General features: G+C 37.5%; 9 protein-coding genes and 2 pseudogenes across 19 annotated transcripts in view; 9 read left to right on the top strand and 2 right to left on the bottom strand.

Moving 5' to 3' along the window:
- The first annotated feature begins 633 nt into the window (after window positions 1-633).
- On the top strand, window positions 634-37128 carry LOC139975165 (glycogenin-1-like). 5 transcript variants are annotated; one of them, XR_011795675.1, is made up of 11 exons: window positions 634-876; window positions 12395-12533; window positions 15764-15938; window positions 24722-24884; window positions 26232-26358; window positions 26969-27101; window positions 27978-28031; window positions 29407-29580; window positions 30519-30554; window positions 32855-35414; window positions 35447-37128. XR_011795675.1 is itself a non-coding variant. In XM_071982825.1 (10 exons), the coding sequence occupies exons 1-10, from the start codon at window positions 855-857 to the stop codon at window positions 33080-33082; spliced, it is 1251 nt and encodes a 416-aa protein (XP_071838926.1). In that variant the 5' UTR covers window positions 634-854; the 3' UTR covers window positions 33083-37128. The 5 variants fall into 5 exon arrangements, 4 of the variants coding, with proteins under 4 accessions (XP_071838926.1, XP_071838927.1, XP_071838928.1 ...); XM_071982825.1 differs by having other exon boundaries at window positions 32855-37128; XM_071982826.1 differs by lacking the exon at window positions 30519-30554 and having other exon boundaries at window positions 32855-37128.
- A 2288-nt stretch (window positions 37129-39416) lies between these two features.
- Window positions 39417-47125, top strand: LOC139975160 (thiamine transporter 2-like). Its single transcript, XM_071982819.1, has 5 exons — window positions 39417-39553; window positions 40983-42075; window positions 42420-42612; window positions 43227-43368; window positions 44458-47125. Exons 2-5 carry the CDS (start codon window positions 41019-41021, stop codon window positions 44557-44559), a joined length of 1494 nt encoding a protein of 497 aa, XP_071838920.1. The 5' UTR covers window positions 39417-39553; window positions 40983-41018; the 3' UTR covers window positions 44560-47125.
- A 1295-nt stretch (window positions 47126-48420) lies between these two features.
- Window positions 48421-70863, top strand: LOC139975147 (uncharacterized). 2 transcript variants are annotated; one of them, XM_071982790.1, is made up of 15 exons: window positions 48421-48623; window positions 49596-49700; window positions 51474-51558; window positions 51862-52034; window positions 52777-52860; window positions 53838-53942; window positions 54977-57085; window positions 59444-59510; window positions 60311-60411; window positions 61829-63150; window positions 63563-63665; window positions 64136-64348; window positions 66221-66439; window positions 67317-67460; window positions 68043-70863. In XM_071982790.1, exons 2-15 carry the CDS (start codon window positions 49632-49634, stop codon window positions 68220-68222), a joined length of 4974 nt encoding a protein of 1657 aa, XP_071838891.1. In that variant the 5' UTR covers window positions 48421-48623; window positions 49596-49631; the 3' UTR covers window positions 68223-70863. The 2 variants fall into 2 exon arrangements, with proteins under 2 accessions (XP_071838891.1, XP_071838892.1); XM_071982791.1 differs by having other exon boundaries at window positions 48422-48623; window positions 64136-64321.
- A 1333-nt stretch (window positions 70864-72196) lies between these two features.
- On the top strand, window positions 72197-89266 carry LOC139975146 (uncharacterized). The gene is made up of 8 exons (XM_071982788.1): window positions 72197-72604; window positions 73727-74237; window positions 75015-75205; window positions 75962-76033; window positions 76842-76961; window positions 77309-77431; window positions 79027-79129; window positions 80670-89266. Exons 1-8 carry the CDS (start codon window positions 72348-72350, stop codon window positions 86715-86717), a joined length of 7425 nt encoding a protein of 2474 aa, XP_071838889.1. The 5' UTR covers window positions 72197-72347; the 3' UTR covers window positions 86718-89266.
- Window positions 89133-143626, top strand: LOC139975178 (ADP-ribosyl cyclase/cyclic ADP-ribose hydrolase-like). 4 transcript variants are annotated; one of them, XM_071982858.1, is made up of 8 exons: window positions 89133-89270; window positions 113329-113628; window positions 130638-130767; window positions 132478-132705; window positions 133717-133796; window positions 137395-137487; window positions 139884-139970; window positions 141046-143626. In XM_071982858.1, exons 2-8 carry the CDS (start codon window positions 113444-113446, stop codon window positions 141194-141196), a joined length of 954 nt encoding a protein of 317 aa, XP_071838959.1. In that variant the 5' UTR covers window positions 89133-89270; window positions 113329-113443; the 3' UTR covers window positions 141197-143626. The 4 variants fall into 4 exon arrangements, with proteins under 4 accessions (XP_071838959.1, XP_071838960.1, XP_071838961.1 ...); XM_071982859.1 differs by lacking the exon at window positions 89133-89270 and adding an exon at window positions 97730-98009; XM_071982860.1 differs by lacking the exon at window positions 89133-89270 and adding an exon at window positions 106479-106594.
- Window positions 116690-116766, top strand: LOC139975476 (U2 spliceosomal RNA; annotated as a pseudogene).
- A 2679-nt stretch (window positions 143627-146305) lies between the features above and the next one.
- LOC139975157 (uncharacterized) lies at window positions 146306-164787 on the top strand. 3 transcript variants are annotated; one of them, XM_071982812.1, is made up of 14 exons: window positions 146306-146579; window positions 149531-149723; window positions 151208-151363; window positions 151752-151803; window positions 152536-152674; window positions 154204-154357; window positions 154521-154587; window positions 155070-155205; window positions 156012-156165; window positions 157236-157282; window positions 157816-158021; window positions 162363-162448; window positions 163183-163308; window positions 163893-164787. In XM_071982812.1, exons 2-14 carry the CDS (start codon window positions 149541-149543, stop codon window positions 164058-164060), a joined length of 1674 nt encoding a protein of 557 aa, XP_071838913.1. In that variant the 5' UTR covers window positions 146306-146579; window positions 149531-149540; the 3' UTR covers window positions 164061-164787. The 3 variants fall into 3 exon arrangements, with proteins under 3 accessions (XP_071838913.1, XP_071838915.1, XP_071838914.1); XM_071982814.1 differs by lacking the exons at window positions 146306-146579; window positions 149531-149723 and adding an exon at window positions 150550-150573; XM_071982813.1 differs by lacking the exons at window positions 146306-146579; window positions 149531-149723 and adding an exon at window positions 150636-150696.
- Window positions 147389-147603, bottom strand: LOC139975484 (U2 spliceosomal RNA; annotated as a pseudogene).
- Window positions 164788-164993: 206 nt separating the features above from the next.
- On the bottom strand, window positions 164994-180423 carry LOC139975186 (DNA excision repair protein ERCC-5-like). The gene is made up of 15 exons (XM_071982873.1): window positions 180294-180423; window positions 179766-179885; window positions 179116-179288; window positions 177704-177819; window positions 176963-177067; window positions 176142-176355; window positions 174486-175602; window positions 173945-174041; window positions 173678-173723; window positions 172783-172902; window positions 172340-172553; window positions 171608-171752; window positions 170433-170622; window positions 168685-168771; window positions 164994-167996 (listed from the first exon to the last, which is right to left on the bottom strand). Exons 2-15 carry the CDS (start codon window positions 179851-179853, stop codon window positions 166062-166064), a joined length of 4647 nt encoding a protein of 1548 aa, XP_071838974.1. The 5' UTR covers window positions 179854-179885; window positions 180294-180423; the 3' UTR covers window positions 164994-166061.
- Window positions 180424-185576: 5153 nt separating this feature from the next.
- Window positions 185577-206835, top strand: LOC139975137 (uncharacterized). Its single transcript, XM_071982777.1, has 25 exons — window positions 185577-185654; window positions 186730-186750; window positions 187465-187491; window positions 189431-189535; window positions 190785-190840; window positions 191280-191384; window positions 192287-192359; window positions 192630-192660; window positions 193383-193487; window positions 193777-193845; window positions 194046-194219; window positions 194687-194808; window positions 195761-196109; window positions 196879-197094; window positions 197778-197975; window positions 198144-198284; window positions 199201-199361; window positions 200201-200268; window positions 200818-200931; window positions 201547-201920; window positions 202115-202285; window positions 203202-203315; window positions 203914-204079; window positions 205283-205422; window positions 206472-206835. The coding sequence occupies exons 4-25, from the start codon at window positions 189444-189446 to the stop codon at window positions 206637-206639; spliced, it is 3207 nt and encodes a 1068-aa protein (XP_071838878.1). The 5' UTR covers window positions 185577-185654; window positions 186730-186750; window positions 187465-187491; window positions 189431-189443; the 3' UTR covers window positions 206640-206835.
- Window positions 206836-212380: 5545 nt separating this feature from the next.
- LOC139975431 (uncharacterized) overlaps window positions 212381-243793 on the top strand; it is a 34436-nt gene continuing 3023 nt past the window's right edge. Inside the window, exons 1-18 of the mRNA XM_071983419.1 lie at window positions 212381-212529; window positions 215610-215741; window positions 216795-217037; window positions 217575-217676; window positions 219503-219799; window positions 220077-220355; window positions 221144-221497; window positions 221953-222270; window positions 223296-223394; window positions 224227-224571; window positions 224777-224872; window positions 225852-226181; window positions 227181-227534; window positions 227945-228250; window positions 230441-230533; window positions 231219-231563; window positions 232086-232184; window positions 233495-233854. Of these exons, the coding sequence (XP_071839520.1) occupies window positions 212466-212529; window positions 215610-215741; window positions 216795-217037; window positions 217575-217676; window positions 219503-219799; window positions 220077-220355; window positions 221144-221497; window positions 221953-222270; window positions 223296-223394; window positions 224227-224571; window positions 224777-224872; window positions 225852-226181; window positions 227181-227534; window positions 227945-228250; window positions 230441-230533; window positions 231219-231563; window positions 232086-232184; window positions 233495-233854 (4216 nt within the window). The 5' untranslated portion in view covers window positions 212381-212465. The remainder of the gene's footprint in view (window positions 212530-215609; window positions 215742-216794; window positions 217038-217574; window positions 217677-219502; window positions 219800-220076; window positions 220356-221143; window positions 221498-221952; window positions 222271-223295; window positions 223395-224226; window positions 224572-224776; window positions 224873-225851; window positions 226182-227180; window positions 227535-227944; window positions 228251-230440; window positions 230534-231218; window positions 231564-232085; window positions 232185-233494; window positions 233855-243793) is intronic.

The raw sequence follows: 243793 nt of genomic DNA, 5'->3' as shown, positions 1-243793 counted from the left end.
AAACACTTCTGTTACACCTCATTTGAAACTAGGTCAGAATACCGGCTTTAGACGTTTCTTTTTGCGCGAGTCTTCAATGTCTTTGAAGCATTTGTCATTGAATACCTACGGTTACTTTGTTCACACAAAATTGAAGTCTTTGATTCTTCAGGTTCATTGGTACTATGGCTTCATGGTTAGCTGATGCAGTGGTGTGGGTTGATATTTTGATGAGATATTGCACATGGGGAAGGGGTTGTACATGCAAGCAAGCTGGTAAATTTCACTCTGTACGTTTCAAATTGGAGACAATATGGCTTCAAATGGACACAACTGTTGCAAAATACTCTATTCATCTTATAGTGTACCTGGATCTAACCCAAGGGACCAGTACTTTCTTATTGGTCAAGTAGAATAGAGGTATACCCTAACATAAGAGTTCACCCTGGACAAAATTTTGTCTGAATTGAAATATGACTTTTATAATACGTTCTCACAAAATACAACTCACTAATTATTATTGTAACTATATACATATTCACGAATGAATTTAGGGAACTTGCAAAGCGGAAGGTGTGAACCCCCCTCAGAAATAATGAGACGGTCTGCAAATAACTGGAATTCTGCAAAGGGCAGATATAGGAAGTCAGTGAGATTTTGAAATCACATGTGGCCGATACGATGTATTAGTGCTACTAACACATTGCAAGATTATGAGCTAGTGGCAGTCAACACATTACATTGCACTCATTTTGTATATGGGAAGAGAACATTGAGCCTTTGCTGTGTACGTGATTGTTTTGCACCAAGTGAACGTCAACTGTTGAACTTGTGTCTGGTCTCTCCTAATTTGGGTTCGCAAAATTACTATCGCCATGGAAAGATCAGCTTTAAGTGGTGAGAGTAACATTAACGAAACGACTATTACATTTGGCGATATAGGCTAGCCCTAACACTACAGTAAAACTATCCGTAGTAACAATAAATTGAGTACTAATAACAGCCTAATGCATAGCCTAGGCCCTGTGTCTGAAATACTGTGAGATGCCTACCCTAGGCTATAGTATAACATGATAAATTGAACAGCCTAGAGAAGAGCCTAGTTAGGTTATGAAATGACAACGCGAGGGGTACAGTAGCCTTGGTAGCTAGACCTCAAGTTACTAGTTAGATTTAAGCTATCAGTTATAGTAAAGGCTTCTTAATTGACTCACCTTCGCAATTGACGCACCTTCAAAATATACTGGCAACGATACAGCAGGCGCAACTTAAACTTTTTGCAGCGAAGCAGAGTAACATACAGTATTTTATGAGTTTGAATCCATGTCAGCTATGTGCTGATCAATTTGTGTTTTTTTTAAGCTTTAAACACCCCTCCCCCCAATTTTGCACATATTTTTAGGATTTGGAAATCTTACTACCTAAAAATAACCAATATTACAACAGCATGATACCACTACTCTCTGGGACCTGACCTCTCTGAGCATAGGGGCTCAGAGCATAGCAAACAGCATTTAGAGTCAATTGATGTATACTTACACAAAAGTTACAGTTAGCTTATCGAGGAATGTGTCAATTTAGGGGTATTAAAGAACTTGACACGGCAGACATATTGTGGTCAGGTTCTACTCAATTGTACATTGCATATGCACAGAACAATAAATATTTTGAGATCATTACACTTCTGAGGAACAACACACATGAAAAACACATACAGTTGAGTGATTTGGATTTTTTCTTGATAGGCATCGTTGATCAAATCCTTAAGTGCGTCAATTATGAGCCCATCATGCTATAACTTGGTTTCATATCACATTGTTTCCAAGAACTGCCCTAAACACCTTATTTGGTTCTGGCCCTGACCAAGTGTAAAGCTACGCCTAGGCCTGTAACCTTCGTAAGGCCAGAGAAACAAAAAGAAGCATCACTTGAAAATATTACGCTTCAGTGGAGATTGTCCGGCAAAAATTATAAATGCCATGCAAACAGATACTAGTAAGCATTGAGCCTGTTATAGTTATACTATGAATAGGCCATAGCATTTCTTTTGTTAATGGTCAGTACTTAAGTATTGCCGATTATTGTTTTACAATTGCGCCACCTATCATTTGTTGAATCGCCATATTGTAATGATCAGTATGCTGCAGTGGCGGAGCTAGGGGTATTCGTCAGGGGGGGCAAGAATGGTCTGTAGGGGCGCTTTCAACACTATCTAAGCAGAGCGCTACCACAGGTTGGCGCGGAGTGTACAGAAATTTTTTGAGTGAAGATATTCCCTAGATCGCCGGAAATGACCCGTTCCGGGCCTTGCTAATTTGCAGATAAACGAAGAATAAATAGGTGTCATCGCCAATTTGTCAGAAAATTACACCAACAAAATGTGACAAATGTCAATAGGTATTTGAGAGCGCAATAAAAAAGTCAATAATCGTGAATAAGTAAAAAGTGGTAAAAAGCTGAAAAGGGCGCCAGCAGTCCATTTGAGTCCGTCAGGGGGGGGGGGGGGCATCCGCCCCCTCTTGACTGTATGGACGCTCAGCCACTGGTATGCTGCAGTTCCGAAATCAACACTACAGTAGCTGTCAAATCATTTATCTACTAGTTGTACCGAGTATTGCAGACACTGCAGTTATGAAACTGCACAAGCTAGCAAGTTTGCAATTGATCAAGCTAAGACACCATCCTAGGACTACATTTTTCTACTATTAATGGTTAATGAGCAAATGTTATAGATTTGATATGATTATGAAAAGTTTGCTACTCATACATTTATTTCTTAGGCTAAATTTGGATTCAGCAGATGAAAGCAAATTTGAAAACCAGTTGTAGTGTAGACAATATAGCAATTTTCATTTTGCTATATAAAACTAGACCTACATGTACTCCAAGTCTTATGTTACATACAGTACTTAACTTGTAGACCTGCCAACTCCCTTGGATTTTAGGGCAGTCTCATCTTCTCTTAACTTTATGTGCTTATCTCCTGGCAAATTGCGATTGAAAAAAAAGGACTATACATGCATATGTACTGATCTGTGATAGGAACATGGAGAACTTCCACATAAGGGATCATTTTTAAGAAAATATTAAGGTTGTCCTTAGAACAACCTTGCCTTAATATTTGGTTGTTCGAAGGATTTTTTGGTTGTCTAAAGGAAAAGCACTTGGACTTCTAAAATGGCGTGCTCCACTAAAATGTATCGATTTAGCCTCGTGGGTGAGTATGGTAACGTTAGGCTACGCAGGCCTAGTCTATCGGCCTGAGGCTGAAGTCTTACTCTCAGTGACTTGTCTTACAGAAATCGATAAATCTTGGATAGAACTGTAGTGTAGGGTTATAGACATTTTATGTGGTGTATGACAATGTTCATGATTAATTATGTTGTGTTGCTGGAACTCGATGGTCATGGAAAATGACTTCTGTAATTGTTTCCAATCATTTCCGGACAGAGGGTAAGTCCAGGGTAAACAGCATGCACATTGCGGCAAGATAAATGAGCATGTGGTATGCCCACATGCACAGTATAGTACTGCATACATGTTGTATGCAGTACTAGCTTGCCATACGTGCATGCTACTGTGAGGTAGAAAGCAAGTGTGGTTGTGGCCACCAGGGTCTGTACAACTAAGATCAGTGGTCTGTACTCTGTAGTGTACCAAGTATATGGTACTGTTCATATATGTATAGTGTGCACATACAGCTAAAGTGTAGGAATTTCCCCTCATTATGTAATGTACCAAAATGTGATATATATTTGTTTTTGCAATTATGATTGGTGATATAAGCCTAAAATGTGTAGAAAGGTTATTGAAAATATATTGAAAATTGGTAGCTTGTTCTTGTCTTAACAGTTAAAACTTGAAAAACATGTGCAGTACATATTTATGCCAACTTGTTGTAATAATTGGTCTTGTACTCATTACATTAGTCAGGCCTTGAACTTTGGGATATTTACTAGTTAAACGCCATTGGAATTTGCTGTTAGCCAGTATGAAAAAAAGACACTATCAGTTTTCTGCCAAATTAAGAACTGAAACGCATGGTGAATCGGTTCACAATTGTTTATAGTCAAATGGGCAAAGAATGGACGATAGCTCCATATTTACTGCTTATTATCAGCAAATACTAATTGGGATTCTGTCATAAGCCTCATCAGTAAAAACTGATGTGCCTTGTAAGTCAGTAAATAACAGTGATAACTTGATTCTATCCAGAAGATGCAGTAAGCACTGGCATTTTTTCGTATCAAGCCGGTTGAAATCCTAACATTCTAGGCCTCGGCTTTTGTCACAGTGTGACAGTATGTGATATATGCAGTACGGTAAGTTGTGTCATTTCTGATTGTCATTCAAAGTGGCCTACGGTACTTCCCTGTACATACAGTTTTTTGCTTGCAACAATTGGACTGCAGTACTGACTACTGTACATACTGTACCAAATTTAGATATGCTTGTATCAAAGCACAGTCTTGTTTTAATACTCAATATGTTTTGAAAGTTGTTAACCTACAGTATCCTATACTTCCTATGATATGCTCGTTTCCTTCTGATAATTTGGAAATGCCACACACTATGGTTTGACTATTTCCTCATTGGTAGTATAGGTCTAGTACTCTAGTACATGGTACCTACTAACTTGTATGTAACTTTGCTGAAACCCAAAAGGATGTTTAGTACAGGATTTGCAACTTTTAACAATGTCACCCACTCTCTAAAGGTTGTTATGGTTGCTTCTAAATGTTAGCAAGCTAAAAGTTGCCAAAGATTTGCAGAATAAGTCTCTGGGAAGCCTTTTATCTCAAATTCAGGGTTATCCATTGGTGTCAGATTAAAGAATATAAAGACCTGGTGGGGGTCGGGATTAAAGGTGAGCAGTTGCTTTCAAAAGCTTGTAATATAGGTTTGAAGATGAGTAATTTCGACACAGCCTGTTGAGGCTGGTTACCAAAACTTGCCAATCTATTGAATTTTATTCCAAATGACAGGTTTGCAAGTTAAATCATACTCGTCCAATTTCCCTGATTTTTTTCATCAAAAGAAGGTATAAATAGTTTCTCCTCATTTGTTTTGGGTGGGGGGGGAGGGGGAGGGGGGGGGGCCGACAATTATGCTTTCAGTATATCACATACATGTAAAATTTAAGTAAGTTGTACAGTTTGACTGTCACTGCCCTGAATAAAATGGCACTGGGCTAGTGTGAAACCACATTTCCCCACATGTTAATGGTATTTGTAGCATTGAAAATTTACCATTTAAGGGTGACTTTTAGGCTTGATATGTTCTAGTTCAAGAAATTGAAAACTTTGAGAGCTGGTAATGTTTCTACATAGCTATTGCAATTTTCAAGATATCCACCTTGAACAATCGTTGAACCTCTGAAATGTTCTTTTAACTTCCTTTCACAAAGGCTTCAGAGGTGATGATGTTGGCTCTTCAGTGCTAGCCTAAATGTTAACTTAATGTTAGTCTTTTGTTTTATCAATTTTAATAACTTAAAACCCAAACATGTTCTTTTTAATCTTCACAAATGGTTCAAAATATACAGCCCACACTGCATCAGACTTCCTAACATGAATTATTGAGTAAACGAGTTAGTTATTCCATTTGATTCCAATAAATTGGAAAGTGACGGGCCATGTTAATCAAATTCAACCACTTATTTTAATTAGAACGGCATTTTTCATTCAGCCTCTAAACATAGTTAAAGCTAATGAACTGGCTTGTAATGACATGTTTCATTTAGGTGGATCTCAAGTTTCATATGTCACAAGCAGGAAATATTTCATCTGTTATCGCAGCACAAGATGCCATGCAAAAATGGGCAAATTGTGAAGTATACAAGTGCGAAAAATGTATATCAATTTTTTGGGTTACACAGGAGAAACGACAGTGTTTTATATTTCACAAACTTGATGGCCTTCAAAAATGGAACACAAAGTTCCAATACTAAATTTGTCCCTGTCAAATTTCTACACAGATTTTGCTCACCAAAAAAAAAGCAGCAGCCCGAAAAAACCAAAAATAAAACTGTCCATGTATATACTTTACCTGTATTGTATAGACACATGATGAGGCATGTATAGTAGCTAAGAGTGTAGTAAACAGGTGTGAATATTAACAAGTCTTTTCTATGCATTTCATTTGCATTTGGCGGTATTCAGCGGGTTTCAAGGTCAATTACTCCACCAGCTGTATCATGTACAGTAGGTGCTTTTAGTTTATAATCACAGTTTGGGTAGAAATTGCACAGTTTTGAAGGGTAATAAGATGAGCACAAATTTTCCTGCTTTTCTTAATATATAAGTGGGGAAGTTTTTGTTTAAATAGCAAAAGTAAATATTAATACTATGTAGATTTATATAGCGCCACTCCAGGAAACGAGTAACTGCCCATGGAAGGTTGTTACAGGTCTTACAATCCTCAGTGTGAATATATTTTGATTAACATTCCTGCCATCAGATGTAGGACACAGGCCCCACGAGGCATGAAGTTAGTAAACATCAATTCCAATGCTTGGTGTAGTTCTTTAATGGATTCTTCCGTTCATTTGACCGAAGAAGCTTTGGACTCATTTTGCAAAGTCTTAATCTAGTGGTAAATTCAAGCCCAGTATGGTCATTGACTCTTTCTCTTTCTTCAGGCCCAACTCCCTTTCTCCTCACCCCACCATCTTATTCCCCACCTCATATCCCATCCCCACCCACCACCTCATTCCCACCATATCCCACCCCACCCACCACCACATTTACCACACATATCCCACAACACCCACCACCTCATTCCCCACCCCACCTCATTCCCCACCTCATTCCCTACCCCATATCCCACCCCCACCCACCACCTCATTTCCCCACCCCATATCACACCCACCCACCATCTCATTCCCCACCTATATCACATCCCCACCCCATATCCTATCCACACCCACCATCTCATTCCCCACCCCCACCCCATATCCCATCCCCACCCATCTCATTCCCCACCCCATATCCCATCCCCACCCACCATCTCATTCCCCACCCCATATCCCATCCCCACCCACCATCTCATTCCCCACCCCATATCCCATCCCCACCCATCTCATTCCCCACCCCATATCCCATCCCCACCCACCATCTCACTCCCACCCCATATCCCATCCCCACCCACCATCTCATTCCCCACCCCATATCCCATCCCCACCCACCGTCTTACTCCCCACCCCATATCCCATCCCCACCCACCATCTTATTCCCCACCCTATATCCCATACCCACCCCATATCCCATCCCCACTGTGCAGACTGATAAGTTATGTACATGTCGTCTGGACTAACTATCTTGATGTGTACATACTTGCATGTATCCTAAATGCACTGACTCTATTAAAAATTACTGTCATGTAGTTGCAGTTATCATGTTTCCTTCGTTTTTTCATAATATATATTCAAAATAACATGGGGATGAATTATGAGATGAAAAAAAGACGTCTGAAATTTATATCAGTATGCCTAGTCCAACAATGTACTGATAAAAGATGTGAACAAAACAATTGAAATATGTGACAATTTCTGGAATTTACGTCAATGTATCCAGCCCTTTCTTTCCTTACAAGTGTGATATGAGACATACAGGTTGTTGAACCTTGCAATATACTGGTATGTGCAGTAACATGGCGATAATAAAAACATATGGTGCAAGTCAGTGCGATATACAGTAAGGCCTATGTGAATAGTATTCCTGTTTATATTAAAGATTATTAATGATTTGTGAGGGGAAAGGGAGTCGGAGATATAGAGAGGTGAAGAACCTCACAAAACACTCTGGCTAATACCTTAAGTTGTACACAGTACTTTATAGTTGTTTAATTAAAGAAATAAATGTATTAACATTGTCAATTTCTGACAATGTGATAATTTCTCCAAGAGTATGACTTTATTGCTTTATTTTGGCTTGCAAATGTTTCTACAGTATATTTATAACACAGTTGATGATTTCATGTCTGTGAAATATGTAATTTACCTCACTCCTCACTTACCAGTCCCATTTACCTACGTATTCCCATCCACCCTAGCCTAATAACTGGTAACGTTTTTTGTAAGCTTGTATTGTAGCGTATTACCATAGATTATAACTTAAAATCTGTGCAAAAGTCTCAAAAATTCCTGTCAGACTGATGGGTTGGAATTTTACTAAACATCTCAGAGTATGTACGCACTATGGGTACTGGATTGACCTGCCAGTTTGATAGTGTAGTAAAAGAACAGAAAAACACCAATGAACTACTGTAATTTACTGTGCAGCTGGCCTGTTCAAAAGTGAAAGAACCCATTGACACACTAACACAGGAACATGCAGTATTTGGCATGTGACCACCAGACAGTTTAGATCCAGACACATGAACTGTGTACATAGGTCAAGTCAATTCTTACCTCAGGGTGGTTTATTTGGCTAAGGATGCTGGAAACCACTACGCAACCATTATAAATGGATTGACCAATCACCTTTGAGTAACCTTTTTGCATGGATTTCACAATTTTCTGAGAATTTTACCCAAATCTCTGCCTTGGGCTGCTGTGGTCTGATCAAGCTAGGACAAGCTCCTCCGTTGACTCTTTCACCTTTAATTATATGTTAGTAAAGTAATTAGTTTTAACAATTCTTTTTGGCTTTGTTGCCCAGACTCTATATACTGTGTACATAGTCACATACAAGATGCAAATCAGAAACATATATCAATATGTTTATTATAATTTCCCATTACTTTTTGAAATAAAACCCTGTAGTCTTGTTGATGTTGATGATACAGCACTGTTATTTATGGAATTTTTAAGTATCAGAAAGGTCCTTTATATAGCTGTAATCTAAGAACTAGGGATGTACAGTACCTGTACTTCCACACTGTTGATTTTCTAGACACTAGATATTAGACTGCTTTCACACCTGGCTGTAGCCAGATTTACAGTACATTTGCATTGCACCATACATATATCATTAGCCAGTATTTGATCTTTATTGCACATGTAAATGATCAGATGGATTATTTACTTCACCATGTTTGCACACTTGCCTGGTTCTGTTTACATTGCAGCCAGTTGGGACAATCTGCCAATGCTTTTACCACTATATACTGTCTTCTTATATCATGCTTCAAAGCACTCATACTGACAGTATGAACAGTTCCTAAATTTTATCTACCAGAAATAGGACATTCATACTGCACGTGTTGTCATTACAAGTGTTTTGAAGCATGATTGAGCGTACAGTACATAAAAAATTGTCCCAAGTGGGTGGGTAATTTTGTTTGATTTTCATGAATATTCATGTCATCATGTCCCTTCCATTTTGTCATATCCACCATTTTGTTTGTGTTTCTTTTTATTAAAGATATATAGTGATGAGGTTTCAAGTTCATATGACAGTGGATACAAAAAAACAACAAGACAAACAGAATATGGTTTCCTTGAAAGTTATGATTGAAAGAACTAAATCCAATTGCTGAATAGTGAGTAGAGTAAAATAGAAAGTTAGAAACCAACACTGAGTAAATGAGCAGAAAAGACCTCTTATTCATGAATGCGTATCAATTTGTTTTATACTGTAACTGTTGTGTCCATTTTGGGTACTTTGCTTCTGCAGCGCTTCTGAGCAGTTTCTTTTACTGTAACTGGATAAAAGTGCTTTACAAATTCTTATATTATTATTATTAACAGAAAGAGAAGCTGCAGTTTCTCTGTTCTTTGAGCTGCCATGTCAGCTATTTATATACAGCAACCATACACAGCAATAATTAAAACAGAACACATACATGTGTGAAAATAAAGTGAAAAGAGTGATTGTTCACCAGAAGCTCATGAATGCTACCAGCAAGGATAAATTTTATATCTGGGCTTGTTTGATATACCTCTGGTCAGTTCATTTCATTTATTTATTTATTTTATCACAACAATTCAGGTGATAATAAAAAAGCACATATAGTATAAAGTAACAAACATACAAAGAATTTATGGCTTAACGAGTAGCACACTCCCTATACTTAACTTATATATTAATATCTCTAAAAAAGAAACAAACAAAACAGCAAAGGGGAAAAAACCCTGACCCTCTCCATGACCCCATTCAAAACCTCCCGACCCCAGCCATGACTTTCCCACCTATCCCCACCCATAACTCCCAGCTAAAACCCACCCACCCACTCAAAACAACCCATCACCCTACTCCCACCCAACATCTGTTGAAACATTTGCCTGAAAAAGGTACATGACATAATACAGAAATCAATAGTTGTTTAGAAGGGTCTTACTTAGTTTTTTTTGTTGAATTTGTGGAGGTGAGCTTATATAGATTTCAGATCATCTGATTTAATTTTGAATGTCACCTGTCACGTGACTATGAACACTTATGGCAGTGGACTGATTCCTTGTGATAGCATCGTGATTGCAGCCAATCTTGTGTAGTTTTGTCTGAATACGAATGACCTTCTAACAGTCAATTCTTTAGATGTGAACTGATTGCCCATGTTTACCAAGTAAACAACAGGATAATAGTGGTGTTTTGTGTTTGGTCTGCAAGTTTGACCAGCCAACAGATTTTTACTAAAAATAAGATTGAAAATTGATCAGAATATGACAATCTCTTGTATCCAACTGCCGACTAGTTCATCCTTCCCTCTCTGAGACTTGATATCAATTGATGCTTTGATTAGTCACTATAGAGGCAGTATTTGTGACCATAGAATTGTTACCTTTGAACTACTGTATTGTCATATTAAAGACATCTCTTCCTCGGTAACTAATTTATTCCTTAGACATACTGTATGTCCACATGATCACAACACTAAAGACCACTCAATACTTGGTCACCTTTGCATGGTATTTGTGCACAGTTATGCTGTTCACAGTGTTTGGTCTTGGCGGGTGCCACACATAGTTTGGATACATGTATCCAGTTCCAATTTTACTTTTACTGACCTCAATTTACTCCTCAGTGTGTATTCAACCTAGAGATTCCTTTGGGCGATAATAAGGTTGCTTAGTGATCTTTATGAGGTCATATGAACTAGTCACTTGTTTCATATTTACTCCATCATTAGAGTTATGCGTGGAGAACGTGCGGACTGAATACAAGCCCTAATCGCAAGTTTGCAACGATATATATTAAAAACCACTCGTAATCCCACACACAAGAGCAACTCAGATTTTGTCAGAATTTTGGCAATTTCCGCCACAATTTGTAATTATTGCCGACTAGTGAAGCTTAATAAACTGCGTTGTTATGAGATTTTGTTTTCAATTTAGTACTGAATATTTAGCTACTTGAAGAGCAAGCTTGTAGTTCTGTGCCTTTTATTTACAGAGTTGGGGTAGTTCTGTGCTGTGTATTACATGGTTGGGGTAGATACAGAAGAAAAGATGTAATCCTACACACAAGAGCAAATCAGATTTTGTTGGAATTTTGGCAATTACCGCCCCAATTGGAAATTATTGCCAACTAGGGTTCAGCTAATAAACTGCGTTGTTATGAGATATTTTTTTCAATGTAGTACTGAATATTTAGCTACTTGAAGAGCAAGCTTGTAGTTCTGTGCCTTTTATTACAGAGTTGGGGTAGTTCTGTGCTTTGTATTACATGGTTAGGGTACATCCAGAAGAAAAGAGGTGATGGCTTTTACCCAAAAGGGAGTCAGTTTGTGTGTTGTGAGGGGGGGGGGTTACATTGACCCAGAAGAGAGTCAGATGGGGAGCACAGTTCCAAAATGTAAACAGTTAATAGTCTAGGTAGTTGGAAAAGTGCAATAATAGAGTTGAGACAGGTAAGTATCGTCAGTTCGTCACTTGTAAATACCCAAACTGGGAAATTTTTGAGGTTTACACTAAGATGAAAATGTTTTGATTTCAGTAGATTTAATACTGCACAACTGTTGCGATGATTGCTAGAAATAAGCATGTGTACATGTGATTTTAATTTTGTAAAAATGTCCTAGGGTAGATTTAATCTTTATTTTTAGTTTACATTTCTCCTGTTACTAAGGTAACATGAGGCAAGTCGGTTGCAACTGGATTGTATTTTATTATGATACTATAATGTTGTGTGCTTTACTAGTTTGGGCATATTGTGTATACACACTACCAACTGTCTACCAGGTAATAGTACGGTGATAAATACAAATTTGTACATTCTGTACTACTATGAACAGTTTAGGTCAAATGTTGTGACTTTCCTTGCATTTATTTTGACAAAATATTTAGAAGCTTCAATTCGTAGTTGCCGTGCAACAGTTCATCTCAACAATAAATTGTTCCCTGATGTTTCAGTAGAAACAGAAAAGTGTTCACCCAGCAAAATAACAACATGCCAGGATTTCATGAAATGAATGTCAATGAAATTGCTATAAAGGGAGCCTCTTACACTCTTCATTTCCCCCTCTCTTTTCCCAGAAACGGAAGCTTTCGTGACGTTAGCGACGAACGATAGATACGCATATGGTGCTCTTGCGTTGGGCCAGTCTCTTAGAAATTCAGCCACTACACGACAGCTCGCTGTTCTGGTTACGGCTCAGGTGACACAAGCTATGAGGTAAAAAAGCCTGCAAAAGTTCAAGAATAGTCTCGCCCAGAATTGATGTAAGCTTCATCAGCCTGTCTGGGATGTAATTTATGGTGGCATGTAATGGAATGTGATGCATGTACAGTAGTCGCATATGAGCACACTATGATTAGAAAGTTCAACGGCCAATGAATGACATTGAGGAAATTATAATGCAGACATCAAGTTTATACAGTTGTGTGATATGCATTCATTCTAGGAGGTGAATTTAAGTAAGGTATCTGTTGCATTTCATGTGGGAAGAAGAAAGAAAGTTATCGTGCCAGCAACATAATATTTGCACAATGTTTTGGACAAAAGCTTAAATTTTGTTGAACATTGACATGGTTATTCTTTGGCGTTTGACAGCTGTGAATATTGTTGTCACTTTCTACAGTAATTCAACAACATGATTATATGATAATCCTGAATTTGATGTACTCTACAAGAGATGTTTAATCAATCAATCAAACAATAAATCCATCAGTTTATCAATTAATCAATCAATTAGTCATTACATAGCATCCAAATGTCAGTGGTCAGTGGTTCTTATTAGGGTCAAGAAAATGAACCTTGGTTAAAAGGCTGAAATGAAAAAAATGAAAAAATGAATGATATTAAGAGCTGCTTGGATTTCACTGGAATATATATTACCTCAGAAGCTTTAAGGCAGAGGGAGTAATGGCCAAATGAGACAAACCTCCATTTTGGTTTCATCAGACGATGACAAAGACATGACTTGATGAAGTTGCATTATTCGAAGCAAGACTATAGAGAGCCGTATCGGAAATGATAATAAGTTTTAAACTATACGCATTATAATTAACCAAGTGACACTCTTTTTGTAACTTGTAAATATAGTTGCGTGCGCCGGTTTGTGGCTGCACCCTATGGGAAAGTCACCCGGAGGACACGTGGTTGTGGTGCACTGTGGTGCCCCAGGAGAGATTGATTGAATTGTGCACACTTTGGTGTGTAACTGTGTGACAAGTTACCAATGACCAGGGCTAAGTAGTACACGCTAGTGTTCAACCGATTAACCTAATCGGAATCGGAATCGGTACGAATATTGCATAATCGGAACATAATCGGAATCGGTAAAAATTACGTGGAATACCAGTTATTTCATACCGATTATTCAAAAACATATGGAAGGTGAAAATATCATTATTCAAATTTGAAAATATCAACTGACGTATTAGGTTTGTTCTTTTACTACGAAATAAATAAGACACCCTCTATACGTCTTTAACAGTGTATACTTTCATCAATTTACGCTGCCAGGGTCGCCGATTTTGCTTCCCTCGTGGTTAGTGACTTCAAATTTCTTGGCACAGTAAGCATAGCAGCAATACCAATTTCGCGAATTAACGAATGTGCTTGACAGGGTCGGAAATAAGCGGGGGCGATGGGGGATTCGCCCTCACAAGTGATAAAAAGCCCTCCTAAAGCACAATTATGAATGCGAAAAATAAATGTAAGAAAATCGCCCTCGTTATATCAGGTGTCTGTGTAAAATTAATTGTGACATGCGTTTGCTTTAGCTAGGAATTGCAGTTGCAGCGCGAATCGCGCAAACAGTTTTCACATCAAATTTCAAGCAGTGCGAGAGGGTCGCGCACAATCACCGGGAATTCCCCATGGCAAATTATGGCCTGCACGAAGCAATTTCAGTACCAGCGAAAATAACCTAAAATCCTCACAAATCTCAGACTACATGGTAGCCTTACTTCACACTAAGTCAACTGCATGGAAATCTAACCTTGCCATCTGTTTATTCGCTCTAGTTGTGTTGCAAATAAAAAATAAAAATATCCACGGAAACTGCAATCTTCGACCACATGTTAGCCTAACAACCACACTAAGTCAATGGGAAATGTAGCCTAACCATCGGTTTGCAAAAAAAAAAAAAAAAAATGCGTAGCTTACTTTACAACTTTCAATTTGCTGGAAATCGGCATTTGTTTGGAAGGTACTGTAAGACGTAAGTGATATGTCTTATAGAGGGGAATGTTATATATTGGAGTAGTTTCTAGTTGTTATTATTTCTTTACATCAATCTGGTATTACATTTTAGAGTAATTTTAAACAAGTTACGATGGTACAATTTGCTTTTCAGTTTGATTGGCCTAAGCTTACATTTTCTAATTGAACCTGAATGGAGTTAAATAGGTAACGAATAGGTATGTTTAACTTCAAGTTCGTAACATTTCTATTTGTTCATAAACGGTATAATACTGAAAATAAGTACAAAATAATGTCGGAATGAAGGCAATATGTCATTAAAATTTACACTTTGGTAAAGATTGAAGATGGATGGTTTGTCTGAGATACTTTTTGAGATGGATATTTTGAGTAACTATTCTTAGCTCATTTCAAGCCATTAACAGGTGACATTCACGTCGAGGTGGTTAGGCCATTCGCTTAGCACAGTGCTGACCAGTGTTACCAGCGACAGTTGACGAAAAAACCCTAGTTTTGCGAAAATAAAACCCCAGAAAACGCTAAATGGTAGTTTACCTAACTTTCGTGTTGTTTCGAGTCAATTTAGCACAGATTCGTAGGATGAATGGTCACCGATCACAAAATAGATTTTGAATAGTTGATTTGAGTGATAGTATGACCCAGAAAATTTGAAAAAAATATGGAAATTTTCGGAAGGAAATTCCGAAGATTGAGCAAAAATACTCAAAATAAATTTGGATGGGTTTCCAAGTAAGAATTAGGTTTAAAAAATCTGTAAAATGGTCTATTTTTGGTAAATTTAACTAGTTTTAGGCAAAAACCGCTAGAATTACCAAAATTAGAAAAAACGTACGCTAGAACCCCAGAAAAGACTAAAAACGCTAGATCTAGTGTAAAAACGCTAAAGCTGGCAACACTGGTGCTGACTAGGTAGGATGTCATATTTCCGTATTTTGGAAACTTAAAAAAGAAAAAAAACTTTTTTTTTCTTTCCGAGAAACTCCAGAGGTAATTTGGTACACACAAAATGATACCTTAGAGCCTTGTATAACAACGAAGCAAAAGGAAACAGGGGAAAATCACAACAATAATTGTTTCTGTCAAACTTTATTGCCGATTTCGTATAGACGCTATGGTACACTCTTTGGGGTGTGAATAGCGTTCTAAATGCTGGTTAATGATAATAATAATAATAAAGTGGTATGAATAATTAAAGAAAATCAAAAAAAGTGACACTCCTTTTGCTTTATTGGCAGACGGCAGCTGACGATGGTTTACGACCACATCCAGCAGGTGGACCCGTTGGACAGCCACGATACGGCCCACCTGGCCCTTCTTGCCCGCCCTGAACTTGGAATCACATTCTCAAAAATACACTGTTGGACCCTAACACAGTATACAAAGTGTGTCTTCTTGGATGCTGACTGTCTGGTAAATTTATTTCACTTTCAAATTTCTGTTTAAACCAGGCCCTGTTTTTGTATGATCGGTGGAGTTATTTTTCTTTGTCACTTTTCTATCTCCTCACAACATCTGTACTCTTGCTCTACCAGTGTCTGGAGCACTTGGTAACCTTTTCAGCGGTGCCATCCTCTCCCGGCGTCTGGCCCAATCTGGTCTACTGCCATCCTTTTCATTCTGCCCACCCATTGGTGGTGGGTGGTACATATTGTTTGAATTGGGTGTCAGTGCTTGATTGGTAGATACATTGTAGTGAAAAATATGTTTGTTTTGTTGAATTCACAGTTTTGCAGTCTCCGGGGAATCTGATAAAGTTAATTTGTCATTTTTTGCTGTTGTTATACAACATGTACATGTGAATGTCTTTCATCAAGTTATTTTCCATACCAACCAAGCTATTAATCCTGTTTGTCATTACTCCTGAGGAATTGTCTCATGTGTATTGCCTGCAGGTCTGAAACATGTCACAAAGTAACAGATAACATTTCTTGTGCGTAGACGTTTAACATGTCACTTTAATGCAACATGTTGAATCAGTTTCAGACATTTCCACAATTTACTTCGCTCCTCGCTTACCTGTCTCGCCACAACCTTAGCACCCTCATTCTACCGCGCCTAGAATGTCCTGGTATCCTTTTAACACTGTGCACCCTCTGTGACCCGGCTTCACGGGTCACTGCCCATCCTTCTCATTCTACCAACCAAAGCGTCTACATCGTTATTTTCGAGCGGATATTATTCCATCGATTTCTGTCCAATTTTGGTTCCTAGAATCGGAATTTTTTTTTCCACCTACTGTTTGCTGAAGCATTCTAACCGTTGCAGCCCGATAAGTATCCTTTTCCTATTCTTGGGAGGTTTTTTAGGGCTGGTTTTTGTTAGCGGCGCTCGCGCCGTTTTTTCTGTGCAGAAAACTTGCGTGGGTAGCAGTTCTGCGATTTGTTTACCGTAGTTACGCTAGTTCCCGCCTTTTTAGGCTTCACACGCTATCACGCTTTTCCCTCACCCACTGTTTAGTTGTTCAATTTTGTTGTTCACTTTAATTCTCCTGCCTTCATTATTCGTTATTTTCGTTAATTCGTTGTCTTCTCTCCTCCCTGCCCTTCGTTAACTTGCTAGTTAGTTAGACTTTTGTGGGTCGGCTTAGGCCTAATTGTTACCATTGTAAGCCGCGGGCCTCTAGCCGAGGCACGGTGTTAAGCCTAGTGTGTTTTCCCACAGATCTTATTGCTTCTCTCCCCCTTTTTAGCTTCCCTCTCCTATCGTTTTGTTAGATTCTTCTTCCTTAACCAGGGTTTTTCAGTCATGTCCAGAAGCCAGTTGAAGTGCGTTAACTGCTCTATGTTCCGGCCAGGGAGGGCCTGGGATGAGCACGATCTCTGTCCCAAGTGCCGTACGTGCACGAGGAGGGACCCCTGCCTAGTGTGTATCAACTTCACCCCCAACCAATGGCTAGACATTGATACCTGGCTAGCAGGCCAGAGAAGCAAACTTCAGGATAAACTCGACCTGCTCCCCAACCCCAGTGGGTCCCGAACAACGGGAGACCGAGCACAGTTAGGAGAGGAAGAAGAAGGAGAGGTGTTGGAGAGGGGCCCAGTAGGGGCCGAGGAAGAAGGAGAGAAAGGGAAAGAGAGAGAAAGAGAAGGAGAGAGAGAAAGAGAAAGAGAGAAAGAGAGAGAGAAAATGCCTCCCACGGTCCCGGCGACGTCCGGATCAGTCATGACCAAGGGGAAAGGCAAAGACAAGGGCAAGGCTCCGGCCAAGAGAAAAGTGCCCAAGAAAAAGTCCGGCCTCGCCGGCACCGAGAAGGCTTCCCAATCTGGGTCGCAGAGAAATAACCCGCCGGAGAGGCAGGTGCCACGGGCACCGACAAGCCCAACTCGAGCTCCTTCCGGGGCGCACAGCAGAGAGCCAGAGGCCGGAGGATCGCTGTCCAACCAGAGCCGGTCCCGGAGCGGGGACCGAGAACCACAGCCATCACGATCCCCAGCTGGGATCCCCGACCGAGAGAGCAGAGGAAGGAATCCCTCACGCAACCCGGCCAGACGGGACCGCACCCGATCACGGTCCCGATCCCCCAGACGAGGTACCAGGAGGGGATGGTCGCCAGCATCAGACCAGTCTTCCGACTCCTCCGATGATGGATACCGTAGGGCTAAGAGGAGGTATCGACCACACAAACAGCGTCACGAGGAAGAGCCCTCGTGGCTAGCCCAATTGACAGGTCTCCTAAAGCCGCTCCTCGAGAGAGAACAACAGAGAGCCGAGGCAGAAACAGAAGCCGGGAGCCAAAAAGCGGCTACAACGACCACTACTGTCCCGGAACCCCCCCTGGAACCGGAGGCAGTCACCCTCGGAGAGGACACTCTGGACTGCAGAGCCTCCGTAAATCTATCGGGTCTGGAGGACAACTCTGACGTCCCCCCGGAGTTCGACCCTTTGGAAGAGGAGTTCCCAGGCATCTTCGAGGAAGAGGAAGCTCCCACGGCGGGAGGCAGTTTACCCCCGGAACTAACCACGCGGGTGGCAGAAATCTTCCGCAAACACCTTGGGTTCGAAGACACTCCCGAAGTGACAACTAAACCGACCCGAGTTTCCAAACTCACAGCCACAGGGGAGACCTCTACCCGTCCGAAATCTACCATTCCAGTCGACGCCTCCTGTTATGACAGGTTCGAGGCTATCGCGGACAAAAAGAGATGGACCGCGTTCCCGGCAAAAGCGGAACGAGCCATCAGGGTCCCAGACGAAGCATGGAAAACCCTTTTCAAATGCCCGACCATACCGCAGGAGGCTAGAGAAAAGCTAAGGTCCGAGCAGGGCTCTTCCTCCTCACACATCTTCAAAAATCCTAGCCAGAAGAAGCTAGAGGAGCTCCTAGTTGATGTCGACCTGGCCGCACGCTCCGGAATGAAGTTTACTTCTGTTCTCATGCTGACCGCGGAGGTGCTGATGAGATATCACCAACAACTTCCACAGGACGATACCTACGTGTCCAGAAACGAGGCAGGCCAACTTTTACTACTCCTCGGACCGCTTGTGAGACTGGCCTTCGACCAGTTTGCTAGAGTCGCTATACGTTCAGTCAAGGCCAGGAGGGAAAACGTCATCTCCTCCATCCGCTGGCCGTCCGTGGAAGCTAAGGAGAGAATGCTAGCCCTGCCCTCCTTGGGAGACAACCTCTTCGCTGGTAGCTTCCAACAAAAACTCCAGGAGGAAGTCTCACGCAGAGAGACATTAGCCAAATCGGAATTCCGCTCCTCTGAGAGATTCAGGTCAAGACCGCACCGCCTAAGAGAATCTAGACCAACCAGAGGAGGCAGAGGAACGTCCCTCAGGACACCCATGAGAGGTACCCCACGGGGCAGATCAAGAGGAACAACTAGCCGACCACCTCGCCCGTGGGGAACACGAGGCTCAGGCAGAAGCCCGGCGACGACCCGACGGGACGGCGACCGCTCCTCCACTAGACCACCGTTTGCCGCCCGGCCCTAGGGGTGCCCACCTCACCACGGCAACGCCGCAGGTGGGGGGGAGACTGTCACTTTTCACCCAGCAATGGGACATTTTGGGCGGGGACAAGTGGGTATTGGAGACGATCTCACAAGGGTACAAGATAGAGTTCACCTCCGCCCCGCCCTCCGGGGAGGGGGGAAGACCTACTCCAATACCCACCGACCCCGTCCAACAAGCAGCACTAGAAGGGGAAGTATCAGCCTTGCTGGCGAAGCGGGCAATTGTAGAGGTGTCGGGAGAGGCGGGACCCCTCTTCCGCTCCTCCCTGTTTCTAACACAAAAACGGGACGGGTCTTGGCGCCCGATCTTGAACCTAAAACCCCTCAACAAAAATTACGTAGAACCAAAACGTTTCCGTATGGAGACCCTAAATTTAATCCTACCCCTGCTCAGAAAGAGCATGTGGGCGGCAAGCGTAGACCTACAGGACGCCTACTTACATATACCAATACATCCACGTCACCAGCGGTACCTAGCCTTCCAATACGCCGGAAGGAGATTTACATTCAGGTCACTCCCGTTCGGCCTGTCTACGGCACCAAGAGTCTTCACAAGAGTGGCAGGAACGGTAATTGCCTACCTCAGGAAACAAGGAGTAACGCTGTACGCCTACCTCGACGACTGACTCATAGTAGGAGAGTCGAAGTCCAGCGCGGCACACAACGTACAGAAAACGGTGCAGACCCTTCAGGAACTGGGTTGGATAATCAATCAAACAAAATCCCAGCTAACACCAACACAGACGATCCAGTTCCTGGGGGCCAGACTAGACCTCACCACAGGCATAGCCAGTCCCTCAGAACAAAGGATAGAGGCAGTCAGAGCGGCCACAGCCCAGATCATATCGTCACAAGAGTCACCCACAGGAACGTGGCTCCGAGCCCTGGGGCTAATGTCCAGCCTGGTCGACGTGGTGACATTATGCAGACTACGCATGCGTCCGCTGCAACTCCACCTGCGGAAAACGGCCAACCTACTAACCCTGGACCAGACAGCGCCGATCCGCCGATCGGAAGACATCACCCCCCATCTACAATGGTGGCACGACACAGGCAATTGGGACCAAGGGGTCCCCTTCACCACCAGTTTGCCAAACACATCGGTCACGACGGACGCCTCATTGACAGGGTGGGGAGCCCACTGGAAGAACTTGACAGCCTGGGGGACGTGGTCCACAGCAGAAAAGTCATGGCACATCAACTCACTAGAGATGTTGGCTGTCAAACGGGCCCTAGAGTCGTTCCACGAACACCTGAAAAATACAGTAACCACCGTCTTCACGGACAGTACCACCGTGGTAGCGTACATAAACAGGCAGGGGGGCACTCACTCCGAGAGGTTATGCCAGCTGACCTGGGAAGTCCTGATGACAGCCAAGGACTCCGGAATGACATTACGGGCGTCCCACATCGCCGGAAAACTAAATGTGATGGCCGATGCTCTATCCAGAGGACAGATGGACCCAAACGAGTGGGCACTGTCCCAGAAAACATGCAACAGGATCTTCGAAATCTTCGGCAAACCAATGGTGGACCTGTTTGCGACGGCGGAGAACACCAAACTCCAGATTTTTTGCTCCAGACAATTCCACCCCAGGGCGCACCACATCGACGCCATGTCCTTCCCATGGAACAATCTGGAAGCTTACGCCTTCCCGCCGCTCTGCATGATCGGCCAGGTCCTGAGAAAGATCCGCCACTCCAGAGGAAGAGTCATACTGATAGCCCCCTTCTGGCCCCGCAGACCATGGTTCGGGGAGCTCCTACAACTTCTAATGGACACCCCAGCGATCCTACCGGACACGCCCCATCTGCTGTCCCAAAGACGGGGGACCCTCATCCACCCAGACATCAAAGGGCTACAACTAGTTGCGTGGAAGTTGTCAGGACTTCCCTTCGACAGAGGGGCTTTTCGGAAGCGGCTGCCGCGATCGCGGCCGACGCCAGGAGGGCAACAACCGTTGCTACTTACGATTCCCGACTACGCAAGTTCGGGGAATGGTGCCACAACAGACAGGTACTGCCATCCGAAACCTCTTTGGCACAGGTGGTAGACTTCCTTCACTCCCTCTTCGAGGAAGGCAAGCAAGTGTCGACCATCAAGAACTACAGGTCGGCAATTACCGTTATACATCGTGGGTTTGCAGATGGGTCCACCCCAGGCAGCAACAGCTTCCTGTACAGGCCAAGAGACCTGAGAAAAAAAGGAAGGGCCTCCACCGAACGAGTCCTCGCCCGGCCACCTAATTTTATCGGTGAGTTCATGGTAAAAATTTTTTTTTTTGACGTAGTATCGTGTAGGAACGGGTAGTAACTCGTAGTAACTTGTAGTAACCGGTAGTAACTCGTAGTAACGTGTAGTAACTTGTAGTAACCTAGTTCCACCGTGAGTTACTGGGGTTTTTAGTGTCGTATAACCCCTTCTCTATGAACTAATGTTCTTCTCACTTCGGTTGTCTCGTGACTTACCTGTCTCCTCACTACATCTACACTACAGTGTTCGGGGCGTTGGGCCTAACTTAAGAGTATCTCCTGCTATTTTAGGCCTCCTTGTTAGAGTTAAGGGGTCAGACGTGGACGGGGTCGTAGAGGGTAGTCTCCCTCCCTACTGGGGGGAAGTACTCCCCCTCCCGTCAGTAGCGTCAGAATTCGATGTTAGTTCAGGAGTCGAGGGGGTAGTCTTCCCCTTCTGTCGGGGAGGACTACTACTCAACTCCAAGGCAGAGACCACTTTGGAGGGCTTTGGTCTCATGAGAAGGATGGGCAGTGACCCGTGAAGCCGGGTCACAGAGGGTGCACAGTGTTAAAAGGTTACCAGGACATTCTAGGCGCGGTAGAATGAGGGTGCTAAGGTTGTGGCGAGACAGGTAAGCTCGTCACTCGTAAATATCCAAACCAGTAAGTTTTGGAGTTTTTGCAGAGCTCATGCCAGCATTGCAACATCATACTCTACCTGTTATTCTGTGATCTCATTACAACTTTTTGGTATATATATGTACCGTACCAGTCATAATATCTTAGCGATAGAGTTTGCACTTAGGTATTTGATTTCGCTATTTGATATTTGCCGTGAGAGAGACAAGTCGGTATGTGTTACAGTTCATGACCTGTAGTGTCTATACTAATAAATGCCAAATGTTATTCTTCTGTAAAACCATTCTCTTTCAAAACATGTGCTCTAATGAGTTGATGTTTGCTTTCTAATGAGCATTAATTAGATTTCTCTGTACATGTTCTACTTTGGTATTTGTGTAGTAGTAGTAGTACATGGTTTCCCTACATATGACAGTGTTTGAATTCTGTTCTCTCTATGGCTAATGTCCTCAATGTGTTTTTAGTCTGGTATGGCGTCTGGCCAAGTAGTGCAGTGTGTGATATACTACAGTAAGTTTTACAATCAGTCCCGGCTCCTGCTGCTGCTGCCTCTCATGAGATGCATTCATGTCCTCCTAATCACCGAGACAGATGATCCTGTCTGGAATATATCTGACATGTATGTTATATTAGTCCTAGAGTATATCCCGGTATTACACTCACATAGTGTCTTAATTGCTCTTCTACTGCTCATACAGTATGCCTCCGCGTTCAGAAACTTTGCATTATTTGTCCTCAGTGAGTCGGTTTGTGCATCTGTGATATGAAGCCACAGTTATATCAGATATAAGAATATCAATGAGAGCGACGATACACCCTGGTTAGAAAATGGAGGGGAGGAACAGGGGGAGGCAGGGGGGAAGGTGGGGGTATAAAACAATACTAATTGTTACAACAAATTGCAATCAGAGGTATGTTCAACTCCTTCTGACTTTCTGCGAAAACCTTGAATGAATTTTGTTTCGCTGCGATGTGTGTTGTGATAAGTTTAAGTATCATTCATCAATATGTTTGTGGAAGGCAGAAAGATCCAGTTCCATATAGAGTTCATAAGTATGTTATTTTATTGGGTCCTTCTGATACACTCATGATTAAACTTACTGTAATCTCTTTCAAATCCAAGCAAATGTATGTTTTCAGTGACCATTCTTAAGGATGATAAATGGTAGTAGACAAACTGGTAAACATTTCCTCAAAAAAAAAAAAAACGTAGTCAAATAAACAAATATTTTACTGCTGGAAATGTTTCATATAGGTTCACAACAGAAGAGAAAACCTTGGTTGGTCTGTCTTGCTTTAAATATTGCTAAGCTCTGGTTCTTTGAAGGTCTATATTGCACTTATCTGGAGTTTTTAGCATTCCATCGTAACTTACATTCGTTTACATATCAGCAACGGGCGATTGATGAAAGAGAGATTACTTTGATATAATTTTTACTCGGCAAACCCTAAGTTATGAGTAATTAACCTCTTCGTAAAAATTGACAATTTTGTTGGGCCAAACAATTATGCATGTAATAATACTCTCACTAATTCATCTGAAGTTGACATTTTTGGTTGGGGGGGGGGGAGATTTCTGAAATAAACTGAATTTTGATTTGTTTCCATGCCTACAAGATTAAGATTAAATATATAGTGTAACTATCAGTGATATCCTACTGTAGCTCACAGTTACTTAATTCACAATTTTCAAACCTTCAAATCATTGTAATATCTAGAGTAACTGTATTTTCAAGAGATATACTTTCAGTGTGGTGTTTTCACAAGTGTTAATGCCGTTCTTTTTGTAGAGTGAAACCTTGATTGCAGTTTCCATCGTACAATATGCGTGAAATCTGAACAGTTATTAAACCATCGTTAAAATGCTAATATTAAATTATGAACAACCAGGAAATTTTTGCATGGTCTGTTTCTCCATAGTGAGGGTTTCTTTCTACCAAAACACTATAAACCGCAGGGTTTTTACCCCCCAAAAAAATTTAATTGCTATGTTACCGCATTTATTATACTTAACATACATGTACGGTAAGCTTGATCGATGTTGTTCTGCAGACAATACACTTTATCGTGGCAAAAGTGTGCCGATCTTTTGTAAATTTTATCTTTGCTTAAACGGTTACCTTTACAGTTTTTAAACACAGACTAATAAATGAGAAAAATTGTTTGTTTTGTGTCATTTCGATCTTCTTATCATGTTATTTTCATGCTCACATGTAAATTATACTGAACCTGAACGAACTTCCACCCCAGTCGCACTCACAAAGAAAACAAAAAGGAAAGAAGAAGGAATAGGAAATATATGCCTACATTTGCAGCTTGCTCGATGTTTGATCGATGTTTTTTCCCCCTTATCTCCGACAGGTTATAAAAAACGTGGATGACTTATTTGACAGAGAAGAATTTTCGGCCGCTCCAGACGTTGGTTGGCCGGACTGTTTTAACTCTGGTGTTTTCGTATTTAGACCCTCTGATGAAACTCACAGAGGACTTCTTCAGTGTGCAGTTACACAAGGCAGTTTCGATGGTATGGTTTTGCAGGCATTTTCAGATCTCATCTTGAAGCAAGCAATGTGGCTTAGCAATCGGGAGGTTCCGGGTTTGATACCCGGCCATAGTAAGGCGGGTTTTTCATCCAAGAGCAATCTACGGTTTTCCCATCTGAAATGACTGTCTAAATTGAAAAGATTCCTAGTTAAAATGTTGAATTTGGAAGCCACTCGAGGTGTAATTTGTAATCCATAAGCCCTTGTGGGTTTCTCCCACTTTTGTGGTCGCTTAAACATCGTAAAAATAACTGCTGATTATTATTATTATTACTTAAATAAACTCAAACTAATCGATCCCTCACTCTTCAATTGTTTTTGATAGAATTGTATAATATATGATGTCCTTTTCCCCCAAAATGTTTGGCCCAGTTAAACTTCAAATCAATACGGAGATGTGATGTTCTTTGTTTTGGTCGAGCTGACAACATGCTTCAGATGGGCTCGATCACTGCAAATGGGCCAAAAGTTTGGCCGAAAAACATTGTCATCGCGAAGGTGTGATTGTTTACTATGCAATAGTACTGAAAGAAAGATTATTTATACTGTGGAGATTGAATGCATAATTGGTCTTTAATCTTTATTTCTGTTAAGGGGTTTTAGCGGGTTACTTGTAGTAAGCGTTTTCCACAAGGCATTTTGATCGCCAGACTTTCCATAGGTTTCTGATCTGTGTCATTCAAGAGTCAGGATTGGATCCAGGATTTAAAAAGTAGGAGATCTGAGGGTCGTTGAATTAAGGAGACCTGGGGTGTCATACACCAGAAATAGAAAACCCAATTAGGCAGAAATGGGGCATTGTGAGGCATATTTAGGCTATAAACTAGGTTTATAATTAGCTCTACATGTAAGCTTTTGGTAATAAGTTAATAACGACTTTTAATGTTTATGTTCTGTTGGAAAGGAGGATATGTATAACCCCCACCACCACTCTTACCCAACGCAATCCTACCCCACCACCCCATCCACCTTACTCCCTTTCCCCCTGAAATGCCCCTGAGAGTAGCTTGTCATTGTTGCTCCACTAACAAATCTTTTTTATATACATTATTTATGAAATTAATATGATTGAAACGGAGTCTTGAAATGTTGTCAAATTCTATTATAATAATTGGAAATAAGTCTAATTCTTGACTAGTATCTATTTGGTTTAGCTTATTTATTCACTTCCCAGCCTCTGATTCAGTATTTTCTTGATAATAATCCTACAGCATATATAAAATTATACCTTATTTGCTAAAATTTAGGGCATCTGTTTACTATGTTATTGTATATGTACACAATACAATCTTTTTTAATTTTTTTGGGTAATCATTTGGTTTCTACAGGAGGCGACCAAGGCCTACTTAATATCTATTTCAAGGATTGGGCCTTCAAAGACATTAGTAAACATCTGCCATTTATTTACAACATGACATCATCGGTCAGCTACTCATATCTTCCCGCCTATCGACAGTGAGTTAATTTTGCTATTTTTATATTGACCGTAGTCATTTTGGAAATAAAAAAAATACTCATGATGTTGAATAATCTTTTCTAGAGAGAAGAAATTTTATTCTGTAACATCATGAAATTTGCCCTGATTCCATTTTTATTTATGATTACTTTGTTTTCCTCAGCAACACACAGTGTATGTCCATTGATTAATCACAAAGCAATATTTTTCATGTTAAATTTTGAAGAGTTTTTGTATGTTGCAGCCTCAGCGGGTTTAACTGTTTGAGATTCACTGAACAAGTAATCATGCATACTTGCTGCAAATTGGTATTGGTATTAAATTCATGCTTGAACAATAACTTATACCTTGGTAACTAAAGTATCTGGCCGATCAAAGACGTCATAATAACACTTGAAATAACATCACTGAGTGAAAAACAGCCAGGAGGGCTTACAGTTTTAACAGCTGCAATTTGTAACATGTGTGCTTTACAGTCATATCGCATTAAAAACAAAAAAAGAGCTCATTTATGTTGCATGTCAAACTTGGGATTCCTGCTAGTTAATTTTGGATAAAATGTTTTCTTTATATATGACATCCATTAATTATTTGATCATTGTCTTTCAGATTTGGTAATGATGTACGTATCGTACATTTCATAGGAATGGCCAAACCCTGGCTGTACTCCTACAATGTTAACACTGGTCACCTACAACCCCCTGAGGGGATAGGAAGCCAACATGATGAGGAACTAATCAAGGTTTGGCTTTATTTCTATGTTATATTTGATGTCTTCAACCTTCCTTTTGGTTGAAGTTGAACTTTGAAAGATTTGTAGGCATTGGCTGGCATTCAGTTTAAGATCATGTGATAATGATAAGAGTAATAAAATCGTATCTGTCTGTTCATTTTGTATTTATAACAAGACAACTCTCCTTTAACAGATGGTCGCCAATTCAGTATAAAGTAACAGAATGTGTTGGAAAGAAGATGAAGTGCTTCTTATTAAAATGGAACTAAGTGTGCAAAATACGCACAGTAGACTCTTAGAGGCACTTAAAGTGTACACTTAAAGTAGTACTCAATGCAGTAATTGAATCTATATCTGAAATAGGGTTTACTTATTACATAATTGTATCTGCACTACCTGCTGGCTTTTGTGTCTGTGTTGCTTCAAGTAAATCAAAGGTATACATCAATTAAGTACATTATTAAGTTATTGGTTGTATCAGGTCATGAACATTTTCCTCATTGAAAGAGTTTTGTCCTTTTTTTATTTATCATGGAAGCATGGTATATTTTTGAATGAATGTACTATAAACTTTAGGGTTAATGGAAAAGAGTTCTACAAACTGAAACTGCCTTCCACTGTGGAGCAATTTTTCTATTCAGCATGTTAGTTCATCTACCTTGGTGATGTCACTGACTAATTTGCCAGATGCATTCATATAGCCAAATCAAACTTCATCAGTATGCATGATTCTACCAATCACGATTGAATGTTTGGCACAGAGTTTTTGACAAATGTTTAACCTTTAGCAGGTGACTATCCCTTTAATTTGATCTTTTAATATTTGTCTACTAAATTTATGTTCAGGTTATTTTCATATTTTGATTCTTCTATTTCCTTTCTCAGAGATGGTGGTCTGTCTTTACATCTCAAATCAAACCAAGAATTGAACACGAACAGGTTAGTAACTGTCACCTTCCCCCCCCCCCCCCCCAAATCCTGCTCCCCAAACAACTTGCATCAGATTATGCTCTTTAACTCTATTTTCATAATGTAAACATAATGTGGCATTGAATACTAAAAACAAATAGTTAATTCATGTAGTCATCTGTCAAGAGGACTATTTGTTTTTAGATTTGCAATTAACAAATTGAATTTGACTTTGATCTGCTGGATTGTTACACCTGTTTATTAATATGATTTAAATCTTCTTTGTTTTCTGTGGCTGTATCTAATAAATAATGTATCTAATAAATAATGCCAACCATTCTAGCATTCAATAAAAGAGACTAACTGAAATGCCATTAGCAGCCAACCTAACAGTTTACTCACAACATGATGAAATTCCTTATTTCAAACTATCCCTAAATTAAGGAGTCACTATTTAAAAAAAATTTAATTGCATTCTAAACATCTATGGGCTAATGCATGTTGGCGCTTTAAACTGTGTTTTGTTATAATAATATTGAAACTCTTATATTTCTTTATCTCATCTGCCAAAGCTCATATATATGTATTAAGCCGGGAAGGACACCATTGTCGCTAAATGCAACATGCATTTCACATACTTTCACTACTTCTTTATGTAGCTATTAGTTCTCTGTATATGAATTCTGATCATCTATGGGCTAATGCATGTTGGCACTTTAAACTGTGTTTTGTTATAATAATATAGAAACTGATATATATTTTATCTCATCTGCCAAAGCTCATATCTATGTATTAAGCCTAATCACTATTCTTTTTATGTAGCTACTACTTCTCTGTGTATGTAGTTACTTTAAGTTAAACGGTTCTGGTAGCTGTTTCTCTGACAATACTTCCATGTACACTATGTGTATATCAATAGTGGTATGTGGTATGGTTGAGTGGATAAGGACGGTGGCATTAGAAGCTACGAAAACTACCATCAGGGGGGCCGGCTAACATTTGGTGGGATTTTGCCAGGAGAATTCCAAGGTTTCTTATCTTAAATGGTCTTCCAAATGGTAAAACTTTGAAAATGTGCTTAAGCTATCAGTTGGCTAGCCACCGATGTGAAGTGTTTGCTTGTGTCTGCATAGCATATTTTAGATAAATGTCCTTTCAGGCTGATATCAATTAAATTACCTACCAGGGGTGATGTTTAAATTTTCATATATCTGAACTTATCTGCAAGAGTACAGAAGTTTAAATATATGAATACTCCCTGATCACTTACATGTTGTTGGGTGGTTCCAATTGTTATCCTGTTTTACGTAAGTAGAACTCATTACTGTAATGTCTGACCGTCTTTGGTGACTGAATAGTCTGGGACTTGAGTCACTCCTCCTTGGGTTATTTTCTGCCTCTCCAGCAAAAAGTGGCCGTACCTGAGATGGTTGGCTCTGATTCAGTAGTGAATTCATGTCTCTCTCAGGCCAAGGTTCCAATTGAGAGTTTTCTGCAAGTATTTCAAAGTATGGCTGAAATTGACAGGAAGCAACCTCAGCAACCTCAACAAAAGCAACCTTCTGTTGCCAGTTCAAAGGTACCTCAAAAAATGAAAAACAAGAAAATAAATCTTCAAATGTAGTTTAACGAGACTGCACTGTAGATTCATGAACATAGGTTTGCTTGCATTTTTTAAAATTTGCAATCATGTTTACCAGTTTGTCAAGAATGCTGAGAAAGCATGTTTATTTTTTTATAGTTGTTTAAAATTTAAATTCATTCCTTCGTTATGCCATTTTTCGTGAAAAATTGTTTTGATATCGTCCTTTTAGTTTTGAACATGTGGTGGTTCACTTTGATTTGAGTGTGCTCTAATATATTTGATGTTGCTGTTGTGGTATTAATTGCCATTTTGGAAATTTTAAGTTGCTTTTGAGTCATACTGTTGTAAAGCATATGAATTGGTATGAAAATAGCTATTTAGGAACTGCTCTACATTAAGTTACTTTGTGTTATAGAAAGTTTCAACTTAAACCTGTGTAACCTATTCTTAGAGGTTATCAGTATCCCCCCCTCTCAAAAATGCTAGAAAGTCAATCAAATGGTCACTCATTCTCAACTGTCGAAAAACATTTTGCTGCCACCCAAAAGCATTCTCCTTCCCTGAGGAGTCACTCAATTGTACAAATCACAATCCTGGACAATGCTCTATGCCTTGGAATAACTCGGAAGGTTAGAACTATCCTCCAGATGGTTCTTTTATACTTTTTTTATACTTTTAAACTTTAGCAACGTTTTAGCAATCTTAAATTTTGACCTGCTACTGACGGAAGCTTAAGTTACATGTTATTACTTTGCTGTCTTAGATATCTTCGGTCTGCAATTTGTGGCTTTATATAATCACTCATATTTTTGGCATGATTCATGGACTTTCTTTGGTAACCAGGAGGTTTTTGTGATGGTCATTTTCATAGCTATTAATTTTTCATTCTTGCTATGCTTTTCTCTTCTTTGCATGCTCTTGCCTTTGGTTAGGAATGCTTTCTTTCATTTCAGCTTCTACGCAACGTCGTAAGTATCCAGCTTTTAAATTGTATTCTTCATGCAGTGTATCACTTGTGACAATTTGCTCTCTACCCTAAGCACGTGCTGCCTCATTCTTATTGTCCATATTTGTTAAACGTTTTTTTGTCACAATTTTTTGGTTCCTTGCTGGAAGCAATATAAAAGAGGTTATAGGGTCATGCATAAAAATCTTTACATTGCAATAGCTCCACAAGTTGGATTGTAGCCAAACTTGGTATACAGTCGTTGGTTAATACTGTAGCTGGTACATTTACGCCTGATTTTGTGGGACTGTCTGGGCCCAAAAAATTCCCCGTCCATTTTTAAGCTGGGTGGGCCCAAAGTCATATCCATCTCTAATGCATTTCAGACACATTCTTTAGGCCCAATATTTTTGGACCATTTGGGCCCAGCAATTGCTTTTCATTGCAATAACTCTGCAATGGTAAGTTGGATTCTGGCTAAACTTGGTATACAGTTGTAAGTTAAAAGCTGGTACATGTAGGCCATCTGGGCCCCAGAAAATTCCTTACCAATTTTCATGTCAGTTGGGCCCAAATTTTATTCCACTCAAGTGCATTTTGGGACACGTTCTTTGGGCCTGAATCTGTGGGGCCCAATACTTTTGAGACCATTTGGGTGCAGAATTTTATTGGCCCCAATTTTTGGGGAGGGGCCAAAGTTTTAAAATAGTAGTAACTCTCAACACCTTACGTCAGATTGTATCCAGACTTGAAATAAAGTTGTTTAATAGCTGGTACATTTGGGCATAAATATTATATTGGGTGATGACATATACATATTAATATTCCACAAAGCAAGAAATCATAGTGCCTGTTGGGCTCATGTTAATTTGATCAAGACTGGTCACATGTTATCATCAACTGCTTGTAATTTGTATTCACATTTGTATATATTCTACAGTGTAGACCTGTAGCCGGCTGCTTTGTATTTCAGTTTTGTCCTTTACACTTAACAGTATAACAGACATGTTATTACTATACACTTATTAATACACCGTCTATGTTGTTAGCAGTAAGTAATATGGCAACTAGGCATGACTTGTTCAATTTCCAATGGTTCAACTTACAATATGTTTTTAGGGCCAGATTCTCTCATTTATCATCCATTCCCTCCCCCCCCCACGTCATCTCACACCCAGACCACCATCCCAAACCCCAATCTTAGCCTCCACCCAAACCACCATCCCAACCCCCACCATCTTATCCCCCACCCGTACCAATCAGATTTATATGTACAACATGCTGCTGGAAAGGTGTTAATTATTTGGGGGGGGGGGAAGTAACCATCATTACAGGTTTGTTATAAAACCATGTCATTGTAATATGAAATATTCTGTATGTGCAAACTGATACTTGTATGCTTAGTATGGCCCATGGACATATGGAGGCGGTAATTGGGGAACTTGGGGTCAGACAAACATGTTCCCTACATTCATAGGCACAGATTATTGCTGAATTTGTGACTGTAAGCTTAACATGTAGTAATGGTTACTTAGAGTGTACTGAAAAATGATGTCATGTAGAAGCTAGGTGTAAGTGGAAGAACAAGGGAAAAATAATCGCAAGACCTCTGCTCTCGGCATGTCACTGCGATATGGACGTGACTTCCAAGCTACAAAATATCAAGGACATAGATGAAAGTCTAGAAACCTGTCCAAGAATGAGGGATGAGTTGAGAAGTCTGTCATAAGAGCTCTTCTAGTAAAAGTCTAACATTGTAGAGTCTGATATGCTTGGAGTAAGTCTATGACAGAAACTGACGAATATAGCAAGGGTCTATTGTAGCCTGCATAATATGAGACAATCTATCATAAACCTGCATAAAGCTTCATAGTAGGTAGAGTCATGCATTGTAGTGTATTCTTAACCAAAAGCCATGCTTTTAATAGCCTACCAAAGACTTAAGGCTACTTGCGTAAAAAGGGTGATATTATTAGGTATAATTTTAGTCCTGAAATGTCACAGTTCAAAAAAAGTTCCTTTCTGTAGCTTGTTTGAGCTTTCATGATATTCAGCTTTAAAACCATAATCTCTGGAATGCTCAATGCTCCCATAAGGCAAAATTTATGACATTTCAAAATCTAATTTTGTGCCAAAAGTCACTCTTTTGTGTTTATTTCAAACTTTTGAGATAAGACGGGAAGATTTCCTTCAATTTTCTAACATTGTCTGGTAACCCAGAAGATGATGATAATTGTGACATTTACGGATAAATAAAAGTTTTCCCCCTCCCGCAGATACATCCTCTCGCCACAAATTATTCCTTGCTCCACTTTGTTACAGGGAAAGGATCTCGCGAACCAGTTCGGCGAAATGAAGTTAGACGACAGTACAGCCTCCGCTCGCTCTTCTTCTCCAAGAGCCGGACAGCGTGCGTGGGAACGAGGAGAGATCGACTACCAGGGAGCAGATCGATTTGATCTGATTCTAGATCAGATCAAGTCTGTGATCGAGAAAGAAGACACCGAGGAGATGGAGAAGACTCCCGAAAACGAAAACAAAACCGAATGAAGAATCGGGCAATTAATTATTCACATACGGCTAGCTTTCTAATTCACTTAACCTCTCTTAAAAGCACAAATGTCATTTTGTTTTATACCTTTTCGTCACTGGACCTTCTCCGCCAGGATTCTTTCTATCGGCTGCTTTTGAGTCCTGCCTGTGTCAGCTTTTTTTGCGATGTAATTACGTCAATGTAAATGTTATGTCTCGAAAAGCTGGGAAGAAAACTACTCAGATAATAAGTAGTGGATTTTGTGGTAAACTCCTTCCGTTAAAATTCGGTACAGGCGCGTAGCGAGGAATTTGCCAAGGGAGGGGCGAACCTGTAGGCAAATTATCAGAGCCATAGATTCGGCATTGGAAACTATGTAAGTGTAGTGCCATCATGAGTTGGCACGAAACGTACAAGTAAATTTTGGCCGAAAATGCCTCCCAGTTCGCTGGAAATGGCACTTCCCAGGCCTTGCAAGTTGCATCTAATCATTTTCAATTTTGAAATTACTAGCGATATCATAAAAATGTACACAAATATATGCTCAAGGGGGGGGGCAGTCGCCCCCTTCGCTTCCCCCTTGGCTACGCGCCTGATTCGGTACAGCTAAAGTGTATATACAAACTGTGTCATTACCTTAAATACCTCCACTGGTGGTGTAATTATGTCAAGGAGACAACTCCATGGAATAATTTAGTGTTGAAATTGTTGTGTAGCAGACTTTGAACACTCTGAATTTTGTCACTTATAGAATAAATTGTTCATGTATAAAGAGGTGTGCTATATATCTTTGTCCTATTATAGCAAATGTGCCAAACATTTTATCTGGTAATACGGAATAAATTAATCCATGCATGGAATAGAATAGAGGGCGCAAACTCTTTATGCAAAACGTTGACGCAGTTTAATGTACTTTATAGTACATACGACATACCGGCTGCATTAGCTTAGTGCGTACTGTTTAAGAAGAATGTTGATACATTGTTCGATGTCTGAAACTTTCATGTGCCGTATGATGTCAGAAACTAGCAGTTAAATGTGAACTCGTCTCTCATATCTGGCTCTTCTTATGTGGTGTACTGAACATAACATGCTTGTATGTTGCAATATAACAATAGACATTCTTTCCCTTCTGAATGCGAGTTTGTCAAGTTTAAAGAACTCTGTATTATACAAGACAGAACCTATGTCTTCTGACTTGTTTTAGATGAAATATCACTTTTGAATTTGCTCATTCCTTGCAAAATGGTTAATTCCTTTGAAAAAGAATCACCTTGTTACAATATTGTGATCGAAGGGTACGTGCCAAAGATGGAAGAGAGTATTTTAGGCAGTTGTGATATGCATCGGCTTCTGTGGCATCTGTTTGTGTGTGTTTATAATGGAACACTGCTTAAAACAGAAATAATGGAACACTGCTTTAATGGAATACTGCTTTAAACAGAATTGGAACATTGCTTTAAACAGAAAATGGAATACTGCATTAAACAGAAAGAACACTGGTATACCATCATCAAACTGTTATAACTGTGTGTCTTACTTCTAATAGTACATGCACTGTCAGGGGGGAGTCAGGGGGGTGGGGAGGACCGGAGGACGGAACTTAAGGTCTGCTCCATTTAACGCTCATGTGCCATCATCAGTTTATTACATTGGGTCTAGCCTTTCTAAGGACATGTTCTTGCTTCTACTTTATGCTTAGCTTTCAAATATGTTGGAAGATTGAAATGTTAACACGTCGGTCTGAAACGATCCCTCCGTAATTTTCCTTTAAACTTTTTTATTTCTATCCGAGGAACCGGAACAACTGAAATTGGGAAGACTAATGATCAGCATCTCCGTAAGCAGTAGATAATTCTGTTATCTCCTCCCTCTGACTGCTCCTTTAAGGATACCTGTGTTTGGATTTAAATATCTGAGTGTGGGGGGGGGTGCTGATAATGTCATGGCTTGTACTTAATTAATTAACACAGCTCTGATAAATGTCACTTAAACTGAGCATTTTCGTCCGGAAAAAATTGGGAATTTCAACTATATTTAAGTGATTTGTAAATGGCATTATATCATATATCCATCAGTGCTGCAAACGTTATAGTTTTATGTCACACCATCATGTGGTACACAACTTTTTACGTCAAATATGGAATGGTCTACATTAACACCTGATAGGTTGTAATGAAAGTTCATGCCCTTAAATAAATTACGGGGAAAAAAATACCTTTTTTAGATCTTTTCAAGAGTTTTCAAAAGTTTTAAAACTGGAGAGGCTACTCAGTATTTTGCCTTTTCATATTTCACACTGCAACTTTGTTTTTGCAGGATATGGATTGAGCAGGTCAGAGGTCATAGGTATGCAGACTATGTGGGGTCAGAGGTCATAGGTATGCAGACTATGTGGGGAACACTCACCAGAGAAGTGCATTAATTAAAGGCATTGAAGACTCGCCTCAAACCGTGTGCAGCGCTCTGAAAAAGTTAACTTTCCGTTGCTTGCAAATGACGTTTTCTTCTTGTCGCTACAAAATGCAGACAGTAATGAAACGTGATACCTTGTTATCTTTAGCTGGACCTGAGATGTCCAACGCTGTATTGTTTGTACACTGTGCTGTGGGTATCGACAGTAGCTGTATGTATTGACTGTACACTAATGTCTAATTACCGACGGTAGCAAGCTGTGTGTGTATTTTCTGGGATCGATGGTGGTGTCTAACACTTCTGTTACACCTCATTCGAAACTAGGTCAGATTACCGGCATGAGACGTTTCTTTGTGCGCGAGTCTTCACATCCTTTAAGGCTTATGAAGGTATTGTTGCAAAGAGTATGAAAGGTGAACTTGAAAAATTCTTATTTCATTGATATCTAGAATAAAATCTTGGCAGGAGTTCCTCCTGAAAGTGAAATTAATACCTGATAACGAAAAAGGAAAGAAATCATACATCGTAATGAACCATGTAATTTTTGCAAATGAGATCATTATATGTGAAACGTTGTCCATTAAAATTGTCAGTAAAACTGTTGTTTAATATCGTGAAATGATAGTTTCATTTGAAATTCTATAGTTGATCCAATCTTTTTACCATTTTTATTTTTGCAATTATTATTTCATGTTAATCTACAATGGAAGGTTTCAAACAGTTTTCTCTTTGGATTAAAAATTTATTTAATATCATGAAATGATAGTTCATTTTTAAATTTTATCATCGATCCCATCATTTTTGCCATTATTAGTTCATTTTTAATTTGCAATGGAAAGTCTGTTGGCACGACCAACAGACAGCACTTCTTGGGCACCATACAATTACCTTTTTAAAATAATTTCTGTTTTAGTTTACTCATTCTTAGAGTACTTTGATTAAATTAAACCAGCTGCCCTTTTAAAAAAAAAAATCTAAATCTAAACAAAGTGGGGGATTAAATCAAAGGATTAAATGATCTTCTTCACAAAAGGAAGGATCCTCGCCATCGCAAGGAATGTCTCCTGTTTAGAAACTGAGTTATGGAACGTAAAACTATGCATAAAGGAAATGTGAAAAAGTGACAGGAGTCTTTAAGAAACATGTCATCCTGTTTTAATGTGGCTGTGCAATAGGTTATTCCTGGTTTCATTCATCTTGAAAGTTCAGGTACCTAAGAGCATCCATTGGTGTCTATCTAAAGTATCTGTTTCCAACCAAAGTCGTTTTAATTGTCAGCTGTTGTAATGTTTTATTTCTTTTCCACTATACACTTCATTTACTTCAATGCTGCCACCATATAGGGTCTCCTTGGTAACAACTCTCATCATTTACTCCAGATGGCTCTTGGATAAAGAAAGCTTTAGTTTGGATTATTATCATTTTTTTGGTTCAGCTTCCATTATGTACTAATTTTTTAGTTACATCCATAAATTTAGGGATGTTTCTCTTTGTTTTATCAGTTTCTTCAACTCTATTCAAAATTTAAAGAGATTTGTACTAATATCATGCAATGATTCTATAAACTAGCAAAATATGTGCTATTGTAATTAAATGTATAGGAAAGTTCTATTTCAATTAAAAACTTCAAGTCAATCTTCAAAGTATACATTTTCATTTCTTTGCTTTTTCGTTGTTCTTTTGTTTGGTGAAACTAGCTCTTTTAAAGATAATTTAGGAAACGATCAGTTTAGTGATGTTTACAGCATCTTCTGTAGAAGAATGTACTTTTTGTCCATGGAGGTTATCACCTTTCACGATACCAACATTTTACTACATTATTCTCCATTTCTTGTTTCCATGGTGAGCCAGTTTTGCAGATCAGCAAGTTACCAAATATGGGCCGTAACTGGATCATCAAATTGACTTGTATGATTGGGGAACACTATTTTTTTCATTCAGTGCCCTGGTAGCAAGGGCGGCGGAAGCACTTTTAATCTGGGGGGGCACCGACATCAAAGGGCACTTTGCAGAAATTCGATTGGAGTGATGCAGCCTTATATTTAGTACCCTTTATAACTCTTATTGTATTATCTTATTTGCTTATACACATCACTCCATCAACGCCCCCCCCCCTCCCCCTCAAGGAAAATATGCATACTAGCACTGCAATATCCAATGTGCAAATTGGGAAACAAGGAACAAGTTTTCTTTTGAGACAAAATGAGGTGAAATCATGCTAGTTGCTAATGTAGGAATCTTCCAAATTAGAGTTTATTTCTTGTCAATATCTTAACAAATTTTTTCATTTGAAATAGCTTTGAGTTTGACCCACAGAAATTCATTAAAAGTAAGGGGCATAGCCAGGATTTGCAAAGTTGTATGCACGACTATCTGAGCGGAGCACCACCATCGGTTGGCGCGGAGCGTACAAGAAAATTTTTGGTTTTACAAACCCCTCAGATGGCTGGAAACGGCCCTTCCCGAGTGTCCATTCTGGTTCCCTGGCCTCTTGCTAACTTGAGACACCTCAATTTTTATGTAGAAAAAGGGCACATTTTTAACCTGAGGAAAAGTGCGGGGGCACGTGCCCCCTGTGACCCCGGTTCCGCAGCCCTTGCCTGGTAGCTTGTTTAAGAGGTAACAAGTCAAGGACAGTCAATGTTGAACACCCTGTGATACCTGTAGTGTGACATTTATCACCTTTCATATTTACAGTTATACATAAACAAAGCTGTATATCTAAATGTACGCCTCTGGTTATTAATTAGCATTGCTGCCCTCAATATTAAGAAATGTGTTATTTGTTTACATATGCTGTTAGTGGCTGCTAATTTCAATCAGGTATGTGAATGCATCTCATCAACACGAGACAGAATATTAAGACTTATGAGCGCGGAATTAACATCTAATTGTTTTCTAATTGTACTATTAAAGATAAGTTGACAATACATCAATACCTGAGCTCCAACAGTGAAGTGTCAGTGTGAAACAATAACGTTTTGTGTTTTAAACAAATCCACCACAACAACATATTGCTGCAACAACTCAACTCAAGGTTCAATTAATGTACTTTTTAACTCTTTTTAATTAGAGAAAACCTTCAAAAAAAAAACCTTATGGTTAAACTTTACGGTGAATAATGAAACTCGGACGTTTACACACAAAGTGTTATAAATTTTTACTGTTTTTTGCAAGATTGCAGAAGAATCCTATCTTAGATCAATCCTCCTACATAGTGGCTCCCATCCTACATTAAGAAGCTAGCTCGTACAACTAGACAACTCAATCAAGATATTACTAGTTCATCCAACCTCGCTGCAAACAGATGATTACAAATATAGCTTTTTTTCGAGAACGATAACAAATCGGAACTCTTTTTCTCCAGAATTGATTTCAATAACGTCTGCTGACAATTTCAAAGTGAAAACATCTAGGTACTCAGCAGAGATTTAATATTCAACACATGACTTGGTGATGTCACTGATCATCCTTTGCGATGTCACTAATCATCTTATAGCAGAGATTTAATATGCAACACATGACTTGGTGATGTCACTTATCATCCTTTGCGAGATGGACACCAGTCTATTGCAGAGTACCGATGTAGATGTAGATCAATCTAATCAATCTTCGAGGAGATAAACACATAGAATCGTTATAGAACAGCGTGAAGATATGCACGTTGCCCATTCCGTAATCTGTACTTGTAAGGATCCGTGACCATTCGTCACTTGTCACTGAGATGTGAGAAAGTGACAGATGTGCAGACAAGTGATACGCGACTCCTCGTAAAATACACCAGATATTATCGAATGGCTGTGTTTCCGCACATTCACAGAACCATTGAATGCTCAAAGGTTTTGCTACTCAAATAATTTTCAACATCTTGTACATCTTTTATGTTTATAAGATTTGTTAAAAAAAAACTATCGTCTGTTATGGTCGGTTACACATAAAACTTTTTATGGAACGCCAAAATGAATGCAACTAGTTCATATGTAGGCCCTAATTGCGCGCATCGAGCAACAACTTTCACTATTTGAGAGATTGCGATGGCCATTTAACGAAATAACGTTCCTTCAAGTGGACACGTAAGTGATATTTGGCAGGGACTTCATCGCGCTTTTCTATTTTTTCAAACATTACCCTTGGTAAAAGTTATGTGTGCCTTCGAGGAAGGTTAGGCTTAAGCTAGCATAGCCTAACGTTAGGCATACGTAAGGTTTAGGGCAAGTAAGTAGCAATTAATAGTACTTACTAGTATTAGTCGCCTACGCCAGGGTAGCATGCAGTGGATGTTAGGTCACAGTATACGGTTTGCCTGCAGTCAGCCAAATAACACTGCCTAAAATGTAAACACCTCCTTATACACCTGACAGATGGAAAACAAAGACAAAGAATTGAATGTTATCTTTCACTTGTGCTAGTCCCTCCACCCTAGGGCTAAACCTGGCTACATTATAAATTAAATATAGCCTAGCTACCAAGTTGTTTTGTTGGCCACCACTTAACATTTCTCACTTATTTTATTTCAAGGCATGCATGTCTTAAGTAGAGATTTTTACACAATTACAAAACATGATTTTATAGCCTAATTTGATTTGATTTTCCATTTCTATGGGATATGATCAATGGGCTTCTGGAATAGGAAGGTAAAAGGATGTTTTATTGCTGAGAAATTACACCTCAAAAGTCAAGAAAATGCTATGGTGGCAACAATTGTGGGATTTTAAAGTAGGCATTATGATCAGTTGCATGAAGTTGCAGTTGCATGAATTTTGAAGCAATTCAACAACAAATTTCAGAATATACTTAAATTTACTTGGTGTATCCAACAAACAATAAATGTAGTAAGTTTAAGAAGAGGTTGAATTGCAACATACTCCATAATCTGGTGATTTGATATGGAATGACCCATATTTAACCTACAATGTTCCAGTAAGAGGCACACCCTTATGTAACCTTCGATGAGGTAAATAAGCACGAATACATTGCTTATTCCACTGATGATCGAATAAACAAGTAAGAGCGCCATCATTGTTATTGAAACAAAGATCGGTTAAATAAGTACTGGTCAGTGTATCATTTATTTAACCGACAACCAGGTCACTAAGCACCAGAGCAACAATTATTGAACAGATGATTGGGTAAATAAGCCAGAGCGCCATCGTTATCAAACCATTGATCAGGTGAATAGCTCCCACCTTTTGGATTAGCCCTAGCAGGTTTCACTGCATCATTGTCAAATTAAATCCTCAAAGCATTCATCTAGCCTAGACCATATTACTGCAATGAGTACATACTAAATGTGCAGTAATAATATTTTACATATTTTCATGGAAATTCTAAGATACCCTGGACAACGCCTGTTGAATTATTGCTGTGAATATTGGAGGGTTGTGGAATGTAATTACTGTAGAGTCCACTCAGTGGAATAAATGCACCTGAATTCATGTAGCTAGTTTGTCTATCTGGACCGAACCTTATACAAACCTTTCTTTATGCTCTTCATTTTGACAGACTAAACAACAGTACTTGCCTGGACCCTTGACAAAGATGGATCCTGCTAACAGGTGGATCATCCCCACCATCACGATCTGTTTGTTTGGTTTCATCAAGGAAATAAGACCGGTGGAACCTTTCCTTACTCCATTTTTATTAAGCAAGAACTTATCAGAGAGTGAGATAGAAAATCGCATCTATCCCTTCTGGACGTATTCGTATGCAGCTACGTTGATACCCGTGTTTATCCTGACAGACTTGGTCAGATATAAACCCGTCATTGTGGCAGAGGGACTCGCTCTGGTTGCATCGGGGATTGTAATGATTTTCGGATACAGTGTTGGTCTCATGCAACTCATGCAGTGCTTCTACGGCATTGCCACTGCAGCGGATATTGGCTACTTTGCTTACTTGTACGCTGTGGTACCCCCAGAGAAATATCAGGCTGTTTCCAGTTATACTAGGGTTGCATATTTGGCCGGTGGCTTCCTTTCTAGTGTCCTCGGTCAGGTTTTCGTCACATACGATATTCTAACCTACGCGGGTCTGAATATTCTTGGAACTGTCACTGTGAGCATTGCAACACTCATTGGGGTTGTTCTCCCCAGAGCTAAGAAGAGCCTGTTTTTCCATCAGAGTTTCATCAATGAGGAAGCGAACGCAGTGGGGGATAACACAGCTGTGCACCCTAGCGCATCAGAAGTTGAAGAGCCAAAGCAGGATTCAGTAAGTGGAACGATTCAGAATAATGAGGATGCACATAATGAGCAGGACCGGGATACCCCGGAAGGGTCACCTGGAGCTTCTCGTTCCCCTTCAGTAGAGGAAGAACCATGCTGCCCTACAAAGGGAGAGTTTACTATTTCTTCCATCCAAAGCAACAGTGTTCAGTCTTTGTTAGTCTTGAAACAGATGTGGCGAGAGTTTTTGTCAATTTACAGCGATTGGAATCTACTCCAGTGGTCACTTTGGTGGTCAGTAGCTACCTGTGGTTATTACCAGATAGGAAACTATGTTCAAAATCTCTGGGACTTGATATACATGAAGCAGGGAATGGAGGTACCAGATAATCCGTACTACGGTGCAGTGGAAGCAGCGTCTACCCTCCTCGGTACAAAACTTTTATTGTTTACAAAGTGAGGTACTGATCTTCCTGCCAAAAAAAAAATCAGTTTTTAATTGCACACACTCTCACAAAATAGTTTTCTTAAGTTTTTGAAAATCTGAAAGTGCTCTGCTTTTTTCCACAAAAAAAAATGTCATAGTTGAAAAGATGTTGGACTGTGTTGCGGTCGTGAAATTAGAAAACAGATTTTTGTATGTGTCTTTTCCGTCTTGTAACAGTTGCATTTGGTATTGCATATTGTGAAAAATTCACCACAAAATGTAACTTCAGAATTCTCGTAGAATGATGACAGGTTTAATTGTTTCCTTTTCCCCATCCCATATATACAGGTGCCATCAGCTCTTTCTTGATAATGTATGTCAAAACCAATTGGGATATATACGGAGAATTTCTGATGGGTGTTGTCTCCGTTCTTGACGGCATCCTGATATTTACCATGAGCCTTACGACCAATATTTGGGTGGCTTTTGTTAACTACATCATCTTCAGGGCTTCATATCAAGTTTTGATCACCATAGCGAGGTAAGATCCACTTTTTTGTTACTTCGTTAATCAAGTTTCAAATTTTTCAGGCCCATTATGCATTCCCTCGTAAACACAAAAATCAACCACTCCCTCACTTGACAATCGCTTAAGGCACCATACTTTCATAGTAAGTAATCACACAATTATGATGAGATACTTCCCCCCCCCCATTAAAATGATGTAATCTGCCAACATTTGTAAATATTTTATAAGTTATTCAACTGGCAATTTGTTGTTGCAAATGGCTTTCAGGAAAATATGAATAGGAAAATAAAGGTGAGAGAAAAAAAGGGGAAAAAATGTTTTCACCTTCTAGTGATAGTGTGACACTATGACATCACATCATGGTCAAGGTGGCATTCCTGCAATCTCTTAAAAATAGAGCAAGATTTCCGTTTTTGGGTAAGATGCTCGTCACAAATGTGCCCATTCACTTAATAGAAGGAATTTTGATTTCCTTGTTCCGTTAAGTCTATTAAAATCTGATTGCACATGTATGAATTATGGAAATTTACTTTAAGATTAATATTTGTTATCGTTTCATCATTTTTCTGTGGTACTGTACAATATATTTCAATATGTACTACATTCTGCACGTCGTTTCCATCTAGCTTTCAGATAGCCAAGTTTCTGACCGTGGAGCGTTATGCCTTAGTCTTTGGTTGGAACACCTTCGTCGCCTTGGTGCTGGAGACTTTGCTGACATTAATAGTAGTGGATAGTCATGTGCTTAACAGCCCAGCGGATTTACAGGTAAGAAAGTCTGAGGGAAATGTGAAATAAATATACGTGGCGTTGTGTGTCACAACCAAGGTACAAACCAAGGTACAAACCAAGGTAAAAACCAAGGCACAACCAAGGTACAAAATATATTGATCAGAATACGTTTGTTGGAATTGCAACAACCCACCAAGCGAACTTTTTCTTGACCTCCTTTTTGCACTGGGTTTGACCTCTGACCTATTGGGATAGCGAGGACAAACAATATAGTTAGGCAAATTAAATCATACAAGACTGTGATTGTTTAGCCTTAGATTGAGAGCAGAGATTGAGCAGAGATTAGCTGCATTAATCTTTACGGAAAGGTTTTGGGAAATTCCATTGACCAGCGAAACTCTTTTATGAGCTCTCTTGGATGTGCAGAGGGTTAAGGTCTGACTTATCGGGGGAAGTAATAAGATATGAATAGTTAGTTGACCCAGGGAGTTGTTATGGAACCATAACAACTCCCTGGTTGACCCATACAGGACTATCATTGAAATGTTATATGTATGGCTGTACAAGAAATGCATATATACATATACATATATCTACTAGTCACAAACAAGTTGTAGAATCAAGTCTCTTAAAAAAAATTCAAAAAGTTAGCTAATCACCCAAAAATGATCCATTTGATGGAGCTCTGATGGGATTTGTCTAGCATATTACATGCTGGTACTACAACCTCAAACAACCATTTCTCAGTGAGCTATTTAATGGTAGATTTTCCACTAGCTGTTTCTTCATCTAAAACCTTTCCAGTGTCTGCCGCAGGAACTTTTATTCCTTAAACATGCTGACTACTGTACCTGCCATGCTTATATTGTTATATCTGTTTGGATTACCAAAGTTTTTGTGATGTAAATTAAATAGCATTCGGCAAGGGTGTAAGAAGACACGATTACATCTGATAGATTCTTACCGACAAATCTTGCATAATTAGTTTTCACCTTTGAACAGTTTCTTTTAATAGATTTTGTATTATTTTGAAAACAGATCATCATGAAATTTTTTTAAGTTCATATTGTGTTTTATCTTCTACCATTTCGTCCAACATGTTTCTCCTTTCTGTTTTTTTCACAGTTTATGATTTATGGTGCCTACTTTGGAGCACTGGGAAGTGCCTTCCTGATTAAAGCCTGTTTTATCTTGTACAGGGAATGCTGCAGAAATCGAAATAGGTGAACGAGATGCCATGGTCTTGCTATTTGGGCATTAAAGGATTGGTTCAGTTGTCATACATGTTTATGTTAAATGAAAGAGGACAATAAAAGAAACACAATGGTGAAAAAAATGTTCAAATATCTTTTTCGGTTAAAGAGATATTCAAGTGTAAAGTTTTATCAGATTGTGTAGAAACTGCTGAAATCTGACTAGCTGTGATGTCACATCCTCACATTCCTGGAAAGTCTTTGTTTTTTTCTCTAAATATTTGGTGATATTTCATGACTTTCAACCAAAAGATATGTCAAGACTCAGGAGATCTCATATTTGTCAAAGGAAGTATTTGAGATTAAACATCTGAAGAATTTTTGATTATATTATTTTCAAATGTGTTAAACAATGTAAATAATTTTTAAAGAAATATATTAACAAATGTTAAGGAAGTGAGGATGTGACATCACACCCTCACAGTAAGTCTTTCTACACCAGTCATTTTCAAAGAAATTTTGATATCTTCAAAGTGTCATATCTCCTTAACAGAGCATGCTATCATGGTAGTTTCTTCACTGTTCTTTTTGTCTTTTTTTGCTCTTTCATACAAAATAGACATGTCAAACACCTGAACCAATCCTTTAAAAAGGACTATCAGGGGTTTTGGTACAAAAATGATGACTGCTTGCCAATCATTGTACTAGATAAATTCACGATTGAGTATGTTATGCAACATGCAGGATAATGAGGATATAAATATTTTTCTAATAAAAAGCAAATTATATTTTTCAAGATGTTGCTTATGAGTCATGTAATCAAGTCAGTTTAATTTAATCAAGGCAAAGGTGCCCTTTAATAGCAATCTGTTACAGTTTTAATTTTGAGGTGAGAATATTGAAACTTCACAGACTGACAGTAGTTGATGGACACTTGGGCAGTAATAACTGGTAAAGATTTTACTACTTGCAATCTAGATTGCCTAACAACGATTTAGTAAAGATTATAGATATCTGGTATTAAATATGTGTTGCAAGGGTTTATCAAGAATATATCTAAGTTATGGAAACATTAACTTATTTAGTGTTTTGACCAGTGAGTAGGTTACACCACCGATTCCAGTAGTAGGGACCATGTAATGCCAATTTTAAAATATATCCATTTGTAGCCCATCACACAACGCATTCTTTTCAACAAACCTGTCTACTCTCTTAACGCTCTGTTCACGATAATGGTTTCAGCTAACTTTGTAGTATTATCTAAGGATATGTTAAGGTTGACTATAACCCGCTTTCCAGTTATACTCTCAAAGTAGTTCATTCAGGACACAAAATTGAATCATTACTAAATCTCTAGAATTCTTTGCAGTTGGACATCAAAACTGCCAGTATTATAGATATGTTTACATTTGATTGTTAATCCTATGTGTATGCATCAACAGGAATAGTTTCTCAGGATAATTACATAGTAGTCAGTGAGTTCTGCTATTGTTTTAGTTCTGCTATTGTCCTGTTTAATTGATGTAGTGTCATTGCCTGTAGAGTTTTGATGAGTTTTTTGTAAGACAATTTTTTGCGTGTGAAAGGGGGAACGACAACTATTTCTTGCCGGCCAGATAGCATCGTGTATATCAATTTTTTTCATTACTGTTTTATACTATTCTTTTGCTTTGAAGAAGGAGGTGGATGGTGTGGCATGGCAGATTGTTTTACCCATGGCAACACCTCTGATATTTAAATGTCTTCTTTTCTAGACAATTGGTTGTAGTGTGATGAATTTAAAAATAGTACAAGTGACAAGTCGATCCAGTGTTATGAATTTCAAAAAGTTAAAATAGATTCCTGTCAGATTAGCTACTGTAAGGGATTCAAATAGCATTTTGCCACCTGGTCACTAATATCCAACAATTTTGACTAAATGTGCCAAGTGCTATTATATTGCTCAAAGTAACATTACAGTCGATCGGTCACACGCCAGCCTACTTATGTAATTGTCAACAAAAAGAACATAAAACTAAGGAATAGCAATTATTTCATTTTACCCTTAATGTTTCATCGCAGGGGAACTTTTCATTATTTTAATTAATAATTTTTAATGAGAGGACTAAATTTATAGGTCCCAGTATAAAAATATGTGCAGTCATAAAACTTTCAAAAATGTTCCATTTATTCTGAGTTATTTGAATAAAACCTGTCTAGTAATTATAAAGCTAATGGTAATTATTAATTGCACTGTCATTGTTTAATTGTTAGCATTCAATGGTTAATTACAAGACATACAAAATTCATGACAAAAGCTACAGAAAATGACAGCCTGTCCTTTTGTAGTAAAGATTTGATATATTTGCAGTATTTGCATTGTCTCATTTGGATCGATTTAAAATTTTCTGACTTAGAGAAAGATGGAGCAATTAGAGGAAACTATATATTTGTAAGTAATTTTATGGAATGCCATAAGCACAGAGTGGATATATCTGTTCAAGTTGATAATGACGAAATAACTTGTGCAAATTTTCGTATTTTTTTTAATGGCATGATTTGAATATGCTGTCTTGCATTACATATTTTGTGTTGAAGGAATAAACGTCTTTTGCAAAGTTGTCCTCGTGTGTCATGCTTCTCGTGCAATGTGTAAGAAATGAAATGGAAACACCATTCACAGGAGTAACCTCACAAAAAAAAAAATCTCCTCATGGTATGTTTTGGTGAAGTATGTTTTTTGGTTTCGATGATAATCGTAACCTATGCATTCATGATGGCGTATGTGTGTGTGTGTGAGTGCGTTTGTGACGCCCAGCTTGTAAACACGATATTTAAAGAAGGCAAGGTCTGACCAGTTCATATTTAGTGTGTAGAAGTACCACATTGAGTACAAGAAAACTATTGTGTTTGGTGGAGGTCAAATGTCATTAAGGGTCACCCGGGGTCAAATTGTGAAAACCTTGTAAACACGATATCTCAAGAAGGGAATGGTGGACCAACTTCATACTTAGTGTGTAGAAGTACCACATTGAGTGCAAGAAGCCTATTGTATTTAATGGAGGTCAAAGGTCATTTGGGGTCACCAGGGGTGAAATTGTGAAAACCTTGTTAACACAATATCTCAAGAAGGAAAGCTTGGGAGGACCTCATAATTAGTATGTAGAAGTACCACATTGAGTACTAGAAGCATTTTGTTTTTGGTGGAGGTCAAAGGTCATTTTCGGTCACTAGGGGTCAAATTGTGAAAACCTTGTAAACACGATATCTCAGTACTGGAAGCTTGGGCCGACCTTTGATTTAGTGTGTAGAAGTACCACATTGAGTTAAAGAAGCCTATTGTTTTTGGTGGATGTCAAAGTTCATTTGGGGTCATCAGTTGTGGAGGGAGCCGAGAGTTGCGGAGGGAGCCGAGAGTCTCGGAGGGAGCCGAGAGATGCGGAGGGAGCCGAGAGTCTCGGAGGGAGCCGAGAGTCTCGGAGGGAGCCGAGAGTCTCGGAGGGAGCCGAGAGTCGCGGAGGGAGCCGAGAGTCGCGGAGGGAGCCGAGAGTCTCGGAGGGAGCCGAGAGTCTCGGAGGAAGCCGAGAGTCGCGGAGGGAGCCGAGAGTTACGGAGGGAGCCGAGAGTTGCGGAGGGAGCTGGAGCCCCTTTCGATGAGGCGACAATTGCTACCAGGCATAATTTTTCCATGTCTAGTATTTCATTATTTTAATAATTTTCATGATTTAGATTTTCCTTGTCTTTCATTTTCATTTTATTTCACTTTCATTTCTACTGTTAAACACCGTTGGTGTTGAACGTGTATGCTAACTTTAATTTGGTCTAATTACGTTTCAAAACGAATCTGCGGCTGAATGTGCGGCTCACTTGACTCTGGCCTATTGACAACGTCATCAACTGACGTAACTGATGATATACTTAGCACTAGTGTGATCTCTAACGTTAACGTGTAAGTCGATAACATACCGGGACCGACTGGCTTTCCGTTTTCCTACAGTATAAGAAACTATAACGTACGGGTGATCCTGGCGAAACCGTACGTGTACATGTATGCTTGTAAAACAACCAGGTATCGTCTCAATACAGTAACATGAGAAGGATGAAGAATATCATTTAGAGGTATATTGCACCATCGTTAACATTTTACTATTGAATAAACCTTGTAAAATACAGGCAATGCTCTTGCTCAAAGTTAGGCCAACTCGTATTACACTACAAACGCGTATTATATTACAAACGCGTATGTGCATCAATACGTTACTAGCAGTGCCAGTAGCACGAACTGTGAGAAGTGTGAGTTGCTGCATAGGATCTATTTACAACTTTGGTCCCTGTGATTTAATTAATGCTCAACCTCGGTTGTAGGCTTGAATACCATTTTACTGAAGTAGCCTACATATCATTCATGCGCAACTTCCTAGAGTACAGTAGGCTAGGCCTATTGTAAGTTAGGCCATATTCTTAATGCCTGTAGACCTGGTTTCAATTAGTTCTGCTGCAGTTCATTTCTGATACTGCCAACTATGGGACATTCTCTTGATTTTATGTAATAATATCCTGACAAAATTTGGTTTCTATCATGCAATCAGGAAAGGGTTATGGCATGCATATGTTTTTACCTGTTGTTGGGAATGTGAAGAAAATTTTTCAGGAAGTGAGTATAATATAAAACACAAATGCGATGGTGTTCTTCACATGAATTTCCTCAAACCTTGTCGCAAAAGAGTAGAAAGTGGTACCTTGGGTAAAACACCCAGCTCATCGGCAAAGCCGATGAGCAATTTTATGATTAAATGAAAGTTTCAATGTGAACTTAGAATTAGCAAGCTGGACAATGAGAAGAAAGGATGCTTGACTGGATTGGAAAAAAGAAGGAGAATATTATAAAAGATACATTAACATAGTTCTTCAAATATGAAAAGTTTTATAGGTTGTCCCATGTATGAGATGGATAGGGAATGTCAAAATAAATTTGGAATCGAGTGCTTGTTATTTGAATTGTTAAGACATACTACGGAAGTAGTGTAGCAATTAATTAATGCACATTCAGTGTTTCTAACATTTTATTTCTGGTATATTTGTTTGCTGCAGATTGGAGAAGAAACATTGTAGCCTTTGCGGTTTAATATGGCTAGTACAGAACCACCAGGGGACCCAGGGGGTGAAGTTAAGCCTTCACCGGGTAAAGCTGGAAAGGTACTGTATATGTTTTGTATTTCTATCTTTTGTATCAAAGCTTTAAACCAGGTTATGAATTCAACCTCAACTTCAGAAACTGAGCGGTAGTCTGAAAAAGACAACACAAAAAATAAATATATAAAGGAAACATAACATGACAAAATCATTGTGTTCACAGTATTACGTGTGTAAACCAGTTTTGGAAGTACATTCTGTGGTTTGGCACCTACTACAAGTGAAAGTGAAAAGTTAGCAGTTTTGTGTTTTCTGTAATACTTACTATAGCAGGACAAGTACAAAATAAGCTTATAGGATTGATTGACAATTTTTTGTCCATCAAACAGTTCTGAATGCACATCACATTTTACATATCAGAAACTAGATAATACTCAAGTCAAATCAGTCCTAGCGGAATTGACAAATAAACAAAAAACGTCGATTCAAAGTACTGCAAAGTCAATGTTTCAATATCCCACTGGACACTGAGAATTCTAATACACGACATACACTATATGCTATGAGTGCATCATTTGATGTCCACTGTTCACTCCTGAAGACCCACATTGAATTGATCATTAGAAGAAGAAATTTAAAGAAGAAGAAAAAGAAAGAAGCATTTCAACCTTTATACTATGCTTTGAGTTCATGTTTTAAGTTGAGCTTGCATTAAGTTCAACAAGGAACTTTCAACAACAGCTTTTATCATGAACTTACTCATGGATAAAATCATAGCAGCCAAGGCTGAGAAGAACCATCACAATGTTTTTTGCTTTACTTGTAATGAAGATTAAAGTAAGGCTTCAGCAGGGTTTGCTTTACTCTTCAAAACATTTTAGCATAGATAATGTTATCGCTGACTGCAACACATTGCCAGTGATGAGTTGGTGAGTGTACAACATGAGATGACCCCCCCCCCCCCACCCCATGTGAGACTCTATTTACGAAAATCCCAAAGTTGATGTTTCGTCCTTTTTCACTACAATTCATGGAGTGCATGGTTTTTGTTGATTATTGTAAATAAACACATTGCTCCAATATCAATTTACAGAGTGTCACAGTCTGCTATTAATGAGGTTTTGTAAACCTTGCAGGCCACAGAGAGTCTTGCATGTAGGCCAGATGCTGCCAGCCGGTCTCACCTGACTCGCTTGCACTTTAAGATATTTGATGACAGAAAGATACACGTTTTAACTATCTGATGTTTTATTGTAAAAGTCACAGCCGTAACTGATGTCATCTGTCAACTGATGGAGTCAAAAACCTCCGTTTGATGAAATTTATTGGTTTCAGTAATTTTGTATATTCCTTGTGAGCGAGACTTCACTTACCTTTAAAATTGACATATATATTGTTTATAGGAATGGAATATCATTTAATTTTGAAAATTTTGTAAGGTTTTAGTCAATTGACCTGACCTCCAATTTATGGAAGGAATAATTTGATTCGACCTTGTGCCAAATTGCCTTGTTCAGTTCCTGTGTTAGTGTTAATAACTGCTTCCTTTTATAAGTTACAGTATACACTTGATTTAAAGACATGTGAGGTAATTTTTAGACCAATAAAGGAATAATTCAAGGCACAGGTTGATCATTTGTCAATAGCCCAGGACACCGACCTGGGGGGAAAGAAATTATGTTTGAATGTCAGTTCCAGCTGTTTGATAGCTTCCACAGTCCATAATTTTTCTTAAATATGTATGTGTTTTATGTTTGTAATCGGTGTAAATGGTTGGATGTAAAAAAGTGTCCAGTTTAGTGTTTCATGGTTCAGGGACACTTTTTCTTTTTGTAGTTGGAGGGTTTACCAAAAGAAGACTTGATTAAGTACATAAAGAAGCAAGCAGCTATCAGTCAAAAAGTGAAAGCCAAGTGTGAAGGTAATGTGTTCCTTTTTTTTCTTTTTCCGGTAATATTTAGAGGTATCCCATCATTTCCAGTGATGACTGTTTTGTCTAAGTACCGACTTTCGTGGTTTCATATTCCACGCAATTCTGTTTCATACTGAAATTGCTTAGACTCCTCTCTTACCCATCTCTTAATTATTGAGAACTTTCTCCTTCGTTAAATCTTGACTACCTATCGAAAAAAGCTTTATTAGAGTATTCTAAGTTTTTTAAGTTCAAATACTTCACTGACATTCTGGGAATCATTTATTTTTATTTTTTCATGTTCTTGAACAGATTTAAGTAAGCAGATATCAACCTTGAAGAAGCAAGCAGCAGAGACGACGGACAATGACAGGGTCGTTAAGTTGGAAGAGGAAGTGACATCTTTAAAAGAAGAAAGAGAAGAGATGTTAACAGCTTACAATGCTGTACAACAGCAACAGCTGGGATCAGCAGAAATACAACAGGTAGGCTGCTTAAATTGACTGGTTTGCCTTCCATGAGCAATCCACTTTTCTTCTGGATCCACTCAAGTAACTGGAAGAACTTTGGTTTTGTTTTGTTTACAAGGTTCATGAAGCTTTTCTTCAAAAAGGCACATGAAACCAGTAGTTAGCGATTTAGTGATTAATACTACTTAAAGCCCAGAGTCTCATATGCAAAGAAGCTCAGACTAGGTACCTCTGCTGTGAAAAAAGTGATGAGTCTATGTCTTAAACGTCTGACACAGATCAAGGATACTCTAACCTCTTTTTAACGGCTCACAAATATTTAAATATTTATTGTTTATACTGTAGTACAATTTAAATAATATTTTTTCTGGGTGAGCTTTCTTCCAACCCCCCCGCCCCCACATGGGGAGCCAACTTCATGGACCCCTGGGCCACACCTTCTCATGTATGAAACCATGGATCTGCCCCTGAATGTCTGAAAAGAAAGAAACAGAATTTCTCAATGTGGTAGAACAGAAATGCAGCAAACTTGCATAATTGTTCCTTCGGAGCCTTATTGATACCGAGAGAGGGGAGGAGAGGAGATATTATGAGGGAGAGGCAAGATAATGAGTTGAGGTTTGATCATTGGTTCCCTTCAAACTTAACCGCACCAATATTCTTAACTAAATATCTGCTTTAACAAGTGAAGGTCATCTTTCTATTTTATGAAAATTAATGTGCTTTTACCTGGGAGTTTGACTTGACTCTTTGACAGAAAATGGAACAGAATTTAAGCAATATTGAAGATGAAAACAATAACCTGAAGAAGGAGCTCATGGAAGCCAAATCATCAACTCAGGTGAGTTTACTTTTGTAATTCATGTAAATGGCAGATCCTGTTGGGCAACTGTATACTTTTAACAGTCGCCTGTGGAAGATAGTCACTCTAGTTAAATTCTTAGAAATTTATGATCATAGAACCAATGGTTACATCTCTATGTTCCGACATCTCTATGTTCCGACTTCTCTATATTCCGACATCTCTATGTTCTGACTTCTCTATATTCCGACATCTCTATGTTCCGACAAAAAGAAACAATTTGGGACAATTTCATTCACAAGCACTGTTTGGGCCATAAAAAACTTTTGGTCACTTTTTTTTTTGGGGGGGGGGGGAATATTGGTCTCAAAAAATTTGGTCCAAAAAAATGTTGGTCCAAAAAAAATTGAGTCAGAAAAAGAATTTGGTCACAAAAATATTGGGGTCAAAAAACTAGTTTTCTTGGTACAAAAAAATTTTGGGATAAAAAAAAATTGCTCCAAATTTTTTCTTTTTGTCGGAACAAAGAGATAGTTTCGGAACATAGAGACGTCCGAACGTAGGGATGTCACCGAACCAATATAGATACCAAACAAAGAATGCAGTTTTATAAAAAAAAAAATTGAAGTTGTTTAAATCATATGGAATTTAAACCAAAAAATTGAATTTTAATGAGATGCATTTGACAATTATATGCGTACATGCTAGTTTGATAATTCTTTATGTATATGTAAATATGTAATTGTGACAATCAATTAAACAAACATTTGAATTTGTTAGATGAAGAAATGTGGACCCTGAATAGGTCAATATTTTTTTATTCTCTAGTTTTGCTGCTTGTGTTAGGTTGGCAAGGTAACCTGCACAACCTCGATTTCTTACAACTTAATCCTTGATGTTGTTGACATAATCCCAGCAATGCTTTCCAGAGTATTCTCACGTGATGAGGGCAGAGACCGGAAAATGATGTATTGTAAGTAGGTATCTTGAATTTTAAATTGTTCTTTCCCCTCCAGAATCTAGCTGAGCAGTTTGAATGCCTTAAGATGAAAGAAGAAACCACTCGATCATCCTTCCAATCCCTCCAAGAAGACAATAGTTGCTTAGCAACCACAAATGAGGTAAGCAAAAACGATAATAGCCAGTCATGGAATGTGTATGTGTGGAAATAAGACTGAATGAGTGCCAACAGCTAGAGTGTTTGCCCCTCAATTGTCTATGTCTGCGGTTTCGAAATCCACCAGCTGACAGGCTCTCCTAACTTATCCAAAATTTGTGGTGTCATATGGAGACTCCTGTGGATTTTGTTATTTTTCTGGTTTTGTGAATTGAGAAGAGGGTTTTCATTGTTGTTCCCTCCTTTGCTTTGAAAAGCTTTGTGCAAATTGTATGCACTGCATAATATTTGAGAAAGAGCTCAGATACTGGGAACACTTTTCATATTAATGGTAAACTGAAGTGGCAGTCAAGGTAGCATCAGTGGGAACCAAAAAAATAACATGCATATCTTGTAATGTTATGAAGAGTTATCAGCAGGGACACAGCCATATAGAAGGCCCTCTTCAGGGGGACCCCCTCCGTTTGCAGACAGAATATTTCAAACCTTCTTCGTGTTATAGTACATAAACTATATAATATGTGGTACAACATAAACGGTTGAATATTCTTCCACATTTCAAAAGTTGCAAACTGAAGCACCAGTTTGTATCTTACCCATCTTCTATTTTCCACAAATTTCCCAAAGGGGGAGGGGACACCCTTTCCCCATAGACCCTCTCCCCATCATCCTGCATTCCATCATAAACCACAAGAGAAATATCTCCTTCAGGTTTGACAAGTTCCCTACAATCACAAAAACAAAGAAAGTTAGATTGAATGTCGTTGTTGTATTTACATGGAATTCTTACATTGCAACACGAGAGGTATAAGAGCAACTGTTTTGTCTTATCTGAAATTATTATTATCATTTTCTTTGTGATATAAAATGGACTGTTTTGTTTCTGTAATTGTGTGATTTATGAATTGCTAATAATGAGCTTTGCTATCGTGAAATACGATGATTAAATGCATTAATATATGTTCTTCTTTTCACATATTTGTAACATTTGATTTTCCTTGAATTTTTTCCATGGCCCCTGTTCATTATGTTAACCAGAGCCTAAAGGAACAAGTAAATGTGCTGACAGAGGCCAGAGATGTCACAATGAATGCCCTGAAAGTTATGAAACAGGAGAGAGCATCAGAGAGAGATGAGATGAACAAATTACAGGCCTCCATCCAAGACCTAGAAGGAGAGAATGAACAACTGAGAAAGGATCAAGAAGACATTCAGAACGGTAAACAGGAAGCTCAGGATAGAGTCGTCGAAATGGAGAAGAAAATCAGTGCATCTTCCGAAAGCGAGAGCAAGTTGCAGGATGCCTTGGATCAATCTCTGGAGAAGATAAAAAGCCTGGAGAAGCAAGTCGGAGAACTCGAAGAAGAGATGGTGTCACTGAGATCATCGGAAGAAAGCGAGACCGAATCGACCGCTCGTCTAGAAAAGTTAAGCGAGGACTCGAACAGGTGGAAGGAAAAGTGTGAGGATCTGGAAGCCAAACACAACGAACTGCTGGTCCAACTCGATCAAGTGCAGACCGAGGCTCGTGAACAGTCTTCGAGTACAGAGAAGAAGGAAGAACAATGGAACGTGAAATACAAAGAACTGGAATTGAAAGTGGAAACCTTAGAAAAGGAAAAATATGAGCTCAGTCAGGAACTTGTGAAATACAAAGAACTGGAATTGAAAGTGGAAACCTTAGAAAAGGAAAAAGATGAGCTCAGTCAGGAACTCGTTTCTAAGGTTGAGAGAGAGAAGGATCAATCTGTAAATGGCGATGCACTGGAAGTGAAGATCAAAGAGTTAGAGAAAGAGCAGTCTGAACTAAAAGATACATTAAACACAAGAAATACAGAACTGAGTAACGAGAAGGTAGAATTAGGAAAAGTGAAGGAGAAGCTGGAGAAGACGACCAACGAGCTAAAAGATTCAAAGAGAGCCACGTCGGAGATATATGAACAAATTGAACAGATCAAAAAGGAGCTAGAGGAGACCAGGAAGGAGTTGACGGATTCGAAAACAGAAGAGGAGAACCTTCAGATGCAGCTGAATATCATCAAAGAAGCACACATGGACAGTATGGCGACATGCGAAAAGCTGAAAGAGGAAGCCAAAGAGACTGCAGCCCTCGACGACGGAAAGGAAGAGATTGCGAATCTACAGGGAAGGATGGCGGAGCTCGAGAGGGAGAAGGAAGACTTGAGTGAGGAACTGGTAGTCATCAAGAAAGAATCAGAAGAAAAGGAAAATCAGTCTAAGGAGAAATGGGAGATGGAAAGACAAGAAAAAGAAGAATTGCAGCTGAAAATTCAAAGTTTAGAAGAAGAGGTTGAGAGACTGAAAGAAGACGACACGATCGGGGAACTGTCGTCAAAGGTGGAGAGGTTAGAGGCAGAGCGGGTCGAGCTCTCTGCGAATCATGCGAGAGAACTCGAGCAATTAATGGATGACAAAAACCATCTCACTGTTAAATTGGAAGCTTTCGAGGAGAACCGAGACGGTTCCGATGCTGACTATCAGAAACTAGCCAAAGAGGTTGAGAATACCAGATCAGAAAAGGATAAATATGCTGCCAATTTTGAGAAGCTAAAGCGAGCATCACAGTCGAAAATCCAAAAGCTCCAGGAAGAGGTGAAGGAGTTGGGAGCAAGGAGGAAGGAACTGGAGGAGATGTTGTCCGAAGCTAACGAAAACTGGACCACATTAGAAGAAGAGTGCAGCGAATTGAAGCAAAAGGAAGAAAGATTTCAGGAGGAACTAGAAGGGCTGAAAGGCGACCTGTCGAAGAAAGACGAGGAGATCAGTCAGTTGAAATCGGAACAGGGAGAAGCATTGTCGGAGAAAGACGAAGCCATCGCAGTACTTGAGAAGAAGGCGAGGAAGTTAGAGAAGAAGATGGAAGACCTGAACTTTGAAAAGGAGAGTCTGGAAGAGGACCTGGAAGATAAGAAAGAAGGTGCTAAGGTGGTGGAGGACCTCTTGCAGCAGGTCCGGGAATTATCCATGTCCAAGGAGAAGCTGATCGATCGTCTGCAGGAGGTCCAAGGTAAAGTCGACGAGTACGAGAGGGAGATCGTGGTCGTGAGGCAGCAGTTGGATGAGGAGAGGGTGAGGAAACAAAGTGTGGAGGAGGAAATCGGCAAAATGAAAAACAATTTGGCGGAGGTGAGTGGAATGGATTTATAAAGGATTAAAAATGTGATTCTACTTTAACAATGCTTAAGACAATGCTCCTTCTGGTTGAAATAACACAACTTTAGAGGAGTTTGCAATATATCTGATAGCCGAAAATGAAACTAATTAACGTTCGACTCCTGACGGATTTGCAGGAATTCGAGATTTTCAAAGTTTACATTAATATTTTATTCTAGTCAATGAGAAATTTTGAGTTAGATGCCAAAAGTCATATAGTTATAACTTGATACATACAATCAGAGAGGGAATGAATTGCTAACAAACAGCTTATCTATATAGCAAAAAGCTATACTGTGAACAGTAGGTAAATATATATACAGATTAATGCAGTCTTGAATTAGTCATAAAAAGTTAAACATTACCTTTATATATTAAACCAAACAATGGAATAAATAACGTGTAAGCTTTGGTATCCATTCTCGGTTGCAACGCTTGCTTTGTTTACACTAGCCAGACAGTAGGAAATGTGTATTGATGCATATATCATGATAATAGCCTAAACCTGAAATTGCAGTACTCATTGGACCTTGAAAGCTCTTTTAATTTAATAGATCTGAGATAAAGTATTGGCACCAGGTGTCAGACTTTGTAAGAATTTGTATAGCTTCCTTATTTAACTCCAGCAATTTATTTGTAGCATTATACTGAAGTCAATCAGTTGGATATCGTATGCAAAATTAAAAGATAAAAAAACAAAAAGGCACGAAATTGTGGTTTGAAATGACCCAATGTAATTGGATATATGGCATATGATTGGACACGTGCAACAGGTGTTGTTAGCAGCCTCACAAAATTGTATTATTTCTTCCATTATTCTAGCTAGACAGTGAGAAATGTCGGTGGGAAAATTAAAAGCGTAATAGTTGGGATGTGGAATTTGCTGTAGTGTGCAATTGACATGAAGTATTAGTGTAGTAGAACTAAGCCCTTGGATTGCAAGATATGTAACTAGACCTGTGTTAATAGCAATACCACATTTGGATTTTTGTGTAGTTTCACGGTGGAAAATATTTGTCAATTGATGTGAGGAATGGAACATAGTTTTAGTTAGCAATATAGTTAGCTTGTAAAGTTAGTATTGAATTTACCTCAGCATACAGTAACTAAATGGTTAGAAATGTGAAACAGGTGTTTATTGCAACATTTTCCATCATTGTGTACATTGTCTGCTCATTTCTTACCGTAGTTACAGAAATAGAAAAACCACCAGTAGGGTAAAATTACTGGTATGTTAATGGTGAGCAAAGAACAGCTGTGTTAGGTCAACTCAATAGGTCATCCACTAAAACAATGAGACAAAAACTTATTGATTGTCTTGTTTAAGTGAATTTAAAGTCAGTACTGTATATATACCAGTTGTGTACATTTCGGTGGTGTTAATAATACGTAATAAACCATCTTTATGCTCCTGGTGAGATATTTCCTTATTGAAGCTTTTCATTGTACAATCTCTCAGAATTAGAAAATACCTCAAGAATTTTGCTGTAATTTAATAGATGACAATAAAAAATTTTGTTGTCTCAGATAAAAAGTTTTTAGCAGACATGTCAAAAGCTACTTTGAACCTTTTACAAAGTATGTTTTGTAGATTACTAGGATACAAACATTTCCCACAATTTCATTATTTTGGTCGGGTGGAATTGTGAATTTTTTTAGAGTGTTGATCAGGCTTGGGGCGATTACATCTGAATGTAATCGATTACGATTACGATTACTTGAGAATGTATGATTACGATTATGATTACGATTACAGCTTAAAGTTGAAGTAATCGATTACGATTACATTGTAATGTAATCGTGATTACAATCATGATTACATTGTGGTTACTTGCACAATCCTCTGCATATCTGTTTAATATAACTCTCTGCCAGGAAAAAGGAAGGGCATTTACAGTATGGTATATTGAATATGTACTTCCCAGTACTTCTTAGTATAAGTTTATTGTGCTAGAGAATTCTAGAAGCAGGAACACGTCTTTGGTCACACTAAAAGCTAATAGTAAGAATTAGTTTTAATCATTTCTACTAATTTTGCCCTTCTCATTCAAATTTCACTGTAATCATAAATGTAATACGATTACGATTACTTTGCCCTTGTAATCGATTACGATTACTTTGTAATTTTCACAAAAGTAATCGATTACGATTACGATTACTTCAAAAAATGTAATCGATTGTAATCGATTACGATTACTGATTACGATTACCCCAAGCCTGGTGTTGATGCATCACAGCATGGGTTTTAATATCTATATATTGTGGGTAAAGTTGAATTGGTTCATTTAATTTTGTTTTTCTGTATTTTTTGTCTTATATTTTCATTTCTAGTCTCAGATAGAAAAAGAAGCTACTCAACAATTAGCAGATGATAGTGATGGTTTGAAGGCAGAACTCGGTGAGTGGAACTCTGAAAACCTGCTCCATTGTGACAGTAAACATAACGTTTCCCTGCTGGGAAGCTAATAAGATTTTACCCTATTTAACCCTAACTACGCACTGCCTGACAACAATTTCAATTGTAACAAACCCACTACATGGAAGCGAAAAGTCTTTAAAATACACCACTCAGTTGGTTCAAGTTGCTGATTGTTTTTCAGAACCTTAGTCCACTTTTGTTTTAACAGAATTATTGTAGAAGGGTTGAGGGTGGGGTGAGGGAGGGGGGATAGGGGATGGGCACTAATGGCACATTAAAATGACTTCCTGGCACAAATTTCAATTTTTCGAGAGCCTCCAATGTCACAGCCCTTTAAATTCTCACCATTTGTTCAAATCATATTAATGAGAAAACAAAATGTTAGAAATTTCAAGGTGTTTTCCTGATAGCATACATGTTAGCAGAGTAGAGTTAATACTACTTTTGATATTGAACAGATCTGTGAGTTTATAGAAAGAGCTCTTGACAGCGCAGTTTGAAAAGGAATTGCGGTTATTTTGTGCTCATCGGTAGAGTCGTGTTTCGAAGGGCAGCACGGTGAAATTTTTCCGAAAAAAATCGAGGGCAGTGAATACGAAAGATATCATAGCCAACAGTTTCGTCGAGAACTGGGATCGTAAATTTTAATCAGATCATATCAAATACTGTTTTTTTTTCCCTTTCTAAATCAGATGCGGTAATGTATTCAAATTTATAAGTGAATGAAAACAAATATATATCTGATTGATTTTATTTACACCTCCTTATATTTGTTTTAGAGCAAACTAAAAAGCAATTGTCTGATTCTGAAGAGAAGGCACAAAAGTTGAAACAGTTAGCCATGAAAGTGAAGAAAGAGCTGGAACAACAGAAAAAACAGGTATGGAATAAAACCAGCAAAAAAAAAAAAGGGAGGACGAGATCCTAGAGCAGGGGAATCCCTAACTGGGGTGCATGAACCCCCCGGGGTGTGTGAGTCCACCCCAGGGGGTTCGTGAGCAATTCTGAAAGTCAAAACTAGAGTAATATTTTGTTGAACTAAAATCTGAGATACCATATAATTTAGTAATGTACAAAAGTTGTACCTATCGACAAACTCTTTTCACGTTCCATACGCATATGTTGCCATAGTAGTACCGTACCGTACATGTGATAAATAATTGAATTATGAAACAGACACAGGCCGCATGACTTTGGTGAAGTTGGTGTACGTATGACAGTACGTCGTGAAGATGAAAAGCTGAGAAAGTAACTGAAAGGTTGGCCAAAGTAATTATTATTATTTTAGAAATTCCAGATGACCTCCATTTTGCCCGACACAAAGCAAAATTAGCATAAATTCATGCTTGAAAATTTATCTTGAGTGACAACATGCAGTCACTAGCCTGTTTTAACATGATATACTAGTTCAATATTACACTATGAACTTGATCTTTTACGAAGCACTGTTATGGGTACTATAGTAAAATAGTGAAATTTGGGGGTTCGTGGACAACTCTGATATCCACAGGGGGTTCGTGGCGAGATAAAGTTAGGGAAACCCTGTCCTAGAGAATTTATTTCGTCAATGTAGTCTCTTCTCTCCATTGGGAAGTCGAGCAATTGATATTGAATGGCCCATTTGTTTCTTCGAAGGATGATTTTTTACTGAGGATATAATAAAATGGTCAAAGCACCTTTTTAACTGCATTTTTATTTTCATGCGAAATGTAATATTTTCAATTCGGAGCAAGATAACAGATTTCAAACGATTGATGAGTTTATTAATCGGTTCAGATTTCCTTTCCAAAGTCTTTTTGTGGGAAGAATGTAAAACTGAAAGTAAAATTCATATTTCTTATAATGCATTAGTTGATTCTTTTCTGTATTTAAATGTGAAACAAAAAATCATACATACGTTGACTATTTTCTCTTTTGGGCTTCAAATTTTCAATGGTTTCGTTATGGCTGTTTTTTCCGTATGTTTTGCTCAAGTACTTGAACTCTATACCATGTGTATATAATATACTGTAATAAATATGATGAGACAACAGAGACATAAAAAGGAAAAGCATGCAATTAGTTATGGTCATATTGAATGCCAATGTAGTGTGACTCAATAGATAGCTTTGATTTGTCTATAAATACACTGTACCTTGTGAGGCGTAAAATTGAAGTGCTAACATATATGTTGTGAAGTGTTTGAGATGTTCTTGTTGTATTAAAGTGGATTGCTTTTCCGAGTAATTTTTTCAGAAAATAACTTTATTCGTTGCATCTATTCTCACTTGTTTTTTATGATTTTTTTTCCTTTCCAGGTAAATAACTTACAGAGAGAGCTTTCTGCTATTAAGACCAATGCTACCCAGAAAGAGAAAGATTTGTCATCCATGGTACAAGAGAAGGAAAGATTGCTACAACAGGTGACAAACTTGAAAGATGGGAGCCAGCAGAATATAGGAAATTACCAGAGTCTGCAGGTGGAGTACGAGAAGGTCCAAGATGAACTGGACAGCGAGAGGGAAAGGTCGGAGAAGTTGTCGACACGACTGACCGAGATCGTGGAAGACCTGACCAAGCTGTCCAATGAGAACACCCAGTTGAAGGAGGAGAGGCAAGAGCTTCAAGAGAAATGGGAGAGGGAGGAGAAGGAGGCCAGGACGATGGAGAGGAACCTAGCAGAGGTGAGGTGTAAAGTGATGGCTCTGGAGAACGAGCTGGAGAAGGAAGCGACGGTCAGAGAAGAGAAAGAAGAGGAACTGAGAGAGGCACTGGAGAAGAATAACGACTTTGAAGACAAGTTGAAGAGACAGGCCGAGGATAACGACAAGACCACGAAGAGACTGGAAGCAGCTCTGCAGGGTGCCAGCCAGAGTAATCTGATGGACTTGGAGATAGCGGAGTACGAACGGACGGTCTCCTCGCTCAACGCAGACATCGCAGAGAAGGACAAGAGCATCGCCGAGATTCGACAGGAGGTGGAACGTCTGGAGAAGAGGATGGAATCCATGGAGAAGGAGAAACAAGCGCAGGAGGGACTCTTAGAGCAGGCAGAAGAGAGGGGGAATAAACTCAAGCAGCTCCTGGTGAAGACCAAGAAAGATCTGGCCGATTCCAAGAAGGCCGAGATGGAGCAGAAGAGCACGGAGGCGGCTCTGAAGGGTCAGATGGAGCACCTCATCCAACAGTCGGAGCAGTTCAAGCTCGAGATGTCCGGCGTCCTCTCCGAGAATCAGAAACTCCAGGATCAGATCCGATCGTCCAGCGACGCTAACGTGAGGACCATCAGGAGCCTGGAGATGAAGAACGAGTCGTTGATGGACGATCTGGAGATGTCCCGCAGTCAGCTGGTGGAGATCCAGGGCGAGTTTGATAGTTACAAGGTGCGGGCTCAGAGTGTCCTGAAGCAGCAGAAGACGAGGGATACGTCCCTGGTGCCTCCGGACATGACGAGGGACGAGAAAGACCGGCTGGAAGAGGTGATCTCACAGTTGAGGAGCAAACTCCAGGAGAGTAACGATAAACTCACGGCGATGAAGCACGAGTCCGAACACCTCCAGGAGGAACATGATAGACTTTTACAGCGCCATGGGGATATCGTACAAGACTTGCAACTCAAAGAGAAGACCTGGAGAGACAAGTAAGGAATCGCTTTACATAAGATTCACTGTGGAAATTAAGGAATGCACCACAGTTTGTGTCTTTAGATCTGTATGTTTGTATGAATCTCTAAACTTGAATAAGTTTCCATTAGGAGTATGAGCCATACAATGGTTGATAAAGCAGCTGGGTGTGTCTACATGATAAGTGTCTCTCATGGTCAAACATGATTGAACAGAAACTGTATTCCAGTCTTGTCTATATTTATGTAAGAATCTGCGCTGGAGTAGTCACAATAATTCCCCATTCTGCTTTTACTAAACTTTCACTGGATAAGGAGAAAATTTTTGTGAAGTTGTTAGTATGATATAATTGTTGATCTGATCTGCTGTCTATAATAATGTTGTGAAAGGTTTCTTTGAAAGTATAATGCATTCCATTTCACATCGCAGGTTAGAAAAGATGCGTGTTGAAAGTCAGTCAAGCCGAACGGAACAGACTGAAACCATTAAAGAATTATCCTACCAAAACGAAATCATTGCCTCGACATTTAAGGTAGGTCATTTTCTACATCTGTATGGTGCCACATAGCTCTGGGTGTAGTAACAATGCCTTGCTGTTGAAAAACATATCCCAATGATTAGCCTATGTGGCTTCTTCTCTCACCAAGGAGTAAGGAGAAATTGTCAGTGGTATCCAAGAAGTTAAATCATATTTTAGAAAAAGGTTTTTTGAAAATGGGTATTGCAGATAAAATGTGTGATATTCATGTAGACAAATGGTGCAAATCAAGACGCATATATATTTGCTAGCCCTAACCCTCCCCCTCTTCTCTTGAAATAGATAAAAAATATATTTATATAAAAAATATGAATGAATAGTTAAAATTGAAAGGTGTGTTTACTGATTTGTTGATGATGATTTTGTGTATTACAAATCACAAAGCACCATCCTCACAATTGTTTAACAAACTTGTGAAAGAGTAGACCGTCGAAACCTGCTTCATTTTTTTTTCGTCGTCACAGGACCAAATCAAGCAACTCAGGTCGGACCATCAAAGAACAACGGAACAACTCCAGCACCAGTTGGATGGGACGGAGAATCAGCTGTTCCGACTCCAAGAGCAGCAGCAGGCCTCGTCTTTCAAGGACAGTCACAAGGATGAGGCCAACTCCAGACCGAAAGCGGTGGAGGAACGGGAACAGGGAGAGGTAATTGAGAATAAATCCCCTCTACTTGTAAGTTTGTTTAGTTTGTGAGATTAAGCATTGCCTTGTCTTGTCTTACTACTGCCTGCTTGCTGCTTTCACCTTATTGGATTCTTTCAACCGGTGCGGTACCGATCCTTTCCAATATTTCTTTTTGGCTTCGAACTTTGCTTCTACTTCTGAGCCTGGTATTCAAGAGGTGGAACCAACCGATGGAACTGTCTTAACAACTACATTTTAAATTTTTTTTTTACTGCTACATTTTCATTCCTTTCAGCTCTGTCTTTATTATCTGGTACTGGTTATTTTGAATAAACTAAAACTTTGGATTTTCTTGGATGAATTTTTGGTTTCTATTTGTGTTGAGAGGTATTTAAGAAATATTTGGGAACTTCAGACAATGGTGGCAAGGGGGGGGGGGGGGGGCGTTTTTTTTGATAAATTGCTGCAATTGTAAAAATTGAATATTGAACGTTAAATCTTTCTTGTACCTTTTATTGAATAGTGTTATGTTGAAACTCTCGCCTTGGGAATATTTTTGTGTTTTGACTTGCCATTCATATTTCACCAATAGTATATTTATGAAAAGTGGGGATTCCGTCTTTTGCACCTACGCTGTGGAGAGCGCCATCATGATTATGTACTTGGTGTAGTAAATAGCACAAAACCTTTGGAGTCACTAGGTCCTTCTCTTCTTGGACCCTAACTACCATCTTGTTTTCAATAACAATCACAAATATGCTCTATCATGCTAAATAGTTAAATTTCTCTGGCTGGAAAATAGCTGTGAAATATTTTTCATATGGGAATTTAAGGGGTGGGGAAGGGGGAGGGATAGGTAGTGGGAGCTTATAGGGAGGCATGTACCTGCAGTTTAATTGTTTTACTGTTTGTTTTCTTGTGGCTTGGTTTCTTTGATAATTAAAAAGCTATTACTATGGATTGGTGTGGGGTAACATCAGTTGACTGCAATTGAGAAGAAGGAATTACTGTTAGCACTCAGAATGGGCTTTACTAACTTTTCTCAAACTTCCTAATTAGAATTTAAGAAGGGATCTTTAGCACCTGGGATACTGCTATCTAATTATAGATCACACATTGGCATTTCATATAACTTCACATATCCTGGAGGCTGGAAGTTATATATATACATATATATATAAATATATATATATATTCATATATATATATATATATATATATATATACATATATATATATATACTCTCTTTGGATTTTTGTACTAACTCTTATAAGGTTCATATTCTGGTTCTCAGCGGTGGTAAGGTCTGTAACCTCATTTGGGTTCTAGGTCCTGACTCCTGATAGAAGCTTTGGGTCCTAAAGTATCTTGGTAATTGTGCATAAGAAAAGAATTGGTCATCATAAGCTGTAAATGCCTTTAGTGGACTCCAAACCACCATACATTGCAAGTAGTGCTTCATCAATGGAATATTCTCTTGTTTCTAAAAAGTGACGAGAGTGAAGATTTCCAGACTGCATTGTTTTGAAATACTACAAAAAAAAACAGATTATTTCTACTGACCTTGCCAGACCTGAGCAAGTCTCCCACACTCTGTTTCTTGATTGCAAGGGCATCTCAACTCCAAATTGAAATACCTTTGATGATCTGATCCTTGCAAATGAATTAATATTTAATATATTCATCTTCTTTTTTCTTTGAGATGACAATGCATGTTGTTTGTACTTACCCAGGCAAATGTGCAGTTATGTTTTTTCCTGTATCATGCATCCTTAAACTATCCTGCCATGTACATTCTTCATAAGCAATAATGTTGTGAAACCCATTGGCGGTTACGAAATGTAATCTTTCGGTATAGTGTCGATGTGCAGTTTCCCTAAGTTTCACCCAGTGTTGATCGACTGTCTCTTGTCGTACAGGGAATGGAGAATCCAGAGCAGGAGGTGTATCCAAAGTTGAGCAGTCACAGATCTATGTCTGTTACCAGTGACCACGAGGCACCTACCTTTGCCCAGCTGCTCTCCACTACTTCCGAGGACAAGCAGAGCATCATCAGCGGAATGAGTTCATCTGCAGAAGAGGAACACGTACGAGTACAGCTGACTACGGCCAGGAAAAAACTTGAGCATTTTACAGAAGTAAGGATAAGTTGCTGGAATTATCAATCAGACATTAAAACTTTGTAAATAAAAAAGAAAAAAAAAGAAAAACATTGGTAACATTTTTGGTGTTTTATCTAGATCATGTTCTCTTAATCTGTACATGCACCCACTGGGTGTGTTAGACAGGGCTCCAGGGGGTGTAAAGGATGCAAAAGGAATACATTTCTTGAACGTGTTTGAAGTTCATCCACCGCTGGTAAAGAGGGGTACAAAAGTATTATTTCAGTGGCTGAGGGGTGCAAATAGTGGAAGAGGGAGTGCAAGGCAGGACTTCAGATGGTGAGAAGCTATAGGCATAGACAACAGACTTCTGAAAGTGTAAGTTCATCCACATCTGGTAATAGGGTGAAGATAACTATATCAATTGCTAAGGGGTGGGAGCATTGGGACAAGGTTATGAAACTCCTGAGCTAGTAAATGAAATTCACCAGCTTGTTTTCTACATTCTTGCAACAAAGTAACTTTCGTTGGTCATTCTATGGAGTGGAAGGCTTAAAATCTTTGCTTGAGTGTGCCATCTATTCTCCTGTTACAAAAGTCATTGTTTACAGGCTCATCAACACCCAAGGAACTTTACTTAATTTTGTTCATAGCCGGTAAATTTTAATGTTATTGCAATATTACTCTTTCTTTTTTATTTACACAGTAAATAACTCTCTATTTTTTCTTGTATTTATTCTAATTTTTTTAGTAGTATTGTTGAACTGTGTTGGATTTAACCCTAATTTGTGTAACCAAAACAAAAATGAATTTTGTATACCAAGTGACAGTTGATGTCATTAAAAGCATCCCCTATATTACCAGAAAAGAAACTGATGTTAAGTTTAGATGTCTGTTCATTCTTTGCCCTCAGATTACGAGTGAAAACGAAGCAACCATCTTACGCCTCACAGAACAGTCTAAAATACTAAAGGAGGAGATAAGAAGATTGGAGCGCAATCAGGCCAGGGAAAATGCAATTTCAAATTTGGAGTACTTAAAGAATGTTGTTTTGAAGGTAATGTAAAGATAAAATGCAATGAACACAATAACAGTAACCTCGATATCACAGTGTAGACTTTAGTAGTGTTGTGGTATTTATAGTCAGGAGTGTTTCAACTGAACTGGTTGACGTTTGCAGTTCTTTTTGAGGAATATCGTTTATGCTTCAAGAATTCACTGTATGTCAACCCCAGCTGTAACATTCGTGATTCAGATGGTAAAATGTATAAAATATATAAAAGAAAAGCTTTTTAACCATTCTGCAGGTATATGAGAAATTTTATTGCATTTTCATATTTAGTGACAATAAGTGATGATGTTTGTAAATGATGGGTGTAGTTGTTGCTAGTTCAGACAAAAAAGTGAAGAAAAACAAAAATGATAATAAGTTAATTCTTTCAAAGAAATTGCGCCTAATGACTTTGACCACTTGAATCAATCGATTTGCTTTCCCCTTCGTTGTAGCAGTCACTGTGCCTGTTTGGTATGACATGAACTCATTTGAGTCCGCCAGTGATCTGGCGTCTGTAGTCTGCTGCCCTCTAAAATGGAGAATTATTCACGATATTTCTGACTTGTTTTTTTTTCATTCGCATAGTTTATGGTGTTACCAAAGGGGGATGAGAAGGGTCGTCTAGTCCCTGTGCTAGAGACAATGCTGAAGCTCAGCGAAGAAGAAAGTAAGAAACTTGTGAATATTGCTCAGGATGAAGAAATGACCTCCTCAACTGCTGGACTGGGTACTTATCTACATCGTTGGTCAGGCGGTCTCATGTGATGCTGGACGGTCCACGAATCGGAAGTGGGTCGCAAACTTTCAGTTGGTCAGGGGATCTCTCAGAGATGTTTCAAGCATTTTCTACAATTTTTGTAGCTTCCCGACGTTGATAGTCCAAGTTCGCTTTCATCCTGCATTCTGATTATTGCTTCTGAGGGATGGGGTCTAGTCGGTCATGGCTCGGTCGTCATGGAAGCTCTTGGGTCGTGCATCTGATAAAAAAACTGAACAGCTGATTTACAACATATCAGAGAAATTTTGCAACCCAAAGTGAAGAGGGCAAGGAATTTTATGGCAGATTTTGGACTTATGGTTAATCCACTTGTCTAAAACAATATCACATTCCTATTTGTAAGTGGAGTCATTAAGGGCTGATATGTATGTCTCACAAACAGAACTGAAAGCTGACATTGGGATATTCAAAACCATCTTCTGCCAAACTGTAGAAGCATTATATTGCCTGATTATTTCATTTGGGTGCACTCTTGATGGTTTCTCTCTAGTTAACATTCATTTGTTCAATAAATGATTCTTTTGTTATCTGTGATATGATGATACTTATCCTTAACATTCTCAAAGATTTTTTGTTTGTGTTAATGAATTTATTAATGAAGTCAATCCAAAACATCCTCATGAAAGCCATTGTGAAGGGTTTTGAGCACACTTCTTCACATTGTGACCAGGTTATGTGTGTTTGAGAATTAATTAATTAATTTATAATTCTGTTGCCATGCACCATTAATGTCCAACATTTTACACTTTTATGGAGTATCATTCAAAAAATTTAGGTATGACTTGTAGATGTACTTTGTGGATAAAAGAAAAGAAAAGAAAATTCAAATCAAATCAAATAAAAAGGGGTATACCAATACTTTAACATATTTGAAATGGCTTGTCTGTGTGTTGTTAATTGCCTTAACAGCTCTCTGTGCATAATCACTCTTGTTGACTGAGGTATTCTATAGTAAGGTAATATGCTGTGAGGTGCCTTTATTAATGGTCTTAAATCCGTCTTCTCTGGCTGCAATATTTCTAAGTTAAATTGAATGCTACCATTTTGCTACCAAATGAGATTTCAGATATATCTGCCTGTGAGACTCTCATATCTAAACAAGAGAACTGTATTGCACCTTTTTGTAATTTTTTATATCGATGCTGAAACTGTCTCTACACATTGGGCACTTTATGGTACTTAAATAATTTCAAGAACAAATTTTAACTTTTATTCATTTATTGTAAGTCAATCATCAACCACAGTCGTCTTAGGGACAAAATAACATCTATACTCTACCAGCTGAGGTGATGGTGGAGGGGGGGGTAGGAGGGGGCCATCCCTATAAAATCAAAGCATTTATTAAGTTAGGTAGGCATCACCATTAATGTAATGAAAAATAATTTCTAATGGTAATACACAAAATATTAATAATAACGATGATGATCAACATATAGTACACCTGATAAATCAGTTAGAGAATTCATAGCTGGGAGTTTGATATACTTTCCAGTCTGAACTACTCACTCTTCTGCAAATTTCTGCTCATAATGTACGTTTTTATGATCAAACATCAAAATCACATTGTTTCAAGTGGGTGTTTCATGTTTTATAGATTTATCAAAAGTTAGATGGATTGCTGACAATGTTGAAATGTAAACGTAAGGTCAACTAGTAAAGTCAACGTAAGGTCAACTAGTAGGTCGTCAATCGGACCGGCCATCTTCTCTGTTGCTCTATGATGATTATCATCACTGGTTAATTTCTTCTCCATCTCAGTTTGTGGCTCTTTGTCATGTTTCAGAAACTGACACATCACGTTTTTGCATCTTCTGTTTGGGATATTCTTTGTATTGAACCAATGATGAGTGACAAAAAGAAGGTTGTTACATATATACATAGTACAAATTTTAGTTATAATAAATGTCAATTAATAAAAATCACTTTTCCTTTTTTGATACAGTAGAAATTGTTTGTCGTTATTAGCCATTGTAAGGTTTAGAATTAACTACATGTTAAAAAAACAAATTGTTATTGTTTTCAATGATAATTTTAACATGAAGAGCATAGCTTCTTAAGGAACGATTAAATAATAATAAATGATTATTATTAAACGATTATTATTATTAAACGATTAAATAATAATGAATACCATATATAAATATCATACCATATATTAAATAAAGGTATGCCATGTTTGCTGAACGGTTAGCAACTTAATTTACACCTGTAATGATGTAATGGCTACTACATTTAACTGCACTTTAGAATCATGTTAGAGGTTGGATATTTTTCTATTCAAAATAGTGCTCTTCTGTTCTCTAAGTATTGCAGGGCTGGGGGATGGGGTTGTGGGGAGGGGAAGGGGGATTGTGGAAACATGACCCATCTATCCTACATTCATAGTGTTCTTAGTTTCTCCCGAAGGCATTTATTCATTCCAAAGGTGTTTAACATGGTGTTACATGGAGTCATGTCTTGAAAACTGTTCTTCTTTCAATGTGCGGTAAAAGATTATTGAATACAAATGTTCAAAATTGATTGTAATTATTTTTGGGGACATATAAAAGAGGAAATATTTTTAAATATTAAAACTTTTTTCATTAAGATAACATTTTTCATTGAAAAATAAACATTGCCTTGTTAAAATTTTGTCTTTCGCATTATTATCATTGTGTCCCATAAAATGTTCCATCTATAAATACTGTACGGAATGGTATCGCAAGTGATGCCCTTAATGCCTTTCTTTTTCTGAATATTGATGGCAAGAGCAAGCTTGATCACTCAGGGTTGGACATTTTTTGTCTATATACTGTACTTTCATGACATGCATCAAAACACTGGTACTGACAGTATGAGCAGTATGAATTAGAACTGTTCATACTGGCAGTATGAGTGCTTTGAAACATGATATTAGACGACAGCATGACATGGTATCAGCAGTGCAAAATTGTCCCAACTGGCTGAGCTTGACATAGGTATAGGTGTGAAAATAGGAATTATGTAATGTACTAGGCTGTATAATGTATGGCTTTCTGACAATTGCTCACTACACAAACTTAAACAAAGTCACACTCAAGATAAAGAAAGACAATGACAGATCCTGATTTCTATCCCCCTCCCCCCCACTTATCTGGTTGCTGTTATTAGGTCTGATGATCTATTGTGTATCAGGGACCACAGCCCCGGCCTCAGGGACAATTAGTGGACCTGAAAAATATAGAGGGGGTCCTATAAAATATGGGAGGATAAAAGAATAGTGTCATCGCATTTGGTGATATACTTGTTCCTTTGGGGGGGGGGGGGCTGACATGGTTCCCGATGCATCTGGCAGCTGGTAGTTCACAAAAATGATTCCTTCACATTACCATCAAATTCAAAATCCTTTCTTCTTTGATCATTAATAACTTCATTCTGAGCACGGAAAAAGTCTGATCGGCGATTCTTAATACTTTGTAGAGTGTCCATATCAATTTTGATTCTTCTCTTTGAGTGTTTTGAAGGCTGGTTTTTAAGGGGTGGGAACCCATGCTCTGAACCAGTCTCTGATATAAACAGAAACCTAATGTGAATATCAAACACGCCTCCTGATACCTCAATATATTCGCAGGTTAAGTGAGGATTTTTGTGTAATTATATAACTATCATTAGTTTGTCTGTCATAGCATGTTGTGCAGGCCTATGTATAAATAAAAAAGGTTGGTTTTCTATCGCGACTTCTTCCCTACGTTGCTGCAGTGTTCTCTTTTATTTGAGGACATATCGTTTCTCTGCAGAAGTACACGTAAACTTGTCTTCGGGTAAGGACTAATTGGCGTCCCATGATGTTTAGTTGAAACTCGTTGACGATGCCACAGAAATGCTTCCAGGAAGAAAGAAAAGAAAGACACATTTAAGTTTCATAATAAAAGAGAAGGTGCAAAAATAATCACAGTTGTTTAAAATTTACTTTCGATTATTTTACTCATTTTAAAGGTATTTATTATCCAAGAGAGAAACATTTGTATTTTCCAATCATTATCCCCGAACGAGACTCAAAATGGCAGCCTTCTACTCAGCATAGTGAGCAAATACCATGTAATATTTCGTCGGTAATTTTGACAAAGAAAGGCTGGAAAATTCATGCAGTAGATATGATGAGCAGTGCCTTATTTGAGAGAGTTCTGAAAGGTAGAGGAACTAAATTCAGAGACATCGTTTTAGACCAGCAAGGAAGCGAGTTCTTCGCTAACGTTAACGAGGTGACATACGTGAACAACTCTCATACCCCAGAAGATGGGCCGGAATCTAGCCGACAGCCTCCCTTACATTCAACATTTAATGTCGGCCCAGCCAGTGAATCTAGTGACCAGAGTGGTGACCCACTGTCAAAAGACAGCAGTCAGCATATGTAAGTTAAAATTTCGTTATACATACCTCATCTCTACCCTGATTCCCTACATCAAAACGTTATTGTAATATTATAAGGTAGGTATAAGTTAGGGACTTAGCCTAAGCTATGCATAGTCAATACTGAATAAACCCTCCACAAAACAATGTCAGAAGCAGTGTGGCTTCAAGTATGGTGCACTCAAAACTTTGCATTGACAGTTTGTATTCATTGTCTAAAAGTTTCCTCTCTTTCTTGGACTATTAGAATTGTGATGAAACTGATTTTGCTGTAGACAGTGGAGGTGGGGGGGGGGGGTCTTCACGTCCCCTTGATGCTGATGGTCTACCTTTCAACCGTGCAGTCCACATAAATAAATGGAATGCATCTGAACCGCTCTTGGACGACTTCAAATTTGTTATAATTTGTAGTATCATATGCTTTGAAGATGCAGATTTAACAAGTACAATAAAAGAGGACAAGAAAATGATTTGGCACTGTTTCTTCATTCTTTACAAGCAAGTAGCATTATGCTCTTATGCTAGAAGAAAAAACGACAAGCAGAAGAGGTGGGGTGGGGGGAGGAAGGACTGGGTAGAGGTAATTTAGATGTAGCTTTGCAAAGTTACATCAGCATTTGATTCACTTTCAAACCCATCAATTGAGAGACTAGCTAGCACACTTATTTTTTAGTCTTAGGCCTAAGCTGGAGTTGGGATAGGCCTGAACAGTACTGTGAATAAACTATTCCTGAGGTATGTGTAAACAAAAATGTGTAGTTATTACATCACATTTCATATATAATGTATCTGGTGCAAAGATTATTCAGAAATGAATGCATATCATTGCTCTCTGTCCACCTTCTAAGAATGTTGAATACTCCTTCAGAAGAGGATTACTTTATACATAATTTAGACAAAACAATCGGCTACTGTATGGTCTGCCTTTATTGTTGGATGGTCGTTGTACTTCTGTATCCTTTCACTGAAAAATGCCAATCACTTCAAATTGTTTAACTGAAAGTAGCGTTGAGACTTCAAATATTTCTTTTTGGAATTATTTCTGTGTATCAGTGTCATAATGTATCAGTGTATCAATAATGTATCAACACATCTCTTTATCCCCCGTTGTATTTATTTGAAGGTCGATTCTACACTCCAAATTGGAGCAATTTGTGGCCAGGAAAGCAGACATACTTTTCAGACAGCACACCTCTCCCAGAGAGAATGTCCAGAAAGAAGAGGAAAAGCAAAAGCTGCATGTTTCAGAAGCTGAAAAGTCTGACTACTTTGCAATTTTACCTCCTTTGGAGCAATTTATGAAAATACCGTCAAAATACAGGAAGAAACATCTCTTCGGTGTTTTGCAGGCAGGGGACATCGTCATCGGGAAAGTCAAGTCCGTGAAAGACTTTGGTATGTTCCTACAGTTATTGTGCGTCTGTGGGGAATATAGCCGATACATTGAAGATTGTGATGTCATTGCACTCTTGCCAGCTGCTGACATAGGGGATAGGTTCTCCCAAAAGGTTCAACTAGACGATTTTAGGGCAGATGACATAGTCCGTGGGATGGTGTCAAAGGTTGACCCAAAGGAGGAAAAGGTGATCATCTCACTCAAGAATGGCACAGATGTTCGAGATGATAAGATTTTGGTAAGTTGTCTGTTTCCCTTCTCTGCGATGTAGAGAAATACTCACCGTCATGTGTCCTTAAAGGTAGTCAGTATAGGCATGCAATGGTATCTTGAAACATGTATCTCTTTTTCAGTGCTCCTCAATGGTAGAGGTTGAACAATTTACCCAGCATGCAACCCAGCATTGAACTAGAGTAGACTGTCCTTGTATGGAGTTTGTCATCTTGGTACACAGCTTTTTGAGAATTGTGTTAAAAGGTTGAAAGTCTATTTAGCCAATTAGTACAGAAACCCTGCAATAACTGTATCCATAGCTGTACACAATAAACAAGAGCAATAACTGTGTTTTTGGCAGACATTCAGGGACTAATTCAGTGATTAGATTTGTGTACCAGGTTTGAAGGCTGCTAATTTATCTCTCATAAATTACTATAGTTCCTCTGTACAAAAACTGCTAAACATCTTTATACATGTACAGCAACTTATCAAGCAACACCAGATAAATTTTTCCCTGACATTACAAACAGTTGCTTCGTCCGAGATCCAATGTACAGAACTGGTATCAATAGCCACCCTCTGAACATGTTGGTATGAAATAACAGTAACAAATTATATATGTTATCTTCTCTCTAACATGGTTTGCTCTATAAGAGCTAGATGGCATGATTTTTTCCATCCCAACAGAATTTTCAGGGATGATGAGTTAGGCTCTCTAACTTTCATACTGTACCTCTACCTACAGTACACAGGGTTTCTGTATTGGTTTTTCTAACATTGTGCTCTCTCTTCCCTAAAGGGTCTGTTGTCGGATGACGAGCTACCCGTTCATTATCGGAGGTCCTTGATCCAAGAGGAGAGTGATGAGACGTACAATGATTTACTGATCGATACACTTGGCTTTGACAATCCCAGCAGTGTGGAACTTCTTACTAAAGAGCTCAAGTTAATTGAAAATGATCCACCAACCAGTATGAGAGCCTTGCAGAGGTTTGTTTATGTGAAAAACACATTTTCTTAACAACAATTAATGAAAAATGAAAAAGTTATCGATTACAAACTTTGGTAAGCATGGTGTGGACCACAGTATTCTGCAGGAGATTATATTTAATGCTGTTTTAATCTGGAATTAATTCCAGTGTTAGGGCTGCATTCCTGAATAAAATTTTAGCTAAAAAGTCAGTTGAAGATTTCTCATAGCATGGGTATTTGATAATTACCACTTGTCATATTTTTGCTATTAAACTGCATACATGTATGGTACTGTTTATTAGCTATTTGTTTGGTTACATATTTTTTTTAATACAAAATTAAAGTGATTTTATGCAAAGAGCATTTTATCGAGCACATTCTGACAATCAAGAATATTTTAAATTTTGCAAAAACATTGAGTATTCCACCAAGACAGTCAAAAAACAAAATTAAATTCCAGGAAGAATGAGTGAAAATGAAGTATTACAAATTTAAGGTTCAATAAGCAGAAATGTTCATCGATTAGAAAAAGAGGCTCAGTCTGTTCAGGTGATGTTTACAAACTAAGATTGAACGTTCCAACCTGTTTGTCTGGCACTGGTTATATTGATAATCCATAAAGTTGACATGGTTGTTCGGTAAGGAAATTTGTTATTAAATGGAGGTCCTGTCAAGTACCGTATTCAATTGAGAAATGAGCTGTGATTTTCATTCATGAAGAATGTATAAGATATACTAAAGGAGGGTTTTCTCTCTCTCTCTCTCTATCTACAGAACTAACTTTAAAGACAGTGATTTTAGCCACAAGCTCAGAAAGAAGCAATCAGAGCTATGGGCAATGGAAAGGTTAGTTTCGTTTGGTTTTCATTGATTTTGTGTCTCAACAAAGGAGATTGAAGATATTTTTTTGACTGTCATGTCACAGGGAGAAGTTTTTGTTATCACAAATTATCTGTAACTTCATGCAAAGGTGGAAGTTAACAGTAAACTTTGTGAATGAAATGCCATTCTGTCTGTTTATACAAACTCATTCTTTATATAACTGCAGTCTGAGTTATTGAACACAGAAAACAAAATTTCATTTTTAACAGAAAACATGCAAATATTTAACAAGATACTTATCAGTGATTGATGTAGGGATATTATCTTGAATTCAGCAAGAAACTGAATTTAGAAACTTCAACATAACATTAGAAACGATGAGATTCTATAGTGGATTTTGCAAATTAGCCTGGAATTATAGATGTCAGCCTTGAGTATGGTAGATGAAAGGAAGAGAAAATGAGTGTTGACCCTGAAGTAGGTCAGGGGCAGGGGGGGGGGGGGGGTGCGGTGCTAAAATGTTACCAACTTGTTGTTAGTTCGTTTTTAGGTTTGCAGTGTCAAAGTTTTTGAACACATGGTAGTAACTCAAAGAGAACATAGTTTGAAGCAATTTTATTCTGCTTGTATTATGGAATGATTACAAAATAGTTAACAACAGACTATATACTCTGTGTTATCTGTCAAAAGTTAGTAGTTGAAGTAAACAAATTTCTTTGTCAAGATTTTTCAGCCATAGCCACTATAAAACAATCATATTTTCAGATGTTGTCTCACTGTAAATTCTTTCAAACACAAAATAATATTATATATCATTGTTCATCTCTGGTAGCGTTGCCAAAGGTGTGAACTTCTTCAAGAATGGTCAGTACACGGAAGCTCTTCAGTGTTTTAATCGAGCCCTAGAGATCGATGTGGATAATGTTGAAGCTTTCGTTGCCCGGGGAGCTTTGTAAGTACTTGCTTTGTGTACTCCTAATGATAGCTTTCACAGATTCAAAAGCCAAAAACTATGTTTCAATCATGATAAAATGATTCACTTTCGACCATGCATGACCATCCTGGTGTATTTTGTCCAGAACCGACTATGACCTCACATTTTCTTCTGTTTAAGTTCCAGTAGGTGGTAATTCTCTGCATATCCCCACCCCAAAGATAAAAAATTAAATGGATCTTCTGTAGTCTGCTACATGCTCACTTGCTTGTACACCCTAAGCTGTTAAAATGAGTGGCAACAGGTATGTACAGAGTTTAAACAAACAGAATATAAATGAGGCGTGTTGGCTTTTTGTTTGGCAGGTATGCAAACAGAGGAAACCTTTCCAAGGCTCTTCAAGACTTTGGTGAAGCGCTACGGGTAAATTCAAGCCACAAGAATGCCAACAAGTATATGTGTGAAACTTTGGTGGAGAAAGGCAAACAGTGAGTTTAAATGTATATTACTTCCTTGAATTTATCACATGGATATCATGACACGTTTATATATGATAGTCTGACGTAACATTGCTGGTAAACAATTGAGTTTTCAAAGTTTTGCAGCATCATTGAAGTCTCTTAACTTCATCGCTTATATAAAATACTATTTTTCCTGTGAACATTAAGTGCTATACATCCCACTATACATGCACTTGTATAGCATTTGTTCCAATTTTGCATCGCACTTCTCGATGCGATATCGGATAATATATTTCCTGATTGCCATCTGAGTGTGAGCAGTGTTGCATATACAGAGATGTGCTGGTCAAAAAGAAGTAGTTTGTCATGAAGCACATACAAGTAACAACCAGAAAAAACTCTGCACTGCAGATGAACCGCTATGAAATGAGTATCGGCTGTACGGTACAAAAAGTTATATTTTGACTCACTATGAGGTGGCTCAGGCAGCATGTTATTTTTTACTATGTTAGAGTCCCATTGAAAGAATAAAAAAATAACCCAACAGAAAACCCATGGATGAAATGCAAAACCATTTGTTTAACAAATTTGTAAGATATCGTCCGGATGTTTATATAAAAAAAAATAAAAAAATGATAACAATTAAAAAAAAAATCCTATTGAGTATCCTCTGAGCTATGGACTTAAGGAGACACAGACCAAATCATCATCTAAATCTTATCTCACAGAGATCATTGTGAAGAACAAACTCTTCCAACAGCTTAGAAATGCTCTCCTTTATTTAGAAGATGCTATTTTAAATGTCAATTCTGGGCATTGTCATTTTGTAAATCTGCGATGTCATATGTAGTGCCACTAGGTTCAGAAACACTCTCACTTTATCATTGCTTTTGTTTCCATATTTTTAAGGTAATATGTTAAAGGTGTTGTCACTGAAGCCAATGCCATCATTAGATAATGTTAAGAGCCTCAATATTTTAGATTGTGCATTTGCAAACTGATCTCCATTACAGAAATTAAACATTGTAATAAATAAAGAAAAACATAACATACATTGTCTCTGATATCTCCCAAGCGGAATCAGATTTTTCGTAGCTGTTTGGGATATTTTTTTATGACAGTTAATATTTCTTTCACCTAGACCAGTCATGATGGCTGGATATGTGTCTCCTTATAGGGTCTGTGTACTATACTAAAATAGTCCACCTACTCTAATTGATGAGTCTCAGATGTTTAAAGTGTCGTTTCTCAAATTAAATATTTGTGCATGAAGTCACCCATTAATGGAGCTTGTATGTTTTCATACAATGAGAATAATGCATTGCTCTTGAATTTATTCTTCATTGGAAATTCTGATTGTTATGATGAGCACTTAGCCATAGATGCAAGTATAAAATGCTGATTATTGCTGTTTTTGCATGGATTACCATTATCAGTCACATGACAGCCTTATGTAAAGGAACCAGTAACTTGAAAGAAATCTTTAAAAATTGAATTCATGAAATTTGTCTTTTCAAACTGATATTCATTCACTATCAAAATTGATAATCGGTTATCAGTAATTTGCACTTTAGAGTTCCAAACTTACTTGTTGGCTAAGTGTATTTTGGTTTATATTTCAGATGTGAGGACGAGGGTGACATAGAGAAGGCAAAAGAATGCTATCAGAGTGCTGTAGATATCAACCCCAACATGGATATGGCTGTTAAAAGCTTAACACGATTGGTGAGCATATTTAACGGTTCTTAACATTTCAGATGTATTGTACATTGTGAATTGATCATAATCTGATGTGGTGTAGAGAAGAAATGTAAAAAATATAATTTATTCATCTGAAAATAAAGTTTCTGCATTTTGCATTGCAGTGTAACCTTATGTTACACTGATAAAACCGTGAATATGTTCAAAGATAATGAGCTCTCCAGTTTCTACAGATAGAGGGGCTGTCATATAGGTCATAATGAGCATGATCTGTACTGTTTAACAATTTTTGAACTAAAATAACACGATTGCTCTCAAGCTTGCAAGCACACCTGTTGAACCTGTTGAAGGGAAGCCTCGCAAATCTTACCGCCATGTCCAGGCCGGCGGAAATCTCGCACCACTTGCTCATTATGCATAGTGCATATTGGTCACATGGCTGAATGCACACCAGCTGATAGCCAGCCTGAGTTATAAGCACAGTGTCATGACAACACAAAGCTGCTCATTGTTCACAAACAATGAGCAAACTTGGCCAAGTAAGCGGATAAACTTAAAGGGTTTTGACAATCAGTAGAGCTGTTTGCAAATTGCCTTATAATACACTAAAATCCGCCACTACCAAATGTCCGAGATTTGATACTTTAAATAATTCTTGCAAATCTTGCACGTTATCAAACCTTACAAATAAAATTTCTTGATCATTTATCAACGATCGTGAAAATCGGCTACTCGAAAGTTCAATTATTGTGTTCAAATCAGCATAGTAAAAGCTTAAATGCGGCGGTGAATGTAATTGTATAGCATGGAGGGTAGTTTGGAAACAGTGTACACTCAACTGTGACTCATTTTCTGCTTGTGGCTGTGCTCATTATTGCCGCGGAAAAATCCACCTGTCCGGACTCGGCGGTTAGATTTGCAATGCTCCCCTAACTATGTGGTTACAATTTTTGGCTCCTCCTTAACAATGTGTTATTTTGTTACATTTGCAAACTGTGATAGCAATACTTCTGTTAAATAATTGGCTCATTTTCTGTAGATGAGAATCTTAAGAACACTGTGCAACAGGTTAAATCTTCATAGTGAAGTGAAGTTAAGCATTTAAAACAAATTGACAGACAGTTATGTGTCCAATTCTTAGAAAACAAGGGTTTTGTTCTGCTCATAATACAGACACTATTCTCTTAAAATTGTGATTAAATTAGTATATGGCTTTAGGTAGTTCTGTCTGGGATATTTAATGTCTTGTGCTTCCTTTAAAGGTCATTTTTTTCTTGTCAACTTTTTTATTTGTGTGCTTTGTTCCCCCGCTGGCAGTGCATCTGAAACAGTTCTTCTTTTCCAATAGCAAAGTGACAAATCATATTTCTGTTTTCTTTCCACACCTTCATCTGCCATCTTGGTCAAATCTGACAAATGGATCCATTTTCTCGCTGTTGTAATGCTATTGATGACTTCCCCTGAATTGGTGATGTATTACCTGCTTTTATTCTTTGTTATATGACTATATTATAATCTATATATTAAACTTTAAAATTACGAATTAAAAAATAAAAATCTTTAGCAACAATCGAAACAAGATCAGTTGATTGATCCTGCAGATGTTCAAGTTTCAGCTGTAGATTTAATGGATTTAATATCATCCGAAAAACCTGCCAAGAAGAGGAAGAAAAGTCTGGAAGGTAAACCTGTAAGAAAGAAGAGAAGTGTATCTTCAGATCTACAAGACAAAAAGATGAAACCTGATGGGGAGGCACATTCAAAAAGAAAAGAGGATACAACTTTGAAACAACGTAAGAAAAGAGAATCGAAAACCTCCAACTATACTTCCAGTGATTCAGATTCATCGGACACTGACCAACATATGGCAAAGGATAAAGTCGATGAAGGTAAACGCAAGGTGCCTAAAGAAAAACTCAAAGCGAAAAGGAAACCTGTGAAAGAAGGTGGTAGAAGAAACTCTTCTAGTAGTGAATGCTTTGTCTCTCCAAAAATTAAGAAAAAGAGGACAAGTGACTCTTTATCTAAAATTAAGAGCTCTCCAAAGAATAGTGAAGTTGATGACACTCCCAAGACCCAAACTTTGTCTAGTAAGAAAACACAGACAGAAAAAGAGAGCAAACATCTGGATACTCTAAATCTGAAAAAGGGAAATCCAAAGTTAGATAGTGAACACAGCAAGAAACAATCAAAAGTCACCAGGAAGGCAAAAAGTAGTGTTCGCGGAAGGAGCAGACAAAGAAGTAAACGATCATCAAGTTCTTCATCTTCTTCCAGCAGCTCTTCATCTTCATCAAGGTCCTCTTCATCATGGTCTTCATCTTCCCCTAGTCCTGAAAGACAAAGGTCACATAGCCGTGGTTCCACAAAGGGCAGAAAATCATTGAAGTCAAAGGGGCAAAGAAAGAGAAAAATATCCAAAAGTGAAGACGTCACGAAGAAAGGTCTGACTAACAAAGATCACAAACATGAAGATAAATTTGAGACTGGCAAAACAGATAACCATAAGAAAAAAAAAGGAAAAAATAGAGATAGGAAAGAGAAAAAGACCGAAGTGGATGGACAAGATGACACGACAGTGAAGATACTTAAAGACAAGGACAAAGGAAAGGATCAGCAACAGAAAAAGACAGAAATTCATGAGTTTCTTGATAAAAATAGCCTTGTCATGATTTCAGAAAATTTAATTCCTGGAAGCAATGGGAAGACTGCCAGGTCCAGAGTTTTAGATGAAATCAGGAATGATGAGGATGCAAGTTCTGAGGATATGGTGTGGAAAATGGAAGAGAACAACAGTCCATTTGAGCTTACCAAAAGCCCAAGTAAGAGCACTGAAGGTGAAAATAATTTACAAAGACCAGGTGATGGAATGTCTTCAAAGTTAAGTAAAGAAGTGAAAGTCAAAGATGCAGCAAATATATCAATGGATGGAATTAGAGCAGGAATAACAATAGCTGACAGCATGGAGGGGAAACATGGAATAGAAGATACAAATAGTGTCGATAAAGGCACATTACCAACAACTGTTGATGATGCAATAAAGCAGACTGCCCTAGAGAATACCACACAAACATTAGCATCTTACTCACTGCCTGATGTTGAAAAATCAACCACTTATCTGAAAAGAAAATCTTTGCCATCAGATAAAGCTGCTCATGAGGATCTGCCAAGTATAAAACTGATAGGGAAAGATGATCTTGAAAGTAGCAGTAAGAAAGGTGAAGCTGCAGAGAATGGCTTTCAAGAGAAAGAGATGAATATTGGAAAGGATTTGATCTCCCCGTTAGGTGCCAAGGATAAGAAACCTGGAAGAAGAACATCTTCAGAGACTGTAAAACGACAAGACTCGAAAGAAAAAGAAGGCAGTCAAGAAAAACCAATTTCAAAAGAGAGAAAAATTAAAAACAAAAAGAACAGAGTTGGAAGTAGTGAAAGAAAGTCTTCCAACGTAGAGAGTGGAAAGAAACTGAAGGAAAAAAGCTCTAAGAGTAGCAAGAGAAAGAAATCAACAGCAGGATCTCAAAGGAGAAATGACAAGAGCAGTAAACATCGTTCCTCTAGTGTTTCATCTTGTGAATCTGACATTGTTAAGAAAAACAAAAAGGTTGCATTGAAAGAGAAAAGCAAGAAACATTTGAGGAAAGGTAAAAGAGACAGTTCAACTTCATACTCTTCTAGTTCTTCAAGTTCATCAGACTCTGATTCTTCGTCCTCCTCCTCATCCTCCTCTTCATCATCTTCTTCAACGTCCTCTTCAGCATCCAATGACAATGTTAAGATAAAAAAGGGGGAAGGGAGGTCCACAGGTAGGAAAAGATATAGGAAAAGACATAGGAAGAGGGGAAGGTCCTCTAGCTCTTCATCCTCCTTCTCGTCATCATCATTTTCATCTTCATCATCTTCATCAAGCAGTAGTAGTTCAGACCCTGAATCATCTCCAGATAAAGTACACAAGGAGAAGACTAAAAAAATGGAAGATGAAAGTAAATTGTCACAAAAAAGGAGAAGTCAGACACAAAAAAGGAAAACGGGAAAAAGAAGCAGTTCTGCAGCAAATAAGAAAAGTGGTGGTGGTAATAAAACAGGTAAATTGAAAAAGAACCAGAACAAGAAAAGGAAACGGAAGTCTGCAGACAAAAGGACACCTGAAGGTGAAGAGGCTATTCCTGACAAGTCAAGTGAGCTGAAGAAACCACAGGGTAAAGAGAAAACAGAAAAGGTTAAACGGTCAAGAAAAAGGCACAGGACTACTTCATCCAGTTCTAAAAAAGAAAGTAAGTCACCTGGACAACAAGTTGAAACCAAAGTTGCTGTGTTGTTATCACCGCGAGGTGATATGTCAGATAATGTTGACTCTGGAAAAGGTGATACTGGTAAAATGACTGCAACAACCTCTAAAGATGACAAAGAGAAAGTAACAAAGTCTGATAAGGGGGAACCCACTTCCACTTCTCTAACTAAAGTCTCACAGAAGAAAGAAAAAAATGCAAAGGAAAGCAAGTCTCCTCCTTCAAAAAAAGGTTCCAAAAAGAAAAAGAAGAAAAAATCCCTTGAGAAGAAGAAAGATAGTGCAGCTTCACCTAGTCAGATGATTGTGAATGAGGACAACCATGAGATAGATAGCTCTGAGTCCAAGTCCTCTGTATCAAGAAAGAAACATAAGAAGGAAAAACAGGAAGATTCAGAAGACGTCAAGACATTGAAGGCAAAGAACCGATTGCCTTCCACTTCCCCAGACAGAAAAGACCAAGATAAGAGATCATCAAGAAAAGAGGAGAAACATTTGAAATCCTCTGTGACAGATAATGAAGATGTTGATGAAAATTCAGAGGTCAGAAAGCAGAAACTCAGCCCAGAAATTAGCAAGCAGAATGATTCACCTGAATTGAAGGAGCCACTCCCTGAAGTTGACTCAAAGATCAAAACAAACAAAAGAAAAAGTAGGAAGTCATCTGATACACCATCCCGTAGGGAACAATCACCGGTTGCGACAAAGCACAAAGAATCTTTCAAAGAGAAACAACATTCAGCAAAATCTCCTTCAAGGTCTTTGTCCCCAAAAGGTAAAAAGTCGAGAAAGCAGGATGATGAAGACAGAAAACAAGATTTGCAGTATTCGTCAGCAGAAGAGAAGAAGTCTTCATCAAGGAAGAGACGAAATGGAGACTCTCATTCTTCTGTCGACCACTTAGATGATTCTTTAGACAAGCTTGAAACAAAAGAGAAAGAAAAAGAAGTGCAAAAGAAGGAAATAAATTCTTCCAAGAAAACCAGCAAAACAGAATCACAAGGTAAAACTTCAAAAGAAGTTGTAGGAAAGCATAATGAAGTGATCAATAAAAGCCAGTCTGAAAAGTTGCCAAAGGGTACTGATCTCAACATAAACTTGGAAGAGAAATCGGAAGTTTTAAGCAGAGGACATGCAAAGAAGTTAGAGCAACACAAAGGGAATGTTGGAAAACCATTGGAGGTGTTACGAGAACAGGATATTAAAGCAGCTTTGGAAAATAGGTTTGGAAAGTGGGCAGATTTGGACCCACTAGAGTCTCAGGAAGAAGGGTTCACTCCAGGAAATAAGGGTGTTTCATCAGATGTAAATATCAATGTTGTACAGTTACCTTCCAATGCTGTTTCAGAAAATGAACATAGGTTGCTGGCAAATCATCCACCTGTCCAAAGGATGGATTCAGTGCATAAGAAGGGATCTGTGGATAGTAGAAATCATTCTTCCTCCAAAACTGAAACGTCAGATTTGAACAATAAAAGAGGACGTAAAGTTAGTTCTCGGTCATCAAGATGGGAGGATAGGAATGACAAATCAGAGAGAAAGCTCTCCTCAGTTGGTAGTTCTACTTTTGAAGATCAGAAAAATAGCAGTGATGCAACTTCAAGGTCAGCAGAGTTAGAAGAGAGTGCCCTACGACTCCTTGCAGATGATTATTACAGTAGCTCTGGGAGTCCCGAGAAAGATGATAGGAGGCAAAGAAGAGGGAAAGGTTCAAGGAAAGAAACTTTTCATAAGACGAAACGGTGTTCTGAAACAATTGAGGATGGTAGTATCGATGGCAGCAGAAATAGAAAAGACACCCGTGAACGGAGATCAGACTCGGAGGAGTCTTTGGATGCAAAAAGACATGCCAAGAGGACACCTGAGAAAAGGAGTAGTAAGATGAAGAGTGACTCTAGAAAGAAATCAAAACAATCTTGTAAAGAGGAAGAGATCAAAGAGAGGCATGAATCTGAAAGTGACAGTTCAGAAGATGAGGGAAATTTTAACCAGGGTAAGACTAGGATGAGGAAATTAAGTACCAGCAAGACATCAAAAGGTGCAAGCAAGCATGAGAAAGGTGAGAAGTCGGGATACAAAAGCCATGAAGGAAAAAATAGAACCCTCACTGACTGTGTGGAATTCTCAGACTGTCATTTGCAAGAACATTTTCACAGAGACTATTGTCATTTGGTAAAAACTCCAGTTTTAAGATTAAGGGGTGGCTGTGAATCACAATTTAGCAGATCTGCTGACAGTGGTTCTTCTTCCTCTTCAAGTTCAGAAAGTGCCTCAGAGATATCTGAAACAGAAACAGCAAAGTTACACCAACCACAGCAAAATATCAAACATATGGAAAACGTCAGTGATAATATTCCTGTACAACAAGTGGACCCACAGGGTGAAACTGCTGCCATGTTGTCGACACCATCTTCTGACGATTCTCAATCTAGTAAAAGTTCCTCATCTTCAGGTTCCTCTCAGTCCTCCAGCAATTCATCAAGTAGTAGTGATTCAGATGAGTCCCTTAGTAAATCATCTGAGAAAAGTACATCAAGGACTGGTGAGGCCAAGGGAAGACAGAAACGGAAAAGACCATCCTCCACTTCATCATCATCGAATTCAGAGAGATTTTCAAGTCGAAAAGAAACTGGGGAAGAGAGCTCTTCAGATTCATCTGGTAATGTGGATGCATATTCTTTGTTTGACAGCTGGGAGGATTATATGGATAGCAAAGCAATTCATAATTCAAAAGAAGACGAGGACCAGAAAGTGGTGGATAAAGAAATGAAATATACAAAAGCTAAGATTCCTCCCTCTGACCACACAGATAATTATGAAAGAGAGATTGGTCGAGACGAGAACAAAACAGCTGGTGAAGAAATTCCAAGCCATAAGAAGGACTCTAAAGAATTATTGCTCAAGTCAGTTGTAAATAATCAGGTCTCATATGAAGCACCTGTACAGCAGAGAAACCAAACAAACCAAGTGTCAGCATCATCAGAAATGAATGCAGTGAGAAAACTTGGCAATGAACGTGACAGTAAGACAATCGGAAATCTGTGTGAAAAGAACATTGGTAGCACAAGCCAGATGCGTGAAGAACAACGGTACAGAAACAGGCAAACAGTTTACAGGGAGCCATGGAGACATGGAGGAAGGGACTACAGGAGAACAGCCTCTGATGGAGAATGGGATAGGTATAGGGGTGTTATACAGGTAAAAGAAAGCAATCCATTCTTTTACTTAAAGCAAAGAGATAAAGAGGAAATGCTTGATCTCATATATCAAGACAAAGTGAAAGAACTTCCTCCAAACAAATCTAGGAGTTGGTGGTGTTTGTAACAAAAGATAGGTGGTAGCTTTTATAATTGTAATATCTAAGTTCAACATGTAAATCATGTTTCTATGATTTGTACAGTGACAGCAATGCATTAAAAAGGTCATTCAATGGAATTCACAAATTGTGAAGTGTTGTCCACTTTGTAGCACTATAATCTGAATTCATTATGTCAACGAGAATATCTATTTAATCAAGCGATTTTATCCATGTGCTGCCTCCTCTTCTCCTTTGCTCTATTTGTTGTACCTCTGCTAGGCAGTGCCTTTGTACTGTGATGATGGTAGTGTGTGTTGTATTGAGATATAGATGGAAATCATTCTTAGGTTCTTCTCAAGGCTCCTCAAATGGGGTTGTAGCCCTGGCATACCGTTACAGTAAGGCAGTGTGCTCATTCAACCTTGGTGTAGCAACACATTAGGTGATAACTTCTTCAAGTTGTCCCTTTCCATAAATTATGTGTCAATTGTAAGGCCCTTAGCCCACCTATGACAACATGAAAACAGGATTAGGTTAGTTGTTGAAACAAGGTGTTGAATATAAAGGGGTGCGCTGTGCTTCCACTGTTTTAAAAAAAAATATAATTTGGACGAAAATATGCTTGTGGCTTTAGTTTGAGCAAATAACCTTGCAGTTTCGAAATTAATTAATTTTTTGAGAAAACCTTAACGATTAAGGTAAAGATCTTGCAGTTTTCAATATATTTTGCATGGTCGCTGCTTCGTCTTTAATTTTGATACTTTAGGCCACATTGTTTAATTTTTTTCATTGCAATGACTAATGAAAACGATTATTTTTGCCAAAGTAAGAGTATGTGAGTATACATTCCAGTCCATGCAAGCTCTTCAGTTAGATAAATGCTGAATGGTTATTGGAGGGTGGGGAGATTGTACTAAAGGACACGTCATCAAATTTTGAAGAAAAAAAAAATATTACCTCTCCTTCATTGACATTTATGTAGATTATGTAATCCAATCAATTGTGGTGTATAATTGAATTAATTATTTAGTGAGATTAAGACATTGGCATATCGAACCATGCAGGTCTTCTTCGCCTCTTCAAGTTTACCTAGGAATAAGCTCCTGCTTGAATCAAACATTCAGGCCATCTTACTTTCACATATTTACCTACATTGGCTTTTTTCCCATACATAAACAGTTGTTTTAAATGTTGTTTTTCTCTTTAAAGGGAAAATAAATGAAGAAAACATCTCTTTTTAGAAATTAAAAAGATAGCAGGTCAGCACATATAACAATAGGAAATGAGCTGCTTCTCTATTGGCCATCCCATAATTGTTCTAGATCATCTCAAAATGTGTAAAAATCACCAACCGATTATTGTATTTTGCTATTCTTGGCAATTATTGTTTTAACTTTTAATTTCACAGAGATGACATAGTTGAATAAGATCTGTCATGTATTTCTTATTGTTTGGTGACAAAATAGATGAGTTATGATCAGTTATTAAAGATTATTCTTATTACCCACACAGCTATGTTACAGTCAACAAGTGTCATTATGATATAAAAAAAACTTTTGTATATTGTGTGTTTAATTCTCTTGTACAGAAGAACTTTTGAGAAAGTCTGAATACATTTTCAGAAAGTTATGCATTGTTTTGGGTTTGTTTTTGTGTTAACATGTTATACGTAAAATATGTATAAATTTAAATGACTAAATGTAAGTTAATTACATAAATTTGTTTGAACCTCCAACAGTTTTAAGCCAGTTTGAGTACTCAGTACCTAAAATGAAGGTGCATGAGTAGATCATATGTAGAAAATATATTTTCACTGCACAAGTCACAATTGTTTGGTCACTTGAGAAATAGAGAGGTAACTGGCTATTAATGTGCATCCACATTGCACATGTGCACAGTTTTGTTGCACAATAGTAAAAGAAGACAACACATGCCTTGTTACGTTTCAAACAATTTAAAGGTAGGGTTAGTGTCTTTCCAACAAATTTTTCTACCACAAAAAAAGCAAACACAAGCTTTGAAAGGAACTACAGTACGTTCATTGGTAGATGACTCAATCATAATAGTGATGCAAACAGTTCGTTACTTTTGAAGTAAAACATGTACGTACAGTACCATACCCAAAATCGATTAAAATTGAGGGCGCACTCATATGGATATCCTTTCTGTTGATGATAAGTTTATGTAGCAATTCAAGGAATATCATATACCCGTTGTCGGTACGACCAACTTAAATATTGTCACAATAGTTTGGGAACAATACCTGGATAGTACTTGTTTACTATGCCATGTCATTTAGGCAATATTTTGGTTCTATAGTACGCTTGAGGGCTTTTCACACCCTCTTTACACTAGTTTGAAAAGTTGGCTATACTAGGCATACAATAACTTCTACGATCTAATAACACTAATATGTCGCTTGTGGAGAGTGGGCACAGCATATATGATGTTCGTTCTTCCAAAGAAATAAAACAGTTTCTCTTCTCTCGAAGTATAGCCGTATGGTTAGAGCCATCGCCCAACAACATATAAGATTAATAGAATACGCTTTTCACCGAATCACTATCTGCTATAGTTCGGTAGGTATAATAATATAAAGGTAGAACTTCGATCCATTTGATCATGATAGTACATCCATGTTTGGACCACGTTAAGTCATTAACCACAGGTAGTTACTGATTGATACTATGGACTAAGTATGATGCATATACGCAATTCATTCAACATACAGCGTAGAGAAAGTGGTTCAATCGCTGAGGGATAAAGTAGGCGGCCACACACCTCGAAGACTTTCATGTTCAGGTCCGTTCTCTCTTGAAAAGTGTCCGAAGCAAAACAGAATAGAAACGATGTTGTTTATATCAGTATAGATCTTACGAGGCGCGGATCCGGGATAGGGAGAGGGGTGGGGGTGTGAGCAGGGACATGATTTGATGTGTGAAAGTGGGGGAAACTTTGGGGAGGAGTCTTAAGGGAGGGTATGTGTCCCTTCCCTTTCAGATTTTTTTTTTGGATTATATAAGCCCCCGAGATGTAATATGGTACAATATTTAAAGGCTACTAATTGTGTATTTGAATATGTATAATTATACTATATGCATAGAAGTGTTACCAAATTTATTGAGCGACATAAAAAGTAACAAATGGATTTAAATAAGAATCGTCATAATGGGTCGATCTTTCTTGTAGCCTGTGCAATGACATCATGGATAAGTTTAAGAGTATCGCAGAGTTGTCAGTATTGCTGTGGCATCACCAACCAAATAACCACCGAATTTGAAGAAAAAAAGCCAACTTAAGGTTCGGGGAAAAGTGGAGGGGGAAGTGAGTGCCCCTTTACCCCTGTAATAATGCCTATGTGTAAGATTGGGGGAGGGGTTAGACAACCATATCCCCTAGATGTGAGTTCGTGTCGGGATCACCCCCTCCTTTCTAAAATTCTGTATCAGCGGTCCTATGCACGACGTAGTACAGTAGTTAGCAAATAACGTAATTTGTAAATCGTGACTAACCTTGTATTTGTTACAAGTATATCGGTACTGTACAGTGTCAGGGTTTGAATATAAAGCAACCACGGTTAAAGGTCACAATATATTAGCGTGCTACAACTTGCTAGTAGTTTCCAAATATACCGTTCTAGAGGGGTTGATCCTCAAAAATGATAAAATAGAGAGTTAAATATCTCAGTGTGTCTCTAATTGCCGTAATGGCAATAACACAAATTCTTTGTTGACAATTGAACATGGGTGACCATTGTTTTACTTTCTAGCATATTAATAGGTCAGACTGATGACCTTCAATTAATCGCTTGTTAAACTTGACCTTACTTGTTTCCTAGCATTACTGATCGGAAAAAGACCTTTTCATAAAGACTTGACGAAAATTGTCCTTATATATTTTATTAATATGTATTCCGTCTTGGCAGTTACGTATGGAGCGGGATATATAACTTCATGCAATCACTGGTTTGGAATTATATTTTAGGAAAGTGTGCAATAAACACCCCCTCCCCAACCCACCCCTCCCTACCTACCTTTCCAATCCCTCGATATTTTCTTATGTTTTGCCATGCCAGTGTTGGTCACTGAGACACTGTTTCAAGATGGTTGCCCACGAAGGCGAGTCGTTGTATAAGGTGGTCTGAGTTAGAGGAGTTTTTAAGGAGAGGCATGCAATAATTTAAGGAGGGGAACAAAACAATTAAAGGAGGGGCAATTACTCGACGTGTGCTGTAACTTGTGAAGTTTGTATACGCATGGTGTTGGTACAGATGTGGTGAGGGGCACATTAGACTGCACATGGTAGGGGGTTGGGTGGCACGGTCCATGTGCTCGGCCTGGCTACGGGTTATTCCCGAGACATTCTGCTAGTCCGAGATGCCCAACCTAGATTCTTTCTATATTTAACCGTCACAGGAAGAAAAAAAAATCGCACACGATCTTCTTAAAAAAAAAAACACCGGACGACTTCATATCAAAATGACTTCAAGTGCCGAAAAGCAACTAACAGTGTGTTTGACAGGGCTGTTAAGTTTCGTGCTTATATTGAGTGGATGCTACTTGGCTGTTAATCATCTCCCATTACCAACACCTCAGGAACCGACTCTCACGAATCGACTGGTCTTCACTCTTCGCTGCTTGGTGGTATCTATGATACCTCTCATGTTCGGTATCGCACTTGTTGCTTCATGGAGATTCCAGGATATGGAAAACATGGGGTCCAACCCTGTCAAAGAGAAACTCAACTATGAAGCAGCCGTAGCTACCAAATATTTGCAAAATACTGTCGAACAGACCATCCTGCATGTCCTCTTCCAACTGGCATTGAGCACTTTTCTGCCGACTGAATATTTTGCAGTTATTCCTATGTTTGTGTTCATCTTTGTGATTGGTCGTTTCTTATTCTTTTATGGCTACATGGACGAATCAAACCCATTGAATAGGGCCTTGGGGTTCTTACTGACTTGGGTCAGTAATATAATTTCCTTTGTCTTGTTAATCATGTTTTTATTCTGGAGAGGACCAGACTATGAACTCTCAGATTGAATCTGCAGGGATATAGTTTGTCTAGCAGCAGGAAGCGAAAACACCGAAACGTTCACCTTTGGATTGTCATTCACAGAAAGTCATTGTAGGCATAAAGCTGATAGTAATCAACAATGAAAAGTTTCACGTCAGACATCCAAGTTGGAGGAGACTTTGATCGTCTTTGCTAAATATTATGATCAAATATTTGGGTATAGTATCCTCAGCGAGAATCAGAATGATTAGCAAAGAATAAACAGAACAACTGGTTTAACTGTTTCAAGTTTACTGCAGCAGAGACCAGCTCCAATATATACTAAATGTCTAGTAGACTAATACATCACTACCGTTGGAACAACGTGTGTAAAGGAACATGAGCACGATGTTAACACGTGACAGTGTTAACACTATTATATATGACTTGGAAAGTGACTAAGGGTACAATGCGTTACACTGATTCGTTGTCAGTAATAATGGGTAACTATATGTGCCTGAACTGTCTATTATAAACATTAAGGGCGGATTGTGTTCCTTCATTTATTTATATAACATTTTGGTTGTATTAAGATCAAATGTTCTGTTTATTAAAGCAGCCATTTCTGTTCTACCTGCTACGTTATTTTGCTTTTCTTGTATAATAACTACTTTTACGTTCGATCATAAAAATTTTCAAAACGTATCAAAGTACTATTCAAATCGGATTGCACAAGGTTACTTTAAGGCATTATCACCGTTCTGTGGGTATTTTCACTAGTAAAGGTACGGTAGGTGGTGGCATGAGCGAGTAGGCCTAAACTAATAATCATTTCAAACCGATTCTCAACACTTTTGTTTTGTATCCGAACATTTGTAATATGTAGGTTAAATTGAATGCTTTTAAACCATAAAGGAAACATTGGAAACATTTCCACGTTAACATATTTATACATTAAACTTGGAGACTCAAACTAATGTCCTACAGTGATATGGCATTTTTAGTACCATTTATGATTTTACTTTCGAAAGCTGCTTTAAAATCTCAATGTAGTTCTTTCAATTGTATGTATTATGAGCAATAAAGATATTAAAAGATGAAATAAATTGTATATTTCAGATAGGATGTGCACACATATAAATGTGCGATGGTTTCGTTCCATGTAACCCCTCCCCTGTCTGTATTATTTGTTGCAGATTATATGGATCGGTCGTTTAATTTTAACTTTAACATTCAACTCGGTTCGGGTTTCAACTTATTATGTTACTCTCCTGATGACATTGAGGACATCGTGGTTAGAATTTCAGGGAACAAATAATAAGAAAATAAAAAAATGACTGTTCTTGGTGGCGTAATTTCTCAATTTGACCGACTCTGGGGGATTTGGATCTCTATACACGCCGAAGCTAACAAGTTAACATCCATTATATCTGTTGACTGCCGAATTGGAAACGTGATGGCGTCTTATGAAAATGTAAATCAGAGCCGTAGATCTCTATTAATTCTAGGCTGTGTAGAAAGTATGAGAAACTCTTGCCTCCATATCTTCCGAATGAGTAGCCTACTGCTGGCGGACATTAAACATATATTTCATCATTTCATTATCCCCCCTGTACAAATCAACTATGGAGGTTCCAATTATGACAGCGTTTCGTTCCCAGTTAGCTGCTCTTGCATGCCATGAAGATGGATTGTAACCTTTAAACTATGGAAAACGTCGTGAAGAAGTGTGTACGGCCGAAGAGAATGTTTATCAATATTTTCCTATGGACTTCTTCACCTAGACACGGTTTCCTTAACTTGAGCTGTAAATGTTCTGACAATTATGTCTTTCATAAAACAATAGAAACCATTGTATCGAAAAAAACCAAGCAAATTGGAGACACATGCCCTGTCGCCGATCTCGATCAACTGTTCAACTTGCCAACCACGATAGCTTAGTATTAACAGATGCACAATCACCCACATTTGTCACATACAATGGTATATCTGCATTTCTACTACATATACCTTTTTTAACTCTGGAACCAATATAACATGATTGATTAAGAAAATGAATATTAAGTATTGGGCGTATACTATATCTGTACAGTGTTGCCAATCGCGGTATATGTAACAGCCCTCTGCCTGATTGTATTAATAAGTCTTGCTGAAAATAACCATCTGGATAGAAATCACAACAAATTAGTAACTCTTGCGTTTCCACCAAAATGGCGCGCGCATGCTGTGATTGTCACCCTAAAAACCTGTACCATTACACTCTACAGAAACAATGAACTCTTCAGAACTACTAAAGCACCTCCAACATTCATAACACGTCATTTGCTTTCACAGAAGCTGCACAATACAGTGTAAGAAAATTGTTTTTCTGACAACGGTATGGAACTTTCCGTCCTGGAGAATAACTAGAAATTTCTCATCACCAAAGTTATATTGTAATAATGGCATTTTTGATAGGGAAGGCTCCTCGTGCATGCTTTCAATGACGATACAAGGGTGTAGGCCATATAAACTGATATAAGGTGATATCATAATCATGTTTAAGTTCCAATTATATTCTTTTCCGGACACTGAACGCAACCTGTGTACTCGATCCGGTCAGAAGTTCATCTTTGGTTACATGTATAACCTCTTTCGCTGATTCGAAAAAAATCATATTGTTTGCTAATCAACACAATTTGTTGTTTCCAGAAATGTTAGAGAGAAGTTGCACAAGTCATTGTTGATATGATGTTCTGATCCTCACTTATACACTTCATATGCTGCTAGGCGAAAACTATTATCATTTGACAGTTTATAGGCTGGTCCTCTCCAGAACAAGAATACGATTAACGAGACAAAAGACAGTACATTACTGACCCAAGTCAGAGCAAACCCCAAGGCCCTCTTCACTGGTTTTGATTCGTCCATGTAGCCATAAAAGAATAAGAAACGACCAATCACAAAGATGAACACAAACATAGGAATAACTGCCAAATATTCAGTCGGCAAAAAAGTGCTCAATGCCAGTTGGAAAAGGACATGTAGGATGGTCTGTTCGACAGTATTTTGCAAATATTTGGTAGCTACGGCTGCTTTATAGTTGAGTTTCTCTTTGACAGGGTTGGACCCCATGTTTTCCATATCATTGAATCTCCATGTAGCAATACGTGCGATACCGAACATGAGAGGTATCATAGATACCACCAAGCAGCGAAGAGTGAAGACCAGTCTATTCGTGAGAGTCGGTTCCTGGGGTGTTGGTAATGGGAGATGATTAACAGCCAAGTAGCATCCACTCAATATAAGCACGAAACTGAACAGCCCTGCCAAACGCACTGTTTGTTGATCGGCTGCACTACGGTTCTCCATTTCAATTCTCTAAATAGACGCTGACGTGCTATAGATGTGAAATAAACAGAACTAGAACATAATCTTACGAGGCTCGAATTTGATATCTTCATGAAAGTATACTGAACCCTAAAACAATGGATCATGGCTAAGTACCGGATCCGATCTATATGATTGTTGGACTGATGGTTCACGAATCATTTATTTGGTGCAGCTTTCGCACGGCTAAATACGTGTGATAAACAACTCAAGTATACTGAAGATAAATTTGAAATCTTTGGCCCAATGTTGATACTAGCTTTAACATAATATGCAATTATTTAGCCTAGCCTGTGAAAATGATTGTCTCTTATAACAGTATATTATTAGGCTACGTGGATCATATTAACATCTTACCATATGTCAAATAATTTGCGGCAATACGCGGCGAATTCAGTCGTTGATTCATTGCCAGGAGCACGACCGGTAACCCGTCGACAACTTACTATAGGCCTATACTAGAGTGACCTCAGCCCAGGTGTAAATCTTCTATACAAAATTCTATACAAATTTGTTTAGTGACTCGATCTGTTGGGAATTGGTAGTGAACTTTGGAGTTCTCGATATCCTATCGATTTACCTGATCACAATGTACGTGTTAACATATTAGAAGACACGCTGACAACCTCGAACAATTGGTTGGTTCCCTACATGCTTGGTGAACGTCTATGATTCACCCAGCCGATGCGTACGGATTGGGAATTTGGGAAGCTCATTAGTTTTGTCTTCGCAGAGAAATTGTTGCACCATAAAAGAGATTTAGGATCTTCTCAAAAGATATAAAGCAGAAATTATCAACTGTGTTGGAGATTCAATGCCATCTACTAATTATTTTACTGAATTCACTGTGTTGTTCAAATGCGTTATGTAGTAATAAAATCTATACTAGTTCTTTCGACATTCCCCTATTCTCACGTCGTTGAAGTCTACCGAAGCTTATAAATGCCATTCTAAAGTACTCGACAATTTGCAGAGAACGTTTACCTTGACAAGGGCGTAGGAACCGGGGGCTGGGGGGGGGGGGCGCCAGCCCCCTCAGTGAAAAATATGGTGGGGCGGAAGTATCATTCCGCCCCCCCCCGCTTTGCAAGTCAGAAAACCCTTTTTTCATTTCCAAATGAGAAAAAAAAATCTCATTTGGAGCACCAAATTGCATCTAAGGCCAGGTGAAAATTCAAAATTATTTACAAAATGGAGTGGGTGTTGAAGTGTGCTATATTGCACCAAATTGCATCTGAGGCCACCTGAAAATGCAAAAAAAATCCAAACGGGAGGGGGAGACCCCCTCCCCTTAGACCCCTCCCCCAGGCCGGCCATCAGTCTTCAGCCCCCCCCCACTCAAAAGTACCTTCCTACGCCACTGTACCTTGATGATGTCTATCTCTCGTTAAAGAGATTTTCACTTATATCACTGCTAATTCTTTCACAATTTTTATATATATATATATATATATATATATATATATATATATATATATACATATATATATATATCTATTATAGATGCTGTGGCCGAGTGGATAAAGGCAGTGACATTTGAAGCAATGGGGCTTAGCAATTTGGGTTGGGTTCGATTTCCGGCCGCTATGGTGGGTTTTACCATCCATGATCAATTTACGGTTTTCCCATCTGAAATGACTTTCTAAATTGAAAAGATTCCAAATTTGAGTTAAAATGTTGAATTGGAAGCCACCCGACGCCTAAGTTGTAATACATAAGCCCTTGCGGGTTTCTCCCAAGATTCGTAAAAATAACTGCTGATTATCATTATTACTTGAAAGTATATCCATTTCAAATCGATATCAAAATCGATAGATAAAAACTCCAGGCAAAACGATCGCTCTCAGATGTAGGGGAGTGAGGGTGGGTGAGTTGAGGTGGGGAATGGTTTTCGACTACCGCTGTCTACTGCACCCTTTTCATTCAGTTGATTAATTCCTCGTCTGTGAAATTTAATGCACGTTATCATTGATGAAACTTCACATACAAGTATTTCTTACAAACAAAGACTTAATTTCCAACACTCTGTAGTGGTCAGTTATAAACCAAAGTTGGTATGATTATATATTTAACGTAATAAACTAACCAGTGTGTACCAGCAACACTATAGTTACTTTTACAATATCAATTGACCTATACAGCGTACGACCATCCTTGACTCGCAGTACGAGGTTATAGTTTTGTCATGTCCTCGTAAATAGGTAAACATGTCACTTTGGGCACCGTATCAAGTTGTCCAGGGTTCAATCAACAAACAGGCTCTCCATACCATTGAACTTTCTACTTGACGTGAGTGCTATGGCTCTATTAACTGATGAGACCATATTGGTATTAACAAACCAAAATTCGACAATTAACCTAACACAAGTGCATAGAAGAACCGATATCTCATTTATGAGTATAAGACCGACTAATGTTTTGATTGGCAATGGCATTCGACACAGTTTCAGGTCCGACGTGGGGTTGTATATATAGTGTAGACTAAGACCACACTTTACAGTATTGATGGTTAATTTCTTGAAGCTAATCGGCCAGTTGGAATACGGTCATGCATGATACTATTTGGTATGTATATGGTAAAAGGGTTAATAACCTATATCAAGTTGAATGAGAAATGTAAAATGTTCACGTAAAATATTCACATCACAGGCTATAATTACTTAATTTGGAACAACGTAAGCACGGTCGCTACGCAACAATTGTGAACCTCTGAATATGTGTTCGGAATTCCAAGCCCGACGGTACAGTAGATGTTGCAAGCGTATCAGTGATTTGTAAAACAGTTTTTGGGTGCATTCATGGAATAACAGATCATATACGTGTAGGCCTATATTACAACTGTACAAGGAGAAAAGCCTGCTCGCAAGACTAAGGATATTTTATACCGAGAGTGAAGGGAGGGAATCTGATGAAGAATGTCTCGTTAAAGAAGCACGCATTAGTGAATTCAGGTATGCCATCTTTTTTTTGTATTCCAGATAGAAAGGAATATTCTTACGTCTGTTCGATGCATTCGCATTGTTACAAACATACAAAGAACTACAATAGACCTAACTGTTGAGTAGACAATTTGAGCTTTTCCTTATTCAAGTGAGGTAATTGTATAAGTATAAGAAATATGGTTGTTATTGTATCTATTTGGTATACTATATTAATGATAATTTTTAACTTACATCGATTGTACGGACCGGCAATTCGTCCTTACAAATGTATAGTAAACCGTATTCCTCTATTCAATTAGTATCCCCTGCAGGCGACGGCTCGTTGCGTTTGGTAAACAATCTTACACAATCTAATATCAAACTATAATCGCAATCAAGGGATTGATCCAGGATTTAAGAACAATGAGAGGGTGCGGCCATGCCATGGGTAATTTATCTGGGGGGGGGGGATGAAGGGGGTCTTGGGTGTCCTCACACAGAAATAAATTGAAGTCAAGTTAGACTTCAAATTGTGCATTCTGAAACATACTTGGAATATGCATATAACATTAGGTCTAAACGTAAGATAGAGCTAATAATGATAAGCTGTACAATTTCAAGTTTTATGTGAGGTTTAAGAAAAGAGGTTGAAAACACGAGGAATGGTCTCTAGCTCTTCACCAACTGGATTAAAAATATAAATACTCCGACTGTACCATTTAAGGGATCAATGCTCCCAGGACCGCACCATTCCTTAATAATTCCTTTACTTGCCTCTGACCCTTCCATAAAAGCTCATGGTTCTACAAATTCAGGTTAGTTTAAACAGTTACATATGAATTGACCGTGTTTCGATCCTGGCAGGCGAACGGTACGCCTCATGTTGTAGAAGTTCCTGCTAGGAACGAAACGCCCCCCCCCTCATCCACCCCACCACTTGCAGCTCACACGGACCTAAGATGGGCCAATACTCTCTCTCTTCTCCGTTCTAAGAAGGCCTACAGCAAGTTTTAAAGAAGTTCATTTGAAACATCATAACATGTTTTTACAATTTTACTACTTAATCAGTGATGTTTTTAAAAAAGAGTCTTTATTCCCTTGAAAGGGACTCGTGACACACAGTTTGACGGTCAGTCTCAATGCAAGAGGACTGGGGTTGAGAGTGGATCGGTTAAATCGTTTTCGAGTCCAGGTTCGTTCTTGGGTAGCTTTTCTTCAAAAAAAAGTGCATGATGGAATTTCAACTCTGATTCAAGTAATAGCTCTTTTCTCTTTCCATATCATTGACTCCAGTTTGTTCTAGTGGCATAACCGTTGCACACCTGGTATTCATTGTGGCAAATTAGTCTAAATCCTTTCACAAGGTTTACGAACGAACGAACGAACGAACGAGCGAACGACCGAAAACACATATACCGCAAATCATTATGAAATAGAATATTATAATTTAATGTTCACTTGTAATTATTAAATTGAGAGTGTCAAATCCCTCGCCTAATGAATTGATAAAGTCAAGCATGATATAACCGCAGTACAGTGCACAGACCTTTCTACATACTGACATCAGAGTGCGTTGAACTTAATATTTAAACATTACTTTTTTCTCATTCTCATTGCTTCCCCCACCCCCTCCACCCCATAGGAATAGGGTTGTATATAGGTTGTAAACCTTGTCGCTGCGTGTTAACATTGTGTCTACCGGCGCTCCTGTAACAGGTTAAACTCTTTTTCATCCTAGCATACCTCTAGTTTGTGATTTATAACTACTTTCAAATTTGATTACGTTGTTACGTGGAAGGCAGGTAATTATCGACGACAACTTTAATTCAATCTGTCTTCTGCAGTTAATTGCTCATTTTTTTGATGTCATTGCTTCCAAAACCGCAGTCTTGCGTGATGTACTAACGTGTGCCTTTATTACTAATGTATCTCCCCTCTGGAATAATCTTGTCACATTCCATGCAGTGTTATCCACACAACTTATCGTTTACTCACATAATCAATGATTGTTTTTCTTTCCTTTTTGTTTGAAGGGTGGGGTGGGGTGGGGGCGTGGGGGGAGGGTTGTTTCTTGTTCAAGGCTATTGCATCAGTTTGGATTATTTTCGTTTCATTGTGTTTATTGTTAAAAAGGTTAATGGGGGTGATGTATTCTTATCTTGCCGTAAACTAAAGGTTTAGATCTATCATAGGCCTACATGTAGCCTGATCGAAGGAGGACCTTATCTTTATCTCGAAATCACTTTTAATGAAGGAAAGGAAAGAACGGAATGTTTGCTGTCGGGTGAGGGGAGGTACTCGGGGGGTCAAATTTGGTCACCGGGCCCCAATTAATTAATATATCCAATATTTTTCAAGCCCTTTCATATTTTCCGGGGACACCAACATTTATGTAACCCCTGGCTACCCCTCACCCTTCTTGTCAAGTCAGATCGTGAGGAATCAGTTCCAAGATTGAGAAAAGATATCAAAGTAATTTGGATTTACGTGAATACATAAAAACTGGTGGAAAAAAATCCAGAATAGCGCTTGAGGCGTTGAATTTGTATACAATCATATAGTACAATACTCGGCAAGTCATGAACAGATATAACATACGGAACCATCATACATATTCGGTTACTTTAAATGCATTGAAGACTCGCCCCAAAGCGCGTGCCGCCCTCTGAAAAAGTTAACTTTCCGTTGCTTGCAAGTGAAGTTTTCTTCTTGTCGCTACAAAATGCAGACAGTAATGAAACGTGATACCTTGTTATCTTTTATCTGGACCTGAGATGTCCATCGCTGCTATATGTACACTGTGTTGTGGGTACTGACCGTAGCTGCATGTATTGACTGTACACTAGTGTCTAATTACCGACGGTAGCAAGCTGTATGTGTGTATTTTCTGGGATCGATGGTGGTGTCTAACACTGCTGTTACACCTCATTCGAAACTAGGTCATCAGGTCATCAGATGTTTCTTTGTGCGCGAGTCTTCACTCCCTTTAAGCTATCAAGAAAGCTGCAGTATCAATGAACAGTGAAATTAGTGAACAAAACCTAAAAAAGAAATAATCGAAAAGAAAACATAAAAGTTTCCATTTTTGACAGTGCGCCAAATTATGTTCTGTTATGTGTATGATTTTGTAATTAGATGCAGCCAAAAGGGTTTAATCCACACCGATTTCTTAGTTATATTGAGCGATATCCATCTATGCTGAATATCATAGCTGGGTCACACTGGCATTAAGTTTAACATCTCAAAATGCAGCAGTTTTTTTTTTAAAAGAACAAACCGGTAGGACGCCACCAGTTTGAAAGTCTTCGGTATTCTTAGCTCCACTATTCAAAGATTGAGAAAGTTTTTCCATTCTTGTTTTCCTTTCCTAAATTTTATTTCATCCGCAAGTATTTATAAGCTTATACCTTTGAATGTTAACATAGAACTAGGAAGAGGGCGATGATCTAGAATATGATAGCTCGAAACTTTTGATAGCTTCAGGAAATAATTTGTTATCAGATAACCATGTAACCATTATAGCTAGACAATGAATGTTATGTATAGTTGCGTTCGCATCACGTATCTTCTGGTGAATTCTGTTTTCTAATTTCGAAAAAATATCTATAGCTCTATTTCGGGTTTTATTATATTTTATCTCAGCTTATTGTTATGCAAATGTATAATCATTTGGGTAACTTTTCGATCTTTTCCGCGTGCATTGAACGTGTGTTGAAAACACCATTAAAGTTACTTATTTAATTTGTAAAAATTGTCATTTAAAATTAGGAACACTAATACAAAATGAAATCTCTTCTCCCTTCACAGTCACGTACAGATTATAACGACGACGACATTCCAAAGCTGTTTTAAGTGCGGGGTGAGGGTGGGTGGCTCGGGTTTGGGGGGGGGGGGGGTTAAGGACTCTGAAGGGGTGACTGCTGGAATTTCTAATCTTCCGGCTTCTTACCACACAGTGAGACTGAAGTCGCATTTGAAACTCTATCCCCCAAAATCTGAATATTCTTTATAATTGTATATGAAATTTCATATCACATAACTTCAAGGTTTTGTTGTCGAGCTATATGTCACAATGTGCAGTTATCACGACATTAGACATTCCTTTGAGCAAAATGAAAAGTTACATTTATTTGAGGTATTGAAAGATATCTGTCAGCACTTTTAATAACATCTAGAGATAGTGATATTTTAATGAGGCTGCATATGACAAGGGGAGGTCAACGTACTATTTTGACGACAAAACCCCTGTCACTTTAAGGGTAATACACCAATGTTGTTAAACAAAAACAAAAGAATCATTCGACCCCATCACCATCTGTATAAATGTATTACCGCCTGTTACCACCAATTGTTTACAGGTACGCTTACAATGATGTTATCTATAACTGAAAAACACAGTAAAGCTAATTGTCTTTCTCTATAGCATTATACGGTATATACTTGTTCCCGCCCTTTTAATGAAAATGTATTAAAATAATAAACTTCGACGCGAAGGACGATATTTTTAATCGACCAGGTTACAGTATCGACGGACAGCCTGAGTGGCGTAGGGCCTCCGTTCAAGAATGGTAACCAGTCCCCTTCACTGTAACTTCCTCTAAGTTGCACTTTACACAAATCGTAGATGTCAACCCCCCCCCCCCCAAAAAAAAAACAAAAAAAAACTCAGACATAAAGCTCTGTCTAGCTATCTTCCTTGGGTAGCAGTTGTGACTCAAATGTCGAAATGATTCCGTACAGGGGTCCCCCGAACAATGGGGGCCCTAGGCCGCCCGAACCGCATATCGCTACGCCTACTGTATGCATGTACGAGAAGGAAACGCAGAATAGTATTATAGCTTTACGGTCATCGTTAAATGCAGCAAAATATGCTAGACAGATCAAAATTGGTCATCAATATTCCGAATTTATACCAATTTATTTTACCCCATTGCCCTGCACTATTATACTGTATTATATGACATACAGCGCCGTGCTGTATAGAATGAGAGTGTAAATTGTCTACTTTCATTCTTCTGTCACATCTGGAAATAATGTCTATTGTTTCAACCTCGAGGATTAAGAGAATATTATATGGCAATGTCAACATAATAAAATTTGAGGAACGGTAGTAATGACCTTAAGAATACGTCAACTCCATTGAACCAAACATAACAGTGACAAAATACCTCCAAATCATAGAAACCTTGCAAGGAAATGACGTCAGTATATTTAAAGTCTTTTGACCATGCTGATAGATTCTCTCGACTGTTTGAAATCAAAATAATTGAGAAGGTTGTCATATCATAAAAAGGAACAGTATATATGATGGAGGCAAATGTGTCGAAGGTTGGCAACGGTAGCGGAGCATGCGCACAATAGGTTCTTCAGTGTAACAGATGGTACACGTGTTTCCAATTTGTACTGACAATATATATACATAAGTACATATATATATATATATATATATATATATATACATACATATATATATATAAATGAAAATCGTAATGAGTTGGAAAATCAAGAACAGTGAAAAAACTTCCAGCCTCCACCTATATATATATATATATATATATATTTATATATATAATTTAAATTTCATATATATATATATATATATATATATATATACACCATATGTACCATATGTATACCATCTGTTACACTGAAGAACCTATTATAAAACAAGGAACTGAGACGACCAGAGTGCAAAGTCTACCAGGATGTATGATATATATGATCCCAGCCAGGCTGGGTTCTCTTTATGGTTAAATCATATAATATTAACAACAAACAATATTAAATTTACTGCTATAGTACGTATAAAGCGTACAACATTTACAACTACTGTAAGTTTTTTGTTTGTTTATCCTTGTGTACTTTTTACCTAAAATTAGAGAATGTCCCATACATAAGTTCATGTAACCTCATTCAGTTTCCTTTACATAGTGCGAGGGTGCACATGTGGATTGACTTCGAATGACCGAAAATACCATCAACAATTAGTGAAAAGCAAATGACTGAAACACCGGATTGACTGGCCCAAGAAACCTCATATGTACACAACTAACGACTCACGCATTTTCATAAATGTATGCCTACATAGTTAGGTATTCCCCGGTAGCCATGTTTGTGGTTACATAATCAACATGTGAGAAAACAAATGTATATTATTCTAGGACAGACCTGACCTAACACGGTAATATTCTGTATTAATCAAAGTGTGTTTTGGAAATGACGCGACTGGCTATAAAAATTTTCACATCTTTCCGTCTTTTCACATATAGTACAGGCAGTACCGGAAGTGACGACCGATGACAGACGGTTTATTATTATTATTAATAATATATACTATGGTCTACAAGTTTGCGGTCATTGTTCATTAATTCACAGATCTGTTCCACTTGTGAGGCCTATATGCGGTTAGGAAGGCCGCTTACTCCCTGTGCAATTAGACTAATATAACGGTGAAACCTGCACGCGATACAAGAACCGCATCAGTCCAGTCCAAAAACAATAGCGGCTCCATATGATTTAGATCCGGGTCGGTCATCGCTGTCAGAAAAGAAAACATGTTTTGTCTACTGCAGTATTTAGTAAAAGCGCAACCACTTGTTAAGCGCTTAAATCTTGCTTTCGCCGCTTTCTGTCTCTATACACACATCATATATACACCGATTAATAAAGGGACTACAGCTTGGGGTCAATTAGGGGGGACTTGGGTCAATTCGGGAGCACAGGGAAATATGAGATGAAAGATAATGTATTTTCGTTTTCATAACTAACTAAAGGCAAAATGAAGATCTCAAATAGGGTCCCGGGGACATAATCAACCCCAGGGGCCAAACATGGCTCTCGACGCCACTGCGTGGGTAACCGGTCTCAATTTTTGTTTCTCACTTCATTTATCATTTGAAAGGAAGTCAAGGGAAAAGTGCAAGAGCGTATATGTTCTAGGCTCGAGTTGGAATTTATGAAGATGTTTGGGGTAGCCTAATATTTTTCGTAGAGGATGGGAGGGGAAATGGAAGTTGCAGCTTGCTATTGTGCTATACGGTATCGGACTTCTCCATAAAATTTATTACTTAATTCGCGCAGCATTATATGTATATTTCAATAATATGTTACTAAATTGTGGTCAAAGCTCCAAAACAACATGTTAGCATAAAGCCTATCCAGTATTAATGGGAAAGTTTTAACGATAACTTTTAATCAGAACATTCCTGGCAGATTGAGGTTTCCTCTCTGTCACGATTTATAACCACTGAAGCCAAGAAATATCAAACTTTAAAAAAGGGCAAAAATCCTTTCAAAAACAAAACGTATTTCCTTCTTTAATTACACGTTGGAAGTGGAAGGCAGCGAAAAACGACTGAGTGAGTGAACTTTCTTTTGGCTAACAGATTGATATAAAATATAAAATGACACATTGACTGTACTAAGTCAATATGTCAAATGGATCGTCTAATTTTATTGCTAAGTGTGATGACCCTTGTAACTGTTAATGCATATCACATATGCGTGATATACTTTAAAGTACATCTCACCATAGTCACAGCGCATCTGGTTTGCACAGACGATTGTATGCTGGCAAGTTAACACACGATTGTTCAATAAAGAACACAACGAGGCTTATACGGTATTAATACATATATGTACCTATATTGTTGCTTCAGTATATAAAGGCCTATACATGGTTTGTTTTGGAAGACTGCCGGTATTACCGCATTAAAGGAAATGATCAAAGTAAACCGATAAACCACTTTGAGAAACGTCGGGTACTGCACACCGAACTGTCACGGAATAAGGGGTCTCAGCCCAGATTATTATATGTAAAGTAGACCTAGACTGTATTTAAGCAGCTCTCTTTGAAATTTCGTTCCACTACAAGTCTTATTTGAGGTGTTGTATTTTGTTAATTTGAAGAGTAAGTACTCATTTATCGAGAGAAGTTAAACATGGGAATTGTAACCAGCTGGCCTTGAGCAGCTTTTTGAGTTGAGTTTGATGATTGTTTCAATCAATGCTAGTAAAGGTTAAATATGAATACAACCTTTAGTTCGTTATTCCTTGTACAGTTACATTGATAAATAATGAGTTAAAACATTAAACAAAACATAGATTTGTATTTTCAAGTTGTCTTGCTAAGGGAAAGTGTCTGGGCGACGACATTCTTTCATCAACTTTAAGACAGTGCCTCCCGACTCTACTCCACCCTCCCCTCACCCTCACCACACCCCTTAACAAGCAACCCGACACTGAAGGAGAAATATAAATGGACTTGATTGTTAAAATTTCAGTGCATGTTAGAGTGAACAAGCCCGTTGGGAAAACCAGCTTAGATGAGTGGCTCACGTATTACCCTCCCCCTTCAAGGCTTTTGTACGGATATAGTTAATAGCCAAAGTGCATCTCTTATTCGCTTGGCAACACAAAAATTTATAAGTTTGAAATTTATTTTAAACGTAGTTTTTATTTTGTTGTTGTCGAACTTCGCAGTAGTGCTCCTGCGACGTACCGGTGTACTGTATCCTAGACGTTCACCATTATCCTTATATTAGTTTGGTTACTATATTTTGGCTCACATCTTTTTGCACCGCTGTAACAGCCAAGATACAAGATGCAATAGACTGGTGAGTTTTTCTCCCGCAGTATAACGTCAGCACTGGTTTAATTGATATGCTATTTTAAGGGGTTAATCAACGGTCTAGCGTGCGTTACTCACAGGATTAATGCACGATCGGGGGATAATGCAAGCGATGTACAAGGGCGGAGCCCGAGTGCATCCAGCGATAGCATCAACACCCGGAGTGCATTAATCATGTGAGTAACGCACGCTAGACCGTTGATTAACCCCGTTCATTCATGCACTATACCATTTGTGTGGGGGAAAATCATAAAACAAAACATTTTTGGTTACATATAACCAAAGATTTATTAGAGTGATGCCCCGTAATTTTACCGTGCGTTACTCACAGGATTAACCACGGTCAGCTGACCTGAATGGACCAATAGGATTTAGGAATCTTTACTAAGTATGAATGAATATAAGTTTTATAAGAACTACAGTGGCGTGATCTTCTATTTCTCCACAACAGAACGAACTACGAATTTTAGTTGCTGTATCAGTCTGATGAATTGTTTCACACGCTTTCTCTGTATCTCTTATTAAATTTCAACTTCGATCACTTTTTTATATTTTTTTATTATTTTTTATTATTGTCATCTTTAATGAGGGTATAGTCCTGCTCAGTGCAGAAGCACTACTCATCTAATTAACTAATCGTTAATTCACAAACGTTCGCGTTTATTTGTCTGTAGTTCTACTGCAGACCTATTGTTATGGTTACCGTTCCACTCTTACCAATTACCTTAATTTCTAGCTTTCTGTTAATTTGTCTAGAACAATCTGATTGTCAGATCGCCCGTCAACATATTAATGTCTCGAGTCGTTACCAATATTTCCTGTCATAAATTTGTTTTAACTGCGTGGTCGATATAATCAAACTTTGTTGTTGTTAATGAATCAATGTATACAAAGTGTATACTAACATAGAACACCCCCACAGTAGTTAGAGTGCTTCCTCGGCTATAGTCAGGGATGAATCGTACATTTAGAAAGAATTCACATTTAGAAAGAATTCAAGTTCTCCTTCCTTTGATACAGGACAATGCACTCCATATAGGATTGCGTATCAGGCAAGCGTGAGATATTTGTATATATGTAAATATAGTTGCTCTCAAAGCTAGCGTGATACGCTGTTATTTTAGTCGTATACTTACAAAAAGAAGAAGAAGAAAAATGTATTAATTTTGAGCTTTGCGTATATATTCTCACTGCAGCTTGCTATGTCACCTTCAATCTTTACGCTATCTTAAATCCATACTGATCTATAGACCACTCTTATTACCGCGGAGGCAAAATCCATAGGTTGTGGGCTGCATTATAAAGTGGTAACTCATCCGGGGGATTAAAAACTTATACAAACCATTCACCGTATACTAGTTATACTAGTTATATACTAAATTATAGAAAAACTATATCGCTGCACAAGTGGTTCGTGACGTGTACTATTTGGTATTCAACAAGTTCGTATAGTATAGGCTTCATGTGAAAGCATATAGGCCTATAGGTACCTACATACGTCAACTTCAAGCCACTTTCAACTTTAAATTGACCTTTGTTTTGTTTATCAGTGTCTTACTTTGTTTGAATACTTTTTTGTATTCGATCGCAAATATTTCCATTTCAAAACCAACTTTGTGCTGCTCTGCTGGTTTCGTTGTGTTCTCTAACGTATATATTGCCTATCTATGAAACTGGATTGACCACTCAAATGACAAGACGGTATGACAAGACTGTATTATTTGGTAAGTAATAACCTTTAACTAGATTATCAACAGTTTCAATTAAAGAAATGGAAAATGGTGGCCATTTTTTTTTCTATTTGATATAAATAATTTCCAAACAATACATAGGCCTGTATTTCGCTTGAGGATAAACTTACTTTGAAGTATTTTACTTAACTATATATACTGTTCGTTGGTCGGCATTCTGTTCCATTCGTTAGTAAAGTATCGCTTGTAATTATTTTGTTGGTTGCCATGGACGTTTACTTTGTGACGTGACAAACTGTCTTGTAAACAAAAGACTAACAATGAATACTCTCTGTCATCGAGTCAGCGGAGAAGGTGTCACCTTTATAACTTAACATTTTTAGGTTTTGTAGGCTAACTCATTTAAATTATGTCAGGGTCAACCTTCTCTGTTTATAGTTTTCCATTGTGAAGTTCTGTACAATGATAATTTTAACACATGTGCTTATTTATTTTTACATGAGGGGTTGTATTTCATACTTGTTTATACCTCGCGTCCATGACACAATTTGTTTGTTTACATATATGCTTAGGGCCAGACACGGAGAGATATTGCAACTACTGTGAATTAGGTTATGTCAATCAAGAATATAGGTTATAGATACAAACACACACACATGCACACACACAATATATACATATATATATATATATATACATATATATATACATATACATATATATATATATATGCATGCAGCCAATTGGTGTTACAGACGGAGCAACATCTACCTATATACGTTGCTGCATACGATCTTGGTATATTGATTTGACCCCCTCCCCCACACCACCCCAATTAATCTGATACCATAAGAGGGACCAAGGGACAATCGTGTCGTCTGCTACAGTTAATTAATGAGCTAAGATACCAACATGCTAGTTGATCCTGCAGTAGATACCTCAACCGTCTTAACTTTGTAGTAATTTGGAAGTCAAACTCACTCATAACACTTTGTTAACGAACTTACCCAAAATTCGTCAAAAACGATTTGATATGATGTCGTAGTGTGAAGATATTACATTTGATTCCTTTTAAACTATAAACAACATATAACATCGCTGAAGATAGTTATGCAGCTTGTTGGATAAGCATCTTACCTCAAATTATTGTAAATACCGTGTCATTGTTTGAGGATGTTCTATAGTCAGCTTCCAGTATCCCGTTGGGGTACTAAAGGGGCACTAAAAGACCTGCCATATCGCAAACCTCGAACAATGAAAAGGGGTTAACTAACTCAAACACTATATGGTATACTAGCATGCCGCTATACAGTATACTATGGAAATAGAAGATTAGATATAAAGGCCATAGTGTTCAGAAATTTAGGGTCATGCATGGGATACAAAACATAATCGTAATTAGAGAAACCAACAATATAGACGTAAATAATTGTTTTTGGGTTATGCGGACAAAGGAAATATTAGTTGTTATTCTTATTTTGGGGGGAGGGTGGGGGGGGGTTGACAGGTATGATACACGTGTAAAGTTTTCTTCCAAGGGGTCAGTACACACACACAATTGTCTCTTTCCAATTGAACCAACAACAAACAAACTCAGACTGAGAAAACGATCAAAAGCAAGGAAGATTGGTTGTCTGTTCTGCGTAAAACGATATACGACGGCATAGACTACCCTCTTATCGCCATACAGGAACATGTCGCACCCCATAGTCGGTAGAAGGAACTCCCGCCCTGCGGCATCTGACAAAAAGGTCACAATATATTCGTGATGTATGTAGTAGTTGGCAATAACTGTGCGTGTACTGTTCACACTGAGTTATTTCCATTAAAATGTGACACATACTCTGCTGGAAACATGACTATATAGCTTTCTTGAAATGTATAAAACGATGTTGCCACATAACGATAACGTGCACCCTTTATCCAATTATAAGTGAATACATTGTATGTGCTGTATGTATATATGCCCCACACAGCGCCTTTTATCAGTACCATGTCGCCGGTCTCCATATAGTCGAATGATGCCTTGACGAGTCTTCCTATAATCATCCGTTTATTTCAGTCTAATTGTTATATCTTTGATTGAGTTGCCAGTCGTTGGTTTTTTGCTATCCCATCGACGCTCTGGTATATTAATTATTAGTACAATCAATAATTAGTAATAATCATAATAATTATGATACTGGCTGTAATGAAATGTAAATATATAGACTCACAGTTCGACAACCTACGACATATACTGGATGGTACATGCATACATACAAGGTAAACACGGATTTGCGGATATAGTCTCATTAGGTCACAGCGTTAAAAGGAAAACTATAAACCCAAATCATCATCATTATCATCATATCTGTGCTAGGAAATAATTATAGTGACAAATACATCAAACTAAAGATAATCATGTCCCATAAGCTAATTATCATATATTTTGAAAAGTTATGTTATGGGGGTTACTGTTAATTTAAAAGTCGAGTTAGGCGTCGCCATTGGTACAAAAGTTGTGTTGCGGAGGCTGTACACAACAATATACGAGAATAAGTCAGTTTTAAAAACTTCACTATTTTAGAGTCATTAAAATGCATAGTGTACATAACTAAAACAAGCAAAATAAGAGCGATTACGTCATATTTAGACTTGATCAAGTCTTCTGCCTTGATATTAAACTATGACATTTTCTAAATGGGATAAAAAAGAAATATCTTAACCCGTTGGGAAAGTTGTTCATTACAACTTTGTCTTTACGCACAAAATGGTCACGATATGTGATTTGGTTTGGTTTGCTTCTGGTTATTATTAGGTCTAACATCAATGATTTTCAAGTTTGCCTTTCCTTTCGGCAAGAATCTAGGTTACATAAACAAGTTCATTCTCATCCCAAATAATTCTACTCTCAATCCATGTCTGTCGTCATTAACTGTCACTCTCTCAAATAAACTAACTCCACAGGTGACTTTGAAACAAACCGATTGAGGCGTTTATATATTTTCCACCCGTCAGTGAAACCCCCTCGGTATCATTAATTGTCTATACTTGTTAACAGTTTTTTGTTGTTGTATGCTCTATACACATAAAAACGTTTCCTTTACAGAGGAGTTAAAAGGGTTAGTGGTATAGTATAGCAGAGAGTATACATAAAAACTATACATAAAAGACATTGAAAATAGACATATATCGAACACTTCGTTCCTCCAACTACCTTCATGCTCCAACAAACTGTATTTAACTGTTCCTAAACCACGCTTGAAGAACTATGGTTAAAGAAGCTTCGAATACTCTGGCTCTTATCTCTGGAACTCGTTACCAGATCACATTCGAACATGCTATAAACTTTCTACATTCAAAAGTCTACTTGTAAGACCCATCTTTTCACTTGTTCTTTTGTAAATTAATCTGCTTTCTTTGTAAAGCGCCTTGAGCAGTGACTTTTGTCTACTGATTTGGCGCTATATAAGTCTCATTTATTATTTATTATTATTATCAGTAATGACGAATAGTCAGTAGTAAAATATAAGTGATAAAATCAGTGACTTCGGTACTGGTTTACGTACATATATCGCAGTTTACAAAATAGTTAATTTACTAGTAAGCTCTTAGGGGATCCCAATACCATTTCTTATGAGCCGAATTTCTCTTCAAATGAAGGGAGGAGGGGGGGGGGGCTTTCCCAGCCCTGACAAAACCACCCTCCTTGGAGTAACTAACCGCGATGAAAAAAAAATATTCACGAAAATTGTCAAATTGTCGCGTTGCTGCCTTGCGCGTATAAGTTCACAATAAGTCAACCTAGCGAAATTTGTCGTGTTCAAAGTTTATAACCAGATGTTTGTACATTTCGAACGAAAATTGTCACATTTTGGCGTAATTGCTGCGTCCCTTTAGTACCACCGCCTGTATGCCATAAAAAATAAACACCAGTCCTGACTGATTTCCGATGAATAGGAAATAATAAAAATGTTGCACCAATAATAAAAAAAAGCTGATTTTAAACCCTTTTGTTAAAATTTTGTGTCATGTACACCTTTAATTACAAATGATATGTATTCATGCAATTGATGCCAAACCTACCCCCTTGAGAACGCTAAACACTTTCGGAAATATTAAAATATTTTTTTCATGATCACATTACTTATGCTATACTTGTCAAGGAAATCATTAACTATAACGTCCGCGCACGCAATGTCAACATTTGTGAGAAAAGAACTTCATGTCATGTTATATGAACTATTGTAACTTATCTGTAAAGGTATACAGACGGCTAGATTGTATCTTGCCAACAAAAATCTCTGATGTTGTCATATTTGGAGAGTTACAACGTTGATCAATTCATTGATTGATTGATAGGCTAATCATATAAAGCTATCTGTATATAATTCCATCATTTGCAAACAGATCACATCGTACAAATCAACCTAGTTATATACAACTGTAAAAGCACTGATAAATGAACTCGAAAACTCATTATCCTTATTACAGTTGAAAAAACATGAAAAGTTCATTTGGTTGTTTGCCTCAGGCATTTTTACCATGCATTGCATTCACATTGTACTTTAATTTCATTAAAAAAAACAAAAGAAACAGGAGAGAGAATGAATGAATGAATGAATAAATCAAATTAATGAACGAATAAAGGTATGAATACATAGCAACTACATAGCAACTACAACAATACCACGCACTACGTTATGCTTGATACATGATGTTGTTTGTATAGAGCTGACTATTAATCCCCATTAACCAGTACAGCCGTCTGGTTTATGTACCGTTATTGTTTGCGTGTATCAGTGGCAGCATTCCTCTGATTAATGCCACTAAAGAACTAATGGTCGCTCGTGCAAAAAAAAAAAAAATAGAGTGAACTTTGATACATAAACTTGTTTGATCATTTCATAGAAGCAGATGCTTATCTTTTGTAATTCACACAAGCACAGAGCAAGTACTCTATCTTTTGAAATAACAGAAACCCCACCTATACCATTATATACATATATCTATATATATACCAAATCTATCTAATGACTTCATTTAGCCTACAGACCGGTGTGCAGGCGATTAACAGTTAGAAGCTCACTGCTCGCGGAATTGCATACATCCGTTGCTGCTGCGCACAGGTGGAAGAACGGACACACATTGAACTAACAACCATGTCTAAGAAGTCGAGTGAAGCTGGATCGCTAGTGGTGGTGGCATGCTGCTGTTTGGTGCTCTTCATCGTCGGGGCAGGGGCCGCTCCAGGAACACCGAGTGCTTTCAGGGATATATTTATTGGAAGGTGTGAAGATTATAAACTTGGTGGAATTAACAAGTTAGCAGACCTCAGTGAACTTAGGTGAGATATAATTCCATATTTTCAACTCCGTCTTATACTATAGGCCTCAATGTTGTTTGATTAAGAATTTGTCAATATCACAAACAAACAACTGAAGAGGACATATACAAATAGTCATGTTGAAATCTCTTTTCATGCGTATACAAACGCAATTGTCATATTTGCTAGTAAAGACGTTAATTATAATAAGAATAAAAAACATTATATACATAGGACCATATAATTTGACAAGTTCCAAATGCGTATACAGCGAGTGAGTATATTTTTTTGTAATCACATTTCAACTTGAAGACATTTTATCGAAGATGTTATAGGGCTACTGTTTATCATTGAATACCCAATAGTGCGAAATACCCCGAAGATACGTTGTACTGCACTTCAGTCAGTATAGACTATAACTAATGATATAATTGTGATCGGCCTTCTCTTTCGATTTCGGCGACCAGACTGTCACAATGCATCCAACATGAATTATAATATTAACCTATTCGTCAATATCCGCCCCGATATGGTTAATACGAAGTACACGAATATCATATATGAATGTAACATTTGATTAGTGAATTATTTGTAAAACGAAAGGTCAATGTTAATAACAGTCATAGCTGTATACAGCCCTACAGTACACTGTCTCCTACTAGAAACCGCAGTCCAGTAATTAAGGCATATCAAAACAGCCAACGATGAAGAACAAGTTATAGAAAATGTAAATGCTGTGGGGGCGAACTTTTACAACTTGTTTATTTACCAGTTAAAATCATTTTGTCATCATGGACTTGTCAGCAAAATTTACGTTTCAAAAATGAAACCTTGACCAGGTGCGTATCCAGGGGGGGGCGTTGGGGGCGCGCGCCCCCCGGGTAAGGAAAAGAGGAGAGAAAAAAGAGAAGAAAAAAGGGAAAAGGAGGGGGGGGGAAAGAAAAGGAGGAGAGGAAGGAAGGGAAAAGAAAAAGAAAAAAGAGAGAAAAAGGAGAAAAGGAGGGAGTAGAAGATAGCCAAGGCCTCGGGAAGAGAAAGAGGAACAGTCATAGTTAAAGCGCTGATCCCTATTACATACACAGGGTAGCCAGTGACAGATCAAGGATTACGGAGGGGGTGTGCGCCTCACCCTACCCCTTACACCGACAACTCCATTTTTGACGTTTCTGTTTTTCCTCTCTCACTAATGTATCTATATAAATACTATATATGGTCTATCATAACGCGTGTGTGTGTATGGACGCCTTAAACAATTGTACAATTGTGCTATATGGAACCAACTGTGGCTGGTCTTGAACTCGACCGAGTCGAGTTTAAGAACATGACGCATTTCGGGAAGGGGGCGACCGCCCCCCCCCCCCCCCGAGCAAATTTTCTTTATGACATCGCTAGTAATTTCAAAATATACAATGCTTAGATGCAACTTACAAGGCCTGGAAAGTGTCATTTCCAGCGATCTGGGAGGCATTTTCGGCCAAAATTTTTAATGTACGCTTCGCGCCAACTCATGGTGGCGCTTCGCTTAGATATTTTGCCTACAGGCTTCGCCCCTCCCTTGGCAATTACTCGCTACACGCCTGTTCGAATTTGTAAAGCAAAGAGCATATATAATATCATATCAGTGAGCAATGCATGCATGTTCCACGATGAACAGCCTCAAAAACTGTCTATATGTGTAGTCAGGAGTGTGTGTAGGCGTAGGAGCCCAATTGGATTTGGGGGCTGTAATGACTTGCCCGAAAAAATAGCCCAAATTTTTCGCGCGCGAAGCGCGCGTTCAACATACCGATGCCAATATCATTTAAGCAAGCATCGGTCATTACATTGCATGGCATAGTGTACCTTACGGTCCGTCAAAGTTGCACATTATACCGCCAGATGCTAATGTAAACAACCAAATGTCTTATGTAGATGGAGAAAAAGCATACAGATCCATTTATGTTAAACTCTCTTTTACAGTAGTAATGTCGGCCAAGCTTACAATTTTATTTTAATTACCAAGGAGATAATTGTTAAGCTATTCATTGCTATTTATTTTTCTTTCAGTAGGTGCCCGAAAAAGTGGGAAAAATTTGGTTGCGGGGGTGGGGGGGGGGGGGTGGGGCTGCAGCCCCCGCCTCCTACGGGACCTACGCCTATGTGTGTAGTTTTCGGTTTCGATATACCTGATATCGGAAATATCTCCTATTTTTCGTTTCCTTCAACCAAGTTTTATAATAGCCATTATAAGAGGTTGCAATATTTCTACACCAATAAATTAACTGTGTCTGAATTTTCCAAAATTTCCTCACCAACATTCTTCATCATACTTTCCTCTACTCGTGCAATTTTGACCTGTCTGTTAGGGGTTCAAGGAGGTTTTTCTATATTGGTTGTCCATAGATTGAATTTTTTGCAACATTATGGGTATGTTTTGAAGTGATTTTATTCACGAGAAATGTAAATTTTCAAATTCTCAACAAATAATGGGCTTATAACCTTGAAAAGTGGGGCTTTCGGATATTGTGGGCCGTGACGTAGAACCACCTACAAAAGCAATGATCCATAGGACATGCAATGAGGTCGAACATGGTGTGTGACTGGTGACAATCTTCAAAAAGGTTATGGATGGAAAAAAACTTTTGGGAAATACTTGGTTATCCGGCAAAAGTGTACATCTGGTTGGTCATTTTCAAGCCCGATAAGTGCCATTTCCAGTGATCTGGGGGGTATCAAAACCAGAAATTTTCTTGTACGCTCCGCGCCAACCGATGGTGGCGCTCCGCTTAGATAGTACTTCGCGCCCCCCGGGTTAGAAAATCCTGGATACGCGCCTGTTGACAATTTTAAGAAAAATATTATGAACTGGATGGAGTAAAATGTTATACGGATGTACACTGAAAAATCAATCAGAACAGTTGATATACATATCGGTGCATAATTCGTATAATGGTGTCATAGGGTATTACAAGGTGTCAATGGCGAACCTATTCACTCAATGCGTGAAAAAGTGCGTTATCTGTTTATATATCTTCTCTAAAATGTGTTACTGCCAGTCGAAATGGTCTGAAAATTTACCCTTCTCCCCTACCTCGGCTATTTGATCGCTTCTCGGCCTTTTGGCTAAGATCATGTGTAGTATCTGTTCCCTTTCGAGGGGAATGGTGATGCACACCCGACGATGATCACACAGTCACAGTCCCGATGCAAGGGGACTGGGGCTGAGCAGATCAGTCGTTCGGTAGTTTGGATTTCGTCCCCAGGTTCTTTCCTGGGTGACTTTTCTTTAAATGTACCTCCGGCCATTTGGCTATGATCATGTGTATCATGATGTTCCCCTTGTAGGGGAATCGTGATACACACCTACATGACGATGATCATACAGTCACAGTCTCAATGCAAGGGGACAGGGTATGAGAGCGGGTCAGTCGTTCGGTTGTTTGGTTTGTCGTGCCAAGGTTCTTTCCTGAGTGAATTTTCTTAGAAAGTACCCCAGGACCACCACCCCGCCGCCCCTTCCACACACTCGCACATGATCTATTCCTCCAAATAAAAGATTTTTCTGTTGTAATGAACGGATAATTGTGAGATCTTTCTTAAATTCCAAACTTTTTCGACAAGGCATAAGGAAAAAAGTGTTCAAACTAATTAAATATCGATTGACAACAGCTATATCTGTGGTTAACCTTGAGGTTGAGCTCTTATACAACTGAGTGGATAAATTTATCAAATTATGATTCTCAAGACGCCTCAAACGAAGAGAAATTGATTTCTAAATGTTTAATCTAGTTATGAAGATCGACTTGTGATGTGTTAATTAGATGATCGTGTGCGAAGGGCAGTGTGTTTGTTCTCTGTGCCCCTTCGAAAAGCAGAAAATAAAAGCAGATGAAAAATATAAAAAAACATAAAACGAATTCGTCAGTTTGTGTATTCCTGCAATACCATACGCGAGGCATCTTCTCCTCTCACCATGCATCACAAAGGACGAGACTGCTGGGCTTAGCAATCACTGCAATGAGTTAATTTGCGTAACGTAGGTCGATATTATTATAGTTTAGTTTAGTTTAGTAGAAAAAAAAGGATCAGGAGGGACACTCAAATCTCCATCAAGTACCCTATTGGAGAGGAAAAAAACTGAAGACACAAACACTCAGACCCGTTTACAATGCTTAAAGTGCTTGTCCAAAGCATTCTTAAACCCATTGACACTATACTTGCAAATACAACTTTCTCAGGCAAACCGTTCCACCGTTATTATTATTAAGGAGTGGGCGGGTTGGGGGGGGGGGTTAGGGACGAACCAGGGTTGGTTTTTATGACGCGATATGGTCCAGGGCACAAACAGTAATGGGATTAATAAACTCGAAACATTTTGTCAGTTTTTCAGATGTTTCCATGGTGACACAAACTTAGCAAGAAGATTTCACTGAAATTTGATACGTCATCAAGCGATGCCTCACTTAAATTTATATTTACTTTTAGAAGCCACGGTATCTCCCGATCAAAGATCAAATATCTCTTTTTGTGAGGTCAAGTTCATTGCCAGGATTGTTAACGGCATAAGGCAAAAATGATGGTCGGAGTGGTTTCACGTCACTGATAGATATAAGCGTTTCTTGACTTCAACTGCGCATGCTCATTATAGTAGTACCCTGTCATGTTCGACACGTGCCAGTACAATCACAAACACGAACCTTATTTGTAAATATACCGAACGAGTAACTTGGTAGATAACAACGGTAAGAGGATTTGCAGTTAAGTGTTTTCCTAGACTTTACACTGTTAGAGATAAAGGCGTCACATTCAAATGATTGGGCTATACTATATATGTACCATATTTCATTAATGAGGCTAGATCTTTTCAACAGTGGACAGTGCTTTGTTCTGGCATACCACCTACCTCATTATTGCGCAAGCGCAATTGAAATCACGGAAAGGTATATAGGCACGTGTGGGGAAAAGTGAATGCTATCTACGGCTCTCTCCCAAAGAGATAAAGTATGTATGTATACGCTTCAGGCTATACAGATATACATAGTTACTAGTTAATTCTATCTACAATTCTGTTGTACTCCCGTATATGATGATAATGTACTCGTACATGATTGTGTTGTACCCGTTCATGGTAATGTTGTACCCGTACATGGTAATGTTGTACTCGTACATGACGATGTTTTACCAGTACATTGTAATGTTGTGCTCGTAAATGACGATGTTGTACCCGTACATGACGATGTTGTACCCGTTCATGGTAATGTTGAACCCGTACATGGTAATGTTGTACTCTTACATGATGATGTTGTATCCATACATGGTAATGTTGTGCTCGTAAATGACGATGTTGTACCCGTACATGACGATGTTGAACCCGTACATGGTAATGTTGTACCCGTACATGACGATGTTGTACTCGTACATGATGCTGCTGTACCCATACATGATGAATTGTATACTCGTACATGATGCTGTTGTACCCGTACATGGTAATGTTGTACCCGTACATGATGAATTGTACTCGTACATGATCATGTTGTACTCGTAAATGATAATGTTTACTCGCACATGACGATGTTGTATCCATACATGGTAATGTTGTACTCGTACATGACGATGTTTTACCAGTACATTGTAATGTTGTGCTCGTAAATGACGATGATGTACCCGTACATGACGATGTTGTACCCGTACATGGTAATGTTGTACTATTACATGATGATGTTGTATCCATACATGGTAATGCTGTACCCGTACATGATGAATTGTACTCGTACATGATCATGTTGTACTCGTAAATGATAATGTTTACTCGCACATGACGATGTTGTATCCATACATGGTAATGTTGTACCCATACATGATGATGTTGTACCCGCACTTGGTAATGTTGTACTCGTACATAATGAATTGTACCCAAGCGTGGTAATGTTGTACTCGTACATAGTAATGTTGTACTCGTACATAGTAATGTTTTACCCGTACATAGTAATGTTGTACTCGTACATGACGATGTTGTACCCATACATGATGAATTGTACTCGTACATGATCATGTTGTACCCATAATCCATGGTTTCTCTGCAGGGATGATGAATGGCACACCGCAACATTAAAACCTGTATTGTTTATTCTGTCAATCAAGGTTCAGCTGCAACTGTTCCTCTTTATAAACAAACCACACAGAGGTAATATAGTTATTAATTCTTTTAATTTTCTGTATCAAATCAATCATATAGCTGACAGATAACGATCTTGCTGGTATACCGTATTCAATTGACTGTCCTCGCTGAAGTTTAATAATAAGAAGTAATATAAACTGTCATGTGTTTTAACCATGCAAAGTGGACAATACTAATTGGTAAAATTGATAAAAATAACTACTTAACTACATGTAGGCTGTCATGATTTAAATATAGTGTCCAAGCAAGTATGCATGCTTTTGATATTAACGTTGTAGTCAATTTACAAAATATTTTCCTCCCACCAATGAACGACTATTACCCCTACTATATATATATATATATATATATATATATATATATATATATATATATATATATATATATATATATATATATATATATATATATATATATATATATATATATATATATATATATATGAATTGGTCTGTGGTTGGTTGAATTTAACTTAAACATAAGTCAGCGAGTTGTTTGTATAGTTAGGCTTGCTCATAGACTTTTTAGTGAAGTTGGCAGTAATTTCTGGTATGAACTGTATGTTACTTGTGATGATAGTTGAAACTAGACCGTAACAAAAACACACTCGCAGCAAGTTCCAAAGAAATTCGTATCTAGGCATATCTCTGATGTGATACAGATCTCATGCAGCTATATATGCCGGGCCCCCTTTAATCCAATGGCATCGAACTATAACATATCAATCCCATATTTGGAAACTAATAGTATTTTTTATTTTATTTTTACTGCCATATTATTGGCATAAATGGGCGCAAACGACGGGTGAAAGGGCTGGTGCAATTTTCCATACCCTCCTCACCCCACCGTCTTCCGCTTCACCCAATTTCGAGTGAGAGCTTTGCACGAACAAGACATGGTAGTCCAAACTACATTGAAATAGAAGTTAGATGTCTTGGTCACTTATTTTATTTCAGCCCCCCCCCCCCTCCCCCACGTTTACGGTTAAACAACAACTGCAGACCTATATGACATCCCGCAAAACGATTGATATCGATATCAGATAACAACTGATCAAACCAAGACACCCTCGTCTAGATGATCGTTTACGCAACAATCGCAACAAATGCTCCTCAGTCATATACATTATCTTCTAAAAAAATTATAATCATAATAATAATATAATAAAAAAAAATAAAAAAACGTGGCCCAGACAAATGTTCGATAACTTAATGGTTTAAATTAGTTCAAATATCGCAAGGGTTCCAAAATTCTCGGCCTCCCTCTTTCTTGATTTGAACTGTAATAGCTTACATGATTCACGCTAAGTCAACACATCGTTTAAAATTCAGTTGGTATATCAAAGTATTCCTGCAAATCCTCTGACGGACTGTCTTAACATCGATGTATGAACAATATATCATTAGACTTATAGTGATTAACAAAAGTGGTCTCGGGAGTATTTCTGATCGTGCATTAACAATATTCTGACAAGAATCATTCTATTCTGGTCTGCGCATCTTCGGGATGTACTTATGATTTAAGCCAATCTATCTATATATAGTGGAATTACCACTTTCTTTATACCAGTTTCGAACCTCTAGACATACAATCAGCATCCATAGCCTAGTGGTTAGGGTGTCCGCGTACAGAGCCGGAGGCCCGGGTTCGAATCCCGGTGGAGGCTAGAAGTTTTTTCACGGTTCTTGATTTTCCAACTCATTACGATTTTCAATTATATAAATATATATATATATATATATATATATATATATATATATATATGCATATATTCTGCGTGCCCGGCAGACCGCAATAGGTGATTTTATTCTATACTTTATACATTAAGTATATATACTTCTTTCGTAAAAAAAAAGAAGACTTTTGCGGTTCGATACGTCCTATATGTTGAAAATAAGATAATTTTAGCGTAAAAAACTCATTAACCCAAGAGAACACCCTACAAATGTAACTAATGGGACACTTTAGCGACGTTACAAAGTGCAAGAAGCCCGGAAAAGGAAAACTATTGATGAGACTTTATGGGATCATATATATGGTAATCATATGGACTATGGAAGTAAAAGGAAATCAAAGAGCTGTATTAAAATATGACAACGTCAACCAAATAGTATAAGGGACACGCAGGTCATTAGTTTACAAGGAGTTAAAATAGCTTTTCGACTTGAGTTTGTTCATTGCGTGATTCTATGTCTATACTGGAACCTCAAGACAATGTAGACTATAAGCTTGACTAACTATAATTTCATTTCAAAATAAAGAAATAAAAGTTTGAAAACTTTTGAACACTTTGAATATAATTTTGCACGTAATTTAATACCATATAGTTCCACATCTAAATTTATATGATCGATTGTCCGAGCAATAGAATGTTATTGATCAATAGTCGAATTCATTGATTGATTGCTAACCTTTTATCATTAACATTCATGATGATTACCTAGGTTCCTGCATGCATGAGGCAAAGACGGGGGAAGAGGGCTCAAACTAGGGGAGGGGTGACGCCAATTTCGAAGGGAGGGGGGGGGAGGGGAGAGGCAGTACGAATGTGACTTCGATTTGAGAGGGGGTAAAGACAAAATCAACTCAAAGGGTGCCTACAAATTTGTTGATTGGACTTGAATCCAGCTGTAAATGGCTCATTAATTAGTTAAGAACCATTAACAAAATGACATAGAATTAGGGTAAATCTTACTTTTGAGAATAACGCTTGATGCGGGTTTCAAACGTAGGCCAATATGGGCAGCAATTGTTGGTCAATCGCGAAACCCTTCTTTAACATTCAAGTATTGCCATTTTGGTGTTGTTGCTTATGTTGTTGTTGTTGCAACAACAAGTCGTTGTCAACAAGCATATTAAAACTAAAAGAAGTCGCCTCGGCAATAGCCTTACTTTTCTCTACACGACTATTGAAATCATTAAACTGGGGTTCCTCTTTTTTATCTTTATTGTTTTTCGCATTTTAACTTCTGTTGTTGGCGCTATCTTCCTTAAACATCCACATATTTGGCCATGACCCTAAAAAAGCACTTTCATGTTCGATTTTAGGCGTCACTTTTCCGATCAAATTTGTACTATATGTTATTGATGTGTTGACCTCTGGAAACTTTTCAATATCTGACTTCAATGACACTAACAAGAGTTCACTTCCTGAGAACAACTTCAGCTTACACTCGTTATCCTGTAATTCCACAGACATTTTCCTCTAAAATCAAACTAAGTACACATATTAGGCGCCGCCGAAAAAAGAAAAAACAAAGTGCGTTATATATGACATTGTCTTTTTCTCACTAAATCATAAAAAATAGTATCATTTAAAATCTTGAAAAGAAATGTAAAATGAGAAAAATTATGTATATACATATTTGGGTCTTATATACAAAAAACAATATTTTTGTGAAGTGTAGTAAAGAGAATTTCAATTCAAGTTAAAGAAAATGAAATATGGTCAAATGGATATGACCGATTGAATTTCAAAGGCAAAAAAAAAAAGGAAAAAGAAAGATATATATATAATATACTAAAAAAAGAAGAAGAAATGCATGTAGTGATATATATATATATATATATATATATAAATATATATATATATATATATAAATATATATATATATATATATAAATATATATATATATAAATATATATATATATATAAATATATATATATATATATATATATATATAAATATATATATATATATATATATATAAATATATATATATATATATTTATATATATATAAATATATATATATATTTATATATATATATATATATATAAATATATATATATATATATATTTATTTATATATATATATATATATACCCATGCGAATGAGATTGTATATCTGGAATCATGGTCTGAGAATTTAGTTACCGTATAGAAATCTACATTCTGCAAATTTGTTTGAAAAGAAAATCAAATCGTTGCTAACAGTCTTGGCATTTAGCTATACTTATAATCCACCTCCCCAAATTTATTCGTGCATTATACTTATTCACGGGTGATTAGCTTTAATCTTCTCTGGGAAATATGTTTTATCTGAAACATCTTTTTGATTCTCCGTCGCTTGTTTACGAGATGAAGACATTCTTTGCTCTGTTGAGCATCAAGCTGATTTTTAACGCTATAGCGAATTGTCTTATCCGGATTGAAGTCGTAAGATAGACATTTTATCTTTCATCCTGATTCTGATAGCAACTGATAAATAAGACAGATTCTATGATAAGTATAGCATAGAATGATAGGTAGCCCTGGTTGGGGAAGGGGTTGGCATGTTCCGCCTATCCCCCCCCCCCGCTCCCAATATATAAGAAGTGCCCCGTTTTGTTAAAAGTATAGCCTCTTCCATTTTTTTAATAAAAAAACTTGTATTTAAGGAAAGATCTGACAATGTAGCCAGGAGATAGTACATTAAACCTGTCCGACCACAACTCTGTGTCTTAGCTCATAGTCGATTCAGGGGTTAACGTTTGCTCTATAGTGCGGTTAAAACTATTCCCCAGCACAATCAAACTGACAGTGAATGAAGGCCAGCCGGTATCTACACACACGTTGTCAATGACTCTAACAGGTACCACGTTAAATATTGAAATAGTATGATTACAAAGAAGATGAAGAAGAAAAAGGGTCTTCAAAGTGGGTCAAATACTGAAAGTCCGTCAGTTGAATAATATTTTGACACAGACAAAGAGTTATTGCTTCCCCACTATAGAATATGGTAGCCGTTCGGAAGTGCAGCCGAGGGCAAACAAAACCTTACATATTTAATATTGTTACAAGTGTAAACCAAAGTATTTCTTACTAGTTAATTTCCCCCCCCCCCGTTTTTTTATGATACAGAATATATTATATTTTGATTTATTAGTGTTAATGTGTCACTCTTACGAAAAACAAACAATTGTCCATCCTTGCTGAAAGATCCCACGATATTATCCTAAACAAAATCTTTTGAGTTACTACCACAGGCGATCTCTCTACACCACCAAATAAACGATAAATTACCAACCTTTACAGTATATATAACGAGGTTATACATAGGATACAAGCCGCGAATCGATCTTGAAAAATAAACCTGCAACGCCATCAGCTTAGTGGAAATCACGTTTTACTTTTCCCTTACAAACCTATCAAATGATGGTCATTTTGGTATATCCACATTGTGATGTCAATAGCACTTATCCGATTGGGAGTGCAGAAGGACGACGATAAACAAGTCTTTCGCAAATCATATATACATACATGCATACATGCATGCATGCATTCAAACGTACATACACATACATACATACGTACATACATACATACACGTCATACATACATATACATGATGCATTAAAGGGAGTGAAGACTCGCACAAAGAAACGTCTGATGCCGGTAATCTGACCTAGTTTCGAATGAGGTGTAACTTAAGTGTTAGACACCACCATCGATCCCAGAAAATACACACACAGCTTGCTACCGTCGGTAGTTAGACACTAGTGTACAGTCAATACATGCAGTTACGGTCAATACCCACAACACAGTGTACATAGCAGCGATGGACATCTCAGCAGGGAGTTGTTATGGAACTCCCTGATCTCAGGTCCAGATAAAAGATAACAAGGTATCACGTATCATTACTGTCTGCATTTTGTAGCGACAAGAAGAAAACTTCACATACAAGCAACGGAAAGTTAACTTTCTTTTTAGAGGGCGGCACGCGGTTTGGGGCGAGTCTTCAATGCCTTTAAGCCGCATTAAGTTAAATTAGATACCCTTGGTAACATGTTCCACTGTCATTGTAACTGTAATTTTAGTTTTCAAGTCAGCATGTCACTCCTTTAAAATGATCGTAGTGATGATGGTGTGACACACTAACATATATAATTTTTTTGAGAGGGGGGGGGGGTAAAATAGTTTTTGCATTCCGAACATAACAGTTGAAACCGACGAGAATAACATGTTTTTTAATAACCCTTTTTTTTTTATTTATTAAGATCTTGGAGGGAATGTGCTATTAAAGAATCACATTCAACTAAAAATAAACAAAGTCATCATTCTTTTAGTCTATAAGCTTCCCATGATGACAGATTTAGATGAACGTAACTGCACTTTAACCTATAATTGAGTAGTCAAGAAAATAAAAAAAGTGTGAGGACTTCATGAATGCTAAAGGTACCTCATGCAAACATGGTTATTAAATCTGGTCTCAAGCATCATAAAAGTCAAATTTGACCCCAATTTGCCTCCAAATCCCTTATTCATCCTAAACGTCAAATTTTATCGTTTTACAACATAAAAAAAAAATTGTGAATCAGACTTACACAATAATCTAATGACACTTTATTCCCGATAGTCATCGATGGACAATTATTCAAAGATTTACGAGGGGTTGTAAAAAAATTCATTCGGAGACAATTTTTTTCTTGAGCAGACACCTGCCATCTGCATTGTAATCCACTAAAACAAAAGCCTCATATAGAGCCGAGACATTGATTTACACCCATCAAAGAAAAACAATAAGCAGTTGGTAAGACTGGATTTATTTATCGTAATTTCATAAATCTTGATATAGATTCCAAGATGGAACCGGTAGAGTTGTATCAATGTATAAGGAACAAAATGGCCTTAAAATATCCCTACTACATGAGAGACCGCATCACTCGCTGTTTATTGTCTTCATTTTCGTGCATTCCAAAGGAATGTGGAATGTGGTGGTAGGGGGTGGGGGGTTGTAAATATGCCAATTTCCCTTTCCTCATTTAATAAATTTTAAAATATAACAATTTAAGCAGACGGACACATAGACAGATAGATAGACAGACAGACATACACACATACCGACTTGTAGATAGAAATTCAAAATGTCAGCGTTAAGGTAAAACAAGTCAGCATTTTAAAATTGAATGATCTCTTCCCCCTATACGGTAGTCAGACCTCACCCCTCACCCCCACCCCACCTTGTAATGGAGTCGACGGCAAACACGTATAATGGGAGGAATTAGCCATAATATGAAAGAACATGAAACTGCAATGAACAATGTAACTGAAAGTCTAAGAAATTGAAATTGTTTAGTCAATTCTGCCCCTGCCCTTCCCCCCTCCCCTCTCCCCCATCATCATAATTTCAGATGGCGTGTTTCGTGGAGTACTTTACTGGGTTTTTTCATTAGTTTTATAATAGGTTTATAGATTTCACGTTAATTGAGCACCATCAGTGACTCACAAAGATCGCTGCAGTTGTGGAAAATATATCTCTCCTGTAACAGGTTCAACGAACTCTAGATGGTCTACCCAGTTCCAGAATTGTCCCGCTATTTTTGCAAGTTGAAATGACACTTTTTTTTGTGTGCACGGAAAGGGGTTGGTAACTCGCTTATCCATTCATGCTACTAAGGCCATGGTGAGGGCAATCATTCTCATTTAGACTAAAAGGGGGTGTTCACTTAGTTGGAGGATTTTCTTTTTACTCCCGTTCAGGCTCTTCCGAGGACGAGCCGTTCTTGTACGATGCATGGTATTCTTAATAAGTATGTGATGGGGTCACTGTGTATATGGCACTTTATCAAGAGCATATTATTGTAATGCACAGCAGCACATTGTAAAATGTTTAGTTGTGTAATGTGTAAATGTAATGTGTGTAATGTGCACTGTGTCAGTGTGTAATATGTAATTGTTTAATATGCAATGTGTAATGTGTAAGTGTGTAATGTGTAATTGTATAATTGTGTAAAGTGTAATTGTATGATGTGCAATGTGTAAGTCTTGTGTAGTGTGTAATGCGTAAGTGTGTAAATTTGTAATTGTGTAATTGTGTAATTGTATAACGTGCAATGTGTAAGCCTTGTGTAGTGTGTAATGTAAATGTGTAATTGTGTAAAGTGTAATTGTATAATGTGCAATATGTAATGTGTCATGTGTAAGTGTGTATTGTGTAATGTGTAACTATGTAATGTGTAAAGTGTACTTGGATAATTTTCATGTTGGAGTACAACATCATTTTCATCAAGTGGTTGATTTCCTTAACCAAATTTTGTCTTGTAAAACGACTTTTCAAAAGATGATAATAATAAAAATAAAAAATCGGTTCCCTGTACGGTCAGTCATAATAATCACATCATTTAACCATTAGTAACCATTATTTACTTCAGTCTTCTGTAAAGCTGTTGGTCTCTGTCGGTGACCACATAAATCATCCGATTCTGATCGAAACTACCATTTACAACCATTTACAAGATGTCACCCGCTCAGCAGGGGTTGTGATATATTAACAGCAGGAATTCTTTTCCTAATGATATCTAATTCTTTTATTAATATTTTTATGATCAAAGTCGAATCTGTTTTGTCTAATCTGCTTGATATCTTCTACGATGATATTATGGTTCTCTTCAAGACGTGTCTCATGAGTTTCAAACAATGCTTTTCCCACCGGTGTCCAAGGATGATCCTAGAATCATCGTGAGGTCAACATTCAAACAGCACGTTCGAATAATACTTGCTGTCGGGGAAACTTGTCTCACAAATCAATCAAACTCGAAGTATTGCCCATGACGCGTATGTGCAGATATGCTCTGCAGTGTAGTTGATGATCCCAAAAAAACAAAAGAAAAGCATATCAGGAAGAAATTATCGATTTTTATTATTGATCTCCTTTAAAGGGTGGTTGACTTTGAGCCAACTTTCAACATATAGTCCAAAAAAACAAAACACGGAAAAAAGTTTAAAGTGGTAGTAATATGTATTTTAATTTTTAGACTTAATTATGTGCCTGGTATTATTCTTTTATATATGTATGTAATATACACCAATCGATACGCTGATAAATAAAAATAAATTTAAAGCACGCCCTTCTCTAATGACCAATGACGTAGTTGGTACTCCAAACGCCGTGCTCACGAAAAAGGTCAAGTGACTATACTGAGGGAAAATGATATATTGCGATATCTTGGGTTTTAAAAATTAACCAATAGGTGTAAGAGCAGCGTAAAAGAAGGAATATATATATATATATATATATATATATATATATATATATATATATATATATATATATATATATATTATTGTTATTTTTTCCCTACACTTCAACTTTTTGGTGAATTTATGCAGTGTTATAGGAAGAGAGTAATACTTTGTGAAAAACGGTATAGTCTATGTAGATCTTCATTTATGCAAATGTAGCTTGTTCGATATGAATAACAATATGGCTTATAGATTGAAATAGATAATTGACCGGCATATTTTTTCCCAACAACAATTGTACAGCTGGCAAACATTTTGACACATAATGCGCGTAGTTTGCTCTAAATACATAATATCTTAGATTGAAACAGACTGAGTTACAGGCGAAGGTTTAATTATATGATTTTGTATATCATTACCAGTAAAACTGTTATATTTGATAATACAAATTCCCCTTAAATCGTTTTGCTACAAAGTACTATGCCATGTGAAACCTTTACTTTGTGTACTTCTGATATTTTTGGGGTCTTGTGCTTGAAAGGTTATTCGGTGAAAAACCACGTGTGATAGCATTAATGAATATTCAATATTATAATATATATGGTAAATATATATATGATATATATATACCGTATGATATATATGATATATATATGTATATATATATATATATATATATATATATATATATATATATTGTTTGAGAAATTTCTAATTGTCTAAGAAAACTGAGAGGACAGGAACTTGCAGAACAAGAAACACACATGTTTTTCTATAACCCTAATTAGATGTTTGTTACAACGACACTACGGCAATCAGCCATTTCATTCAGGCTCTAAATTGTCGCGACATTTATACTAATTTACAACGTAAGTTTCCTTCATTACTTGTCGATTGTTTTTGTTATGATGTGAGGTTAAAAAACTAAGTAAGGACCACTTGAAATGATCAATCATAGTCTATAGGTACCGTCTTGTTCAGATCAACTTTCTTATTACAGTATAAAGGTATAACTCACTTCAGGTGAGCGTGGGCACGGTTTTTTATTTCATTTCTATTGTCCATCTGATGCATAAATTATAGGTTCTTGTCGTATCGGCTTATAATAGGAAACCTCCCTTTGATTTTAAGTCCTCAGAATAATGAAAATACTTTTAAAAAGAAAATTTTCGGCAAATTTTTTTTTTTAATGGAAACTAAGGTTGAGTGATATCGAATTTCTAATGCAGCATAAAGCAATTACGATGCATAGCTTACATGTTATATACAGATTACGCAGAAAGACCACATGAAAAGCATAATCCATTGGTATCGTCTGCATGCGATCAGTCTACTATCTTACTATGTAAAGTTCTAATTAACACACTTCAGGTAAGCATGATCCCTGTTAGTAATAAGTGTTCCATATCTATTTGATTATGCATATATGTAATGGTTCTAACTACTCTTATTTTGGCTTATCAATAGGAATTCTCGCTTTTTTCTCGATTTTTCTTTCATTAAACTATTTCACAAAGTGTTGAATTTCTGCCATTTTCTATATACGGTATACTACACCGCATAGTTATTTACCTCGCATATATATGTATATGTATATATATGTATATATATGTATATATATATATATATTTATTTTATTTTATTTATTTATTTATTTTTGTTCTATCACAACATAAGTATGACTATATATAGTCCTTCTGATCACGTGGGAAATTATTGTTGCCTTAGTTACACCGCAACAATCCTTGTTTAGACTATAAAAACCACCATGTGTAGCTATAAGGAGTAGCCATCGCAGCCATGCAGGGAACACTGTTTAATCAAGTTATGAATACGTAAACATACAACGATCTTTTGATTGGTCCTTCCGCTGAAAGCATGTTAGAAATAATTGTCTCTTTTTCCCCCTTTATTTTGTTTGTTTCAGTTCTAAGAATTGTTCTGAGTTATGGGAGCTTTTCTCCGTAGCCTGGTTGGGCAAAGAACCATGTGACGTGGAACCAAACGATTACAAAGACTTTGTAGAAAGTGCTTCTATAACAATACCCAAAGACATGGTAAGAACTTTACGTGATTCGGCATCTCACTGAAGAGAGGTGAGGTATTTGTAGGCATCAGTTGTGTCGTCGCCACGTTTTTGGAAGTGGGTAGGGGATCCAGCAATATGACAGCAACATCTGGGAGGGGGGGGGGGTGGCCGAACGCGGTTAATGCAAACTGTGTCTGAGGCGCCAGGGCGATCGCGGAGCATGTCGGCGTGTGGTCCAGGGACCCGTCACAGGGCCCATGGTGGAGATCAATGGGCGGGTGGGAGGTGGGTGGGAGATTGAATCACCTTGAAGCTGTGCGGTTTGCATGATTTCCAGAACTTAGATCAGCTTCAAATGAGTATAATTCTGGAGGAATATACGTACGTAAATTAAAGAAAGTCAGTAGAATTCAAAAAGTTGACGAACCTTGATGCCTGAGGTTTTTGTTTTGGAGATGGCAAACTTCATGGTACTCCAGGGTGAACTAAACATTTGGCGGGTGGGGCATGTTGTCTCGCCCCGTCCTCAGCACCACCCCCTTGTGACATCACCAATTATTCCGCGATGTATATATACTATTCCCCCCCCCCCCCCAAAAAAAAAGGTTGTATAGATTGAAAAATATGAGAACTCAGCGATCATCGAGCTCAAGCTATGAAGAGGGGATTGCAGAATTTTTATTCTTGCTGTTCCTCACATAATAATAGAAACTTTCAAGGTTAAAACGTCGTTATTCCTTCCCGTTTTGACCCATTTTCTTGTTATTGAGGGTTCGGAAGACAGAGTTAGTGAATATTGACTGACTTATCCACAGGAATCGACATCTCTTTTTATACAGCTTTTTATACTTCTGAGAGTCATATCTGACTGAATACTCAATATCAAAGTGTGAGTCTGTTAGACATAATATATATCTGTGTTCGATTATTAACCTTTAGGGATTAAAATACTTTTCCATCTGCAATCGTAGATGGAATCTTGATGGTAGAAACAGCGGTATAGCACACCGTGGATCCGAAAGATTAGAAAAGACAAAGTTGGCTTACAGCAGGCAATGCAATAGGCTGTAATATTGGCGAGGATTAAAAGTGCATCGTTTAGTGATAACAGTGTACCATGTATAGGTTATTAAACCCATTGTAAAGCCTGAATCCTGATTGATAAATATATATATATATATATATATATCAATTGATTCATTGATTGATATATGGGTGAAGATTTAACATGAAGTTGACTGATGGCAGAGTAGCCTACCGTGTATAGTTTGCAGAAGATATCAAAATCAGAAGTCTGATCGATAAGATAGCCTATATCGATTAAAATAATTGATTGATTGATTGATTCACCCATGATAAAGCCTGCACTCTCATCACAGATATATAAATTGATTGAATATATTGAATATAACAAAGCCTGTACTCTAATCGATAGATCGGTAGATTAAAGTAATTCACTGGTTGCTTAACTTATATACTATTATGATGCATGATGTAAGAATAGAAGTATAACATATGAAAAACAAACTGAGACGTGAATGGTGCATTCAGAGACATATTTAAATTAGGTCTACATGCAAGGTCGTGCTGAAAGGGAGGAGGGGAGGGGGTGAGGGGGGGGGGTTGGGTACACACACACCCAAAATCCGCGCCTGGTGAATATGCGGTAGGGAAGTCACACATGCAAATAAAAGTAGAATCCACGTTGGCTGACCTTTTTTTCTTCTTCTCCAAACAGTCAAATTTCTGGGATGGATGGGACATTTACGATACAGTTCGTTCATATTCTCGAGAGGGTCAGAGAACGTGGACCTTGGATTACACTCTGATTGGCTACCTCATAAACGGTTTCTATTTCTGCGGAGATGGAAAGGGCGGAGTTAACACTGAAAGCTGTCCTGACGATGGTGAATGTGGGTTCGCTGTTGGGGCCGTAGATGCCTTCTGGGCTGAGGCATCTAAACACGTAAGTGTCCTGAAACCTTATATTCCTCCCCCCTCCCAAAAGAAAAGAAATCGGCACATTTATAAATAATTTGTGGTTATATGAGACATGATAAACAAGTAACAGGGCCTATAGTTGGTAAGTATCAAAATCATACGTTCAAAGAAAACTATACAGACATTCTATTTTTATTAAAAGTTTTCAATAATTTGCGAGAAAATATCGATACCACATGCGCATTAAATTTCATCGGTTTAAGCCATAATGTCATTGAATCTCCAGGACCTAACCTAAGAGGGGTGGGGGTAGGGGTCGGGTGGGCCTACAGCAACGATGGGTGATGACAATCTAGTGGCTCGGAAATATGGGCGGGATCAGAAACAAGTATGGCATACCTTATAGTGTATTCTCATCAACGTTTCATAATACAGAAGGAAGAAAGAATAATGCAAAGAGGAGGCCCGATGATATGATGGTCCCGGGGCCCGATCAGCTTCTTCAGGGCCCTGTGGATATGTGCTAAAACTGTCGATATACATAAAGACACTTTTCGGAACCAAAATAAAACATGATAAGTCACACGTAGTCATGGATGGTACTCGTTTGCAAGAAAAGTCACCCCAAGATAAGGCACGAAAACCAAACAATTTTGATCCACTCTCAACCCCAGTCAACTTACATTGAGGCTATGATAACAGTATGATCATGATAATGTCACGGTGCCACCAGTATCGCGGAAAGGGTATAAATACTATACACATCATGATCAGGTTAAAGGTTGTTACGATATCTGTCTTGTATATACAAACCGCTCCCGTGCTCGGAGTGACCCCTACTTTCAAACCTTGACTCCAACTTGCAAACGACATATGTGCGCAGTCATCGGTTTTAAAAGTGGAATCAATCGTATAAGAAATTAATATTCTTATAAATGTATGATAGATGACTTGCAAGAATATATCGTTACAGAACTAAGTCACTTTGGACCTTACATTTTATTTTATTTTTCTTGCAAAAAAAAAATACAAACAGTTTTCCATAAGTGCGGAAGGCTTAAGCAGAGTATTCTTCAACAGTTCTCGACCAGGGGGACCATTCCAAACGGAAGAGAGGTAATATACGCCGAATTATTTACTTTTATAGGGTGGTAGTGTACTGCTTTGTGCCGCCATGAACCTGCCACTTATAAGAAAAAGCGGGGGTTTAGTTAGGCATAGTCACTAATAGAGCCACCCTAATCCATCTCCAATAAATATATATATATATCATACACAGGCAGACAATGAGCTGACATATAGTCATCAAATGACGAATTGAGTAATGAATCATTTCTCTTATTAATTGACAGTTTGTTATCATATATCCAAGGACATTTCTGTTTGTGCACGTAAAGACGATAAAGGTAGAATGTCAATAACAGTCAATTAGGTCTGGATCTTGTTCAACTTTTCAGAACGAAATCGAAGTATACATCACGTGTTGTATACTTCATGTGAGATCAAGCAGCGACTGGCGGCAAAATCGACCTTTTCTTTGTTTCCAAATAAGCAAGTCCTACCGAAAACGAATTCTTTATAATTTGTGAAATTTGTTCTGAAATTTCATTGTTGAACTTCAAACTTTAAATGGAAAGTTGAGAGTTTGATTTAACTTAACAAGAATTAGGTTAAGGAGCTTCTATCAAACAAGAATATAATTATTCTGTGTAATATTGAAAGAAATTTTGCATAGAAATTCAGCAAAATTCAGACTTGAAATTAATAATGAAATGCTGATACTTCTATAAAAACAAAGTGGAATGAATAACTTCAGTCACTTTTGTAAAACCTCGAAAAAAATTAGAGATAATAAATGATCATTGCGTATTGTTGCTGATAGTACAATAATACAGAAATCTGCCACTACGATAAATGGCTAATTACTAACTGAAAATATGAGATTTAATATAAATATATATCATACATCTTGATCCACCAGACCTTTATCAACCTTTATCTTTGTCTTTACCGAAGTTTGAACAAAGAGTTTTATCTTTCGACAGCAAGAAACCCTTGTCTTTTTTTCACTGGTAGTGTGGTTTGCATGGCGCTTTTCACGGTTCCATATCAGTAGGCTTTCTTCTGCTTTATAAGAGATGTTACTAATATTCAGTAAAATGCGGGTGTTATATTCCGTCCAAGCGTGAATAGTAAAGAATATTATCTCCCTGCCTCAAGCATGCGTATTATATAACCTTGACACTCTGTATTGTACTTTCCCAATGGAGTTTTAAAACTTATACCTACAACATAAATTTCGTCACAGAATTGCTTGTAGTTGAGATATAATATAGCTTTTGTTCAAGTGTAATTTAAAACCTGGTCACATCATCTTATTAGACAAAGACGTTGATAACGTGGAAAACATTTTCGAAAAAAAAAAATTGCTTTTATTGATAGACTATAGAAGCTTGCTCATCGTTCACCGTTTTGCGTCTTTTCCACAAATTTTACAACATTTTCATCAAGCTATATACCGAGTATTTGCGCTCAAGAACAAAAGAATTAATTTCATTTAAAGTAAAATATAATTCCTACAGTCTTTGTTTATAAATTATTTTTATCATGGTTTAATTAACCACTAACTAAAAGCAAATCGCAAGTTCCAAATTTTCGACTTTCACTCTTTTCAATGAAAGTTCGCCACTAAAGCTACGTAATAAACTGCATCGTCGTATCAACTAGGAAATTATTCTGGCAAATATGACATTACCCCATTTGAATTGTTGCAATATATACGCATTGCTTACATGTGTGATCATAATAGTGCATTTCCCATACGTACTGTTTTCAATTCCTTTTTTTGTTGTCGCTGTTTTCTGTTTTCCATGAAAAAAAACACCGTACATTAAGATACAAGATTAGGTAATTATGTTATTTCAACGATAATACTTCACCAATCATATCTTCAAAAAAAAAAAAAAAAAAAAAGAAGACAAAATGTGGTTTTGTCATCATCCCTTTATAGCCCATATACGCATGCGCGTTTCAATGTACAATTGAAATCACACGTGTTTTCGTGATGCAGAATTCAGCATAGGCCTACTTGCATAACAGAGCTATCATGAAATTTCTGTAGTAAGCAGAGATTTAGTACGAGAACAACAGCATGAGCACGAACACAAATAGAATTCCCCTTGGCAAGAGAATGAAAAACGCGTACAATTACAGCTGCGCGGGTATATGAGAATTAGGTACTCCATTTTCGCGGGAATGAGTATAGGTACTCGATTTTCATTCTAGTATATCATACTATAGATTTAGAATATGCAAGGAGTATGAGTACAAATCACGAGGACAAGGACAGGCAACAACGCTACAAAACGAGAAGGAGTTCGGACACATGTCTAAGAGACTGACTTCGGTCAGCTTGCGGCTTTGATAAGCCAATGAGGCTTCTTCGCGAGTTCCTGCTTGTAGGAGGATCTAAAATACATACATACATTTATACAAACATATCCCCCTCCCCCACCCCCTCCCCAAAAAGAAGCAAATCAGGCCTGTTTCCAAGTTACACCTACATTTCATAAAATACATTAAAAACAGAAATGTAGATAAAAGTGACAGAAATGGTATCACCATGTTGCATCTAAGCCCCCTTACTCAAACAAGACATTCTCAAAGGGAAGGGGACAACACTCTTCAAATACACCTCACCACTACGGCCATCGCCCAACTTTTGTTCTCACTTACCCCAAATTCGCACTCTGGCTTGTTTAGAGCAGATTTTTGACTTTTGTTTGGCAACTAATTATTTTCTGTTTTATAGTGAAATGAATGTTAATTAGCTGCCTATATAGGGTCGTGGTTGTTGTGGTGGGTGTTTTAAACATCTCGTCACCAGGAAGTTACACGCTGTGTCAGTTTGAATTACATGCAAAAAAGCAACACACAGAAATGGTTAAAATGTTCACCTATATATTTCCAACTTTTTGCTTCGGCATAAAAGCTATGCTAGTTTCGATTAAGCGTAAAATTGTTTGACGACTTGTGTTTTCAAATTATGTCAAAAGAAATTAACGGAAATTAGTACGAAATGTCGATCCAAACGAGTTATGGTTTTCATGGTCGATGTTAAATATTGTAACTTTAATCGAATACGATTTTAGTGCATGACACCTTTGATGGCATATCGAAAGTTCTATCATGTATTCAAGTTAAGAATAGTAATTGCTAGCGATTCATATAGCGATGACCCAGTATAGACATAGGCGTAGGAGCCCAATTTGATTTGGGGGGGGGGGGGTGTAACGACTTGCCCGAAAAATATTACCAAACTTTTTCGCGCATTCAACATGTTAATGTGCATATCATATAGGCAAGCGTCGGTTATTACATCGCATGCCAATAACATACAATCATTTCCGTGTTATTACCCTTCCATATTGGTTAGAATTATTGGGAAAGTCGTTACAATATTAATGATCATAATAATATCAATTTAACCATTGAAAAACACATAGCAAATTATTTTTCTTTCAGTACCTGCCCGAAAAATTCTCAGCATATTGCCCGAACTTTCACAAAAATTTTTGGTTGGTTGGGGGGGGCTGCAGCCCCACCAGCCCCCCCCCCCCGCCTCCTACGCCTATGAGTATAGACGTACACACATGATGTCATATAAACGTATATATCGTTGCGACAGTAACGTATTGTTTGTGTCTTTTTACAGCTTTTTCTCGGAATTTGAATTGTGTAATCTCACGCCAGAAAAAATTAGTCTGATGGATATCTACGTTTTAACAGATGTGAGACAGTCACCTCAGTAAGACCATTTCTTGTCTACTTTATTTAACTTTAAGACATAGGTGTCCCCACCCCCTCCCCCGGGAAATTTCCCTGTTTCCCTGAGGGCCAAGCTGCCCCCTGGATAACATACTGTCATAAGGATATAGCCAAGTGGGAAAATGATATATTTTTAACTTGTGAAAGACGAACATACAAATATAATAAGGATCCTGCATGTAGAAGTATGCATGCCTATACATAGGTTTTTCTTTTTTCTCGAGATATTGATAGTTGAAGAGATTGTCAGAGTTTGGTGCAATAAATCAAACTTAACATCAAACAGGTGTGAATATCATAGTTGTACACTTACAGCAAAATGTTTTTTTTTTTATTATTTTGACCCTGGATTGGATATGATTTCGAATTTTGCTTTAGGGGATGTTATAAGCTAACAATACCCCAATGACTATTTGTGTATTCATATGTTAATGTATCCCAATGTTAAAACTAGAAACATTAGAGATGTATTGTTACAGAAGAACAGAAAAGCAAATTAGACAGTGCACATTCATGGCACCACACATGTTTGCTTCAAGTTCACATTTTCGGCACAAAATATGTCAATTTCATATGTTTCTTTGTTGTTGCAAAGGATACAAAGGAATTGAATGCAAATTACCCCAGGATGCTTAGAACATGTTCCTCTCTCATCAGCCCAAAATAAAATTTCACCTGGACTATCCTACTTGGGAAGAGAGGGGTGGTGCGGGATGGGGGGGGGGTAAGGGACAGAGTCCAGACAGTCCCAGGTAGGTTCGCATAGAGTTTAATGAAGTATTTTATCGCAAACAGATAATATACAGCTAAAAGCAAGCGAGAATCCAGGGTTGGGGCTGGGGTGGGGATGAAGGGTTCGTGTTGGGGTGTAGACGGCCCACTCTTTCAAACTCACACAAAAATCAGAGGTATTTGTTAGCAAAATTTACGTTTAGACTTCATTAAAGGCCTAATTTATGGTCTAAATATGCCTCAGAATAACCATTTGACTTCCGCAATTTTCTAATATTTTATGGGGGGAGGGAGAGGGGAAATTTGCAATATTTTATGGGAGAGTGGAAATTTGCAATATTTTATGGGGGTGTGGGGGGGGGGACACATATGGACAGCACAACATTTCGCGTCAATTTTGTATCATACGAACATGCTCTATCGTAGATACGCATGACGTCACAGCACGTGACGAACTGTTAGATTTAACGAGGAGGAAATTTATATATAAAATTCAAATAAACAAGCTCTCTGTTAGTCTTTATATTTTGTTATGAACTATTGATGATATTAAGCATACAGATGGTTTTAACATTTAGGGGGGGGGGGTGCTTTATCAGAGTTCCGTTAAAAGTCTGTTGTTATTTTGATTAACAATGACCGGAATTTAAAATGCTGGAATTTTTGTCTGCAACTTTAAGGTCAAAACCACTTTCTCCACTTTTAGCATTTTGGTATGGCGGAGATATGGCTACCTTAAATGTGGAGTTATTTTGAGAATAGATCCCTGGTATAACTGCAGAGTGTATGATGTCATCATAACAATTGAACTGATTTTTTCCCCCTGCATAATATGAAATAAAGAACCCATATCACGAGTAGAGGAACAGTACACTGTTTTTTACCTAATGAAATGTGATAGGATGGTCCCTTTAAATGACTCCATAAAAATGTGGTGTGGTAGAGTACTCTTTGTAAACTTTCCTGTTTTTTTTATAGATTCTTTTTCGTTTTTTTTTTCCTTCTTGGATCGGATACGTGGTGAAGGTATCGTTACCGAGATAATAATAACAAAAAATAGGACATTGATTTGACAGAAATGAAATTGTTGTAAAAAGCTAATTCACGGTTGAAAAAAAGAACGGAAGTTTGATATAAGTGAGTCAATGTATACCGGTGGTTAACCTTTAGTATCCGGAGAGAAGTATCTATAACGTTTTACCGTTCGAAATAAAGATTTCAGTAATGAAAATATACGATTTATCCAATATGCTGGCTAAAACTCAAATTTTACTATACGCTGTGTTGATACGCTTGGGCTTAGCGACTTCAGTGAAAATTCAGTCAAAATAGATTCCAATCAAACTTTATTTTTTTTTGTATGGAAAAGTAAAATAATTTCCACATGTCTTATTTTCTTTATCTGAGTGGAAAATAGGTTATTGAAAAGTACCACCGTGTGGGGTGACGACACTTTGGTTTAATGTTAATTCCTGGTCACAGATAGTAAGTAATCTTTATCCAAAGTGTGACCCTCAGAGAGTACAACCCAAGGGCAAAATGTCAATAGAAATTTGTATTTTCAATCCACGCAATTAACTAAGGAGACAGTATCAAATGAAAGACCTGTTACTTACTTCCATACTGTTTAATATTATCTTGCAGACATGACTGTGATTCCGTCTCCATTAATAATCTCAAATCCATCTTGGACTCTAAATCCATACCCTATAATTGCTGGGACAATCCGAGGTAAGTAGCACAACATTTTCAAATTCGTTCTTTTGTTATCTATTCCATGTTTATGGCAAGAAATGAAACTTGAACGCAATCGTGTTATCTCATGTAATGTAGAATGCTTGCACTGATTATAAAATATATAAATATATCAAAATATATATATATATATAAAACTCACGGATACTTTGATTTCATAGTCCCATTATAGAAGATACTAATTTTACTTTCATTTTCAACTTTCTGATTTCATAATTTCATTGAAAAAGTAGATATTGTTGCATTGTTTCAGAGAGTAAGACCACTTAATGGACCCCGACATTGGCTCATGATTAAGAAGGGGTAGGGCCGAATTTGACATGAAGAGCTTAAACTCCTGTGGTGTTGAAATTATCGCCTGTGGTGACAACACGCCAGCGTGAATTTCGTTGTTGCACAAATATTTGAGGGACATCCACCCTTTTCTCGCACCCTCCCACTGCCCTCATATTTCTGAGAGGACCATGCACTTAAAGAGAATCAGTATTGGCCCCAAGTATGCTAGAAAGTCAAATTATTGGTCACTGTTGATCAGAATTCAGCAGGCATGTCACAGCCATCCTCAAAGCATTGTGCCCGACTGAGAAATGTATAATTAAACCCTCGTAGATACCTGGATATTATATAAAGAGTCTCACACTCATTGAAAGTTCTTTTCCAAACTTCTAGTAACTTTTTGCCTACTCAACGATGCTGATGAAGTTTAAGGTGTTGTTAAACGTTATCAATGTAACAACAATACAACAAATGGAGCACATGTGATATCTCTATCAAAAAAATAAAGAAATATGGATTACATATCCCACAATGCATTGCTCTGTGATTTAATGTTGTAGACTTGCTCATGTCTTCATTTCGAATTAAAAAAAAATTAAATAATAGTCTTTCACAATCAGAACATTTTTTCTTATATACTTTATATGCCAGTTTGGGAAAAGTGCTCAGCTTAAACCATCAATATTCACTCTTTTGCTTGTCCTTAAAATATTTTAGTACAGTATGACACGAGTGATCTTGTTTTAACTTTTCGCTAATTCTTGATTTTTTTCAGGGACGTCTTTCACCAATTGTGCATTGACTATGACGACCACGAAGATTGTACCTTCTTAAATGATGATGGCGGTGTTCATAAACAATCTTTCTTTTTAATAACCTGCATTGCCTTCATCGTGCTCCAGTTTACAACAAAAGATACTTCGTAAAGCAGATTAGAATTTGTAAAACTTTTCTTTTCCATTTATATGTTTATAAGAGATATACGCGTATTATTTTTTACTGTCTAAAGACCGAGCCATTACGTCACGAGCCGTTGATATAATTTCGGCACAGGTATGCAAAATCTTGTATTTTTACAAAGACTTTGTCTGTCATAGAACATATGTCCAGTATTCAGGTTTACTACATGATCAATGATACAACTAGAAGTAGGCTAACGTTCAAAAAGTATACATGAACTTTCAAGTTTGGTCTTAAAGTTGACGAGAAATCGTCTTATAGTTTTCTAAAATAAAAGTGAAGGGTTTAGTTCGAAAGATGAGTAGGAGAGGGCGTACTCAGAAAAGAAATGAAAAGATAAGAGCTTCCCAGCTGTAATGTCATAGTGATATACGCAGATGAGAAAAGTAAACAAAGACATAATTAAATCGTCATGATATCTTATTGTTTTATTCAAACTACTCGAATTATTTATGTCCTCATTTCGTTCTTGAAAAGAAGGTCAATTTCATCATTCCATAGTCGTTATTTAATGAATGTAGGCTACCGTATATATATATTCGCTCACATATTGAAAGCAGAGATTCAATATAGCCTAAGCTGTCTTGAGAAACCTTCTGCACATGCGCAAAATACAGTCGTCAATCAATCTAACGACAACTCCCGTCTTAAAAAAAGGAAGAAGAGTGAACACTTGAATTGACATTTGTTTAATAAATATTTCATGTTCTTGATGCATGACAATATATCATTTGGTGGCTATGATTTATACTTGACAAGATCAAGTTAAGCAGAGCACTTAACGGAAACGATGAATTAAGAAATACGCCAGTGGCTTTCATATATCTATGAATGAATATATATATATATATATATATATTCAGTTGCAGAAATCCAAGTAAATATGATCAGGTTCTTACATTTACAATTCTTACTCCTCCTATATAATCACTGTGATATAGACTAAGACATTCAACCTCTTGCGCTCATATACAACGTGGCTTGGTGACAGATGTGTTGATTAACCAACTCCTTCCTTCCTTCCTTACTCCACTTTCTCCGATGAAATCCATATAACAACTTCATCAGCACTCATTTATCATGTCACCCTCTCAGCAACATCCCCTCACTGAGACATTCAAATGTTTAATTGGACGCTCATAAGTGACAGAGGAAAAATTGGAAGGTTAGAATTTCAGGAAAGTACTTATGCAAACTTTCCACCATTTTAGCATGCTAGCATTTTATGGCCAGTACCATTGAAGGCTTTAGGGGGTTTTTTTTGTATATGTCCTTTTTTATGTAAGTCTGACATGGCCGTCTTTGTTTATATAAATATATAACGAACATAATGTCTTGGTTTGATCGCTACAAGAGCTTCAACCCTTGAAAGGAATATTTAGTTCAATCAACCGTATATATGTATATAGTCGATTGTGATGCACACACACATGCAGTACTTTCAATGCCAGAACATGATGTACTCATTAAAGGCATTGAAGACTCGCCCCATTCCGTTGCTTGCAAGTGAAGTTTTTTTCTTGTCGCTACAAAATGCAGACAGTAATGAAGCGTGATACCTTGTTATCTTTTATCTGGACCTGAGATGTCCATCGCTGCTATGTACACTATGTTGTGAGTATTGACCGTAGCTGCATGTATTGACTGTACACTGGTGTCTAATAACCGACGGTAGCAAGTTATGTGTATTTTCTGGGATCGATGGTGGTGTCTAACACTTCTGTTACACCCCATGCGAGACTAGGTCAGATTAACGGCATCAGACGTTTCTTTGTGCGCGAGTCTTCACTCCCTTTAAGTTAAAATGAAGTCGTTGAAGACTCCAGTTTAAGTTACGAACTGCATGTGCAGCATGGTTGTATATGCGGACTATATAAGCCTACGATAAGCATGATCCGCGACAGCTCCCTGCAGGGGTCGGGCTGTTAGACTTGTTACTAACGATCCGACAACTGCTTCTGATGTGATCTAGTCAAGTCGTGAATGGTCGAGACAGGACGGGGAGGTGGGAGGGGGTAGCTGGATTAAAGGTATTCCTGACTTAACTGCTGGCAACTCCATCCTCTCAATATGTGTGTGAGCCTAAATTTGAACTAGAATTGGAATTTCTGTTATAAAGGTACGCACTAGAAACGAGGATAAGAGTATCAAGCACAGTGGATGCGTGCATGCTTCTTTGAGTTTTCCTGGTTGACACGAGCTGGCGGAAAGTTGCCCAATGGGGGGGGGGGGGGCGGGTGAGGGGGGAGGTTACTGCTAGTTCCTCTTATATCACCCGTTAATATCATCACTGACCGAAAGTTGCACGAAATGTTATAAAACAGTCTGTTTCTTGACAAGTCTATGTGACAGCAATTTATTACATACAAAGTATACGTTTACATCTTATTAATTAATTATTTACAATATTTTTTAAATGTTTTTCCTATGTTTATCTCCCTGGTTTTGTTGTTTATTATTTTGAAATGCACGTAGGCCAAATTCAAAGCAATGAAATTCTTTGAATGAGAGTATAGGTAACATTAATCTATGTTGCCCTGAGGTTATTTCTGTCTGGTAGGTCGATTACATTTGTATGTGTCATGTATTCATAGATATACGCTACATTTAACAAAAGAGCAAAAAAAAAAATCAAGGTGTAATGTGTCTTGGCAAATTCATTTAATTTTTGTAGGTGTTTGTAAGTTTTATGTGTTTCATATTTCATCATATAGTAAGATATGTCGGTGCTTAGTAAAATGCATCTCTGGATACTCAGGTACAAAAATAAAAATAGCATGAAAAAAAAAAATCATATCCTTATTGTCTTCTTGTGTATCAATTTATGTTCCCATTTCACATCTCTTCACCTCTTTGGGGAAAACTGAGGCATCAGTTAAATCTCCAACTATGCTAGAATGTTGAAATTATGGTCACTCGTATTCAAACGGAAGTTAAGGGATGATTTTAGGCGGGATGTATAATCTTGATATGTCATGAGTCCAAGATCATCCCAAAGAAAATTTCACAGCTAGTAATATTTCTATCATTTGTTCTGGTTTTCGACATATTTAGCCTTAAAAACAATGTTGAATCTCTGGAATGTTCCTTTAAGAATACCTTAATGATGACGTCGGCTCCTCATTACATGCCTAAATGTTAGGCCTTATGTTAATACATTGTTAATATTAGGCCTAATGTTAATCCACTGTTAATGTTAGACCTAACGTTCATCCAATGTTAACGTTAGGCCCAATGTTAATCCAATGTTTCAAAAATTCTAGTAACTCAACCCATACATGTTCATTTGACTTCATATGAATAACAGAGCACACTGGAATAAATTCAACACTATTTGTGATGTATACACTCTAAACGACTGTTATGGCTACCATTTAACTCTTAATTTCCGATAAGGTTTTGCGTTGCATCTGAGGAACTGACCGAAAGGTTTGTGTGTCCAGTCGTTTTAATTGATGGGAACCAAGTTTTGCAAAAATACAAAATAAACTGTTTACTGCCTACAACTTCACGAGAGTGCTCATATCCTCCTACACACCCCCCCCCCCCCTCCGTCTGACCTCTCCACCCAGGCTCCGACTTTCTTGTATTCCCTGGTAATCTTCGGCTTTATCAAATTATTGAGTGTAACTCAATATAAATGTTTTCTAGCCGAAAGAATCGAACTCGTGAAACTTATAAACTGTATTCGAAAAGCCTAAAGGAACACTGAGATATCAAACGTGATTCCTGTCGGTTTGGGCTCTCAAGCTCTGTGCCAAGTGGGACAGACTGCAGATTACTGTTATTTAATCGTCCTCGCTTGATCTGATCAACAGAGGCAGATTTTCCTATCGATCTGTTTTCGTCTGAGACTAAAATTTGAGAGAAGAAAAGAAGGGGGAGAAGAAGAAGAAGGAAAAAAGAGTAAATGATGCCATGCTATTCAAACTTTTCATGGTACATCGTACGGGATATCATAGTTTCATCGTCATCATAAATCGAGTCTATCAACTAATTTACATCCTGACAGTAAATTATTTATTTTGAGCAAATCGAAGATGGAAGGAAGTTACGCAATAACCATGTTGTTATTTAGCCTTCCAAGGAATTGATTATCGGTAAAGTATGCTCAGACGTCCGTCACTGTCGAATATAATTAATATTCAGCAGAAGCATTCAATGTTAGTGAAGCTGATGTTTAAATAACACTATAGTTACATCCGGCTCCTGGTTCGTACAAAATCCTCGATTCCAACAAGGTACCAGAACAAACCTGATAACTTCAAAGATAGGAAAATTATTGGAGACGTTTTGTTAAACGCATCAAAGAGCAATTTTGTTTGGAAGAGACTAGTTGCACAGGTCGTGTTGACGTCACGTGATGAATCAGATCTTGAACTGAAGCAGTCGGTTGACTAAGCGTCTGATTTCATCTTTCACAATTAAATAACTTTCAGATTAAATTTTACTAATTAAATACTTCTAGTGAACATCTGATTGAATAAGTGAAATTTCATTGGACGTTTTAGGAACATGATCGTCGATGTGGAGTTGTGTGTATTGAAGGGAGGGGTGGGGTTTGAGGGGGGGGGGTGGTAGGAGGGAAAGAGGAAAGAAAAGAAATTCAAATGTTACGTAGGATAATTATAAAATGAGACTTGGATAAGGGCATCATCTTGTCATTAATAATAAACTGATTACATTTGAACCCAAACTTGACCAAATTTGAATAATTATGTCAGATTAATCACACTGCATTATCATTGTGAATTGCGGTACGTCTCTAACAGTTTATTACTTTCACAAGACTGGCTGAATTCCAAAACTGTTCTGCTGCTATAACACTAAATTGTGACATCGAGTCTTAAGGATTAGGGTACATTAAGCTCGACACCTTAAAATGGCGACCATTGACATCAGATGAAAATCAATAAACAACCACTCATCGCTCCTAGTCCTGTTATCCTATTATTGGTGACATTGTGACCAACAAGAAACACAAAAGTAAAATCGACTCTTCACATCGATTCGACTTAAGATATGACCACAAAGCATTCTGTCTACAGATTTAACCTATAGCAACCGTGTCTTGTTATTCTGAGTAGATATAATGATGCTCGGTGTAGAACCAAAGTGAAAAAGTCATGGCGTAAATTCATTCACCGGGAAATAATCATGGAATAAGGCTACATTTTATGATAAATATATTCAAACGTGACAGATACCTCAGCAACCTTATAATATTTTAAAGTTCAACAGATTAAGCTTTCCCCAGGGCCTCTGTTTTTATCATTTGAAAGGAACATCCAGCGACGAACATCATTGTGAAGTTTTAGTGAAGAATTCTCGACTTTTCCTGAGTTTCAGGTAAATTACACACCAATGATTTAACAGATTTGTAGTGAGTACACACTGATACTCATATTCCTGTATACATGTACAGTTGGCATTCAAACTTCAAACGGACGGTTTTCTGCTGTTCTAGTCTAATATTTTCACCTTTTTAATAGTTCACGCGTTGACGCCAATATATTCAATGTCACTTTTGTTTCCATTGTACTACGCTGTAGTTAAGTTCTTATTCAATCATCAAGTTAGGGTCTACCAGGCAGAATTGTTGCCAGAAGACTTCTTTTGTAATTACTTTTAATTGTTAAGAATTCCAATCATGTAATATTGTTTTAATTATAAGTAACTGTGTACGAATAAATTACTCATTCATTTTGTTCATTTTTCCTTTCCTGTGTTTGAGCCTGACAACTCTATGTCTTGTGCCTCTCACTACCTCCACCTCTCTCTCCACCTCTTTCTCTCTCCACTTCTCTCTCTCTATGTTGAGTCTGTTCAATGGTTGGGTCTGGTGCGTCGCTACTGTTTAAGTATAAACAAACTTTGAAAAAAGCCGCGTGCATTCTAGTCATATTTGTACTTCTTAATTGGAAATCTATAGTTGAAATACTAGTGTGAGATGAAGTAGACCTACACGCATACCCGCGCTAAAAACATTGTACTCGGATCGAGCAATTTGTACTTACGTCAGAGGGTACTCATGTGAGTGTATAGGCTATACTCGTACTTTGACAGTAATTTGCAGTATAAAAAGAACTGTTCAGATAAAGCATGGGTATGAAACCCAAACAACTTGATCTACTTTGAACCCCAGTCCCCTAACATTGAGACTGTCGCCGTGCCATCATATGACGGTGTTACCAAGTCACCCAGGCAAGAACCTGGGCACGAAAACCAAACAACCGAACGACTGATGCGCTCTGAAACCAGTCCCCTTGCATCAAGACTGTGACAGAGTGATCATCGTCAGGTGTGTATCACGATTCCCCCCGAAAGGGAACAGATACTACACATGATCTTAGCAAAAAGGCCGAGAAGCGAAATATCCCGAGTCCCATAGAAAGGGAATAGATATCACACATTATGTCGGTTAAAGTATAAGTAAGGTATAGGCCTAATAATAAAGTAACATCGTATCGTGTTGGAAGGATTGGCCCATTATAAACATATAAGGATGGTCACCAACGAAATACCACGATTTTCGAAAATCTTTTAATCTGTGTCACAATACGAGTTTTTGAATTGTTTTTTTTTATCGAGGGCTGAGAAAGTAGGCTACTTGCAATACTGTATGTTAATATATAGTTAACATAAAACATTGTCTGTTAATATATTGTAATGTATGGTAATATAGTGTTAACTTTCATTGATATCAATAGTTATTCTTAAACTATAGGATTGTCACAGAGGTTCCGAAGTAGCATTTTAACATTCATAATTACCTATAAGCAACACCAGTCAGTTTAAATTTCAACAGTTGAACATATTCCATTTTGCTTCTAATAAATTAGCTTATACTTCGCCCAAATTGTACAATATGCAACGTCATGTAGTAATTAATGCTGAAGGCCTTAGGTATACGTGACCTATGCTCGATATTCCGATAACAAGATAGATCTTTCTATTTGAGTGGGAAGAGTTTGTGTTGTTCCTGGTAATTAGTGTTTGGTGAATAACCTAAACCTGTAGTTGTTTTGGTAGTTATACGTTGTACTGAATAGACTCAGGTAATTACCTTATAATTCGGCCGTGATTGGAATGATGAATGGAATTGTTCGTCCAGAACGGACGAGCCGTCTTGAAAGATTAGTTTCATTTAATTAAGAATGATTTAAAACCTATAGGCTAGTATTGTAAGAGGATTCGCGCAACAGGTTTACTCACTAGGTCTCTGGATGAGGATTGTGTGTCACACCTGATCTTTCGTTTTCGACTCAACTTCAGTAAACTAAACATTACTATTAATAAGCTACTTTAGTGATTTCTCTCTAAAAAAGAATGATTTGTTTTGTTTTGGGGGAGTGACAAATGTATCGAGGTGGAAAGGTGGAATAAATATTCCGGGAGCTTGAGAAGGACCGGGAAGCTTTGTATAGGGTGGGGGGGGGGGGAGGGAGAGGAGAAGACTCATGTGCTAGTTTATTAACCGGAAGTCCTCTCATTAACGTGACCTTTTACCCAATGAGGCCACCATTTTGACACATAAATAAGCTACTTCACATGTTCGGGTACCAAAAGCAAAAAACGATATTGTACATTAGGCCTATACACATATTAGGAATCTTGAGAGACGCACAAAAAAAAACACGTTACAATTGTACTTCCGTTGCTGTTTTGATGCCTTGGGTAATAAAGAGAGGATGAATTTTGAAAACGTGATGAGAATGGTAAAGGCATGAACATGATAAATCAAGCAGTATACACTTAAATTTCCTCTTTGGGTGAGTACGGTATACTGTTGTATGTATACATTTGTAATAGGAAATTTAAGGGGACTAGACATAATGTAATGGCGTCCAGTGGCGTAGGAAGGTACTTTTGAGTGGGGGGGGGGGGCTGAAGACTGACGGTCGGCCTGGGGGATGGGTCTAAGGGTCCCCCTCCCCTTTGGAATGTTTTGCATTTCCAGGTGGCCTCAGATGCATTTTGGTGCAATATAGCACACTTCAACACCCACTCCATTTTGTAAATAATTTTGCATTTTCACCTGGCCTTAGATGCAATTTGGTGCTCCTAATGAGATTTCTTTCTCATTTGGAAATGAAAAAGGGGTTTTCTGACTTGCGAAGCGGGGGGGGGGGGGCGGAATATTCTTCCGCCCCCTCATATTTTTCACTGGGGGGGGGGCTGGCGCCCCACAGCCCCCCGGTTCCTACGCCCTTGATGACGTCTATTTATATGATATTCACTTTGGGGTTCCAAACAAACAGCAATGATAACTTTTTGAGGAATATATATTTTTTATACAGGTTTCCGAAAATGACTGAGGTGAATCAGGACCACCAAGCCCTCCTGTATCACAGGGACCGCCTGCGGGACCTGAAGTCCGGCATCAACAAAGTGCTGGACATTGTGCATGGGGTACTTTGTGTGGAGAATTGTACAGATAATGAGGGCAATGCCACAAAACTATCCGACTACTATGAAAGCCTACAAAGAGTGGTAAGTGTATACATTAGTTAGGGAAACTCTACAAATCACCAGAAGTCTTTATCCGTTACGTTTAGGGGTTATCATATATCGCCCAGGCAACCAGACGTACCTGCCGGTGACTTACCTCTAGAAATGACATGGAGTTACAGAACGAACCGGTTTCTTACCCAAACAATCGGTTTCCTGACCAGAATACCTATACGCAGGCAACCGGTTACCTTCCCATGTGTAGTTTACGCGGTTATACTTGATTTAAAACTTCACCGGTTACACCGGTTACACCGTACAACACACACACTGGTTTCCTACTTTATAGATTACACAATTAACCGCATACCCACACCGCTACCATACTAGAAAACCGGTTCCCTATCTATAAGCAACTCTCAGGTTATAGCTTACAATATACAACCTGCTATGTAATGTATACAGCCTAGACACAGGCAGGTAGGTGCACCTACCGGCACTATCATCGTTGCCGATGCAGGAAACCAGTTACCTACCAAACCAAATCATATTACCGTCTAACCATGGAGGTAAAACCTCCATGGTCTAACCTATAGACAGCCCGGGTTGTCATTAAAATAACTCAATTACAACGAAACGACTTTAGCGTCTAATCCAGTTTAGCTTCAATCAGTAAATTTGTGTTGCATACAGATCCCAATGATTATTGCGTAATCCTTGCCACATTTGCAGAAACCCAAAATGCCTAATTGCCTTTGTATTTTATGTTAATTGTAAATACCTCACACATCGTCCCTTTTGTAGTTGAGATCGGTTTGGAATGTATGATATATATACCTGAGCAGTGTTAAGGTTTGAGATAAAGAAGACACAGTGTCGGTGAAAGTAAATGGTTAGGATTCGATATTTTACTTATCTTGTACTATAGTAAATAAACGAGAGTATACGGCCTATACCGTGTTGAGTGTTACACTTCGAGGACATTATGGGACACTCACATCCCAATCTCGTCATGGTTACACTATACCTATACATCCAAAGTAGATATTTACTGTTCACAGGCCTTGACTCGGAGCAGAAACAAGAAATTGACTCGAAATTTCTTCTGCAGTTATTGGTCACTCCCCGCATTATTTATACATCGGAATTGATTAAAAAAAGCTATTTTTGTTTCATAACCGTAGATATTTATATATCAATGCATAAATATGTGCACTTTCCACCGCACTCACTCTGTTGTGCCAATGTCATACATGAAGAGCTACTTCACTCAAAGAGTTGATTAAAACCAGTAATTAGCCATATTAGTTAATCCAATATGATGATACTGTGCACTTATTCTTCAATAGAGAAAGGTACATATGTCAATGGCACGTGCAATCGAAAGTTTACTTGCTAAATTTTGCCGTCACTGAGGAAGATTAACTGCTTTTAGGCCTGACAAGAGGTCCACAGCGCCCGGGCTTTGAGTAACTTGCAGGGGCACGGGGAAAATAAGATGGATAATGGTCTATTCTCATTTACAGGAACGAGAGTCTTGGGGAAGGTTAAAAGAAGAATTTATCGAGAAGACATCGGACGAAACGAATGACCCTCAAAATGACAAAACCGTTTCACAAATTTTGTTGGAGTTCGTCAAAGTTCTCGATGAGATCAAGGTTGGTTTGGAGGAGAGCCTAAAGGTGAGTCTCATGAGTGGTTTTCGGTGACTAAAACTCAAACATATGGGACGCCAATATGGTCACCATGTAACACATTTCGTCGGAAAGTAATGTCTAGTTTTAACAATATACATAGTCATAGCCATGTCCCATATACATATGAACATACATGCGTGCCTTTCCTTACTCTAACGATAATACTGATGCTATATATATTATACATATACACATATATTCCAATACATGTATTTTCTAAAGCGATACTCTTTACTTGTCAATTATTAATCATATCTTATTTCTTTGCCTTTGTCTCATAATATTTTCTTTTATAGTACACGTGCATTTCTTTATAATATGTATAGATGTAACGTTTTTCTGGGCATGACACTCTTGTTACTTATATCGACAGGTTCGAACAACCACAGATAATAAGATGCGAGCAGAACTTGCATCCATTCAAGGTAAGTTGTAGCAGACTGTTAGTTATTTCTCCATCATTGACTTTAACACTTTAATATACCAACGCACTAAATCATCAAACTAAGTTCTAACTATGTAGGAAGAAGCTGTAACCACTATTAATAGGTGACACGTTGGTCATCCATGAGTCCACGACGATCATTATTCCGAATGTAAAGTTTTAGATGGAATGTACGTGTTTGATCACTCGATCAGAATAAGTTCCTGCGTACACCAAAAGAGGGCTGGCTCCTCACGTCAATTTTTTAAAAGTAAATATACCAACAATAATCGCCCAGTTGTGATATGTTTTATTTATAAATGAATCATAATAATGTACTTTCATAATCAAGAAAAACCATAAAAGAAAATCTCATATCCTCATAAAAAGTGTGATACATTTTTACATAAAAACTAAACTATGTCAATTATCGCATTCATTCGACTGAGAGACATAACTTTGGGAGCTTTTCAGTCAATGTATATCGCAGGTATAAATAACATGACCAATGGGCCTGTACACATACCAGCATGGAAAGACTTACCCATTTGAAACTTGTGCGATGCACATTTCTTTCAGAATTTTAGAGACTATGTCATTTAGGAACATCCCACACCCCTGGATCAGCGAGCGCCTGATATAGTAAACACAGTTCATCGGAACTGAGTTGTTGGTTTCCGCTTTCGATTCAGTCATTAATGTTACAGTGATTCCTTTTTTTATTGATCAATAGAACAACTATACGAAGAGAGGCAAGAGAAGATGGAGCTGAAATGGGAACTTCAAGAGAATTCGGGAGAAGATGAATCAGGGAGACACTCTGCATCATTTCTACAGCAAAGACTAAAAGAAAAACAAGATACCATTGCAGAGTAAGTTCATCATCTTATTTTATCCTGTCCCGAAGGTAAAGAATCCATTTAGTGCAAACAATTTTCGACCAATTAATCTAGCAAGTATTGCTTTTAATAGTATGTAAAAGCTCCTTCTATATCGGCTAATGCAGAATGTTAAGCAATTTTGGGACAAGTGTCAGTTTTGCTTATAAGAAGGGTGTATCTTGTATTGATGCTGTACTTGTATTAATCATTTATAAATCATTTATATGTTGTCGATTAACACTAAAGGTGAGGACAATGCACAGCTTATATGAGTCTTTGCATTTCCACCTCATATAAATAAATTTCATGGACGTAAAGTTAATATTTGATCACTAACGCATAGACTACTCACTTACGCATAGACTCACTTACGCATATACTCCCCTCCCCTGCCCGTCCCACGTGCACACATATCAGATGTGTAGGGCTGCTATCTAGATTGCCATTATTCTCTTGCGTCTAGGTTATCCACATTATTATACATACTATACAACCTACATAGACGATATTAACGGGCTCAGTGAACGGTTGTAAACGTATCAAACGAGAACGAATTATGTACATCTCTGAGGTATATTTATATTGAGGGTGGGGAGGGAGACCTTTGATCTGGCATACATGCTAATGTCCTGAAGTGTATTGTATGGTTGACGGGCTAACCAATTCCACAAAATGCTGCAATATTCTTCAAATAAGAAGAAAGATACACGGTGCTTGTTATCCTGTAGGATTCTAGCCAGTTTGGTGAAATTGGTGGGTAAACTGATGGTGGGAAAATGATAAATCCAGCATTTCACACAAGAATTATGGGCGTGGTGGCCCTTGAGATGGTTGTGAGGGAGGGATTTACATATCAAGTGTTAGTTATTAATAAACATCTTAACTTTGAAAAACAATTCTGCCTATAATTAGATCACAACTTGAAAGTCTTTAATCAAAGTTTTACTATAAGAAATCTGTAAAAAAATTGTTATCATCCACGCTTGGATAATCTACACCGATCCTTAACAAGCCAGTGGCCACGTTGCTATGGAGTATAGACTGCCGTCGTTATTTCTTGTCTTTGATGAAAGGGGGTTGGATGGGGTGTGGGAATGGCGTAGGATGGGGGTGTGTGGGAATGGGGTAACTATACACGTCATTGTAAAAGGGCCATACTTTATCAATTGCACTTTACTATAAATATAGATGGGAGTACATAAAGTATTGCGGTGACACAGGTGCGTAGCCAAGGGGAGGGGCGAAGGGGGCGACCGCCCCCTCCTTGAGCATTTTTTTAAATTTTTTAAGATATCGCTAGTAATTTCAAAATAGAAAATGCTTAGATGCAACTTACAAGGGCCATTTCCAGCGATCTGGGAGGCATTTTCGGCCAACACATAGTGGCGCTACGCTTAGATAGTTTGCCTACAGGATTTGCCCCTCGCTTGGCAAATTCCTCGCTACGCGCCTGCGGTGACTAGTTTAAAAGTCCCTTGTCTCATTTGACATTGACTTGTTTCTCTGAACTTATCGATTAGGTTACAAAGGGGATCAGTACTTCAACTCTGGGAAAAGGAAAGGAACCGTATTCTTGAGACGTCAGCCAAACGGGAGCAGGAATTGGAGAAAGAGTTGGAGGAGTTAAAGAAAACTCACGAAGACATGAAGGAACGATTACTGACCAGGGTCAAGGTAAGTTACAGAAATGTTCCCTGAGATAAAATTATACATATATAGATGTGGAATTATGAAACCAATTAAATACTCCATTCCGGGTAATTCCATTTGTATTTGTATTGAAGGATGGAACATGTAAATTAAACCCTTTTTCACTTGTTAATTTAATTCTCAACAGGAAATTGAAGATAAATCTAAAATGGAGAAACTTAAAACTGACATAAATCAGAAGACATCAAAGGATGGTACGTATAAATTATTTTGTCAAATAGCACATACTGGTATATGCAAATTTGAATTACATTCACTTTTCGTACTTATTAGGCCTACTTTTAGAACAACTCTGTATCAGAGGTTGATGCATATTTCATCGAACATTAAACAAATGCACACGATGATCCCAGTTAAGTAAGGATAGAAAGTACATTTATATGAATAAAAAAACATGTTTCCTACACATGTATCCTTCACAAAGAAAAAAATTCCTATGGATATTTCCTATAAAATAATAATAATTGGATAATTGGCAATTTGTATTATATTATATAGAAATTATTGATAAATGAACAAGGAAAGCTGCATTGACGTGCCGCAGCTATATTTGTCACGTCCTTACTCTTCTGGAGCAAAATCGGCAAAATATTTCTGAGATTTATTGTTCATGTCGTATATTACTTCCAAATTAAGTTACTATCACAAATCACATCCGGTTTCCTCTTTAAACTAGATAATCAAAGACACGTGGAAGATTTGAAACGAAAACTTTACATGGCGGAAAGGGATTTGAAGAAAGCAACTAATGAACTTTTAGTACAGCAGAGACTTATAGTTGGATGCGTTAAAGGAGTCCGGACAGACTTCAGGTGGGTTATAATTATGTATACCTTACTGCATGTACTACCTGTTAACGCCAATGATATTTCTTTCCAGAGCAGGCCTATATACACAAAATGGCATCTAAATATATGAATATTATATAGCTTTTTACTTCTCAGACGTAAAGTAGGCCTACAGCTAAATACATACCCCACACAAATTTATTTTATGTTCGATTTTAAAGCTAGGGCTTCAAGTGGCTACAAAAGTAAGCATTATGAGTTCTTAAGAAAGAAGTCCCAAACGCCCCCCCCCCCATGCAAGGGCGGATCCAGGATTTTAAAAAGGAAGGGTTGTGGCCCTGTGGTTGTTGAAGCCGGTTCCGATGTAGGGGTCTTGTGGTTCTCCTCCATAAACTTATTGAAGTGTTTGACATGAAATGGTGCATTTCTGAGGTACATTTATATTGAGGGTGGGGGAGGGAGACCTTTGATCCACACATGCTAACGTCCTGAAGTGTATTGTATGATTTCGTTGACGGGCTAACCAATTTCACAAATTGCTGCAATATTCTTCAAATAAGAAGAAAGAAACACGGTACTTGTATTCCTGTAGAATTCTAGCCAGTTTGGTGAAATTGGTGGGTAAACTGGTGGTGGGAAAATGATAAATCCAGCATTTCACACCGACGGTAACTGCATACAATGTGAATAACAATACTGCTACGTGTACATAGTACGGTAGGCAATCTAGGTTTGGTTAAATCACCATACGTGGTAAACCAAATACCAGAAGTAGTTTATAGTGAAATAGCTGAAAGTCATACATACCTACCCTCACTTACTATCTACAGTGTCATAGTTGAAAGAAGGCAAGACGGTGAATTCCGCGAGGAAGATATAACAAAGATGAACACGATATTAGATGCAATATACCGTGGGGCTGTAGAGGGCCGATTGGAGATCACCAAAGCAGACCTGCCTTTACATTATATCGCTTTAAGTGAGGTAGGAGAATACGCCAACTGGTGAATGGTTGTCTCATAGTTCAAAGGGTTCTAAGGACATATTAGTGGACATGTATGGAGTTTATACGTTGGGTATGGTATGGTGTCATATGGTTTTGGTATGGTATGACATGGTGTCGTGGTATGCTAGTGACGTGGTATGGTATGATTTTTTTATGGTATGATATGGTATGTTATGGTGTGGTATGTTATGATATGGTGTCATATGGTATGGTATGACATATTATGGTGTCGTGGTATGGTATGACGTAATATGGTATGCCATGGTATGGTATGGCATGTTATGGTGTTGTTTGGTATGGCATGACGTGATATGGTATGGTTTGTTATGGTATGACATGGTATGGTATGCAAAGTGTCTCTCGGTACGCTTCGGTATTCTTACTATATTATTTAGCAGACATTTTCCTCCCCTTTAAATCGCAAATTATTTTCTACATAGACATGAAACTATGGTGCAACTGACACAGTATGGTTTCATACAACATGGAAACATGTCAATTGTAAGCACTATATATATGCGTCGTACGTTAGACACGACGAGAAAAAAGTACCAACATTGATGTGCTGAATCACGTTGAATTGAGCCTGCCGACCAGACATGCAACATAACCAAAATATTGTTGAAAATAATAGACGGACATACAGCGTAGAGAGAATTTCCAGATGTCATGTCACACTCCTAAAGTGAGTAGCATATTTGAAGTAGTGTTCATAAATGAATAAGAACGTCGTGAATACTCAATGACAATAAAACCGTTTGCATAATACAGGTGTGGTGTGTAAATCAAGTTGCATCATATTTTGTGTCTTACATTCAAAGTTCGACAACGTTATGTCTGTGCTATAGTATATACAAGGCATGAAAATAGACTACTAAATCTTATAAATGCATGGTCCGTGGTGGTGGAGGGGTGGCATATCGTTAGCATAACAATGTAAGGAGATTCAATCATTATTTATTTTCGTGAGAAATTTAAGTCACAGATTTCAATTAAGGTTAACAATCAAACTGATACTTGTGTTATGTCTTATATTCTTCTTTTGCAGGATCTCGACGGACATCCAGGAAATAAAAAACTGTCCAACAACATCGGGTAAATTTTTAAGACTTTAATACTGCCAAATTGGGGTTGGGGTGGGGAAGGGTTTGGGAATGACTCCCATCTCCGTGGTAAGTCGGGGAAAATGTTTTCTTAGTGGACTTCTTACATTCAGTCGGGGAAGAATTTGATGACGATAACGCCTTTCATAAAGTTTCACGCATAGGCTACCTAACACCAGGGGGAAGTTCCATCCATATCATTAAAGTACTGTGCACGCAACAGATTCAGTTTCTTCGTCGTAGGCAATGTGGTATGAGTATAACAGCATGAGTTCGAGCAATAGAATTTGCTTTGGCATGAGTACAAGTATAACGCTTTTTTTAGTAACATAATTAAGTACATAATTCTAGCCAATAGTAGGCTATCTATGATAGTCTTGAGTCCATGAGGGACGAGCGCTCTGAATACAGGCAACTATGCTTAAGTACGAGTACGGACTAGGTCTGGTCGTTTGTGATGTATTAATTTTATGATTTTTAATATTTAATTTTCCAATGATCTTATTTGCATGTATTTAATTTCAGTCTACGTCAACAAGTAGACAGACATATCACTTCAATATCGAACGACGTCTCAGTGGTGAACAGCAAAGTTAAGTCACCTATACCCCTCCGTAGAAATGAAGTCACCATTTCCAGTCCGAAATCGACCAAGAAAACTACGAAAAGAAAAACTACAAGACACGCTGGCAAGAGAGAAAATAATGAAGAGATTAAAGAAATTCAAAAAGGTTAGCATAACACGACAGCGTATTGAAAGTAATTACGAAGTATACTGTTCCCCAAACATTAACAGGCTAAATGTTTACATCATGCATGGATGTATTGGCCTATCACCATACCGTCTCGAAACTGGTACGGAATTAATAGTGTAAATCAAACTACTGATGATATTAAATTGTGAGGACTGCAAAGATTATTTAACGAATTACAGAAATCCTCAAGTTCCTGAAAATGAGATATTCCTTAAAAAGACCGGAAGTAGACTAGCTGTATGGAGCTTAATGTGTATAGTCAGGTGGCTTAGCAACAATTTTTAGGCTTAACGTTACAGGCTGGACAAAAGTACCAAATTTGGCATGGAGTTTCTTTTCGACCTATCTATTGATTTTATCCGTGGAACCCACTTGTTCGGCTCCGATTTTCCAAGATGGCGGCCAAAATCCAAGATGGCCGCCAGAAAAAAAGGAAATGTCATATATCTGGCTGTAAATATCGGAGATGAACAAATGAGGGGTCATTCAGATGTTTCCGGGGTCACTGAAACAGATGATGGCCATGGCATGTTGCTCGAGTAATCCACTTCCAAGATGGCGACCAAAATCCAAGATGGCCGCCAGAAAAAGGAAATGTCATATATCTGGCTGTAAACATCGGAGATGAACAAATGAGTGGTCAATAAAGGTGTTTCCGGGGTCACTGAAACAGATGATGGCCATGGCATGTTGCTTGGGTAACCCACTTCCAAGATGGCGGCCAGAATCCAAGATGGCCACCTGGGAAAAAAAGGAAATTTCATATATATTCATTCCTCAGACCCATGTGCCCTTCCTTTACTGATTGGGACCATCAAACCTTCCGTCCTCAAACGTGTAAATGAAACCAGGCTAGCACCCTGACTATATGTTTTGGCTGGTAGTCTTATTGTGTCACTTTGGCTCAGGAAGCCACTTAGGACTTATTGGGGAACTTTGAGGTGTGATCGACCGTGGATAGACACTGTCGCAAAGCCCGTTATTATATGGGACTAACGAGTGTCATGTAAGACTGATTACATTGAGTCAACTATATAATAGGGTAACTTCGGGGAAAACCGACCAAATGTGAATACCGACTCATTGGAAGATTTTGTACGATTGTGCACCCTTCATAAACACAACGTCAATTCTGCTAACTTGACTTGATCAAGTTTGTTAAAGTTCGTGATTTGCCATGTGCACTGGTCTCCTTGGACCAGGAGAAGACCTTTGACATGGTAGAACACGACTTTCTGTTCAGAACCTTAGAGTCCTTTGGATTGAACTCAGTGTTTATTCGTTGGGTCATGTTACTAAATAAGGACGTCACGAACATGGTCACTGTTAACGGATTAACTTCTGGTCCCTTCCCGGTTCGAAGGTTCGAGTCCATCGGTGTTGTCCCCTCTCCCCGTTGTTGTATGTTCTCTTCAGCAAAACGCTTAGTACCTCGCTGGACAGATGCTTAGGTTATCGACCCTTCAATGTACGGGGTGGGGCTAGAGTTACAAGCGTGCAATATGCCGATGACGTCACTTGTATTTTGTCAGACCTCGCCTCCTTCAAGCCTTTATTGAAGGTTTTGGCCACCTTCCAAGAGGCTACTGGTGCCAGACTTAGCAAGTCCAAGACCAAAGGGCTGCGTTTAGGAGGTTGGCGCGGCCAATCCCTCTCGTTCGATGCTACTTGGTCAGATGTCATGATCAGGGTAAATGGCATCTGGCTAGGTTATGGTGCCCCCGAGGCCACCACTTGGGCCGAGAAGGCTGATCAGGTGGAGGCAAGGCTCGACACATTCAGTCGGAGGTGGCTCTCCCTCCCTGGAAAGGTTACAGTTGTTAATCGTTTTATTGTTCCTCTTCTTTGGTATCCTGGTACGGTGATCGCTGCACCGGATCATGCTTTAGTGAGATTGGAGAGGATCATTTTTGATTTCATTTGGGGAAAGCGCAAACCAAACCTTGTCAAAAGGATCGTTCTGTAAAAGACCCCCTTGACCGGTTGGCTCCGGTCCACCTACCATCTAAACTGCGCCTTTTCCTTTGAAAGGTGTGTTCGTTGCGTTTGAGAATCCTTCGTTTCCCTTTGCCTTTCTTGTTAGGTTCTGGTGTGGGTTTCTTTTTGGCCACCACTGGCCTGGATCCTTTTCCAATAACCGGCCAAATGCGACACGCCCCTCGGGGGATGTATACTCAGATTGGTGACTCACTTCATAGAATCAAAGAGGAGGGCGGGCCAGATGTTCTGCTGAACGTGGCCCCCTTTGTGTTATGTTCAATGCCCGCGCCTGTGTGCCCGTCGGGTTGCCAAATCGCCATCACTCCAGATGTGTGCCGGTCTGTGTGTTGTAAGTCACTAGATAGCCGTCTCCAGGACTTGGCATGGAGGATTGCACATGGAGTCCTCATCACTAACCATTTTCGCCTAGTCAGGTGGCGATTAGGTGATGGGATTTGTCAACATGTGGGCTGTGAGGCCATCGAGACTATGCAACACCTTTTGCTGGAGTGTCCCTTTGTCCGGTTGGTGTGGGAATGATGGTTTCACGCCTTCGTTATTGGTGTTATTGGTTGCACACTGTGGGCCATTAGTAGTGATTTTGTATTGTATGGTTTGTTGCCCTCTGTGTGCCCAAGATAGGTTAGGGATTTGCTGTTGTTGTTTGCCGCTATCATCAGGAGACACATCTGGAACAGCAGTTGCCGCCTAGTTTTGATGGGGACGTCTGGAGGGCCGAGGCTGTCGTCTCCCTCATGCAAAGTGACATAGGTTGCGCATGGAGGCCGACCACGCACGGCTTCCCGACACTGAATTTCGTAGACGCTGGCGCAAGCCTGTCGTCTACTATCGGGACGGCGTTCCCCGGATGAAATTTGGAGTGAGTTAGTTGTTAGGTGTGGGGGTTTGTGTAGTCGTTACATAATATATGGGTTGGGGGGGGGGTTCACTCATTGTGGTTTGCAGTTTGCTTTTTGGGGCTGGTTTGTAGTGATTTATTGTATTGGTTCTGTTGGCCTTTGGGTCCGTGTCCTTTTCACGTCACGTTAAACGCTACGTTATATACATGTGTGGGTTAGTGGGAGATTTCTGTTTGGGGGTTTCAGTTGGGTTTTTGGTGGTTGTTATACAGACTGGGATTGTTTTTGGTTCTGTTGACCTTTGGTCTGTGTCCGTTTTCTTTGCACGTAAAAAGCACACATGCAAATGCAGCAAGGCAAATCTGCCTTGCACATCTCTTTGTCGATGCAATGTTCATCCAAATAGTGTACATCGACTGTGAACTGTCTGGTAAAGAAACATCGTATTGAAACATTGTACACAGAATTCTCGAATACTTTCAGTATGTACTTAAAGGTCAGTGGAAGTGTTAACTTACATTTTTGAAGGTCACTTTAAGTGCAGCGGATTGATTTGAAACTTACATAGATGAAAAGAGTGTATTTCATAACCCCAAATATCAAAGTTTGAGTTTCAAACTCATTTCGTTTTTGTGTTACCTAAATATCCGGGTCCGTTGACGTCAAGAGGGAAACGAAATGTATGTCGCTATTGAGTTTACACAGTACTTGCTGATTTTTCGTTCTTCCATAGATGAAAAGTTCAAGTTAATGTTTACTTCAAATTCAATGAATGCCTGCATCTACATATTGTTCAAAATTCTGTAACGTTTCATTCAAATCAGATTCGCCATTCTTGAAATTGTAAATTATGCATTATCTAATTGCTTCCCCCGTTGACGTCACAAAAATATTACGTAATAGTAAATTTGTCTAATTTTCACACTGCATCGACTAAAAGTCTGTCTGGTGGTTGGATTTTCAATACTAATCAGAAGGAATCAGAATCTTCAAAGTCAAGTCTACACTTCCACTGACATTTAACAGTGACAACAAGTGTATTTTCTGTTATATTGGCCGCTATCTTGGTAATAGGTGACCCAAGCAACATGTCATGACCATCATATGTTTCAGTGACCCCGGAAACACCTGAATTGACCCCTCATTTGTTCATTTCTGATTTCAACAGCCAGATATATGACATTTTCTTTTTTCTGGCGGCCATCTTGGATTTTGGCCGCCATCTTGAAAAATCGGAACCGATTAAGTGGGTTCCACGGATAAAAGTGATAGATAGGTCGAAAAGAAACTCCATGCAAAATTTGGTGCTTTTGTCCGGCCGGTAACGTTAAAGTTGCTAAGCCACCTGACTAGTACTATTCTAACTGTCTTGGCATGGCCTGCCCCGTCCCCTCTCCCTCTCCAATGCTATATGATATTGGGGTATTATCACAAACACTTCTCTTTATTTCCAATTATTGTATTCCTTCATCTGTAGAAAATCCTAAACTTGTTAATCAGCTGAACGGTGAACTGGACATTGAAAGCGCCCTCAGATGTTTTCCTGAAATGGATGAAATGGAGGTGAGCGATAGTTTTTTTGTGTTTTTTAACTGTCACGTCATTGTCACATCCTATACCATGTACAGTTGGTGTTTACCTCACTCAGTATCTGTCTACTATACATATACGCCGATCTACACTAGCCTAAGAACAGGTATCATTACTTGGATGGCGCCCCGAATCACCCTCTCTAAGATCACTATGTAGATATGTATTTTAGATCCTCCTGCAAGCAGATACTCGCGAAGAAGCCTCATTGGCTTATCAAAGCCGCAAGCTGACCGAAGTCAGTCTCTTAGATTCATATTTAACGTCCATGAATATGAATTGTCAACAACTCTGTAACTGGACGACATACATTAATCTTGGGAGTGACTCGAAATGGGGACCACCTTATCCGCCTCCTTCCGGATCTACCCATTCCTCTAAGACATTTAGTCACGTGGTAACATTATATTTAAGTTGGTATGAGGAATTCGTGATACCACGAGAGGATGTGCATAGCATCTGGTATACTAGGAACAAAGCAAAGATCTGTTAAATTATCTTACTTCTGGTCCCGCTGCCCCATTGCTATAACTATGTATAAGAAATGGAGCATACTTCATTGCGATTTAATGGGAGAAATACACCAAACGAAACGAACGAAATCACAATGCAAAGTTACGCAGCAATGGAGACAAAGACAAAGAGGCTCCTCAAGATAATAAGAAGATACATTACGTCGATACATTACCATTTCCATCTCTTTCCAGATTCGAGAACACTTGGAACATTACAGACGTTACGACACAAATGGTGATTGTTCTCTTGATTATAGTGAGATGGTACGGGCTGTGCAATCAACAGTAGGAGATTATTATACAGCCAAGCAAATTAAGGTAATTCTCACTGTAATGTCTGTCAGATATGTTACTATTTATTATTATTATTTTTATTTAAGTATAGGTTGAAGTTGGACGATAAAGAGAACCCCTATACTGGTAGACCAACGTTCAGTAAATATGTTTAAGTACTGTGGAACCTTTTGTGGACCAAGGCCTCCCCCTCCCCTACCCCTTTAAGAATCGCGGACCCTGTTCTACATTCAAAGCAAATAGTTTTACTTGGAAATTGAAACATCTTGGTATGAAAACTTGTTTTGTAAATTCGCTGTTTTTCTCTCAATATTTCAAATTAATTACAATAGCGTATGACACAAAATCAAACGATAAACACATTATTTCAGCAACAATATATAACAGTAATGAAAGCCGACAAATGGTCTAATCAAGAATTTACACCGTCAGCAAAATGTAACAATTAGGAAGCTAATATAGTTATTTTTTCATCCTTTATTTTCATGATCTTTACAGTGAGAGATACATGATATAAGAGAGTTCTTCCACTGTAAATCGTATCAGAAATGTCTGGAGTTTTCAAACTTGGAAAATATCAAAACTGATTTTGTTTTTGTTTCATGTAGGATGCGATGATGGAAATAGATGAAGATGGGGATGATACCATCGACTTCTATGAATACCTGACAATCTCATCCAAATTACTTCAGAGATCTGGCAAAGCGGATATCTTTAGAAGTAACGTTGTGAAACACGCCAACACCTCAGTTTCGAGAATGTGTTTGCTTCAATAACAAAGGATATTTTTTGTTGTACATAAATGTGTAAACGAGGACAACAGGGCAAATTTCAACCTCTTGTTAAAGAAAGTTTTATTATGCATGAAATTTATATTTATATATGATACCATAGGCTACTTAGCTAGATATTGCATATCTATTTTTATGTCATGTGGCAATTGCATGGCAAAAGTAATTGACAGAAGAAATAGTTAAGCCAGATCTTTTTGACCAATGAAAAAACAGGGTTTCTTTAAAAGTCATGGTGTAGGGCGGTGATTGAATATTCAGTAGTCAAGGTACCTACTTAAACATTTCGATGACAAAGAATATACAATTTATAGTATTTTCTGCTTGTGCCTGCAAACGAACTTAACACCAAGTGTGATAGTGTGGTGGTGGATAGGGGGATGGAACCAATTGTGTGGGTGTCGTTTTGTGTGGGAGGTGGCGCATGTGCACTCTTTAAAGTCACTCTTTATTACGAGGGTCAAAAAGAAACAAAAATATGAGGCAATGTTAAAATACCATAGTATACTTCCAACCACATGTCACTTGGCTTAGTGCTAACAGCTGGTTCGGTGGATCGATGACTATTGATTTGCATGATAATTCATCTTGTATGTTTTCCAAGCTACAATGTTACATCTACCATATTTAATGGTATCGATGCCTTGGCAAAGTAAAGGATTCGAAACTATCGGACACCGTATCAGCCATCAGTGTCTACCCCCCCCCCCCCCACAAAAAGGCTAAAAGGACAAAATGTGTTCCCATTTGGTGACAATTGTCCAGCCCTCTAACTGCCACCCTCATAACATTTTTATTTATCAATTAAACATTTTAATTGTCTATTTTTTTATTATCCAGAATCAGTATCTTGTAAACGACAAGCCTGGGGGCTATTTCGAAAGTAACAACACTCAAATAACACATGGGACAACCATAGAATAAGGAGCAAATGTTGTTGATAACAAACTGCAATTATATTTCTGTAGTATAAAATTAAATTTTATCATCGACATTGCAAAATGTGTATTGTTATTTTTGCTTCCCTGTACTTAAAAATGTCATTATTTTGTCAGAGATGTAGAAAGAAAGGGCAGTTTTTTTCTGCTACTATATTGGTACTTATAGACTGATGTTGACAATTTTTTACTCAACATTTATAACATCCCCAGGACAAGGTGCTCAATGGGAGTTGGGGGGGGGGGGAGGCAGGAAAGTATGGTATAAAGAATGATGTAATATCGTTCTTGTAATATACTCAAGGAAAAATTGAGAACCCCCTTTCATAACTATCGGGTGGGCCATACTTGCCTCTAAGGCCCTGAACACCTGGGTCCCCGGGTAAACTACCACACTATTACAGAGTTGAATTGGTATAAAATTCCAGCACTAACAAATCAATGTATTTCTCTTTTTCAAGTACATTCCACAGCAAATTTGTAGTGCGAGTACAAATTCCTGAGTATGAGTACCAAATATTTACAAGGGTACTAGAAGTTTTATCCCTCTGTCTATGTTCTATGTTGATTTATCAGCCAGAATTTTGGAAACGTGATGAAAACCAGCAATAATGCAGTAAAAGGGGACAAGGTTGTTTCCCTCCCTCCATGTTGCATAACAACCAAGGTTGCACATAGTTGGTTGCAAATAGGATGCACATAGCACATTGCACAAGGTTGCACATAGCACATAGTTGCACATAATCTGTTACACAAATTACTCAAACACAAAGCATTCCCTGTCTCAACTACATTTCTCATAATTCTCAGCACCTCCCACCCTTATCAATCCCACTGGCTACCAATCCAAATGTAGATATGGTTCATAACAAACAACTTTATAGCATATGATCATAACCAATTTACAATGAAATAAATGTCAACTGTCAAAACCCTTTTTAAATGTCTACTTTACTTCCAGAGCATCATTCACAAATCAATTTATAAGATCTTTTTCCAAATCCCCCCCCACCCCCAAAAGAAAGCAAAGAAAGAAAAATCTTTTAAATCAATCTTCATCACTACTCTCTGACAGTGCAGGGCCATATGTGGAAGATTTAAATCGTGTTTTTCTGTTCAGTAATTGCTTTCCTTTCCCTCTGCCTCGACCTCTCTTTCCTTTTCCCGGAGACACAACTCTTGGATGAAGTACGCTTTCCTTGTTCGCATGAACAGTATCACGACTTGAACCACTTTTTCTCTTCCCCTGTGACAATTTGCCTTCTTTCACATTTTGGGAAAATATTTTCTCTTTTGCTTTGTTCATGTCAACATCATCAATAAACCTGGATTCTACTGTTGGTTTGGTCACCCGTTGTGGTTGTTTTCTCAAATAAGGGTTCCTCTTTGCTCTCCTGTTGGCTTGGATTCGAAAGTCCTCTTCATCTCGTTCTGGCTCCCTCTCATCCTCAATTTGATAATCTTCATCTTCATCAAAAACATTCTTATTACTTTGCTTTACATTTTGACGTTTTGCTTTTCCGTTATTCTGTTCATCCACATCTTCAACATCTTTTCTCTTCTGATCAACTTCTCCTCCCACAGTTTTAATCTTCTTTCTCTTTTCCAAAGCCAGTTCCACCTTGCTTGGAGGTTGTTTCTTCAAATAAGGATTCCGTTTTGCTCTCCTGTTGGCTTGGATTCGAAGATCCTCTTCATCTCGTTCTGGCTCCCTCTCATCCTCAATTCGATAATCCTCATCCTCATCTTCATCATAAACTTTCTTATTACTTTGCTTTACATTTTTTTGTTTTGCTTTTCCTATATTCTGTTCATCCACATCTTCAACATCTTTTCTCTTCTGATCAACTTCTCCTTCAACAGTTTGAATATTTTTTCTCTTTTCCAAAGCCGGTTCCACCTTGCTTGGAGGTTGTTTTCTCAAGTAAGGGTTCCTCTTTGCTCTCCTCTTAGCCTGTATGTGAACATCCTCTTCCTTTCGTTCTGGCTCCCTCTCGTCCTCAATTCGATAATCTTCCTCATCATTTTCTCTCTGCTGTTTTCTTTTTGGTACTTTCTTTTGTCCAACACATTCTTCATCTGATTCTTCACCATCTGCTCTTGCTGCTCTCCCTTTTACAGTCCTCTGTTTAGACCTCCCAGTCCCCCTCTTTCCATCATTAACAGGGATCTCTTGTTTTCCACTCTTTCCTCTCTTTGAACGAGTCTTTGTTTTCCTCCTACCAGCTTGGCCATCCTCTTCCTTCTCTTTGTCTCCTCCTTCTCCATCTTCTTCTCCTTCGTCGTTATAAGTTTTCTCCAGGTTTGTCATGATCCTACTAGCTCTTGCACCTCCAATCATCTTACCGGCTACAGATGCCGCACTCACCAACTCGTCCACATCGTATTCCGTGTCGGATATTTGATCCTCCCAATACGAGTCCGGTTTGACATCCTTCTTTGTGGCTGTTTCATCCTCAGCAATGTGTCCAGTAGCTTCCGAAGGCGAGGGACCATCTTCGTCTTCGTCTTGCCAGGTGTGTTTCTGCCACGATCTTCCGTAACCTTTATTGTTTTTAGCAAATAGCTTCCTCTGATTAGTCTTACCTATCCAAACATGCTTTCCCCTGTCAGATTCAAACCCTCTTGCTATTCTACCTACGGATGCCCTATCGGGCCCACCATCACTGTCGTCACTGTCCGATATATCTTCGACGATACCCATGTTGGATGAATAATCCGGATCCGAACCTCTCTTGACAGTCTTATTAGACTGTTTTCGACTATTTTCTTTCATTGGCTGGTTCTCGTGCCCCTTCCTCTCCTTGGTTTGTTCTTGGCTATCTTCCTCCTCCTCCTCCTCCTCCTCACCATTCATGGTCTCCTCAGTATTCGGAGCGGATAACTTCTGGAGGACTGCCTGCAGTCTCTTGCTTTTGATATTTTGCCGTTCCCTGTCTACGTTGGGTTGCAAGTTAAAGTAGGAACTGATCTTTCCTTGCACCTACAGGTGGAAACAGATCATTATAAGTTGGTTTAGAAGACTTTGAATTGTCACCAGAGAGAGAGCTGACATGATCTGGGAGAACCACAGAAGCTGCTAACCTAAAACTACTACTTAGGAGTTAACATAATATAGAGAGAATACCCGATAGTAAAGGGCTACAAACAATTTCAACCCTATCATGGTCATTTCACTCTTGGCTAGCTATCAGCCGGGATACATACCATACCTTTCAAAAACCTTGAAATATCACAGAAGTTAGGAAAATACCTTATAAAACCACAACATGTTATTTCATGTTGATGTAGTAAAGTAGAGAAATCCTGGACAGACATTTAACTTTGTAGTTTTATTGTGTAATAGAATATAAATCAGGCCATCTATAATCTGTTGGGGCTGACCACCAGCTATTAGTGTATACCTCTTGCTAACAAACTTACAGCAATTCAAAATATTTGAGGGAATTTGTTGAGAGAAATATATTTATGAAAGGCAACTTTTTTTTATCACTACTGGGCACATCTATATATTCAACTAATTTATTTCAATATTATTACTCTGCTGGCTAAAGCTAATAATATAAATAGGATCATTTAAGTTGAAATTGACTCAGTGGACTGTAAAGAAATTGAAATTAAAACTAGACGGACAAGATCTGATAATCCTTTAAAATTTACGGAAAACTTACAACTTTCTCCCGGAACCTTTTGAGGACAGGTAGTAAGATCTCGTCTGTTTTGCTTTGAATCCAGCCCATCTTTTCCATTGCATACGTAACTCTAATTAAGGAATCTACATATAACAATTAGTAATTAGTAGAACAGTATTAATGAATGCCTGGTTTGTAGAGTAAATACTAGTGTTGCACTTATTATCGATATGCACTATCTGTAACAGCCAATAGTGGTAACCTCAACCTAATATCCGTTGTGAGAGCATTGTGTTCTAGTGGTGGACTTGCAATGGACAATGGACAGGCAATGGACTTGATCTAAGTCTTGCCGGTTCAAGTACTGGCCAGATCATTACGTTGTGTCCGTGGGTAAAAGCTCTTTATCTACATTGCCTCTCCTCACCCCGGGTGTATAAATGGGACCTGTGAGATAAACTGTAAGTTGGGTGCTGTTTAACTGCTGCCATGTGGAGGGATTGTCTCTATGTTTGACAGGTAACGGTTATCTTCGACCCGGGTAATATTGTGATGCGCCTTGAGCACCGTTATCAGTGGATATGTCTGCTCTTTAGAAATCCTCAATATTCTTATAATTAATGCTTATTATTGTTTCACAAAAAGTTCTTCAACTTCATATTTTCAATGTCTGGACAAGGATTCCTTGTTAAATATTGGTATCCACTGAAATTGAGATTTAAGTTATCAGGTACTGGTCAAGGCCGAGATTAGTGATATCTATGCAACACTAGTAAATACTGACAAGATGTAGCTCTATATTAAAGGGTGTGAAGACTCGCGCACAAAGAAACGTCTCATGCTGGTAATCTGACCTAGTTTCGAATGAGGTGTAACAGAAGTGTAAGACACAACCATCGATCCCAGAAAATACACACACAGCTTGCCACCGTCGGTAATTAAACACTAGTGTACAGTCGATACATACAGCTACGGTCAATACCCACAACACAGTTTACATAGCAGCATGGACACCTCAGGTCTAGATAAAAGATAACAAGGTATCACGTTTCATTTCTGTATGCATTTTGTAGCGACAAGAAGAAAACGTTATTTGCAAGCAACGAAAAGTTAACTATTTCAGAGCATGGCACGAGGTTTGGGGCGAGTCTTCAATGCCTTTAAACCAAAGGAGTAGCATGCTATGCACTAAATTCCAACGGAATAAATGTTTGTAAATGAGACAGTTATTCTCTATAAGTTGTTAATTGTTATTCTCAATGCAACCTTTCAGGCACTCGAGCAGACCTCAATGAATTAAATTAGAGATGCAGTTTGAACCAGGTGTTTCCATTAATGTGCTGAATGATTTATTATTATTCTTGAAGAACCTCTGAAAGAAAGGAAAAAACCTGCCTGCCAAATGCCAACGAAATAATTAACGTTTATTCCCAGAATACTGATTTGTTTTATCCATTTTATCAAACCTTTTCATGTTGCAGATTATTTGTCTGTTCAAATACTAGAATGAGCCTCATTAATGCCCACTTGGCATTCCATACACCTTTCTTCTTGGAATTGTTTTCCTTTTACAGTAATGATTACACAAACCATTCAAATCAGTGATCAAAACATGATTTCAGGGGTTTGGATCTTCCGTGGCATGGCAGTTTATATTTTTGACCCTGTGCATTTGACCTAACTAACGTTAACGCACCAGACAGGCGTCCTTCGTTTTGCTTTAGTGTAAAAAAATTAGGAAATAAATCCTCTAATTAATTTCCAGTGGTAAATTGAAAAGGATATGTTCTTAATAGATCCAAATCAGGAGAATTCCAGGTAAACTTTTCTACGGACTTGTCGACCTCCGGATCGAGATAAGCTCTGACCACAACATGGTTGGGAAAGTCAGACGGAAGTATTACTTTGCTTAGTTTGGATCGGATTTTTGCATCAGTGGCTGATATATCTTCATTATTAGCGTCTTCCCACCATTTCCTGTTAATGGAATACAGATAACATACATGTTTACAATCTTATTTCTCTCCCTTAAGGAGTACAAAATGATACTCTAACTCATATTACTTCATTATATTACTACAGATGCCAATTTAACTTGCATTTGGTCTGGTGGATATTCCAGAAATGCAAAAAAGCTGTTGGGGTCACATATGGCTAACCGTTGGTAACCAACAGTGGCGTGTGCAAAGTGACGGGGTGGGGGAGGGGGCACCCCACCTTCCATTGTCAGTCTGGGGATGTTTTACATTCAGCCACAGGAGAATTAGACAACTTCTATGGGCATACCGCCCTGTTTTATGTTATAATTAAAACAACTTTGCATATAGAGCTACAGTAATTATAGATCTAATTTATAGCTATTGTCTTTATTACAATGGATCTTTTAAGGGCTCATAGGAGAAGCTGCAGTAACTACAATAATTACATATTAATATAGAATGTTTTGGTGTCATTCTTGAAAGATTTGCAGAGTGTACCAATCATTATTGAATAGATATTGCACTGTAAGATGAACAGCTTTTAGTCGGTCTGCACCTTCAAACCCCGCCCCCCCCCAAAAAATATATATATATGGGACAACTACAAGAAAGCACATGTTGGAATAATCTTCTCTACAAATTTTACTACATTTTTAACATCTGATAATCTTTTTCATTATATGAAACCGATTAATGAATGCCTTCTCTGCACATACAAACAAATATGGTGCCATGTGTGGTCGTGACCCTACCTGAACCTTTCTAGGCCTTCGATGCCATCTCCAGAAAATTCACTCATAATCTCCAAGGCTGTAACAAAGCCGACTCCCTGTATACCGATGGTATAATCACTCCCCATCAGTAATGCCATGTTGATAACATTTTTAACATCTGATAATCTTTTTCATTATATGAAACCGATTAATGAATGCCTTCTCTGCACATACAAACAAATATGGTGCCATGTGTGGTCGTGACCCTACCTGAACCTTTCTAGGCCTTCGATGCCATCTCCAGAAAATTCACTCATAATCTCCAAGGCTGTAACAAAGCCGACTCCCTGTATACCGATGGTATAATCACTCCCCATCAGTAATGCCATGTTGATAAGCTTATATCTATCAAGAGCTGTGAAAGATATCAGATCAAACAAAGATTAGACATGCCAACACAAGTGGTACCTGACAAGCTCACAAGGCACCAAATGCACTAGATATACAACTTACATACAACTCCCGCCCTCCCCCCCCCCCCTTCCACACACACATAAATGCCCCTACTCACAGGACATATATATATGGTTAAATTGGTTGACCATATCATGAAATTACTATTTTCAATTTAAACATGAAAGCTAGGTCATATTTTTCACAGTACAGTAATAGTGTTAGGCAAAGGAGAAAAAAACCCCCACTTATCAGTCTGAATGCTGTCATCATTATACCAGACTGCCAACATGCTTAGTGATTCCTTGCAATATTTTTATATGAGAACATTTTCTTGAGTTACAGTGCTGACAAAGCCAGGGCCTGATACACACATCCACAAAATTCACGCACTCACACCACCGCAAAGATTCCTGTTGCCTTTTGGCTAGGAGCCCACTGCAGACTACAAGTATAACTGCTGCTATAGACAAATGTATGACAAAATCATGAAGTATGACACTAATATAGCTTACAGTTAAGCATGCTAGAGAAATCACTGTAACTCACTCAGTTGTCCTTCAATGGCTTGATCATGGTAGAAGAGAACATCTCTATCTTTGGTGAAGAAATTTTTGTAGACTCTCTGACCTCCGAATAACCAAACATCGCTGTCGTCTGTGATGATGCCCTGGCACTGCCCAGATAAATCTAAGAAGGCACACTGAGCTTCAGCCTCCTGGGGGCTCTCTATGTAAGGAATACCAAAGAGATTTAACAGCTCCTGAAAAAATAAGAAGGAAAGGGGAAGAAAATAGCAAATTATCAAATATATCTTCACATGACCTTGTGGAAAGTAAAATAAAGTATGGAATGTTATCAACATCCAGGATTTATAATAGGTCCCTTCTATGACCTTCTCAAGGGTATAATGGAATATGGGATCAGTGGCCATGTGCAATGGTGGTGGTGGTGGTGTGGGGGGTGGGGGATAAGAGGGGGAGGGGAGTTACCTTTGTCTCATTGTACATGGCCTCTGTCACCGATGCTGACATTCGTTGATCCTTCCCTCTGTCTTTTTCCAAATTTAGTCTCTCCAGATCAAGTTTATCTTGCATTGTATTAAAATCTTCCTGTTGTGGTCAAAAACATAATGCAAAGCGTAAGAAAACAAAGGGAATCACTGGGTAAGCTCGGTGCTGCTTTATTACAATGCGTTTGTGTAACTCGGACTTCACAGGGTTCTGTGTTCAGTAGTCACTGGTTTGAGCTATGTTGTACGGATATACAAGCATGCTATGTTGTACGGATAATCAAACATGCTATGTTACACTTTCAGGCCCACATTTTGCAAAAGCTACTAGTACACAATCCTTTTCATCTACCTCATTAAACACAGCATCAGGGATTATTTAATTCATTTTTCAGTAAGATAGGTTAACTAATGCAGTATATTATTGATTAATTTATCCCTTCAAGATTAAGTGTTGGTTATTTACCATCTCAATTGACTGTGTACATTAGTTAGGACTGTTAAGCAGGTGTACAGAGGAACACAAAGTTTGTTTCTTGTTCTTTTTGTTGCTTCCTTGTTTGTTTTCTTCCTTTCCTGCATGGGAGTGTTCTACTTTACATTAGGATTTGTGAAATAACTCTGCCCACAACTATGTATGCTAAATAGTTAACTTAATCAATTACATGTGTATATTGTTGTATTGATCAAATAAGTAGAAAAAAATTGATATGCGAAAAAAATTATGAAAAGTTTCTTGTAAGTTACTGAATGTCTACTTTAAATTAATTGAAGTAATATTTGATGGAACATGTCTTTCTATAGAACAGTGAAACATTAATAGAAGTTATATGTTGTTATTGATGTTTAAGTTACAAGGAGAGGAGATTACATACCTGATTAAACATAAAAGTAGAGTCCTTTGAGGAAGTTGCACTTTCACTGTAAGAAAATAATTAGAAAGAAAATAATTACCTATCTGACAAAATACAAGACGTGGACAGTTTTATGTTGGGCACAATGGAGCAAATATATTTCTTCCATGGTCCCAAAAGGTACTCAGTTGAAGTTATAAAGGAATTCACTGTAAAACCAAGTCTCCCAGCCTAGTCCCCCCCTCTCCCCCCCTCAACAAATGGTGGGAAATTGAATTGTTTACTTACTCCAACAGTGTTGCATTATTTTTACTCTCTTCTAAATTTGGTATCAATAAAACATCATTTCCTGGTTCCTCAGATGGCAATAGCTCAACCTCACCAGCTGTTGGTACAGAATAAGGAGACAGCTATTTAATATTTACAGTTGGCACCATTTTTAAAAGCAGCAGAACAGATATATAGTATTCAAGTAATTGATTTCACTTCCCAGACTTTTCCAAAGTTTTGAAAAACAAGTCTATGACTTGTATGGAGTTTGAAGCATTTTAAATGGATTGCAGGGCAAAGTTTTAATGGTCTTCTGAGATGTTTGGATGACCAAAGTCAGTATATGGAGGTCGCCTGACAGATGACTACCTGTTTACATCAAATTCAGATGGCCTTTGTAACAAAATCACCCCAAACATGTAGTGCAATTTTTCGCAAACCTTAGTAAAACAAAGCTCATTGCATCCTTTCTGACATGGTTTCTTCAACTTGAAGGATACCATTTGCACAATTAAACAATCTTAACAAACTGATAAAATTTTCACCAGATCACACTTACAGTGCTCAGAATTCTCAGCATCTTCTGTTACCTTGGTATCATCCTGCCCTGTCACTAATCCGTCTGTATCAATTTCTTTCACGTCTTCTTTTTCTTCTTTCCTCCCATCTTCGTCTTCTACCATCAATATCTCATCCTCCATCACACTGATTCCTTTTGTATCGGAATCTACCAGAGTCCTATCTTGGATACTCGGTACATCTTCCACAATGTTCACATCCATCTTCACAGGGGTACCTTCACTGTGTTTGACTTCACTAGTACAATCACCTTCAATTATTCTTTCTGTAACCACAACACCTCTTGATTTCTCAACGTTCAATTCTTTCTCCTGATCCGAATCGTATTCATCTGATAAATTAACATCTGATTGACCAAGAAACCCGGGCTGCTGTTGGCTCTTTGGTTTTTTTTTTACACCTTCCTCCTTTAATTCGAGTTTATCTTCTACTTCTTCCACTACGGTTATTTCTTCGTGCCTTCTTTTCTTTTTAGGACTTGTTGAGCTCTGATCTTCTTTCCTTTTATCTAATCCTCTTAAATCTTCTTCATCTACGATAAGGTTACTTTTTCTCTTTTTCCTTAATTTCTCATCACTGTCAACTTTGTTATCATTCTTTTGTCCTTTTACGGAGGTGTTGTATTCTCGAAAAAACTGCAAGACTTCATGTCTTATTTGATTCTTTCTTCTTGTTTCGACTGATTCAGCTGGAGCTAATCTCGTAGATGATGGTAGATGATGTCCACCATATTTTCCACTCCGTTCATCATCACCGGCTTCCATCCTACTCATTACCTCTAGAGTTTTGTATTCACCTTCTAATGGTGGTCTTTTCTGGTCAAAATTTCTCACTTCCATTTCGTTTTCCTCTTCAGCATCCGATTCCTTCTTTTCATCATTTTGTGGTTTATTTTTTATCAGGAGGTAGTGCTGAGCATCTTCTGAGGCGACCCTCCCAGCCTCAAATGCTTGCAGACGAGTTTCATAGTCCAATAGGACAGCGAGATCGCCAGATGTTTTGGTCTTCATATCTTTCTGTAATTCATCGAGGCGATGAGACATCTTTCCCTTCTTCAACAATCGACTCAGCTGATAACTGGAAAAGTCGTCAGCTTTCTACAAAATAGATGAAGACGAGTTTAGTGAATTGACATTCCCTACAGTAGGACAAATAGATTTCATACCTTAATCCACACAATTGTGAAATTTCTGGGTGCATGGCATTTAATGACTTTACATTCAAGTTTTCTTTATAGGATGTAAAGTCAGGTTTTGAAACTTAACGAATGAAAAAAAAATTGTCCTGAGGTCATGATTGAACTGCAGTCAGAGGCAGTCAAACTGGACAAAATATTTGATTTAATTATGCCACTTGTATTTGGTGGATATAATGGGAACACATGACACAAAAACCAATGGGAATAGCTGAATGGCTACATGAAATTATCGTGACATGAAATTATGGCTTGATTTATTTAGTTATTGAGTTATTTAGCATGTAGATTATTAAAAGAAGACCATAATGCACTCTAGTGACAACAAAAAGAGTTTTACATTTGGCGCAACTTATGTGATATAAAAATCTTCTCAGTGAATGGTTAGACGTGACTCAATACCAACTCTAATAACATACAACGGTCAGGTTTACACCCTACCTTTGGCAACTCTTTGAACCTAGACCAGAACGGCTTTTTTCTGGATTCCCTGATGTTCGTGATGACCTCGTGCTGAATCTCCTCAGGTAGACAGCGGAATTCTTCTGAATTAATATCGATGTCATTTATGTCATCAAACTGTGCCTCCACAGCTTCCTGTTGGTCAATTCTGTCCAGGTACATATCTTCTTTCTCGTCTAGAATTGTTCTGGATCTGTGGAAGGGTTTAACGCACATATTACAGCACAATGGTTCTTTTATTTCACAGTAGACAGACAACTTGATCTGTGCCAAAATCAGTTCTTCAGAAAGGATGCTGACTGGTACTGTTTTATAACAGAGTCACTCACTGATTCTGTTTTGAATTTTTTTCAAGGGAAATCAGGGTAAACAATTTCGATCGACAAAATAATATAGTAATAAAATATAAATAAATACCATATATTAAAGTGCTGTTATCATGAAATAAAACATGCACAAGAGCACTGTACAAAAGAAACAATATTTGGAATATAAAATTACCAAACTTAAGAAAATCTAAAAGTAATAACAACAGCAATAAAAGTAAAAATATGATATAAGACAGGGTTATAAACCACAATAAAGAGCATAAAAATAAAAATATACATAAAAATGGGGACAGTAATGTGAAAAAAAAAGAACATCTAAAAATAATAATCAACCAGCATTTGCAAAAGCAAGTCTGATTTAGGGCAGATGACATGTTTGTACAGTATCCATGATTTGTGTATTAGTTGTTTAGCAATAAAAACCAATGGAATATATTTGTAGTTTTAAGGAAAATTTGGAATAATCTGTACCTTTGTTTTGTATCTTCTGGTAAAGGAGGTAGTTCAAATATACTAGCATCCTTCTCAGACTTTGGAAGCATTCTGGATAAACTTGGCTTCTTGCCTTTTGTAGACCTACAAGAAAAGAAAGGGAACAATCTTTAAGAAATATAGAAAGAAAAAAACTCACAAGATACTGACAATGTTGCTCTATTTTTGTTGCTGCAGTGATTGCAACAGCTACAGGGAAAATAAAGTTCCAGTGAGTATGCCAGACTAAGGGCCAAAAGGCATCTTTTCTTCTTATGGTGTCACTACAACTGGCAGGTAACAAATGAACAATGTGGTGACCATACAATAAGATTTCACTAGTGTTCTGATTAGACAAATTCTTAGCAAGAAAAGTTAAAAGAAAGGAAGGTTAAGAAGAAAACCTTTATTTAATAAGACTTTTGAAAAGCATTATTTTGATATTCCAAGAACAGGGAATGTGAGGGGGGGGGGAGGAGATGGGGGAGGGAAAGAAGTGGGTGGATACATGATCTACCACTATCATGTCCCAATAATCATACACAAAGTATTTTGAAGAAGACTGCTTCTTGAGTCTTGATGAAGGTTTAGTATTAATGAGCCTTGTAAACCGGTCAATACCTCTGCGACACACATTCACCCTAAATATAACCATATTGGCTGGGACAACGTCTGGTATTTACTGCAGACGGTATAAATGAAAAAGTGACCATTGAAAATGGTAGCAAAAGTTCTTATTACTGTGAATCCTTGGATAGTTCATTCAAAGCGTGACTTTTAAGATAATTCTTCACAATTCTGTCTGTCGCCCTCTTTGCTCTGGCCTCAGCCAGCTCTTTTCGCTTCCTCCTGGCATTCTGAAATAAACAAGTTTAATTCTTTTCATCAGGAATGTTTAAAAATGAACATACAGTAGTCTAGTACCACTCACAATTAAGATATATGGTACAGTGGTGCTTGCTGCATCTTGTAGTATGTATATACCGCTAGATAATTCTGGTTGAATTTAAATGTCAACTTTAACTGCTTTATAATAACCTCCTCTCCAAACCCTCAAACCAAACAATTTGCAATTAAGACTTAAACAAATCTGCATATCTTAAAGTGGAATACTAAATATTAAAAACCTTGAAACCTTTCAAGTATCTGTAAATTTAGGAATTAAAGGGTGTGAAGACTCGCGCAAAAAGAAACATTTAATGCCGGTAATTTGACCTAGTTTCGAATGAGGTGTAACAGAAGTGTTAGACACCACCATCGATCCCAGAAAATATTTTTTTTTTTAGAAAGAGCTTGCTAAAGTCGGTAATTAGACACTAGTGTACAGCCAGTAGATAAAGCTGCGGTCAATACCCACAGCACAGTGTACTAACGACACAACAATGGACATCTCAGGTCCAGCTAAAGATAACAAGGAAACAAGTTTCATTAAGTACTGTCTGCATTTTGTAGCAACACAAACAAAACATCACTTGCAAGCAACCTAAAGTTAACTTTTTCAGATGGCTGCACAGGGTTTGGGGCGAGTCTTCAATCCTTTGAAGACTTACAGTTCACTTTAAGGTAACAATCTGTGGATTTCAACATGCAAATTTGAGAACCTGACCTTCTGTAAGTGTTCCACATCAAAAATTTTTACAATGTTTAATTTCTCAAAAAGGCATGAGGAATATAAACTATTATGTTTACAACTGCAATATTTATTTACTTCAGATCTAAAATGACATTTAATTACATCAACAAATTTCTTTCGTAGCAAAAGAACATGTTTACAAATATATGGATTGAAGATGCGGCCTTCTTTTTCCTGAATGTTGCAAAGTTTTGATCTTATCAAACATTTGAGTTTACAACTTTACATCATAGTCATTGAATTATATTTTCATATTTGCACACGATTAATTGCCATGATTCTGAAAACATAGCAAGAGTCACTTACAGTACTACAGAAAGATAACACACTCCATGATTTTAGGAGTTCAGATACCATTCTATACTTACATCAAGATATGTAAATTTATATACCACAACATAGATAAATCACCTTAAAATCAGAATGCACTGAATATAAAACATATTGATATGACACCATTTAACACATGTTGAGCTTTGAAACAGTAGATTATATATATACAGAGCCCATGAGAACTCACCAGGGTATGTTTCTTCAGTTCAGGAGCAACTCCATCAAAGACAAAGATGGGTTTGATCTTGTAATGAAGAAGTTTACATATACGATTGAAGAGGACCACCAGATGGGCATTGGCTCTGGTAGCCTGGTATCCCTGCATTCCATACATGGCTTGGTTTAACCAAATGCTGACATCTGGTATCCATGCATCATCAAGGAAAACCAATATTATTAATGTTACCAAGACACATTGAAATGTATTGAATGTGGCCCAGAGCTCCCAAAAACATAGGCACAATCACTAGTTTTAATGGCATTACTGGAAATTTTTTCACTAAATACAAATACATGATATAAGCAGTTTTAAAAGCCCACAGCAGCTGTATACAGCACATACAGTATGCAAGATAGTATTCAGAATGAAATGCAATATATATGTTATTATCATCGGGGCATGGAGTTAACGTTTTAATGGTGCTTTTAATGATGCTTTAAGCTGAAGACTAAACTACAAGACAGCAAAGCTCTGAGTACAAGCTGTTATGTATCAATACTGGTGTACTGCCATGTACACAGAATTGTATCCTCCAGTGCTTAAAGGTTGTGCAATGAAGTACTAGTCTGTGTACATAATACATTGCTTGAAACTCTCTCAAGTTAAATAAAGGATACCAACTGCCAAAATTTTGCCCTCAAGAGATTCCAAAGTAACAGGTTTTCCTGTCGGTGCCAAGAGTTTCCACAATCCATGAACACCCATACTGATCAAGTTTCTTTACGCCTCAATAAAATCTGTAACGACAGAAAATTTGCATTGCAATAGACATAGAAGATCACTGAAATGCTTACCATACTTTAATTGAAATATTGCATGTCAAGTACACAACCTAAAATAACAGAACATATGATCCGGTTACCCTAAAATATGTGCAAGTAATGCTGGCAAAGTTTCATAACATTGAACTCTTCAGCTGTATTTCTGTAAAAAAATTCAGGTCAGGTAACATATTTAGCAAAATTTACAGCAATAAACATATAAGCTAACATCGCATATGCTAAATGAGGCTAGCCTAGTTTTCATTTAACCTAGGCCTAGGCCCGCTCCCGGCCTATAGCACTAGCGAAGCGACTTTATAATTATATTAGACGTTGGTTGCGAGTAAAAACTGATCTTTATTTCTAACTGAACAGCTTACTCACAAAAGTTAGGCAATCATCATCATTCCATCAATGTATCGGTATCAGCTGGGTTCCAAGACTGTCTAAATGGTATAGAGGGAAAAAATGAGATATGAGACTAGACTTGTCTAGTGTAAGTAGTGATTCTGCTATGAGTTTGGGTTCAATTATCTATCGAACGCGAGTATTGACTTTTATGGTGGCATACTCCTATTATAGTCTATATCCATCCGCCCGATTGTTCCCGTTTCAGGAAAAGTGCCAAATAGCAGCAGGAAAACATCTTTTTTTTTGACCTGTTATCAAGCATGATCTAGTTTTTTTGTGGCTTGCATGTTGAAGAATATGAATGGAAGTACATGTGATGAAAAAATGGGTCAATTGAGGCAATTTTAGACCCCTTTAGGCCTCCCAGCTAGAGCAGCGTACGAAAATAGTTTACTCCTGAGCGATTTGTTTACAAGTGACGAAAATTTCCGGCTCGGATAGCAAAAAATCTACATGGTCATGATACGAAAAAAGGATGGTGCCACAAAAGGCCAACTTGGCAGCTATCCGGCGATGGGTAGCGTTTAGCTAGTGAGAACTTCTATCTAGACTTAGAGAACACATTACTTTTGTGATTTAGTGTGTAAGTCAATGGGGCTTTTAATGTGCGTATGCTACCTTATTGGCTACAGGTGTCGCACCAAAATGAATTGTTCCATTGACTTACACACTAAGCTCGTAATTTTCAAGAACCGCCAAAGCATAGATAGAAGTTTACAACTGGCATATCCTTACCTACCATCATAGCTGAACTTTGGACCTGTCATGGCCCTTACTAATTTTCCATACGACGACCGTTTAGAGTTTGAGCTTAGAAGAGGAGCAAGTTTAGCATACTGAACCCAACTCTTCCATCTGCTCGCTCGGAGTAAAACAATATTTAACCAAAGAACCTCTAAAATGGTTTGCAACACCTTCAATCCTCCCTATTTTCACGCCGTCTGTACTTGCTCTTGCTCTTTCACATAACGGCTGAAAAAAAAACAATGATGTTAACTGATAATATGCTAAAACAAGCATTACGTTAGGTCATTTTAGCTCATTTCCGAGTCCCCGAACACGGTTAACTTTTCGAGCAGATGTACACTACTCCACTCTTATTGTGCTGTGGTACCTACAACCAGCGCACATGATGTCCATGAAAGGGACTCATGGTTACAACAATGACTGTACAAAAACTCACATGCATAAACTGCATGAGAATTGTACTGTTATCATACCAGGGTAGCTCCGAGGTTACAACATCATACAATACGTGGAGACAATCTCATGTAATAAGTTAACAATACTACTACTACTAATAAAAACATAATAATATTAATAACAATTATATGGCTATAACACATTCCATAAATCGTTACCGACAATCTCAATGCACGCACTTCTCAATACATATTACCTGCTGGGAAAGTAGTCAAAGGGAAACCAATAAAAAAATATATCACAAAAGTAGATAACTTAAAAGAAACACCAATTAGAAACCGAGAGGAAAATAGGATTATTCTTAACTTTGTTCTTTATTTGAAAACATTACAAGAGTTGGCTATATTGAAGAATACAAACGCGAAGAGTAACATTAGCATATGGAGTTTCCAGAAAGTATGGGAGGGGTAACTGCTAAGTCGAACTTTCGATTCGACTTGCTATTTCAACATCCGACTTCGTATCTCATAATTCACAAGTTCTCTCATATTTCCCATTATTGTAGTTAAAAATTACATTTTTAATTAATTGGTCAGTGTAGCCCCTGCAGTCGAAGTCTGTCTGAAATTCTAAATTTAGTGCCTTAAATCTCCTTCAGTTTTGCACAATTAGTTCAAGTTATACGCTTTAACAACCAAACATACAATTCCCTTGATGATAACTGCAACAGGCCAAAAAACGTTGCACCGGTTGGTCTTTTATCCAGTTTGATGGTATGGTTCGGGCGGGATGTAGGATGATATTTATTATGGTAGACTCCAAAATCCAAGAAATATCTACAAAATTTGCGATCGCTTCACTGAAATCGATGCAATAACAGTAGCAGACGACATCCACAATTTGACACTTCTGTTACGTCAGCACTAACACACCACCCATATCATGATGCTTCTGTACTGTATATTGCATTGACAACTGACAACAACACTGGCAACAACTGTACGTAGGCCTATTATAGTGGGAACGACCTCTTGGTCTGATACGTTACAGGCACGATAGTGCATATGAATATTTGTAATAATTTTAGTATCTGTAGCTCTGATTTACTCATATAACAACCTTTTGAACAAAAGGTAAGTTTAATGGGGATACGATTGGGGTATAACTGGCGAGACATCAATCCTCAGTGAAGCTGATTAGGCCTAACGTTGTCGGTAGGTCAATAAAGCGATACTGTACATGTTACTGCAGTGCTAGTGTTACTTTATGTTAATCTGAGTAGCCTAACGGACGTTAACACTACGATTGGTAGCATGATGGGTGCACGTAAGAGTTGGAACTGCAGATTGTTCCAGTTGTCCAATAAATTTATATATAGGCCTATTTCACTCAAATTGCAACATTTTTAATAGGTCGTATCTATTGGCACGTGCAGTGGCGTAGGAAGGTACTTTTGAGTGGGGGGGCTGAAGACTGATGGCCGGCCTGGGGGAGGGGTCTAAGGGGAGGGAGTGTCCCCTCCCCTTTGGAATTTTTTGCATTTCCAGGTGGCCTCAGATGCAATTTGGTGCAATATAGCACACTTCAACACCCACTCCATTTTGTAAACTTAATTTTGTATTTTCACCTGGCCTTAGATGCAATTTAGTGCTCCAAATGAGATTCTTTTCTCATTTAGAAATGAAAAAGGGGTTTTCTGACTTGCGGAGCGGGGGGGGGGGCGGAATGATACTTCCGCCCCTCCACATTTTTCACTGGGGGGGCTGGCGCCCCCCAGCCCCCCCGGTTCCTACGCCCTTGGGCACGTGCACGTGCCAATAACAACCGTTATTGTTACGTTGACGTACCAATAAACATCGATATTCGCACGAACATGCTCGTGCTTATAGACAGTGACTTTACACACGAAGGCGTGCCAGTAAGGTAGTTATTCGCACGAACGTGTATGTGGTATAAGTAGGCATGTTAGCATGTAGTGATTAGAAAAGCACTGAGTAGGCGGGGAAGGTAAACCATGGCCCCAACCACAGTGTTGGGTGTGCACGGTCGATTTGCCCCCCCCCCACTTGCCCCCCTGAAGATTTTGGTTAATGAAAATTTGCTGATTCTCTAAAAAAAAGGTTATCTTTTTCAAAATCAATAGCCAAATCTGTAAAATATGAGAGAAATCAATGATGTGATCAAATTCTGGGAAAATTCAAAGAAATAATTAAAGATTTTGTTGGAATATTTCAGAAAAGATTTGTTGCAAAACTTTCTTAAAATGCATAAGGAATATGATGAATTTAATTCATCTAGTCGCTTGTTTGCTGCTTCAACAGTTTTGTAATCCTTTATTACAAAAATAGAAAAAGTATCCATATCCTTTGAACATAACCCTGGAAATCCCCATAGTTATCAAATTCCTGTTCCATTGTCATGCACTGCTGTGTTATTGTCCATCGATGTCCTGTTCATCCCTCCCAGCCAGCACATATCAGGACAGTTCATTGGTTACATCAACCACGAGCGCTCATTGGTCAAGTTACATGCGTGCTAATAGTCAATGTTATTCGCACGATTACGTTCGTGCGAATAGCCACAACGTTTTTAATATGTACATATGCACATCTAGGGCCTATATTTAAGAGATTGACCAAAATATTGATAAAACAGCATTTTCCAGAAAATTTCATTTCTAGGATAGTATGAGTCTGACTTCATACCATAGTAGTACTGTAGTTGATTCACCTGAAATTCGCTCCAATGACAAATAGCCTACATGGCCTATCCTTTGTTGTATTACTATACAAATATTTAAGGTACAGTAGGCTACATTTAGCAAGTAAGTTTGGGATATGTTCATTATTTTGAAGACAAGTTTTTTTCTTAATGAGTATTCCTTCTAGCCAAAACTGAAAAGTATATTCTCTGTCTGTAATACATCATAGAGATGCCAGACATGCCAAAACCTCTGTATAGCCAATTCTGCTTAATTATTCTACCAATACAACTTATTAATAAAGATTGACCAACGACACTTGATACAGTCCTCACTTTATACAGCCTTTTTAAGCCCTATACAACTTGACTGAAAGTCCTTTTGAAAATGTGGCAAACCTTACTTTTGGTTCCATGTATTGGATTCTATAAAGACACAGAAATTCCTTTTTCAAAGCTTGATACATGCTATGTTGTAATGTTTATTCCATATATTTTATATTAATACAGAATTAAGCACGTACAGTATTGCTTTGTGTGTTAATACGAAGGTCATTGCAGACATTGGGAAATCGCCTTCGTCACCACCATGGATTTGAACATAAGTTCATATATGGTTCCCATCACTTCCAAGAAAGATGCAAGAGAGGTCGAAGACATTGCCAATCGCTTGCAGAAGGTATTTTATTTCCTTTAAAGGGCACTTAATGTCGATGCAGCTATAATATGTTAGTTTAAGCAGTAATATCGAAAGATGTGCTTAATGTATTCATTAAGCATAGTTCAATTGCTGACCTAAATTTCTTACATAGGCTACTGAATGGAGATCCAAGGAATCTTTAATTGAATATGAAACACTGTCAGATATTGGTGTTGCATTTTGCATATTTATTCCAATCTTGTTTGTGCATGCAGATGAATCAAATATGTGTGTTTGCTTATATTCAGTGATTTTCATATGATGCAATACAATTGACAGGAACATTTTGTTAAGATGTGTCAGACACATCTTAGGGCTAATTTAATCCGAAGATATATCAATTCTAAATTTATACCACATTTTTCTTACTTTAAGGTTCTAAGTAACGTAGAGCTTATGTTTGAGAGTGAAGATGATGAAACAAGTTTGGTAAGTTGATATTATTTGGTTTTATGCTCTTTTTTTGCACCATTTCAAACATCTGTATGTTTTATTATTGTCTAGACGAATGAGTTTCGAAGATGACAATAACATGGAAAAACAGTCATATTGGATGAAAGAAGAAACATGGTGGATTGTGAAACATTTTCATATTTTTCTGCAGTTGGGAGACTGCATTTTCACTGAATTTCTGTGTGCAGTGTAACATTTAAGATTTTCCATAAAAAAAAATAACACATGTTGCATTTGACATTATTTCCTTTTAGATTACATCTGAGCGCCGCCAGTTCCAGTCTAGATACGGAGACATTACTGCTCAGGTTGATGCCAGGGAAAAGGAACGTAGTGAGGTAATATTTCTTCAAATGAATGTAGAAGATCTCAACAGTAAAAATTATTTTAGACTTGTGATGCTGTTTTTGTAAAGTGTAAATCTTGTAGGTTTGACTCAATGGCAATTACACTAACCACATCATGAGAACTTTAATCCTTAATTTTGATAAATCTGATTCTTAATTCCTTCAGATTTTGTTTCATGTCTGAAATCTAAAGGATTGTTGCTGTAGTATATTGACAAGTATTGTACCTACTGTAAGTCGTTACTCATAGTTCATTCAAAGTTCAATAGCATGTGGTAACATTCTCCAGATATGACTAATGATGAGTTACTGAATACCTTGTTTCTTTGTTTTATGTCACCATAACAGATTATGCCAGTTACTTTAATGATCTGTTCGAATACAGTTTATTAAACACATCTGCTTTACCCAACGATTGGAGTTCTCTCATGATATGTTTTACCCATGTTATTATTACCTCGTTAATACCTTATATGAAGGAGATACAACACTGGCGACAAAGTTTTCCATCAAATTAGATTTTATTTTTAAAAAGTTCCAACATTTCTATTAAATAATGGCTTTGATTAGGAAAATTTGATTCAAGTTGTGAAGACTTATGAAGTTATGAAGAGAGATGGCACAGTGTTTTGTAGCTAATGGTGTTGAAGACAGTAAAAAGGTGGTTTTGAACTTAATATGAGCCAAGAGGTACAGACTATGAAAAAGTTTTTATGCCGGATAAACCATCTGATAAGACGTACACTGATTTAATAAAAGTGCTGAAGGAACATTTAACGCCTAAATCCTAAAGAAAACTTTTGTCCCAGGACAAGTTAACATATATAACAGCGGTGGAAATTGCTCTTGCATCAGAGATGGCAGAACAAACCGTAATAGAGATTAAAGGCAGCAACTCCAGTCCTGGCACACTACGTAACAAAACAGCCAACCGGGAAGAAGAGTGGCCAGACTGCATTTGACAAATTATGCTATCATTGTAGAGGGAAGAGGTGGTAAACTTGTTCTATGCTATCATACAGCCTTTTAATATGCTAAAGTGGATTCCTTATTTCTTTTGTTACAGATGCTAAAGTCATTAGCAGAGGTAAGATTTTACTGTTTATTATTTTTTTACCTTTTGATATACTTGTACATTTTCTTCTTAATTTCATGAATTTAGTTGACTTGTGTGTAGAAGGATCCTCTTTATATATACATGTGCATGCCACCTTTATAATACATTACTCTTAGGAGGTTATATGGTATCTCTGAGGAATAATATAATTTCTAAAAGAAAGATAAGGAACCAGCAAAGATTTGCCCCAGCAATATGAATTATGGAATATCTAAATGTTAAACTAGAAAAAGCAGTAATTCAATGTTCATTCCATGGTAACTTGCTACTGTTTAAACTGCTTCTTAGTTGACTTGTGTCAACAGTAAATCTTTAAACCGGTGCTATGGCCGAGTGGATAAAGGCGGTGGCATTTGAAGCAATGAGGCTTAGCAATCTGGAGTTTCGGGGCTTGATTCCTGGCCGGGTCATAGTAAGGTGGGTTTTTCATCCTAGAGCAATCTACGGTTTTCCCATCTGAAATGACTTTCTAAATTGAAAAGATTCCAAATTTGAGTTAAAATGTTGAATTGGAAGCCACCCGACGTGTAAGTTGTAATCCATAAGCCCTTGCAGGTTTCTCCCACATTTGTGGTTGCTTAAGCGTCGTAAAAATAAAAATAACTGCTGATTATTCTTGTGGAGAATGTTGTAGTATTTATGACAGGACTTCTATTAACAATATTAATATTTCATTGTCTGTAGGTGCTGGATTCTGACTCACCCAATCTTGTAAGTTTTTTTTGTATATTGCAAGCTTATTCTTTTTCTCCTTGCTGAGAATTTCCTATCAGTAAACAAGAATTATTCTTTGTTATTTTAAACTGACATAATAGTTGAAAATGAGATAACAGGAAAATGAAAATGAGATATTTAGGTAATTTGAGGAACGACTTTTTTCTTAAAATTGATAATAACCAGGTAAATATTAATTGGCAAGAATTCTTGAGGGAAGGGAAAATAAGATGGATGGATGGACATGGTAGTTTTATTAATCAGTTACTGGCTAGCTATTTGAAATCTAAAATCCTTCAAAGAGAAGTGTTCTTTAGTTAATATTGTTTTATACAGTGAGATATCACAGGCCTCTCAAGAGCTCAGTTATTGTTGCACTTCAGGTATGGATACAAATTTGTATACGGCACTCGAAGATGAACGATGTCTCTTACTTAAAGTATGAAAAATTCTAAAATTGAAGATTAATTACAATAGTGTCTGGTGAGAATATAAAGCAAGAGTTGATTTTAAAAATTTTCAATTTTCAAACTGTTCATGAAATTTATGACAAATTTCAGTAAGGACACGCAGAGTATATAATTCCATTAATTCGCATTGACAACGGTTTTGCTAGAATACAGCGTTTTAGCGTGTATATCCCTATATCCCAAGTCTTGGTCCAAACTGGTTATATGAGGGCTTTAAGGTAACGAGTAGTGGAATCCAAATATGCTAGAAAGTCAAAAAATGGTCACCAATGCTTAAACCTCAGCATACATTTTACTGCCACCCTTAACGTAATTTTACCTCTGTCAAACAATTAAATAGTCTTGTTTATTACTCTTCAATATCTGGAATTAATATGGGGAAACAGAACCACCACCAGCAAAGTACTTCTGCAAACTTTAAGCAATATTTAGGTGGTAAACATTTGGAGCGAATACTAATGATGTCTTAACGTTTATTGTTGTTTGCATGTTGACTATAAGCATCTTAACTGTACTTACATATTTTTAATAGTTCATTTGTGAGTTGTGTTTTGTTAACTGACCCCTGATGAGTGAGGTGTGTTTGATGTTTTGTGTGGCATGAACATTGTGTGATGACTGTGACTGTTGTTATTCTGTATTGTTGAAGGATGAGTTGTATGGATCCAAAGATGGAGAGAAACCTCCCCAAGTAGATGAATTAAGGTTAGTACAGTACATCTCCCTGAAGTCAGGAATGTATGTAATTTTTTTAAGATCCTCCTGCAAGCAGGAACTCGCGTAGAAGCCTTCATTGGCTTATCAAAGCCGCAAGCTGACCGAAGTCAGTCTCATAGATTCGTATTTAACGTCTATGAATTGTCAATTGTCAACAACTCTGTAACTGGACGACATATCTAATCTTGGAGTGACTCGAACTCGGGATCTTATGATTGAAAGGCACTGAGCTAACACTCCTGATGAAATCATTTGATTGCATTGATTGAACACATTTGATTGAAATCATGTGATTGCACCTGCAAGATCTAAGGAATCACTTACATATATGAATACGTAGTTGAATGTCAGATATATAACATTAGCCAGTTGGAGATAAAACTTACATCTGTTAATAGTGTTGTGCATTTTGACTTAACCTCGAAATATGGAAAAAGGGACTTGACCTCAACGTCAAATTAATAAGTATGTCATTGATCAAGCGTTGCATACTTATATACTGTATAATGATATAAATAACTAATCCACAAGAAAGGTTCCACAAGAGGGACTTGACCTCAACATTAATTGAATGAGTATGTTGTTGATCCTTGAGCTGAAGAAGCTATGCATACTTATATACTGGATAATGATATAAATAACCAATCCACAAGAAAGGTTCATTGGTTACGATCACAGAGTGATGACTGTTTCTTTTCCTTTCCACTTTTCTCAATCTTATGTTTTTTTATTATTCCTGCAATGTTCAGCAGCCACATTGAAATGACTAGGATGGGATTCGATAAGCTACAGAAGCTTAAGGAGGAGATGCATAGCTTAGCAAGTAAAGGCAAACCAATCCAACATCTTCAAGAGTGAGTTCAGTTATTTATTATCATAAGATAAGGTTGATATAGTTTAGTTTATTTAGTTTAGTGTAATAGAACAAAAAGGATCTGGAGGGACACTCAAGACCCCATCAAGGACCCTATAGGAGAGGGGAAAAAAACTGAAGACACAAACACTCAGACCTGATTACAATGCTTAAAGTGCTTGTCCAAAGCATTCTGAAACCCATTAACACTACCTGCAAGTATAACTTTCTCAGGCACGGGTTTAATCAGCAATATAAACCATCTTGAGAGCTTCGATGATGTACGTATTGTTTTAGTTCTCTTGATGTACCATAGTGCCCTAACTAGGCACCATAGTCTGTCCTCCCTAATTGAAGAGAAATGTGAGCTTTTGGGAAGGAAAATGCCCCCCGGCTTGAAGTCCAGCGTCTGGTTCTTTGGCAAGAATGTAGGGTTGGGAATGCTTAAAGTGCTTGTCCGAAGCATTCTTAAACCCCTTCACACTACTTGCAAGTACAACTTTCTCAGGTAAACCGTTCCACTCATTCACAACCCTAGCAGAGAAAGAGTTATGCTGAATATCAATCCAACTTTGTGACTTTTGAAGTTATGTATATGTTTCATCTGTTGTCATATATTTTTTTATTATGGAATGTGTAATGTAAATTAGAAAGTGAAATCGAAGAGAAAACACATATAACATAGATGAGAATAGTAGTATTTTATAGTTGCCAAGTTTATGTGCTACCTCTTAATTTGGCAGTCCATTTTCTTTTGTCATTGAATAATGTGTAATAACACAATGTGGGTGTGTCTTAATATGTATTATTGCATGTGTCTTAATGTGGGTGTGTCTTAATGTGGGTGTGGGTGTGTCTTAATATGTATGAATACATACATACATATTACTACCATATCTATAATAGGCAATATCAGTTCTATGAGATTATAGATCCATGTGCTGTGCATGATGTTATAACACTTTGTGTGAAAATGCTTTGACAACCTACAGTCCTTCCTACATTTGCACTGTATGCACCTGCCAATTGTATGATGAACTTAACATAGTAATCCCTGGCAATTGTACATCATTTTTGTGGCTCAGTTGCAGCAAGCCATAGACAAAAAGATAATATAATTTGAAAGTACAATATGTGTTTGAACTTTTACTCACCATGTATGGGAATGTCTCATACAATTGAATGTGCATTAGAGTTGCTTTACCTTTAATTTGTGCTGATTCATAAATTTACTTTATATTTTCTTTCAGACAAAAGTCAAACTTAAAAGAGAAAGTTGTTGAAAAGTTCAAGTTGTTGTATAGTGGTAAGTATCAGTCAGTCATTTGACATCCGGGGAAAATTAAACTGTTATGTGCGGTGAAATTCTCTGTCTGTAGAAACAAATAATTGCATTTAATCAGTAATTAAATGAAGCAAAGGGTTGCTTTGCATTTTGGTAAAACAACTTAAAGCCTATTATCAAAGTGGGTGGTGAGGGTTATTTTCATTAACCTCTCATATACAGAACAGTCTGTTGCTCCATTTATCAATGAACCTTAAATATCGGTGTACAAAAAGAAGGAATATAAAAACATTTAAAAGAAATTAAGTGAAATTGAAGTTCCTACATGTTTTTGGTTCCAGTAATCTCCTGACATCTTTGTTTAAGATTCAAACAGATCTATTGCAGTATGTAAATGAATGATCAGCACAATGGATATATTAATTATCAATTCTTTTATCTTCGCTTTTTCTTCTCATAGCTAAAATGCTTCGCAGTCAGAACAAATCACTTGGAAGTCATTGGAAGCACGCTGCTGAGGAAATTGTGAATGTTTTACATCGCATCAGAGCAGAAGGAGAATCTAGTAAGGTTAACTTTAGAGGCCATTGGTTGAGTAATTGCTGAACGAAAAAAACTTAATGAAAGTACTTAAACTTCTGTTATTTTTCATTCCTCCAAGAAGTTGAGTTTTCTGTTGGAAATTAAGTAATTGGCTCAGTTAGGGAATATACTTTTGATGGTGAGAGTAAAATGTTTCAAAACATTTCAAATTGATTGACCATTATTGGAAGAGATTTGCAGTGATGCTCATAACTTTAACCTAAATTAAAGAAGAAATATGATGAACACAGTCTGATGCAATTTCCAATGTCATATCAAAGTGACATTTAAGTTGAAGATTTTTGTCAGTATCATTATCATTCTATTTTGTATGCTGTTGAAATTTTGCTAATCATAAACTTTTGAAAGCACAACTGATTCATGAAAAAAAAGGCTTTTTTCTTAGCTTATTAGTTTGGCCTTTGTAAATAAGTTATTTGATAGATAATAATTCCTCAATATAAGTTCAATGTCTGATGTGTGTCACTGTTCCCCTGACCAACAAGGGAATAGTGCTAACTTTGTTAATTTAGGCGAGGATAACAGCTAGGTACTTGACTCCATAAAGAACTCGGACATGTGGGTGTATAGAACAGAAAAATATATTGATACAATTGCCGACTGAAACACCCCTTCACATAAATCACACCCTTCACATAAATCACACCCTTCACGTAAATCACAAATTAGGGTATAACAGAATTATAACATTAGGAAATTATACATGTAAGACACTTGATCACTTTTCATATGTCTTCTGATACTTAAAGTTCATTGATAGTTCATAACTACGTAGTTGTGTACCAAGGACTTATACTTCTCAATCCGGATTAAGAACATCCACAAATTTAATCTCATTTTCTGTTATTTTCTCTAAATTTTCAGCCATCCAAGACTTGGAAGAGGAGCTAATTAGAATAGAAAAAGCAATTACTAGACAGGCTGAAAATATGGTCAAGTGAGTTGTTGTCTTCAACTTAATAAAAGTATTATTAAATCTGTGAGTGTTGTCATGCAGGGCAGTAAGCAACTTTAGCAGTGGCCTGTGGAAGTGAGTGGTCAATGGGAGGAGGGACAGTTTCGTTGCACTTTTCTAAAAGAGTTTTATCATAAAATTTTGTAACATGTTACTTTGCTTGGTATTAGAACTTTCATTCCAGATTTCACTTGCAGAGTACGAAAGCAATATTACTGCGCTCTACAAAAAGAATTTCATTTTACCTTTCAGGTTGGAACACACAGTTCAAGAAAAGCAAAAGGTTAGTACACCATCTGTAAGCTGCTTCCTCACAACAGTTTCAGATAATAAAGTAAGCTGAAATCTCTCATAATCTAGCTCTAATTGTTACATATAATTATTCACCTTTTTCTTGGTTATTATTTTTTAGAAATGTCTTATTACTTACAGTTAATAGAAGTTTAAATTCATTTCAAAAGATAAGGATAAGCTATTAGATAGGTGAATTTATAGAGCACAGAACCTGTAATTCTGGGTCACTTGTTTCAAACTCCTGTTCTAGCCACAATTAAATATTTCCTCCTTTCCAAATATTGCATTGCTGAAAAGTGTTCATTAATTGAGGTTTCATAATTTTATGTTGTTAATAACTTTCCCACCCTTGCTCCTCCCTCCCCCTTCCTCCCCCTCCCCTCCCCTTCCCCCAAAACCAATCCAATGATGTAACATCCACGAAGAGAGCATTATGAAACTAAAAACGTGTGTCTGAGGAATGATTCCATTTTGTCTGTAACACCCCAAGAACGATGTGTTTTGACCTCTCATGTGATATGAATCATTCCTGTCATGGGAAATTTTAAAGGAAAAATAAGGAGACAGTTTTATTACAAATATAGACTTTCAGGCTCTATGACATCAAACTCTTTCAATCAGACAAATTATTGAAAGCCTCTTGAAAGGAAAACAATTCTGTTCAAAGTCGCTAAAATTTTATAATGTACTATTCATACTTTCTGTCAACAGACAATTGACACTATAAACAAGTCCATGTCTGTTTCAAACAATGAAAATGAATTGCTCAAGTCAGAAGTGGAACGATATCAAGATCAAGTTATAATGATGAAGAAAGTAAGTAACTGAATGCAAAATTTGCTACATATATTAATAATATTAATATTTTTGCTTCATCCTAGGTTATTTTACAGAACAGCTGCTCTTTGTGAGTCAGATTTGTTTGATTCTTATTTTTGTGACTGAGTTTTTGTGGGAAAGTTTTTTTGAAATATTTTGATGAAGATGTTTTTTATTATCAACAACATGTAATTGAAAATTTGAAAAATAATGTACTTCAATAAAGTCATGATGACTGAGCTGATATTTTTACTTAAGTAATTTGTAAATTCTCTGATTTACGCAGGAATTGAGGAAGCTTAGAGCAGATGGTGAAAGTCAGGATTTACCAGAGTCTGTAGACAACCACAGTCAGGTCTGTAGCATAATTATCTCCTGTTGTTATCTCTTCACTATTGTGATATTGTAGTAGATTGAGTATTGACCATCATGAAACATACAATAATTTTGCCCCCCAAAAAATGTTATGAACATTACAACAAGTAGCTATGTGGAGGCATCCCTGGTTTTATGTGGTGTGATATTGACCGTATGTGTTTCTTGTTATCGTTGTAGACTTTTCTTTCCATGGTGACTTTAATCAACGCAGTTAATGATGAAATCTCTGCAGCTAGTATGGTAAAGGGAAACTCTCTACAATCTCAACTTCCTAACGACTGTCAGTGTTCGTCAGAAATTCCGCAGTTATTAAAGAAGATCGATACCTTACAGCAGAAGATCATCGATAAGGTGGGAAACGACTCGATTGAATTAGTTTCAGAAAAAAAAATTAACCCAAAGAAAAAAATTAACCCAAGAAGCTAGTAACAGTCTCATTGTTGTTGTAACTTCACTGAATAATACAAATTATAACAAAAGAAGTGTACCACCACCCTCCTCCTCCAAAACATTCTATTCAGATATAGATATATTGATATCTAGATATATATATATATATATATATATAAATATATAATATATAAATATATATATGTAGATATATATATGTATATGTTGTTCATGTTGAAGAACATTCACATGGAATAGTTTGCATCTCTTGCTGTTATGAGTTAAAACGTTTCCTGATTCCTAATTTATTAAACATGTGTAGATAATTAAAAGAATAGAAGGCAGATGCTCTGTTTTTTCAGTACTTTAAAGTATTTTATGTTTTACTATAACATGAAGTTGAATGTTTTTTCTTTCTTTCTTCACAGGAGACTCAGATGCTTATGATGGATCATCAGTCAATCGATACAGCTGATAGCAAAGAGGAAGCAGAAAGGAGGAAGGATAGTAAAAAACCAGAGGGTAGAGAGCATAATACAGTGCCTACCATGTAAGAGCTCAAAACATCCATAGTTGTGAGAATAATAAATATAATTTAATTAGTTCATTCCAGAGAATTGATATAGTCTTTTCGTTGTCTGCAGAGGTCTGTTAAGATGTCCCACAGATCATATGCATAGAATGTTGTGCAATTATTTTCAGTTCCTTTCTATATCATTAACATATTCTTCGTTTCTAATGTTCATCGTTGCTGTAGGTGTAAATATGAGATGGAGGGATGTAGATGCATTGTTAGTAATATTCAAATTGGTACAGACTCCATGCGAAGATGCAACATGCCATGTATGTATGTATCCTCCTGCAAGTAGGAACTCGCGAAGAAGCCGAATTGGCTTATCAAAGCCACAAGCTGACCGAAGTCAGTCTCTTACAGTCATATTTAACGTCCATGATTATGAATTGTCAACAACTCTGTAACTGGAGGACATACATTAATCTTGGAGTGACTCGAACAGGGGACCTTATCATTGGAAGGCACCTGCGTTAACCACTGAGCTAACACTCCTTAACACTTCATAACAATTTTCTTGGTTAGATGAAGGCTAGCCTAATAGTATGAGATTTTTGATTATGTCATTATTTCAATATTCTTACTAGCATTCAAAGTGGAATGAGTTTTAATTTGAGGACAACACACTGTCTTCAGACATAATTGGAGCTTGTGCATGTCGTTTAACATATAAAGACAATCTCAAAGGTATATGAAAATTATGCCTAAATGATTGTTATTGTTACATATGCTAACCAGCTGCATGAGCATGTGGGTGAAGCCAAAGTGCCTCACCACTATACGCCAAGTTCCCATCAGGTGGGCTATCTAGTTTACAGGCTTAGCTCAGTTTTGGAAGACCATTTCAGATGGGAAAAAAATGATTTTAATATTGCAAGTGACTTTTTGCATACAGACTGTCTCATACAGTTATATATCTTTCACTCACTAGTAAAATTCAAATGGAACCTGTGGTCCAGGACGTTCCGAGTGAAGTCTCGGAAGTCGATTATGTTCACGACGATATGAAACTAAGACTCCTGGCTCTCACCCAAGACAAGGAGCAGTTATTGATGGAGATGGACAAACTTCGTGAACAGAATGCTCAGGCAGCGAGAGAGATTGTGACCTTGAAGTATGCCAGCGAACAACCCTACATGGCCACAAGTTCTTTTCCCAGGACTGACCAATATGGACAACGTTTAGAGCCTAGTCAACATGCTAGAAAAAGTCTTGATTCTGTAAATGAGCAGTATGTACAGTCAGATGTGCCTAGCCTTGCAGAGGAGGATAAGGCAGAGGTAAATCAATATATATTTGGGTTAACAAAACTATTTCAAGATAGTTTAAAAGTAAAATTATATTTATACAATTGTTACCACCTTAAAGAGCTGCTTTTTGTTAGTTGGTAATGTTTGTAAAAATCCTGCCTCTGTAAATGAGCAGTTTGTTCAGTCAGATGTGCTTAGCCTTGCAGAGGAGGATAAGGCAGAGGTAAATCAATTATATTTGGGTTAACAAAACTTTATTTCAAGATAGTTTAAAAGTAAAATTATATTTATACAATTGTTACCACCTTAAAGAGCTGCTTTTTGTTAGTTGGTAATGTTTGTAAAAATCCTGCCTCTGTAAATGAGCAGTTTGTTCAGTCAGATGTGCTTAGCCTTGCAGAGGAGGATAAGGCAGAGGTAAATCAATTATATTTGGGTTAACAAAACTTTATTTCAAGATAGTTTAAAAGTAAAATTATATTTATACAATTGTTACCACCTTAAAGAGCTGCTTTTTGTTAGTTGTTAATGTTTGTACGTTTAACTGGATATACCTGTGTATTTAACAAAGAGATTGACATGGGTACAACCAAAGATTATGTACTACTTGTTCTTTATTTGACTTCATCAAATTAAAGTTGTGTTTTTGTAAATGTCTTTTACTCAAGTAGCAAGAAATAATGAATGCATAATTCTTTGAATTTTACATTTTTTGCCAAATAGTTAGCATTGTATAATAGAATGAGTGAATTAACTCAATAATATGTGATTGCTAATGTCAACATGACATCTTTGACAGGTAAAATTAGACACATTGAAGAGTGAACCGATAAATGACGTTCTCCGTCAGTCCAAGGTTGTCACTGATAGATCCAAGCAGGGCAACACACCCGATCAACTTCCGCATCAAAATCTGCGTCAAAATCATCAAAGAAATGACTACAAAACACCTGCAGCTTATCAAACAGACTGGTCGTCCGTCCAAGAGAAAAGGAGAAGCCAGCTTCACAGAGTAGTGAGTATATTGTATGGTCCTTTCCATGTGGAAATTTACATTTTAATATCAGGTCGTAAGGCCTCAAAATGTACAGCTGAGGTACGGCAGTATGAGGAAAGGTAAGAAGACTACAGCAGGATTCTTTACCCTCGCTCAAATCTGAGATTTGACAGGGCAAGCTTTGAGCGTAATTGATTCCATCATTTTAACGACCTACGTATCATGACAGTAAAACTGGGGCAGGGTTTATAAATATCTAAGGGAATGCAGCAAAAGAATAACTAACATATTGGAAATCAGCTGGGCTCTTCTGCCTCTCTCTGCCCCTCCCCTGAAACAGGGATGCACTTTGTTTATTTCTCTATATTGCTTGGCTAATTAATTTTTCACAAAACTGCATTACAATAAATTGCAACTTTAACATTTTAATAGTCTGTATCCTTATAGCAATGTTGAATCTGAAGACCCACAATCTGGTCACGTACAAGTGTGCTGTCCTTATTCTATAATAATAGTTGCTCTCTCTCTCTGGATGGTGATTATGTAATACACTTTCCCTATGATGCTGTACTGAGTGCGTGAATATTCATGTAGTATTATTATTTATGATTTGACATTCTTGCATATGCGTGAATATTCATGCATTATGATTATTTATTATTTGACATTCATGCATATGACTGCAATGTTGTTTATTATAGCCCATGGAGGGAAGAACTGACCAAACGGGGATTGTACTGCCACCTGTCTCCTCGGGCAATGTGTCTTCCAAATACATGCAATTTCCCACCAAAGGGTTTCTCCCTCCGCGAGAAGCCCCCAGAACACAGTCTAAACGTCGAAATTCTAAAGTAGATGCTGGAATGGGACCAGAAGCAGTAGAAAATCATGAAAATGAGGTAATTTGATCGTATCAATTTTACCTGTACCAAAGGTGAATTAATAAACATCTTTTGTGATCAAAATGTATCAAGTAGTTCAATATGAAACAGACTTTTACGGAAATAATGCATAATGTGCCTTTTGTCTTAATTGTAGTCAAGAAGAGAATTTCTTTTATTTTTCAGCTGCAAAGTTTTGTAGGTGAAATTCAGTCTTACTCTCAGTACTTAAAGGATGCCATGGACGGAGAGATTTATAGAATGGCCCAGGCAAACGAAGAACTCCGGAGAAGGTTGTCAGAGCAGTCTCTGCGACAGTTTGATAAGGTTTGAGTCTTTGCCTCAATTAAATATTTTGATCAGGAGCTGATCGTAATCTTTACGGTAGAACTGACGTGGTATGATCACTGAAGTGGAACACATGACTATAACATTTAATGATAAATCAATTCAAGATAAACTTAGCTGTAATGGAGATCTTCAGTGTTCCTGCGTAGGGAGCTGTCTCATCAGTCCTAACGTTGCCATAGCTACGGCTCTGGGTCGTAGTGCGTGTGATCTATCCTGTTTTACAGAATTCCAGAGATGCTGTATAGCACTGTAACATATATCTCAATCCTTGTGCTAGTTGTGAAAATATGTCAAGAAAGATCCATACTTATGAGAATTGCAGGAACAAGTTTAGTACATTCTGTTTTTGGTGGACTTGCATGCAATCTCACCGACGCTCAAAGCCTATGCTCAATCTAGCGCACGTGATTGAAAATACCTCAAAGAAACTTTCCGATTGGATGTGCAGGTACTTTGTGGAGATTTCACTTGTTGAGGACCTAGAAAGGACCGATATAACAGCACCCGCTTTTGATTAAAGGAGGGCTCACTGTTTACATATGTTACAAGAAATAATTGTCTAGAATTGTATTGGAGCAAAATGACATTAGGATTAACCAAACCATGCTCTACCAACTGAGTTATGCAGTTGCAAGTATTCTCCAACTAACCCTTGCTGGATTTCAGTCAAAAGTCTCATTTTTGATTACTTAGTTACCATGTATCTATCTATACATGGAACACTTTTCATTTTCAATTTTAAAAGTGTATTGAAACTATTGAGTAAAGAATGGGACTGTAACTCTTTACTTCAGGATTGCAAGTTCTGCAATTATAACAACTAAGTTACATTTAGCCCTCAACTTCAACATTTACTTATTTTAATTTTCGACAACTTGATCCCTCATTTCAGCTCTACTCTACTTTGCTTGGTGTTCCTGAGAGTTTAGACGAAACCTCTTCAAAGTCCTCGGAATATTCTGGACAGATGATGAGAGGCAGAATCCGAGCACCGAAAGTACCATCACCATTTACCGCAGAGGATGCATTTGCAACCATCAAGAAGGGTGAGAGGTGAGATAAACCTAAATCATCACCTCTCTTTATCTCATTCTCAAAACGAATTAAATATGAAACAATAACCTGCTAGATTTTTTATTCCTTTGATTTCTCTGTCTTTTTATTTGTTTTAGGTTTTGTAAAGCGCCTAGAGGCCTCTTGGTATTTGGTGCTATACTAAGAACTTCTTTATTATTATTATTATTAGATTCAAGCTACAATGATTTTACTTTTTGTGAGATATGCCCCTGGAAAGGTTCTTATATAGACATCTGTGAGCATGTTTGACTTTCAGAATGTTGAAATTAGTCATGTTTTCCTTAGTTTTTTGGTATAGTATAGACCCCCCTCCCCAATCCCCCAGAAAACTTGAAAACAAAAGACAAGTTTTGGAAAATTTAACGGGGTTACCTAAACTTTGCCAAAAATGTGATTGTTGCTTTATGTTGAGGTGAATGTCTTCCAATACATGCAGTTGCAACATGTCACTTCTACATTCCTGGTTTTTACGGGGAAGGTTTAATTTCAATTAACTCTCTTTGGAGCAAATGAGTTGCATGACAATTCTACCCTTTCTTCCAAACTCATCGGTAGATATTCCAGGTGGCTGAAACTCTGAGATACGGTAAAAATAGCACAAAATAAGTGTGAAATGCAGTTTACATAGCAACATTGTGAAAACAGTCAAACAGGCTTTTACCATAAACTTGTCTGCATGATACCAAGACAATCATTTTACAGCAGTCAGATATATTAAAATGTAGGTTTGTTTCATAATAATACAACTTCTAGTGACTATGGAAGCTTGTCTTGTTTTTGTTTTTGTGTTTTACAAGTTTTACATTCTTTGGCAGGATTGTGCGGCGGAGAGAATTTGAAAGAGAAGAGAATCACATGTTACCAACATGGACATATTCTCAAGGTTTGCAACAGTAATTCATTGTACAGTCTGCCTGTTTTGGGAATATATATTAGTATAACTAGTTGTATATGTCTGAAGTTTTCGTCACCATTTACTTTTGGGATTTATTTGCAACAAACTGCATAATTGTTAAAGCTGAATGTTTGTGCATAAATGTTAATGCATGAATGGAAATTTAATGAATTTATTCAGAACAGATTCCTTTAGATTGTGTACATATAATAATGTTTTTAAAGTTCTCAGCCACAGAGTAATCTGACTGTTACAGATCAAACATGGTTTGTGTTCAACCATCTACCTAAGTACATATAATAATTGTATATCTTTTCGAATATCATTAGCCTCAGGAATGATCTGCCTGTATCAGATCAAACGTGGTTTATATTCAATGCAACTAGGTTGTTAAGCGCAGTGTATGTGCAATAATTGTGTATCATTACAGGTTGTAATGAGCCTCAGAATGATCGGTCAGTTTCAGATCAAACATGGTTTATATGAACACAAACAGATACTTGTGTAGATAACAGGATTGTGTTTTTTTTTCTTCAGGTTCTCATCAGCCACAGAATGATCTGTCAGTCTATCAAGCAACACAGAGAGTCAATCCTGCCACAATGAAATCTCGAAGTGAAGATCAAAGACATGCAGGATCCTTTGACAAAGGTTTGTTTCCATTGTAACATAATTTTCCCAGTAGTTTATTATAATTTTCTGCATAATTAGAAGACTGAGTAAAGAACTAAGTGTCTGACAGGCAGTATGATCAAGAGGGGATAGCAATTCAAAGATATAGAGTTAGTACTTTGTCGATATCCTTTAATGAAATTCAGATTATGGTTATTGTAAAGAAGAGGGGAAAAAATAATATATATATATATATATATATATATATATATATATATTTTTTGGGAAGTCTGTGGGCCTACCTCTATGAGTGGATATATCAACATAAAACATGGATTAATTTGAATGTATAACATGTTGAATGGATAACGTACAATGTGTAGCTCAGTCCGTCTCAACATTAAATGTAATATGAATATCAAACAAAACATTTTACATTGTATGCTTGTGTATTACATGTTGACAGAGTGCTTTTATTTATTATAACATTTTGCAGTAAATATGTCAGCATAATTGCAGCTTCTTCCCCCCCCCCCCTCCACGTTACTATATACACTGTCAGGATACCCCATGTTAAATGACATATTTCCTTAATTAGATCTGTTTTAGTTTGTTAAACTGATAGGATAGTTTGGCTATTATCTTGCTCTACAGGTGATGTTTACAAAGATGAATTAAGGCCAAGTCTTGCTAATGGGAAGAATCTAGCACATTTTACGGAGAGGACCAAAAAGAAACGTAATCAACAGTTGCTGCCAGATACACGACCAGGTACGCAGTCAACTTCAGAACGAGAAGTAATGGCCAATGTGACCATGGGCAAGAGGAGTGACAAGAGAACAGGGTTAGCTAAATCGAGTAACGGTCAGAAACATGAATGGTCGAATTTATCGCAGAGGACCGCTGGAGTTTATGTAGCAGGAAAGCCAGATTGGGAACGAAAACGGGAACAGTATCAAGCCGGAATTAAATCTATTCAGGGACTGACAGGAACAAGCATTCTTTTCAAGCAAGCTTTGGCTCAACAGGTTAGTTTGAGTACTTTTTAACTTTTCTGGGTTTTTTTTTGGGACATCACTTATAGGAGGGTGTTTGATTCTCTGAGGGATCTGCTGTTAGTCTATCTATTCTCATAAATATTCCTTTGAAAGAGAAGACTTATCTTGTCTTTTCATATCTGTGTGAACTATGAGTCTCCTTTTTTCTATCTCGCTGCGAAAAGTTTACGAGACATTTCTGTCTCTCTGAGGTCAAAAGGGCTAAGGAAGTAGATTCAGTACGAAGCACTGTTGAGGGGATGACGAGAACAACTATGAACGAGAATGGAATCGATGGTGGTGAAGATTCTAATCAACCAATCCAGAGAGCTCTTTCAATGACATCATTATTCAGGGTAAGTTTTGCTCTGTTGCAAGAAGTTGTCTTTAATATATTCATTGATAATAATAAAAGCAATCAGTTCTTGTGATTTACATATATGATTGTGGTTTGCAATTATAAATTCAGGGAAACATATCTGTTGAAATGCCAACATACGAGCTGGCACCATGTTGGTGAAATGTTTTGTGGTTTAATGGAATATGTCAGGGGTGGGATTGCTGTTGCCCTCTACTGGAGAAGTAGCTATTAACAATCTAACATGTACATTTCCACCTTGTGTGTATATTTTTTATTTTTATTTTTTTCATGCTGTGATACTTTCTCCTGATTCCGGCATGATTACACACCAAACAGAAGGAACTTATGGTCGGGTTGGTGTATGTTCCCTATAATCCCACATTTTGTGCACTTCCCCAATTAGCGACTCTGGAAGGACCTTATCCACTCAGACAGAAAAAAGACTGAGAGCTCCTGAGTGACCCAAGCTGATAATTCAGCACCAGACTAGCTTAAGGACATGAACATCTGGTGTGTAAGCAAAGGTCAATGGTTAGATCATAGATGCGAGTTCATTGAAGATGTACTGTGTGGTAATCACAGAAAGGAAGATGTGATATTTCAAAGGCAGTTTCTGCAGTAGTAACCCAACTTGTGAATAGTAGTGTGACATCTAGGTAAACAGGAGATTAATTAAACTGAGTCAGAACTTGTTAAAGATTCAGATTAGATACAATTGACAGAATATTGCTTTTCAGACAATAACAAAACTTTACAGAAAATTCTGACAATTTAAGAGTTCTCTGGTTTTCAAATAGCAACAGTAGCCATTAAAAAAGTGACAGATTTGTGAAACTCTTTCTGTTTTTGTTATAGTAATATGTAGTAATGTTGCAATTGTTTTGTAGAAATTTTGTTTTTGATATCATTAGAGAATGGCCACTGTTTTGGAAGGTAGTACGGAAGAAAATGAATCATTGCTTCAAGGACAGGAACAGCTTAAACTGCCTCAGCTAGTGCAAACAAAGTCATTGAACTCACTGGAGGTAAGTATAGGAATGGGATTGTAGGAGTTGAAAGTAACGAGAGAAAGAGAAATTAGAGCAAGTGATGAAAACTGCTTATTTTCAGACAAAAGTGTATGTAGGTAAAACAGAAAGTTTAACAGCCGTCAGGTAATAAGGTTAGAGGACTTAAACCTTAAAAACCTTGACGCGAGTAGCCTGACCAAAGAAGAAAATTACATCTCAGAGACCAATGTTAGTAGATGAATGGGGACAGACTTCTTAGTTGATAAATTAAAAAATTGGACATGCAGCATAATGGTGATCATCTGAATGATTGGACGGAATGTTTGTTGTAGGATTTGTAATATTTATGCCGAGGCACAACATATTGCTGTAAAAAAAAACTCCATGTTTTAGGTAGGTTTTAAAAAGGTAATTTACCTAAATATATAGGAAAAAAAATGAAGGAAAAAAGTATTTTCAAGATAGTTTTGGTCATATCTTTTCAGGTGTGGTGTAAATTTCTGTAAAAGCAAACTGATATGTCTTCCCGATATTTGATAGTTAATAATCAGATAAGCATCCAATAAAGTTGGCGATAGCTGCCCTGCTTGTGTTTTTTGTTTTTTCTCTCCAGACCTCACATAAGTATTCTACGTCAATACTGGTGCATCCCTTTTACGATAAATCCAAGAGGCTGTTGTTTAAACTTCCAACCGCAAAGTATCCTGGGAGAGGATATGTGGTGCTCCAAACGGAGAGATTCCCGGTTTATCACGGACAACTACTCAGAAACAACAAAGGTACAACAACTAGATGTCATCTAAAATGTATTCTAAAAGTCGGTCTGGTGTGACCGCGGTAACATACACGGTTACATACTCTCGCTAGATGATTATCCAGAACTCATCGTTGTTGGCATCAAATTTATTGATAACTTTATAAAAGTACATGATGTTTTGCTGCAGACAGAAATTCCCTATGCATGATGGGAATCAGCTCTGAAAATATAAAGGTATGATGTGTAATACCATCTAAAAAGTATCCTGATGTCAGTTTCTGGTAACAGCGGCTACATACTCTAGCCAAATGATTCACCGTTTATATATATGTCTGTTGGCATGACACGTATCGGGTACTTGAAATACACCACCGTAACATGTCTTGACTATATAGCCAATTAGTTCTCAGAGTGAAGTATGTGACTAGTGTAGCAAGCTTTATTTCCATATAGAAATAGTATAGTGAGTGAGTGACTATAATAACAATAATATTGAGGATTCATAAAGCGCGGACATATCCACCCATAATGGTGCTCAAGGCGCATCACAATATTACCCCGGTCAAACGATAACCTGTCAAACATAGAGACAATCCCTCCACATGGCAACAGCTCAACAGTACCCAACTGACAGTGTATATCACAGGTCTCCATTTATACACCTGGGTGAAGAGAGGCAATGGAGATTAAGTTCCTTGCCCGAGGATGCAATGTAATGATCTGGCCGGGACTAAAACCTGCAAGCCTTAGATTACAAGTCCATTGCCCTAACCACTTGATCACAACGCAGTTCACACTATACTCATACTACGCTCTCATAGCCAATGACTCGACTTAGACGACTCAACTTAATATTAAGTGACTTGTTACAACATTGATCAAATACTGCTGTAATCTCTGTATGGAAGAAAAGTTCTTCATATTAAGCAGCAGAGCCGACAAAAGCTACAACTCAATCAACAAGAGTAGCGAATTTGTGTCCAAATGTTGTCACGGTACTTGATCCCATATAATGCTAGCTGCATGTAGTTATGATTTGTGAGTAAAATATTGTCTTTCTGGCTCTTTGTAACTTCTATAATGAATTAATTTAAAGCATTAAAAGGTTGTAGAGTCTGAATGAGTCAGGGGGAGGGGGCTTCCTTCGCATACTTTGATAGACCCACACCTCAATGATAAATACTCTCTAATGTCTAATTTTGTATGCATTTGTAAATTTCTCTAGATGAAAAGCCATTAAGCCATCGACCTGTTTGTAAATCACATAAACAACTGAATACCAGGCACAGAATGATGGTGGAAAGACAGCTGAAGCAAGTTTCTCCAAGAAAAGGCCAAACTTTGTGGAATGTCCTAAACTCAGAGGTTTGTGGATCAAATGAAGGTTCATCTGGGCATATATGCTAGACTATGCTAGAAAAGTCAAATATATGTCACTCATATTCTAAACTTGTGCATGTATGTCACCTACTTCACCATTGTAATTCCCTTAATTGCTGGATATTGCATAACTCGTTTAGCAATTTTGAAGTAAAAATGTGGGCGGTCAAATACTCTACGTAATTTTTGTTGACCAAATTCGAAAGAGCTGCCTTACTTTCAGACCACTGTAATTAGGGTTATGAAGCTGCTTTAATGAAAAGGTTTATGCTCCATAACTATAGTTGAACAACAAACACTTAATTGATCAATATGGATCAAACACCTGATCCCATATCATCCTAGCCACACAAGGTACAGATGTGTGAGTGAAATATATATTTGCGTTTTAATTAATTAGCAGTGTGGAATATTTCTCTCTTTTCTTGTAAGTATGAGCAGAATATCTGACTAAATTTGCCATTATAGGAAAAGTTGGGTGCATTGTGGTATTGTGCTACTTCATAAATTAATATTTGGGTAAAATCCTTTTGTTTTAAAATAGCTTAGGAAAAGATGCCTTAATATGACTTGGTTTGAACCCATAATAATCATTTTTATGGGATGATTGTGAAAATAATGACCTTTGACATGCAACTGGTCATATATCGCAATAGTGCACATTTTCAAGAATATGCGAAACCTCCAATAGTCCCACGACAGCCTTCATTTTACCGAAATACAAACTGTTAACAAACCAACCTCTGTAAGGGTTGGTTGATATAATAATAATGATAATAATCAGCAGTTATTTGAAAGGCGCATATGCCACCACAAATGTGGGAGAAACCTGCAAGGGCTCATGGATAACAACCTACACTTTAATTCATTTAATTGAATTGTTAGTTTTATGCAAAAATTATTCCTGCTACTGCTGTAGCATGCAGGTGAAGAGTTAGCCTATACTATGAGCATTCATGTGCACTTTGAGCATTTAAGTTAATGCTTTTCAATGTATTTTTTGTTATTTGTTTTTTTTTTTGTATTATTTGTAGGATGGACTTAAATTTGATCCTATTATGGAAGAAAACTCAAAGGATGGTTCAGAGTCAGATCCCTTGGTCAAGGATATTATCAAGACTGCCCATGACCAACTCTTCAATCCAGATCATTTGCAGCATAAATACAACGAGCTGTTGACCAATGATAAACCAAGAAATTAATTTCCATCGTTTGAAAAACTTTGTAACAACTGCTCCCTCTAATTTGGCGTTTTCTTTTATGTTAAGTTTGTGCTTGTTAAAGTTTGTCATTGTAAACACTTGGGATGTTTGACTGTCTGTCTCTTTACTTAACAATATACCGCAAACCTTCTGTAAAATAAACATGTTTGACTAATTAAAGATGGTCTTTTAATTATCATTTTACTACATCTTATTTTTGGATGTTTGGGTTGTCTCATTTAGTTAACCGTTATTGACTCAATTTGACTGTATGCACTATTTGAAGAACATGTAGGTAACATGTGGCCGGTGAATCGCTTGAGTTCCTTGGACCAAATTTCTTCACCCTGCAAAGTTTTCAATACCCATTAAAGGTAGAACTTTCTGTGGCAAAGGAAACATGGAATATGTATCCTTTTGGAAGTTTATATGTAGAGCCTATGTAAAAGAAACTCTGAAACAAAAATGTAAATTCAAGAAATGAATCACGTTTTTAGGCGCTTTGTCCACTTCCTGGTTTTCAGGTTAGGTTTTGAATACCTGTAAGTGCTTTTAGGAGTTGTTAATGGCATGTTCAAAATATTCAAAATAGCTTGCCAGCAATCAGAAGGTACACAAACTAGATAGGGGGATTGGGGTCCCAGGGCACACTTTCTTTTCAGCAAAGAAATGGAAGCATATAGCCACTGGGCAGTGGCATCGCCATGGGTCCTAGCCACCACCCTCCATGTCCGACAGGCTCAACAAAAATTGTCAGTAAATTTGATTCCCTCAAGAAAATATATTATGCCTGCTCCCCTAGAATGCCCCATAAAACAGAAGTCTATCTATGCCATTGCCACTGCATGGGCAAAAATGAGAGCCCCCCACCCCAGTGTCTATTTCTCTAATTTACTGGGTCGAAAAAATTTAATTTTCTAATTTTCCATACATTTATGTAGTAGCAATATCAACAACATTCAACAAGCCACATTTTGTTTTTAAGGAAAAACCAAAAAACTGTAGAGTATACTTAGACCAATTATTTTGAACAGCCACCAAGTCGAGGTGTTGATCAAGTCACATTATTGTGAACGTTTGACATAGTAGTAAAATAGTTTATTTGTCCCCGTAAATGTTCGATTTTCGAAGCTGGCACCATCATAGCTTAATACAGAATGTAGATATCTATCTTCCGTTGCAAGTTGCTTCCGTGATTTTCTTTCTTTTATGCTGCACCTGACTTTGTTATAATCATTTGAGTGAGAAGTTATATAGTGCCATTTCTCCTAAGCTTAAAATAAATCCCTTAAGGTGTCTAAAGTTGGCCTCATTCTTATCACATGTACACATGGAAACTTTGCTCCTAAGGTCGTCGATCATTCTCTGTTGTAGCTAAAGAATTTTGGAACATAATTTCTACTGACATAAATACAGCTCCCGGGCCATCGCGACACCGTACCCCCTCTCCTCACCACTCATCCCTTAGGTACTGTTTAGAAATTGTGCAGCCGGTCGTACGATGCCATAGGAAAGGATCACGAGTTGGTAGAGTGTCCTGTCACGACAGATAAGCGATACAACTGCAAGAAATAATATAAACAATTATTACAGTTCGGCGATGAGCTTGGAATCCGATGGCAAGAATTGATAACTACAGTATTAAACAAGACCAGGCGCGTATCCAGGGGGGGGCGTTGGGGGCGCGCGCCCCCCGGGTAAGGAAAAGAGGAGAGATAAAAAGAGAAGAAAAAGGGAAAAGGAGGGGGAAAACAAGAAAAAGGAGAGAAAGGAAGGGAAAAGAAAAAGAAAAAAGAGAGAAAAAGGAGGGAGTAGAAGAGAGCCAAGACCTCGGGAAGAGAAAGAGGAACAGTCATAGTTAAAGCGCTGATCCCTATTATATACACAGGGTAGCCAGTGACAGATCAAGGATTACGGAGGGGGTGTGCGCCTCACCCTACCCCTTACACCGACAACTCCATTTTTGACGTTTCCATTTTTCCTCTCTCACTAATGTATCTATATAAATACTATATATGGTCTATCATAACGCGTGTGTGTGTATGGACGCCTTAAACAATTGTACACATTGTATAGTACAATTGTGCTATATGGAACCAACTGTGGCTGGTCTTGAACTCGACCGAGTCGTCGGGGAACATGACGCATTTCGGGAAGGGGGCGACCGCCCCCCCCCCCCCGAGCAAATTTTCTTTATGACATCGCTAGTAATTTCAAAATAGACAATGCTTAGATGCAACTTACAAGGCCTGGGAAGTGTCATTTCCAGCGATCTGGGAGGCATTTTCGGCCAAAATTTTTCTTGTGCGCTTCGCGCCAACCCATGGTGGCGCTTCGCTTAGATAGTTTGACTACGGGCTTTGCCCCTCCCTTGGCAATTACTCGCTAGACGCCTGTTCGAATTTGTAAAGCAAAGAGCAGATATAACATCATATCAGTGAGCATTGAAATGCATGTTCCACGATGAACAGCCTCAAAAAACTGTCTATGTGTGTAGTCAAAGGCGTAGGAGCCCAATTGGATTTGGGTCTGTAACGACTTGCCCGAAAAAAAGCCGAAATTTTTCGCGCGCGTTCAACATATCGACGCCAATATCATATAAGCAAGCATCGCTCATTACATTGCATGGCATCGTGTACCTTACGGTCCGTCAAAGTTGCACAGTATACCGCCGGATGCTAATGTAAACAACCAAAGGTCTTATGTAGATGGAGAAAAAGCACACAGATCTATTTATGTCAAAACTCTCTTTTACAGTAGTAATGTCGGCCAAGCTTAGAACTTTATTTTAATTACCAAGGAGATCATTTTTAAGCTATTCATTGCTATTTATTTTTCTTTCAGTAGGTGCCCGAAAAAAAATGGGAAAAAATTTGGTTGCGGGGGGGGGGGGCTGCAGCCCCCGCCTCCTACGGGACCTACGCCTATGTGTGTAGTGTTCGGTTTCGATATACCTGATATCGGAAATATCTGCTATTTTTCATTTCCTTCAACCAAGTTTTATAATAGCCATTATAAGAGGTTGCAATATTTCTACACCAATAAATTAACTGTGTCTGAATTTTCCAAAATTTCCTCACCAACATTCTTCATCATACTTTCTTCTACTCGTGCAATTTTGACCTGTCTATTAGGGGTTGAAGGAGGTTTTTCTATATTGGTTGTCCATAGATTGAATTTTGTGCAACATTTTGGGTATGTTTTGAAGTGATTTTTATTCACGAGATATGTGAATTTTCAAATTCTCAAGAAATAATGGGCTTAAAACCTTGAAAAGTGGGGCTTTCGGATATTGTGGGCCGTAACGTAGAATCACCTACAAAAGCAATGATCCATAGGACATGCAATGAGGTCGAACATGATGTGTGACTGGTTACAATCTTCAAAAAGGTTATGGATGGAAAAAAACTTTTGGGGAAAACTTGGTTCTCAGGCAAAAGTGTACATCTGGTTGGTCATTTTCAAGCCCGAGAAGTGCCATTTCCAGTGATCTGGGGGGTATCAAAACCAGAAATTTTCTTGTACGCTCCGCGCCAACCGATGGTGGCGCTCCGCTTAGATGGTAATTCGCGCCCCCCGGGTTACAAAATCCTGGATACGCGCCTGAAGACGGTTACTTTTCCCGTGACATCTTCGAAAGCAATCATCTAATTATAATGATGATGATGATGATGATGATGATGATGATGATGATGATGATGATGATGATGATGATGATGATGATGATGATGATGATGATGATGATGATGATGATGATGATGATGATGATGATGATGATGATGATGATGATGATGATGATGATGATGATGATGATGATGATGATGATGATGATGATGATGATGATGATGATGATGATGATGATGATGATGATGATGATGATGATGATGATGATGATGATGATGATGACCATGACGAAAACGATTGCAATGGCGATAACGATGAACCACTGAATAATTGTATATAAGTAATAGTAGGATTATAGTTTACAAGCCAACCTCCATACACAAAGTTCGACTTGCAAAACAATTGACTATACATATATATATATATATATATATATATATATATATATATAGATATAGATATATACATAGATATATATGTATATATATAAATATATATATATATAGCCTATATATGTACATATATATATATATATATATATATATATATATTTAGGAATCACAAATGATTTTCGAGTTGGTTAGCATCATGTTTGATCTCTAGAGTAAGGCAAAATATGTCACCAAAAACAGAACTAGTATTGTTCGATACAGGTGACAAACGCCTACAGTGGAATTACGATCTTCCTTACCGGTTTCGAACCTCTGGACATACAATCAGCGTCCATAGCCTAGTGGTTAGGGTGTCCGCGTACAGAGCGGGAGGCCCGTGGTTCGAATCCCGGTGGAGGCTGAAAGTTTTTTCACTGTTCTTGATTTTCCAACTCATTACGATTTTCATTTATATATATTCATTTGCCTTTGTCGTTTACCTCCATTGCATTAACATAAAGTCTGTTCAAAGTATCTCTTTCGAGATCCGGCTTTAGGAATCACAAATGATTTTCGAGTTGGTTAGCATCATGTTTGATCTCTAGAGTAAGGCAAAATATGTCACCAAAAACAGAACTAGTATTGTTCGATACAGGTGACAAACGCCTACAGTGGAATTACGATCTTCCTTACCGGTTTCGAACCTCTGGACATACAATCAGCGTCCATAGCCCAGTGGTTAGGGCGTCCGCGTACAGAGCGGGAGGCCCGTGGTTCGAATCCCGGTGGAGGCTGAAAGTTTTTTCACTGTTCTTGATTTTCCAACTCATTACGATTTTCATTTATATATATATATATATATATATATATATACAACAAGTCCTGTGATTAGAAAACGCGAAGCGACCATATGTTTCATATAACTGTGATGGAAAAGTGTACAAACAATCAGTGCGTATGGCAAGCCGTTTTAACATTTACCTCGCAATTCGACTTAAGTCGAATACATTTCACTTCAATTTCACTTAAGCAGAATACTATTTCAATTAAGTGGTATACCATTCCACTTAAGCTTAATTGTATTTTACTTAATCTGAATTCATCAACATGTCACTGCATTTTACTTAAGCTTAATTCTATTTCACTTAAGTGGAATTACATTCCACTTAAGTGGAATTGTATTTCACTTAAGTGGAAATGCATTTCACTTAAGTGGAATTGTATTCCTCTTAAGTGAAATAGATAGGCTATTTAGCTTAAGTGAAATGTTATTCCACTTAAGTGAAATACAATTCCACTTAAGTGGAATGCATTTCCACTTAAGTAAAATACAATTCCACTTAATTGGAATGCATTTCCACTTAAGTAAAATAGAAATGTCCATTTCCACTTAAGTGAAATGGTATTCTACTTAAGTGAAATTGAATTCCACTTAAGTGGAATACATTTTACTGAAGTGGAATAACATTTCACTTAAGTAGAATGTATTCCACTTAAGTGAAATGTATTCGACTTAAGTTTAATTGCGAGGTAAATGTTAAAACGGTTTGCCATAAGTGCGCGTGGTATATAATTCTTTTTGCGGCACAGGCTTACATTGATAACAGTATGTACATAACTACACTTCCTTTTGCCTATTTATAAAATAGTTTGGTTGGTCGTCCTTTGTTCAAATAAACCGAGGGTCGCATTTATCCCTTGTATCTAACGTGTGACGTTATGCTTCACTAGATATGGTCACGAATATCAAAAACACAGTGTTTGAATTTGTTCGTCACTTCTCAAATGTTGTGTTTTTATCATTTGCCGAACCACCAGATAATGCTTCGAAATGCGTAAAGTTTGGATTCTCTGCCTCCTTGCGCAAATCTGCGCATTTGCTGATCTCACACAGGGTAAGTAAGCATGAATTTATATGAATGTAGTTGTAGTTTATATCCTGCTGTAAGTGAGACGGAGGAGTGAATAACATTTACAAAAATATTGTTATTAGACATAAATAACACTGGAAATACGTAAAGTAAAATGTAGTAAGACTTGCGGGAAGAGTACAGCAGCGTGAATACGAATATAAGTAGAATTCCTCTTCCTGTAAGTACAGGTACGTAATTGTCTGCTGCTGCTATGTGCTATAATACAAAATGTACGAGTAAAAATACACATGGGTAAATACAAGTGCAGGTAACTGCGCATTCGGACTCATTACAAGCCTGTCAGTACAGGGAGGAATGGTGGGGGGGGGGGTGGACTATAAATCATCAGTCTCATAACAAAGGTCCCATATGGCTCTAAGGGAGATTTGACGTATTCGCTTAAGTCTGTTACCTTTCCAAACTGAAATAAAAGGGCAGTTTTCCTCTACTGTTATTATAATGTACAGTAATCTTTACTGGGGCCAAATTTACATCTGATATGAAAGCAAAGGGGTAGAAAACTGGATATGAAAGAACAATCTGTGACAGGTTGTGGAAAGAACTATATATATAAATATATATATATATATATATATATATATATATATATATATGTGTATATATATATATGTATGTGTATGTTTATATAAATATATATATATATATATTTATATGTATATATATATATATACACATACATATATATATATAAATATATATATTTTTTATATATCATATATATATATATCATATATATATTTTTTATATATATATTTCCACAACCTGTCACAGATTGTTCTTTCATATCCTTAGCTATAATGAAAGAAACTTGAAGGAAGTCGAATTGATCTTTAAAGTACGTTCAAACTGTCATGGTCTCAATAGGGATATGGCTTTTCCTTCCGGGTTCAAGCACTTTGAGAAGTCTGGGGCTTTTTGACACCTGACGAAAGACCAGGGTGTCCGAAAATTTGTGTATATATACACACACACACACACACACACATATATATATATATATATATATATATATATATATATATATATATATATAAATCTTCTTTGGAAAGAGTTGTTATGAGATTACTGGAATGACCAACATTATTCTTGTTGTACTGCATGTACATCGTAAATATGAATTCTTTCATGAACTCAGATGTTTTTTCATGGGAGGGCCCGCTAATGAGAGTTTTGTCAGCTGTAGGGACTTACTTGTGGCTACAGTTGGGGCTGAATTTTGCAGTTTGCAGAGACCTGTCTTTTCGAGGAGATGGTGCATGGGGGCTGGGCCGTTGTTTAGTCTTTGGGCGGGCCGGGTCACGGGTGTTTGCAGATGTGTTATCGTTTCTGAGAGGGTCGTTTTCAGTTCGTTTAGTGTCGTTTTGGCCATTATGTTGTAGTATGCTGTGCTGATCACGTAACATGGTATATATAAATACCACAATCGTATCAAACTTGACTTTTGTCTAAACTTGTAGGTGTTATATGTTGTAGGTAGAAGCATGGGCGGCGATCCGTACTTCCGAGTGGGGGGGGGGGGGGGATATGACCTTGTTGACTATCTAAGCGTAGCGCCACCATGAGTTGTCGCGAAGCGTACAAGAAAATTTTGGGATTAACAAACCCTCTAGATGGCCGGAAACGGCACTTCCCGAGGTTTCCAAGCGGCATATACCCAACTTTAAAATAGGGATATCATGTCCGAAATATCTCATTATCAGGATCCAAAATACTTTTTTTTAATTTCGGGTGTTATTTTGGGAAAATTGCCCCTGTCAATCTTGTTTCAGGCGCAACGTTAGATGTTCGAGAGCTCTTTTATATTATTCGATGAAGAAAATGGCCTCATGCAGGCTATTATAGGCTTATACACATGCAATACACAATTACACCTAGTTACATTCCTAGGTACCGATTGCTAGGGCATCCAGGTGAAACGTGTATTAAGCATTACCCTGGTAACATGAGAATCTCAGCTGTTCGAGCGAACATGTACGTGTGTAGGCCTACTATAGGGCCTATATGAATACTATGAGGATGCATATATGTACTATATCAATACCGTGGGCGCAATAATACATTTTGTCGTTATAGGGCCAATGAAGCCTACAGTAAACTATTCTTGCTTTATAAAGACGGTTTATTTGAAAAGATCACACTGCGTTTATGGTAGGCGAGAAATGAAGCTAGAAAAGAGCCGTACATTCACGATGATGCATAAATGTAGGCATGAAAATATTCTTATCCCTGGCATTTGGTGGGGGGGGGGGATATGGTGTATTACATCCCCTCCACCCATTCAATACTCTAGCATTTTGAAACTTTTACGGCTATATCGTAAGATGCTAATTGAAATTCACTATTTGGCAAAAACATACATTGGCGGCTGTGTATTTATAAAAGATCCCGTATGTTCACTGAAGCATTTAGCCAATTTCGCACTTCTGCAGGCTTGTTCGCATAATAGAAAATAGTACTGCTTTGTTATGTGTTGAAATTGTCTAACAAAAAGTCTAGTTTGAACAGAAACATCAGGTGACTTACTGAAGGTTTTTCTTTTGTGGTGTTGTTTACTGGTAAACCGTTAAGAAACACGGCTATCAGTCCAGGTGCTTTTTGTATAACACTTTGAACTTTGACCTTTAAACTAAAGTGACTGTACTACATGGTCTTATAAATAGACCACTAGATTCGTTTCTTAGATACCACACCAAACGCAATGGAAAAGCATAAGACTTTTATGTACACAACTAACAGTATTAACATTAATTAACACAACTCACAATTTTATGGCGGAATTACAATTGGTAAAACTGTCCCTTTACACTAACATTTTGCCTGAACTGGTGAGCCGATATACCATATGTTTATCATCAAGTGATACTTTCCAAAGATATACTATATTTTCAGTGTGAGGATCGTGAAAACCGGAACAACTATCAAATAAAAACGTCACCAGACCTAACCAATTTTCTTGGACTATATATGACATATCAAGAGTTCTATTTAAAGTCCTTCAAAAAAGAGATATTTTTGACATGGTTTTTCTGTTCTTCTTGTAGGTCAACCAGAAAGTTTCCCGTTCATAAAACCATGTGATCAAGATTGTGGAAATGGAGTTTGTGCTAAGTTCTTCGGTTTCATAGAGCTCTGCAAGTGCCATGAGGGATTTAATGGCACCTCTTGTGATAATGGTGAGTCAATGTCTCTTAAAATTGTTTGAATTAGCCAAATATATGGTAAATAAACTCTGCAAAACTTTTCATTAGTGTTTACTTTTTGGTTGAATTGTTCACGTAGATGATAAAGTAGCCTGTATTCTTCAGTAAACAAACTGTAGTCCCTCTGATCCAACTGCTATAAAGTTTTCAAGTGTTTTAAACTTCTTTTTTTTTTCCATCTCATTTATTCAAAAGTATCATAACATATGGTACACACATGTTTAAATTATTATTACAATTACAATTTTTACATTATTTACAATTCTGATTACTATAATGTTATGTCAGCTCAATGTTACAAAGGAAATATTTACAAAATGAGAAAAATGTTTCCGAACTGAGTATTTTCCCCCCTCGCTTCTCTTATAAATATATGTGAACATATAAATACCAGTACACATACATAAATACATAGATATACACATATATGTACATTCATACCTAAATATATATACATTCAAATATATGTATATATATACATGCATACACAAATATTAATATGTTACATATTATTATAATAATTAATATTATTATTTTTATTAAAATTTTTATTATAATTATTAAATGTTTATAATTTTTATTAATATTATTAATATTATAACTATTAGTATTAATAGATAACATAGGTTATACATAAATACAATTATAATCAAATAATAAGCAAAATGTAACTTGTGTTAAACAGATATTCTAAAAGTGGACATATTAGTAGCATATCTAGCATATTTGTTCAGCGATGTTCAAAGTGTTTTAAACTTATTCATATAAAAATTACGTTCTTCATTTAATAATATATTCGGTTTGATCTAGCTCCTAGACATGTGTTGTATGGCAGTAAACTATCGTCATACAGTTTCATCAACAGCAAATATGTAGAATTATCCATGACATCCACAGATTTTATAAAAATAGAAACAATTAGTAACCTAACAATTTTAGCACATTTTATGATGATATACAATGATACGGCTGTCTGCAAAATGTATTTACTTACTGAGTGTCACGTTTCTGTCACATTGCTTGAAGACGTCTTACCACCAACCATTATCTGTCCTGATGACGTAACAATCCCAACGGACAGAGGATATAACTATACATATACCGAATTCAAACCATCAAGTATTGAGGATAATGATGGAGATTCACCAAGTGTATCTTCAATACCCGAAAGTGGGTCAAGATTTTACTTCGGTAACAATTCAGTGAGGATGATCGCTACTGACAAGGCTGGGAATATTGGAACTTGCGAGTTTACAATCACTGTGATAGGTTAGTTCATTTCTTCAGCGATGCCATTTCAATCTTAAGTTTAAATTCGGACACAACTGGTTTACAAGGAAGCTGGTAAAGTACCTTATTAGCTATTCTGATGGAAACCTTTCCCCCGCTTTCAACCCGTTCACATGGATTGAACGAGTTTTACTTATTTCTGTTATTATAGTTTGTTAACATGTAGCACGTTGGTATATCAATAACAGTCAATCACCACATGAAGTGTTGTAGCACACTCCGATGCTCCAATGGTGATGACGTTGGAGAAGATGACGCTGATAAAGATGACGATGACGAGGATGAGAAATGCGGATCAGCTTATTTTCTTCCGTTTGTGGCTACACTACTTATAGCAGGCCTCATTTTGGCTTAAAACCTTGTATACCCTCATCTGTTTCGTTGATGTCTTATTTCAATTTGAAACAAGACTATACTATTAGACGTGTAATTGTTACTGCAAGGTCTATTACTAAATTTTACTAAATTACTATTTTTTATATTTAATGTATTATTAATATTACTTAATTTTGACAGCTCTCCCTGTGTTTTTTTGTGACAATGGTACACGTATAGAGGATTCTTCTGTCTGCAACACAATTTGGGATTGCCAGAATGGAGCAGATGAACTTCATTGTGGTGAGTATGCTTTAGTAAATGTCTTATAGGTTAAGGTTTTACACTGCTGTTCCTTGAAGTCATTAAACCAGTTTGTTCAGTCACACACCCGATTGATAGTAAATGTGAAAAGTTTTGAAATTAATCATCAATATTAAAAAAGTTTGTGAAGTACATATTAATAATTTCATTATTGTATTTACTTATAAGAATACTTTATGGCCTCCGCGCATTAAACAAGAAGTCCCACCTTTCCATAACCGGTATATATGTTGTAAGATATACACTAGATTACTGTGAGTGATTTTTGATAAAAATATGTTGGATATGACATTGCAAGATTGAAATGTTTCAACTTATGTACCATGTTAAAAGACTGTACGGTATCTTATAAAACAGCATATTGCTAAATTCTAATACCAGGTCACGCATGCTACACATCACTTATAATATTAGAACTCTGCGTCATTTACAATATAATAAGGGCTACATGAATTGAATATGTGTGAACTACACAAATATATACATTCTAAGTGAGTTGAGTATGTATGTGTGAGTGGGTTTGTGTTTGATAGAATGTGTGTGTATGTCATGAATTATACCATGGACGGTGTAACACATAGCAACACACACGAAATGCTTATTAGTCCATGGGCTAGCAGGACCCACCAAGCACCCCCCCCCCCGACTCTCCGCGAGTGGTATCATTTTGTTCAGGAGACCCGTCCGAACAATATTTTGCATGTTACCATTGAACATGTTCGGATGGACTCTGCATTTCCGCCATTTTCAAAATGGCCGCTATTTGGAACTATTTTCACCCATATCTTGGCGTCTAAGGCTCATAGAGTTATAATTCTGGTGTTTGAAATTCAAAATGGCCGCCAATTCGGAACTATTTTTACCTATAACTCAGCTTCTAAGGCACATAGAGTTATAATTCTGGTGTCTATGCCCATGTTTTCAGGGTCAAGGAATCCAATAAGAATAACAACATTAACACTGGGACATTGTGCTGAGGAAGCCATATTGAAATTCAAAATGGCCGTCATGTGGAACTATTTTCACTGCAGCGCAATGATCCAATGGTTATGTCTTTGTTCTTACTGGATTCTTTGACCCAGAAAACATGGATATAAACACCAGAATTATAACTCTATGAGCCTTAGACGCCAAGATATGGGTGAAAATAGTTCCAAATAGCCGCCATTTTGGAAAATGGCGGAAATGCAGAGTCCATCCCAACATTTTCAATAGTAACATGCAAAATATTGTTAGGACGGGTCTCCTAAACAAAATGATACCACTCGTGGAGAGTCTGGGGGGGGGGGTGCTTGGTGGGTCCTGCTAGCCCATTGACTATATGTCTCGACTATTAGTTTGAATATAAACATCATTAAAGTATACTATATCACAATAAAATAAATTGGCCCCTGTTGTAACACCAATGTACAACTGGCCGTCTACAACTTAACTTTAGAGGTAAACACTCCATGTTTAATTAGTTCCATTTCCCACTTCGTCACACAAATGTAACCAACCAATCAGTGTAGGAATTTTTTAACACAAACTCCAGCCATTGCAAGAAAGTAACAATTTCAATGTCCTTTTCCAAGTTCTCATTAATTATTAATGATTTCAGCCATCAGTGTAGCAGAACCACAGACGATTTAATCTTATCTTCTTCAACCACATCATTAGTTTGGTTCACTTAATTTGCTGTTACTGTAACTGACCCTCCTTTGTTTTAACTCAACTTTAATACGAAAGATGGCGTTATATGTCACATCTCATAAAAGCAATAAATCACTCAGCCGATGGTTTCATTCCTGTAATATTTACAATAGATCCTCAAACTATCGATGGAAGTACAATTGAACATCCATTGCAATACAATGCAACGTGGCTGTTCCAAGGACCAGAGGAACTTGGTGTCCATATTATCTTCAATTCAAGCAATCTGAATGGTATTGCTCTCAACTTTGGAGAAGGACATGTGCCTGGACGGAATGATTACAGCACCGGCGACCATTTGTATGAAGTTGATGTACATCTCCCCTCAAATTTGATCTGGATTACTTTCACGAGTTCTGATAACGTGGAAGGTTCTTCTTCCTTGTTTGTTGAAACATCAACATTTTCAAGTAAGTATTTGTAGTGATTAGCAAAACCGTGCTATGTGTTAATGCCTATGGGTACGAATCAGTACGACAAATAAATTATCAGTACAGTAATGAGTACTGTACGCACGTTAAATCGTCCCATTTTAGGAATTGTCGAGATCCATATCTTCTCCATTCGTCCTTAGTTATTTGATTCGGTGTCGTTTTCTAATCGTCTAGTATACTTACGATAAATTACATGACCAGCGTGACTATAACCATTATCAAGTTCTCTAATTAAGTAACTGTTCTCTCTTAGGTCCAATTCACATTCAAGAAGGGTCTACGTTGATCAATGTAACTGAAAATATAAATTGCATCTTGAAAGTCACGGTTCCAGATGATAAATGGATTGAGGGTACATTTTTGACGGACTACAACTATGACGCTCTTCTTGCAACAAGATCAGAGGAAGGAGGTCCTTTGATTCCACTAAGTCTGTCTTTTGTACCATCGGCATTTTTGTATCCTACTAATGCAATCTGGATCCTTCATTTTCGAGGCGTCTTATTGAATATATCTGCCCATGATCCTCAAGGTAAGGACTAGTTTGCAAACAAAATAACAGAAACCTTCCCAAGCACATTTAAAGAATGATTTCTGAGTAGTTTCTTCTATGTTTCCTTTGGTTGTCTATTAAAACTATATGGGCAGCTAGTTTACCATGCCCATTTATTCCAATCGGTCTGGAAGAGAGAAATGAATCGTACTATAAATCTGTAATAACAGACTTTACCTGAATAACAAGTTGTTGTTTAATTTTTGTTAGGCCAGTGAATCGCCAGTTTCTTGACTTCTTTTCTCGTGATGATACTTGAACATCCAAATATGGGTGAAGCAATTGCAAATTACAGACTGTAAAAGTAGTTAGACGCTGAAGAGGACACATCGCATTTAGACAAGAACGAAGTGTTGATGTAATAGTCAAGGATTAACACCCTGATAACACTATTCTATAACTGATTAATATATTTGAATTGCTTGCTGAAGAGTTGGCTGCAAATTAATTTCAAATAGAAAATACAAAGAGATTGGATATTATCATTGTTAATATTTAATTCACAGTAATATTATGCGTGACTGAAGAAGTCCTTGACATATATATAATTTATTGTAACAAGTTGAAAGTTTTATTTGCTTCGTAGTACGCTTATTACATGCAACAAATAGAATGTGTGTCTGATATAGGCGAAAGTTCTTATGGTATTATCAGAACGCAAAGAAATCCCTGTAAATGATACCCCTTGAAACCAGAGTTTACATTGAACTACATATTTTACATTTAAATATATATTATGCTTTATCATATGTTTTAATTACACGTAGTTATCCGATTGGACGATGATGAAAGTACAGAACTGAAAATCGAGTCCGATTCTGATAATGGCTGCTACGAGCAAGCATGGGTTGTTCAGCTGCCAGAGAACTCTCAGTACGCAATGAAGGTATCTAACAAAAACTCATCAGCGAATGTAGTATTCTTCGAGGGGATTTACCCATATGCTATTCCGTTGGGTTACTTTGTGTCTGATTCTCAATCAAGCACCGGAGGCTTTGTTACACACGTGACGAACACAACAATTACGGTTGTTGCTTTCGCAGACCATCTGTGCAACTTCGGTGAAAATATAAGGTCTTTTATAAATATAAAAGTGGAAATGAAACGTGAAAACTTAGATGGTGAGTACCTAAATTATAAGTAAATTTTTTATCTCTGCATCATCATTATTATTAACATGATATAATATATATGTATACATGATAAAATATATATACATATGTATATATATACATATATTTAATGTATGTCCAGTTTTGTGAATGTAAGTTATAAGTGTTATTGCTCCATGTTTGGATTCATTTGATGAAACAATGAATAGAAAGGTTAGCTTTTATATATGCTGCCAAAGTTGGATTCGTTAGACTTAAAGTACAGATATACGACATCCAAGCAAACGCTCAGTAGCAACGTTTTGAGATGGATGGAATTTTTGAGAGTTAATGGAATATAACTACTGTGTGACTATAACGAATGAACATTAGCATATCAAATTTACGAACACTGAATAGATTTAGTGTATTCCCTTATGAAATTCTTGATGCATTTTTTCACAATATAATTTCTTTCTTTGCAGTTGCTCTTGGACAAGACGATATCTTTTCTATGTCATCAGCCCAGGTATGCTACACAGACAATTTGTTGGCAAATAGAAGAGTATTTTCTTCACAAAAAGAGCTCTTTGTGGAATCAGATCGCATTTTCTCAAGTTGTGCCCTACTTTCCCCTGGTGAGCCATTGATAGTGAATGATGAACTATTTAACAACCAGTTTGTATTTGGTTCAGTGCTTTATCATCGGTCAAGAAGCAGTATTGGTGTACTGCAAACTCCTGATCCTAACGGACGTGGTGATTGTCCGTACAACATCAAGGTACATTCGGCAGTACCTTCCGGTAAGTTAGCTTGCTTAAAAACTGAATATAAGCGTATATAGATAATATGTGAATCAGTTTTTCAGCTTTTTGTCACTCTAAATTTACCTTATTTTGCTAGTGAAGTAACTTAAGAGAATTATGCGAACAGGAATATAGTAACATGGAATTGTTGGTCATCAACGTAAACAAGTTATATGGAGCAGTGCATATGTGACTTGACAGAATAATTTTGATCTAAAGCGATATTTGAAATACTACGTTCGTGCATTTGTAAAACTTAAAGAGATAAGAACAAAATAACAGCCACAAACATCATAAGTTGCACAAAACAGGAGAGACTTGATGTATTGATGCCTTTTGTAATAATCTCACATATTTGGGCCGATATGAGATACAATGCATTGGAATGAAGCAACATGGAGGAAAAGTGTTTGATGAGCCTTCTTTTGAAATCTTTTGAAAATGTCACTTCATAGAACGGTCACTACCGCCTGTAGTACCCATGAAATTGTTCTTTGCTGTGATTAGAGAATAAGGTCAACACGAGTCCATCTATATTATCCAATCATCGAAGGGCTCCATTCTTGAAGTTTGGCAAACCTTGTTGAGTTAGTGTCAAATAAGTAATTTCCATGAGAGAAAACAAAACTTGAACTAAGTTTACTGAAAAAAATGTGTACAATGAGTACTTAGGAACATATCATGAAATTTAGTACTAGAGACTCATTCAACATTTCCTTCACTGAATGTTTTTTCTGACAACTATTTATACATCTTAATGTGGATATTGGATTCTGTGTATGCTAAAAACATGAAAATTCTATACTGATGCTGAATAAACAAGTAAAGATACCGATATGATGAACGCAAGTCTATGTTGAGACGAAGAGAAATCTGAAATAGGGTTTCGGGTTGAGAATGATCGCATTGGGCATTGATCTAGTTATGACGGGTGAGAGTCGTTGCTCATAATTTTATTGGGCCATTTATAAAACAAAACGCATTCTACTACATTATTAAGTTTACGCCATTTATCTCATTAGGGTATACGGTCTGCCCTGGTTCCAACACTGTCGTAAAAGATACTCAAGTTTGTGATTCCGAATGGGACTGTGCTGGTGGTGAAGACGAGTTCGATTGTGGTAAGGATGATTCCTATGTGACTATGTATAGTATAATTACACGTATAATTAACTGTTACATATGTATGACAATATGTGTGCCAAACTATTAATAGGTACAAATTAAGTTAAAGTAAAAAACCAACAGGGAAAATATAAACAAACGTCTTGGGTCAAGGGAGAAAACTTGTAAAAACATTGCAAATAGTCATATTTCTTTACTGATTTGGTATTTTCCGATACCTAATTGTCACACCATTATTTTTACCATAGCGGGAACAGAACATTCAATGTACAGTTCTAGTTTACAGCTATACCAGTAAATGGTGTAACAATATCTATATACTATTTTGATTTTCATGAATATGTTCATAGTAATGTGTTCGTAGCAACCGAAAACTATATCTAAACTTAATAAGGGGAAATGTGCCAAGAGAATGTATAAGTAATTCCAGAATGAATGGATTTCAAAATAGATTGCAAGCCGTTTGCATAATTACATTCTCCCCTCTGTTTGAAATCGGTTTCCAATGTTTTTCTTTTGAGGCTTTTGTGTGCCCCAATTCCTTTAGAGTTGATAAACCACCCAAGATGTATAACAGAGTAATGACAATTCATCACCACACTTCACAGGTTTGTGAAAGTATGAAAAAGGAATTTATCGATGACTCATCTAGTAATAAATCAAAAGAAATTATCAGATCGTTTGAAGATACAAATACGGTTTAACCCCCAAACCCCATCTACGAGCTCACTTCTTAATCACAACCGATTTGTTGATGTTATAGACAACTTCATCAATTGTTGCAAATAAGCCATAGTACGATAATTAATTCTCTTTGTCTATTCACAGAACCAAAGTTGGTATTAGACCATGCCCTCATTTCTGATCCTCGATCGTCACATTATTTTACTTTGAGTTTACGGCCAATCAAAATATTTGCATTTCAAAAACAGATTAGTGACAGCTATTTCTTCCTAACTGTCACTAGTGACATTAGTAGATACAGCGGACTCTCTATTAGGGTAGGAAGTGGCTCCTATCAAGGTATGGAGACAGACCCAATCATTACTGTCACTAACGATGAACTGCCTGACACGGATCAACTCCTATACTTCGGAAATGACACTATTTGGATTGAAATTCAAGCTGAGGATGGTTTTGAAGCATCTCTCTCTGTTGGAAATGAAAGTGAAGGTAAGCCGCTTGCAATCACTGTTCATTATACCTAGCATCTACTACAGGTATGTTGAGACGCAATCATTACTAGTCCAAGTTAAATGGGCAACTATTATGAGAACATTAGTTCATATTTTCCTTTTTAGGTTGGCAATCTAGCTCACTGACATCTAAGTTGAACAAATCTAACCAGTTCCTTTCTTCAATTATCTGTTTCTTTTAGATTTCTTGCTTTGCTCAGATTCGTTCGCCATGGTCGGTGCTGGCAGATGTAATGGTTTGCATCAGTGCAGAAGTGGAGATGACGAAGTTGGATGTTGTAAGTGATCATCCCTTTAGTTTTAGATTACAAACAACACGTTCAGTTTTACACATGGTCAACTATAATATTAATAAAATCCCTGCCGGTAATTTTGATAACATCACTCACATATATATGAGTGCATAATCACTACCACATCTCAGACAATTTAGTTACAAGTACTCAAATATTTCAGAGTTAACGGCTTACAGTAAACAAATAATCAAGCAGTTACATTGCTTATATTGATTCCTCAGACAAAGTAATGTTTGAAAAAGAAATAGTCACTTTATATTGCAATACGAGATTTCTGTATGCCTACAATTAGGGTTTTTGCGATCCAAAACATGGCGATTTTAAGATCAAAACGCAATCTATAATAAATTTTTATTTGTAGAATTTTTCAACATGTTCAAAATAAAGTATAGCCTATATGTTCTATTCGGAGTATTTCTTGCATAGTTCTCATATTTCAAGTTTTTATAAAATTACCTTTCTTCGCCATTGTTAACAAATTTACCTCTCAATTTGTAAAGTTTTTTAACTCAACATATAACTATATGTGTGTATTGCGTTTATTTTATCGTCTTTCTTCTTTGGCGGTGATTTGCGTAAGTAGAAGACGTTATTCTTTTTCTGCAGAAGTGGAGAGTAATCTTTTGAGCCTGATTATCTAGATGGGAGTTGTATGTGGCATGAGCGCCATTATTTGTACTGTATAGCAGTTGTGTACTTTCCATGCGTGTAGAATTATACTGAAAGAACGTATGTGAATATAAAATTACCTCTGCCTCTCATTGTCTTAATTTACGTTTCGAACGAAAATCTACTTCACATTGTTATACACTTGTACTCCTCAGTAAGAACATACGTTTAATCGCATAACATATGTTATCATAATTTTTCTGCTAATGGTGAACCACATGCAAAGTAATTTATTTAATGACAATCAACTCAGGCAGCTTTTTATATAAATATGTTTGCTGTTTCTTGATAGCTCCGTTAGCTTTGAATGTGTCCACATCCTTGATTCTTCCCGATCGGATGCATGCGGAAGTGGTAACTTGGAGCTTCTACACCACGGGAGAAGCTGTTTTCATCGTCCACTTCAATTACGATGTCTATTATGATTATTCTTACTTAGCCATTGGCAAGGGCGGAGATCCATCTGATAACTCATCTATCGTAGTTCAGTGGTCAAGTTATCAATACCACAACTATGAATTCAATCATTTAATAGGTTCGCAGGAGATCTGGATCACATTAATTCCGAATTATTATATACCATACGAATCACCAGGATTTGTTGAAGCTGTACCCGTAACTGGTAGGTAAATTTGTTAACTTTTATTTCAACATTACGAAATGTGTTTCTTTAAACTCTCCCTAACGGTAAATATATACTTCACAGTTGCAATAATATAGATCCGAGTTTCGGCATTTCAGGATTTCTGTGTGACAATTGCAATAGCCCAATCGTATCTTAATGTCCATAACATTACATGGGCCTATATTTCTTTCAAAGCGGTGTCATACTCCGATATTTAACAATGTCGGTCAGCATACCACACCGATCTAGAGTGTCTGTTGACACTGGCTTTTAACGAAGTTGAATAATTATATATTAGAAATATAGAACTTGCCACATCACTGAGCATATTACTATATTTAAGCTCACAGCGCTATTAAAGCAAATGGTAAACATGTATTGCATAGAAACTTGATGCGACTAAAATACTGCTATAATTTGGAAAACCGTTGTCAACAATCTCTAGAAATGGCAAAAGTATAAAGAGGTAGTGAATTGTATCACATTCTATACGTTATTTGGCATACTCAATAGAGTGGTTGTTACAATCGTAGCCTGGAAAATGCTGTACGTTTTGGCACTTCCGTAGAACCATTCAAAGTGTAGATATTTTCACTTGAATTAGGTACGTCACCATTTTGCACGGTCTTTGAGGGAGAGCCAGCTTTGGATAATACCATCTTGTAATTAATAATGGAACCATCTGAGATGGTAAATCATTATCCTACAATAATTGTGTTTTATTATACGATGTGTATATGGGTGGCCTTCAGATGAGCAACCAAACCATGCTCTTCACCATAGGAAGAAAACAAAGTAGAATCGAAATTTGCTACACCGTGAATATTTGAGATAAAAAATAGAGCTTGGATTGTGGTATACACACGTTGGAAAAGCTTTCGCTTTGCCAATTGTCAATTAAGGTGACAGGGAATAATTGATTGGTTAGCAATGTCTTGCACGCTGACAACTACAATGTGTTGCAAACGAATCACCAGTTCGTTTCATTTTGTTTAGATATTACTGTCTTGGAGAGAATCTCTGAAGAACTGATTCAGCTGTCTCTATCCTCCTCAATATGGATTATGCGATTTCCCAGTGAGCTCGGTTGCAAAATAGAATGTGATAGTATATCATTACAATATGATTCCAAGCTTCAGTTTGGTGTCGGAGATGATTTTAATGTTGAAAACGTTATTGTAGAAATGATGTACCATCATGACTCTGCTGAAATCCAGATTCCATATGACACGATATGGATTAGACTGCAGAGTGATCCCAACTATTATGGAGACTACTATTACTACGAGTATTACGACTATTATGGTGGAGATTCCTTTACATGTAGTGTAATGGCTGCTAATACCAAAGGTACGAACATCATGTGCGTTTACATGCAGCAAAGTATTCAGCTATTTGCGTAAGGTGTGATTAAGTACGCTCTCTACCTTTTATATATATATATATATATATATATATATATATAAAGGTAGAGAGGTAGTATTTATATATATATATATATATATATAAAGGTAGAGAGGTAGTATTTATATATATATATATATATATATATATATATATATCTATTTGTAATTATATCTAAGAATTATGTCTTAAAGTTCATGTCCATGTACCGTTTAGATATAGTATTACATATTCTCAGTGTATTATGTTTGTTAATGTAGATTAATGGAATTTTCACTGGTTTTGATTAATAATGGTACACGTTTACGGACTGTAAAAATCATTTTTGGTCATGCTTTGGTCATTTTCTCACGCAGTTAACCTGCTGCAAGGTATTGGAACAGATGTCAGTTTTGTTGCGGACTACGATACGACCTATTGGGTAGGCTGGTCTCTGATACCACCGGATTCGTTGGGGATTTTGATCACGTTTAATAATGGAACAATTACAGATGGTATTTTGTCGATTGGAACTGATCTTGAAGACACCATAGTGGATTATCAATTTTTTGCTGGTGAACCTTTAGGGAATATCTTTGTCGATAGTTCAGCCTGGATTGTGCTGTCAATGCCTGGTACTGCTACGATACAATCAATTACAGTCTCTGCTGATGATGCAAAAGGTGTGTCATATTATTTGATACTATTCTAGTGTTTAAATGTAGAAAATGTTCATTACTTCTGTGCGTGCATATAAAATATAGCCAGTTGATTAGTAAAACTTTCACAATCCAATTAGCAGTGTTATACTATGTGACGTACGATTTTTTTCATTTTGTCTCTTATGTAACTAATGTATTGTAATAATTTCATTCATATCACGTGTCCATGTCCGATTGTTAATTCCTTAAAATGAAGACACAGAAATAGCACAATATCTGAAAATTAAAATTAGAATATAACTTATTCAAACTACACATTTAGTACGGATGATTTTGTTTCTGATGGAAAAAAGCTACATATCGTCCTTAATTCTTTATTTTTAAATTGATATGGTAATGAAAGAGAGGTTGTCCGGCAATAGCAAAATTGTTTCTTGATATTTCCCCTTAAACATTGCATATACATATATATATATATATATATATATATATATATATATATATATATATATATATATATATATATATATATATATATATATATATATATATATATATATATATATATATATATATATAATATAAAAGATAAACAAGCGAATATTTTTAACAACGACATACTGCTATATTTCGGAGTGGTCACCACTCCATCGTCAGGCAAAAGTACAAGATCAATTAAATACAAGGGCTAATATACATCCAAGGACGCCAATAGTGATAAGCATGAGTGATTTTTAAACTAGGAAGAAACTTAGAAACTTTTAAACTTAGAACAACCAGCAAAAAAAATTTTTAATTACAGGACCCATGCCCAGTTGTTTTCTTAATTTATAAGTATAGTTTTCCATTTCGTGCAATAACTTCCTAGGGTAACCATTAAAAGCCAAAATACGTCTAATAAATTGCAATTCATGAACGAACAAGGTATCCGACGAACATAATCTACGTGCACGTAGATTATGTTCGTCGGAATGTTCGTCTTAGTGGCACAATGGTCAACAAAAGTAGGCAGATGATGTTTATGCGCAGTACAATGAAGGTTAATAGCGCCTTTCTGACCACCAAAGGAGCTCATTAGATGTTCGTTGAACCTATCCTTAAGCCGTCTATTAGTTTCTCCGACATTAAAAGACGAACATTCCGACGAACATAGTCTACGTGCACGTAGATTATGTTCGTCGGATACCTTGTTCGTTCATGAATTCCAATTTATTAGACGTATTTTGGCTTTTAATGGTTACCCTAGGAAGTTATTGCACGAAATGGAAAACTATACTTATAAATTAAGAAAACAACTGGGCATGGGTCCTGTAATTAAATTAGATAATGGGGAGACCCAAGTTATACTGTTTATGTTAAATTACCATATTGTGGCCCTAGCAGTGATAAACTCGCTAAGAGTTTAGGTAGTTACATTAAGGGGTTGTGTAATGACAATATACATATCAAAATAATTTTTCTGCAAAAGAAAATCTCTGCTCTGTTCAATTTTAAGGATGCTTATAAGTTAGATTATGCCAACAATGTTGTTTATAGGATTAACTGTCCAGACTGTGATTCCTTTTATGTCGGAGAAACTAATAGACGGCTTAAGGATAGGTTCAACGAACATCTAATGAGCTCCTTTGGTGGTCAGAAAGGCGCTATTAACCTTCATTGTACTGCGCATAAACATCATCTGCCTACTTTTGTTGACCATTGTGCCACTATTGGTAATGAACCCCAGTGGTTCAGGAAGAAGATTAAAGAGAGTCTCCTAATAAAAGACTTAAATGCTGACCTAAATAGAAATGTAGCGAGCCACGGGTTGGAGCTATTCTAATCCCTATTTACTTTTTATTGCTGGTTGTTCTATTCATCCCTAAGTTAAAAATATTCACTAAAAATTTTTTTGCTCGTTGTTCTAAGTTTAAAAGTTTCTAAGTTTCTTCCTAGTTTAAAAATCACTCATGCTTATCACTATTGGCGTCCTTGGATGTATATTAGCCCTTGTATTTAATTGATCTTGTACTTTTGCCTGACGATGGAGTGGTGACCACTCCGAAATATAGCAGTATGTCGTTGTTAAAAATATTCGCTTGTTTATCTTTTATATTATATATATATATATATATTTATATATATATATATATATATATATATATATGTATAGTTGGGAGCGTTATATATATCGTATAGTTGAGAGCGATGGTTTATATATTTCTTTTCCAGATTTCCTTGTCTGTGAAGGATTTGTTTATAGAGAATTAGATATCTGTAATAATAGTTCAAGTTGTGAGAATGGAGCGGATGAAAGTGGTTGTGGTGAGTAACAGTTCTTTTCCCCTAGAGTATTAAAATGTTTCAAGTTTAGGTTAGATGTGTAGTCCTACCGCTCTTTTTTGATAATCCTATATGACCAGTTTCGCCTTTTAGTTTGTTTTTTATATTTTATATTTCGGTGGAAGAGATCATGTTTGAGCTTTGTTGAAAAAGTGCAGTCATTTTTTTCCCTAATAGCAAGAGTTTTTCATTATTCACACCGATTAGATCAATTGTTCTTTTGATACTAAGCTTTTTAATGATAAAATAAAGTTAAAATTGACATCGTCTTCATTATATCCCAATGAATTGGTTTTGGATAATTAGAAATGTATATTGGGTACAGATTGATACATATTAAAGACAACGTCAAGGGATTAGTCTAATTTACGTTACTCTTGGCGGTTGAAATCAAGGTTTTTTTTATAACAGCTCCAATACAAGTAACATTTGAAATGGTTCATGGTGTGATTGTGCTCTGTATTCGTCTCATGAAAAACAAGCAGGGCTGGAAGTAGTAGTATCATTCGATATCAATCCGTCAATAGTTCACTACGCGAATACTTTAAACTATACCTTGATATCCTGTCATATTATAATGTTGGATTTTTAAGGCTTCTTTTTGTTTTCATGTAGGCCCTATAAGTGTTTAATGCAGTAACTTATTCTAGTGTTCTTATTTATATAGTAACTGCAACACTTGATCCTGATGAGACAATTATGTTCCCCCTGTTACCGACCAGTTCAAAAGGCGAAAACATAGATATGATCTGGTCCATTGTTATGTCATCTGATGCTCGGGCTCTTGTCAGATTTGATGGAAGTCTCCGTTACCACCAAACCTTGGAGTTTGGGAGTGGAGTCTGGGAAACGGGCAAATCTATTGAGCTGACAATGCATTACCAAAACAGCACTGATGATCTTCTCTTACCGTGGAATTCCTTCTGGATCCGCTATAAAGGCTTTTATAACTACTACTACTACTACTACGGTTCTTTGGTTGAGTTAGTGGTAACAGCAGTTATCGGAGATGGTAATTATGTAAACAACCAGTCATGTACATGGGAAGAGATTTACTGTATCGTATACACATCTATTTCATCAATTGAGATATGTTATGATTTTGATCTCATCTATGTTCATAAGAGGGTGGTTAGAACTGTCTCTTTATAGTGTGACACTATTGATCATGGTTGCATCTAATGTGTTGATACTCGAAGGAAATATACGAAGAGTGCTTCATGATTTTTTGCAATACGTGATAGATCTATAGGGGGATTATGGTTTATTTGGTACATGTTAGGAGTATTGTAAGGATCACAATTAATGGTATCCAGGTGACACTTTGGGGTGATACTTTAAAAACAGTATGCTCCTTTAAACACATTATGCTCCTTTAAATGAATGTCTGTTTATGGAAATCGTTTGTATTGTTAAACTTTCCAAGAGCACTGACTTTTGTGGTAAAGTTTCCATGGGCACCACTACAATCAATAATCCATTGCTGGTTTGGTTTCAACTCACAAATGCACTTTTATGATTTAATTTCTTACAGATATGATGACGTGTGATGTCTCCTACCTTGTTATCAACCAAACGATGATTTGTGATGGTCAACCTTTTTGCCCTTACAGTGGTGACGAAATTGGCTGTGGTAAGTTTTTTAGAACTGATGAATTGTCGTGATTGTCGGTGTAATGTGAAATAACAAAAACACCAAACTCGCAAAAACAGTTGCAACGAGTATAGTATCACAAAATTCAACCCTTTAGCTGACATTGCCCAGTCTATGTAGATTTTAAACAAACATGCCATGAAAAATGTACACACTCTGGCTTACACTTCGTTTGGAAAACTTCAAATCATCTACATACGTGATTAGATCGAGTTCAGTTGACCCAGTGTTTCTCAAATGAATCTCCCGCGTAGAACTTGTTGTGCGGTGATAGTTAATCATGTATTACATAGTTTATATTTTACATAGATGTTATATCTGGAAATAACATTTATTACACATGGAACAATGTACATCCCCTATACAATAACAATTTTCTTTTCAAGTTTATTTTGCTAGCCTACATTACATTGAGGCACACAATATATAATATACGTTTAAATAAGGTAAAAATAAAACAAAACAAATTTTCATACAGAAGCATGAAACTTTAAGCAACAAATAAAAAACGATCATAAGCAGACGCGTCCTGCAACTATTATGGGATGTTTTGACAGGACCATCATTGGTGGAATGAAGCACGTACCTGAACATATTACTACCAGCGATTGATTTTACCAAAAAAAGATCAATCACTAGGAAAAGAGGGAACTTTCATTGTAAGATCCGACAACAACTGTTAAATCTACTTTTCTATAAATGCTTATTAATAAAATATGTATGAATAATGTTTAACTTGTTCTATACAACGGGTCATCTGAGTATCCCACGTACAACCAAAGGTGCTTTGAAATACGGAGATAATCTCCATGGCTGCAAGGTACTTTGAAGAGCTCAAAAAGTAAAGAGATGTATGACATATTATTTGATGAAATAGATATCCCGATCATTATGACAAACATTGGATCCCCATAAACGTTTGCGTATTAAAACATATTACGTCATAATAAGCTCAGCTATATCTGGTACACCTGCTATAGATTTCATACATCCTACCCTGTTCCAAATTGTGCATATGGGCATGACGTTCTCAGTTTACCAGCGATCCCGTGAAGGTAAAACATAGTTGACGTTAAATTGACTCACTTTCCTGTTTGCCCTCATGATGCAAGTATACATATATATGAACAACAGATGTTTACCAAGGTTTCAAATTTACCCAGACAAGTCAGTTGTGATTTTTAAAACTTGTATGTTGTTTTAATTCATAGAACCAATAGAATGTTAAGATGGCAGTTCTCTAAACCTCTTTTTAATAATTTGTTTCACTTTGCTTCCCTTTTTCCCAGAGCAAAATGGAGAAAAGGCTATTCTTCAGACTACAAATTACCCAGGGTATGTTAATTCAATCACACATCAAAGGTGGGAGTACTTTACCACCAGAGAGGATGTTACAATGGTTATACAGTTCACGGAACTAAGGCTGGCTTATTCTACTTGTCTTTATGCTGGAATTGGTTCCATTGCTCCTGAAAATGCATTTGTTGATTATCGTCCGGCGGCTGATTGTTCCATTTCTCCTTATGATCCGATCCAGGATTTGCACTTGGAGTCCAACATGATATGGATTGTCATAGCCTCAGATAATGGTTATGGACTAGGCTCAACTCGTATGTGGGCAGAAATACGAGTTGTTGGTGCTGACGAAGGTACGTCGCTATCTGTCATCTTATATCTAATATTAAAGCTTCTATTTACATATGAGGCTTATATCTGTCTCGTGTCTTCTCTTTATACTTTTTGTTTGAAACGTGTTAATAAATTTCTCCATTCAACGTCTCCTTAATGTTTATCTGCGAGTTTATATGGAAAAGGTAATATTAAACCTTAAAGGCACACTCTCAGCTAGGAAAATGCTAAAATCAAAAATCTTGTCTCAACGTATTCCCCGATTAAAAAATAAAAACAATGCTGCCCTCTTCTCACAGCGGCAACATATTCATTTCTTTAATATGGCATTCTCATCCCTAGCTATAAACAGCATACGCAAATGGGTACCATTACCGCGAAAGTATCAGATTTCCGAGATTCTAATCTGCCTCTCAGTGTTGCGTAACCTATAGGCACACTGTATAATTGTACTGTGTGCTATTCGAGTTACGCAATTTTTCGATTTGCTATATGGAACAGTGCATATTATACTGCTGGGAAAACGCTATACCAGCTCGTAGCAGCAAGGTAGTTGTTATGGAAAGTCATATGGGCCCGTATGATCTCGTGCTGCCGATTTTTGTTGGAGAAATTGCTGAAGATATAAAATGCGAATAGTTTCGTCGTGTAATTCTCTATAAACATGTGACTGAATGTGTGCTGCTTATGTACTGTTACTTGACGAAACGACTTGCTTCTGGCCTAACGTTCTTCAATACTTGAGTTCAAAATAAAATAAAACAGTGAGCAAACAGCTTATCCACTAGAGAGCCTGTGTAGAAAAAAATACGCACATAATACAGACAGGTTAATGAGCATGGTGAACACAAAGAGATAGATGTAAGGGGATTAGTAGACAAGGGATGGAGAGAAGAATGAAAGATAAAAACCAACAGGGGAAGAGGATAGGTAGGAGATAAACAGTGGAGGGACAAAGAGAGGATTAAGGGAAGGGGTAGGGAATAAACTGGAGAAGGACAACGAAAGAAAAGTGAGGAGAAAAAAGGGGTGGAAAAAGCTATGAGAAGAGGAGTAATGGGGGAGGGGGGAAAGGGAGAAGGAGGGGGGATGAAGAAAAGTTAGTCATGTCCTTCCTGAATGTTGAGCCCATGAGGTTGAATGGTGCGAAGGCATGGGCGGCGATCATGGGGGGGACGGGAGGGACATGTCCCCCCAATATTTTAGGTGGGGGGATATAGTATCTAATATCCCCCCCAATATTTGGTGGCATAGTTTTTTAAGCATATGTTTTGTATTTTTTTATGATATCGCTAGTAATTTCAAAATAGAAAATGCTTAGATGCAACATACAAGGCCTGGGAAGTGCCATTTCCATCGATCTGGGAGGCATTTTCGGCCAAAATTTTCTTTTGCGCTTCGCGCCAACTTATGGTGGCGATACGCTTAGAAAGTCTGGGTAAAAGCTTTGCCCCTCCCTTGGCAAATTCCTCACAAGGCGCCTGTCTAACCGTGTCACAATTTGTTACTATATATGACCGAAAGTAGTTTTTTACTTCTTTTTTTCGAAATGAATAGCTACTGTAGACGGACCGCATCCGTAATGAAATTTGGTTTGCCTCTTATGTATGAGTGTAAGTACTGTACGTACAATCATCTATATGATCCACATCGATATGGGTTCACTGGGTTTCCATTTGGCCTGTTTCCTACAAGATTTTTAACCGCAGGTGCGTAGCCAAGGGAGGGGGGCGAAGGGTGGAGACCGCCCCTCCCCCTCAAGCATTTTTTGGTATTTTCTATGATATCAAAGTTTTATAGTAGCCATTATAAGAGGTTTTAATATTTTTACACCAATAATATAACTGTGTCTGAATTTTCGAAAATTCCTTGACCAACATTCTTCATCATACTTCCCTCTACTCGTTCAATTTTGACCGGTCTGTTAGGGGTTGAGGGGGGTTTTTCTATATTGGTTGTCCATAGATGAAATTTTGTGCAACATTATGGGTATGTTTTGAAGTGAATTTATTATTCAAATTCTGAACAAATAATGGGCTTAAAACCTTGAAAAGTGGGGCTGACGGGTATTGTGGGGCATTACGTAGAATTACCTACAAAAGCAATGATCCACAGGAGATGCAATGAGGTCGAACATGATGTGTGACTGGTGACAATCTTGAAAAAAGGTTATGAATGAAAAAAAAAACTATTAGGAAAAACTTGGTTCTTAGGCAAAAGTGTACATCTGGTTAGTCATTTTCAAGCCCGAGAAGTGCCATTTCCGGTGATCTGGGGGGCTATCAAAACCAGAATTTTTCTTGTACGCTGCGCGCCAACCAATGGTGGCGCTCCGCTTTGATAGTAATTTGCCTGCACCCAAGCAAATGTCCCCCCAATATTTCAAACAGATCGCCGCCCCTGTGCGAAGGCGTAGCATCCACAACCTCTCTCTGCTGATTCGCACTAGCTCAGGACGGCTACCTAAGGATTCAATCCCCTGGGCCTATAGAGACACTATAGAGACATGTCGTTAATGGTATGGTTGCATAGCTCACAACTCTTGAGAAGGCAAATGCTGGTCCATGCCACGAATGCCGTCCTGGGGGAGGGGTATATGGAGGGGTGTCTCCCTCCCCTTTTTATTTTTTTTTTGGAATCCTGGTGATGCCTACATGTAAACTGGTGGCACCTAGAAAGGCTTTTGTCACCCACAATTTTCTGAGAAATATGCATATTTTTTGTGTAACATCAATAAATTGAGTAGTAGGTGATAATTCATTCTTGCCCGTGGCATGAAAATGTTCACTGCTCGCCCCAATGAAATGAAATATAGCCTAATTTGAGGTTCAAATGATGATGTAAAGGAGGTTTTATACTCTATTTTGCTAAATGCTAAAGAAATGATGGTTGCTAAGTCCAAATTTGATGCAATTTTTTTTATGTATACTTGTCAATTACAATGCAGGTTTTCGGGATGCTTGAGCGGGTCAGGGGCTTTGGGTGTTAGAATGCGGGTCCAACCCGCGAATTGTGGGTCAGTTGGGAGCTCTGTGGTTGGGAAGGTTAAAGTGTTCTCCAAAAAAACCTAAAAGGTGAATGATCTTCGGCACAGGGGTAAACTGAACTCCTCCAGCTGCCTTTACTACATTTTACTGCATTACTACAAACATATGGTGGCTTCCACGCCAACTCTCGACCAGAGTATGCTGTATTGGCCCCAAATAAACCAGATATTCAAATATGGTTACCTTTGGTCAAAGTTTTGAAACTGGTTTTATTACCACCTTCCAGGAAATTTACCACACTGGGACATTCAGGCATCTTATGCTTTCAATTAGAATGCCTTAGAACAATATGGAAAGTAAATACCTCTAGGAATATATTAAATATTCTAGCAATTCTTCTTCTGCTAAATCGGGGACAATACTACATAGCCCACCTTGAAAATATCCTGTAACCTACTCTGAATAAACACTATCTAATATGGAAGAAATGCTTTGTTTAAAGTATGAATATGGTCACTTGAACATTAAGAAATGCAAGTGAGATAGTGGTAAGTTTTCCCTGCTCATGGTTATTGTATATAGTTGAACTCAATGTAAGAACTGTACAGATGCAATCAATGTGTTAAAAATAAAAACATGTTACAATACTGACTTACCTAACTTTAGAATAAGCAATACAAACAATAGTAGGGCAGTGTTCCAAATACGGAATGCAAGGACATATACCCAAATAAGGCTAGGAGACGCCATGCCTCCATTGTGGAACTTCTCCATGATACAGTAAGTATAGCAGCTTTACATGCAAAAGAACTTTTGCCAACACTTCAAAAGACCCTATAATGTCCCCTGCATTTCAAACATCTCCATCTGCCACTATCTCCATCTGCCACTGGGCCCGACTGGGGTTATCATGAGAGCACTGAATGAACTGTTTTATCACTACTAGCTGCAAGTTAGAGTACCCCTTCAACACTCTATGACATCACAAAATATGTTATGTTAAATTGATCTCACACAATACAAAATAAAGACAAGTTATTCTGTACCAACAATAAATAACCCAAGATCAATGTCACATTAGAACTACTGGTATGACTGAACAAGCTACAGTAATTAAAAAGATCAGATATTGCTATCATGGAAAGCCAAATAGTGTACAATCAAGTATGTAGTGAAACCAATATTTCAATCATTTACTTATTTAATATGACACAGTTGTAACTTTGATGACATCAATTATGTAGTTTACTTACACTATGAATGAACATGCAAATCAATGCTAAATACTACAGAAAGGAGAAGGATACATAACGCACTGAATGCAACAATCAACGTTTGACACCGTGGAGAAGATACATTCTTATGATACATTGCACTAGCTTAGTAACTTCATTTTACTGAGACACCATGTTTGTTGTTGTCTGTTATGGTACAGTTTGTTCAATTGTCTTGAAGCCTTGTGATTTCTACATTCTGGATACTTGTTACTCCCATTGTCCACTCTTGTGTCCTTGATGTATGGTATTTAAATAAGCTGAGAAACTGCTTTGACATCAGCTATTTCAAAATTGTCCGTATCCATGGTAACAACGTTCACTATGCAAATCCATAGCTTTCACTGGAGAACAAGAAATATGACAATCATCTTATGTAAAGTAGAGAAGCACACATTTATTAATGAAACAATCCAACACAAATACTTCCAGTTCCAACCCTTATATCTGCTTGCAAAACATCCCTCATGCCATAACGCTATGCTATGCTGTACTGTTTCTCTAAGGGATGTTCTGTACATCTGTAATGTGAAATGAAAATGGAAAAAAAGACATATTCATGGCATTGTGTGAGGACAGAAGTGTCACAAAGATATACCTGTTCAAATGATTTCCAAGATATGATTTATTTGATTTTAATTGCAAAAGAGACATTCAGGCTCATAGCCAAGGTAACTGGGTTGGAGCCAGCATAAATGTTATGTTTGTTTATTCACTGAGATTGTAACTTGCACTCCTTGTAATAACTAAAAATTATTGTTCAAATCTGGGTGAAAGTAGACCCCTTAATGATGCCCCTAACACGTTAAACTAGAAATATAGCTCACACTCAAAATTTGCCAAAAATGTCAATGTCTTTGCTGATATGAAACTATATGCACATGAAAACCTGATCAAATGACAACTACAGTATAGGCAGTTAAGAGTAACTATCTTTAAGCAGTGCAAGTACTGTACTGTATGTACAAATGATGCCACATCATCATGAAACATAAAAAGAAAACATAAAAGAGAAAAGAATAAATGTGCAATTTTTTGAACACAAACTGCTTCAGACAGGTAGGTAGCACATTCTACAAGATAAATGTCTTTATTTTTCAGAGATAAGGAAAAATACTACAGGTACTATTATCATTAACTTGTGGGGTTTGAACATTTTTGGGTCCCTCACATTTACTGACCTCCAGTGGCTGTATTAGCACCATATTTAGCACTACATGTCTATGTCATTAATATAACATAATACAATAAATGAATAAATGTGTCCAATGTCCTAATCTGGCTAGTCATATACAGTCCTACAGTAGTAGATGGCAGACCTAGTTAAAATGTAGACTTATTTACAGCATGGAATGGTTATAGTATGTACATCAAAAAATTACCAGTCTCCACTGGGGTATAGCTGCTGGAGTGCATTGCTGCATCAGCCTCTGTTGGTCATGGCCTTTCGTTGAGGAACTGGTGTTATCTTTTCTGGTTGATCAGTTTGGATACCAACCTCTCGAGTTTCTTAATTGGGCACACACCTTTAACTGAAAAAGACAAATAATACCAGGATGTGCAAAGTTAATAATATATCAGAATGAATACTGTACACATAGCAGGGAAGTGGCGTGCTCATGAATATTTGAGTGCCAGGCAGATTGGGCGGTAGTGTGACCCACACCCTGGGAGAGGGACTTCATGGGTGGGGTACCCCCCCCCCCAAATGGACAAATTTTGCACATGAAGTATGCTTAGGTGGTGCTATATCCCTATTCTGTGCCATATATTCTCCCAGATTTTGGTTATGGTAAAACTTATTAAATTATCATCAAAAAGTGCTGGGCGAAAAAGGTTAAATACTGTTTGTGCGGGGCGGCATTCAGAACTGCTGGGCGTACAGTAGCTGCCCAGTGTGAGCAAATCCCTGACATAGTGAATTATATAACTTCCAACATAAATTACTGAATACCACATTTTGCCCTTCACTAAATAGTCAAAAATTCAAATCAATTTTGCAAACACAGAACAGTAATTACACTACTAGTTAATACAAAACTTTGCTATTGGCAGCATAAATTCATCACATCTGCTTTATGATTTACAGTATGTATAGTTTCAACTTTGTAAGTATTCAAGAATGGTCCATTTACTAATATAGTGCAAACCTAAACTAGTGATGTGCAACAATTTCTATTATATTTCTTATTTCTATGTGTAAAAGTAAGTTGGCCTGACGTTTCGATCCTAGCAGGATCTTCTTCAGAGGCTAAATGACAAGTTACAGTAACAGAGAGGACAAAAACACGCACAGAATACAGACAGGTTAATGAGCACGGTGAACACAATGAGATGGATGAAAGGGGATTATAAGTAGAAAGCAACAGGAGAAGAGAAGAGGAAGGAGATAAACTGTGGAGGGACAAAGAGAGGATTAAAGGCACAGGGTAAGGAATAAACTGGAGAGGGACAAAGACAGAAAGGTGTGAAGAAAAATGGAGGGGAAGAGAGCTGTGAGAAGAAGAGTGAAAGGGGGGGGGGAGGGAGAAAGGGGAGAAGGAGTAGGGAACAGAGGAAAGTTAGTCATGTCCTTCCTGAATGTTCAGCCCATGAGGTTGAATGGTACGAAGGCGTTGCATCCAGAGCCTCTCTCTGCTGATTCGTACTAGGTCAGGACGGCTACCTAAGGATTCAATCCCCTGTAGGGACATGTCGTTAATGGTATGGTTGGGAAGGTTAAAATGTTCTCCAACTGGGGTCTCAGTCTTCATGGTGTTGACTGTGGATCTGTGACCATAGAATCGCTTCTTGAGGGTGGTTTTGGTTTCGCCAACATACTGGATGCCGCAAACTCTACAAGAGATCAGATAGATGACATTGGTGGTAGTGCAAGTGATGTGACCCTTAGTCTTGTGTGTGAGTTGCATGCTGTGGCTGGTGATGGAATTGGATTCAACAATGTGGTGGCTGCAGACGATGCATCTCGAAGTACGATCACATTTGAAGGTACCATGCTGAATGGGTGTGGGGTTAGAAGTAAGAGGTGGAACAGCAGCACGTACAAGAAGGTCTCGTAGGTTGCGTGGTCGTCTGTAGGCGATGATGGGTTTTTCAGGGACGGCTCGTTGGAGTCTATCTGAAGTGAGGAGAATGTTGTGGTTGTTAGAGGTGATTTTCTGAAGGGGAGGAAGATTTGGGTGGAAAGTAACAACCAGGGGCAGCTTGTTGTCGCAATCTCGTCCCTCACGTCAGGCCAACTTACTTTTACACATTCTATTACACAGGCTCTCTAGTGGATAAGCAGTTTGCTAACAGTTTTATTTTATCTTATTTCTATGTTAGTAGTATACACCTGCAGTATTATAACTCATCTACTAATACCTTACATACACTAAATGTCGTAACGTTTGATGTTACAATGGCAATGTCCCAGTAGGCTTGCTCATACACTAATATGCCACCAAATTTTATCATGTTCAGGGATGCATAATTGCTTTCAAAAATATAGCTAGGCTTTGCTTATTTCCAAGACTAAAAATTACGGAATATTCTACAGGTGTGCCCTAAACAATGAAGTGTTTAAAAGATACTATAGAAACATGATATGGTATATAATGGGTGACCATTCTAGTTCTCTCATAAATCAGTAGTATCATTTTCATTTTGTATAATTTTTAGAACTGCATGATAAGATTATGTGTAGAGCTATGAAGCCTATGATGTTGTTATATTTTGGCAAATGTCTTTAATTTCTATATCATGATGAAATTATCAATTATTGAAAGACGGACTCAACGACCCCCGGAATGGTGCGTCATGTCCGATGAAGCGCATATTTGGTGCGTTATTACAACTACAATATGTGCGTCAGTGTCCGTCAATGTGCCATGCATGGTGTATCCTTTAAATTAAATGTGATAAATTTTGTTGAACATAAAATGGTGGCATTCACAATTATTGGTGACATTGATTTGTTTATGTTGTCCTTGATTTTATGATTAAACAACGATGATAGCAAACTATCATGTTATGAATGCATAAATATGTGAACAATATCTACTATCCTTCACTAATTCAACAAAGGAGCCTGTAGAGCTAGTGTAGCTTCTTTCTGAGAAGGCTTTTGAGTTTTGAATTAACTTGGAAAACTTAGTTATATCAGTTATCACTTTACGCTACAGTTACAGGAAAAGCTGCTACCGTTTTCTTAAGTTACTATACCAAGTTGAGAGTATAATAGGCATACTCTAATTTGGGATAGAAAGAGTTTAAATTACAAAGTGGCTATTCTTACAACTAATCGTAACAATAATTCCCTTTTACGCATGAACAGTTGCTTTAATGTGGCTATTTTTACGACTAGGAGTACTCTTTTTACGACTAGGAGTAACAATATTTTCCGGTTAAGGGTTGGGTTAGGGGTTAGGGTTAGGTTTACCCCTACTACATGCGCAGTTGCTTTATTTACTTTACTGCGCATGAATTCGCCGATGTCGTAAGAATAGTTTATAAATAATTGTTACGACTAGTTGTAAGAATAGCCACGGCCTTTAAATTAATGCGTACATTTTTTCTTTGCAAGTGGAGAATCATCCACAGCTAAAGTGGCTATGCGGATTGACAAACAAGTGAAGCAAAGTAAATATCCTAGCCTATGCATATTAGACTTAAAAAAGTAAAAGAACCCAATGCCTAAGTAACTTAATTCATCTTGGAGTTGCTCAGCAGATTCGAGGTTATTTCACCACTTAAGAACCCGTTCTCAGACACAAAAAAAAGACACAACTGAAATGGCTACACAAATTAGTAGTCTACAACTGAGAATGACCATGCATGCAAATATGCAGTAAATTTTCAAGTTGTCAGACTAATTTATTTGTTGCTAGGAACTCTATAATTGTGCTGGTAAAGTAGAGTAGGAAATGAAAACAGTTACTTTATTGCTTATAGGCCCGTCCCTCACGTATCTCATTGCATACTAGACTTACAGTTTCAAAATAAATATGCCCATATCAAAAATTCTCTTGACAGATATAACCATCAAATTGAGGCAGGCCCTCCATGGTGCATAATTTTATAAATCTGGGCCTGGAGCTAGGCTACAGTAGTCCTACTTTTGCTATTGCTCCGCTCATGAGAAGTTGCATTTCTTTCGAGTTTAATTTTCTTGTGGGGAGATCTCCCTACCAAATCCATATTACACTAATGTAGGCTAAGTCCTATTCATATTTGCAAAGCTAACGAATTATCATAAACCAAACACATGATACCGCACACTTCCATACTGATCATGCTTAGTAGGCGAATATAAGTAGAAAAGCATAAATAACACTTCATGAAATGTTCGGCCTAGGCTAGGCTACAGTTTGTACAGCAGCCTGCACTGCAGAAGCACGGACACTGCGGAGTTCGGACACCTGAGCCTTAAAACACCCCAAAACTATATCTCATGGTATAAATCACCTGAAACTATACTTGATATGGTTGGGTCATTTTGGAGAGAAAATAACTGTAGCTTCGTAGTTTTTCGTGCAATTGGCTCTTGCTGTAGGTTGTCTCATCGTGAAATCGCGTATTTCTTAGGGGTGTCCGAACTTCCCAGTGTTCCAAACTTCGCAAAACTGACTATACTACTACTGTACTAGCCTATGTCTCTCGGTGTATTAGTTGCCTTAGTTTGTAGTACTCGTAGTAGTAGGCCTAGCTAGCATGATCT

This window comes from Apostichopus japonicus, chromosome 10, assembly GCF_037975245.1.
Source record: "Apostichopus japonicus isolate 1M-3 chromosome 10, ASM3797524v1, whole genome shotgun sequence".
Lineage (NCBI taxonomy): Eukaryota > Metazoa > Echinodermata > Holothuroidea > Aspidochirotida > Stichopodidae > Apostichopus > Apostichopus japonicus.
The sequence above is the reverse complement of the archived record's forward strand: the minus strand, read 5'-3'. Positions and strand labels throughout refer to the sequence as shown.

Excerpts from the sequence above, each read along its gene's own strand:
- LOC139975137 (XM_071982777.1), top strand. The coding sequence starts at position 189,444 with ATGACTAGGATGGGATTCGATAAGCTACAGAAGCTTAAGGAGGAGATG. Across the intron at positions 194,809-195,760 it reads CATAATACAGTGCCTACCAT|TAAAATTCAAATGGAACCTG; the intron begins GTAAGAGCTCAA and ends TTCACTCACTAG. Across the intron at positions 201,921-202,114 it reads AGCAAGCTTTGGCTCAACAG|TTTACGAGACATTTCTGTCT; the intron begins GTTAGTTTGAGT and ends CGCTGCGAAAAG.
- LOC139975178 (XM_071982858.1), top strand. The coding sequence starts at position 113,444 with ATGTCTAAGAAGTCGAGTGAAGCTGGATCGCTAGTGGTGGTGGCATGC. Across the intron at positions 113,629-130,637 it reads GCAGACCTCAGTGAACTTAG|TTCTAAGAATTGTTCTGAGT; the intron begins GTGAGATATAAT and ends TGTTTGTTTCAG. Across the intron at positions 139,971-141,045 it reads AATTGCTGGGACAATCCGAG|GGACGTCTTTCACCAATTGT; the intron begins GTAAGTAGCACA and ends GATTTTTTTCAG.
- LOC139975186 (XM_071982873.1), bottom strand. The coding sequence starts at position 179,853 with ATGGGTGTTCATGGATTGTGGAAACTCTTGGCACCGACAGGAAAACCT. Across the intron at positions 177,820-179,115 it reads AACTGAAGAAACATACCCTG|AATGCCAGGAGGAAGCGAAA; the intron begins GTGAGTTCTCAT and ends TGTTTATTTCAG. Across the intron at positions 176,356-176,962 it reads CCAGAAGATACAAAACAAAG|ATCCAGAACAATTCTAGACG; the intron begins GTACAGATTATT and ends ACCCTTCCACAG.
- LOC139975147 (XM_071982790.1), top strand. The coding sequence starts at position 49,632 with ATGGCTAGTACAGAACCACCAGGGGACCCAGGGGGTGAAGTTAAGCCT. Across the intron at positions 52,035-52,776 it reads GATCAGCAGAAATACAACAG|AAAATGGAACAGAATTTAAG; the intron begins GTAGGCTGCTTA and ends ACTCTTTGACAG. Across the intron at positions 67,461-68,042 it reads TAAAGAATGTTGTTTTGAAG|TTTATGGTGTTACCAAAGGG; the intron begins GTAATGTAAAGA and ends TCATTCGCATAG.
- LOC139975165 (XM_071982825.1), top strand. The coding sequence starts at position 855 with ATGGAAAGATCAGCTTTAAGTG. Across the intron at positions 15,939-24,721 it reads TCTTGGATGCTGACTGTCTG|GTTATAAAAAACGTGGATGA; the intron begins GTAAATTTATTT and ends TATCTCCGACAG. Across the intron at positions 29,581-30,518 it reads CTTCTGTTGCCAGTTCAAAG|GAATGCTTTCTTTCATTTCA; the intron begins GTACCTCAAAAA and ends GCCTTTGGTTAG.
- LOC139975160 (XM_071982819.1), top strand. The coding sequence starts at position 41,019 with ATGGATCCTGCTAACAGGTGGATCATCCCCACCATCACGATCTGTTTG. Across the intron at positions 42,613-43,226 it reads GTTTTGATCACCATAGCGAG|CTTTCAGATAGCCAAGTTTC; the intron begins GTAAGATCCACT and ends GTTTCCATCTAG. Across the intron at positions 43,369-44,457 it reads ACAGCCCAGCGGATTTACAG|TTTATGATTTATGGTGCCTA; the intron begins GTAAGAAAGTCT and ends TTTTTTTCACAG.
- LOC139975146 (XM_071982788.1), top strand. The coding sequence starts at position 72,348 with ATGATGAGCAGTGCCTTATTTGAGAGAGTTCTGAAAGGTAGAGGAACT. Across the intron at positions 75,206-75,961 it reads AGTATGAGAGCCTTGCAGAG|AACTAACTTTAAAGACAGTG; the intron begins GTTTGTTTATGT and ends CTCTATCTACAG. Across the intron at positions 77,432-79,026 it reads TTGGTGGAGAAAGGCAAACA|ATGTGAGGACGAGGGTGACA; the intron begins GTGAGTTTAAAT and ends TTTATATTTCAG.
- LOC139975157 (XM_071982812.1), top strand. The coding sequence starts at position 149,541 with ATGACTGAGGTGAATCAGGACCACCAAGCCCTCCTGTATCACAGGGAC. Across the intron at positions 149,724-151,207 it reads ATGAAAGCCTACAAAGAGTG|GAACGAGAGTCTTGGGGAAG; the intron begins GTAAGTGTATAC and ends TCTCATTTACAG. Across the intron at positions 151,364-151,751 it reads GTTTGGAGGAGAGCCTAAAG|GTTCGAACAACCACAGATAA; the intron begins GTGAGTCTCATG and ends TTATATCGACAG.